General features: G+C 40.4%; 14 protein-coding genes and 3 long non-coding RNA genes across 25 annotated transcripts; 15 read left to right on the forward strand and 2 right to left on the reverse strand.

The window, feature by feature from the left end:
- Positions 1-25,648: 25,648 nt before the first annotated feature.
- On the forward strand, positions 25,649-49,613 carry nr2f5 (nuclear receptor subfamily 2, group F, member 5). Its single transcript, XM_026184338.1, has 4 exons — positions 25,649-26,862; positions 41,509-41,789; positions 44,000-44,246; positions 47,862-49,613. Exons 1-4 carry the CDS (start codon positions 26,496-26,498, stop codon positions 48,179-48,181), a joined length of 1,215 nt encoding a protein of 404 aa, XP_026040123.1. The 5' UTR covers positions 25,649-26,495; the 3' UTR covers positions 48,182-49,613.
- Positions 44,187-96,299, reverse strand: LOC113031865 (uncharacterized). 3 transcript variants are annotated; one of them, XR_003273816.1, is made up of 4 exons: positions 95,869-96,299; positions 95,058-95,141; positions 64,733-64,850; positions 44,187-44,243 (listed from the first exon to the last, which is right to left on the reverse strand). It is a non-coding gene; the product is annotated as an uncharacterized LOC113031865 (long non-coding RNA). The 3 variants fall into 3 exon arrangements; XR_003273817.1 differs by having other exon boundaries at positions 44,217-44,243; positions 64,723-64,850; XR_003273815.1 differs by lacking the exons at positions 44,187-44,243; positions 64,733-64,850 and adding an exon at positions 94,235-94,296.
- il21r.1 (interleukin 21 receptor, tandem duplicate 1) lies at positions 89,141-100,268 on the forward strand. The gene is made up of 10 exons (XM_026184337.1): positions 89,141-89,289; positions 92,052-92,257; positions 92,549-92,630; positions 92,886-92,997; positions 94,134-94,309; positions 94,733-94,869; positions 94,984-95,170; positions 95,344-95,419; positions 96,702-96,795; positions 99,497-100,268. The coding sequence occupies exons 3-10, from the start codon at positions 92,570-92,572 to the stop codon at positions 100,202-100,204; spliced, it is 1,551 nt and encodes a 516-aa protein (XP_026040122.1). The 5' UTR covers positions 89,141-89,289; positions 92,052-92,257; positions 92,549-92,569; the 3' UTR covers positions 100,205-100,268.
- A 7,624-nt stretch (positions 100,269-107,892) lies between these two features.
- LOC113031969 (interleukin-21 receptor-like) lies at positions 107,893-116,226 on the forward strand. Of its 4 annotated transcripts, none has more exons than XM_026184553.1 (9): positions 107,893-107,911; positions 110,139-110,232; positions 112,215-112,350; positions 112,466-112,620; positions 112,778-112,929; positions 113,023-113,185; positions 113,543-113,639; positions 113,722-113,806; positions 115,021-116,226. In XM_026184553.1, exons 1-9 carry the CDS (start codon positions 107,897-107,899, stop codon positions 115,555-115,557), a joined length of 1,434 nt encoding a protein of 477 aa, XP_026040338.1. In that variant the 5' UTR covers positions 107,893-107,896; the 3' UTR covers positions 115,558-116,226. The 4 variants fall into 4 exon arrangements, with proteins under 4 accessions (XP_026040338.1, XP_026040336.1, XP_026040337.1 ...); XM_026184551.1 differs by lacking the exon at positions 107,893-107,911 and adding an exon at positions 108,068-108,211; XM_026184552.1 differs by lacking the exon at positions 107,893-107,911 and adding an exon at positions 108,068-108,202.
- Positions 116,227-131,135: 14,909 nt separating this feature from the next.
- Positions 131,136-136,883, forward strand: LOC113031687 (uncharacterized). Its single transcript, XM_026183985.1, has 4 exons — positions 131,136-131,831; positions 133,784-134,068; positions 134,466-134,556; positions 135,568-136,883. The coding sequence occupies exons 1-4, from the start codon at positions 131,444-131,446 to the stop codon at positions 135,986-135,988; spliced, it is 1,185 nt and encodes a 394-aa protein (XP_026039770.1). The 5' UTR covers positions 131,136-131,443; the 3' UTR covers positions 135,989-136,883.
- A 1,932-nt stretch (positions 136,884-138,815) lies between these two features.
- rpz (rapunzel) lies at positions 138,816-145,665 on the forward strand. Its single transcript, XM_026183988.1, has 3 exons — positions 138,816-138,878; positions 141,502-141,573; positions 142,774-145,665. Exon 3 carries the CDS (start codon positions 142,821-142,823, stop codon positions 143,502-143,504), a length of 684 nt encoding a protein of 227 aa, XP_026039773.1. The 5' UTR covers positions 138,816-138,878; positions 141,502-141,573; positions 142,774-142,820; the 3' UTR covers positions 143,505-145,665.
- On the reverse strand, positions 138,872-148,668 carry LOC113031690 (uncharacterized). Its single transcript, XR_003273765.1, has 4 exons — positions 148,436-148,668; positions 147,822-147,929; positions 140,282-140,349; positions 138,872-139,278 (listed from the first exon to the last, which is right to left on the reverse strand). It is a non-coding gene; the product is annotated as an uncharacterized LOC113031690 (long non-coding RNA).
- A 64-nt stretch (positions 148,669-148,732) lies between these two features.
- LOC113031688 (uncharacterized) lies at positions 148,733-153,734 on the forward strand. Its single transcript, XM_026183986.1, has 3 exons — positions 148,733-148,890; positions 150,895-151,391; positions 151,502-153,734. Exons 2-3 carry the CDS (start codon positions 150,898-150,900, stop codon positions 152,190-152,192), a joined length of 1,185 nt encoding a protein of 394 aa, XP_026039771.1. The 5' UTR covers positions 148,733-148,890; positions 150,895-150,897; the 3' UTR covers positions 152,193-153,734.
- A 13,817-nt stretch (positions 153,735-167,551) lies between these two features.
- On the forward strand, positions 167,552-170,960 carry rpz5 (rapunzel 5). Its single transcript, XM_026184693.1, has 2 exons — positions 167,552-167,669; positions 169,152-170,960. The coding sequence occupies exon 2, from the start codon at positions 169,213-169,215 to the stop codon at positions 170,392-170,394; it is 1,182 nt and encodes a 393-aa protein (XP_026040478.1). The 5' UTR covers positions 167,552-167,669; positions 169,152-169,212; the 3' UTR covers positions 170,395-170,960.
- A 77-nt stretch (positions 170,961-171,037) lies between these two features.
- On the forward strand, positions 171,038-179,040 carry rpz4 (rapunzel 4). Its single transcript, XM_026184694.1, has 3 exons — positions 171,038-171,801; positions 175,687-175,751; positions 175,881-179,040. The coding sequence occupies exon 3, from the start codon at positions 175,893-175,895 to the stop codon at positions 177,066-177,068; it is 1,176 nt and encodes a 391-aa protein (XP_026040479.1). The 5' UTR covers positions 171,038-171,801; positions 175,687-175,751; positions 175,881-175,892; the 3' UTR covers positions 177,069-179,040.
- Positions 179,041-196,391: 17,351 nt separating this feature from the next.
- On the forward strand, positions 196,392-212,202 carry LOC113031408 (putative ferric-chelate reductase 1). The gene is made up of 15 exons (XM_026183464.1): positions 196,392-196,760; positions 199,724-199,860; positions 203,505-203,602; positions 203,873-204,017; positions 204,647-204,850; positions 205,139-205,240; positions 205,393-205,537; positions 206,276-206,383; positions 207,074-207,189; positions 207,464-207,550; positions 209,084-209,175; positions 209,781-209,839; positions 210,217-210,354; positions 211,298-211,329; positions 211,415-212,202. The coding sequence occupies exons 1-15, from the start codon at positions 196,574-196,576 to the stop codon at positions 211,502-211,504; spliced, it is 1,740 nt and encodes a 579-aa protein (XP_026039249.1). The 5' UTR covers positions 196,392-196,573; the 3' UTR covers positions 211,505-212,202.
- Positions 212,203-212,835: 633 nt separating this feature from the next.
- On the forward strand, positions 212,836-216,567 carry LOC113031410 (girdin-like). Of its 3 annotated transcripts, none has more exons than XM_026183467.1 (3): positions 212,836-214,216; positions 214,303-215,959; positions 216,023-216,567. In XM_026183467.1, the coding sequence occupies exons 2-3, from the start codon at positions 214,997-214,999 to the stop codon at positions 216,221-216,223; spliced, it is 1,164 nt and encodes a 387-aa protein (XP_026039252.1). In that variant the 5' UTR covers positions 212,836-214,216; positions 214,303-214,996; the 3' UTR covers positions 216,224-216,567. The 3 variants fall into 3 exon arrangements, with proteins under 3 accessions (XP_026039252.1, XP_026039251.1, XP_026039250.1); XM_026183466.1 differs by having other exon boundaries at positions 212,836-213,922; positions 214,057-214,216; positions 214,303-216,567; XM_026183465.1 differs by having other exon boundaries at positions 214,303-216,567.
- A 4,611-nt stretch (positions 216,568-221,178) lies between these two features.
- Positions 221,179-224,679, forward strand: LOC113032845 (putative ferric-chelate reductase 1). Its single transcript, XM_026185996.1, has 5 exons — positions 221,179-221,753; positions 222,358-222,416; positions 222,795-222,932; positions 224,437-224,468; positions 224,554-224,679. Exons 1-5 carry the CDS (start codon positions 221,629-221,631, stop codon positions 224,677-224,679), a joined length of 480 nt encoding a protein of 159 aa, XP_026041781.1. The 5' UTR covers positions 221,179-221,628.
- Positions 224,680-226,053: 1,374 nt separating this feature from the next.
- On the forward strand, positions 226,054-227,512 carry LOC113031414 (uncharacterized). The gene is made up of 3 exons (XR_003273737.1): positions 226,054-227,067; positions 227,202-227,361; positions 227,448-227,512. It is a non-coding gene; the product is annotated as an uncharacterized LOC113031414 (long non-coding RNA).
- Positions 227,513-227,536: 24 nt separating this feature from the next.
- On the forward strand, positions 227,537-229,712 carry LOC113031412 (girdin-like). Its single transcript, XM_026183471.1, has 2 exons — positions 227,537-229,104; positions 229,168-229,712. The coding sequence occupies exons 1-2, from the start codon at positions 228,142-228,144 to the stop codon at positions 229,366-229,368; spliced, it is 1,164 nt and encodes a 387-aa protein (XP_026039256.1). The 5' UTR covers positions 227,537-228,141; the 3' UTR covers positions 229,369-229,712.
- A 3,860-nt stretch (positions 229,713-233,572) lies between these two features.
- Positions 233,573-237,786, forward strand: LOC113031413 (putative ferric-chelate reductase 1). Its single transcript, XM_026183472.1, has 5 exons — positions 233,573-234,148; positions 234,753-234,811; positions 235,189-235,326; positions 236,878-236,909; positions 236,995-237,786. The coding sequence occupies exons 1-5, from the start codon at positions 234,024-234,026 to the stop codon at positions 237,082-237,084; spliced, it is 444 nt and encodes a 147-aa protein (XP_026039257.1). The 5' UTR covers positions 233,573-234,023; the 3' UTR covers positions 237,085-237,786.
- A 657-nt stretch (positions 237,787-238,443) lies between these two features.
- LOC113031411 (girdin-like) lies at positions 238,444-242,147 on the forward strand. 2 transcript variants are annotated; one of them, XM_026183470.1, is made up of 3 exons: positions 238,444-239,503; positions 239,638-239,797; positions 239,884-242,147. In XM_026183470.1, the coding sequence occupies exon 3, from the start codon at positions 240,586-240,588 to the stop codon at positions 241,810-241,812; it is 1,227 nt and encodes a 408-aa protein (XP_026039255.1). In that variant the 5' UTR covers positions 238,444-239,503; positions 239,638-239,797; positions 239,884-240,585; the 3' UTR covers positions 241,813-242,147. The 2 variants fall into 2 exon arrangements, with proteins under 2 accessions (XP_026039255.1, XP_026039253.1); XM_026183468.1 differs by having other exon boundaries at positions 238,444-239,797.
- Positions 242,148-288,358: the final 46,211 nt, after the last annotated feature.

Consider the following 288,358-nt stretch of genomic DNA (forward strand, 5'->3'; position numbering starts at 1 on the left):
TGCTCCTGTAATTATTTTACCAAGACCTTGAATGTTTTGAGAAAAGAAACAATGCTCTGTTAATGGTAATAATTGCTGTTTAAGTAGTGGCGAAATTTACCTTTTAAATTGAGTTTGTTCACGGTGTTTCATTTACCAGCTTTAAGAAAATTTGCTTCAGTCGTACATTAGGGAAGTGAAGAAGTTAGCAGCAGGCCCCACTAAAACTGTTACAACCTGTTTTTTCAGGGGAAATGGAGGAGAGGTGGAGGAGGAGGAGAGAGGCAAAGCTAATCACTTTCCCTGCTGACTTCACATGATGGAGGGAGGTAAAGATCACAGCTCTACGAGCACATTGCAGCCGTCCTCCTCTCCTCCCTCCGCTCCTCCCGGCCTTTTGAAGGAAGGCCTGGGGTGCCTGCTTCGCTCCCTCTGCCCACTGGGCTATTGAAGGGAGTGATGGATGGCTTCATAAGGAGACTAGATCCATCTTTCATTCACAAGCCTTCTCCTTCTTAGAAAGACTTTTTCATTTTCCGTTCATCACTCCGTCTCCTTGCAGTTACTCTGCGTGGTCAGTGATAACAGTCCTCACTTTTTTTTCATCAGGTCCAGTTTCTTTTTCTTTTTTTCTTTCTTTAATCCATCCATCCTTCCTATGTATGAAGGAATGTTTCCCTGTCCATCATATTCCTTCTGTCGTCCTGGTGCTGGGGACAGATGTAGAGGCCTTCTTTTCCCAGCATTCCCTGGGGAGAGTAGGGACAGGTCTTAACACCCTTCTGGTGAAGGGAGGGGGGAAAGGCAAGACGCCAGGGCAGTTTGTTGTTCAAAGGGTCATGTAGTGGGAGTCAAGTGATGCATAAGTAATGCTTTGTTTGGACTGATCATGGGGAAGGAATTTTCTTAATTTAGTTTTAATTTGGTTATTTTTCTTTGAAATGCCTTTTGAAACAAAGACTGGGGAGGTGAAAAGGCTCTGAAGGTTCACCAAACTCTGAACGGTGTCAAAAACATCATTTTTCATTACAATTACTCAACCAGCTCAAAACTGTGAAATTCTGCAAAACTCCCACACTTGTAAGTCATAAAGAGGAAAACAAATATCTATGTGGTGTTATTTCTACATCATTTCAGGGCAATATCCATCCATCCTCTTATCCATTTTTTTTTTATTATCAACTACAATTCAATTCAATTTAATTTAAACACACACAGTCACAATAACAGTTGCCTCAAGACCCTTTATATTGTAAGGTAGACCCTACGGTAACACATACAGCAAACCCCCCCCCCCCCCCCCCCCGAACAATCATATGACCCTTTATGAGCAAGCACTTTGGCGACAGTGGGAAGGAAAAACTCCTTTTTAATAGGAAGAAGTCTCCGGTAGAACCAGACTCAGGGAGGGGCGTCCATCTGCTGATCAAAGTATCTGTTTAGCAGCAATCTGACAGTGTTGACCACTGAGCTGCCCAGTCTGACTACATCACGGATACAGCCCTGGTAGGACGTACAACCCACTCTGTGATGCTACAATTGCAAATCTGGCCTGATAATAATAATTTTTCTAAAAAGAAAAAGGTTTGCCAAAGTTAGGAGGTTTCATCTAATGCTCAGCTTGATTTCATGTCACTCCATCCATTAGTTGTTTGGGCCACTGTGTTTGTGGTGCAAATTCTTAGTATGGCTTGCCCAGTTTATAATTTAAAACTACAAAGAGGAACTTTTCGTACATTCTTTTAATGATATTTCATCTTATCTTGACAAGAAGGGGAAAATTAAATAACCCTAGGTGACATGCCTCAATCCCATGCACATTTTGGACAGAAGTTGCCAGGGCTATGATTTTTTTTTAGACATTTACCTCCCCAGTGCTGAGCACTAAGCAGCATGCTACTTATCGGCTCTTTGCTCCACAAACCAGCAGTGTGGTCAGTCTGTGAGGATCCATTCAGATCTTTCAGGCTTCCTCAGTCCAGGCGTGAAAATCGGCTACATTTAATCAGCCACGGTGGAGAATTTAAAGAAAGGGATCAAGAGAGCTTTGTCTTAATGGATTGGCTACAGTTTAGGGGTCCGGGAGACTGAGTTATACCTAGTTAAAAGCACATCACTTTCTAACAATATAATTCATACCACATGATGTGTCCCTGCAAGATTCTCGCATTCAGAATGATATAGAAAAAAAAAGTATGGTTTTAATATTTTTCTTTGTTATTTGACATTCAAGGGCCAAGTGAATTTGTGCAGTTTAACTCCAAAGATGATTTTTGATTGATTGTTCATTCAATTATTCCATCAATGTTCAAAAAACAAAAAATGAAAGAATAAACCAGCTTTTGTGTGCTGGAAGTACATCAAGCTGAGTCGCTCATATAGTGGGTCAATTCTTTCGGTCTGTCTGTACATTAGAATTTCAAGCTTACGGCCATGGCAATTCTTACCAATACAGTAAGGCCATACAAGACGGAGGCGACATTCAGAAAAGGGCCAGTGCAGTCAAACAAAGCAGTAAATCAAGTGGCTTGACACATGCTCACCAGACAGTTTGCCATTTGTCACAGTGCCTGAATGGAACTAAAAGCAAAGTTGTGGACGCATCGGGGTGATCGGCATTGCTCAGATACTGCACAAGAGCCCTTTTCAGACAGCTGCAACACTGATTACATTGTGTGAAGGCCAATCAAAGGGGAAAATGACGAGAGCAGTCACGCCGGACACACACAATGCACAAATGGCAGCGGTCAGATGGTGGAGGAGAGAGGTGGTGCTCCAGAGATTTTAAAGGCGGATTTTGGGATACAAGGCCAGGAATATTGAAAAGTCTCTCACAGCCAACATGCAGTATAAACAACTTCATAATATCTGAGTTAGACTAATTCAACAAGTGGAAGTAAATGTTTTAACCATTCTTCATGTTCATGTGTGATCAGTCCAGCTCAGTAATCAGTTCATCACTAAAGGTAACAAAATAACATCAAACCCATCCGAGCAGTGTCAGTTCTTTCTTTGTTCTGTGATTTGTGTTTACTTGTTTTTGTCAGTTGTATGTATGTCAGTAACAATTATGTCTCCATTTTAAGTGGAAAGTTCAGTAAAATTACAAGAAAGAAAGTACCTTTGCAATATTTCATACAAGCATTGCAATAAAGACATTAATTTATTATAACTACTTGCTTAATTATTCGACAGCAACGTGTTTTAATCTCATCTACTATCAAGTGCTTCTTTAAACACTCGGGCACCTTGTAGCACACTCACATTGACCATTTCATCATATTTTACCATATCAACTTCACCTTGTTGGTGATCGTTAATCCGAACATTAACTAAACGTTAAATGCGATGTAATAAAAGACAGAAAACTAGAACCAACTGAGTTTATGGACAGACTGCCAGAGCTGCAAACAAGCGATGCCACAGTGGCAGATTATTGGTTACTGCGTCAGCATTATGAGGCCGCCGGATACAGTTACAGCTCGGTGCATATTGCATTTTGTTTCACGGAAGGAATCTTTGTGCAAATCAATCGGCTGTGTTCATATTGATTTGTGTGGAACACTTGTGAACGTTACAGTGTCCGGTGCAAATGGAAGAGAGCTTTGATAGTACATTCCTCTACGGAACTATGTAGTTGTACTAATGCAGCTGCACTTTATTTAAGTATTTCTTTGTTATTCCACTTTCTTTTTTTTCTCCACTATATTTTGGATGCAAGTTTGAACACGCAGCTTTAGTGCTCAACTACTTTAAAGTTTTTTTTTTATTTAAATCTACCAGTAAATAATTATTTTTATGGATAAAGCTACTAAGTAGCATATAAGTCATTGAAAGTGTCTTAAGTATATTCTGATGCTAAAACATTTGTACTGTAGGATTAGGACTTAAATATTCTAAATATTTACTTCACCACTTTGGAAAATAGTTATTGAGTACATAAAATTCATGTTTTCTATTCCTTTTTACAAAATGTAAATACTTCTAATCAAATATTCTGATTACCCATAAATCACACTGCCTTGTGCTCCTTGTGCAATTTTTAAAACTCTCAAAATCAGATGTAGCCAAAGTCGATGGGTTAGCTGAAAACCATGTGATTTCTGTCACTGTGAGTGAGCAGCAGGGCTGTAAAACTTTTTAACTAATCCAATTGTGTCACCTTTGCTCAACACACCTGGAGGCAGTGATACTGTTTCTTTATAGAGATGTAAGTGTGAATCATATTTAAAGCCAGAGGGAGCCTGTACAACAAGACACACAACATACCGTTTCCTTATCTGACTTACGCTAACATTGCCAATTTAATCATTGAGTACCTACACGTGTATATTTGTATATAGCCAATGCTAATTTCCTACACTTGCCCACTTATTGCCATTAATTGACTGAACTGTTAATAGGAATGTTGTGTAATACCAAGTAAAATGAATATATAAAACAACTGAAATAAATCAAAACGAATCAAAACTACATTTATAGCATGACTTTATGTAACTAGTTAATGTTAGGATTGTATGTCTGGACTAAACTGTTTTACAGAGAATCTGCTTTAAACTGGCAGGTAGAGAATTCCAGCAAGCTGTGTCTTTAATTGAGACCACAGTTTGTGCAAAGGAAGGCTCTACAGTTTCCTTCTGATATATTATCCCAGAGAGCAGTCACACAAAAGCGGTTATAAGCTTGTTAAGTAAACCCAGGGTTTCCCACTCTAACTATGAATGCATTTACGTAAAACAGGCTGTTGGCAGCGTTTGATCAAATGCAAGCATTTGTGAGTCTTACAGCAGAAAAGTATAACTTGGAGAAAATATGAAATGGTCAAACATATAATCTGATCTGCGTCCAGCGCAGCAGTGTGTGAGCGGAGTGTGTTAGAGTCAAGATGGCAATTAAATCAATTAATTGACTTAACAGCACAATGACTACACCTGTAAGACGTTTTTAGCCTTATTTTGTTTCAATAGTAAAAAACACATAGATGAAAACAAACAAACAGCATTCAATGCAAAATTTTCAAAAGGATTCAAGGAAACAATTCAAAAGGCCCTCTTTTGAATTGTTTCCTTGAATCCTTTTTGAAAATTTCAACAAGTATGAAGGGTTAGGATCCCTGTTTAAGGATGACACTGCCTTTTTACGGCTAGTTGCTTAAAAAAAAAAATCAAAGACAGTATCTATAAACCATTGATCTTATCTGCACACTCAAGTCCACGGGATCTTCCAGGAACGGTGACGTGATGTTTCAAGGAATTGACTGATGAATAGGCAGCAGTTTTGTACTTGTTGATCTCTTATCTTGCTGCAGAGCAGGTTATGTTACCTTGCTAAGCCCCAAATCCTACCCCATAGTACAGACCGCATAAATGTTATTTGCAGATATGCAAAACACACACTCAGAGAGACAGGAGCCAAATAACAGAAACATATGGCTGTGCCACTCTCTCTTTCAGTCTCTTGTTCTCAGCTGAGAACAATGATAAAAAAAAGTATGATGAAGATGATGGTAGTAATAACAACAACTGTCTGTTTGCTTTGAGCTCCTTTACAAAACCCTCAAAGCTTTAACAGCTTTAATAGCTCAGTGGTGTCTTTGCAATGTGAAACATGCACTGAAGGGGTTTAAAAGTCAAAGTTTCTCTCACTGACCTGTTCTTTCTGTTTGTTTCATGACACACACACACACACACACACACGTATTTGCTACCTACGTATCAAGAATCATTTTGATCATGTGCCTCACGGGAACCAGAGAGAGTGTTTAGCCTCAAGGCATCCCAAATGGGAATCCGTGTGTGTGCGCGTTTACTGTTTGTGTGTGTGTGCCCGTTCATGCGTGGGAGGGCTGCTAGAACAGGAGATTTTTTGTGCTGGGGAAGAGAGAGGCTTGGGCACTTCATCTTCTCTTCTGTGCACTGCCAAAAAGGGCAGAGGTCAAAAGTCAGGGCGATTGGAGAATTCCGCGCTGCATGCCGACAGATCGGGTTTCAGGGGTGGGGGAGGGTCACGGATCAGCCTGGAGGGATAGGTGCTTGTGTGCGAGCATTTGTGAGCGCGTTTGCATGTGTTCATATATGCATGTATCTGTTGTGAGGGTGCACATGTACGTATTTATGACAGGGCTTGTTCAGGCAGCACTTTTTAAAAAGACATCTCACCAGAGCTTTAATGCTCAGAGAATCCGGAAGTTGCTCTTGATGTTCGTTGCTTTGCAGGAGTCACTGGAGGAGACTCACCCATCACAAGACAACACCTAAACTCAGAAGTCAGTTTTAAAACATCTATTGAAAATATGCTTTAGATCCATTTTGGTGTATTTGTTCATTTGTTTGTCACCCAGGAAAAAATCTGAAACCTGTTCTGATTGGTGGAAGCAGAACTGCTATTAGTTAAATTTCAATAATCATTTAGTAATATTTGTTTAAAGTAATAGGTCCTTATTGTTATCATAAGGCACTTTCACTGCTCAGACAGAACTGATTTGTGGCTGTTTTGGGTAAATCCATTTTTAATTGACTTGAATCAAAGATTTAAGGCCTAAACACTAGAAATATTGTAGTCACATCCTGCTGTTGATTTTGGTCTTATGGTTCTGCTTCATAGAACATAAAAATAAAATTGTGTTAAATAATAGTTTATGTTAAAGTTAATATAAAAAAAGCTTTAAAGAAATCATTGATTGTTGTGATTCTCAAGTGGCTTTACGACTAACACGAGTTAGTCTGAGTAAGACTAGAACTGTCGACTCAACCTCCATCAATCCTTAGGGACGTGTCTTGGGTTTAAACATTTAGCAGAAGGTGGAGTCATTGAAATGGTTTGATATGTAAAGGGAGTACAGACCTCAGCAACTAGCAGCTCCAACTGTGGCCTTTGTATGTGATCATTAACGAACATGTGCTCTGGGTATTCGCTGGCTCCTGGGGAGCCCGGACTGATCACCACAGCTGTGTTTCTATTGTGCCTACCCGCCATGCTGAAAAATAACACAACACCGCAGCTCTGGCTATGTGCTGGAATTTATTGTATTTACTTTCCAAGGCGTAAAAGAAGCAAAGGTTGAAAACAACCCTGCAGTGGCCCAGCACTCAGGAAACATTAAGACGGATAATGGGAGCAATTTTATGAAACCGAATGACGGAGTGATTTATGCTGGTGTGTGCTGGGGAAAGATTATCTTACATGAAATACTGACAAGGAGGTGTAAAGAAAAGTGGGGTGTAAGCTCTCTAGTTCTTGTAATGTTTCAGTAGCTAGGTTTAAAAGCCTGAGTGGAATAAACATCCTGTGTGAACACCTCACTCAGAATAAAATCGCCCAAAATGGTGAAACTGTCTGGAGTAAACTAAAGAGAAATTGCACCATATAAACAATTCAGTGGTTATTGCATACTTCCTGCACATGCCCTTTGCTATGTGTGCATGTGTGCTGTGTTACCAAAAGTACACAAGGATGTAAATGTATGTCCTTTCAAAAAATTGTGACTTCAGAATTGAATTGCTGTGTTGAATGAATAATAGATATCTGTCCTCGAGGAACTGATCAGACGTGCTAGAAAAAGGATAGCATTCACCATCCATGCAAACAGCCAGGAATTTTCAATTAGAATGAAAAAAAAGTGTTCAAACCACTTACTGCACTGCATGTGTCCCATCCCAGCACAATCTTGTAGAGAACTGGTTCCCAGTAGTCGTTCCTTAGAATTGTTAGTCCTCCTGCCTATCGATCCCACTTATTGTTTCCACTTGCACTCGTGCTTCAGTCACCTGATTTCAGTTGATGTGTCAGAGGAGGAAATGGGGGCACAGTCTCCAGCGTGATATGGACATTTTATTTAGATTTTGTTGCACAAAAGGATGAGATCATGATGTAACTTTGGCTCTTTACAAGCATCCACACAGACAGCATGCTAATGCTAAGGTAGCCAACAATCCAGAGTGATTTAAAGCTGAGTGAACAGTTAACAGGTAACAAGGTGATGAGCAGTTAGGCTCCAGCCTCTGTTTCTTCCTGTTCGTGTTTCTAAAGAAGAATCATTGTTTTAAAGTTTTTTTGTGGTGGTTTTATCTTTGCCTTGTGTTGCCGGCTTTGTGTTCGTACCTTTATTTTGTAAAATGGTAATTATGTGACATTTTTCTGAGAAACATGAAAGTAATGTAACAAGTTGTGTAACAAATTACTTTCTCCTGGAAGTAGCTAATTAGCTGCATTACTTTTAAGAAAAGTGTTTTGTGTTATATGTGTAATAATTACTTTTTGAGTAATGATCCAAACATTGATCAGAACTAAGAGGCGAAATACCTGCAATATGCATGAACATTTGACCAGACAGCATGCAGTCAGTTTGCACAGATGTGATGTCTTTGACATGCTGCTTAACGATGATGGTGACTGTCAAAGAGGAGCCAATGAGAACCTGATGAGAACTGATAAGGAATCAAATCAATAAGTGATACTGATAATGGAATCAGAATTGCTTAATTCATATCAATTTCCATCCCTAGTTCTGGGACACTGACACCTATGCATAACACTTGCAGCAGCTGCTCAGCCATAGAAATCCATGCCATGAAGCTCCTGGCAGTTTCTGTGCTGATGGTAGCACCAAAGGAAGTTTGGAAGTCTTCAGTCACTGAGTCAGCCGAGCATTGGCAACTTTCACCTCAGTACTCAGTGATCTCGTTCTGTAATTTTGCCACTTCATGGCTGAGTTGCTGTGCTTCCTAAACGTGTTCACTTTATAATACTACCAATTTGTTTACATATATGAAGGATTAAAGCAGTGCTGCAGGTTTTTTACAAAACAGACAGATTTCTTAAATTGAATGAGACTTTTATGCTTTTGAGTTTCATGAATGTGGTTTGCTTTTCACTTTCAGTGTGCATTCGCAACTGTCTGTCTAACTTTTTAGAAAACGTCAAAATATGTCAAACAAGGTTAAAATCACAAACTGTGTAGCTAATGACATAAACACCAGCAAAATGAGAAAAAAAAGGAAAATTAAAAAAATATACGGTGCCAGTTTTGTTGTTTCCAAGGAAACTCAAATAACTACACTGAACAAAAATATAAACGCAACACTTTTGTTTTTGCTCCCATTCCCCATGGGATGGACGTAGAGACCTAAAATTCATTCCAGATACACAATATAACCATCCCTCCCAAACAGTGGTCACAAATCAGTCCAAATGTGTGGTAGTGGGCACATCTGCTATATTGAGATAATCCATCCCACCTCACAGGTGTGCCACATCAGGATGCTGATCTGACATCATGAGTAGTGCACAGGTGTACCTCAGACTGCCCACAACAAAAGGCCACCCTGGAATGTGCAGTTTTTTGCGCTATTGGGGGTCTGGGGACCCAGAACCGGTCAGTATCTGGTGTGACCACCATTTGCCTCATGCAGTGCAACACATCGTCGCATGGAGTCTATCAGATTGTCAATTGTGGCCTGTGGAATGTTGGTCCACTCCACTTCAATGGCTGTGCGAGGTTGTTGGATATTCGTGGGAACTGGTACACGCTGTCGTATACGCCGGTCAAGCACATCCCGAACATGCTCAATGGGTGACATGTCCGGTGAGTATGCTGGCCATGCAAGAACTGGGACATTCTCAGCTGCCATCTGCCCTGAACAATGTGAACCATGATTCATCCGTGAAGCGCACACCTCTCCAACGTGCCAGACGCCATCGAATGTGAGCATTTGCCCACACAAGTCTGTTACGGCGACGAGCTGGAGTCAGGTCAAGACCCCGATGAGGACGACGGGCATGCAGTTGAGCGTCCCTGAGACGGTTTCTGACAGTTTGTGCAGAAATTGTTTGGTTGTGCAAACCAATTGTTCCAGCAGCTGTCTGGGTGGCTGGTCTCAGACGATCTTGGAGGTGAACCTGCTGGATGTGGAGGTCCTGGGCTGGTGTGGTTACACGAGGTCTGCGGTTGTGAGGCCGGTTGGATGTGCTGCCATATTCTCTGAAACGCCTGTGGAGACGGCTTATGGTTGAGAAATGAACATTCAATGCACGGGCGACAGATCTGGTTGACATTCCTGCTGTCAGCATGCCAATTGCACGCTCCCTCATTGCTTGTGGCATCTGTGGCATTTTGCTGTGAGACAAAACTGCACATTCCAGGGTGGCCTTTTGTTGTGGGCAGTCTGAGGTACACCTGTGCACTACTCATGATGTCAGATCAGCATCCTGATGTGGCACACCTGTGAGGTGGGATGGATTATCTCAATATAGCAGATGTGCCCACTACCACACATTTGGACTGATTTGTGACCACTGTTTGGGAGGGATGGTTATATTGTGTATCTGGAATGAATTTTAGGTCTCTACGTCCATCCCATGGGGAATGGGAGCAAAAACAAAAGTGTTGCATTTATATTTTTGTTCAGTGTATTTGCCAAAAACTAGGCATATTTTGGCAGGGTTTGCAGTGTGCCCTTAAAATATTTGAGGACACTAGATAAGTGAGCAAATGAAAAGTATCTAACAGCCATCTTAGTAAAAGGCAACAACCTGACCAAGACCTTAGAGCTGGATTAGAAATTTTGATTCAAACCATCATTAATATATATAGAGGAGGTCAGAAGACAGTTACAGCAGCAAGTGTCTATAGTGATCTGTAAAGCAGAGTGGAGGCTCTGTCATGATTTCAGTCAGTGGTCTTGGGGATCTTATCACAACTGATACAAATATGAATGAACAAAAGTATCCCAAAATGAAATCACTGCCAGCATCTGGCTGACACTAGCTATATTTTACAGCATGACATGGATCCCAAACACACTGTCAGTGCAGTAAAAGCATACCTGGATTGGACCCAAGACCTCAAGGGGTGCAGATCATCTCGACAGAAAACAGAACAAAAAGCAAAAAGCATCTAAAGAAGGACTTTGAATGTCATTCATGAAGCCTGGAGAACTATTCCTGAAGACTACCTAAGAAATTACAAGTGAGCTTGCCTAAGAGAGTTAAAGCTATGTTAAAGAATAAAGGTCGTCATACCAAATGTTGACATTAATGCTCATTAAAATTGTACAAACTCTGTTTTTGTCTTATATTCTGTATTTCCACGTCTGTTTTTACACACCTCAAAAAAGAAAGAAAGATAAGAAAATGAGGTCTTGCTCAAGACTCAAGACTTGAAAGTATTTAAAAAAAAACCTGGATACTGGTATCTAAGTTGGGAAGCAAAAGATGTGGAGCTCCATCTTCTATCAGTTATTCATTGTTATGATACAATATAAATTTTAAGACCATATTGAAGCACACTTATTTTACTTTATATTCGATTTTGCTTCACTACATTTGCAGAGCTGTGCCTTTGGCTGTTGTTGTGGTGGACACAGGAAGTTTTTTTTCACCAGTGAATTCTGAACAAAAGGGCCTCTCTCTGTGGTTTCCACGCAAGACACCGGGGCCAAAGGATCAGCTCAGTCACAAAAAACAGATATTGTACGACAGTACTGTATGCAAATTCGTTTAACCCCTCGCTGGTTTGGACACCGGTTTATAGAGATTGACAGACCACGTGACTTTCGCGCGTTGCATTGTGGGTACCAGTGGCAACAAAATCAAAACACTGCATCAAGCGCTAGCATTTCCAGCACAGGTAATCATTAATTCTGCGGTTTTAATCACTACTTGCATTTTATTTGCCCCAAAACAGTTATGTAGAAAACAACGGAGAACACGGCAGGTCCGCACAAAGACAGACGTGATGAAAAGGCAAAAAAAAGTAGGAGAAAAACATCAAAGGAGTGAAAGGGTGAGACCCATACGAGCATACAGAGTGGAGTAAGGACGTTAGCGTGCTGCCCGACTTTCATCACGCACATGTTTATTATTATATGATCCTAAGTGTGAGTGCATACACTCACAAAATGTTTAGTAACGTCAGATCCCTGCAACAAGCCCAGGTCCAGTTTACTTTGGTGATTTGGACTATTCCATTTCACAGCTGTTGTTAATTTTTTCCTTTATCTCCTGTACAGGCAAACACATCTATTTGTTGTTTCAGGTTGTAGTGTTACACAACATTTTCAGATCTAATAGAAATATAATAAGTGTTTCATAATTCACTCAATTTATTGTCTTTATTTATAACTGGCATTATTGTTTCATTCTATTATAGAATCTTACAAGATAGAGGCAAATTTGTATTCCATTGTGCTTTATTAGCTGCTTTGGTGAAAAACAAATCAACAATGCAAAAAAACAAAACAAAAAAACATTTCAGAACAACATACTGGAAAACAATTATTCATCACTTGCTTGCTTCAATACAACACTTGGGCACGTATATGTGTGACTTTTCGTGGCTGTTTTGATCTCGCTCTTTCTCTTACCCGATCAAATCTGGCTGTGGTAGCAGCTTTAAACTCGGTCTGACCCAGGTTGATAGAGGGGCACAGTCTGGATCGCATTCCAGCATTTTGTAGGCTGGTTTTCCTACAAAACACAACAAACATTAGCTCGCAAAGCCACAGTGAACAACGCAGTATAGCGCAACGAATTCAATTCAAATCAATATAAGACTTATTTGTAACCTACATCAACTATTATGTTATGATAAATTACGTAATAACTACAACAGAAGACTGACCTTTGTGGAAATGCTTGGAGCAGACTAACATGTGAGCTGGAGTGTTCTGGGACGTTACATTTGGTCTTCGAATGGCTGCAATCCAGGCCATCCGTCGGCTCTTTGTTACTTCGGAAACATGGCTTGAACAATTTCTCTTCCACGGAATCCGATAAAAACCATTAGGCGTCGGCTTCCCGTGGCTGTCATGCAACCGGCAATTGCAGTTAATAATACAACAGCTTCTTGCCATTCTTTGTGTTTCTTTTTATCTCTGTGTGACTGTTTTCATGTGAAAGCCTGTGTGCGCTAGTACCGCTTGCCACTCGTACCTACAATTCTTTGCGGTTTTACCCCGGAAATGGAAAACATTATTTAAAATTTCTGTTAAACTTTCCAAAGAGTTTATATTTGTTTGACTGTAACAGCCAAGGAATACTAATGGTGATTGTGCGATTATTTTTGCTGAGATTAACCATAAAAAATTATCATTAAATTACTGAACAATGATTAATAATGAATCTTCTTTTATTACTCACCACAACCCAGTCAGGTGATTTTAAATAATTCTAATTTTTATTTTAACAGATGATGAGAAATTAAAAAAATAATTTATTAAAACATTATTTTATTATTATTATTCTTTCATTTAATATATAATAATGAGTGAGTAGGTAGATTTAGCTGAACAAGGACTCGTTAGCTGCTTATTCCTATTTCCAATCCAGTTCCAGGCCTGGATTTTAGCTTATAGCTAACACTGATCTTCATTGTCCAAGTCCACATGCATTAACTTAAAGTCATAATTTTTCTTTATCAGTCTCTCACAGAGTTGTGGAGAAATTTTAGCCTGCTCTTCTTTACAGTATTACTTCAGTTCATTGAGGTTTGCTAGCATTTGTTTGTGCACAACTCTTTTAAGCTCCTACTTAAACCATTTCATTTGATGACCATGATTTGACCATGATGTTTCAGACAAGCTTTAGCTGTCAGATGGATGGTCTCATATTTGAGACTAGAATACTTTGGTATTCAGAGGAGTTCATAGTGACTACAAAGTGCTCAAGTCATTAAAGTTAAATCATCATCCCCTTAACTGCTGTACTTGAATTTGAGTTGGTATGAGATGTTTGTGCTAATATGCTACATTTGGTTTTTTTTGTCAAACCTGGCACTGTGCATATTGGCCAAACATTTCTATTTGGTCGCCCCTATCCAAAGAACATTGTTCCAGACGTCTGCTGATTTCTTCAGATGGACCTCTGCAAATCTAAGCTGTGCTGCCACATACTCTGAAGATGGTATCCCCTTGCAACCCTTGCAAACAAGCCAGACCTGCTTAATCTCTTTTAAATGTATTATCACAACATTTAATATTAAGCATGCTAACTGAGGCCAGCAGAGTCTTAGATGAAGCTACTGATTTCTGTAAGCATTCCACAGTTAGTTAAACCTCGGAGTGAATTTGCTGGGATGTTCACTCCTGGAAAGATTTGCATCTGTCTTCGATGTGAAGATTCTTTCTCATAGTTGAATGATGGACTTTAAATTGACCTTATAACCCTTCCTAGGTTGATGGGCAGTGTTAATATCTTTCCCCTTTGAGACAGCGTTAAGGCACAGTTGAGTTTTGGCAGTTTGCTTCAGAAATAGACCTGCCAAAATTTGCACTTTCATAGAGTTACTCATACTTGCTGGTGACTAAGTTATCAGGTACATTTGATTAGCAACCTCTGAATGTTATTTACCCCCCATGGAAACAGTAATCTTTCATATACTGCTGCATTTAATCTTTCACACATTGCTTCTGCCTTTTGGCTGAGCTTGTGTTAAATAAAAATTACACAGATTTGTTTGGTTGTTCATCTGAGGCTGTAATTTTGTAAGATTTTGTAAAAAAACAACCAAAAAACCCCCCAAAAAGCTGGTTTCAAACTCTAGAGTTTGACAAGAGTATTACACCACAGCCACTACCTGCTGCCCCTAATGCAGATTTAGTAGCTACTCTGTCAATTTGGACAATTAGTCTGAGCACTTTTTGTATCTTTTACAGATATTTTGCCACTGTTTTCATGCTTTGCTGTGGTTTATTTTTCCTTTTTGACATGCCCGGGGTTCATGAAAGAGTGCAAATGAGTCAATGATGAATTGGATAGAGCAGTCTAAATGTGGGGTTGATCTCCCTGCCCCTCTCTTTTTCCACTCCCCGGGCTGTTTGAGCAGAGTGTTCGGATCAGGGCCGACTCTCGGGCCCTAATGGAGGCAACTCATTTCAAGAGGGCTTGTATCTTTGATGCGGAGCTGGTTAACAATGCATCCTTTCTTTCACTGAGTTAGAACTCTCCAGCAGGGTTCCAGAGAGAGGGGAAAATGTAAACTGGGGATTAGCTGGACTAATGGCCCCAACTTGTCGTTGATGTTAATTAGTGTTAATTAGGACTCTCTTCATTTAGCAGGTGGGACTGAAAGTCCAGGGCAAACTTTTGGTGTTTTTGCAAATGTCCTGGCACATTTTTATGCACGTATGGTCAAATCCTCGTACACACATTTTCACACTTGCACACAAGCCAGAGCCCCTTCTTGTTAATTTCAGCATCCCGTCAGCGCTAGCACTTGTACACTGACGGCTTTCTTCTGTTTGTTCTTTCCTAGTTGTCAGAGGCCATTTGCTTTCGGCACAATGACTCCCTTTTACTGGGTTTGATCTTCACAGCTATTCAACCTCCTCTTTTCTAGTGGTCAAGATAAGACTCCACCATTTCATCTCTACTCTTTGCACAGCCTAAAATCTTACCATATCCCCTCCCCCTTCTGTATGTTTGTGTGCCCAGTGATCCAAGAGAAAGACAGTGGTTGGATTTGGAATCTTTTCTGCTTCCAATGTCCTGCTACTGACACATAATTGACCACTTTGTTTGGTCAGTTAACCCTTTATTGTTCCAGAGGCCCTTTGGAGCCATTGAGGTTGCCAGTAGTGGACCGTTGTGCATCATATGCATGTGCAAACACATCTACATACATTCAGGATATGGGTGACCCTCTCACATGCACACACACACACACACACACACACACACACACACACACACACACACACACACACACACACACACACACACACACACACACACACACACAGGGCATGTCCCAAACTCTACTTGAGGGGTGTTTTTACTTTGACATGCACGGCCACCCCTTCTAACAGGCTCACTCTCAGGCTTGATGTCCCAGCAGGATTTCGTGGTGTGAAATGGGGGGCCCAAAGTTTGTTGCTGGTGGGAGTTCAGAGAGAAGAAGGGGGAAATGTTTCTCTCTGGCCAACACCTGGTATCACTTTATTAACCCTTGGCTGCCTTGACCCCTATGAGCCAAGAAACTGCAGGGCCAAAGGGGGCCACAAGGGAGTAAGAGGCAAGGGGTGGAAGAGGAGAAGGGGTGCAAGGGGTGTATGGACGTCACTGCGCAGCCTTTGAAGGCAGAAGCGATGCCCCTGCATCGGAGGCATGGCGATGACTTTACCACTACTGTGACCCCCCTTGACCCTGCCCCCTCCCCACCCCGTGTACACCCCAAACCCCACCCCCTCTGATTGCAGCTGCTGGATCCCATTGGACTGCCATAGACTGCCGTGGCAGCGGGAAGAAGAGAAGGAGAGATGGAAGGAAAGAAGGGAGTGGAGAGATAGACGGGGAACAGCAAGATGGGCCTATGGAAAAGGTCAACTGTTGGTCAGAGGTTTTTATTGGGATTGCAAGAGGGAGGGAGTGGGAGAATGTGTTAAAGACCACCGTCTGAGATTTTAACAACAGGGAGGGGAATTTGGCCTTTTTCCACCCCTACACACGTTTAACTGTTAGATGATGGCCTCTCAGTAGATCTGTGTGCAAGTGGCCTAATGGTTAAGTATGCAGAAGTTGGGTGCACCTCTGGACACTGCTGGGTCGCTTTCAGCTTTCAACTTTTGGGATATCCTGCATCTTGACTGGTACTGTACAGCAGCCAGACAGAAAACTTCAGTACCAGCACAGAGGATGTCCTCACACCATTTCCATTGCTTATTAAGAGTTATCCAAGATCTCCTGGGTCAAGTAATTATAAAGGGTCTAGTAGGCCGGTGGAAATTCCATCAAAGAGACATCATACTGGAGGATTTAAACTTATCCAATCAAAAGTTATGATCAGTCCGAGCTGAGACAGGAAACCCTAAATGAGCCCCTGATTAGTTACTGGCAGAGTCAACAGGGAGTGATGATCCACAAATAGAACCTGTAGGAACAAGTTAGCTCCTCTGACCTTTCACAAAAGTTCCATCAAGTTGCTAACTTGCTGTTTGTCTTACTTGTATTCTAACCAGCTGCTGCACATTTATAAGCAAAAATACATTTTGAACTCTTAAACTTGTAACTTAGAGGCAAATTATTTTATCTGAACATTTCATAGATTTTAAGGTGACCAAGTTACTTCATTTCCCAAAGAAACAAAACACAATCTCCCCTCTGCTCAGGAATATTTTTTTTGATTGTAGTATTACTTGTTTGACTAGCAACATTTTCAGAATAATGTGTACTAATGTAGAATTTTAACCTTTCAGAATGGGTATACTTTTACTTTATACTTTTAGTAACTGGACAGCTTATGTTGTGAGCCATTTACTGTACAGTATGGAAACACTTAAGGCCTGTTTGTAGACAGTCTGCTGTCACAAGTCTTGACATTGCATAAAGAATGGTGGTCAAAATGCTTAGATATTCTGTCACAACTGCCTCTGCTTACATGATCACTTACATCTTTGTATGCATTGTGAGGGGGGAGATATTTTCCTCCAGTGGTCATGCAGTGCAGTAAACTACAGTAAGCAGAAAAATCCTGGAAATTTGCAAAGCGTTACACAAAACAAAGCAAAGGAAAAATGTATATACGAGCAAATAAAGCATTGGCACTATTACAGTAACAACAACAGTGCTAGGAATCACTGGACTTCCTGACGTTCTTCCACTTTTGGACCAGATTCTCATCCCCCTTAAAGCTGACCTTCTACATCTTCCTATGTCTTCTCTATGCTATACATGCTTACAGCTCTTCTTCCATTGGAAGGTGTTTCTGGCCTTAAAATGTTTATTTGAACAGGGTCTCAGTGACAACTATATCTCAGTTTTCTATTTGTTTAACAACTTCTTATGTTAGCAAGTTAAATTGTAACCTACACATTTATACTCCACTAGGTTAACCCTTTCTTGGGCGAGGAACCATGTTTGCTCACTTCACTGACCTTGATTTGCAACAGAAAAATAAAAAATGTTGAAAAAAATCAATCAAATAAAAAAGTGCTGTGATATAATTTAATAATACTTGAAATGTTGAATTTCCATTCACTCAGTAAGTGCCCTATAAACGGTTAAACCTGTTATACATCATCTTATTATACCTTGTCCTTGCCTCTAAATTCATATTGGCTCTCCAAAAACCTCTGAATGGTGTAAGGCAATATGTTTTTATCTTTATTTGTGGAGTGGTGAGTTCAATTAAGTCATGACATTGTATTCTTCTAAACACGTCTGAAGTTGATCTTTAATTTAGGATAAAAATAGTGGAAAGGTTAAACCAACGTGGCTTTTTTTGCTCAACATAGACAAATATTCAGTCATTAAAATAAATTGGTATTTATAATTCTATCTACAAAAAGAAAATCACTTTTTTTTATGATCAAAGCACTTTTTTGGTTCCAGATACATTCATTCATGAAACTGCAGACAGATTTCCCCACTCTAGGAGCCACAAGATGACTCCAAACTACCCTCACTATCTCCAGCCTCTTTGCTGTGAGCAGACATATTGCCTAATTTTTACTGCTCCCCCTATCACCTCCTGAGCTGAACACAAATATGACATCTGTCCAAAGACACAAGTCCTCAGTGAGCCTCTTTCTGTGGAGGGGGCAGATTAGATGCTTTTTCCATGGTCTAGTTGGGCCTGCATCCTGGCTCTAGTGCATGATCAGGAGGTTGTCTCCTGACTCAACCTCTGCAGTGTCAACACTGTTCTGTTGCAGCTCACCTCGATCAGGGAGTCACAAGGGCTCCGGCTTCAGCCAGGGTCCAGAGATTAATTTATGGCCTGACTGCAAGACCACTGTTTGAGAGCCAAAATGGCCACAAACACTGCATGAGGAAGGTGGAATAGATAGATAGATAGATAGATAGATAGATAGATAGATAGATAGATAGATAGATAGATAGATAGATAGATAGATAGATAGATAGATAGATAGATAGATCTATCTCTCCTTTTTTCTCTCTCTTCCTTTTCTTTCTTTCCCTCTTTCTCTCTGTGGGCATCTTTTTATGGAACTGACATTCCTGGAGTGATCGAAACAGAAGCCCTTGTTTAGAGGCGAATCCCTCCCACCCTAACCCCCTTTTTCATCTTCCTAGTTTTGGAGCCCTGGGTCAGAGGTCAAGACCCCCTCCAGCTTCAGAGACATGCCAGGTCATGCAAGCCACATAGCATTCCCTGTATAGTCCCCCCCCCCCCCCCCCCCCCCACACACACACACACACCAGCCCACCACACCACCCTGCCTTCCCTTCACCTCAGCAAAAAGGCCTGATGCCTCTTAACACTGACTAACACGCTTACACAAGAGGTGTGACACTATGTTTGACTGAGTAAGTGCACGCGTGACATTTTGAGAGATGCCGAGTACTACAGATAGTGAGTACATGGGATCACTTGTGGATTTTACATTGGTGAAGATGAGTTTGGGATGTCGTGTGATAACGTTTTAAGCTTTCAAATATGACGCGTTTCAAGACAAAAAGCTGTCTAGTTAGGCAAGTCGGTAAAAATGTATTAACGAAGCAGGGAAATTCTACTTTAGATCTGACCTACTGTGAGTAGAAAGGGAAACATCCCTCTATAGAATTTTGTTTGCCCCCGATAATATGATAAATGTAAAAACCAAAGTAAATAAACAGAAGATGTCATGTCACAAAACAAATTGGTGATGTGAATAAATGTGCTTAAAACAAATCCTTTCCTGAAATGATAAGCTAATGCTTCATCTGCCAGAATTTTAAACTCTCTTTCACCGTGTCTGTGAAAAGACGCAAGCACTTTAATGAAATAATACAAAAATAGGAAATAAAGGGTAATAAATTAAAGCCCAGCTGAATTAGAACTGTCAGGAAGCAATTAGGAAAACACCATAATTCCTCTAAATGGGGCCAAAGTTGAACAGATAGCAAAATGTGTTAAATGAAAATAACCAATTTTGGGAGCGTATCGCTGCCAAATGTTAAAGGTCACGAGACTCGGTGGGGCCTTCACTCGTGTCCTCTTCGCTTAGTCAGCAAATGGAACCAACGTTGAATCCCACAAGAAACAAGATGAAAAATGGGTTTGAGATGCACAAACAGGGCAGAGATGTAGTGCAGAAAAGGGTGACCCCTTCCAACAGATAAACAAATAACTAAATAAATCCTGGGGACACTGGGGGTGAGGGAAGCTACCCCCGAGGGGTCAGAGCAGGAACAGATAAATCTCCCTTAAAGACGCCATGACTCTCCACAGTTAACCTCTTAATCAACCCCAATCGCCCAAAGGAAACAGCAGTGACTTTCAAAAACTCAGCCCAGTGTCTTTGCAGTGAGTAAACACACTTGTGTATTTGTGATCCCTAATAAATGTATAGAAATAAGGAATCATTCGCTTCAGTTTGATGACAATTTAATCATAAAGAGCTGTAGAAAAGGGGAAGTTCTGTGGAGTTCATTTCCAGCATCTGAAGGAAATTTAGATTGCACATACCTTTTTAGTCAACGTGATCGTTTTTTCATGCACAGAAATACATGTTCAGGCAAACACACTCATTTCCCAGTGAATCTAAATTTCACTTCTTCCTTGTCTGTCTGTCAATACTCTTTTCTGAAGCACCACACAAGCAATTAATAAATTGTGCCTCTGAGCACAAAACACTCAGATACTATCTTTTCGAGGGTCATGCAAGGCACAAGACGTCATAACAAACATGTCATTCTTGCCTTTGAATTTCTATTTCAGTCATGTGCTCAGGTTGCATACCTGCTCACTTGATGGCTTCTTTCCTCAACGGGATGCATTTAGCATCAGCTGAAGTGCAGTTGCATTGTTGGCACGGGTGTTGTCAGGTTGTCCATAAATTAACAACTAAACCAGTGGCCCTTGCATTTCCTAGGCCATCCGGTGCGGTCATGTTTACCACCCCTTGCCCTCAGCCTGACACCCTCATGTGTCAAAGCCTCCTGAACCAGTTGGTCCAGCAGTCCTTCATGAGCATCAAACAGAAGAGGCAAACTGTCATATGTGCTGGTTTTGAGATATATCTGGGTATGAAAGGGGAAAAGTTACCCTGATGAGGGCAGATATCCTGATACTTAATTTATTAAACACTACTTTTTTATGGTGTTTGAACACCATGACCCTGCTATATGGCCTTTTGCACCACTACAAACTTTCAACTAGTGGCTCTGTAGTGGTGTGCTTTACTCATTCACCTAACAAGTGAGAGATCTCCGGTTATGGAGTTGTGTCATGAAGGGCATCCAGTGTAAAAATGTGCCAAATCAAACATGCAAAATGACCCCTTGTGAATAAGAGAACAGCTGAAAGTAGCTTCTTCTACAGTTCTGAAACAGGATGAATCAAAGACATGTAACAGGACGAAAACAAACATTTTCAAGCCAATCACTAAGACAGAGTTTGATCACACATGGCTTCTTTTGTACAAGCACGTAAGAAAGAGACATTTTTTTCTAATCTACTTCAACTGAATGGAGACAAAATTAAGAATCTTTAAAAGTATGTTCAGATCAAGTTTGTATGGTAGCTCAGAAAGCCAAAATCTTGATGTTCTTATTATTAATTTTTGACCTGTGACACTTTTACTGTCATTTCAGCACAAAGATGATACTATGACCCAAATGACTAACCTGGGAAATTTTGTGGATATGTGAGTGTTGCATTATAACATGCCAAGATGGAAACAGTGCTTTTAAATTTTTGCTATGTCCTTGTTTCTTCAGATATTTTTGTCACCTCTTTACATCCAATATATAACTGGTGACCCACTTAGGATTAATGTTAGGGGTAGGATTTGGTTAACACCCTCTTATATTGAATTTTCACCTTTCTAGATCACCCAGATGGATATGATTTTATCATATAAGTTTGAATACTCAAATACAACATCTGCTTTGTGAAAAGCAGGACACGTGTATTTGTCTCCTCCAAACTGAGAAATCACTAAGAAAAAAACATTACTCAGTGCTCAGTACAATAACTCTGACAGGGACGGGACTTTATTCATCAACAATGGGCCTTTTCTTTAATTTACAGAGTTCATACCACCACTAAATCTTTGGGAGTAAATTATAATTATCTTTGACAAACGCATGCACATACACACAGAACTGTGATCTCAGTCATCAGCTGCATTATTATATTCCAGATAGTTCTGCCATGAATGGATGCAGAAAAGCTACGTACTGACCCAGAAACATTAATCAGAGTGCAGGAAATGAAGTTTAAGATTTCCTGGGGAAGGAACTACTTTCAATTAATGCCCAAGCCCAATGCAGAAACAAAACCTACGCCCATGAATTTACAGTAACTACCCGTGATGACCGGCTTCTGCTTGTGAAAGCATCACAGGATGTAAAGATCAACAACACTCTGCTCAGCTGAGCTGCAGTGTTAGCTAGCTCCAAGTTCATTTGGTTAGGACCAACAGAAGGTTGAAAAAATAGGTCCTAAATTAAACTGATTCAAAAATTATTGATTTTACTTATTTACTGTATTTTGAATAAACTGATCACAGTTCTTTTCTAATATATTCTTTTGGAGCTTTGAGCACCCAGATATCATATATAATATCAGTTATATCAGTTTATCAATAATAGTTAGCGATCTCTACATCTTATATCCAACAAACTGGGCAACTCATGCTAAAAACAGTTTAGACAGATATATACATCCTCTGGTCTATAATCCTTTGATATTACAGCCCAGATATAAAATGTGCAAATATAATTACAAGTCATAATTTTATCTCATTTTCTTGATTTTTAAACTTTCCCTATAGACATTAATCTGTTTGTGAAGGTCTAAATCAGGAGTGTCCAACTTGTTATAGTTCATGGATCACAATCTGATTATAATAACCTGTGTGGAAAAAACAAAAAAACATATAAAAAAAGTAAATGTACATTTGGTAAACTGTGACATTTTCACAGTTCATAAACCATCAGTTTAAGAAAAGATCCTAAGATTTTTTTTAAAGAAAAATAGACATGTAGAGTCGTAGTTTGTGTCTTTTGTTTCACATCAGTCTAAAAACACTTGTATACACATATTTTCACCACACCGGAAATTGTAGCACATTGAACTGAAAATCACCTAAGGAATTAATGACGTCACTATAATTTTTAACACTCTCCACACAAGTGGACGGACCATGCAGTGGGCCAGTTCTGGCCCCTGGGCCCTATGTTTGACACCCTTGGTCAACATGAGAATTAAACCACGGTTCACAAAACACGTCTTTGTTTTCATTTGGTACAATGTTATTACTCAAAGAAGGCATGTAACAATGGCCTTTTCTCGTCTTAATGAAAGACTTAAAGAAGAGTCTCTGCACTGATGTGGTCTTAATTGAGGGATTAATGAATGGATATTACGTACATTACCAAACCATATGCTGATCCTCGTTTAATTAGACTCTTTTCGTGAAATCCTGGTCAAATTGATCGTAAGCCGGGTCGAGTCGAGTTACACTCTAATTATTAGGCCCCAAACCCTGAGGTGCCCTTGGTCACTGGCTCTACAGCTCATGGGATCTCCTAATGGAGAGTCGCGGGGCTAATTGGGACACAGGTAAGGTTACATGTGACAGCAATTAAGCCGAGCAAAGGGCCAACTGTGTGGCCTCCGGCGATCCCGGCGCAGCACTCGCGATCCCTGAGTGCTGTTTTTGTCTTTTTAGCGCTTTTTTCTTTTTTGGGAGAAGCAAAGCTGAGAAGTTTCCCCCCTTTAGTCTATAGCAGAGATCAGATTATGTAGAGAGCCTAAATCCCATATCGTTTTCAGCTACTCTGGACATATAAATTGCTAAAACGTTTGCGTTTTACTTTGTTTTTAGTTCACTTTTCCATTTTATTTTATATATATATATATATATATATATATATATATATATATATATATATATATATATATATATATATATATATATATATATATATATAAATTTTATTTAACGCACACATGTTACGACGTTTATTTAAAGACTTATATGTAACAAGAAACCTGGTTTATTCAATTTCATCGTTTCCATTAGATAAACAATTATTTTCCCAGAAATCAGAGACAACTATCATGTAAACTGACAGTAAGAAAACCAGAGACTGTAGTTATTGAAAGAAAAAACAAAAGCCAAAACCAAAAAACAGCCTGCGTGTTGTCCAGAGGGGAAGTGCGAGAGCGTGTCTAAACGCATTATCACTTTTCAAACCTCGGTCTCATGCAGCACGGGGCGGTGGGACACTCGACCCCCTGGCAGCGGTGTTGCTGGAATTACCTACACATGACAAATCAAGACCATATCTGGGAAAATAATCGGGTCCCCGCTGCGTGAAAACTCCCATTAGGGAACAACACTGCCACTGTTAATTACCGAAATGGGCTTTTGTTCGCTGGCAGAGACTATAACTACAACACAACAAACCCGAAAAATCAACACTTTCTCCATTGCTGGCCGATTTAGCTTGGTGAGACCTTTGGCACCTTTTGCTCTTGTTGACTTTGTGGAGGACACGGGGGCTGTTTGCAAACACCGCCAGCATTTAAGATATTCAGTTATTATTCTGCAAGTTTGCCCGCGGCGCTGTTTTTACAGTATTTAATTGGTGGATAGGAAACTGCACGATTTCAGTGATGACCAGTTTATCAGGAACCATCTGGAGTGTTTCGTCCACGCCGACAGTTGGTCTGAGATTGGTCACAAGGCTGTGGCGTATAGATAAAACAGTTGGCAAACCATGACCTCTAGTCGTTCATTAGTGGGAAAAACATTTCCAGAAAAATACCAGAAATATGTTCTAACTTATAATAAGAAATAACTTATGATTTCAAGAAACACACAATTTCCTGATTCTTAAAGATGCTCCTTTAATATGGCAAAAAGCTTTAACGAGTCGAATAGTTTTTTAAATCCAAAACTTTCATTTTAATAAAAAAAATCGAAACTTCACTTTAGTTTTAAGTCGTAGGCAACTGTAAATACTGAAATATTGTTCATTCCAAAAGTTTAGTAGGCGATATTTCTTCCGCCTCCGTAAACTACATCGTTGTGCATTTGCGCTGTGGGATTCAAACCTTTGTAAGACTCATATGCATTAAGATTAGTTTCCAAAGTAGATGCAATGCCATAGACGTCTGCTCATTTGTGCACTTCTTAAACTGGGAGTTAAGTTGAACACGGGGCTTTGAGCCCCGCCGGAGTGGAATGTGAAAACTGCCCTCTCGCCTTCAAGCATCTAAATAATGACAACTAATGGGCTTTTATGCGGGTAAGCCACTTAAAATGTCTCTCACTCCCATCATTAAGGTTTAACCTTTAAAAGACGTAAAATCTTTTTAAAGAACAAAACTATTTGAAATTATTAGAGAAATCTACAAAGCTACCACACGTGTTCAGCAGCTTCTATTTTATTAACTTCTTAAAATTGCTTATTGGTCATTGGTTATAATGCACAAAATGCACAGTAAGCTTATAATTTCTATTGGACATTGATGGAGCCCACTTAAAAGTACTTGTATCGCAACAAGCGCCACTGTCTGTCAATCCCATCCAGTCATACGATGTCCAATCAGGTTGCCCCTTTTTCCTTTTTTCTTTTTTTAACCACACTTTTGGGGCCTATCACGCCGGGCCCTCAAGCTCTCACTTCTCCAGCTGAGGGGAGGGGATACGACCTTATTTGGGATTTATGACCTTATATGGAGCGCCGCCAGTGGAGGGCAGCCGTAGGAGGCAGCCTTGCCAGTGACACTTTGCCGAAATTGTAGCTTTGACTCTCAGACAGTCGAAGGGTAAAGCGATAGTACAGTCGAGCGGCAAAGCTTGTTCAGCGAGGTGTTTCTATTTAGACTCTTCCACACTGACGATCATCCAGAAGACACTGGAGATATTTCGCCCGTGTAGTTGGTAAATAAATGTCAGAGCGCCCACTGACGTCGCTTTCCAAATCGTCACCTCGGCGCGCAAGAAAAAGAGGAACAAGGATTGCGTGCTCCCCGGGACTTGCGCTCCATGGGCTGCGTTATCCAGAAGCTTGCTGGGACTAAATACATCGAATGATATGAGCATGTAGTCAGTGTTAATTCTGCTTTTCATTCAATTTAGACGTAGTGTTGAGCTTGTGGCTGAAGAAAGGCGCATGAGGCAACACGTTTTCTTCTATATTCAGTTTCATTTGTCCAACTTTAAATTCTAGAGGCAAGCAAATAATCAGGTGGCTTTTAATTTTGACAGCAGAGACTCTGACTTACTGGACTGACTTTCCCGAGAGGTTACGCTCTGAAGAACAACGTGTTTATGGATATCTGCGCAGCAAGGAACATCGGGAGTTGTAGGCTTTGCACTTCTGAGTCGATCATGTTGATACCTTGCTTTTACTGTAAACTTTGATAGATGTTTACAGGAAGATTTCCTCGACAATAAGAAATCACAGTTCTGATACGCTCAGACTGACCTCTGGGGAAAGTGGGACGCGCTTTTTCGCCCTCCCTCGTTTTTTTCTCCCGAGACGTCAGGACGGATCTCTATCACGCAATCTGACTCTGCTTCTGTGGTTTAAACAAAGACCAAGTGTTTTGGGATAGCATGGCAATGGTAGTAAATCAATGGCCAGAGAACATTTCTGCAGATCCGGGGTCTCAACTCCAGATATGCGGCCAGGAGCCCGGCGGGGCACCTGGAACACCAAACGGTTCTACCCCAGGGAACGACGCACTTTCCGGGGACAAGATCCCCAACGTGGACTGCATGGTGTGTGGGGACAAGTCCAGTGGGAAGCATTACGGTCAGTTCACCTGCGAGGGATGCAAAAGCTTCTTTAAGCGTTCTGTGAGGCGGAACCTCACTTACACCTGCCGGGGGAACCGAGACTGCCCCATCGACCAGCACCACCGGAACCAGTGTCAGTACTGCCGGCTGAAGAAGTGCCTCAAAGTCGGCATGAGGAGAGAAGGTAAGGCTGGCTGCTCTCTCTCTCTCTCTCTCTCTCTCTCTCTCTCTCTCTCTCTCTCTCTGCGTGTGTGTGTGTGTGTGTGTGTGTGTGTGTGTGTGTGTGTGTGTGTGTGTGTGTGTGTGTGTCGGATGTCAGACTGTATTTGTAACACTGCAGACATTTATTTACAAAACGTATTTATGTGCGTAAAGTTGTGCGCAGTATTCTCAGTTTTTAAAACAAGAGTGCCATTAAGTCTGGAATTCAGTCGTAAAAGATGTAAATGTTTCTCTGGTTTCACTTGTTTCATTACTTCTTAAAAACACATTTGAAACAAGAAAACACGAGTGCAGACGAACCCCTATCAAAAGCAGGCGAAAGAAATCAATAGACAAACCGAAGGCAGTCTTCACTTTGACAGATTTGCTCTGACTGCAAGAAAACAATGCATTCAAACCTAAATTCATGTGACGCTCACACAAAAAGATATGTGTGTAAAAGAAAACCTAGTGCCATCTTTTGTTTTGCATGCACCCTGACTGGTTTACGCGTCTTCACTTTTTAGTTATTATTATAATCAGCATGCTTAGACCTTCTCACACTTCACTTTTTTTTTTTACTGAATCTGAACCATTCATCCCAGCGCTCTCTGTTCCGTGAAATCCTCCCTTTGTCACGCAGTTTTAATTATGCTGTTTGCACACCGACACCCCGAGCCGCTATAAGAGGATGCCGCTACATTTGTTGCATTGTGTTGGATTAACAACGGGTCAGTTAGTGCCAAAGAGGAGCGGAGCAAACGTGCTGGAGAAGAGCTTTCCCTTATGTATTGTCATTCGGTAGCGCTGCATCGAATCAGGAAGCATGAGATTGTGCATATTTAAAATAAGAACCAGCATGTCTTCTGGTTGAGTTATAGATTCATTAAAGTAGTTTCTGCATTTTGGAAAGAAAATAAAGAAGAACGGGGTACTTTTAATTTGACCGATCACTATAATGGAAATGTCATATTACTATTACGCACGATGTTACACAAACTGTGCACATAAGCCATATGCGAACAGGTGAGATATGAGCAGTTAGGTTTTAATTATACCGAGTGAAAAAGTGGCGTGACTTCAGCGGTCCTCAAGAGACTTTAATGAAGATGTCACACTTCGCCGTTTTTTATTTTCCCTCTCAGAGGACAGAATAAGGTCAGCAGCTGCGTCACCGTGAGCAGTCCTCCAAAGGCACTAGGCAGTGGAAGTTGAAGGACAGACCCCGCCGCCTTTTGCCACAGCCAAAATGTAAATAGCAGACAAAGACGTTGGAAATAACCCGCTCTCCTTAGAGACGAGCTGAGAGGAGATGATCCCTCAAGGGTTAGTGTGATTGAAGTCTGTGCCTCTGGCAGTGTATGTGTGTGTTCACTGTACACACAGTATTACCTCATGTTAAGTACCCGCAAGCCACACCAACTCAGTCATGCTCCATTCCGACTGAATGAACCCGAGGAAATCTCCTGACGCGCCGCTGCGTGGAGAATAGCCAGTCCTTCTGATTCGGTCTGTAAGAAGGAAAATGTTAAAGAGCTGAAAAGACATCAGTGAAAGGGAGTTTTGGTCACAGTTTGCACGAAAATATAGTGAAATAAATACGTTACAAGAAAGCAAAATATTAATAATTTAAGCGTAACATCTTAGAAGGCGTTTATGGGAAATGAACTGTTTTACAGCCATTTTTTAAGAATATTTCTTGGCGAGGCTGAGACATTAAAATTAAGCATTTCCTCATCATCTGTAGAAATCACAGTTTTTTGGTCTTTTGGCACAAATAGATTCTTCTAATTCAGTCGGGCAAAAACCAAAAGTTAAAAAAATGTTTCTCATTTAAATAAAACCTGAAAATATCAGTCGACTGAAGAAAGAGTGTGAAAAAAATCACGAAAGGTCTCATTTTGAAGGCAGTCGCTCATTTACTTGTTTATATTGACCATTTCTGCAGTGTTGGTTTTTAGTTGTGTGCAAAAGGCTTAAATGTGGAGTAGGTCAACTTACACTGGATGAGCTCATCTGTTGGTCCATTTGGGGTCAGTTGGATTAATCGCTGTCTTTAAATCCTCTTTGTCGACAGACTTCTGTTTATCAGCGATCATTTGTCTAGTTAGGACCATATTTGCTAAAGCATATTCATTGTCGGGGAATTTTTTACTGTGATTTTAATGGCAGGACGATTTCCAAATACAGAAGGAAATAGAAGTGAATTAGACGTTTCAGGGGCGTTAAAAACAGCTAAACTGCGTAAACACGATTTTTCATAAACATTAAAAAATAAAAAATAAATCCTGACGTCTAACTTTATTATTCAATCGCGCATTAACCAGCCTAGAAGTTAAAGATGATGGGTGTTAAAGAAAAAGTGTAACGACTTTTAAATCATATGTTCTCTCTCACCGTAGAGAGCATATATAAATATTGTTTTCTTCATATTTTTTCAACAGGCTAAAGTTTTCAAACAGATGCACATTTTTAAATTATGATTTACACAAGACATCTGCTAAATTCCAAAGTTTAACGATACTTTTAAAATAAAGCAGCAGATGTGCATGAAGATGTAGTTTGTTGAGCTGATTTGTCATTCTGTTAATTATTTAGAAGCCTTTTCACTTCCCTTCAAATGTGCTCGGTGATAGCATGTAGGTCATATGTGGGTGCAGTTGGCTAGGACATGTTATGCAATTATTATATAACATGGTTCACCGGCTTCATCCACAGATGGAGTATTAGGATATGGGAAGATTATGTTTTTGGATAGCAGAGGAGAGTTGGTGATTAACCTAGTTTTCATCTTCTCGTCATTCCGCCTCATGTAGAAGCAAGAGAACGCATGCTTCAAGTTCATCAATGACAGCGCTTCATGATATTTCTGCTACAATAAATAAATATTGATCTGCCTGAGAAGTCGTGCTAAAAGTTTTATGAGTGGATTGTGGCAGATTCTGAAATTCTTTGCTTTCAAGTGAGTGGTATTTGTTTCCCAAAGGGGACATTTGACCTCTTTCTGTAGACTGCTGTGTTGAACATAATATCATTTGTTGGAGACTCTTAACCAGGGGACCTTTCAGCAGCATGACAGCAAACATTTCACTGCTGGCTTCAGTAGGAGTCAAGCCCCTAAAACCTTGGCAGCGTTAGTGTCATTGTCTCACCAGGCAGCTACATAGAACCTCCACTTGTTCCTCTGTCAGTGCAGTTTCTAGGATGACTAGGAAGCAGAGAGGCAAAAAGAATCAGCCTGACAGTTCCTTTGAACCAGAGTGAATGTTTTAATTTTGAAACACGCTGCAAGGACGAGCCACTGACTTTAGTGAGGACGGAAAAGACACGTGGGAGTTTACTGCTCTGATTAATTCATTCATACACAGTGATAAGGTCATCTTGTCTCTTGTATGTGTCTTGAATCAGCTGTATGCACGCAACATTTGTGGACACACGCACAGCTTTTGGAGTCTAGTGATAGTAAATAGTCTCAACATCCATTTGTAGCACAAGAATCTGTAATACCCAAACTGAACATGCTCGGTGGGGAGACTGCTGCCTCCTCTGACCCACAAAATGCCAACAGCAGTGAAAAATATAGGTCAACCAAATCTAAAACATTAATAACACACAGGCTGAAGTCAAAGTCCAAAAGTGTGAACCGTCAGGGGCCTCTACGGTGAATAAACACCCTGCTGGAGTGCTAAAGTCTAACACGGTATTAACTAATCCATCCTCCACAGCGAGCAGGCAATTTAACACCAAAACACTGCAGTTTGGCCTAATTTTGGCACTAAAAATCTTTACGTATCCCAGTTGTTTGGCTATCGACAAATTTAAACACTTAACCCCTGTAACTAGACTCATGAGCTAAGTCATTACCAGAGAGCTCTCAGAGGAAAATGACTACCAGTCAAATGGCAAAACCACACAGTTTTCTCCAGGGTTGAAAAATGAAGCAAATGCAAAAGTGCCAAATACTGCAGTTCCTCAGTTAGCCAGTTGAGACCGGTAACAAAAAGAAAGTAATTTCCCATAGATTCCTATTCTACGCCATGAATTTTAGTTTTACAGAGAAAAAAAACACGTCACCCTACTTTTGGGGAACTTGGTGCTCCTTGTTTATATATGTTTAAAAAAATATTTGGAACTCTATGAAACAGAGGTGGATGTCACGTTTCTGTCATTTGACATTTGGAGTACCGTTACATCCTGGTACCTTACATCTCCCTTCATAAAATCTTGATTCTGATTCTGCGATCCTCTCGTACCTGCTGTCACTCTCATCCAGTTTCCTGTCCTCACAGAGGGAGTGACCCTTACTGTCCAATCAAATTCTTTCCTGTTCCTGCCCTCATTTCCTGCAACTTTTTACATGCTCATTTTAGTGCATGATTTGATCGCTTACACATCCCATCACGTCCCAATCCCTGCTCCAACACACCTGATTCAAATAACCAACTGGGTATTATGTGCTACAGCTGTCTAAATCCGGTGTTTTGCAGTACTGAAACACCTAAAAACCTAAAACAAGCTGTCCCGAGGACCAAAATATAGAACCACTGCTTTACTATTATTGCCCAAAGAAAACTGTCCTAACTAACTAAAAATACTTCTTCACATTTTCTTGAACTTGCATGTGTTTTTTAAAATATGCTTAGCTCAAGTTAAACATACAAAAAAAAGATTTTGTTCTTAGCAGTCGCTAGCATTCTGTCACATGCACATTTGACTCCTGAAATAATTGCTCCACCCCAATGTCAAAGGTCAAACCGTCTGCTACTCATCATTTTACTGAACACTGAAGTGTTTTGTGTCACAAAATAAATAAATACATGGGGATAGTATGATCACCAAAAATTTGGTTTGCTGCCTGAGGGCAACACCATGGCATAGAAGGTTATAAAGTCCAACTTCAAAGCAGAAAAAGGATGTTTACAGCTGTTTTTCGGCACTATAGCTAATTTCCCCTCTCAGAAATATTGTAAGGGGATATTTTTTAATAGCTCACCCTTTTAAACTCCAGTCAAGTTTGAATATTAGGAGTGCGTCTGATTTGACTGATGGGTGAGTGACGACATATGCAGATGCCTGTCATGGTTCGACTGCTAATTTGAGTCGCCTCTCTACTGTGTGTGAGTCACTTCTCTACTTGGTGCCTTTTGAAGCATTTTTAATGCAATGAATTCATATGACCTGCTGTGTGGTAATTATATTAAAAGCTTAAGGATAAATCCGTGTTCCACTTTTGGTGAGTGGAACACGGATTCTAAGATTTTCTTTAAAATCGAATGTGGTCCTGACCAAAATCTGAGTGTTAAGGCTTCAAAAGTTAGCTTCATAAACCAATGGGTGATGCACGGCGGCTACATTCTAGTGATGGGTCGGTCGCGAACGAAATGGCTCTTAGAGCCGGGTCTTTGACGTGAATGACGCGAGCTGGCTCCTTATCGCAAGCTGTGGTTTTTTTTTTCTTTCTCTCACCCTCTCTCTCGCACTTATTTCCGCTTCACTCCGCAGGTGAGCCTTGTGCTTTACGCTGGGAAGAGGGGGGAGGGGCGGTAGTTACACTCAGTTGCACAGGAACAGAGCGGGGGGGAGAGAGAGAGAAAGAGATCCAGGGACAACAAGGTATAGTGATGATCCACAACTATTTTCAGTTGCAGATGATAAAGGATTGAGAAAGTTTATTCATGCAGGTCCATATGACAAAGAATATGCATGTTCTTTTAGTTTTCATATTATAATTTACATTTAATTGTGTTGTGGTTTGCAGTGTTTTGTGTTGTTTCACTTTAAATTTGTAAAAAGAAAAAGCTGAAAACTTAAATAGTTAAAAGTTGAAATGTGAATAGTTGGTTTTTGTATTATATGATTTATTTATTACATTTTATGTGAAGTGAATAAATAAAAGTATATTTACAGTGGCCCCTACAGACAAAGCACATACAAACTTCAAATCACGTACGAACCCTGGAGCACGTACAAACTCCAAAACACGTAAAAACTCAGAAGCACATAAAAACTCAAAACACGTAGAAAAGACAACAGAAGTGCTCCAGGATGCTAGCGGCAGTGTTGAACTTTTGTTACCTAGTGGCTACACAAGCCAGCAAGTACCAACGACCGGATTTGGTGTGTGGTAGTAACAGGTAAATGACCTCTTTTTTAAAAATTTGACTATATATGAATGCTTGTGTATAAATACACAAACGATACACATATGCTTTCATGCTTTCAATTGTGTAATTTAAGTGATCTAGGTAGCTCTGTTTTGGAAGTTCAGAGCTACCTAGGTCACTTATGCTAGAAATGCTAGAAATGCGTTTTGGAGTTTGTACGTGTTTTGTCTCTAGGGGCCACGTCATATATTTATATATAAACATACATAAATATAACAACTTTTTTTTTTTTACATTAGTAATTCCTTTTGTGCATAATTTTATATTATTGTTAACAATAAATTAATTAAAGCAACAAAACAACCTGAAGAGCTGGTTCGGAGCCGAAAGAGCCGGCTCTTTTTAGTGAGCCGAACCGAAAGAGCCGATTCTCTAAAAAGAGCCAGAAATCCCATCACTACTACATTCATCTTTTATAGGCAGTTTATGAGCAAAATATATTTTAAGGTGTTACAATTGTGCCTATAGTATTATCTCCAGTGCTAAGGCGTTGTATTGCTGTGTACTACTGATGGAAAGGTATTCGTATGCCATTTCTTGCTCATCCCACAGAATCACCAATGCAACAACAGCAAACGTAATGTGACCTTTCTGGTCCATTCACTCAGTCACTCCAGCAAACTGACTCTGAACTGTTTTGCTTGCAACTGAAGTAGCTCAACCTGTTTTCATGTGTCACTCAGGTCACTTGTACTAATGCACAGTCGAGAAAGAGTCATTAAATATGTCAGTCTGTGCGATGTGAACACCCCAACAGCCTTCTCCTTTAATCTGCCACACATGTGTTCCCTAACATAGCACTACTGGGAAGCCATGAACATTTATATTTTAGGGGCTTAGCTGATGATCTTATTCATGCCCGTTGGGTAGAAGTGTAGTAGAAGTATTTATAGCCGTACCAATAAAAGTTGGAGATGAAGCTCTAATGCGCCATAAACAAATGCACCTTTACATGATAATAATTCAAGAGGGACATCTTAGTCCTGCTGTGGCTCGCTGTGTGGTAAATAAAGTCAAGAGGAGGGGCGTGTGGAAGTGTAAATAAGTGTAACATGAATCAGACCCACTGGGCTGAATTCACTTTGCTAATTAATTTAGGAACTGCCTCATCAAAGTCTGAGAGAAAGAATGAGGCAACCTCGGCGATGCAGCAAAGCTACCAAACTTCCTCACGCAAAGCTCCTCTCATCCCTCCACGTCTCTTGTCTCTCTCTGTCTGTGTCACCTCACTTCTCTGCCGCTCCTGCACTGCCTCCGGTTTTTCTGCGCTCCCGTTCTGTTGTGTCTCTCACGTTCGCTGCATACCTCAGCTCCTTCATGATGTTTGACAGACAACTGGGGACACAGCCAGTCCTCCTACAGCGTGCAGGTGGTTTGTTCTCAAAACATTTCTCTTAAGATGGAACCAAAAAAAGGGTAGTGAAGTTGAGTGAAGAAATACTATTATCGACCAACTTTTCATTTGTCTACATTTTATTTCTCTTTGAAGTGTTGCATTCATTTATATAGAGCTTTGTAAAACCAAACAGTGAAGTGCAGGAGGCTTAAGATCACTTTCAAGTGTTGCAGTCAGCCATGACTGCACTGCAGGGTACAGACACCTGCATTTAGTTTGCATACTACCCTGGCAATTAGTAACTGATATTTTTACAACCTGAGCCAGCTTAAACGTGTTGCAATCACAAGACTAACATATCTATTTCACGAGGAAGGAACAGGCCTTCACACATTTTGATAGTGAATATTGGATTGGTGAGGATCAGTGACATGCGTGCTGCAGTTTCTTCGATTTTGGAAGCCTCGTCCCCGAGAGAGAGGGAGGGGGCACGGAAATGAAAAAAAAAAAAAGGTGTGTACAACAGGTAGGCATTTATAGACGCATGGCAGGAAGGCTTGCGTTTGAGGCGTGGTCCTGCTCCTGAACCTTAGATAAAGTTACTTCCAGCTTATGGAATTTAGCAACATTAGCATTCATGTTTGTTTCTTATGAATAAAAGTCTCTCCTTTTAACTCTGCCCTTCACCAGCTCCTGAGAGTAAAATCTGTCTTTAACTACCAAATGCTCCACTGTATTTCCTTGCTGTCTGCTAACTTTTTCATGCCTGACAGGGTGCATGCACTGTTATCAAAGGTTAACATCATTATGTATACAAAATGGAAGATAGAGGAGTACAAGCAAACCAAAATAGTAAAGCTGTGGGCTGACACATTGAAACAACGACCCGTAAAAGTCACACAGCTCATCGGAGCTGAGGGAAGCCGCTCTTTAGGTCCAATAAATGTAAATAGGTTCACTGACAGCTGTGAAATCCACTGTTGTTCTAAAATTTTGTGTCACGGTCATTTTAATAAAGAACTGTTTTGTGATTTCCTGAAGTGCTGGATAAAGTGCTTCATGGTGTTTGTGGTAGCTAAAATATTTCTGTGAGATAAACAGAAGGAATAAAAAAATAAGAGCCTGCTATTGAACAATACCACTCCATGGGCTAGGTGAGTGAACCATGGACCACACAGCACAATATTTGTAGATACCACATAAAGGTCATTCTTTGGAAGAATTAGCACAAAACCCCGAGCTACAGTGTAATCATTATAGAAATAGCTGGCTCAAGTTTTTCTTAAAAAATATGAATGAAAAAAAAAAAAGCCAAAAGATTAATAGCAGTGCTTACAAGCTCCAAGACCGAGAACTGAGAATGAATTCCAAATGAAAGTTGAAAAAAACCCCCTGTCTTCGCTTCACTGACCTCAGGTCAAATTTGGGCGAAAAAAATAAAACATTCCTTTTTCTGCTCGGTCACACATGTTCATGTGCTGAAGCATATAAAATCCTTATTTTAAACTGCCCAGATGCATTTCTATCAGATGAGATTTGGCGTCACAGCTAAACATTTAATTATTTCTTTTTTTTAAACTTTGCTTTAATTGCAGGAGTTTCGAACGCCTCACGGACACAAACACACACGTGACCTCTCTCTGTGACATGACTCAGGGACGCAGTTTCATTTTGGGAAACGTGTTTATTGTTTGCTTGCCAGTGGAAGTTTTAGAAATGGAAAAGCTACTTATTAAATGCAGCTATTAGACTGAGACAAATCTATAATGCGTCTGTGTTGCCCCGGCACTGTGACCTTTTAGTCCAAATGTTGATAGGCCTTAATTGTATTTAGCTGCTGTAATTCCACTAACAGTCTGACCCAGAGGCTAATCCAGGGCAGCCAGGCAGCGAACTGTGCTCTCTGCCAGCTGCCATTTGCTGAAGTGGCATTTTGAAAGTCGCAGCTGAAATGTCCCATGGTACCTCTGTTTGCATGCACTTTCCTCCTCTCCCTCATTCTTTTGCCCTCATTTCATGGCCTACCTACACAGGATGCTGTTTTGTTTGGGGTTTTAGGGATGTATTTGCCTTTTTAACTGCTTTCTCTGCCCTCAATTTGGATTCAGATTAATTTTATTTAAGAGAAAAAAACAAAAACTGTTTATCTTTTTAAAGTTACTATCTGACAAGCTCAGTCAATTGCATTAAGGTCAAGCACAGTCCACCAATTAAAAAGCCGGAAACGGATTATGGCACAAACTCAAATCTGACCTTATACTCCCATCCCCCTTTTAATTCTCTGTTTCCTTTTTTTTGTCCCCGGGCATCTGTTTCTATCTAATGTCATTTCTGTCTCTTTTGCTCTCCCTTGGCCCATCTCCGTGTAAATATATCACATCTCTTTGTCTCTGCACTGGCCTTTCTACCTCTCCATTTCTTTGGACCTTACTCCAATCACCCTTCTGCCCTTTCCTTTTTATCTGTTCCAGAGTCTTGTACAGCAGCTGTAGGCGAGTAAAAACAGAGAGCGATGTGTTTTAGTCAGGCGTACTCAAGTGCTCTGCCTCTCAGGCACGAGTGACCCCCACAATGAGGCTTTTGAAAAGTCAAGTGGATCAAGTAGATTCACCAACATCTGCGGGATTAACCACTAATCAATATGAGAACATATCAATAGCTGTGAATTCACAAATAAGGGACATAAGGAGCAGGGGCGGATCTAGAGAAATTTTCTTAGGGTGGCATAGAAATCAAATGGGGTGGCAAAATCGAAGCCCTTTTTTTCATACACTTATGCAGGTGGTTATATATGGTTAAAATAATCCAAATGCAGTAAGCATACACGTTTTTCATATAAATAAAGTCTATAACTTAATTATTGTCTGTAGCCCACATAATTAAACACTTTAGCTACATAAAACATGTGAGTTTTGATGCTATGTACTGTACAGCCTGTGTGATGAATAAATATGTAGCCCAATAAGTATAAAATCCAGAGAGCTACACAACATGGGGCGGTTCATTTACAAATGCAAGTCTAACTTAGGTTTACACTGTTTGTTGTCAGAAAACAGTCACATTGTTACAGCTTAAATTACACAAAATGTCAGAAATCTGCACTGTCATGAACAAAAATTGAAACCTAATTTTTTCATGATTTGTTGGATTAATCCACTGAGGTCTGAAATACAACCGGCAATTTCTGACTCCTTTTGAGTTTACGTTTGTATTTCACCCTCAAATTGTTTATTTTTTATTCTTTTCCCTTGCCTTGTTTGGTATCTTTTCAGCTCAACTTAATTTAGTTGTTTTGACTGACATACTGCATTAGTATTACTGACCTGAAATGAAATCACACAAATAACTTAAAATCCTAGTAGTATTTTTTTACTGCAAAAAAAAAAAACCCCACACAGACATGTTGAGTAAATTTTTATAACTTGAAATGCAAATGTAAAATGTACATTTTGTAAACATATACAACTATTTATCTAAAAATGCAGCCAATACACCTGCTGTTGTTTTTTCATTTTGTATAGGAATTTGTAAAATATTACTAAAACTAAAAGGAGAGAACAATCAGGTGTCGCAATAAGATGCCCCACAAATGATGTGTGCCAGTAAAAAATAAGTTTGTCCACCAAAAGACAGGAGAACAGCACAGGGATAAACCTGCAGCCCTGACAACAGGAGGTGTATCACTCAGCTGGTTTTCTAGTGACAGTGTTTACATTGCAAATGTGCCTTTGTGACATTCATTAGTGCCCTCACCGACACACAAAACAAAACAACCACTACACAACACAACAACTACATAACACAACACACTAAGTATACACTCCACACTAAACGTTACAAATCTGCCACATCTAAAAACTCTCTCTCTCACTCGCTCTGTCTCATAAACATGGCTTGCTATGGGCTGAACCATTTGTTAATGGTGCAGGGGGGGAACACTATGCAATATATTCAGTTTTAGCATTTATATTCACTGTTGACTGTAACTACACTCAAACTGTTAATGCTATCTTATTTTAATAAACAACACTGTCATATGCAAAACTGGGGTGACACTTGGGGTGGCAAGGGATCATTTTAGGGTGGCACTTGCCACCCCATGCCACCCTTCTAGATCCGCCCCTGATAAGGAGCAGCGGGGTCTAAAAAAAAAAACTGTTTCTTTCAATTTAAATTGTGATGAATTTAATAAATTCCTCTTGGAGTTCAGGCGCACTGTTTTACAATTTACTCAGTGCATAAAGGGGAAAGTCAAAAGTAGTTAAAACCAGGTTGTTCCCAGTAGAAGATTTTTTTTTACATGAAACCAGGACAGAGTGACAGATTCAGGTCACAGAAGTGCTCTGACTTAGATATGGACCAAAGCGCCTTTTGAGTCTGTCTCCCTAAAGAAGTTACCAGACAGAGTCTTTTTAAAAGTGCCCTTTTTGGGATCTGCTACAGCATTTTTATACTATAAGCTAAATAAAGGATGCATGTCACCTGCTGTTTTGTAAAAGGCCATTGTGTTTTATTTTATTTTATCCTATTTTTTATGCTGCAAAAGACACGAAAACCATCAAGAGGTCCAAATTCAGTGCTTAGAATTAGCTGTAGTGAAGGTTAGCTACCAGCAGCAGCTGCCTGTGTTGGCAACTGCCTGTCAGTTAATGCATACATTTAAGCCTTTAGAAAATGTATACAGTACATTAAAAAAATCACCTACTGTGCATTGGAATGAAGGAGGAAGTTAGCCACATGTTAGTTTCATCTCTGAAGTTCATTATAGGATTCTGTGGGGTTGACTCACTTAACCCCATGTGGTCACTGGAGAAAGTGCAGTTTTTAGCATTTCTTTTTAGCCTTTTTAGCTGTATTTGGCTTTTAGAGAAAGCAACTTTATTCACCTTAATTTAACACAGTTCTTGGTGAACAAATTAGGAAGTCAGCTGATGTTTTCACAGAGAAAAAGTTTGCAAAAGACAAGTTCAGGAAAGCCTCCCAGTAAACTGCAAATATGAACATATTTCTCAGATCCATTCTCCTTTACCATCATCAGAGTCACCCTTTAACCATGTTGTTATTGATTCAATCGCAAAGTTAAAGATTTCATAATCTTTGAGAAGTACATATTCCAACCTGAACCCCAATGTTTCCTGTGTGTCTCTAAGATGTCTCTGTGCAAAAACCTCACTGTCAGATTATATACATACATATATACACAGATATATTTTTCATTAAGGGATTTTGAATGGTTTTAAAAAGGCAAATAAAAAAATCTTTGTGTAAGAAGGAGTTATAAGCAACATTTTCTCTAATCTGGAAAATCATTCACAAGCCTGTATTACAATAAAATGTCTGACTGAAAGGATCAGCAGTGTATGATTTAGCAGTCTTTCACTTCACACTTAAAGCACCTCAGAGTGACAAAAAAACCATATTTGGCCAGGTAATCTCTGTGGAAATTGCAACGACTTGCTCTCGGAGCACTTTCACTCCTGCTGCTCAGAATGCAGTTTTATTTTCCCTTGTTTGTGAAATCCTGCAAAGACAGATGCATGTGGCTAATCTGACAGCCATCTTTTGCAAAGCGAGACAGGAGCCGCTGGAGTGCAAGCGACGAGGAATGTCCCGTTGTGCAACATTGTCTTTGAGACAGGCAAAACCTCTTCATAGCTCAGCAAAGTGAGACTGCGCTGTTTGCCAGAAGAGATCACATTCTTTTTTCGGGCACACGGGTTGACACAAGTTCACAAGGAAAACTAGTACTTTGAGGTCAACACCTTTTGTGCAGAGGTATTTTTTTCTGTTAAAAGGACAGGCTAGAATTAAAGGCATTTTTATAACTTATGAGTGATTTGACCTCTCGTTTTTCCAGACGTGCCATGGTGCGTTCAATTGGCACAGCTGCTGTGTGTGAGGTGACAGGTGATGGAGAGTTAAAAAGCATTTTCCAAGCCCTTCGTCCTCCCTTTTCTTTCACCCCCTCCCTCCACCTGTCTCTTTATGTAAACCACAGCTTTCTATCTGAAGCCCCATCTCGGGCTATATTCAAGCACATTGAACTCTGCACCTTCTCTCTCTTTCCATCGCTCCACTCTTCCCCAGACCTCGCATCGCCCCCATCTCCCTTTTCTCAACTTATCACCTTCCACTCACTCTTTCTCCTCCTTATCTCACCATTTCAGCCTTTTGCCTCATTTTTTCAACCCCTCTTTGCATTTTCATTGCGTCTCTCCTCTCGCTTGCCTTTCTCGCTGGCTCTGTGTAACTGAAGATGGAGTTATTAGTCAGACAGTGGATGACTGAACAGGTGTTTTCCAAATGGGCCTTTGAGCACTCGCCGCATCATCATTGCTCCACACCAGAGGGGGGTGGGGGTGGAGGTTAGGGCTTTGTGTGTATGTGTGTGTGCAAGAGCTTGGCCTCTGCGTGCCCCTTTCACCTCAGGCTGGGCCATTTGCCAGTGCAGGGACTGAGGGCGGGGGTGTTACCGTACGTATCCATGAGTGTGTATGCATGTGTGGGTGCATAACATATGTAGGTGTGAAGAAGTGTTATATTTTTACCAGCTGCTGCTTGTCGTTACTCATTGAGGCACAACAGCACTGTAGAATAGCCTTGGCCTGGCCACTTTCCATCCCTTCGCTGAAAAGACGAGCGCTGACACTTTTAGGGGTACGAGAAATGTTGTGTTGCTACACTTTTCAACCCTTAACCCCCATCCTGCCCCCCCGATCACCCGGCACATTTGACATGCTCAATTTGCTTCTTTCTTCTCTGTCTTCGTCGCGTCTCCCTTCTGTTACTCCTGCAGGTTTTTAGGACCTTGACCGTGCAGCGCCCCTTTGGATGTAGTAATTCTGTAAACTACTATAACAAGCTTGCTAAATGATAAAAGTTTCATAACAAACTGATGGAAGATTGCGAAAAACACAGTTCTTGGCCTGTCTTCCAGAAACATCCAGCGGCCTGCTTCCAGAGGAAACAGTGGATCTGGAACACAGATATGAGTTTATATTAGTGTGCTCCAGTCCCATTTAGTCCTTAATGACTTGTGTAATTAAATAAAAATGCTGAAGCACTGTTAAAAAGTCTCAGGTTCACCCAGATAAAAGTTCAACTCATCCTCTTCTTTGTTTTCAAACAGCAGTACAACGAGGACGTACATCAAACTCCCAGAGCAGTCCAGGGCAGTACCTGACCAATGGCACCGACCCGTACAACGGCCAACCCTACCTGTCGGGCTTCATCTCTCTGCTGCTTCGCGCTGAGCCGTACCCAACGTCTCGCTACGGGGCTCAGTGTATGCAGGGGAACAACCTCATGGGTATCGAGAACATCTGCGAGCTGGCGGCCAGGCTGCTGTTCAGCGCTGTGGAGTGGGCCAAGAACATCCCCTTCTTTCCTGATCTGCAGCTCATGGATCAGGTGAGTGTGAAGAATGACCAGAGTAGACCAAACCTAATGAGAATGAGACCAGGCCAGGCTAACTGCTTTCTACTGTTTTCAGTCTTTATATTGGATTAAGTCACACAAACATGAGAGCGGTATCTGTATTTATTTTCATCTAACTCGCAATAAGAAAATAATTTTATATCTATATATCTATATATATATCTATATATATATATATATATATATATATATATATATATATATATATATATATATATATATATATATATATATATATAGTTCTACAATAGTAAATTGTTCCTTAATAGATCATGCACAGAGAAATGCCAGAAAACAAAAAAAAGTAAAGTAATAACTCATAGTTCAAAACACTATTTTCAAGCTACTGGCTAAAAATTCATAAAATGTCATCCCCACTTACATTTTGAACAGAACTAAGCTAATAAATATTTGAAAAACACATTAATATTTTTATTCCTCTTTTGTTAACCATCATGTCGCAGCACATCTGTTTTGGCACAAACCTCAACTCCCAACATTTGGTTCAGATCGACCTGACATCAATCATGCATATATAGATTTATATCAGCTATAAAGTCTTGGCACAGAGTAATCCCCTGACCTATAAATATTCACATGCACCTCTGACAGACATAGTCATCACAAATATGTCCGCTGTATCTGCACCAAATCATTAACATATCATTAATGTCAAGTTCACATGTTGAATATTTCTGACCTGTAATGTCAGCATGCACTCAGGTGTTTTCTGCAAACCCCACTCTTTTTAGACATGTTATCAAAATCCATGTAGGTTTTCTCTTTTCAATATCAAAGCGCTGATATTGTGTCAAACACTGTCTCAGAGATACACAGCGGGTGCCCTTTGGCATCTGTGTGTGCAGGTCTGTCACTGTTCAATTCAATTCAATTCAATTCAATTCAATTTTATTTATATAGCGCCAAATCACAACAAAAGTTTCCTCAAGGCGCTTCATAGATACAGAGAAAAACCCAACAATCATATGACCCCCTATGAGCAAGCACTTTGGCGACAGTGGGAAGGAAAAACTCCCTTTTAACAGGAAGAAACCTCTGGCAGAACCAGGCTCAGGGGGGGGCGGGGCCATCTGCTGCGACCGGTTGGGGTGAGAGAAGGAATTCCACATGTGTAAAGGACCCCTTTGGATCACATTTAAAACTATATGTGTAACTTTTCCAGCATCCAAAGTTAGTGGTGGGAAACATGCAAAGTAGAACTTCAAGTCTAAACCTAACCAGTAAAAAAGAAGTAAAAATAGAAATCCCCAAATGGGACACAAACTGTATTCTCCTGGCAGACAAACTTGTGACTTGCTCCATCGCCCCTTTAACCTCCTACTTTGTGGACTTTGTAGCTTTTGCAAGGAGAACTATTGACACTCGCCATTCAGTGTTACTGCGGCTGGTGCAGAGGGCACAGATGCTAAAGGACACTCTGTGCTTATCTCGGTTATACCGGCCAAATCTGATAGAGCAGCAGTATTTGATGCCCTAGGATGACAACTTGTTGGGTCACCTCAATAAATTCTAATTGTTTTTTTAATGTTTAACCACATCTCCAAACATGTTTCTGTTACATAAGAAAAGTTTAATCCTCTTCTACCTGTCACAGTGCATGCTTTCTCACCCTCTTGTATCCTTTCCAATCTTTTAAAAGTAACAATAAACACCTCATCAGACTAGCTGTCTAATTTCTGACGGGTAGGCGTGTCAGGAATGTTCTGTCATTCCACCGTTTCTGTGTGCTTCCCTATTCTGTAGTGAATAGGTACCTGTTTGAATGAATGAAGCTCTTGTATGTAATTTGCATTAAGTATTGGATAATGTTACCAAATTCATATCATCTCCAGGTGATATGTGGTGGTTTAAATGACCGAATGTTAAATATACCCTGTGTCCTTCTTCGCTCTGGATTAATGTGTATGTGTTGCTCTCTGGTTACATGTCAGTGATGGGTGTAAATGCTGTCTGAAGCCTGCTGAACTCTAACTGGAGGGCACTCAAAGTGCTCAAACTCTGAGCAATTCTCAAAAGGGCTGTCACAGTTTTAGGCTTCAGACACATTTTGCCTTTATTCATTTTATATTTGCAACTAAAAGCAGAAAGGCCAAAGCCAAATTAGTCATCCACATGGGTAATCTGAACAAAAGTAATAATCATCCTATACCGCTTGTTTCTAGGTGGCTCTGCTGCGAATGTCATGGAGCGAACTCTTTGTTCTAAATGCTGCCCAGTGCTCCATGCCGCTTCATGTGGCTCCTCTGTTGGCAGCGGCCGGCCTGCACGCATCACCTATGTCAGCAGAGCGTGTTGTGGCCTTCATGGACCACATCCGAGTCTTCCAAGAGCAGGTGGAGAAGCTGAAGGCCCTGCAGGTCGACACAGCTGAATATTCTTGTCTCAAGTCCATTGTGCTCTTTACATCTGGTGAGTTTAAGTGAAAAAATGGGAAATAAGTAGACTTAAGTAAAGTAATATATGGAAATGGTTTGCACATTCTCTAGAAATGTAAAAACAGCTGGATTACCAAGTTGCCACTATTTCATATCATTGCGTGAGCTTTGAACCGTTGAAAGCACCTCTGATCGTCCTTTAGATCAGCTGAGAGGGTATAAGACCGATGCCATCTGTGTCCTGTGAGTATGTTTTGCTCAGGGAGGAAGGGAGGAATTAGCATCCTGCTAATCTGATTTCTACTGGCACGATAGCATTGTGTTTACTGAACATGTAAGCTTACAGTATCATGTTAACAACATAACCTGAATTAGATGGCCAGTAGCAGGGTTATTACACACATTTAAACACAGCCAAGGCAAACATTTGATCACGATGTTCTTAAGCAGAGAGAAAAACGACCAGTGAAAAGAATAAAACAGCACATAAGGATTCCATTATATTTTTGTCATGACAACATAATAGTGGTGTAGATTAATTTAAATGACAACTATAAATCATTAAAATGCTGTGCAAAGGTGCTACCTATACCTGCTACCCATAGGTGATATAAAAAAAATGCTCAGATTCATCCTAAAAGTTGCAAATACAAGCTTTAAGAAAGAAACAAAAGGTTTGTTAACACAAACCCCTGTACGACATACACCTTGTCTGAGGTGCATTTGAATGGAAACCAGTACTATGGCTGACTGAGAGGTGACCTCTAATGCTGCAGTAGATTGTGTCTCATTGGCTCCATATGTAAATGCTGCTGTTAGTCAGTCATGGTCTCTGCCCTCCATGAATTTGACTGTAATTTGATCACTTTGTCATACTGTAAAAGGCAGCTCTTGACCCCTGTGAGCTGCTCGTGCCTCACTTGAACCTCTTTGTTTTGCTAAATAGAAGAATAAGCTTTCACTACGCATTATAAACTTTGCATTTGTATTTTGAATTCTGTCCATTTGTGGGAACGACTCTTTGAAAAGCAATTTATTTCTTAATTTACAGTAGCAAAAAGAATCTGTTTATATAAAGTTCAAGAAACAACAGATTCATTATATTGTATTGTTGCATGCCTACTATTTGGACCCAAAAATCCAGTGTTATAAACCCCTTATTATACACAGTACAGTACTCGACAACAAAGAAAATGCCTTTATGCTAGAATAGATTTGTCGGTTTACATCCAAAGCTTAGAAAAACAGGGCTCTTGAGCCTCACAACCTTACATTATGTGGCAATATGTCCTCCCCACTGAGTGACAGAGAGAATTAAATCAAAATATAATAGTTTTACTTCTTGGCAAAACCCCTGGCATCTGCATTGTTTTGATCCTGCTTATACACAAAGCCTGTTGAGGTTTATCCCAGCAGTCACTGGGCTCCAGTGTCAGCCAAAATACTGTCACATCTGGGATATTTCAGAGAGAGATCATGCTTTGTGACCCAGGGGGAAATGGATGGTGAAGAAGCCAACACTGAGATGTCTATCGTCTGTGTTATTTTACTGCTTTTTCCCCCCTTTCCCATCTTGCATGGCTTGTCAGATTCACTCTCTGCCTACTGAGCATCTTCACCAAGCTCTCTGTATGTAGGTAGCCAAGGATCCTCCTCTCCCTTCTTTTGCCTGTTTTCATCAGCCATCTCGCCTTCATGATCCCATCTATTATTAAAACCAGTCATCCACCCCTCCTCCCAACGCTCCCCAAACCCTAAACTCCAAGACCAGCACAACCCAAGCCCCAGGACCCCTGCCCCCACCACAGGAGTTGAATTATGTATGGTGCATTTCAGTGAGAAGGAGGATTCGCCATGACCTACATAACCCCTATAGCCCTAAGCATCCCATGTGACCTCCCTATATGCGCAGAAGCACATGTATACACATTAAAAAGCTGCACATCTTGGCAAGACCCTCGAACAGGATATTGTATGTCTTTCTGAAATATTCACACTTTAATGATCAAATCCTGAATTTGATGTAAACATGCACACACCGTAAATAGACCTGTTAATAAATCTGACCCTTGCAGACCTGGTAGGATGACCTAACAAGCTCAGACAAACACCAATTGTCTCCCACCTCCCTCTGAGTCCCCTCCCACCACTCCCCCTGTGAAGCCCAGTCCGATCAAGCTACATCAGAGAGCGGGCATCTCAGTCCTGCCACCCTGATCCTTCACCCCCAATGACCCGGTGAGTGCCCAAGGATCAGACAAAAGAACACGGCACTTGGCGTAGAAGGGCACCCACAGAGCTGTCGCTTCAGCACACGAAGTGGTTTCAGTCACACAGACAGCTTCGCTAATCCCGACCGGGCAGTGACTGCCTTGTCACGAAGGACTCCAAAATGGTCGGGCTGACAAAAACGCAGTCCATCTGCCTCCCGAGTGGATGGAAATACAACCAAAGTGGGAACAATTATTCACCCGGAATGATGAGAATAGCGGCTGCTGGGCGGGTGGGGAGGGATTGACATGCTTGATTAAAATATGAGGTGAATTAATTATTTTTTTGTGGAACTGAGGCAGGGTTTTACACAGGGGACAGATCAAAGTGTGAGAAGACAAAGGAGACCTGTGATGCAGGGTGACGGGTTAAAACTCACGGGCCAACGCCTTTTAACCGAAAGACTAAGCTTGAGAATAAATAACCCTCATCGAATACCTGCCTTCAATATGTGGGTTCACGCAGGGGGCAGGGTCAAAGAGCACTCCCACTTCTCGTACAGTATGTGGCAGAGTACAGTAGAATGCGTCTTTGTTTTGAGTTCACACATCTCTGACCTGCTTTGCAAAATCCCCTGTGATCTCCGCTCCACACACAGGGTGTGAAAAGCACCGCGTGCTGCGTTACACACTCTTGGTTGTGCGAGACTCTTGCCCAAGGTGGGGGCCGGTGAGACGAGAGGTAGAAGGAGTTGGAAGGCAGAAAGTGCCTCCCCAGCTGAGGAGAAAGTGAACACAGACCACAGGGGTGGAAGTAGATCTCCGCTGTGACAACCTTGATTTTGTCAAGTTGTAGCCAGATTTCTCTGAAAGGAAAATGCCCTGTTACATCCTGGTTCTTTCTGGCAATGAATAAGTATTAGGTGAAGACACCACTCTGCCACATACTAAAAGGTTTTGTTAAAATCTTGCACAATTGAAGCTTCTTTCACTAAGAACAAATTTCATCATATGCCAAACAGTATTAGCCTAACATAACATTAATCCAGAACATTAGTAACCAAAATATGGTATGAGAAGTCATTTTTCTTATGCAGTTATTCCTCGTCCTGCAATTCTGACTTACGTTTTGACACATGACATACTGGAACCCGCAGAACACTGGTTATTATTCCATGGCTAACACCTGATTTATCCTTCAACATAAAATCTACACAGTAAGCTATAATGTAGCCGCAAACCCCTCTGACCCATCAGTCTAACCTAGCAAATGCAAAGCAGCCCACAACTACTCTGGTTGGCCTAAAATTAAATGAAAGTCAGTGTGTCACAAAACTCACCTTAATGTCATACAGTCATTCTCACAAAAAGACTACTGCTTAAGTTGGATAAATGCTTATATCAGTTCTAAATCTTCACTTTGTATTCCTTTCTACTAGACGCCATGGGCTTGTCAGACGTCGCCCACGTGGAGAGCATCCAGGAGAAGTCTCAGTGTGCTCTGGAGGAGTATGTAAGAAACCAGTACCCCAGCCAGCCGAACCGCTTTGGACGCCTCCTCCTCCGCCTGCCGTCCCTGCGCATTGTCTCCTCTCCAGTCATCGAACAGCTGTTTTTTGTGCGCCTCGTCGGCAAGACTCCAATTGAGACGCTCCTCCGTGACATGCTGCTCTCGGGCTCCAGCTACAACTGGCCCTACATGCCCACAGTACAGCGAGAGCGACCGATCTCTCTCCACTACAATGAGAATGGGCCCTGAAGTGGAAGGACAGACCAAGGAGAAGCTACGGGGGAAATTACGGTTGAAGGCTGACCTGACTGCTCATCAATCCATCTCTCCTTCCCTTCATTGTCTGCGTTCAACTTCTCAGCTTCCCAAGAAGAAGTATCTCCCTCACCATTCCGCTTTAAACACCGACATTGATACACCATCATCCCAGTTACACAAGCCAGGCTAGCTTTCACTATCGCTAATACAGAGACTTTGTGGCCCGTTGCAGCTCCTCAGCCGAGTCTACATTTGAGATGTGGCGTGAGATGGACAGGTTGGTAGAATGGGTTATTGCGCAGTTCACCAGCAGGTCTGTTGGACTCACTTCAGATGTCATTCTCAAAAACCATGCAAACAATTTCAGCGAGCATTTGCTTCATTTTCGGTGATACACCTACACATACGGAAACTGTGTGCTAGCATCTGCGTACGAGCATGGAGAATACTGAGCAAGGGCTTTACCAATGGGACAGCCAAGAGCACAAAGCCTGTTGTAAATATACCAATTTTTAAAAAGAGAAAACCAGAAGCCATTAAAAAAAGACAAATGCCAAAATGTCTTGAACTTTTGCAGAGGATGTTTTATTGTGTGTTTGTATTAGCACTGTTTATATGGAGAGAAAACCCATGATTGTGTCCATATGTACAGTATATCATCGATTCATAGACATCTAAGGCATATTAGGGTTCAATTGGGGAAGCTCAGGTTCAGAGGGTGGGCAGACGGGCATGTCAATATCAGAACAAAAAAGACAAACCCAGCAAATTTTACACTTATCAGCAGCCTGTGCCAAAGCTGACAAATCATACGGTTTGGAGTATTTTTGTGATAGTGTTGGCTATTAAAAGAAAAGTTTGGTTTGTCTATAATTTGACTTGTTGTGGGGTCTGAGGGGCGAGAAGGAGTTTGTAATGAATACAAATAAAAGCGTAGGCACTTGCATTGAAAAGTAGTCAGTTTGAATCTGCAGAATCACAGCACTGGTAGATTGTTTCTACCCTTACCCTGTTTGACTGAAGTATATTTTTTCTTACTCTAAAGACCCATGGTGTTAACATCGGGGTGGCAAAGCTCATCCTCCTTATTGTCATTACTTTTTTTTTTTTTTGTCAGTATTGGACCCTTTAGACAGGGGAGTGGGAGGGTGGTATGGGCTTTTACAAAAGTAGCTGTACTTGCCTTAGAACAAAGATTCTGTCACTGAGCATTTATCTTATGACTGTGCCATAATCTCTCGTTACCTGTTATAACAGGTATTATGTCCTGTCAGGATTGGAAATGAGTTTGCATGAAGTTAAAATGTGATGTGCAACATGTCATTGAAGAGTCATGCACAATCCAAATATTTTAATTGAGTTAATGCAGAATCCCTTCTGCTTTTTCTTATTATACACACACACACACACACACACACACACACACACACACACACACACACACACACACACACACACACACACACACACACATATACATATACATATATATATATATATATATATAATTTGAATTTGTATATGTACTTCCTGTCAGCCAAAAGCCCGGGCTTCAGACAGTTCAAATCAGAAAGTCTTTTCCTCCTCTTCACTCTGTTTAATCAGTAAATTTCTAATATGGTTATCTCAGACAGAGCTCTGGCTGTGAGAACACAAGTCCTACACACCTGCTGTTCAAACCTTTGTTTATGAGGGTCAGCCAATCAAAAGACTAAGGATTAACTGAGCGGCTGCACTGAGGCCCAATATAAGATGAATAAAGATTGCTCTGATTTCCCTTTGCTGGGAGAAGGCACAACTGAACCATTTTGACATCTTTCGCACTTTCTGTTTTTAGACCTCATGCAAGCTCTTTCGATATCCTGGTGATATTGTTGTGTAGGGAAACCCCCTCGATTCATGTCATTTGAGCTTATCGTACCGATACCATAAAGTAATGTATCACTAACCTCTGAAAACCTCAGTCTATGTTACAATATTATCCCCAATGGACTTATGACTGTGACTTAGCTTAGGACTATTTTAAGTTGGTTTTTATTGTTTGACAACTTGTCTTGCATGTCCAGCACGGCACCCTAGTGTCAACCACCAGTGTTGATACTGAAAAAGCCACCTTGGACTGTAGAAAGCTGTTTGTTGGTGAATAAATTGACAGAAAGTTTCTATGAATTGTTTTTATCCCCTCTACTTTTGTTTGGAAATATGGATTATCCGTTAATTAAAATAAAATTGTTTTGTTCACACTAACTTTTCTAATGTCTTTTACTATCATCTTAAAGTAAATGCATAAGAAAAAATGCAAGCCATTCCGCATTAAGCTTTTTTTGTCCCCTGAGCTCTTTAAGTTTGAGGAACACTAGCTCCTAATAATGCAATTTAACAGAAAATCTTACAAAGAAGTAAATATTAAAATATTTTAAACATTTTTTTAATTCCTTTGGGTCCTTTGGTGACCCTTCAGATATCATTTCTATGCAAAAAATGGACTCAGAGGCACAGATTTAATCTGTCATAATTCAGAACATTTTGTTTGTTTGTAATTTTCTAGTTGTCAAGTGAAAAGAAATCTTAATGTGAGTAGACAAAAGCTTTAGAATATATCATAATTATCTTGTGATTGGATATTTCTTGCCTAAACCTTACATCTTCATTGTTTCAGGGTAAAATAAGTCACTTGGTTGAGCAGATGACCCATGAGCTGTAAAGCTGCAGGTCATTCTGCCTTGTGCATCCATCTCTGCTCTCCAATGCCCCTGCCAAATAGAGGCCGAAAATAGCTTTTATCTATCCATATCTCATCAAAGCAGCAGGACATTACCACTCCTATGAAAAAAAACAAAGAATTAATTGTTCACATTGTCTATGCATAGACAATGCAACATGGGAAAGCCTTTTATTTGCATGTAATCAACTAGGTTTCACCTGTTTTACAAAGCTGTAAGACCATCATATATCTGCCTCATATAACTGAGCTGACAGAGACTGTCTTTATATCAAAGATGGGAAATTGTCAGTTTTATGCATCTGATGTATCTAAACTGACCATTTTAATGTTTGATCTTACTTAACTGATTTTTTGGCGCTAAAAGCAACAAGAAGATGAATACCAAATAATCAATTATGCTAGTAAGCCTGACATAATTACCTGCTAATTAGTGCTAAGAACAAAATAATAAAATCCTAGAATTTCACCAAAGCAGAAGAGCGAGGTTATTAGATGGGTTGCTGTACAGGTAAGTGTGCAGCGAGTCATTATTTGTTAAAAACTCAGCTAAGAAGTCCAGGATCAATTAGCACAGGTAAAGCCATCAGAGAGCTACCAGCTTCAATCACCTGTCAGTCAAATCAGTCAAACCTTTGGTAAAGCAACTTTTATAAAACATAAAATATTTTAAGCACGCAAAGATAGAATTCACCAGTTGTTATGAAAAGTACACTAGAAAGAAAATTTATTTCTGATGTAACAGAATGAGCATTTCAACATGGGAGTCCATGAAAAGAACCTCTTTTTAAGCCATCTGCTAGCAGACATTTGAGTCAACTTCAGGTTTTGGAATTTCCAGGTGGTTTCATTTTTTTCATAAACAGATGAACTGATGCTTTAAAAGCTTGGGGTCTGTTCTTTATTTTATTTATAATGCTTGGCCCATGTCTTGTACAATCCAGACACAAATGGTAATCTTTTGATTCTAATACATCCATATGCTGACTTTGGATTATGTCCTACCATAGCAAAAGATCAGACGTTTAAGTTTTGACAACACACACAAATAAAACATTACCTGTCACCTCAAAGAATTTAGGGTAAATCCATTAACTGGTCAATTATACATAAAATACTTTGATTCAAGGAGGGAAAGAGACACCAATCAATACTGTGGATCAATCAGTGATTTTAAAATAAATAGGGGATTTTGTGTGCTCGCGTTAGGAAGCAGCTCAAATGTTGATAGAGGCCTGGTTGATGCATGACAGAAAGTAAACAAAAACTGTGACCCAGAGCACACATGCTCTGTGACCTTTGGGTTCAAGGTGTGTCACCAGGTGTATGCACGTGTGTGGCTGCACATGTGCTCAGGTTTGAGCACATATAGCTGCTGGTCAGCTCTCAGTGTTCACATCGGACAAAGAGGAGAGAAAAGAAAAATAGAGCAAAAACGGCTTGTAACTTTAACATGTCAAGTTCTCTTCTTCCCACCGCAAAAACACAAGGGCTCACACAAAACACACTCCCCCACATGGTAACCTTGTGCCCTTTACACCCAACCTCCCCTCCTCCACCTCCCTCTTCAATCCTTCAATCTCCGCCCTCTACCCTAACCACCCGCCGCCATCTCACCTCCCACCCCAACCCGTGTGTGTGCGTTTGTGTGTGTGTATGGAGAGTAGCCGATTGACTTATGCCTTCATTTCAGAGCTGTCACTCCTGGCCAAACACCATGACCCTTCAACCTCCATTTTGGAGCTGCACATTTTTTTCGTTCCCTCACCATATGAATATAAAAAACACATGTGGCCAAAAGGTGTGTGTGTATGTGTGAATGTTTATGTGCACAGGTAAATCAAACTGACAGAGCTCCTTTGAATGGCAGGAGCTGAATTACTTTTGCACTTCAATTTTGCACACCTGCCATTTATGGCAAACACTAGGCCCAGCATAAACCATAAAAGCAAAATACGTTGCTTCAAGATACAAATCAGAGCCAGTAAATATCACAACCTCCAGAGCCAGCTGCAGCAATTACAGTCCTTTTTTTTTTTTTACTCTGAAGTTAAATTACTTGGGATATTAGAAATTACTGAATACTACAGTTGGTCTACTTTATAGGCTAATATGTAAAGACTTAGTTTTTCCTTTGACCAGAACAGCTGAAAATATTCTATAAACAGTTTGTGTCCCTTTTAGCACAGTACATTCATGTAGTGCACTACGTGTAGTAGTGACTAATGTGTGAATTTTTGGAAAGAAAGCGTTGCTCAGTTTTAATCCTACCAGATACGACAGTTGCAGTGTTAGATTGCAGCTGCTGAACATTTGCAACTTCTATCAACTTGCCTTTGTAGTACTAAACTCTAGCTAACATCATCACTGGTGCTGATGATATACCCTACTTCTACTAGGTTAAAATTGGTTAGTGGTCCCTTCTTTTGCACTGCAAAGCCCAGATGGAACTCAGTGAGGGTAACAACGTTATACTATGAGTGCACATGCCGGTACTTAAAGTGCACTTTATGTACAGTAGCCTTGGTTGGCAGCACGAAAAAAAACTACATTAAAAATTGATGAAGTTTCTGCGTGTAGAATTAAAACACCTTCAAATGACTGTTGTGAAAAGTTTTTCACAGAACTGTTCTGCAGCCCTGTGAAAAGCTAAGTACCCTCACTGTTGCCACAATGGGGGTAAGTAGCAGCCAGGCACTGACAATCAAAGCATTTGATCAACTGATTATCAGCAAGTTATAAGAATAGAATTTTGTGAGTGCACTCGTCTGGAGCATTTACGTGGGTGTTAACACAATACCACAAAAACCTAAGAGCTATATCTCAGACTCTACTTGAGTTCAATTTTAAAGTTCATGACTGCACAATCAGGAAAGGACGGAACAAGAAGAATTCTCCTTGTAAGTAAGAAGGCTGACCAGGAGGACGCCCCTTCTCTTGAACATGGCAGCATGGTGAAGATTTGTAAATTAACCACAAGACCTGTGGAGTAACGTCTTTTGGACAGATGAGACAAAAGTGGTGATGTTTGGTCATAATGCACAGTGCCATTGTTGGCGAAAACCAATCACAACACATCAGCACCTCTAGCACAAACACCTCACACAACCTTCAAGCACGGAGGTGGAATGGTTTTGATTTTGGCTTGTTTTGCAGCCACAAGTCCTGGGCACCTGGGCACAGCCATTGAGTCAACCACAAATTCATCTGTATACCAACGTTTTCTGGATTCAAATGTTAGGCCATAGGTCCAACAGTTAAAGTTGACCCAAATATTAGAAGCAACAGCTTAGACAACAGAATTGCTGAAAATGCACAGAATCAAGGTGTAGTTATGATGCAGTCAAGGTCCAGACCAAATTGCTTGAAATGTTGTGATGGCACATCATTGGAGCAGTGCATACAGAAAATGAATAGTTCAACTTATTGCTGCTGAAGCTGGCTCTAAAGAGTCCTGTAAAAACATTATTTTTAATGTGACTGGTTTAAATTTGCAAGATAAACATAAACCAGTGGGTCATCTCATCGTGTTTACATCCATCTTTCATGTGCAGTCTATAACACACACATGGCTATGGATGCAAGAATGCATTTTGAGACACGGCTAGTCACTAATTGACTAATTTAAACAGTTTTTTAGGGGGACTATTCAGCGTTAATCTGGTATTTGTTTCACTTATTTTCTGTGGTTTCTCTTTTCAAAACATCTTTATTATATCAACCAATTATTTAATTGTATAACCTTTTAACTTCACTTCAAGATTTTTTTCACCTAAAACCAAGTGAGAGTCAATTCAGTGTCAGTGTAGTGCCACACTATATTTACATTCACACATACACAGAAACAATGTATCCATCTGACTTGTCTGTAGGTAAGTGGCCATACCAATCAGGTCCCAGCCAGAGGTCGACATGACAAACACAATAAGGCAGCAGATTCATCACCCTGTGCGCTCTGACAGTAATTGTCCTGTGTCCATGTCACGGTTCCACCTTGTTAAAAATACTAGGGATGCTCCTTTGACAGAGATGACATCGGCCCCAGTCACATACATTTAAGCCAGACACCTTCGCCATTTGTTATGACACACTTTCAATTTAACAAAAGGGCCCCACTGAAGATGAACAGTGCCCTACGTGGGAGGAGAAAGGCCGATGAATATAGGGCAGTGTGTGTGTGTGTGTGTGTGTGTGTGTGCGTGTATAATTTAGTCTTTGGTAGATGAGGTGAGACATCTGGAGGGATTTTGTTTAATAAAAAGGCACATTTCGTCTTGTTGCTAAATGTGAATGTTAGCAGCACAAGAGCAAGCCAGACGTCCATCTCTGGAGAATACGGCAGTGCAGATCGATAGGTGGGATGTCAGATTGAATTGAGGTCACTCTTTGTCTCCCCAAAGAGGTGCCACTTACTGGCAAAATAAAGCGGGTATTAAGTTAAGAGTGTGGGGGGCGGTGGGAGTGGTCGACTCATATCTGTGACCCCTCTCTTGTCGGCGTGGTGAGGCTTTTTGTGCTGCAACATGTTCATTCTCTGTTGTCTGGAGGGAAGGTGAACATTTGACACCGAGAGAGTCTATTCTTTGAGGGATCAATAACCTGATGGATGTGGTGAGACTGCTGTTCCTCAGTTAGACCCGCCACCATAGTCGACCTTAAAATGTTGACTCTTTTATTTTGCACATTTTTAGATTGAGTAATGTGGTGGACTGGTGGTGTGAGGCAAATGGAGTCACTGCAGTCTGGGGCTTTATTGATTAGTCAGTGGAGCAATCATTTGTTTGTCTGAAACCATTTCTAATATGTGTTTTAGTTATGTTAAGACGGCTACAATTGAAATACTAAAAGTTTGTTGTTTTCTTCTGCTACTCATTGCTACAATAGCTATGGGTTTTTATGACTGCCCAGACAGTATAAATCAGTGTAAGGACTGGCTGAGTGGTGGAGGACACACACTTGGAGGCAGAAATGATCTTCGACTTGATTTATTTACAACTCTTACCAGACAAACAAAGCCATTCAGGGTGATTTTAAAAGAAAAAAAAAAAAACTAGGAAAGCTGAAAAGAACAGAAGAAAACGAGCAGTCAGACAAAAGAAAATCCATTGGAACTATCTTAAACTGTGTAGAAAATTGAATATAGACCCCATGAATCCAACTATTTTATGCTGAAGTCCCTTTGTAAAGAATGCTAATATTGGAAACCTGGCATGTTGAAAGAGAAGTGACACTTCCTGGGAAACCAGAGGACACTACACACTCATATGGATGTGACCTGTTAGCTCAATCATGTTATATTCAGTAATACTTTAAACTGGTAACTGATCCCACAAATTCATCAGTAAACTCTCAGTTGCGCAGGCCTAGAGACCAGTCAGTGACACCCCGGGCAACCTTTGGTGAGATGTTGCAAAGGTTTCTGTATATTTGTGAGTGAAATCGGGTGCAAATAGGGTGCTGCACTAAATAACTTGTTGTGATTGTTTGATTACTAGCAGATTGTTGTGGTCACTGAACGTAATCCTTGTGTACCTTGTAGTTCTGGTGTGGTTAAGGGAAGATAGCATCTGGGAAGGTATCTGGCAGAAAATGTTTGCCAAAGCAAATATATGAATTACCACAAAAGTTCATACCATCGGTCAGGGTTTCAGGTTAACAACAACAGCCTCAGGTGTTGTTCGCCAACAGGGTGCTGGTGGAAACTGTGCTACTGTTGGCCAAAAAGGGGGAGGGATATGAGGAGGCAGTGAGAAAGCAGAAAAGGAAGAAATGCGTTGATTAGAGGAGGGAATTAAAATGTAGGAACCATGACTGCCATAGTGAGAGAGATTACTAATAAAATGGAATGTGGGGCAGGTATGGTGTTAAGGAAGGAAATGTGGACGAACAGTCAGTGGTGGAGTTTGCTAAAAGAATGGAAATGGCTGTGGTAAACACATATTTCAAGAAGAGGAAGGAACATAGAGTAACATGTAAGAGTGAAGAAAGGTAATCACAGCTGGGACTACCTACTATGCAGAAGGTGCAATCTGAAAAAGATTGCAAGGTGGTGTCAGGGGAGAGTGTAGCTATGCACCATCACATGGTAGGCTGTAGGATGGCTTTTGAAATAAAGACGAGGAAGCGAATGAAGCAATAAGCAAGGATACAATGTTTTTAAGTTGAAGAGAGATGAATGTTGTTCAAATTTCAGGGAGGAATTGAGACAAGCTTTAGGTGTTAGGCAAGTGTTACCAGATGACTGAGAAAGTACACCTGCCCACAAGGTATTTGGTGCATCCTCTGGACAAAGGAAAGAAGACAAGGTGACTTGGTGATGGAATGATGAAGTACAAGAAAGTATTCAAAGGAAGAAGTAAGAAATTTAAAAAGTGGTATAGTCAGGGAGAAGAAGAAAGTAGACAGGATTACTGGGACACCAGGCATATAGCAAAAAAGAGAAAGGTGGTATATGTGACACTGGCCACTATGTATCAATTGGCTAGACAGACGGAGAGATTGAGTTGGAAAGGATGTTAGAGTGATTAAGGATAGATATGGAAATGTACGAGCAAGTGAGGAGAGTGTGCTGAGAATGGGGAAGGAATACCTCGAGGAGCTCATCAATGAAAAAAAATGACAGCACAAGGAGGACGTGTGGAGGACACTCACTGAATAAGGAAATGCAGACGATAAGTAAGGAGGAAGTGAGGACGGCTCTGAAGCAGCTATGACATACCTGTGCAGGTATGGGGATGCCTAGGCGAGAGCGGTGGATGTTTTAACCAGGTTGGTTAATACAATCATGGATTGTGATTGGATTGGATAATTGAGAACTGGATTTTCAAGAATGAGTGTGACGTGCAGAGCTGTAGTAACTATACAGGGATAAAGTTAATGAGCCGTACCATGACGATGTGCGAAAGAGTTGTTGAGTTAGAAAGATGAAGCTGGGATGGTTTGGAAATGTGCAGAGGAGAGACAGTGGATATATTGGATGAAGGATGTGGAACTTGGAGCCGTCAGGCAGGAGGAAAAAAGAGAAAGAAAGGTTTCATTGATGTAGTGAAGCAGCAAAAGCAGAAGGCTGCTGTGATAGAGACTCCCTAAAGGGACCAGCTGAAAGAGGAAAAAGAAAATCTGTTAAGCCCTTTAATGACTTTCTTATTGTCTGCTTTTATGTCCCCCCAACTATAGTATTTTGTTCAGTCGCATCAGTCTCATTGTGGCGTCATCTGTAGCTAAAAGCTCTAAACACCTAAATGACAACACGAGGGATAAGTGACGATCAAAGCAGTTAGCATCTAAAGAGCTAGACATTTCCCTGAGGAGGTACTTTAAGCTACATGATAATTAAATATACTGGACTAAAATTGTAAAAAAAAAAAAAGTTAAAGAAAAACAACCAAAATTAAAGCTAACATTGTTTTATACATAACTTGATCTAATAAGGCGGTAATACAGTAGGGCTGTCTTGTATCTAATCATGAGTTACATGTTCATTTTTACTTGTTCGGCTGCTATGTCACTACAAAAAAGCTTTGACTTTTGTAACCTGTATTTTCACGGAGCTCGACAAATGCAGCTGAAAATCTCAACCACCGGTGTATGCTGTGTAAATGGTTTATGAGAACAAGACAAAGTCAAAGTTCATTTTTACTTTCATTAATTTCCTCACTTGTTCTGTCTTTCTGTGATTTATATCTGCATGCATGAAAAGGGCCAGGCCTGAAACTCTTTACTGAGCACACCCTCCGGACACTTGATATACCGTGTAGAGCAATGCATCTCCAAAACTAATATTGTAATAAATTGGATCTGTGTCTACGTGTGTGGCCCAACAGTGGACTGTTTGTGAAGATGTCCCAAAAGCAATACCTCCATTTCCAGAATCAACAGACCCCAATTTAGCATTCCCAGATCCCCTGAAATGAAACTTTCATTTTTTTCCCCACAACCATCATCTCCGGCAAAGCATTGCGAGGGAATTGGATCTGTCTCAGCACAACCCCTCTCCACTCAGATCTCATCAAGCGTGGGTTGGAGTCACCCCTCTCCCACGGAAATTGCTCTGAACGGCAGGAAAATGTACATCATTGAGGTGCCGACCAAAAACGGCTTCGCTCCCCTTCTCACACAGACAGCAGCCCCCCACTCAGCATTCGTCTTATAAATCCTTAAAAAGGGCCCTGACTCCAATGTATGGCAACACCATCAATATTGATGTGGGAGAAAGTTCTTCCAAAGCCGCCTCAGTCACAGAACATTAATATTGATAGTGTTGTGCACCAGCCCGGACGCTCGGTGTGACTCTAAAATGGTAATGGCATCTGGACCGAGGGTTAGAGGCCAATATCGTTGCTGAATATGGACATAGCTGTTTAGCTGCAAGCAGGACAGGAGGCCATGCCAATCACTGCGTCCTCTTCGTCAGCCTGACCAACCCAAGAAAGCTATGTCGGGGTTGCTGACAAACTTTGACTTTTACTTCATTTGATTTTATTCTTCCAGCGAACTTTCACATCGTGGACAGGCCCTGTGGGCTTACAGATGTTTTTTCATAAGGGGGATTCAATTAAGGTGTTGCATTATGGCACAGGCATTGACTGTGTCAGTGATTAATTTACCTTTTTTCTCTTGTGGAGTGCTTCTAAAGCACACATGTTACTATGCACATGGAGTGTTTAAAAGGAAACCAGTGCAAAGGTACTAATGGGCAGTTGAGGCTGGGTGTAAAACTGAATTAAGTGTCACAGAGACCAACATACGATAGAATAGCTTCATATTGTCATTGTACATGTACAGTAAAACAGTGGGTGCTTCAGACTAGCTGTGCAGGAAATTTAGATTTAAAGCATTAAAATCAGCCTAGTATAAAAACGGTTTTCGGTTTTATGGATAGTTTCATCCTTCATAACAACTGCACAGTAGTTACATTTTTATATCATTTTATTTTTTACACTAGACTGTACCCGTTATCCTTGTATGCGCTGGCTGTCCGCTAGGTCGTACCTTTTCTAATCCAGTTCCAGCTCCAAGCTGTTACTCCATTCATTAAAGCTGCTGTCCCTAAAATAATCCGGGGTCACTGTCGGCCTCCCTGGCTTTTTATTAGAACTTCATGTGCAGCACGTCTTTAAGCTCAGTTTTTAAAACCATATGATGCAACTGCAGCTTGAACACTCACAGTTTGCCACCAAATATTTGAAAAGTTCAAAAAAGCTAAGTGTGATTTCAATGCGTACATGAAGCTCAGGTAGGATCAGGAATTTTTCATATGAATCATTCAAACCACACAGCAGCATATTATTGACTAACCTTATGTTAAGGATGAATCACTTCAGATGTTCTCGTGTCTGAAGTTTGGTCCATTTTCAGAAATAAAAGAAATTTGAACCCAAAAACTACTACTAATGAACTAATACTAATAAAATGCTAATAACTACTAATGACATAAGACTCAAGACGCTGGCTGAAGTCATTGAACTGGACTGCTCCAATCTCTCTTTGGTGTTTTTACATAATTATTTGACAAATAGTAAGACTAAGGGCAGCACAGTGGCATGGTGACTACCACTGTTACCTCACACCAAGAAGGTCCTGAGTTCGACTTTACCATCTCAGCAGGGCCTTTCTGTGTGGAGTTTGCGTGGGTTCTCTCTGGGTACTTTAACTTCCTCCCAAGTATTTGATTAGTCTGTTACCTAGCACTAATTAGAAGACATACTTAACCTACATAACCATGCACCTGCACAGTCTCTAGGTGCAGGTTGCTAATCCAACTTATTAACATTAGCGAACTTAGAACTGCAACTCCAGTCTAACGCGTCTAGCTCCAAATACAGCTTCAGTCAGAACACTAATGTTAAGACTTTAAAATGCACAATACAGAAACTAGTGGGCAAGTTTATGGATTTTATGCCGCTGTATCCTTTTTTTTTTAGCATTTGAAGATGCAGACTGAATCATGATAAATGTAGAGTGCATTTTCTTCAGGTTGAGCAGTTCTAGGGCTCTAAAGTCATAACACTATGCCCTGATTTTGGCAATTTGTACTTTATTCTATTCTCCTTTATTTCAAGAATGTAGGAGTAGTTATGGCTTGGGAGAGCAGTCATCCTCAAGTCAGAAGTTTGGTAGTTCTATTTCTAGCTCATTCAGTCTTCGTGTCGATGTGTCTTCGGGCAAAATACTGAAATTCCTAAAGTTTACTCCGTGTGTCAGTGCATGTGTGTTGTATATATAAAAAGTGCTTTATGAATAGTTGAATGTGACTTTGTAGGGATGCAATATCCTTTAATGTTAATCACTAGACGACCCTCTGAAGAACATTTTACAGCAAATACCTGATTTAATCATTCACTGCATGATTTTATCAAACTTAAATAATTGATAGACATGCTTTGTTTGCATGTGACTTCAGTGCATTTACCTGTGATGCATACTATTAAATATACTGTGCTTTTCATAATAAGAAATAGCCCACTGGCCCCAATGATATCATGGCTCCATGTTGTGTCCTCTGTTTGTGCAAACATTAGATTATGCTGAGGTTGTTTTCTGGGTCAGTAAGTTAAATATTTCAGATGGTTTATTTTTAGCGCCGTCTGTTTCCACTTTGTGCATGCTCTGCACGTTTGCGTGTTTGTGTGTATGCGTTGGTGCATCTCTTGCTCTGTCTGCAGGCTGCATTTGACCCAGTAAGTCATCTTCACGTGCCCCTGGGGTTTATCAATTGAGTGTTGTATGCAGAAACAGGCCATCACAATTAGTGGCCAAATAACTGTTAACACCTCTGATAGGGTACAGTGGGGTAACAGAACTCTTGAAACATCACATAGATCTGTACAAAGCTACTTGTATTTATTGTTGTTCTGTTGCTTTCACCAAACTAGTGCAATCACAACGCACCTCGGTATAAAATATCCAGTGTGCTTAAAGCAGTGGGGAAACCAAATCCCATTAGATCACTTGTACATGGCATTGAACTGTCACGGTGCAAAGAGGGCACTGTAATTGCTGCACAGACGAGTGGTCATTGAACTGTAAAAAGCAGGGAGGGTTTTCCACAGATTATGAAAAACAGAATGATTGGAAACTGCCCAGAGGCAGAGCTCCCATGATAATTTCTGACCCTACCATGTATGTGGAATCAATGCAGGGCTCTGTTGTTGACCTTTGCTGTTCTCTGCAACAAATACCGTTGCTATGTTCTGTAAAGACAGCCCTCCTACAGTATCTCTCCTACTCCTTTCTTTTCTCTTCTTCAGCTAACCTTTCTCTGACTTTCTTTGTTTGTAGTTGCTTTGATCCTTTGATCTGTCTCACTTGAAACTTTGTGGAAATCAGGTTTTGTATCTCTCTGAAGTACACCTCTCTTATCTCTGTTCATTCTATTGTTTTTTTTTTGGTTTGTTGGGTTTTTTGTGTATTTGCAGTGAAGGAAACAGTATTGTTTCTGTGGCTTAAAGTTCAGAACAATGTATTGATTGTGTTGGAATATTACTTAACAATTAGATTCTGCTATTGTATTTTTTATTACTGAACAATCTGAAAGAAAACACATAAATAAAAAGGAAAAAATGCTTTGGAGCAAATTTAAATGCAGGAGAATGACTTGATTTAAGGGCTTTTAAAAACACTATGGAGTTAAGTATGACAACACTGTATATTTGCAAAAATGTTTTAGCAGAAATGAGCATACATATGTTTTTAAAGGGCAACAGAAAAAGGTTGTTTGTCCCACATTTATTCTGGCATTCTCAGCACAGGTAATCCCTGAAGTCTACATCATAATTTGTTACTGTGACTTTATAACACTAACTGTGCATGATTCAAAGGTGAAATAATCCTGGGTGTACATCTTAACCATTAACAATCTGAAATGAGTTCCTCCTGCTTTCAGGTCACCCTCCCTTTACACCAGCTTTCATCTCATTGGCTGTGCTTTAAAAACAGAAGGATGAACAGCAGTTAGGTTTCCTGCTGTACTCAGAGAGAGATTTGTGAGATACCTGAGATAGCGATGTTAGCAATATATTTATTCGCTCTTATCTGAGTTCGTGCACATCTAAGAGTAGAAAGTAACTCTCTGAAACAAGCATTAAGAGCAGTCAAGCTTTTGGCTTCCAGGGATTGTTAGATACATAGACTTACCTCATTTTAAAGTTTAAATATCTTCCTTTGGCCATTTGTTACAAATGCAGTGAAATAAACTGATATCAAGAAACCTCGAATGAAGCTGTCTGTTCTTAAAAGCCCTGTTTCTAAAGTAGTTCTAGCTGAGCAGTTCTTCTGTGAATGGCCTTGCAGCCGTTCCAGGCGATGCCACAGGGCTCCATTGTGCCTCTGCCAAGCTGTGACAGAACCATGTCCAACTTCTCACCTGCAGCATTGTGCACCCGGAGAGCTCAGTGCAGAATAATTGGGAGCTGAGATTCCAGGACAAGTTCCTTTTTGTCCATTTTGTGGGAATTACTGACCCGGAAGTGTGAGGTCACAGCTGTGGTAATTGTTGTTGGGTGATGCAGCTGTGTGTATCTGTCCCTACATGTGTGTTTGTGTGTGTATACTTCCATCTGTGTACTATTTTTTCTACATTACACAGGGTGTGTATGGACAGTATTAGCAATGCAGACTTTTTTTTAGATTGAGTTTTTCCCAGATTTGCTGCATCTGTCTTTAATCTGCAAAGATGGGAGCTGATTCTCTTTATGTGACATGCTACATTTTAAATTCAAGGAGAACCAGCAGCGAAGTAAATTTGTTCCACTAAATATGATGCGATGTACAACACAATCACTTCTTTATCCACTCAAAAGTGAACAGAATGATGAGAAATTAGACTCTTAATTATGGGGAAAATCAAAAACCGAGCCTGGCTCTTTTCCAAACGGTGTCTTCTCCATCTGCGCTACTGAGTGTTACTCTGCATGAAGTCACACTCGCAGCAGTGAAGGACACTCCAGATTAAGGTTAAGGGTATAAATAAACAGGTACTGTGGGGCACACTCGCTTACTATTCATCATGAGCAGGAAACAGTATACTATAGACATTCACGGACTCCTTGACTTTATTGTTATTCATTTTTTCCTGCTCATACATGTAGATTAAATGCAGGATAACAACATTTGGGGTTTCTTTAAATTTCTTGCACTGTACAGTTAAATGTGTTGTTGTTCTGCACTTTTAAACAATTTAAACTGTTCCTTAACCTCATCCTTAATTCCTTATTGTACATTTTAGTTTCCTACACTTGTTTGATCTTGTCAGCACTGGCTGGATATTTGTTCACACTAGTTTGGCAGTCTTTTTTATGAAATAGTGGCATTTTCTCTGACTGTGTCCAACAAAAGACATACTAGTGATGCACAAGTGTCATCAAAATCCCAGCTTGTTACCTCTAGTGGCCCTGTTATACTATTAGCACCCTTATTCCTATTGTTCAGACTTTGGTGCTGTTAATGTGGTACCTGATGTCATTAAAACTCCCCCGTGTTTGAAATAAGTAGACAAAAGTGAATAATCTCCATGATTTGCATGTAAGCAGCTTTAACATACATGAGACACATTGTAAAGTTGACTTTTTAAAAGTCATGCATTGTTTGCATCCAGTTATTGGCTTCCTCACCTCCTTATAATTATATATGATTAGATTTCTTGGCACATTACTGCCACAAACTGTCAGTCTGAGGAACAGCACAAGGCCAACATCAGGATTGGGATCATGTTGTGCTCTGGTCTCATTATGTTTGATACAAAGAAAACAGATTGTCCTAGCAAAAACATCGTTTGATGACATTACCAAGAGTCAAAAGGGTTATAGAATACCTTTAAATACCTTTCATTTCCACACTTTGGCAAAGTTTGAAAATTGATCCATGAAGACGCTGCAGCCAGCTAACTGTTTGGCATAAGATGGATGGCCAAAATCCCTGTTTGAGGAACTGGTGTGCCATCTGTAAAAGAGAAAATGGGGCCAAAGTAACATCATACAACAAAAAAAGAAATATACATAGACATATTCCAAATGATGAACAGATTACTTAATAATTATGGTGGTTTATGTGTTAAATCTACACAAATCAGAAAGTGTATAGATGGATTAGTGAAAAGTTTTCTATGAGAGCTGCATGGTTTTAACACAGTGGAGAGGTGGGTGGGCAGAGACAACCTCAAACTAGCCTCTCTCCAGGCCCCAAAGCATGGGACACCCTGGTTCTGTAGGTGCATGTGTACCACTGATGATATTGCTAAAGGTCTGTAGGTCTGGAAACAGACCACAAATCAACAGTAGGGCAAGTAGAAGCTGTCAACAAAAATTATACACATGCAATTGAAGCCATCTGTTAGCACAAAAATGTTGCTTGACGATGGAAACTTCTTGGACCTGGACGCACTGACCCCTCTTTGGCCCTGGAGGTGAAACCCCATCCCAGGTCAGGATAGCTGCTGCTGACACCAGCCTCCCCCCTGTCAGTCTACATGTAGCCTGGGTGTTCACTGCCTGATCTCCTCAGCAGTTGCTTGCATTAGCACGGCTTCGGGACACCACCACCTGTCATGACATAGGGGAAAACTAAATACCGCTTTATTTTTAATTTCAACATTTTGCCTATAAACAAGCATCTCGCTATATGAGTGAGGCTTTGCTCTAGAGATGTTTACAGTAAAAATCTGATTTTACTTGATTCAAAAAGATCTGTTCAAAATCCTGTACTGAGAAAAAGACACGATTTTCTAGGTATAGACTAATCCACTTTACATTATGGGATCAGGGTTTAACAGGGGGTATTGACCCGTGGATGGGTCAGTTTACCTCGAGCTGTCAACAAAGTTGCCAGGTCACTGCCACTGACAGGCAATCTCTGTGCTCTGTAAAGTAATAATGGAAAAAATGCTCAAAAAAAAGGAACCACTTTTTGAAAGGTTTCATCACATGATAAATCTGACCAGCCAAAACTATTTAATTTTGATCTGCAGTGACCCTTCCCTGTGCTATAGAAGTGGGAAATTAATTTCCCCACAGAGCTACAAGTACATGTTGGTATATGTTTTTCCTTTATTTTGACACCTATCTGAATATTACAGCTGCATCATGTTAAAATGTGGTGATTAAGAGCAGTGTTTATAAAGGCTGAGGTACTCACAACATGGTGCCAGAAAACAGTAACAAAAGAAAAACAAGGTAATTTTCTGCAGCAGAACCATCGTGATTACACCGAAGACAGAAAGGAAGAGGGATACTGATGTAGCACTCTCATGTTAATGGACATAATACATTACACAAAGGCTATTACGCATGACTGGCAATTTGAAAAGGGCATAATGTAGCGCAGTCAGAGGATTTTAGCTTAGTGCAGTTCACAAAACAAGGAAAAAGCTTGAAAATATACATTTTTATAGTTTCTGTTTTTTTTTTTCATGGATTCTGGGATTAATTCAGTTAAAATATTCATGATATGGTGCATATTTAAAAACACTTTGGTATTAGTATTGTAGCCTGTGGATCCACCGGGCATTTTCCCGGTGGGCTGACAAACTTTTGGGCCATTGGCCCGGCCCGCTGTGCACCGGCCGTACAAGCACTGACAGCAGCTCATTGGCTCATTTTTATTAGTGACACTGTATTCTCCAATCTGATCTCTTAATACGAACGGCCTCTACCCTGCCTGCACTGTGCACTAACACAGGTTGCAGAAAAGGTTTAATGTGGAAGAAGGTGGAGCTGAAAATCTGAGAAAAAACAATAAAAACTAAAAATAGATGCAGCAAAATGTGTCAGATTAACAGACATGTTAGCTGTAGTAACAACAACAACTAGTAACCTCACAGTCACTGTAGGCTGCTGCTGCTGGCACCAGCTGTGGAGAAGTGAGGGAGATGAAATTAATGCAGTACGAAAATAGATGAAGGGACATAATCAGGAAGGGAGAGAGTCAAGAATTCAGGTAAAATGAGCCACTGCTAATAGCAAAAGTCTAGCTTTTAATTATTGTCACATGCCGCAGTGCAACTAAGAAATAACCTGAACCAGATAACTGTACCAACCTGATTAAAACCTGTTTCAATATGTGTAATCAAACAAAATGAAATATATACTTAACATGTGTCTGCATTATCTATATAGCATTTAAGGTGGGCCACCTGGACGGAAAATGCCAGGGCTCTGACACACACTGTCAGTCTATAAACAACAGGGTCTCCCGGCCATACCTCCAGGGATGGCTCGGTGACCTTTTCACATACAATGTGTGTAGTTGCACAAGTAACACAACTTGTTCTGGCAGAACTGATGGCCTCCAGGCTGGACACCAGCATGAGGTCCATGTGTGACACACACACACACACACACACACACACACACACACACACACACACACACACACACACACACACACACACACACACACACACACACACACACACAGACATGCTGTCACTGTCATCTCTGCATCTCTGGCTGACACACTCTGTGACCTTAGAGGAGACCAATGTTAATGCAAAAGACAAGAGATCAATGGGAAACAACTGTCTTAATAACCATGTGCACGAGTCTGAAATGCATAATATCCTTATGCTCATTAGATCTAACTAATATAATGTAATCTATGGTTGTCTAGACCACACAAACCCTTACAGTTTAATTAGCTTTGAATATTGTTGAAAAATGTGTGTCTGCTTCTATCTTAGGAACGCAGCCACAGTAATCATTTTGAATTGTTAGGTTTTTATTTTTGTTACTATAATTGTGTCGATGGCAGTAATGTTATTGCACATCTTAGATTTATTTCTCCACTATAGAGAAACATGTGCCATTTATTTGTCTAGTACCATAGATATCTGAAATGCTACACTCTAACAGTAAAGTGTTAGACTTCACAATTTTAAAAATGAAGCCATAAAAATTAATTTCTCATTCCTGGTGGACTCTTATTGCCCATCCTACTTAATTATTCACATTTATTCTTATTTTTTTTTTAACATATCTTTTCTAAAGTTCTTAATTATCTTGTTTTTTGTGTTTTATTGGTAAATCGTATGACAAAATAACTTTTATTTACATTATTTTCAACATTTAGCTTTTTGTAAAGTATATATTTTGTGTTTTCATTAATAAATAGATCCTAGGTGCATTAAGATACACTGACATTACAAAGATGTGGGATTAAATGATAGGTCAATGTTTTAATTAGAAAAAAATGAGGTTTAATACAGTGTCTGTTCAGGTGTGTGCAGCGAAGTACAACTACTTCACATGTACAAGTAAGACAATGTAATTGAAAGCCATAATTCAATGGATGTTTATGTATTTTTGACTTCCTTAAAAAACATAAAATCAACCTTGCAGGCTGACAGAAGAGGTGAGTACACCAGGAAAACAGCTGACTCAGACTCATCTGTAACAAAAGCAGAACAAAAAGCAACATTTTAAAAACAGGTGGCTGGGAATGCAGTTATTTTAAGCTCTTGCACTCTGAGTGCTGTATTTGTGCATGTTAGACTTCTCTGTTTCATGGGTAGATGTTGAAATGGCAAATACTAGAAAGCTGAAAACGCTCAGCGCTCAGCCATAAAAGCTATAAAAATAAAAGAGTTCTGAGACATTTTACTGAGCGTGAAAGCCCATCATTGTCTTTTGATTTTCCTGCAGAGCTGACCTTATCTGAAGCAGCTGGTATGAACATTAGTTAGTCCTACCCCCGGTTTCGTTAGTCTTGGAGTGATGGCACACAGATGGGATAAAGCCTCGATCGCCATTGGATTATTAAGGTTTAAATTCCAGACAGTTTTTATTTGCCCACAGGGATATTAACTCCGATAAAATTAACTAACTAATAATTTTTTTTTCTTTACAAAATAATTTTAAGACTAATCTGCCAAATCTATCTTGTCCTGATTGCCTTTCTTCCTTTTTATCTCCTTTCGAAACACTTTGCTGTGCTGCTGAGTGTTACTATTCAAATACACTTGCACTGCCTCTGCACTATAACCAAGGACATTATTTCTGTCTCTGGAACAGCTCTGCCTCTAAGAAATGTTTGTATAACTGAGATGCCAGTCTGCCCTTCGACAGCCACCATCAGGATGCCCTTGACCTGCCAGCTGCTCAACTGGAGCTGGACACCAGCCTGCAGTCGTGCACTGTGGTTGTACCGAGCAGCTCCCTGGAGTGAATTTGTGTAAATGTACCACTGCCAGGTATAGTGGTCCTTAAAATGAGCATGCATGCTTGAGAAAGCTGTTCTCCGGGTAAGGGTTGAACTTGAATTACCATTTTCTTTTAAGGTCCATTTGTTGGAATATATACCTCCACTTTCGTCCTCGAGTTGAACCTCCGGGATATAAAATCTGTCATTAGAGGAAAGTCTTATTTTGCCAGTCAGCTGAATACAAAAGTCAGGTCACTTCTTGTTTCAGAGAGTAAGGTGAGTCACTTGTATGCTGTAAGAGGAACCCTTTGATATATTGCCACATTTTCTTAAAGTTTGCTGTCTGTCAAACAGAGAAAGAGAACATACCACAGAGCACATGTCACAGAGTAATTTTAATTCAAAATATTCTAACCAAAATTATTTATCATTTATATATTTCTCCTGTACTTCTTATCTAATGTAGCGCCAGCATTAAACGTCAAAGATCTGAAAATAGTGGGAAAGAAGATTATTTATACATATCAGTTTTAATTAAGTAGCAATAATCTGATGCAGAATGTAATTTTTATAAGTGTTAAAACGCTACCAACAGGTTTTAATCAAGGAAAACAGAAGGTTTTTTTCTACCCTGAGCTATATTCATCACTCCTCTTCCTCCCTGTCTCTGTCTGTCTGTCTGTGTGCTGGGCAGAAGACAGAAGTGGGATCATTATATGGTGTGGTGGCCTGTCCATGACCCCACAGTGGAGTGCTGTGCCCTACTGGGTGTGCCACGGGGGGTGGTGGTTAAAGAGCCAGCGCAACCTCTGAGATGTCTGGTGGAGTGTTATGTTATATGTGCAAAAATGTGTGTGTGTACTTTTTTTTTTGTTTACACGTATATTTGTGCGTGCGGATCACACGTCTTTACGTTCAGTGTGTTACTTTTCTACAAGTTCACAAAGCCCTATGGAATAACATGTACCAGCTAAAAAAAAAGGCATGCAGGGTGAAGGTCACGGCTAACGTGCGTGCAGTGAGGATCAATATGTGGATGTTTGGGGTTGTTTTTGTGCCTGTGTGCAAATTAAGTGGAACTGGAATAGTTTTAAGTGGATTTGTTTACGCTACAATGATGATGAGGATAGAATTATTGCTGGGTAACACTGTAAAGTGTGTGCGCTTATTGTCAGCTTGTACTGGATGTGTGTGACTGTTGTGTTGTGTGTGTGTCTGAGTGAGCATCATTCTGTGGGCTAGCTGCCGCAGTTTGTAGCTCCCAGGGAGATCTGTGATGCTCAAGTTTAGGGTTCATCTTCAGTTCAGAGAGAGGTTCAACTGCCGGTCAGCGGGCCACTGTTAAAGCTTGTTCTCTCTCTCTGCTTTGATTCCCTAATACCAACACCCCCCCAACTCCAACACCACCACCACCACCACTGCATACTTTCTCTCTCCCTTTCTGTACATGCAGCTCTCTGTTTTATTCAAATTCCTCCCCTCTCTGTTTCTCTTATCCGATAATTTGCCTTCTGTTTGAACCAGGTTGAGGGCCAATCAGTGGGCAAACTAGCTCAACAAAAACAAGATGATGCATTTTGTTAGGCTACCTTCTTAGCTGAGATCCTAAATGCTGCCAGTTTGCTTCATAAGGCGATAGTCCAGATTTGCCTCGTCTTAATATAGCAAATATGGCTCTTTAAGAAAGCAAATATGTGCGGGTCTCATGCACAAAGTCCTTCACTGCCAAGTTATTTGGTAAATTAAGTGTATTTGTTCATGCCTTAACATGTTTTCACTCTGACTTGCCCTTTTCGGTACATAAAGCATAAGCATAAAAGCAAAGTGCTTTTCACCGAAAGCCAAAGGTTTTGATTTGTTGGCTTGAATTGACTCAGCATTAATCCCTTTTTTCAGGTCATTTATCCACATCATACAAATGGACCTGAAAGCTTTTGTTTTGGTTTTATGATTGGAATTTTGATGAGGACATACAGTCCTTTTCTGCTTCACTAACATGTGCCGTGAGCCCGATGACCGTTATGTCTGCAAAATTTAATCAGAAACCCCTTTGTCTCTCATTACAGGAGCTGACCTCAAACAAAGTGCAGCTGAGAGTGTTGAGACTCGATTTGTGGGCTGAGCCACGTAAAGTGGCTGACCGGAGCTGGCTCACAAGATTAAAGCCAAATGGAGCAAATCACTTTAAAATACTGCGAAACATTAAAATCTATTCAACTATGTGTTCTCTACTTATCTCTACTGATTCTGTTTTTCACTTTGCAGGGTGTGCTTTGTTGGTGTCAGAAGCTGAACAGGTGTTGCCCTTGTTGACTTTATCGGTAAAACAGACTGGTTTTCACCTATTTCTCCTCTTGATGTTAACGCAGCTTCTGCCCAAATGCAACCGCTCTATGTGCAATAACCAGGTTCATTATTTCACAGCAGCTGTTTCCAGTCTGAGCAGAAATGTTCGGACAATTGCCGTTATCTCAGACCCGAACACAGAATAAAGATTTAATCAAGACTATTGTTCCAAAGCATATAACATGACAGCACTTACAGAACAGGACCCAATTAAATCATTTTAATTGGTCAGGTGTTTTAGAGATTACTTAAGACAGACGACCTAGGTGCGTTTGAATGCAAAGCCTTTTGGAGATTATCTATTATGTCCTGACATTTAACCTGTCATCTGGCCTTTTCTTTTGGACAAATTGAGCTCCACTATGTTGCTCTTGGGTGAATTTTATCACCACCCCTGCAGCTGAAAAAGTACTCAGTGAAGAACAAAAAGGAAAATCTAATTTATGTGTCTATGTTTCTCTTGTCAGTAGAAATGCCTTCCTTCTCTTGAATAGAAGAGAACTAGAGGTCTCTTCTGGTGCTTAACAAGTTTTCTAAAAAAAAATCCAAAACTTTTGTTGTGAGCAAATTTGCATAGGAACTATTTCCTTTCTATTGAACTACACCTGCAAAAATCCAGAGGTTAAGAGTTCCCTGGTTGTGACAAGATGTTTTAGAAATGTTTCACTGATGCTTTGAGCACAATTCAGGTGCATTATATTCAAAACTCATTCCTATCCCTGCCACCCCCAGTTTTTGCCTTTTGAGAAAGGCCAGTGCTGTTTCAGCTTCAGCAAATCACAGCTAGTATCACAGCCAGTGTCACAGCGGGCTTTGCCATTACATACAGTGCATATTTGCTTGCTGTGCTCACCCTTCACCTCACCTCTCCACCCCTCCTGCCTCCTGCTTTTCTGCCCTGATGTGGCCTGGCTTGTTAAACCAGCCCACTGGCTTTCATCCAAGAGGGATAATGCCAGATTGAGGGGGTGAGAGGCAGGGTAAGAGTTTACCACATGATACAGCCAAGATGTGACAATGGACAAAACAAACCCAGTCTCACATTATTGGCTTAGTTAAGATGAGATGCTGGACTCTTAATGCAGCGCACTGTGGCACTAGTGTGCAAAACAAAGAGGGAATCATACAAAATATTCAATACACTGGTTTATTTTCAAAGGTAAGATATACAAACAACAACAACAATAACAATGCCCACCAAAATATAATATACATTTTGGCATGATTTTGAGTTGACAATTTTGAATTTTAATGAAGCATAACATTACATCAGCCAGGGCGAAAAGTCATCACAAACCAGCTGATTTCAGTGCATGCCAAAATCAGCTGACGGCTCAGCTACACATTCATTTAGCAACCTAAATGCTAACATTTGACATTGGTTCAACTTAAGTTGCTTTAATCTGCAAACTGCTTTGCAACCTACACCCACAAGCTAGTTCTGACTTAATGTCAGCTACACCACTGATCATTGATGTTTGGTATATCCTTTGCTCGTGCTGCAAACGATTTTTAAAATATTGAAAAAAAAGATTATTGATAAATTATTTTATGATAATTGTGCGGACAGACATGGAAACTTTATAGGGAGATTTCTTTAAACATACATTTTTAGTTCAGAATGAATATTTCAGAGTTTTAGGCATGCAGATTTTAGACAACATGCAAACATTATTCCAAGTCATTAATTCGACCACCTCTATGCACAGGCAGCATTTTGTGGGGTTGGATCAAACTATGGGCTCAGCATTGGCACCTGGCGATGGCGTTGAAGCCATCTTATCAGAGCCCAACCTCTGCTGCCTCTGCTCTTTGGCTCCCACCGTGATATCGTATTGCTGAGTCTCACTTTGCATGAGAAATCGAAGTGCTGTCCTGTTCTTTATGGCTGCTGCCCGCGACCTTTTTCAGCCCAGCGAATTAACCTAGAGGCGTATCAGCTGCGCTGGCCCTTTTCTCCTACAGCCCGTCCTATTAACTGAGTGAGCTGCACGGTGAGGGTCACACTTAAGTAACCTTATCTTGTAATTGGGTTCAAGGTTAAGTGACCCTGGAGCATGGAGGTCTGGGGGTTAAGGTCACAATGTCAGGCAGAAGGGGGAACTTTTAATCACTGATGGGGCTCCAAATCAAGACCCGGGCTTCTGCTATCTGGGTAAGCCTGACCTGCCACCCCCGTCCCCTCAAGCCTCACCCTCACTCACCCATGTCCCACACAAAGATGTCCATGCACACTGGAACAGGATGGAGTTTAGGGGGGTCGCACAGAGCAGTTGCCAGGCAACCCATATTTAAACCAAGGTCTCACAAGCTTTTAACCTTAGCGCAAATCGATATAGACAGCAATTGGTCTAATATTCATCGAGCAGATGGGAAAATTAGGTGCAAGTCTGCCTGCAGGAGAGGAGACATGCTGTCCACCCAACGGTCACTGCATCGTTCAGTATACTCAAACTGAATGTTTCTGCAGCGAAAGAAAAGTTTAGAAAGGATGACAGCATGAAGAAGATGTGACATGCTTTTTACTAACGTGGCATCTCATCGGGTTATTTTCTTTTTCTCCTAAATTGTCTTTCTTTTCATCATGCATATGACTTTTCTTACATCGCCCCTTGTTTCTCCCTCTTCTCTGCTGTTACAGCCTCATTCATTTTGTATTTCAGCTTTCCTGTTGAGATTCTATGAGATATCCAAGTTGTTCTTTTTTTCTCTAGGTGAAATTTTGCTTTTTCACAAAAATTCAGAAAGGATTAGCAATAAATCTGAGACTAATTAATATCTAAAACCCCCCTCATTTTTACGTGTTTTAGTTTTCGGTTCATTCTGCAAAATTGCTTTGTGAGTATCAGTCAACTGCTCTCTATACAACATTTCACAGCTGTCTTTAAATTTTTCTCAACCACACACTCGTCCCTCCTTCCCTCCCATACCTCTCACTCCCTGTCTTTTAAAAAAGGAGATGGATGACCACTGGTGGAGGGGTTCATGCAGCGTGACCCACAGACCTATCCATTGCCAAGGGCGAGGAAATCGCCCAGATTAAAGAGCTTGTAAATAATGGCCCATAAACATCTGCCTGTTAGTTTGGCCAATCCATCTCCGTCTCCCATCTGGTCCTCTCTTTCTCTCACACTCACACTCTCTTTTGATTTCCTCACTGTGAATGGTCCACAGGGCAAATGCATCATCAGACCAAAGTCAGTCATATTCCAGTACAAACAAACACTGAGACTGACCCTGGGGTCAGGTACAGTTCACATCCCCACCAGTCGATGCACCCGTGACTCAGCCCAAAGATAACAACACAGAGGATTAGCTTTGTTTTCTTTCCTTGGATTTCCTGTGTATGTTGTTTTGTTAGAATAGCTCATATGGTAAACGTGGATGCATGCATGTATTTATGTGCAACTAATTATTACTGCATGATTACAGTTATTTTTTTAGTCCGCCCTACTCTTTGCCAAACCTTGACTGGAGGCCTTGTTAACAGGGTTTCATTAGAACCCCACCCTAATTAGTAATTAGGTATTGTTAATGTCTGGATCCCAACATCTGCCTCAAGGACTGACCACTTCACTCTCAGTTCACGATGCAATCTGGCTCGAGCTGTGTGAATAAATCCCCAGCACAGATATTAACTACCTCAGATGTGGCCCAACTGCAGGTGGCAAATTAGACCAAACAAAGGGCAGATTGCCCACAGACTGAGGCTGCGTTCCAGCCGAAAACCCAGTAAATGCTTTGCCTTTTCTGTTGCATACAAGTTCTGAACAGTTTCCCAGCTGATTCAAACATTGTGTTTTGTATTTTTGTTCAGCAGGGACTATGTCAAAACAGGCACAAAACACCAACAGCTATTTGAATTTTTTGTCCAGTCTTTATTGGGCGGGTAAACAGCTCCCTGTGGTACGTGTATGCTAACAGCAGTTGCAAAGGCCATTGATGCTTTAACAAATAAGTCAGCGAGGCTCGCATTATACTGAGCATTTGATTTTGTTCACAGATGTGCCAGTGGGTCTGTGGGGTTGTACTCAAGCACACCACTGACCTAAACGCCAAGGCAATGCTTGGATGTTACAACAATGACAATGATAACATGCTAATCTTTAGCAGGTGTTACATATTTTGGTTTATGGTTTTCTAACATCTGCTGTCTAACACGTAACACAGTATAACTGAGGGCGATTGCAGTTGATGGCATTCATTTTGCAGGTGTTTGTGGATCATAAACCAATGTGGGCAACATGAATGTCTGCTCCAAAGTTCACACTAATCCTAACAGATCATTGTAACACAATGCTGCAAACACACGGGTGTTTTACAGTGATATAGCATTATCTGATATTACAGTTCAGCCTATTTTAAAAGTGTTTGTTTGTAATCACTTATTGCAAACCACAGTATCCTTTTTGTAAAATGTAAAATAAGTTTCAGTTAGCTGCCACTACAACCTCAGCATTGCAGTGTCACAAAAGAAACTCATTAACATTGGGGGCCACAGAGACACACTGTCATCCTCAGTGGGACCAGTAAAACTCCCCTTTCTGTCAGTGTAAATAGGTTTAGCTGCACATTTAATCTCAGTAACCAAAAGAAGTGCAATTTCAACAGCACGCCTCCGTTTTACTACATGATAACGAAATGCTGCTCTGATGTTCTGGTAATTTACTGCCCAGAGAAAAAAATCTTATCTATTTATTTTACTGTGGACACATCATAAAACACTGAAAGTTGTGTTGAAAAAACATAATTTTTTCTGTCATTGTTTATCTATTATACTGTGGAGTTGGAAAAGCTGTTAATTTGATCAAAATACAGTTAAAAGTCCAAAATGTATGCCCTCCACCTTTTCCAAACGTGTCCAGTTTGCCGGGCTGATTCTGGCCCGCAGGCCTTACGCTTGACAACCCTATAATAGAGTAAAATCACATCCAAAGTCCTTTGACAACCATCTATGACTGCATCTGTGTTTGCAACAGTTCATGAGATATTTTATACTGGACCAAATAACCAGCCAATATTTGTTGCTGCTAGTGTGGTTGAAATTAAATACAAAGCTATAAATTAGTGGACGGTGTGTGAGATAAAATTTGCATAAAATACGTGTCACCTTACATCAGTGCCATGTGCATGTGCGTGCACACACATGCAGTTATTGTGCTTACACTGGCAAAGCAGCTCATTGGCATTGGAGGGGAGTGGTGTGGAAGTAAATGTGATCTGCAACGCATGCAAAATTGAAAATGAGTGAAATGCAAGCTTGGAGAATCATCAAATAATGTATTGATCTCACTGAACTTCTTAATTGTAAAAGAAGCAATCTTTTTTTTTTTTTTTTAATGGCTCAGCAAACGGTGTTCAACTCAGTATTACATGTTAAAGACACTTTTTATCTGTCCTGTGGAAGAACAGTTATCTGACCTAGGCTAAATACATAATCTAGAATTAGATGTTAATTTCTGTTTTACTTCTGTTAAGGAGCTTAACAGGAACCATGAAACCATGTTTCACAAACACCCCTCAGTAGTTTTAGAAGAGCCAGCCACTTATCATTCTGCTCTCTGACAGTCAATGTCACAATTGACAGCACACACTTACCTCAACAAGACTTATAAGTTTGAATGGGAGGCAGATTTTCCAGGCAGGTGAGCTGCAACTAAAGCTTCATGATCTCACATCACTGAGGGGGACACTGTCCTTCACTTCTCAAATGAGCCCTCTAACCTCACACTGTCAAAATGACTGATATGGCATCTTAGCTCTGGGTCTCACCCAAGGTAAGGTGTCCAATGATGACATCTTATGTGTCTTGCCTTTATTCAGCTCAAAAACTGCACAGTATTCTGCTCCAGATAGTTTAACTTTTTTTTTAAACGTCATCCAATTTTTCATTGTGAAGCTGCTTTCTCCTCCAAAGCCCCATCTTCTCACTTCCCTCTTAAAGTCATGCTTAGCTTCAATTTATGAGGTGCCATTCGTGACCTAGTGAGTGACCCCACACCTTAAACACATTCCAAAGGAGCTAACACATTTATTTGGCAGATAAATCATTGCTTACCCAATGCTGGTTGTGTGCAAGGTCACAGTTGTGGAAGGGGATAAAAATGAAATTATAGAGACAGTAGGTCAAGCTGAGTGCCAATATCAACGTCCTATGTGTTGGTGCTCATAAACAGTTTAGAAAGAGGTTTGATCCTCCCACTCTTTTCTATGGATTTAAACAAATGAAGCTAACAGCGAGCAGGTCATGGTCGGTGTCCTGTTGTAGAACTGAGCTTCATACAATAAACGACTACCGTATTGATCTTGATTTGACTGCACGAAGCAAAATTAACACATTAATTCCTGACACAGGCCCAATTTGAATTTTCTCCTGCCCAACAGTCAATGTGACTGAACAATGGACTCTAACAGTAACTCTTTAGTCTGTTTCATATGAGAGCTATATATAGTTGTAATATGTAATATGTAACATGTAAAAAAAAAAAAAAAACTCCAGATATTTTAATTAATGAAATTACAGGAGATATATATGTAATCAGGCACATAACACATAATTTCCAGCTGCAGCTAGGGCTGGCTCTTGAAAACTCCCAGTTTCAGCCTTATTTGCATTTTTCACCTTGGCTCTCTACCATCACCTGTCTTACTGATTAATATTTTTCTCGGTTGCCATAACTCTGGTACTCTGATGATTTTCTAATGCCAGTGCTGTTTCCTGCCGTGACTCAACTACCCCAACTTCTTTCTCAGTCATGAAGCAATTTCTGCCCTTCAAGGGAGCTCTGTACTCTATAATTGTTTGTAATAAATGGTTGGTTGTTATAAAGCGTCTCTGACTGAACTGTGGGAGGAGGTGACTAAGAGTTTGATATCTAACACATTACAGTTGCTGTATAAACTGCACTGTTTTTCAGTTGTTGTTCTTAGGTTTTTCTCACAAGTGAGGCGATTGATCTAAGACGCTGTTCACAGAAGGTGGGCCTGGCCCAAAGCAAACACCTCATTACTATTTATTTGACTCTTAATGTTTACACAATTTACAAAATGAACACTGTGTTCTATTTAATAACATTTTAAACCAGCGACTGTCGTACATCAAGTAGACAGTAGGGTCTTTCCCCCATAGACTATCTCTTTTATTTGTGTAACCAAAGCCCCCCACCCACCCTGTTTGGCCATTTAAGGCACTTCCATTTTGGCTTATTGGACCTTAAAGTACTCGCTGTATTTAAAGCAAGTCACAAGCTACATAATGGGAGTGATCGTGGCTCAAGAGTTGGGAGTTCGCCTTGTAATCGGAAGGTTGCTGGTTTGAGCCCCGGCTTGGACAGTCTCGGTTGTTGTGTCCTTGGGCAAGACACTTCACCCGTTGCCTACTGGTGGTGGTCAGAGGGCCCGGTGGCGCCAGTGTCCGGCAGCCTCGCCTCTGTCAGTCTGCCCAGCTATAATGTAGCTGCCATCACCAGTGTGTGAATGTGTGTGTGGATGACAGGTTGTGTAAAGCGCTTTGGGGTCCTTAGGGACTAGAAAAGCGCTATATAAATACAGGCCATTTACCATAATCATCTAGACTTCTTTCCATAGCATTTTCTTCTTGTCATCATTTCTTCTCTTTAGAAATTTTTGAACTGATACTTGATTGTGAGCTTTACAAGACTGCTATGAAGCAATGCTAATTGAAAAAGACATTGTTTCCTTGTCATAAGCACAGCATTACCCATGATAGTAACTGGTTGCATAATTATTATGCAATACTTTTTTTTTCTCGAAGTCCCATGCTGTGGTTTGCGTGCTGTGGTAAGCTTATTCTGACACTTGTGAAAGTAGATCATCCTCTTCCAGGGACAGAATGACAAAGCGAGTAATCCTATAGCTTTATACATTATCCTGTGCTGGTAAAAACCCTAGACTACAAATAGTGTTATGTCTGAATGATTGTACCATTCTCGGTAGAGCTACAGATCAAGATCTACATGCATGAATCCACCTCACCTCATTCTTCCTGGGTGGCGGTTTGGGGCGGGATCACCAGTGAATGCTAATTTGATTTGTCTGACCAATCACCCGACAGCATGGCTTATCCATGACCTCTGAACCAGTGAGTTTTCCAGTTGGCTGATCACCCCGACAACCTTCACTTGACCCGCTTTAGCCTGCATGGTAAATGGTATACTTGGGGGAGGGGCACTGATCAAACTGGGTCAGTGCAGCAGAAGCTGAAGCCCAGTAGCATAACTCAATTTGGGAATGTCCAAGTAACATGATGTCTGAGAAAAGAACACATTTTTATTAATCTGATTAAAAGAATTTCAAAGTGCAAAACTGCAAAACTATAAAATGATTACACATGAGACTAATATTAGTGATTTAAAAACAAATGTTAAAGAAGATTGGATATTTTTGCCATATGACATGCTGCAGACATCATGCGGAAAGTCCTGTTTAAATGCCAGCATGCTTCTAGTTTACGTACAGCCACAAGCAGCAGTTAATGACCAATCTGCAAACTTATCAGCTAATCAGCTGACTCAGCCTCTGGGAGAATGGCTGGAGAACAAAGAGTAAATATCCATTTCAAGACTTTCAGAATGCAAATAAAATGTAATAAAAGGCTAAATTGTTGTCAGACACTAGCTGATGGTTTCCAGATTCAGCAGAGACTCTGGCCAGAGTCATCCCTTGCACCTGATTTGTACTGGCCCTACAAAATGTAGCCTCAAAGCTAAATCCCCACCATGCATCTGATATTAAATGCATTAATGTAGTTTTTGTTTTCCTTTTTGTTTTACAATTTGTTTTGTTCTTTTTCATTTGCTCTTTCTGTTTGTTTTCAGTCATTTTTTCACAATAAAAAAAAGTTTTAAATACGCCCCTTCACAGAGGTCCCTTGCAAACCTCCACATATGATGAACTGGGGGTAGCAGACACCTTTCATTATTGCCACAACTTAATGTACATGTCAGCATCTGCATAAAAAGCAAGAATCTACTGCACAAAATACAGAGATGTCTACTGAGGCACTGGAAATGAGAACTGGCTGATGCAGGCTACGGTTAAAGCTACAATATTTTTTCTATTTGCAGAAGACTGTACTGAAATAGGGTAACTGCTGCATCCAACTAAAAAATACCAAAACATAACCATAACAAAAACACATTATATAGGCACACAATTGTAAGCACAGACAAAACAATGGATGTGTTCGAGGATGTGTATAATCCTCTGCCCGGTATCGCTGATGATCGCAGGTATACAGTAAGAGGGATTTCCTGGTCATAACTCCAAAGCCCTGAGAAAGCACGCACGGCTTTACATGGAAATGCTGCGATCAGAGTGCTGGCACTCAATTAGCTACTGTTGTGGGTGGGGGTGGAGAGTGAGCAGAGGTCCAAATCCTCTCTTGCAGGCCCAGCTGGGGGGATTAAGAATGGTTCCTGTCCCGTGGCTGACCTCTTCAAAGCCTGTGCAGATGTCTTGATCCCCCCCCACACACACCCACACCGCACTCAAAAAAGCCCTCTTCTTTAAGCTTTCCCTCGACTTCTCAACCAAAACAAGCACTCAGGTGACACCTCTTATCACCCGGTGTTTGTGTATCTAATATCTCATCTGCTCCCACATGTATCTTGCTCATCAGTTCATATCAATTTAATTCAAAGATGCTTTTTTGCCCGGGATGCAGACATTACATTACTAAATTAAGCATATAATATTTTATATACAATTAAGTAAAATATAACCAAAAATGTAGACTTGCAGTTGAAAGGATGCGAAAAGAAATAATTAAAAACAATATAAACACTGAAAATATGGAATTTTTTATGTATACAAACATATTTAATGATAGGGTTGTTGTTTGTTGTTATTTTTGTGTGTACAGTAAGAATGGCCATGATTGATTTCCACTTCTTACAGTGGCTGCACATTTCCAGGGTTAAACTGTTGAATAGTTTTTATTTTCATTTCCTATCAGTTGGCCTACCCTGAGCTTTCTCTGCCTGTTTCTGTCACAGCTTGTGTTTGGGAACTTATCACAATATCAATTGGGTAATTAAGTTGGAGACAACAAAGATGGGCGGGCTGGGAGGTTTTTTTGGGGGTTTTTTTTTGGAAGTTTACTTTACTTATAGGTAACAACAAAGTTCTGTGTGATACAGCAGAGTAATCCAAAACACAATAAAATCCTAAGAGCAAATGAATTGAAAATAAATAAATAGATCTAGCAGCCAAAAACCATAAGAGGAACTCAAGAACAAGAAGCAGCTGACTAAATACACACACCAGGGAGTGGGAAAATAAGATATGGGTGCACTCGAAGTAAAACGGAACAAAGGAAGTAAAAACACAGAAGAAAACAAAAACTAAGACCTCTACAGAAATCCAAGGAGAGTGAGGAATTTGGACTGAATGTAAGAAGCATGAAAAAAATAATCAAATATCAAAAACACACAGATGATAAGCACAAGCAGTGGCAGTATTGGGTAGTTTTCCTTGTAACACATGGTTTCACTTCACTCTGAAGAAGTTCTTCTATCTTCTGACTTTTGCTATCTCTGCAGCAGGGGCTAAGGTAAAGGACCAAGCACAAACATATTTGGACACTGCCCCCGGTGGCAGTACACAGCTACAACATTGAGACAATGGTTTGCTAATGTCAGCAAAGGACAACAAACACACAACCATCACAGGCTCTTAAGAGTCTTTCTGCAGGAGGACGATTCCTTTCTTTTCAGTGAGTTAAATTTTAATTCTCTCTTTTGAAAAGGGTATTTAAAAATGTAATGGGAGTCAGAACTTTCAGTGTTCTGGCCCCTCTTAAAGATTAGGGTATAAACTTTCATTACTGATAAAGTTTATTGTTAGGATCGGCTCAGGTGACCCTGAATCCTCACTTAGTTCAGCTGCTATAGGCTGGGGGCTTCCTATGACACTCAGAGTGTTTCTTCTTCACTCACATTTCACTTTCACTGTGCCTCCCTGAGCCTGGTTCTGTGGTTTCTTCTTGTTAAAAGGGAGTTTTTCCTTCCTGCTGTCACCAAAGCGCTTACTCATAGGGAGTTGTATGATTGTTGGGGTTTTCTTCGTATTGTTGTAGGATCTTTACCTTGCAGTATAAAGCACCTTGAGGTGACTGTTGTCTGGATCTGGTGCTATATAAACAAAACTGACCTGAAATGAACTGAAAATGGAATTGAATCTGTATAACTTGTAGGTATTTTGTAAATTAGCTTGTGAGCCTCTGACCTTGCCCCCAAAAATAAAGGAAATGGAAACAGGTTCTGTGACTATACTCTAATGTTATAAGCTAGTTTGTGATATCCAAACTGATGATCCTTTAATCCAAGGATCAGGTTTTGTTAAAGTAGTACAAACTTTCTTTTTCTTGATCCCTTTTTGTCCCTCTCTTCCCAAAAGAGGTTCCTTCCGGCCTCAGCTGTCCTTTAATACTGAGCATGGTCAGATTTCTCAATGACTGTAGCATGGAAATGAGTCTGTCACTTTCAATACACTGCTGCCCTTTGGTTTAAGTGTGTTTTCAAAAAAGAAGCCAAGGTCAAGAGGCAGTGGCAGAAACACTGAGTGATGCTGAAGGGCACATCTAGGAAATAAACACTTTCTATGAAGGTTGCTGAGTGGCCCGCTGAGATCAGGGGCTACGGTCATATGTTTACCAAGATAATGACCACCCAATCGGAGCGCCATTTAACACTAAGACGGACACAATGAACAATGAATGGATTTAATCCCTTTTGGGTGGCGTGGGGGCACAATCCCAGATTACTTTAATCAAAAGACTCTCACGAATCTGAAAATAATCCAAATGTGAGATTAGTTATGTAGAAAATTATATTTCGTTTAAGTCCCTGCCTCGATGGGCTGAGACTTCAAAGATGGCGCCGGTGAGGTCGGCTGCCGTCACGACTGCTCCGACCACTTTTTCTTTTTCTTTGTCTTTGTTTTTTAAGTTAGTTTTCAGCGTTTCTAAATCGGCAAAATCACCACCATTGGGTACATTAGGTATGACAGTGACACTCTTGTTTCTATTGGTTTACAATGTACTCACAATTCGAAGTTTTTAACTTCGGATCCGAGCTGGCCGAGTGAGATCTTGAGGGAGAACAAAGGGAAGCGGCGGCGGCCTAGAGGGAAGCGAGCCTGCGTCAGGAACAGGCTGAGAGCTCGTGCACACCGCACACCTCTGCCTAGCATCCTGCTCGCCAACGTCCAGTCACTGGAGAACAAGCTTGACGACCTCAGGGCCAGGGTAAAGTTCCAGAGAGACATTCGGGACTGCAATCTCCTCTGCTTCACCGAGACATGGCTGAACCCAGCGGTGCCGGACCACGCCATCCAGCCGGCCGAGTTCTTCTCGGTTCACCGCATGGACAGGACACGGGACTCGGGGAAGTCAAGGGGAGGCGGCGTGTGTTTAATGGTGAACAACAACTGGTGCAACAGTGCGAACGTTGTTCCTCTCACACGCTCCTGCACACCAAATCTGGAACTACTGTCCATCATGTGTCGTCCTTTTTATCTACCTCGGGAATTTACATCGGTCATTATAAGTGCCGTTTATATTCCACCACAAGCGGACACGGTCACCGCCTTATGCGAGCTGCATGAGGCACTCACACAGCACCAGACACAACACTGCGCTTATTGTGACGGGGGACTTTAATAGCGCCAACCTCAAACGCGCAGCGCCGAACTTTTATCAACACATCTCCTGCCCCACCAGAGGTGAAAGGACACTGGACCACTGCTACACTACGGTCAAGGACGGCTACAAGGCACAATCCCGCCCCCCGTTTGGCAAATCTGATCACGCCGCCATCTTCCTCATCCCAAAATACAAACAAAGGCTGAAACAGGAAGTTCCGGTTCAGAGGAAGGTCGCGCGCTGGACGGATCAATCGGTGGCCGCGTTACAGGACGCACTCAATGACGCAGACTGGGGCATGTTCAGAAACAGCTCCGATGATGATGTCAACGTGTTTACGGAAGCGGTTGTGGGATTCATCGAGAAACTAGCGGATGATACCGTGGAGACAAAGACTATCACAACGTTTCCCAACCAGAAGCCGTGGGTGGATAAAACCATCCGCGACGCTCTGAGATCCCGCACCGCTGCCTACAACACGGGACTCACGACGGGGGACATGGACCCGTACAAAGCCGCGTCATATAACGTGCGGAGGGCGGTGAAAGAGGCGAAGCAGCGCTACGGGAGGAAACTAGAGTCACAACTCCAACAGAGTGACTCTAGGAGCCTGTGGCGGGGACTAAGGACAATAGCGGCCGTGACTCTGGCAGACGAGCTGAACACTTTCTATGCTCGCTTCGAGGCTGCAGCTAAGGACTCCAACAATGCTAGTGTTAGCGGCGCTAACGGCTGCAGACAGGAAGATACTGCCAGCACCGGAAACGTGCTCATCATCTCCGAGCATGAAGTAAGGAGAGCCTTCAAGAGAGTGAACACCAGGAAAGCAGCAGGACCAGACGGCATCCCAGGTCGTATCCTAAGAGACTGCGCATACCAGCTAGCTCCTGTGTTCACTGAGATATTCAACATCTCTCTATCTCAGTCGGTGATCCCCACATGCTTCAAAGAGTCCATCATTGTTCCTGTCCCGAAGAAACCCCACCCTGCTTCTCTCAATGACTATCGCCCTGTAGCCCTCACCTCAGTAGTGATGAAGTGCTTTAAACGCCTGGTCAGAGACTTCATCATTTCTTCACTACCAGACACACTGGACCCACTACAGATCGCTTACCGTCCAAATCGTTCCACAGACGATGCCATCTCTCATCTCCTCCACACATCACTCACTCACTTGGACACTAGAAGGGGGAATTATGTTAAAATGCTCTTCATAGACTACAGCTCTGCATTTAACACCATAATTCCCTCCACACTCACCACCAAGCTGGAGCATCTGGGACTCAGCTCATCTATGTGTCTGTGGATCTCCAACTTCCTAACTGGCAGACCACAGGCAGCAGCTATTACTACCTCCCACCTGTAGGTGGGGCAGTGTTATTGTATGTGTTCTGAGCTTATGGAGTAAAAGTCCGGACCTCCACCATAGCCTCGTCTCAGTCCTCTGTGCTTGGTCTAAAGTTATTATTGACCACAACCCACGCTACACGGGCAGTTGGAGCAACACTGCATAAAGTTACAACATAGTGTGCACTTCAGAAATCGTGTTGCCCTGAATCCAAATGATTTTTTAAATTTTAGTCTCTCTGTCATTTGTCCAATGTCAGAACAAAATCATGTGTTTTTCTCAAGGTTACGATTGACTCAGTCATTTTGATCATTCGCTGTCTGGTTATATAGTCTATAACCAGTCTGCCTTTTAAAAATGTTGTTAATGTCCCCCAGGGAGAGATCACATTCATGCATCACATTAAACGATCGTGGCTCAAGAGTTGGGTGTTCGTCTTGTAATCGGAAGGTTGTCGGTTCGAGCCCCGGCTCAGACAGTCTCGGTCGTTGTGTCCTTGGGCAAGACACTTCACCTACCGCCTACTGGTGATGGCCAGAGGGGCCGATGGTGCGATATGGCAGCCTCGCCTCTGTCAGTCTGCCCCAGGGCAGCTGTGGCTACACTTCTAATAATTTAGAAGTGCAATATACAGATCTCTTGAGTGCCTGTCTCTTCTCCTTCTGATCAGTCGTCAGCTGCTTGTTTCTCTTCCAATCTGTCCATCTTCACTTTCCACTGTCACTTGCGTGTTTGTAGCGTCTGCCGCTCCATCCGTCCATCTCTGCATTTTTCCTCATTCCCTCCATCTCTCCCTCCCACCCCTTCATTACCCCCACCTCAGCACAAGGCTGTCAGAGTTTTAGGGATTCGGTGAGCTGTGAAATCGCACAAATTGCTGTTGCTTTGCGTCTGGCCCAGCAAGAGAGAGAGAGAGGGAGAGAGAGAGATTTTATGCTTCAACACTTCTGAACCTGAATCCCCCCTCCCTGGCTGACCCTTCCTCCCCTTATTCACTCAGACATGGACAAGCACACGCACAGCTGCAACACCGCGTTTCTGCCCACTACAACCCAAACACCCCCCCGGCACACACACACACACACAATCAACTTCTTCACCCCACCATTACCACCACCTCTGAGCATGTAACAGCACCACCGCCTTTGCCACCCTCACGGTAAAGACACCTCCACCACTTTGCTTTAGTGTGCGGGTCACTTCACAGAACAACTCAACGAGAGCCTGCAGCCCTCGAGAGGGATAAAAAGCCTTCTCAACCTGAGGAGTGCTGTTTCAGCCACCTCGACTAAAAAGAGCAAACTCCCCCTCAACCTCACCCCCCAACACACACACACTGTGCCCCCAGGAGCACCTCTCAGATATGACAAAACTGACAAAGGTCACAAACATACATGTTGTAACTGTTTTTGAACTCTTTTTTAAATGATTTCTTTGGTTTTCTTGTTGCCATTGAGAAGTTTGTGCCACAGAATGTGGACGGGCATAACTTAGCTTACACTTTTTGGTCTCTGGTATTCTTTTGTTTATTCAAAATACTGTGAAGACTACTTTTAATTTACAGTGTCTTAGTTAGGTTACGTTTGACCTTGTGCAGCAGTGGTAAATAAGACACAATGGGCTCAAAGAAACAAATAACAAACATTACAATTCAAAGTCAAACTAAAGAAGGAACCAGCAGTTTGTGGATTGTTTTCATTTTTAAAACGTTTTGAATTAAAATAAACACCCCCCATAAAAATACTACATGAAGAACTTTTCTTGTTATTCACTAAAATAAGCACGGCGGTGTGCTGATTAGCACTGTTCCCTCACAGCAAGAAGGTTCTGAGTTGGACTCTCCCACCTAGCCAGGGTCTTTCTGTGTGGAGTCTCCATGTTCCCGCCATGCCTCCGTGGGTTCTCTCAGTGTACTCCAGCTTCCTCCCACAGTCCAAAGACATGCAATTAGTGGGGTTAGGTTAACTGGTGAATCTAAATTGCACATAGGTGTGAATGGTTGTGTGTCTCTTTGTGTTACCCCTGTGACAGACTGGTGACCTGTTCAGGGTGTACCCACCTCTCGCCCTATGGTAGCTGGTATAGGCTCCAGCCCCCCTACAACCCTGTTAAGGTTAAGGGGAAGAGAATGGTTGGATGGTAAGTCTTGTTTTCAGTATCCTGTTACTGAAAAGACACTTTTCCTCTGTTTTGGATCCCTTTTCACTATTCTGTGTGAAAAATGAATAAAACCTGAGTAATTAGTCACTGGAGCAAACACAAACTATTAAAATAAACAATTTAATTACTATCTGTGTGTATGCACAAAAAGAAATAAAGCTGTAAAACTACTTGTGGTTTTACTTCCCATAAAACAAAACTGTCTATACTGCCACCCAGTGGAAAAGGTTGTCTACTGCTCCAGGCGGAGATCTTGTCACACGAAACTTTTGCTTTATGGTCGCTCTGAAAGGAAAAGTCTGAAACATTTGAGTTTGAAACACCTATTCTGTCTATTTTTTTTTATTATCTATCTTATTAACATTATAATTTATATATGCATATGCGTGCATGTATAAAATAAGAACTCTGCGGACTTCAGGAAAAAAAAAAAATGAAACAATGAAGTTGATTAGACTTTCCAGGAGTTTCTCTGACTACTGTTCCGCATTTATCGTCATGAAAATATTTTTAACACCTCCAAATAAAAATATTTCAAGATTTTTTAAGAACTTCATAAACCTGCAAGTTTACATAAGTAAAATTTAAAGGGACGAGCAAAGGTAGATGCGGTTATTTGTAAGTAATCACTTTCAGGGACAAATGATGAGCACACATAACATAAACATAAACATAAAGAGCAAAAGCATTTTAACAGATGGGATGGTGAATTGTTTAAGACATATCTACTACCGAGATGCAATGTTCTTCTTCTTCTCGTGTATTATTAACAGTTTTGTCACATGAAAGTTTGGGGCTATCCAAAAACAAAGGGACAGAGAAGGGGAATAACATCGCCACAAAGGACATGTCACGAGTTTCCCTGTATGACTGGGCATCAATCTTTATTTATACAGGGAAAATTCCCAAACCATACTTAGTTTTCTAGTTTAATCTTTTTTTACTTTCTTTCTTCAGCAACTCTAAGACTGAGCTCAGCACTTTACCAAAGTGTTTTTGTTTTGTTTTGTTTTTACTATAGATAGAATCATGAAATGGAAAAATAACACAATGACAAAAAGTATATTGCTGATTGGTACACACAGCAAAGAGTGTTGCACTTCCACCGTGGAGGTGCAAAACTTGCAAAGTAAGAAGCAAGCTAGAAAGGAAAGGTGCAGCAGAAGGAGGAAGCTGATCTCAAGAGGTGAGGTCTGAGAACCTCTTTACCTCCCAAATACATGTGCAAGAAAAAATACAAATCATGACTAATATATAGTATAATATTATCAATTTTTGCTTCAGCACCACATTAACTTAGTTTAACTGACATATTAATTAAATGTTTAATAGACATTAAATATTAACTTTTACTAGAGTATTTTACATCCGTCTCCAGACATGCCAGAGTCTCCTGAATGTCTCTCACTAATAAAATCAAAGGTTGTCAAGTTGTTGCTGACTTATTTTGGCCCGTTTGTTACGGTGGAATTTGGTAACTTTAAGGAATGTCGTTGCTATAACGAGACTGGACCACACATGGGCGCTGTGTATTTCATATAGGGTCTGTAAACTGATAAACTGATAGGAAGGGGCTGGTACGTGCACCAAAGGTTCTCTTCCACTTTTTGGATTCTCAGTCTCCAAAAAAGTTTGGAGTCAAAAACGTCCCAGAGTCTCCCGGTAGATACAAATATCGTGTCTGAAAACAAGAGGTTCTCTTTAAAAAAAAAGCTGCTAATAAATTGGTGAGTACATTCAACAGGTAATTACGTGAAATTACATGAATGTCAGGTGGTGGTGACGGGATGGGGGGGGGGGAGAGAGAGAAATTATAGAGCAAAATTTTAAAAATTAAAAAAGCAACGAAAAGAAAGAACTGCTGGGACAAAACGAGTCTCAACATGAGTCCACAAAGTGAAAACGAAACGAGGAAAACATCGTTGCGGGCTTCCCCGGTGAGTACATGAACCATATCCAAAGTTAGGTCTGCGCGTACTGTAAGAGAGTGTCGCGCGAAAAAAAGGCCCGCCAGTAAAGTCACGCATGCATTAAAACAAAACAAAAAGAAAAACAGTTTTACATATTGTATTATTATTGTATTTAAACTGTTATAATATGATTAAATGCAATTTAACCGCTGGCTTTTACAGCCGTGGTTTGTGTGCTACTATTTTCACATCTCTGATAACTAACATGGTGGCTCTTTTAATGTGACTCCTGAACGCCTTTTATAAGCTATAAGCTGAACCTTTTATATTTGTTCGATAAAAACGCAAATGTCCACGTAAAAGCTGGGAAACGCAGCAGAAGCAGATTTCAAGTGTCGAATTATTTTAAAAATAAGCAGTACAAGTCTGAATTCACTGCCTTTGCTTTTTTGCACATACTCTCTAGTTTCTAAGGAAAGAAGAACCAGAACTCAGTTAATGTGTTGGTCAAATCAGCAGTTCACATTAAAACCTGGGGGGGCAGGGGGGTTTAAAGTGACGCTCATGTACAGCGCCCTCCAGTGACTATGGAGCGTTTGTGCAAGCCTCAGCAGCTGCGTGTAAACATTTCCTGATCAATCATTTTTCAATACAGAACAGCGGAGCAGTTTATTGGATTTAGGTTTTGAAATTTACAACAAGGTAAAATATAATAATTAAAGTATATTTTCTGACAGAGCAAAAATAGGAAGAACAACCTTGTGTCTCGTGTTACACTCGGTCACAGCCCAAGAAGAGGCGAGACCAGATAAAGTGGTAACTTCAAAAATGATACTTTGTAAAAACATATTTGTCAGTGGTGTAAAGCGTACACGTACACATGGCAGAGTGTGTCTAAAACACAGAATCGTGCTGTTGCTAAGCTGGTGAACATCTGAAGGCTGGCTGTCACTGCAGGAAGGAAGACGCTTTTATATTGCTGCTCAGTTACCTGCTGCAAAACAAAGCACAGAACACAACAAACGAAGTGGAGATGCCTAGAGATCAACACAGCTGTTATATGAATGTGATACTACCCGGCACATCTATATACTGATGATTTTCTCTTGTATCAAAAATGTAAAGCACTTCTCACTATAATGCAGAGGTCTGGGAAATCTAAAAGGCCAGCAGGCCCACTGCAAAGACAAATCAACTGTCTTTTAGATTTATAAAGAAAGCGATCTATGTGCAAAACACAACAGGATTGTCCTGTGTCTGAATTTTTATAAGTAAAAGGTCTAAATATACTATTCGTGTTGTGTGTTAGCAAAGAGGGCTGCACATCAGCTGGAAATTTGTGCCCGGTGTTTTCACTCCCATTTTCTCAGCTGCATGATTTCATAAGATTAAACTTGGTAGATTTTGTCTAATCATGCTGAGAAACATGTGGACAGACAGACAAACCACACAGGAATTACAGGAGCCATCGTCACTTCTTTTCCTATTTACATTTAGGTGTCTAACCGCTAAATGGTGGTTAGTGTTTTGTTTGAGAGTTGCACTTGAGGAAGAGGAAGACGAGCAGTGCTGCTTTCAGTGAATGCTCGGTTTGCTTGTCAAAGCTCCATTTTGCTAATAATTTGGCTTTAGCCCTTACTAACCTTTAGACTCTTCAGACAGAGTAATAAAGAAAGATATATGACTGTGCAAACGTATTGTTTATTGTATTATGCACGACTTCCCTTGCACATCTTTTGCATGTTTCTTTTTTTATTTTATTTGCCTGTCCTGTCCGGCACTGGAGCAATCAGAATTATCGTCTGAAGGCTTTAGAAGAAGTCATGGGGTGAAGTGATATTTTAAGCTTTGCTCTGTTCCACTGACTCTTTGTTATTTTTTTCACTTTTGTCTTTTAACCTAGTTAAAGACACTGCAGATGCTTGGCTTTGTGTAATTGTGTGGTAAAATGGCATTTGGATTTGACTAATATTGATACAATGACATTAAATAGACATGTCTGCACACCCACACGGTGATGTCAATCTGATTACACCCCCCTGATATAAAGCTTGATACTGTGCTCTTTTATATTTAAGATAATAAACTGTTTACACCTGGAATGCGACTCGAGAAAGCTGCTATTAAATGGGTGAGCTGCAAATATTTAGAGCTAATTTGATTACTGAAAGCGAGTGCCGAGGGGCTCAGCATCAGCATTATGACTCATATGGCTAGACGTATTGCAGTTTGCTGGAATCTTCTAAAAAAGCCCCAATTAAGTGTTATTAGGTGGTAAGTAGGTGTGTGATGGGGTCTTTTGGAAGGTGTCAAAATTATTACAGGAATGAAACATGTTTTGAACAAATGATGCATTATTAAAGTTATATTATTATATGATATTCTTCTAAGAGTAAAACATTTTACGACAGTCGGTAAAAGAATAAAATGTTCTGGGGTTCTAAATATGCTAAAATGGATTCACCCCTCGGTCTTCAAAAATCTATTTTTGTCCTGCTTTTTGTTAAAATTAGGTGACACAAATATGGCAGCATTGTCTTGATGATAATTTCAGTTTCCTGTTGACGTTTTCTCTCTAGTTGTCTGTTGCATATTCATAGTGGTGGGAAGCACCACACTGACTCTGCTCAAAGAGTCTGAAACCACATCCTTAGTCACGCTTGTGACTATGACGCCCGACAGCCTCAGCTTTGTTCCGCTTGGCGTTCTCACACAGACATCAGCGCATCTGTGACTCTGACGCTTCGCTCACCAGTAAAGTTGCTGGAGTTTTAATTAGAATACGGTAAGATCATAATTTATTTTTCTCAGTGAAAAACTGAAAATGCCAAGATTATGATCATCCAGTATTAATTTGATTATTTTTGGATTTAGAATTTGTTAAGAAAAGTATACGGTGTAGTGTTCTTGCTAAACCTGACGCTCATCTCGTCCGATATTCATTTTTAGCCACTTACTCACTTTGTCCAAGTTTAGAAGTCAGTTACAAAAAAGCTATTTATTTATATCTTTTTAAAACACTTTTTTTCTGCCACACAACCACAGCTTTTTCTAAATTCTTCTGTGTTTAATGCAGCTGTTAGCAGCGGGTGGCCCCATGGCTCCCCAACATGTGTTCTTTTTCTTGCTGTGGTGCCTCGCTCTTTTCCTTCATGGAGGTAAGCAAGCTCTTTGTAATCTTTTTGTTTTCTTACTTCATTGATTTCTGTAGTTATTGATCCATTTATTGTATTTCGGATGCACTGACTGTACGCTGTGGGTTTGTCTTGTCGTGGTTTTTGTGGCTACATTTTTTATTAAAATTAATTTCTTCAATTGAGTAAAACTGAGTAAAACTGCAAAAAAAGAAATGCTTTGATTTTGAAGAATATTGTTAAACTGGAAAACTAATAAATGTTAATGTTTTTTTTTAGCATCTACATCATTTTGCAATGTCACCTGCTGGACAGACTACGATGAGTTGTTGAACTGTTCGTGCGCAGCCTCTGTGCCGATGAATCCCCTTAACATCAGTGTCATTTGCAGGTAAAAGTTGCAGTGTGGCTATTTATGCAAACACTTTGTGGAGGCTTGTTTGAAATGATTGATTGGTTTATGCATTACCAGCTTCAGTAACTTTTTTATGGTATAGATGTGTTGTCAAATCGTCCAGTTTTAGTGCATAAACTGATTTTCATCTGTTTGCCATAGTTGGCATGAGGAGCTGATCGACCAGTGTTGCATTTATACCAGTGTTTGTGAATTAAATACAACAATAATAGGCTATCTTAGACTTTATTTCTTGGTCAATCCAACCACAAGTGGACACATCAGAACTTTCTTGTGTCTATATCATTTGGGTCCAAAATTCCCTGACTTTTGGTGTCATTTCAACTAGAAGGTTGAGGATCTCCCCTGCACACTTTGCTTAGGGAGAATTATGCAAAAAAGTTTTCCCATCTAATGTGTGTGTAGCCCTACAGGCCACTCCAACTGGTGACACTGACATCGCAATTTGTGACTTGCAATAGGGTGCAGGAGATGCCAATGAAGGACCACCACGTCCTGCACTGATGACGTATTTTGTTGTTGGGGTCTCGTTGGGGACACATCAGGACACATTAGCTTTTAGTCTACAAAGCAACCCTTACTTAGCCTATTGGTGGTTGTTTACACTTGCACGAACAGCCGTCTCCGTGTGAACTGATTGCCCAAGATGGGTTTAAAACAAGTGTAAGCCTTTAATCGTTATCTGTATGTCACAGAAAACAGGTGGCACGAACAAACATTTTTAGATTTATGTCTCATTAAAGAGACAGTATGTAGCATACAGTGTATGTACCAGAGAGACAAACTGCACTCCCTGGCGGCGACACTGTTTCAACACCACTGAAGTTTTAATCGCTTTAGTTCATATTCATTATATTTATTAAATATTTAGCGCTCCTCAGTTGATCAGTTGATGCTTTTCTTTTTCATATATGATAATACAAATAAAAAAATGTTTGGGTTTTTAAAAATCACTTTAAATATTTAACAGTGGGCTTCAAAAAATGTTAATGGGCTAATGAATATTTATGTTTTTATTCAGGTGTATTTTGCTTATAGAAATATTAGCGCATGACTGAACCACCTGCAAATCATCAGGACACCATTAAAAACAGTCAGTTTTGTTTTTTTAGGGGTGAAGATGAAGACGTTGATGGCAGCTGTGTTATCCGACCGCCTCAGTCCTGGTGTCAAATTGATAAGCCCTTTATTGATGTTGCATCAGTTGGAACAGTCTGCAGCACGACAGTCAGTGAAGAAGGCAGCTCATTCATAAATGAGTCATCCAGCTGGAACCTGAGTGAAGTGGGTAAGTAAAACTGATAACTCCTCAGTCTGACATTTCACTATTTGTCATCTCTGCTGAACACATAAAAAAGTCATCAAAACTGTTACAGAAAACAGCCTGTTGGTCCTCCAGTGACATTTCAGTCGCATCAAAATGTGTGTTAAAGACAAATTAAGGCATGTTAAATATGTTCCCTATTTTGGTTATTGATCACCCTCCATACATTAAACAACTTTCAACACAGATTGAGAGTTCAGAAAATCCAGAAGTTACAAGAATCATTCTGGCAACTTTCCCAATTTACCCGAATTGTTGTTTGCCGGTGAATGCCCACCTGTCTGTTTTATACTCGAAATTAAAACAAAAGCTAAAAATAATGTTCAGCTGCCATTTCTGGGCATGCACACATTTTCATAATATTCCCCTGGGGCTTTGTTTTCACAGTGAAACTTAAGCCTCCTTTAAACGTTCAAGTTGAAAACGCAGCGGAATTCTACAACATAACCTGGAGCCATGACAACGCTGCCGCCGACTGCCTCAGATACAGAGTCCGCATAAGAACGAGCGAAAACTTGTTGAAGGTAATAGCAATATAAAAACCAATAACTTGGACGTGAGATTGAAAAAAACATTACTGTGAAATTTCTCAAAAATTCTCACAAAATTCTGATGTTTTTTTATTTTGTTCCTAACAGGATCCAGTTTTCTCCAAGGAAAGAGTGTCAGAAATGCAAATTCTGATAAACCACAATGAACTACAACCACATACCAATTATACTGTGGATGTTCAAGCCACATTTTGTCCTACATGTCCCCTTCAGGGTCCATGGAGTGAATGGAGTTCCACTACAAACTGGAAAACAGAGGCGTTAAATGTCAAAGGTAGCCTTAATGTTCAAAGTAGCATCAATATTGAAGGTGAAAACTTATCCGAATTTATTTGAAAGTGTTTTATGCGTTTACGTTCTGCATGTGTCTTCGTGCATACACTTCAGTAACAGGAAGGGTGTCATTTGTTTGTCTAAGACTAAAAATTTTAAATGCCTTCTTTCCAGGTACTTGGTGGCACATCTTCCTGCCCATCATTATGGTCTTCTTTTTTTGCCTGTGTCTGTGTTATTCACAGAAAACGTAAGTATTTGAAACACTGTTTTGTTTGTCTTTTCTTTTTTAAACCCCAGCAAACAATCACGATTAAAAACGTAATCGTTTGCATTGTCAGATTTCCGCTGAAACTTCATTAATTGCACAAAAAAGAAATAACTCAGCAGAGTTGAAACAATTTAATACTGGAGGTCAACAGTAACGCTTCCAGTAAATGATTAACAAAGCTTTAATCTGCATTTTCCTGGCATCACCTCCCACATATAGAAAAACCACTGCAGCATGTACGTGTGCAGCTCTTGCACTGAAAAGGCTAGCAGACATAGGAAGTTATGCAGAGCATCAGTGTCAGAGAACCGAGAACACCTCGCTTATCAAGTGCACACGGTTACAAGAAACCTACACAAGTTCACAAAAGCACATGAACTCTGTGCTTACATTTGTTCTGTTTGTTTTTTTTGCTTTCTCTTTCTTACCTGTTTCAAATAATGATGATGAAATGTTCTTCTCAGTGGAGTGATCACACCTTTTGATATTGGGTTTTTGAAATTATTCTAACGCATCTCTCTCGGGTACAGATGAATGGCTAACACTGGCACAGTGTTAGCCACTGGCACAGTGTTAGCCACAGCTGAAAGTGATTCTACACTGATAAACCTTGAACGATCAGTTTTAGTAGAAACTGTTTCAGGGACAAACTGTTGGATTCAGCTTTGTTTATTTTAAACCTGTGGCTTGTTTTATACCGAAAAATGCTCCAAGTGACACGACATGTGTCACATGTCATAATTATTGCAGAGAGCTCTATAATAAAAAAAAGTCCTTTGTTATCATTCCAGCCCAGAGAATCATCTCAGTTTAGGCAACAAACAACGCTGAAACGTGCGTCAAAGTTTTCCTCGTCTTACGGCGGTAAAGAATCCTTTCAAAGAATAAATCTAAATCCAGACAAGGATTAGTCGGGTCAAGTCGCAGCGCGGTCAACAACTTTCAAGTGTTCATTTCATAGAAAGGAAAATTTTCTCTACTACTAATAAACTTATCATTTTGTCTTATAGATAACAAATAGTCAAGTAGCAAGATGTGACTAATGAATTCTGCTTAACTCTGTACAGTCTTTCACATGAAATCTGTTGTGTTATCAGCATTTCTAGTTTGTAGCTGTTGCCTTTGACCACAGCTTCATAACTGCTCAGCTCACGTACTGAAAACGAAAATCACCTCCATAAGACGTGACACTGAGCTATAAATGTCATTTTCCCTTCTCTGCCTGTTGTTTGGTTTTAAAATCATTTCACATTTGTCTCAGGTATTGGCAGAGAAAACTTCAGGTGATTACGTACATCCCGAGGCCGGATGAGTTTTTCAAACCCCTGTATCACAACTACGAAGGGAACTTCAAGGTAAGACAGCAAAACAAGGTCACTCATTGCGTTTTTGTGTAATTTCCAAATTAAGCCAGCAGGTGCTGCCACAGGGGGGACTTTCTGCACATCTGGACCCTGTTTTGTGGGACTTTCCCCAGACTTCACACTAAGGGACTCCGTGATGTGAATGAGTCAGTGTGTAGGGGCTTCAAGAACCTTTTCAGATATCAGTATGAAATCTTGTGGGTTGATATTTGTGTATAAAAGTCAAACCTGTTCCACCCCAGTGGAAAATACCACCGGTGAATCTATTTTGATCTTTGATTTGACATAGTATTAGACTAAAAACAGCCTGCTCTTCACCTGAAAGGCACACAAGTGAAAAGGTTGTGGTTTGCACTTTTGAAATAGTTTTGCTGTTTCTTTATGAATCGCTTCATCTTCTATTACCCTGTGTATTTACCCTAATGTGATTTATGCTATTTTTCTTTCTAAGCTTAGGGAAATGTTGATCGTTATTTCTCCCTTTTCTTTATGTTAACTCATTTCAAATCCAAGCGGATAGAGTCTGCACTGTATTTCTAAATAGCTGGGTTAAAATGTCTCTTACATAAAGCACCTTATCATGTCTGCTTTTGCTTCTCATTTGCTGCTTCTTTAGAATAAAAACAATCCAGTACAGCAGCTTCACCACATCTCGCTTATAAAGGAGTGTAGAGCACATTGAAAGAACCCGCTAGTATAATTTAAACATACCTTTAAAATAGACCTTTTACCGCAGAACGGTTCTTCCATTGCAAATGTTCCACATCCCCAGAAAGTATAAAATTAGCCCCGCAGCAATCTTGGTGACAGACCAAAAAAAACCCACACCTCCGCCTCAGTTCTCACTCTAGTTGATGAATTTCACCCGAGTACGAGCAACAAGTTGAATTTATTAGCTTTGGCCATGAATGCAGTTGCACACATTGTTCAGTAGAGTGCGCTGCTGCAGCAAATGTCAGAAACAACATCAGGCAAGAGGAGATTATTCTTACTTGGTTTGATAAACAGTAATTCTTTTATTTAACTTTGAGGAATGTAGCTGATAACATACAAGATATAGTAGTTTAAAATTACAACTTTTAAGTTACTGATTTAAACCCATTTTTACAGTTACTTTTGTTTTGGAAACAGAGTCAATGTTGACTGCATACTGTCCCACTGTAACTCTTTATTTGGCACCAGTTCTTATCAGAAGGTGGCAGTATTGTTATTGGTAATTGAACCTTTTTCGGGGGGGCTTAAAACACACTTTACTGCAAACCACATTCACCTATTCCCACACGCTTTCATAAAGAATGCCTAGGGTGCTTTAAGCACCAAACAGAGTTGATTATTTTGCTCAAGGAACATTTGAGGAGTGGGGCTTTGCACTGCTTCCCTTCTAATTGTTGGGTAACCCACTCCACCGCCACTTACCCACTTTAAGTTCTTAAAAACAATCTTTGATTTTAAAGACAGTGTAGTCTTTTTCCTTTCTTTCCGTCCTTCTTTTTTTTGACTCTGTATTACGTCTTTCTCTCAGATATGGTTGTAGTTTGTTTGCAGTGTCTTTCACCCTTGTGGTGCAGAGTGCTTCCTTTCTCTCAGCGATTTTAAAAAGATTGTTGTGCTGAAGAGCTTTTTTTCCAGGATGTGGTGGCCTATGCTTTGAGAAACTGATTCATGCTTATCTGGCCATCAGCTTGCTGCAAGCCAGTGGTAATTGCAGAAAGTTTACACCTCATTGCCACATATGGGTTGCTGTAAAGGAATGTGCATTTTAAGAAAGAGATATACTTTAATAGTGCATTAAAGTAAGAATCACTAATATTTTCTTAGAGGATAGGACATATATGCTCCTTTTGAGCTACTCCTGCAGTCTTTCCACATGCGACTAGTCACAGCTTAATTCCTGTTTGTCTAGTTTGCTAAAAAAATAATGATTTCTAATGGCTAAAATGTCAGATATTTTCAAACTGTATTTGTATTAGTAGGAACAAAAAATTTCAGGACCTGTACCATTTTAACATTTCTGGTCCTGGCACTAACAGTTAAATCTTTTGATCCTGTGAAAGCCCCAGACACTTAGGTACTTGTCCGGATGTCTCAACCACACTTGCAAAAGAACCTAAGATAAGGACAAGGTTCTCAACATTAAAGCGAACTTGTTTTGCTTTTTTAAAAGGTGATTTTTAATTAAGTATTAGTTCTTTGGTAAAACATGGTAACAGTGAAAATACTGAAATCCATTATCTACCACAAAAGTCAAATGAACTGATATTTCCGCCAGCAGTCTGGCAGCTTTGCTCTCCTCTGGGACCTCCCCATCCTTCCACATACATACACTGAAAGCTGGAGGTGGGGAGAGAAACGGCAAGACCCCCACACATTAGAGCAATGATAATAGATATGATATTCAAATGCAAACACTTCCTGAGTGGAAAAGTGGATGTAGTGGGTTGTAAAGCAGCTTCTGCACGACCTTTTGGATGTGCAGAAGGGTAGCAGCATGCTTGGCAGGCACTCACACTGCAGCCAGTGAATGACACTGTTAGGAAAGAGAGAAAGACTTTTAATTCTCATGCAAATCATTTGGTGCACACTGTTTCCTTGAGAAGATGACAAAGCACACTCTTAAACATTCAGCTGACACTTTTTTAGCATTTCTTTAGTCCAGCATTTTGATATTTTCCCCTTTTTTTTTCTCTTACAGGAATGGGTGAAGCCTGTATTCAGTGAATATGATTACCTGAGGATCAGTCCAAATGTTCAGATGATGAGTGAGAAGCAGCATGACATACTTCACTGGAGCGACGAGAAGCAGCGAGACAATGAGGACAACGAGACGAATCAAGGTGGCGACATCCACCACATGCTGCAGCCTCACAGCAACATGCTGCTGCACTTTCCAGACGGTGACAGTTCACAGGGCAACAGCCACTCCACTGGACACATCTCCATCCATACTGTAACCTTATCTGGAGAAGATTTTGATGAGGAAGTTACATCACAGAGCTCCCTCAGAAGTTACCAAGATGGAGCAAGCTTGGGTTCCTTTGAGGAAGACAACAGAGAGCATGCCAGCTATGCTTTAGAGGAGCCTCACATGTCCAGGATGAACAGACAAAGTGGGGTATTACCACAGCATGAAAACCGCATATCCAATGACCTACTAGTGGAAAACCTAAACTTCCAGCCTCATGATCAGTTTAATGAACCAGAGAGGGTATCCCTTGACTCGTTTGAGCAGTCAGAAGATGGCTACCCTCATGTGGACCTGGACACAATTGATAGTGGTTTTGGGGAGTGTGGCAGCCCCGGAGCATCAGACTCAAATACAGCAGATCAGATCAACTCTGATTTATTTCATCAGCACACGAACTCAAATTCAAATTATGTTAAGCAGTGGATGATAATGTAGCACTATTCAAGAAGACTCAAGCCACCTGGAGAATGAACTCCATGAATCACAATGATTCAAAGTCGACTGACTGCTACCGTTTCAGATTGTTGGGCTGTGGGGCACACGTTTATTTAAGACTTGGATTTGTTGATGATATTTGAATTAGAAAAAGAACCTAGTTGAGTGGTCATGCTGTAATGTTGTGTATTTTTTATAGTTGAATGTTTTTTTTTCTTGCACTATAGTCTTGTTCCGTTATTTTAAAAGAACAGCTCCAAGGGAGAGGAGAGAGAGAAAGAGACTCTATGCCTGAAAGTATCAGTAGATAAAAATAAATGAAATAAATAATATTTAATAAAAATACAGTGATTCTGTGAAATGCAAATTCATTTACATACATACTTATAAGTGTTGATTTAATTTAATAATAAAATGCTGCAAAAGTCTGATTAGTTCCATGCTGACTCAACAGAATTTAACAAATCCTCAATCAAAATTCTGCTTTGATTTAGATTGCCTGAACATTTTTTGAAATCCAATTATTTTCTCATGGTCATGCATGCTTTGTTAGTTTGTTACTATCAAAGCATGGTTTGTTAGCATGCATGCTGCCTTATCAAGATATTGATAATGTCTGTTTTCCTTGCAAATGCATTTTGGCAGAAACCACTGAAAGTCATGCTTTGTGCAATGTCAGACAAAAGTGCAAATTTGGAGCAAAATGTTATCTGAGGATGATTATTTCACTGGTCTTCATCTCATTCATCAGCAGGAAGGAGACAAATGCGTCAGAAAAACTTCATCTCCTGTTGTAAAGAGTCTGCTTGTGTGTCTTCTTTCTTCAGACATTGTGTTTCACTTGAAAGTGTTAAATGTAACTTCATCCATATTTAAAACAGTTTAAAACATTGATCAGTAAAATAAAAGTGTCAACACAATCAATGAATAATAGATGAGATGTTCTATGGTAAATGTTTTTGCATTGTTACGGAGATGTCATTGCACCTCAAAATTTAATATTGTGTCAATTTTGCATCATACAAAGTTTAAGCATGAAAGTGCAAATTTTCTCAGACATAAGTCTGAAAAAATTTGTAATACATGTTACTAAATTTTTTTAGTATCTTCTGCAAAAATGTATTGGGTTAAAGTAAATATCTAGATAAAGTTGATTAATAGTGCAAATTCATGGTTTGCAAATCACTGTGACATTGTGTAACTTTTAACTGATCAAGACGGAATCAAATAAGTTAGAAAGGATATTTAAAGATGAATTATGCTGCGATCACAATATTGCTTTAGCATGTCATCTTTTAGCATCCATATAATTTTCACATTCTATCAGTGATAGCCTTGAGGCGCTTTTTACTGTGACATAAAGACCCTGCAATATTAGAGAACAAGCCCCAACCATCAGAAGGTCCCCTATGAGCATCAATTAGAGACTTTGTGAAATAAGAACTCCTTTTTATTGACAGCATCTCCAGCAGCACCAGGCCAGAAAGGGCCAGCCAGAAAGAAAAACAACTTAAAACTAGAGAGTGAGATTATACAAATGCTACTAGCATGCAATAGTTGCATATAATGGGGCTACAGATGTAAGGTACTTGCAGCCATATAGCTCTTTTCTGTTCTTATTGACCACTCAATATTTGGAATGGTAAATGGACAGATTCTTATTTAGCTCTTTTCTACTCTCCCAGAGCACTCAAAGCACTTTATAACACATGCCACATTCACACGCATTCATCAGAGAGCAACTTAGGATTGCTTAGGTTAGTGACTTGCCCAAGGATATTTGGCATACAGACTTGGGGGAGCCAGGGGTTGAACCACCAGCCAAAGAGAGCTCCCGAGCTACAACCACCCCAGTGGACTGCAAGTCAAGGTGAGAAGGCTCCTGGTTTGACCCCGGCTGGGGTCTTTCTGTGTAGCAGTGGTACAACATTTTCTACCACCTTGCCACTCGAGAGGGAAGTAGGCATGAGTGGAGTAAGGCTTGGTGCATCATGGTCCCCAGTAACTGAGAAGCGTAACTTTGGGATGGTTCAGGGTCAGTTGATCCATTTACATATCTACTATTTGCTCGATGATATTCGAATGCAGTTAATAGGCTTGAAAACTAAAATAATACTTTATACACAGAGTTTTGTGTTGGTCATCCCATGAAAAACCTTTACAAGTCAGCTGATTTTTATTTAATGTTTTTGTACAATAGCTTTATTGAGTGTACCCATGTAAACATTTACCTCCACACTAAATATTTTGAGTTACAGGTTCTGAAAGTACATGTGAATGGGTCAAATTTTTAAAACAACTCTTGATAAGTACAGGAGACTTTTCAGGGCTGAGAAACACTCTGTTTAAAAGAAAAACAGTGCAACCAAATTTACACCCACTCCAAGTATCACAATCTGAAGCCAAAATCTTGTTTCTGTTCAGCACGATTATTTCTGTAACCGACACTGAGCATCAACATCATGTATATCATAATAGTTTCAGAATCAAAACATAACCAGTTTTTTAGATTTGTGAGGGGTGGACTAGCAAAGCAAGCACTGGTATTATAAGAGATAAGATAAGATAAGATAGAACTTTATTAATCCCTCGGGTGGGTTCCTCTGGGAAATTCGACTTCCAAAAAAGCACAGCAACGACCGAAATTACAGTTACAGAATTGTTATATATATATATATATATATATATATATATATATATATATATATATATATATATATATATATATATATATATATATATATATATACACACACACACACACACATATAAATACAGAGACAAATATAAATAAAATATACAAAGGGGATAAATAGAATAAATAGGAATAAAAAAAAAAATACAAGTGAATTGCACATTTCAAGTATTGAGGTCTATTGCACTGTTGACTATTTACAAAAGTATTGCACAAAGGTATTGTACAGTGAGGTGAAGAGGCACTACAGCTTAGTTGTTCCCCCCTCCTTTGTCCTCCTGTTTCCTGTTTCCCCTCCCTCTCCCCTTCAGAGAGGAGTTAAACAGTCTGATGGCGTGTGGGACAAAGGAGTTTTTAAGTCTGTTAGTTCTTGTCTTGGGGAGAAGCAACCTGTCACTGAACAGACTCTTCTGATTGTTTATGGCCGTGTGCAGAGGATGCCCAGCATTGTTCATAATGTCCATCAGCTTTTTTAGTGTCCTTTTCTCTGCCACTGTCACCAGAGTGTCCAGCTTCATGCCGACCACAGAGCCAGCCCTCCTGATCAGTTTCTCCAGCCTGGATGAGTCCTTCTTTGCTGTGCTGCTCCCCCAGCACACCACAGCATAGAAAAGTACTCCAGCAACCACCGACTGGTAAAACATCCTCAGGAGCTTCCTGCAGATGTTAAAAGACCTCAGCCTCCTGAGGAAGTACAGTCGGCTCTGGGCTTTTTTATACAGGTGCTCTGTGTTGCATGACCAGTCCAGTTTATTGTCCACCCACAGCCCGAGGTACTTGTACTTGTTGACCACCTCCACCTCCTCCCCCTCTATCTGAACCGGCAGTGGACCTTCTCTGGACCTCCCGAAGTCCACAACCAGTTCCTTAGTCTTTGAGGTGTTGAGTTGCAGGTGGTTTGTGTGACTCCATGCGACAAAGTTCCTCACCAGACTTCTGTACTCCTCTTCCTGATCATCCCAGATACACCCCATGATGGCCGTGTCATCTGCAAACTTCTGAATATGGCATAATTCAGAGTTGTAGCAGAAGTCAGAGGTGTACAGGGTGAAGAGAAGAGGGGACAGCACAGTTCCCTGTGGTGCTCCTGTGCTGCTGACCACAGTGTCAGACGTGATCATTTACTGGAGCCGACTTCAAAAAGTGTATTTCTGAGTATGAGCATGTCGTACTTATATGTTACAGCAATTATATATGAGAGTAATGTTTGGTAAAGTGAGTACAAGAGACACCACCTTTAGCAAAAGGTAAGCCGAGCAGGTAATGAAGCAACAATTGTGAATTCACCATCTAATGGTGCACACTCTTCTGTGTGTTCAAATTGCATTCAGGATTTTCTCTGTGCATTTATCAAATCAGAATGAGTGATGGACATTAAAAGTGAAGTAAGTGAGGGAAAGGAGAAAACATGTGTGACCATAGTCAGTCTAATAGTTGCTTCAACAGGACTTTTGGACCTGGAATCCACAAGTGGGGATAGGTTAACTGCATCAAAACATCTCAGTTTAGTCTTCATGATTAATTTGACACATTACATCCTTTAAACATAATCTCTGGCTCTCTTCCACAGCACGTCTTCCTTCTCTCACCCCAACCGGTCGCAGCATATGGCCCCTCCCTGAGCCTGGTTCTGCCTGATGTTTCTTCCTGTTTCAGTTTCCTTCCCACTGTCGCTAAAGTGCTTGCTCAGAGGTGGTCTCATGATTGTTGGGTTTTTCTCTGTATGTATTATTACAATACACAGCCCCTTGAGGTGATTGTTGTGAGTTGGTGCTGTATAAATAAAATTGAATTGAATTGAATTAAACTTTCACCTGAGGCCACAAGTGAGTGAAGGATAATAAAACCAATAAAGATTCTGAATTATCATTGCCGTAATTGCACGTGTTTTCTTTATCAAACACCTGGAAAAATATGTGAACTACTGATATTTTTAAAAATGCATTTAAAAGTTGTTCAAACTTTACCCTGGAGGTTTTCTTTTGTTTTTTTTAAAGAATGTGCTCACAGTATCTTAATTTTTACATTTAGCTGCATTCACACTGTTACTTCTGTTTATTATGAACATTTCTGACTTTTCAATAAATATTATTTACCTTTTATAACATAATGAATTAACAGCAAGGCAAAGAAGGCAAGAAGAAATTGTTAACAACCATCAATAAACAGCTGCTATAAGAGAGCTGACTTCACATTCTGATTCATGAACCTTTTTCTGAAAGAAAATCAGGAAGGAAAAACTGGGAAAGTGTGACTAATTATTAGTGCCACATTAAGAAAAAAATGTTGTACCTTTTGAAATTTTAAAGTTAAACATGAAATGGTGTTTTCAGAGAAAAGAGGGGAGGCTATTTTGAGGAAAGAAAGTAAAAATATGGAGATTACAGTTGTCCTTTCAACCCTAACAAATGCCACGGCTTGAATAACCTCTACAAAAAGACTTGTGTCCATCTTATTGTGTCTTGTGATACATACATCCCCTTTATTTGTTGTTGGCCAGAGGGGCCGATGGCGCGATATGGCAGCCTCGCTTCTGTCAGTCTGCCCCAGGGCAGCTGTGCCTACAACTGTAGCTGCCTCCACCAGTGTGTGAATGTGAGAGTGAATGAATAGTGGCATTGTAAAGCGCTTTGGGTGCCTTGAAAAGCGCTATATAAATCCAATCCATTATTATTATTATTATTATTATTTATTGCACTAGGGTGTAACCATCAATATTAATGCAACTGTCCATTGTCAGCGACATCAACGCTCTCGTTCAGAACTGAGGAGAAAAAGTCAAAAATATCCACTTTTTGTTTTCTTCCACTGTAGGTCCAGATTTTCTGTTCCAACACATTTACAATGAAGCTGAATTCACTTAACATTACAGGAAGTCTGGTTCAGCGCTCTAATTAAAAAGTCCTATTCTGATTCTATGAATATTATGGCAACACAGAGTTTAGATGGAGCCTAAGGATGGGTGAGGGGATTCACCCAGTACTAACTACCCTGTTACCTACCCTGCCCCTATGGTAAAAATGAGCAGAGAAAAAGTCAAAAATAATAAAACCAACTTGTAGGTCCACTATGGTTGGGTGGTGGTGGCTCCTCTGGCACTACCTGTTGGCACTACCATTTCTAACTACGGACCTCAGGGACTGAATCTTCAGATGATGTCTTCTGCTCATCGCAAGAACTAGATGAAAAAGCACAGCAAATGCCCATTTGCCTCCCCATCTCTCTTTCCTATCTTGACGGTCACCGATGTCACCTGATATCCAGCCACACTCTATCATCACCTCCATCTTCGACCTTTCACTTCTAACTAAGGCAAAGGTTGCTTCATTGATATTACGTCATTACGTTTTACTCTTTTCCATGTTATACTTAACATAATTCGTCAAGTCAGTAACTATCAGTCACATATGAATTAGGATTATGTATTATCATTACAACACTTAATACCATTTCTCTTATTCAAAATCATGTATAATGACAGTTTGGCGACAAAGTTCTTATATTTTCACATTCCTGCAGACACACACAAATCTACCAAGGTCACAGCTGGATCCTGTCCACACACAAGATTAAGACATTAGAACAGTGATTTTCGCATTTTACATATTGGCCAAACTTACATTTTGATTATATATTTGATTAAGAATAAAGATGATTTACTATTAACAAATATGGTCGAGGTCGTTTTTAGCATCTGGTATCATTTCAAACATGAAAGTCTGGATGTTGTTTTAGACTCTTAGATGCAGGGAGAGGAAAGCTACAGGGCTTCAGCCACTCTCTGTCCCACCTCTCCCGATGACCTATCTGAAAGTGATACTTAGGTATTTCAGTGATGGAGTGCCTTCAAACAGTGATGTTGATAGCTTTGGTATGACGCTTGACCTTTGATTCTAGTCTAGTGTTTTGATTTTCTGTGGCTCATCTGCATGCATTTGCAAACATGCAAACAAAGCAAAGTTTTTTTTTACATGTACTGAGCGATGTCTGTTTACTGTGAATGTGTCTTTTCTCACAATCTGATGTCTATCAGTTTCCTCTCCATGTCTAGTTCTCATTCCTGGTTTGTGAATTGTTTAACAAATGAAAACCTGCTCTTTGTAAAGTGAACATCCAAGTCTAGAAATAATAAGAAATTAAAGGGAAACCAGTGGAGGATCTCAGTCATCTGTCAGGATTATATAATAAATAAAATAAAGTGTCTAATGTAGAGAGGAGCAAGTGTATTTAAACTTTATAGACAGTTAAAAGAGCTTTTGAATAATTTCCTACAGTTGCTTAGTGCAGCTTCTTTAGCTGTGGGGAAGTGTGATCCATTTTATGTGCTTGACAGCTAGAATCTAATTTTTGGAGAATGCAATTTTTGTTTTCTAACTTCTCCTCTCTACACCAGATAGTGCCAGATAAGTATTCCCAAGAAAACTTAACAAGAAATGCATCTTGGGACTTCCTGTTTACTTTTATTTGTGGTTGTGAAACGGGAATGTTGAGTTTAATTGTTGAATTGTTGTTAAATATGCACATAACTCATTGAAACATATTGGTATAATTGCAGTGCAGTAGTAAAACGTCAGTATTTTAACAAGATGATGTATTTCTGAAATTGTCACAGGCTGGGTCTCTGACCCAGCGCTCTGAGTTCATGTTTGTATTTGTCTCATTTTGTTATGTGATTTAGTTTGTGTTATTTCCTATCTGCCTTTAGTTTAGGCAGTTGTTATTCCTGGGTTTTCTATGTTTTGGGGTTTTGTATTTATTCATCACATATTAGGTCTGTTAAGTTGTGTTGTCATGTTTTAGTTTTAGTATTTCCTGTTTTATTCTGACAATGTCATGTGTTCTTTGTTTATTGTATTTAGCTTTCCTCTCCTGGTCCTGTCATTAGGTTTATGTCTGTCAGCTGTTTCCCCCATGTGTCTCCACTTCCCCTGATCACCTCATGTATGTATTTAAGCCCTTTGTTTTCTGCATGCCATTGTCAGGTTGTCTGCTCATCCATGTCTCATCTCCAGGTACCCATGTCAGTTCACTATGGTTAAGGTTTTTCATGTTTTGTTATTAGTTCACCCAGTTTAGGTTATTGTTTAGTTTTCACCGATGCCCTATTATTTTGTACCCTCGTTGTTAACCTCAATAAACGGCTTGTTTTGTTAATCCACACCACGTTTTGGTCTGCGTTTGAGTCCTCCTCTGCAACACATACGGTCTGCCCCAGTCAGACCGTGACAGAAATGGATGATACAAAGGACCTGTATGTGCAGCGCGGAGCAGCCATTTTCTGGCGAGGTCATCTGTGTGTTCCGGTATTGCAAGTAAACTGAGATTGCTGTGGAATATAAGTGTTTATAGAAAATGTATGTAACACTTCCACATTTTTTAAAGGAGCCTTGTGTGATTTAGCTCTTTGTAATTTGTTCTGCACAGAGAGAGGCCACTGCCGTATTTTTGTGTTTGTATTTTATTTCATTTCCCTTATTCCTCGCACTGGCGCATCTTTTTATTTATCGTTTATCCTGTTACTTTGCCACGTTACCTCTCATACTGTTGATGTTCAGTACAAGTCCATATGGCTGCCGTTTCACAAAAGTGAAGGTCAAAGGACATTTTTGTTTATTCAGTTGCCATTGGCAATAAAAACTGCACATTAAGAACCCCAGTAATTGTGTCCTGTGTGGCTAAGCATTTCCCAGGCTACATTTAAAGGACCTTGTAATAAGAATAAAAAAGAATCTAAATCTAAAGTCCCCGCCAAGCTTGTTTTTACAGTTTTTGCAAACAGCTGTGTTGTTCAAAACTTTTTCCACACCAAATGAGATTTAAATCTTGATAAGGAAAAACGTTCAGAGACAGCCATCCTCTCGAGCCTATCTCTATCAACTTGTGGTTGGTAGCTTCACTGAAGTGTGAGAAACCCAGCAAAAGTCACAAGCAAACCAGTGCAGTAGTTCTCAGATTGGTATTTGTGTTCAGAGCTGTGTCCAGGATCTTCACTTGTTCTAGTGCTTAATTATCATTCTAACATGAAGCATTAATTCTTGTTGGGTTTTTTAGTTCCCATTTATGGGTTTGTAATTGTTGAGCTTTGGATGCCCATTACTTTACTGCACCAGCCCTATTTTGGAGTCTTTGAGTATGTTATAGCTCCCTCATGGTTTCCCTCAGTGTTCTCTCTGTCTCATCTTCCTGCTTCCCCTCTGATGTGGTTCATTCATGTTTCATTCCTTGTTTCATTTATCTAAGCTGTTATTTTCTTGTTTATTTTCTGATAACTACTTTCCTCTTGTGCTTTGTTCAGAGTTTTACTGGAGGTCTGTGCCCGTTCCTTAATCACCGTTTGTGTGTACACCGTCCATTGTTTTATCCTGTTGGTTCTGTGTATCTTTTCTGGTTTGCTCTCTATATTTTGCTGAAGTGTTTGACTTGTTTTATTTTGTTTTTGGACCTTGGACTCATCCTTCAGCTTAATAAAAAGCTTTTTTTTTCCTGCATTGGAGTTCCTTATTCTGTAACCTACAGCACACAGAAATTACTTGTTTGGCTCAATATTTGAAACCTTAAACAAGCATAAATTGTAAACTTGTTGCACTACATTATGGAAGACCATCAAACCACCAAAAAGTAAATACATTTAGGAAGAATAATTATCTTTTTTTTTCTTTTTTGACAAAGTTGATTTTTAAAAAAAGAAACTTGCACGTGCACTAAAGCGAATAAAAATGCAACCCTAAGTGACATAAAACAATGTCTCTTTAGGTTTTGTATCACGGGAAAAAAAAACTTTAAAGAACCGGATAATCTTCAGAGACTGAACAGTTTTATTAGTACAATGAAACTAAATCAAAAGCACGTGCCCAAACCAAGAAGGCAAGAGGGGAAAAAAAACCCAATGACGTAAAAAAAAAGACTTCCTGTGATGTGATTGATAAGTTTAAACCTCAGCTCTATGTCTCATTCACCGTCTGAGACATCAGTGGCACCACAGAGCTGAGGTAATGGCACATTTACTAAAATATCACTGAACTCATGTCAGCTGGTGAATTTATTCATTATGAAAAGTTATAAACTTGATGCATTTTATTTGTTATTTTCCTATGACAAGTGTAGTTTACGAAAAGATAAATTCTAATCAATTGTAATATAGATGAAATGGTACAAATTTCATAATACTGAAGAAGTAGATACATTGTAATGCAAAATTCAAAGAGGCTTTAAACATATATGTTTTATTCATATCCACAGAACGATACCTGTGTTCAAAAAGACATGAAGTGCTGGCAGCTCCTGTTTGGGCTTTGGTGCTGCGGCATCCTTGCAGTGACCAGCGGGATCGAAGGTATTGCTCATTTGTATGGAGATGTTTTTCACTTAGCTATGGGAAGTCATTAGTAAGGCAGCTTATGGTTTATCTCATCTTGCGGCTGTATCATATCATCCTTTTCTTCCTACTATGATTAACTGCATAGCTTTTAATGTCATACATTCCAGTTGTCAGTAACAGTAGGAGGTTCAGAGGTTATGTTTAAATGTCAAATAGTCACACATGTTAGCTATCATCATATCACATGTTGTTGGTTTTGAGCTTTGATTAATATTTTGATTATTAAATATGGAAAGTAGCTTGATGTTTATCAAGTAAAATTGATTTTTATTTCTATTACTGTGGAGAAATGATGTACTTTTTTTACTCTGCTACATATTTGACAGCTGGATATGCTGGTTATTTACCAATCAAGGTTTTAAATAAAAAAATAAATAGAGTGCCTTCTTAAGGATTGAACCTTTTAAGGGAGTGTGCACATGGGATGACTGAGCTGCTAGCAAGAGATTTACCCTCTAAACTGGTGATTATCAAAATTCAATCAATCAAAATTTATTTATATAGCACATTTTAAAGACCGAAGTACACCAAAGTGCTTTCCAGTAAAATCATGATACAGATAAAAAATCACAATATAAAATATAAATTACAGATATAAATAAAATAAATAAAATATAAAATAATTACATAATCTAAATGCAAAGCCAGATGTAAATTACCCTAATTAGCCCTGAATGCCAGGTTAAACAAATAAGTTTTTAGACGTGATTTAAAAGACTGAATGGAATCTGATGCGCGAATATGAAGAGGAAGAGTATTCCATAAGCTGGGTGCAGCAACGGCAAAGGCACGGCCTCCTCTGGTCTTCAGCCGAGACCTAGGTTGCACTAAGAGCAGTTGGCCCGATGATCTTAGTGCTCTCTGAGGGCTATACAGACAGAGGAGATCAGCTAGGTAGTCAGGTGCCATATTGTTTAGGATTTTATAAGTAAACAATAAAATTTTAAAATCAATTCGGTATTTAATAGGAAGCCAATGTAAGTTGGCCAGAACAGGGGTGATAGAATCATACTTTCTATTGCCGGTCAAGAGACGTGCTGCAGCATTTTGGACCAGATGCAATCGCTGAAGAAGAGAAGATTGGAGGCCCAAGTAGAGAGAATTACAATAATCCAGTCTTGAAGTGATGAAATCATGAATGAGTTTCTCCAGATCTTTGCGTGGTATATAAGGTTTAGCCTTAGAAATTAGGCGTAGTTGGTGAAAGCTGGTTTTTACCACAGTAGAAACCTGTTTATCTAGTTTGAAGGAACTATCCATGAAAACTCCAAGATTCCTAACAGCATCAGTGAGGTGGTTAGCAACAGGCCCGAGTGTGCCGGTCAGTTGTCCCAGAGGCATATTTCTATCAAAAACAATCATTTCTGTCTTCTTTTCATTTAAAGTAAGAAAGTTACGTGATAACCAGTCTTTGACATCCCTCAGACAATCAAACAGAGGATGTAGTGAAGATGAAACATCCCCAGTCAGGTGGAGGTAGATTTGAATATCATCAGCATAGCAGTGAAAAGAGACATTATGTTTTTCAAAAATGGAGCCCAAGGGCAGCATGTACAGAGAAAACAACACAGGACCCAATACCGAGCCCTGGGGCACACCACAGCGAAAAAGGGCAGAAGAAGAGGAATATTTTCCCATCATGACAGAGAACGACCTCTCAGAGAAATATGATTTAAACCATGATAGAACATTTCCAACCTTGCCAAAAGGATATCATGGTCAACCATGTCAAAGGCTGAAGTCAAATCCAATAGAATTAAGACCACAGAGCGCCCAGAGTCAGATGATTACATGGTTAATCGCATAAGGCACAAAAACATAGGAGTATCCAGTGTGTGTTACCTTATCATACACAAGTATAGCATTGAAGTAATCAATACCAGAAACTGTGAAATAATAATTGAATATTTCTTTTCTTCTACTTTTTCTTTTTCTAGCTGATGTACCGTCATGGATGTGTGTGACTGACTATATACACAACATTACTTGTGTCTTCAACAACATCACTGCTATTCCATTGGGAAAGAACAAAACGAACTACAGCCTATATTTCAAGGAGAACTCCGAACACAAGTAAGTTTTTCTTAAATAAATACATAAAATACTTGATTCTTCTTACAGAATTGAAAGTGTGTGTTTCTGCTTCTAAATTCACAAACATGTCCATGTTCTGTTTTTGCTCCAAAAGCCCTTCTTGTCCGCTTGTGGTGATGAATCACAGTTACTACTGTGAATGTCAACTCAACAATAAGCTTTGGGCGGATTATAATTCCTATGAAATTGACATTTGTGATGAATCTCAATGCATCAATTTAGAAAATGAATTTAAGTTAGCAAATCACAGTAAGTATGAATTACATTTGTAGTTGTTGATTTTGTCTTAATATGTTAATGTGCTTCATTTTTAATGATAGTCTGAAAAAAATATTATGCACCCCCTTGATGCTTAGAGGAACATTTTGATATACCTAAATATGATTTGATTGATATTTCTAATCAGTTCAGCTGAAACCTCCGCCTGAGCTTGTGGTCCAAGAAACAACAGAGACTCTCAACATTACATTTAAAAGTCGATATGATAACCATTTATACCTTGGTGGTTACCTCATGTATGAAATATTACTTCAAACACCTGAAAGCAGTGAGAACAAAGTAAGATGAACTGTTACGTGCAGTATATTTACTAAGAATGTGTTTTATTCTAAAAGAATCAAACAATAATTGTTTCTTTAAACATTTCCACAGACTTTTACGGTTCCACCCCAAAAGAAGTTTGAATCTATTAATCGGAAATTGCACCTGAAAAATAGTGAATATTGCATTAAAGCAAGATATAGACCTCAAACATATAGTGAAACTTGGAGTGAATGGAGTCAACCAACATGCTGGGAAAACAAAGCAGAAGAAGGTAAAGGACACATTTTTCATAAGTAAAAAAAGGCCTCTGTTATCTGGAGCTTTCTAAAAATATGCTAACAGTAAAATTCAACTACATTTGCTTTAGCAATTTTATGACAATGATAAAGGAATGGATTTTTAGGTTTATTTAATGCTATTCATAATCACAAACATAGGTGGGACGCTGCTCGTGTGAAGCAGCCTTTTGTTGTCTTGTGAGGTGTTTTCTCTGAACAATGTTTATCAAAAACAAGTGCTGCTCTCTTCCCTTTCTCTCAGCGCTTTTGTAAAATAGCACAGATACTTGATAGATAATGGACTTGCTGCCATCTTTGTAGTGTGAGTCAATAATTCTGTGTAATTTCAGAACCAGAAACTTTATTATTATTATTGGCCAAATATCTGTTCCCACTGTGTCTGGTTTTGGGAGCTCTGCTGTTTGTATTCTACAGTCCAGCTGCAAGGTAATTCATCTAAGCTTTGGAATGATTGCATGTCTGATGAGGATAATGTGCCTCTTATTCATATTTTGTGTCTGTGTGGCAGGATGAAGATAAAAACTCTGTCCCACACGCCATCCCCGGCTCCTTTCTTTCAGCCTCTGTATCAGCAACATAAAGGTGATCTCCAGGTAAGGAGATAACATGAGTGATTTCTGAAGAAGCTTAATTTTAACTTCTGTTAAAATCAATTAAGTGCAGGAATCCTAACATAAGGGTCACAATGGAAGCACAGTGCAAAATGACACGTTAGAAATGAGATGTAAGAAGACCACATAATTAATGATAGATGTGTATAAGCTTTATACACATCTATCACATAGTAATGATAACTTCACAGTGAATTGGTCAAGGTCCATGGGTAGGCAGATAATCTGCTGTGGTTACCCCTAACAGGAACATCTCTGGCATCCTTATTTATTTGATGTGTCAGTCAAAGACAGCGTTCATAGTGTTTGTGACACTTTAGTAACATTCTGATGCTGCAAAAAATGTGAATACCAGCATATTGTCAAACTAGAAATGCAAACATGCTGAGTTTAGTGTAAGGATGTGTTCTGTCTATCATGTTGACCATCTGGTAACTGGTGATAAAAGAAAGCATTCAGCAAAATAGGATTTTGACAGTTCATCAGTCTTACTGAAATAAACCCAGTTGCTGGAAAGCAAACCCTCAATCGTGTGACGCAGAGCTCCAGATCTTTCAAAGGATAAATAAACTCTAACTACAAGTGACTTTAGATAAAAAGTCGGCGCATCATTAAAACATTCGTCCTGTGCTACCATATTCATACCAAGTTTTATGGCAAATCACACAATTTTTGCTAACACGATTCAGTTAAAAACAGTTCATGGAAGCACAATACTCAACTCTGCACTAGAAATATGAGTTGAAGAGTTCAAGGTAATCCCCTCAGAAGCAGAATGAGACCTTTCAGTCAGAGAAGGAGTGGATGGCCAAATGATAACAAACAGTGCTAAAGCCTCACAAACAAGCATGAGAAGTCTGTTTCTGTTCATGTAGCGGTTCTACAAATGTCCCTCCTTGAGTTAGTTGTTAGACTTTATGATACTGTGTATCTGGCTGCTGTGAGAAAAAGCTTTCCCCGGTCAATAGGACCAGAAATGAACCACTCAAATATGGTTGCAATGACAGATGGTAAAAACTGCAAGTAAAAAAATAAACACCCTAAGTCAAATTTGTAACGGCAGCATGTTACCATGACAAACCATTAAACATCTATACTGCATTGGTGCTTCATATTCTGAGAGTGCAGGTAGTACACAAGTGTGCTTTTTTCTACTGCGTCACACCTGATGCATCTTCATTTTGTTTAATTTGCAGGAATGGCTTTCTCCAAAAGGTAAAAATGTACTAATGCACAAAGCCGATGAGGGCATGATAAGTGATAGAGTGGCTGTTGTGCCAAAACCCAACACGAAGGACCCAGAAGAGACCCAGACCTTCCTAAACCCTCCAGTGATTCAGCTGGCATTCCCTCAGTGCCAGACCTCCTACGTTGGCCTGCCTGGGATGGATATGGCTCCTGCTCCTATAGCTATGGTCTGTCCAGCTAACACCTCTTATACTCAGCTCCCCTGCTCCGTCTGGGAGAGGGGCAGGGAGGCAGAGATTGCCTCCTCTCCACCTGAAGATGTCCTGGATATCAGCTGTGTTGACTCTGGCTGCAGCTTTGAGGATGTGACACAAAGCCCAGAGTGCAGTTTACCAAGCAGTCCTGTTGTTGAGACTCTAGCACCATGTTACTGTAGTGATTACTGCATTCTTAACAAAACAGCTGAAGGTGTTGTTCCTGTTTTACTGTCTAAAGAGAGCAATGTAAAAGTTTCATCTGATTCCCAGCATGAGCGCGAGAGTTAAAGCAGGAAATGGTTCTGTCAGTTTGTTTGGAGCCAGAAAAATTCATAAGAGTGGTGGCACTGACAGCCACGGCTGTAGACCACATGGCAGGAGAGATTCCATGAAGTGGCTTGAAGCTGGCCAGTTCACTTGTTGCAAGTTGCTGTGTGTTCTTGATAGCAGCGGGTTTGTGCTTGAACTTCATACAACATTTACATCTGTTCAAATGTATGTGATTATCATTTTTTATGACAAAAACATAAAAAACACCATATAACACATAGAGTAGGCTTCTGCTTTGGCTGATTTGCATATGTTAACACTTGACGCATTCTGACTGCAGAATGTTAAGACGTGAATGTTTGTGAATTCCACTAGAGCTTTGGATGATATGATTTTCTGTAGCTGTATGGGGAAAGTGTTTTGTTCTGTTTTTTTTTTTTTAATTTAATCTACCTTATTTGCAATATGTTTATACTTTGCATTTAGCTTTTACTAAGAAATCAACAATAAAAGAGATAAAGATCCATATCTATGCTTAAATCAGTAACTTTGTTCTTGTTTTACTGACTTATGAGAGATGTGTTTGGATCTTTCCTGGATCATTATCCATCTCCAAGTTGTTGTGCAGGTGATGCAAATATTCAGTGGAAACGATTGTTTTGAAATTTTCCTAAGGGAACAATAAAGTGTAACCTCAATACGAAAGTTTTACTATTTATTTCTCCAGTCAACATAACCAGTGCTGTTTTTGTGGGTCTTTTAGTCTAAAGCAGCTTTAATTTTTAGCCTGCAGATGACAGTCACCATGGTGGACTGGGATGCTTTGTAACAGCCATGGAAATTGCTTTTTCGTTTTATTCAGCACACATTGGTTTCTTTAACTGTCACTTCTAAGGTGAAGAATGATTTTAAATGTGACAGATTGAGAGGATACTCTTTTCATACACATGCGTACAGCACACGGTGACAAATTTCTCCAGTTTTTCACACCAAAATGAGATCATTCAGAACAACTTTCTATTGATTTTCAGTTATTTCTACCATTTAATGGGATAAGTGGCCCCAAATAATGCCAGCAAAATTCCCACTCACAGCATAACAGAGCCTCCAGAGTCCCTCATAGTACTGATAGATTTCTCGTCTCTAATTAGTATGTAGCTTGGGCAGCAACACATATGTACCAAAAAAGTCCTTCTAGAAACAAATAATAATCGCACTTGCAGACCATCCAGGGGCAGAATTATTAGTTTTAGTGTATTTTATGTTTGTTTTAACTTTTGTTTTTAAATCACGTTTGTTTCAGTTAGTTTCCAGAGTGGATCTTCTTGTTTCAGTTAAGTTATTTATTTGAGAATATTTAGTTTTAGTTAGTTCAGTTTAGTCTTCTTAATCATTACTGTATGGAGAATATATGTCAGAGGTAAGATTTAGGAAAATCTGTAGCTATTACAATAAAGAAAAGTCTAACTTTTGAAATCAAGTGAAGGTAGTTTTAATGTTTTAGCTTTTTTAATTGTATTTTTTAATAAACTAAAATATCATTCACATCTAGTTTTAATTTTCATCTCGGCTTTAATTAACTATTACAACTTTGATGAGAGCATATACAATCCATTTGTAGAATCACCATCAAATTGACTTTAGTCACAAATAAGGTTTTGATTTTTTCCCATCCTGAAATTATATTTCTACCATCATTCACTGATGTTGTGCGAGTGTGTTGAAGATTTAAACTTAAAACTACAGTTCCCTGTGACTCCTTCGACGGCTGCGGCCGAGCGGACGTTCAAACACCACCGAAGAAGAAGTCATTCGGCAGAATGGGGTGATTTAAATGTGGAGGTTTAACTGAGCTTTATATCGTATTTCTGGCCTCTCTAAGAATTTCAACACCAGACTGTGGCTGTAGATACTTTCCTTTCCCCCGGTGCTGTTGTCATCTGTTGGCGGCTCGTTGTGTGAGTAACTTTGGGTAATAACAAGCCCGACTTCTGCGGTTGTACACCATATTTGGCCGAAGAGGAAGCCGCGGCTGTAAACACTGACCCACGTTATCTGCGGCACCTGAAACGGAAGGGTGCAGGAGCACCAGAGGATGGTGGCCGAAAGGGACAAAGACATAAGAAAGCTGGGGTCCAAGTCAGACAAAAGTAAAAGTGAGCCGAAGGTGCTGCGGCTTTAGGTGGGCAGAGTGCGGCAGGATGAACTTTCCTGCTCTGTCAGCAGCGCTGAAAACAGCCGAACAACCACTGAGTCAAGTCTGGTGGTAAGTACAATGAGTCGATATTGAATTAGATGGAATCCACCCACTCATTTTTCTATTCATCTATCTGTTCATCACATGTAGGTGAAGCTGCTCCTGCACAAATTTCCCCCAAATGCCATGACACAGTGGCGGCTTTTCCCCGTCAACACGCCCACTCTGGTGAGCCCTCACCTGTTAAACAGGACCCCAGTGGCTATCATTGGTTGCAGGTGTGTGAGGCCAGTTTGCTGGACCAGCAGGGAGGGTAAGCATCAAGCCAAGTAACATTTGTCAAGAAAAACTATAAGAAAAAGATAAGCTGGGGCTGACTGAGTAATAACACTGACTAGGCAGAACGATGCTTCTCATGCGTGTTTGCAAAGTAAAACCCCCAGATAAGGCTGTTACAGTAGAAATACATTACGTGAGAAACGTGATTCGTGGACAGACGCCTGAAAAAACAGTCAGGTTTTAAAACGAACGAGGTAGTAACAGGTAATTTAGCTTCCCTCCTACACAACTACAGGTTTCAGTCATTTGTGGTTGGCAAAGTGTGCATAGATTTACCCATGAAGAACCTGGGGCAAAACAGTGAGCTGAGACTGATTTACTGATACTGCAGTTTTAATGCCAGTCTTTAATCAGTCCGAGGAAGGACCTCCAAACACACAAGAACTTATCACATGATTTTCACTACACAATACTGCCCAAAGAACCCTAGAGAAAATCTGCAAAAAAAATTTCTACTAGTCTAAATTATCCATTCATTTATTCTCTTCCACTCATCCTTGTCAGGGTTGCAGGAGCCTATACAAGCTGTCTTCAGTTTGTACAGGTTGCCAGTCAGCCATAGGCCTAACACTTAGAGACAGACAACCATTCGCACCTATGGGCAATTTAGAGTTACCAGTTAACCTAACCTCACTAACTGCATGTCTTTGGACTGTGGGAGGAAGCCAGAGTACCCAGAGAGAACCAACACAAGCACGTGGAGATGGTGGAATTGAACTCAGGACCTTCTTGCTGTGAGGCAGTAGTTCTAACCACCATGCTGCCAGTCTAAATTATGCTTTTTAAAAAAAAAAAAAAAAAAAAAAAATTTATATAGTAGTTTCATGCCAAGAGAGAGCATTTTGCCTTCGTTGATGGAGCAGTGTAGATGCACTGTGTCGTTGTGGATGTGGTGCAGGTTATGGATGAGGACGGTGAGAAGGACAGTTGTGCAGCAGAAGTGACAGATGGATTCAAGGTGAGGTGGGATTACATCAGGTTTTCAGGTCTGTAGTCAGATTAAAGAGGAGGTGGAGGTATGCACTGAGGAGAAGAGGAATGAAAGCCAGCAGAAGCATGACAGAATTCATGTGTGCGAATGAGACAGGGAGACAGATGTTAAGGTGAAGCAGCAATGAGAGGGAGTGTTCGCCCAGGGCGCCAAACAGGCTAGGTCCGCCACTGAGCGGGTTGGTGTGGCAGAAGAGGATGCTGAGGATTGAGTGAGGTGGAGGCTGAAGAATAAAAATGAGAACTTAATGTATGCAGTACTCATTTTATACAAAAATTATCATGAAGCTAAAAAAGAGCATCGTGACAGATATCTTGAATGCTAGGAAAACAGGGAAGTGGAAAGAAAGGGAAACGAAACATGACTTAAGTGAGCAGCAGTCTCCAGTGCTTCACCTAACGAAGCAACAGCTGAACTGTTTTTCTAGAATTGTCTTATCTCACGTGTAGCAGAAAGGAGGAAATAGTCTGCTCAGACAAACACTTTGCACTACTGGAATCACTGTGCATGGTTTAGGCCAGGGAGCGTTCCCAGTGTGCTGGGAGGGAGCTCAGCAGGGGTCTTGGAGGTTAAAATCGGCTAATATCCGATTCGACCGCACTGGGTATTCACAATCTCTCTTCAGGTAATGTTTAGAAGACTTTACAGCTGCAGTGAATGTGTGAAAACTGCTTTCGAGTAACATTATGAAACTTTTGAGGGAAGTACTGAAAGTGGCTTCTTCATTTTAATGATTCATCGCATCGATGCTGAAGCACAGACAGCGCTGTGTGTCTAGGTGGAGGCTTTTCACACCATCTTTGAGTGCGACCTGCCAAAAGAGGTTTTAGCACAAACGACAGCGCTGTTGAAAAAAGATTTTTTTTAATGTATTTAGATAAACATTTCATCCTCATAACTGTGCCCACTATTAACGGCATTTAATTTTACGACATTTTTTGATCACTTTAAATACATAAACAGCACATCAGTCAGAAGGAAAACATAAGTACACTTCTAGATTTAAATTGGAGTCATTAGTTCCAGATTAGGTGACACTGTCTAATTTAAATAATGTGCATCTAGGCTTTACTGCCACTTTAAGGTACTGGGGGTAAAAAAGTGTGGGGGCATTTCTTAGAATCTGGTCAAGAGCTAATAACATGTCTAAAATATATGAAACATATCATGACACTGTAAGAAACTCTTTCTTTTGGGCTGGCTTCGTTAACGATGTAAATTTCATTAAAATGTTGCAGGAGGATTTAAACAGCAGGAAGAAAATCCTCAAACATGTTGCAACAGAGACTGGTGCACATTTATGCAAAAAACTTCACGGAAATTAGGGCCGATTGCTTTCGTGGAAATAACCTCTGGTACCAAGAATATACTAAAATGAAAAATGTAACATGTGTTTGTGTTTTTGTTGAAAACAAATTTGAGAATATAAATTTCTCTTGCAGTGCCATTTAACGATCTATAGGCACTGTTTTAAACAGAATTATCAGTTTGCTTTTCTAGTTGTGGTAAAGAAGCCAAAATTAAAGCCGTAGGATTTATTTCTTTTTAACATAGCTGAGTTTCAAACAGCTCAGTTTGTTTAAAGCTTATACATCTGACACTGTTGATGGCTGTCACTGTAAAATCAGCCTGTGAAATACATCGTCTTTAAGTCCAAACCTCTAGAAATGTAGCTTGAGGAGTTAAGTCACCACATGATCGTAAAACAGTGGTAACAAAGACATTTAAATTATAAACATAATGCACAAAATATACATTTTTAATTCAGTTACTTGTATATTTTTTAACTATCAGCCAGAACTACAAGCACCACCGCAGAATGTGTAGTCTTTAAAGTAATCTTTGTGTGTTATTTTTGCATTTCAGGTATTAGATTGTCAATACAAGTATCTAAAAATTGTCTTTTTTCCTGCATTCCTTGAAGTCCTTCAAATCTTTCATTTCAGTGATGTGTTGTGTCATTAAAAACAGTGATCATGGAGAAGCCTGTCACTGAGAAATGCATCCTTTCTTTTCCCAGTGATGCTACTGACATATCTTTACAGCCTTCTTTCTACAGCCCGGTGCACAATCTTCATTTATTTGAGTTTTCGTCAGGATTTTCTCTTTATTGTCTCTGAATATTGAGTATTTTTCTTCATCACTTCGATGAATAAGTCACTGTTGCTAACAATCGGGCTATCCTGCCTACTGCCTTTCTAGCTTGAATACTTGGAAAAAGAACGATGGTGGGCCCGCTTACTTACCCAACAAAATTTATTCTACCCTTTTGACATTTGCTGAGTCAGAAAGATGTAGGTTGAAACCTCTTTATCAAGATGCCTTTTATTAATTATAAATATTTGATTCATAATTAGCTTTGAAACCAGCTAGTTCACAGAAGATGTTATCACAGTCACTACTTAGAAAACCACCAAGTTACTGTCCCTTAAGAAAGAATTCAGACCCCTGTACTTTAAAAAAAAAAAAAAAAAAAAAAAAAAAAAATCTGTTTTGGTTTTAGTGACAAAGTGAACTTGTGTTTTTAGAAATGTTTTGCAGGTGGCTTTAAAGGTCACAGGTCATGTTCTGGTTAAACTCTGGTTAAGTAAATTCAACCAAAAATTAAAAAGACATCATCAAAGCACAGATCTCTGGTGGTTACAACACCATCACAACCAGAGATCTGTGCTTACTGTTAAGAAATAAATCATGATACCACTACCATGCTTCAGTGTAGTGATGCAGGTTTTGGCACTACTGATGGGAAAAATAAAGAATTTATATCCCTTTAAGAGATAAATGATAGATGGATCTGAATACTTTTGAAATGACTGTAACTTCAATTGAAAAACACAATTAAATATTGAAACTTTTAAACACTTGTGTTCAGACATAAAGATTTTTTTAGATTCTCATGAGCACTGATCAAGGCCCACTGATCAATGGCCATGACTACCATTCACAGATACTCTGAAGCTCCATTTCATAGATTTTTTTTTTTTTTTACTTACAAAACTTTTTGTATGAGGTCACAGCAAATGAATCCCCCCAAAATGGGCATATATAGATGTGACTGTGAGCACAGCAGCTTGAGCCACGTGCTTTTCAAAGCTTCTGTCTGTCAAAATGCTTCAGAGAAGATAAACTGAGGGGCGTGCTAAGCCCAGTATAAAATAAATAAGGATTATTTTGAGCACTGAATAATCAAAAAATACTGCACTGTACAAAAGTCTTGAGTCACCCCTCATTTCTTTATCTTTTGTTTCCAGTAAGTCGGGCTTCCTTGTGATGGTCATAAAGTGGTCTCGAGTGATGGATCTCCAGGTGTTTTGAAGGTCTTTCCAAGTTTTTCCTTTTGACATTGGCTGTTTGTTTTTTTTGTTTTTTTTGGGGGGGGGGGGGTTGGCTCATTTTAAGCTCAGTTCCTATACCAATACATTTTCAAAGGAATGTTTGTCATCACGTAACAGACGGCTTAGCAGAGATCTATGAAAAATTCCAAAGATAATACAGTATAACAGGCATAAAATAATATTTTGGCATCAACAATGGATTTCAACAGAGCTGCTAATCTCAGCATTGTGTCCGTCATATCCTTGGACAAGTGGAGAACAAAAGAAGAGGGCTGGTCTAAAACGCTGTCTAGGAAACAATCCAGCAAATATCTGACACAGAACCTGAAAGATCCATCTGACCCTTCAGATCCGGGGTCCCCAATCCCAGTCCACGAGGGCCGGTGTCCCTGCAGGCTTTAGATGTGTCCTTGATCCAACACAGCTGATTTAAATGAATAGATTAACTTCTCAACATGTCTTGAAGTTCTTCAGAGGCCTGGTAATGAACTAATCATGTGATTCAGGTGTGTTGAGCCAGGGTGAGATCTAAAACCTGCAGGGACACCGGCCCTCGTGGACTGGGATTGGGGACCCCTGCTTTAGATGATCCATCTGCTGTTCACTAAAGCCTCATCAGTAGAATGATGGTAGTCAAGAAGTCATTTTTAAGAAAGTGGGTTACGTTCCACCCTTAAAGGACTGGGGATAAGGGAAAGTTACAAAAGGTTTCTGTGTTGAAAAAAAGGAGACAGGGAGCCAAAATGGTTCAATTAAAGGGTTTTAGTAATGTTTCTATTAGTAATTAACCTAAAAGAGATAGACAATCCACTATCACCTTTTAAAGAAGGAAAACAAAACCCAGGAGTTGGTCATTAAACTGAGAAGCTAAAAAGGGTTAGTAACCAAAACGGACTCCTCTCCACAGAGCAAACAGCCACCACGCACAGCTCACTAGCTCAAAAAACCAACAAGGCTCTCCAGTGCTAGAGCGCACCTTTTTCAATTAAATACTCTTAATTGCCGATTAGTCAGCTGTACAAAAAGGGCATCGCCTAAGGCAGGAGAGACGGCAGGACACGCCCACACGAGTTGTGTCATTTATAATCTTGGCTGTATTCTGTGTGCTGTTGTTATATTTTTAGTTCTAAAATTTTTTATTACCATGAGTTTTCTCAGTTAGTAAAAAAAAATGTTGGTCTTGTTGAGGGTGAAAGGTAAGTTTGTATTCACTGTGAAACCATGAAGACTCTTTGTGTTTCCCTTCTGTAAAACCCTTTGCTTGGCACTCAGACATGATTCTCACCTCCTCGGGAGAGTTTGGATAAGCCATTCTTTAAATAAAGCTGCATAATGTATATCGCTATTGTTGTTTTTTACATTTTCGATGATCAGGATTCAGTGCAGTAGCAAATTCTTTACTACTGTTTGTTTCAGTTTGATTTTTCTCACAGGGGTCTGAAAGACTGAAACTCCTGAACTTGGTTTAAAGTTTTTCTAAGAAGTGTGAGTAGGTTTGGTTTGCTTCCTCTTCCTCTTCTGAAAAGGTGGTTACTGTACTTCCTGCCTTTGCACTCAGAATACACCAAGCAAAAGTGACTCAAGGATGTGTACTAATTTCATTCAGAAGTAATAATAATAATAGTAATAAGATAAGATAAGATAACCTTTATTAGTCCCACACGTGGGAAATTTGTTTTGTTTTGTCACAGCAGGAAGTGGACAGTGCAAAAGTTATGAGGCAAAAATTAGAATACAATAAGAATAAATACAGTACACAGCTGTACAGAATAGAATAAAATACTATATACAGTAGAATAAAATAAAATAAATATACAATAAGATAAAAATAGAATACAAATACAAATACTATATACAACTGAGTAAAAATACAACGATGACAGAAAGGATTATTGCACTTAGTATTATGGTATGGTTACTGTGTTTAACCATGAGTTTGTCATGTCTTATGTTTTTAGGTTTTCTAGAACATGCATATATTCTGTGTTGTCCACAGTTTATTGTCTCTGTTTAATTTATTTGCTTTTAATTCCTCCTTTTTATAATTTTTTGGTAACTTTAAAAAAAAAATTAATGCTGTTTTAAAAAAAGTTGAATAAAAGTGAAATGTAAAAAACAAAAACAAGCATATTTTGAATGTAAAGTGGTTATTTTTTTCTGAGTTTTCTTTATTGTTTTACTTATTTTACCTAGTGAATAACATTTATTACTAAAGATCACAACCTGTAGATCCTCTCTAGATATGACTAAATGTAACTGCTGGTTCAGATTACAGTCTGTATATCCTGTAGTTACGCTGTACTGATAGTTACATTAATTGTTAACCACATGTCCATCCATCCATTTTCTTCTGCTTATCTGGGGCCGGGTCGTGGGGCAGCCCAAGCAGAGAAGCCCAGACCTCCCTCTCCCCAGCCACCTCCTCCAACTTGTCCAGGGGAACACCGAGGCGTTCCCAGGCCAGCCGAGAGATATAATCTCGCCAGCGTGTCCTGGGTCTGCCCCGGGCCTTCTCCCGGTGGGACATGCTGGAAAACCTCACCCAGGAGGCATCCTTGCCAGATGCCTGAACCACCTCAACTGGCTCCTTTCGATGTGGAGGAGCATCTCCCGAATGGCCGAACTTCTTACCCCATCTCTAAGGGAGAGGCCAGCCACCGTTTGGAGGAAGCCCATTTCCACCGCTTGTATCTGCAATCTCGTTCTTTCGGTCACTACCCACAGCTCAATAACAGCACAGTTAACAAAATGTAACAAAAATAATCCAGATTAATGTCCTATTGGGGGGGGGGGGGATGAAATAAACTGCATAACCATGTGTTTGTGCTAGCAAAATGCTATCAAGTATCAAACCTGGTGATAAACGTCTGTTAAGTAACACTTCTAGCACGTTTTAAAATGTTGACTGCTTATTGGTTCTATATTCTAAATCTAAATAACTTTTTAGACTGACAGACTGAATGTGAAGCAAAAACTCCTCATTCTCAGACAAACAAGTTGATGTGTGAAGGTACTGCTACAAGAGTCCGTCTGAATTATACCGGATCACAACAGCTACGGAGCACAGCTCCAACCTCTCCGTATCATCAAACATTAATGCACAATAGACCTTATCATGTCAGTAGCAGACGTACATCCCTATGTCAGCTCCACAACCCATGTGTGACCATAACAGTTTATATTATATTTTTGCATCATTATTCCGTATTTTGAAATCCTAATGGATTAGAATTGTTGAGATAATCTGTGGTTCTGTTCTTACAGCGTTACTGTAACATCAGGTTTCATTTTAATTTTCAGGCATGCAGAAGTTGGACCCCAAAGGCCTTCTTCCTTTGACCACAAAGCAGTGGACCTCCACTGCTCACAACAGGGTGGACCCTTGGCTGCTGATTCTTACCTTCATGCAGTTGCTCTGACCCTTCAAACAGGACCAGTTTGCCTTGAGAGCCCCTGCCATCCTCAAACTCCCTCAGAGAGTGGAGCTCTTTGGCTCACCCTGACACTCAAACCCCTCTTAGAGTACAGCTGCTGCTCTGTTTGAGATGGTCTGGGCATCTGCTAAGGTGTAAGTTGTTTCAGGCAAGTCCTGCTGAAAGGAGACCGATCCAGGACAGACTGAATGCATTATGGGGCACATTTACAAACAGTCTGCACCAGAACAAAACCCTCTTTGGCTGTTGAAAATCTACTGTCAATATTTACTAAAGAGCTGCAATGTCACTTTTCCCACGGCAGGATGGTTCAAAGCTCTGAGTGCAGTGCCTTAGCTTTGGCTGTGCCCTGTAGCGCTTCACTAATTCCTCTTCCTGAGTCTTTAGTTTTGTTTCCTTTGCCCTATCAGTGTTGTGTGAATTTGCCCAGCTTAGTATATCAGGACGTGCATCTTTTGCCTGTGCATTCTGCTACAGGAGCTGAAGTGACAGATAGGCAGAAGGAGGTCAGACTGCTACCTCCATGACTGGACTATTGTTCCACATAATTCACACATAATTATCTACTTTCTCCATAACCAACCAACCAAATATAAGGCTGCTGCTACCTGTCAGTCACAGCTTAATGAAACTGCAGCCAAACAGGAAGGAACATTTACAAATACGTAGTACTTTGGTAGATGCAGCTCCAGTCAGTCTAAGAATAGCACATAAAAGGCTTTCTGGTATCTGACAACACAAGTGATTATGTATCTCTTTTTTAAGCAATACTTCTAGAGGTTCTCGTTTCACTGGAAACCATCAAAAAGCAAAACAGCACTGTTCTAAAAATACCGCGGTCACAAAATGCATCTGCTGTGTGAACCTCCAGATGCTGAGACGCTTCCTCTGCCGCTGCAGTCGGTACAGGATTTAAGAACGTTGGATCACAGACTCTGCACTGAGCCACAGCTGAAGAAGAAAATGGTAAGTATCACCAGATGTTGGAATTTTATCAGTTTTAACTTGTGTCAGTTTTCACTAACGTTTGCATGTGATGACTGGGAAATGTTTTCTCTTTATAAGGTTTATTGATAATTTTAGAAAACATAATTTGGGCCACCATATAATGCAAGTCTTAAATTATATTTACTCCTCAGTTGTTTTTGTAGTTGTCCTTTGCTCTTGTATGCCAGTGCTGTTTTTTGGTACTTTAGCATTTTGCTTGGTGAAGTCTGATGACTGGTTGATTCTCATCTTGACTTTCTGGGCTTGGCGGGTCAAACTGAAGATGATGTAACTTTAATACAAATAAGGTGGACTGTGCCACAAGGAGGGGAGGGAGTTGTAATTAGGGCGGCTGCTGTGTTCGCTTCGTATTACTCCTCACCCCCCACCCAATCCTGTGGCTTGTCATGTCTTTCACAAAGTTGTGCTGTGGACATTTATGTGCTTTTTGTGCAGAGGAGTTTTTTTGTTTCCTGTTCTTATGCTGTCCTACCATGGAAGCACAGCATGAGTAGAGGTCTCTTTTTTTCCTCTTGTACTTTCCCATTGTTGTGTATATTTCAGTGTTTTTCTGTAACGCTGCCGATCTCCGACTTGTATCCCCATGTAATGTCTGTGTTGTGTCTATATAAGGTCGGGGGTCCCATTTCACTGCAGGGCAACCTGCATGTGGCGAATAAAGCTTTGATTGATTAATTACTGTGAGACTCTTTCTTCCTGTGGTTCTGCATTCTGGGTCTTTGTCAAAATAAACTGAATTTTTACCAATAAACATTTCTCTTTAATTGTAATAACAGTTTAGCGGTTTATGTACTTCTGCAAATGTAAGCAGCTGTTAGATGTATTTGTAATGGTGTGTTGATATGGAGTAGTATTAGTCTTGTCATTTTTTGTCGTATTCTTTCCTGGTTGATATGAACCATGTAGGACCAAAGTTTGTTATTTATAGCAATTATTATATATAGTTTTTTGGGGAGGGGGAATGCCACATGGCGTATATACTAATGAGTTAATGTGCACGTCATTCTTTCTGTGCAGATCTCTTACTTCGACCTGTCTGGAGGTTTGTCCAACAAACACAGTGTGTGGAGGACAATGACAAAGCTTTTTACTAACGCTTTGGCCAAAAACATCAACTGGAGGGGAAGAAATAACAAGCACAAAGTAGAGAACCTCACCATCAAGAGAGTTATCCTCAGTGAGTGTGCTTCTACAGGACACACAAGAAAATATGGTGTATTTTAAACAGTTAAAGCATTTACTTACTTTCATGTGTTCACTTTGCTCCCCTTTTACCCCTGCAGACGCAGTCAGGCAGAACTCGTTCTGTAAGGATGCCGTGGACGAGGAGATAGAGAGGTATATAAAGCGATGGCTGCAGCTGGCAGGAAACCGAGATGGAGGAAGAAAAAGAAGACAGGAAAAGGGAAAGGAAGCGACCAGCATGGGGAACTACTGTGTAGAGTAGCACAAAATGCATCTGCAGCACATGTTATTTTGACTCTTACATCTACAGCATGAGATGAAAAGAAAAATACTATCCCTCCAATGAATGCTCACAAGGCTGGATTCATCATGTCGTGTTTACCTGTCATGTGATGCTACATGTAAGTTAGGACCTGATGGACACAACCAGAAACACAAACACAGTTACTTTTTAAAATATTATTTAAAAAATGCTTGCACTTTTACTGTTATAGCCATTGTAGTTTGTTCGAGTTCATCATGCATTACACTACTATGCATTTTAATCATATCTCGGCATCAGTTTATAATGCCATTTCCTATAATCATAATCATATTTATTCATTTTACTCTAAAGATTATTAATTTCATGCAGGAAGATCTTGTAGTCATCACTATTAAAACATTTATTGTTTGGGACGTTTAAGGATGCTGTCTGTTTATGTCATGTGTGAGCATGTCAGTCCCAGCCACGAAACGCACTAAAGTGGTGATATCAATAAAATTACATCTTGTTGTTAATTTTTCTACATTATTTGCTAGTTGCTTATATTTTCTTCATAAAAACGACTTCTCCTTTTGCACTTGGTTTCAAATGTGCACTGTGTGGAAACTAGTGACATCTAGCGGTGGATTCGTGAATTACAACAACCCAAGCATGTGGTAAATCAAATTCAAATTCAAATTTTATTTGTCACGTACACAGTCATACACAGTACGATATGCAGTGAAATGCTTAGACAACTGCTCGTGACCTAAAGAAAAAAAGAAAAGGCTATGAATAAGAGGAAATAAATATGAAAATTAAAAAGGGTAAATTTAACTAGGAAGGAATAAAATAAAATATAAAAATTAAAGTTAAAAATGAAATAACTGTACAACACAAATTAGAATGAAGGGTAAATTTAACTGGGAAAGAATAAGATAAAATATATAAATTAAAGTTAAAAAATAAAATAACTGTACAACAAAATACACAATACACAGTATAGAACTATATAAGAATGTATGAAGAAATATAAATATATATATACACAATAACAGCAGCAGTAGATTATCTGGTGACTGTTTATAAGTTTCCACTAGTGCCATCCTGGTGTTCTCGATGGGAGAGATTCTGCTCACTGTGCAGATATGAAAGGCTCATTATCAGCTTACAACAAAAAGAAGCTCACCAGTATTTTCAATTATGTTTAATGTGACAGCTGACATAATTGAAAATACTGCAGAATTATTATAACTATATTCCATTTCTGCTAATAGAATCCTAAATCTTACACACTGTCTTCTTTTAAAATGATCCAAGTGCCAGTCAGTCTACATCCATTAAGCCCATATTATCAAATTAAAAATGAAAATGAATTCACCCCACAATTGAGTTTCCAGGTAGAAGCTTTGAAGCTCCCTCACATTGGACAGGAAGTTTCAGCTCTGAGGAGTCTGCTTGTCCCAGCCACTGAAAAGCATCAGTATAGCACGATGCTGGCTCACAGAGTTTTGCACGTTCGCTCATGCTTGTGCAGATTTTGTCTGGGAGATTTGGCTTCATCCATCATCGGAAAATGTCATAGATTGCTGCTACCCAGGACACTCAGAAGAGATCTCAAGAGTTTCACTTCATGGTAAAATGAATGAAGTTTTATTTTTTATTTTTTTATAAATTCACAAATGTGCCAGGAGGATTTCCAGGACTTATACATCGGGGAAACCAAACAACCTCTGGCGAAGCGGATGGCACAACACAGAAGAGCCACCTCGTCAGGCCAGGACTCTGCAGTCTATTTACGCCAGTGATGAGGATGTACACATCCTGGACAGGGAGGAACGCTGGTTTGAGCGTGGAGTCAAGGAGGCCATTTACGTGAAAAGGGAAAGACCATCTCTGAATCGAGGAAGGGCCTAAGGGTACATCTTTCGCCATCTTACAGTGCTGTGATTGCAGCCATTCCCCAACTCTCTGTGAATGATACTCATGGCCATTGATCAGTGGTCATTGATCAGTGGGTTTTGGTCAGTGGTTGTTGATCAATGGTCATGAGAATTTGCATAATTAAGATTAAGGAACTGACCTCCCAGCCCATTGTTCCTTCATTGGGCTGGTTTCAGTCATTATGCAAATGTACTGTTTATAAGATTGGGGACACCTGCAGTCAGCTGAGACTGAAGAAGTCACTTGGATGAGTGACGAAACGTTTCCCCCACAAAACGCTACGTCCAGATGAACAGAATCAACTTTTGGAGATTTACTTTCCTGGATGATTGAGAATGCATCAAGAAATTCACAAATACTTATGATTTCAGAGTGCATGGATCATTGCAGAATAGTTTGGCCAAATGAAACCAAAAACAAGCGAGGCCTCTGAAGCAATTATTGGCAAAGCAAGGTACATTAATTTATATAGCTCGATTCAAACACAACAATAATTTAAAGTGATTTACAAGAAGAATTAAAACAACTTATTTTCTTTTTAGAAAAGAAAATATATAGATTAAGAATAAGTAGAAAAAAAAGATCCATCCATTCTCTTTTGCTCCTTTGCAGTTAAACAACAAACAACAAACTGATCTGGATGATTTTACTTCAGAAATATTTTAAAGATTGCTAAAAGATTTTAAAAACTTGACTGTGGTATGGGTGATGAAATTATGCTAATTCAAAAGGATTAGGACATAGTTTTATCCCCAAAATAAACCAAATAGTGCTGAAAATGTTGATAACCTGTGAGTTTTGGATTGAGTTATTTCCTTAACTATGAATTTTAAAAAAAAACAGTCTGTCAGATAAATCTCTAGGTTAAAGAAAAACTGCTAATAGTAACTGTTAGTGTAGTTAGTCAAATGACCAGTAGTCGGTGCTATCACCGTCAAGTCAATATTTATTGACCGCCACTTGTAGGCGAAGAAGATAATGATACCCCTGCTGCTTCTGTTGTTCAGCTAGCGGTAATAGACACGGCATCAGTGACATTAAGAATGTAACACTATCATTTTATATTTTTAATCACTAAAAAAAAAAGCTTTAATTGGTGTGTTAATTGTTGTTTTTTGGAGGGCGCATGCGCGCGGCTTATCGCTTCAGTGAGCCAGCGCATCCTCACATTTAACGCTAGCATCTCCCTCTAGCACAGCCTGTCAGTACAAGTCAGTTAAAGGAAACATGGATTTGGTCAAAAACAGAACTTTGCACCCACATCTCCGCGACGACGAGGCTCTGGTGGTGGAAAACGCCATCCGGCTGGCCATAGACTCTGTGATAAACGTTTTGTACGGCGTAAACAGCTCCAAGAATTACGAGTATGAGCGGATGGTGGCCGACAGGGACAAAGAGATCCAGCGCCTGGAGTGCAGACTGACAGAGATGGAGCACGAACTGCAGGTGCTGCGCCGGCAGGGATGCACTTGCGGGCTGTTCAAGAACGAGCACAGCCTCGGCAGGTCCCGGAGCTCCGGTGACCGGCAGAAGGGAGATCAGAGCGACTTTGATCCGGGATGCGTTGACACCGAGCTGACAGCGGAGCAGCAGGACTGTGAGACGAGTTTATCGTGTAAGTAAACACGAGCGTCACTTCTGGCTTTGCAGGTTTAGGCTGGTGACAAATTACAGCCTGTCAGCTGTTGCCTTGAGTCATCCCTTTGTTAGACCCACTACAGGCCACTAGTTCACAAGAAGATGAGAGTAATGTCTTTGACAATTCATAATTGCCTGTAAAGTCCTCGGGATCATTGACCCCGAAACGCTTCCAATCCCGACTGTCTGATTGGGATTTGAACCGAGAGAGGTTTTGTTGGAATTGCTCCATGAAGGAAAGTAGATGAGAATATTAAAATGAAGAAAATGAAAACTGATCTTCCCAAAGGCCAATGGCCATGTCCTTTTACCCCTGCACTTCATTTGTCAGGGCAGGCTAGAAAAGAGCAGCTAGTGCATGCTGTGCAGATAAATCAATTAAAAAAATTAATCTACTCGACTCATTGCCACCCACCACCTTATTACAGAACATTTCTATAATTTCCTCTAAGATTTTGTCTGCTGTTGGGGACAGGAGTCTGTGACCTCTATGTCAAGCACCGGTTATGCAATCTATATGAGACTTGCTGTAATGTCAAGGGGCCATCCTGGGCTTTCTATTCATGCCATATTCATGGGGGTTAGATTTGCAGTCCATACTTGGGGTGGATGTAATTCTGGAGGTAGAGCAGGCAGTGTTACTGCTGTTAAGAGAGGGGGTGGAGGAAGGCTAGACATTATAGCAGGAAGGAAAAAGCTCAGAGGAAGATGTATGAGCTTCTGACCCCCTCTCCATTATATGGAAAATTGTTTAATGTAGGGCTCTGAAGTTTTTAGGCCCATATGATAACTAGAAGGGGAAACTAGAACCTTTCCAGTGGAATTCATACACACCCAGTCCCACACACACAAGCTAGTTTGAGTTCTTCCTTTTTGCTGTTGATTTATATAATTAATATATAGAATAGAATTCAACTTTATTTATATACTAAAAGTGCACTAAATCCTATGTCTCCTGTCTTTATCAATTCACTTCCAGCCATACTGAAGTTGGGCAGATATTATTTTATTTATTTATTTTTAGCATGAAACCGAAAAACAGGGCAATGCTAGCCACGGCCACCAACCAGGTTTTAGAAGAAAAAAAACAGAGCCCACAGACCACAGGGAGGTGCTCATTTCTGAAGGTAGCATTAATACCATACTGAAAATGGGTTGAAATTGTTTTTAATATGACACCTGAAAAAACTACCAGCGGCCACAACTACCAAACAAGTGGTTATAAACTGAAACTAGGCAACCGGGTTTGAGAAAAGGAAAAAACAAAAAATCAGAGCACACAAACAAGTGGGAGGTGCTCATCAACAAGACTGCCATGGAAAGATGATTCCCTTCACAGGCTGGTGTCCTCTCTGACAATTTCAGAGCCCTAGCTTACACATTTTGCCCTTTTCAGGCTCCTCAAAGGCATGTCCTCCTCTCAGCTCTCATCTTCTCGCTCTCATGTCTGGTCCTCCTCCACCTCATCTCCTGAAGTATTATTCCACTTCACAGTTTTGAGTAAAACCATTTCTCACTGAGCCCTGAGATTTTTTTTAAATATATATAGAACATGAAAATCCATTGTAGTGAGTAATGATTTACGAATATCAGAAACTTGAGTGATTTTTCTATAGAAGTCTTTTGGAGTATATCAGGGAAAAGGTGCCTGTTATTGTCATTTCAAGCTCTTGTTTTTAATGCTAAACTCTACTCACACTGAGTTGCATGTTTCATAATTTACATGAATCCATAGTTGTGTTATAAGCCCCCCAGTTCATCTTCTGTGTAAAAGAAGCTGTTGTAGCTCCTCCCTCTTTAAGGAGTACTGCCTTTTGATTGGTTGCATCTAGAAAACACAGTGTTTGAACGACTTGAGTACATGTGACTGTGGATATTATGGAAATATAACACACAAAATAAGCCTTTGTTTGTTTCCTTTCTTTACAGTGGGTTTTTTCACAAGACCCCCCTCACACGTTTCCTCCCACAGCCAGGAGTCAGCTCTTCCATCTTCCCCCAGCAGAATGGTCCTGGAGCACAGCTGCACCTCCCGCTCCTCCGAGGTTTCGGGTGTAACAGAGTCAGCCAGAAATATGCCGACATCTCCCAGCAGCCTCGTGGTCAAACAAGAGCCATGTGACGTCGACACGGTCTTAATCAAGTGGGAGATGAATGAACATCAGCAGAGCACGGGCAGTCCGTGTCAGGACAAAGAGAGTCTCAGTGTAAAAAGTAATGCACTCTGCATTTAATTTATTCACATTAATATTCTCAGCACTGGAAAAGCAAATCCTCTACTTCTCTTTGTTTTGCTGTTTGCACAAATGAGAAATATTATATAAATATAGGGCATTTTTTCCACCCGGTCCTGTCACATGGTGCCGTTGGGGGAAAATGACTCGTCTGTTTTAACAATGCTAAACTCGTCAGTATCACTGTTTTCTAACTGACCCATCAAACACTGAAGATCTAACATGGAAGTCTGGTTTTGGAATCTAGCAACAGAGAAGCTTGAAAATAAATACAGCCAAAGGAAAAAACACTGTAATTAAATACAGTCATAGTAAATATAATATCAACATTGGAGTGGTACGACTAAAAATATGTTCATCTCTAATGATCCATGTAGAAAAAATGGAGACCGGAGAAGGAAGGACGTTCAGGGAGAAACCACAGGCAGACCCGGGCGGAGCTGCAATGACTGAGGCAGAGCACATGAGGTGAGTTATATCAGAGAAACTAATGAGCTGATAATCCAGCGACGCCTCAGAGGGGATGCTAATACAGAAACATAATAATTATTTACTCGGGGACTTGATGATTTGTTGTATTTTTCTCTATAGTGTTGAAACCAAAGTGCTTGTTTTTGTCTAACTAGCAGTCAAAATGCAAAAGATTCAGTTGAATAAAAGAAAGAAAAGCAGCAGATTATTGATTCATCGTCACTGTGGGAGTGCAGACTGAAGTTCTCTACAACAGCAGCGTGCAGCCATCACCTTTAAACTCATCTGTTACTGAAAGTAACGCTGTCAAGGCTGTAAAGGTGGTTGTGAGAGTTGGGCACCTGTGATGCAATTGATTATAATTTAGTATCCTCTCATTTTGTTGAACTTATGAACTTATTATTATTCCACGTTTCTTATATCTGTTTCAAATGAACATCTCTGTAAGGATTTACTGGAGACAACCTTTTACTTCTTTATTAGGCTTTTATTGCGATACTTCCAGGAACGTGTTATGAAACCTCTGACCAACTTTATTTGAAGAGATATGGTGCATTAGATCATCTGTGGACCCTCTGACGACAACTTAAATGTTATTCTACCACAACAGAGAACAAATGAGTAAGAGAGCGAGAACTGGGGGAATATAGGGCAACCTCAGCAGTGCAGGAACTTAACACATACAGTGTGTTTCCTGTTTCAAAACGGGACTTAGTGGGATGATTACGCATGTAAGCACAGTTTCTCTGCGGGCTATGAGTCTGTGTTACCCTACTTAACCGAAGTCCGTGCCTCGTATCTTTTTTCTTTTTTTGGCTTTCAATTTTAAAAAATGTTTAAAGGTAATTCCTTGAGACACTGATACAGGACTACAGCTTGGAGGCTAACCAAGTAAACACAGAGCACAAGAATTCCCAGGGTGTTTTTCAGTTGATTAATTTATAATATCTATTAGTTTAGAAGAGTCTAACAGAAATAATTTTGGTGTAAAATCTTTTACCTCCTCAGGAACAAGAAGAAGAGCGTGCCAATGTCGGACCTGCCAGAGGAAGCTCAGAGACTGAAGAGGGCAGCCTGGAGAGCAGCTTCCAGACGATATTATGCTCGAAAGATAGCTCGCCAGCAGGCAAACCCATCACGATCCAGCCCCTTCCCCCACATCGCAAACTCTCAGTATTCACAGCCCAGCTCTTTTGTGGATAAGAGGAGGAGGACACTGATATCGGAGCTACCCGAAGAGTCTCAGACGCTGCAAAGGGAAGCTTGGAGAGCCGCATCCAGGAGGTACTACGCTAGAAAAATCGCTCGGCACCAGACGGAGACGACACAGTACAGAAACCTGCTGGAGAACATAAACCCATCTGGAGACACGCAGGGACCCAACAGGGAAGGACCTCACATGAACACTGGAGGAATAATGTGCAGCTGATAGACAGCAGTTTTACATTTTAGATGTTTCTGTTCAGCAGATTGGAGGGTCCCTTTTACCGCGGTGTGAAGAATAATGAAATCTGACTGTTTGTGTTTTGGTGGCTTTGAATTAATGATGGGAATTGTCTCAGGTCTGAATAACATGAACCTGGTGTTTCAAATGAGTCAGCTGTGCATTTCCTCAGTTCATGACCTCTTGATGATGTGTTAGGCAGCAGGATTCATCAGAATCCTAGTACTAGCAACATCGAACCTTCACATATCACACATTTCAAAAATATATCAAACAAAGAAATATTGGAAGAAATTGTCTTGATGTTCTTTAAAAATTATAAATTAATCCGGCTCCTGTCATCCTTCTGCATCCAGGAATTTTTGGTGGAGTCATGCAGTCTCAGACTGTTATTGAAGTTAACCTTCATGAGATCAACTCTACATTCTGATCTGTCTCCCTTCATGTCAGCAATATTTGCATGTACGAAACTCTTACTGGAAAAGAGCCTGAATAAATGTATCATGACTGAGGCAATATGCATAAATCCATGGCACTAACTAACATGGCAGAACAGCGCCCCTGGAGTGTAACATCTGTAACTACAGTGTGAGTGCATCAATTGTGGCTACAATTTTAGCTCAACATCTTTGATTTCAGTGTCGGGTAAAGAATTATTAGTTCAGACAATGCTGGTAAACTTTAAAGTATATTTTTGGACTTTGTCAAATATTAAAAACACGATTACAAAAACTGTCCCTCCCCTTTTCCCGTTGAAATGAACTCTCAGCAGTTTCTGGGTTACACTTCAGTATTTGAAGCAGGCAAACAGGGTGAACACAGAAATGTTACATTTCTCATTTTGCAGTAAATGTGTACAATAAAACAAAGTGACAACGTTTCCATTTGTTTGTATTTATTTATTCTAGAATATTAAACACATCCGCAAACAATATCTGTCTGGAGTCCCAAAGTTTACAGCACACAGAGCTGCAGTAAAGCAGCTTGTTTAATCTAGAACATAAGAATGGTGACACTGTGCATGAATATATTTCGGTGTTCTGTAGTCGAGCCTCTGCCCCGGGGCTTCAATATTGTGGCTTTCAACGTGTCAACAAGGCGCTCCTCCTGCCCCCCAGCTAACAAAAACCAAAACAAGGTCTTGCAACAGAGGTTTGTCACCGCGGAGCGTAAATATTACGCACAGCTGATCTTGCACAAATGCGGTTACTAGAGTATAGTATATGGCTGCGTGTATTCATCACACAGTCTGAAATGTGAGCCGATTGACAGCTGCGGTGGCAACTGTTCACTGAGGACAGGCGTGCGTCCGGCTGCAGTTCCGCCTGCAGCTGCGGTGCTGAATAAAGGCTGTACTGGCTCACAGACGCGCTACTGTACGACCAGCACGCCCTGAGCGTCGATGCGGACCGTTTTCCCAGCAGATAACTGAAAGCTTTGTCGTTTCTAGTGAACAGTCGGCTTTTATCTCTATTTTTCCCACTTCACAGCGCGGGGAGGACAGGGATTCTCTTGTGTTGCTGCTGCCTGAGGCTGGATGTCTCAGTGAGGGGATGCGGGGTCTCTAACCCACTCGCGGCTTGCTCAGGTCTGGACATGCTGGGAGGCAAACGCCCATCATAACTGTGGCTGTGTGCTGCTCTAAAAAGCGACGCAAGGAACAGTCGGGTTAAATGAGGAACAAGTCTGTGCTTTAACACTGTGTCGTGCTGGTCGCTGGCAGCAGGATTTGCATGAGGTTTATTTCGGGGGAAACAGCTTCAACCGTCGGCGCAGCAGGCTGATCCTCACACCAAAGAATTCACCGGATTTGGCTGCACGTTTTTTGTGCCTAAGGTTTCCATTTATTCTTATTTAAGGCCGCATGAAGGACCAAATCGTAACTATACACGATTACTTTGGCGCACTGAATGGGAGCGCCTATAGCTCAGGCTTTTTGTCTGCTAGATAGCCCTTGTTGGTCAGACAGCTCATCTAAATTTAAAAACATGTTCTACGGTGCTGTTAGTAATAACAAATGTATTTTTCAATAAATTATGTATTTAAATAAGTTAGATTAAAAAAATATTGTCGACAGTGCCATTGCGCATTTTGGACCATCTTTCTAAATGCCCTTCACTTTTTTAGTAGACTTTAAATTGGACATTTTTAAAATGCAACTTTTAATTTGTATGTACATTTGGCAAATGTTGGTTATATTTAGGATTATATTTACCTTTTACGCTGGATACAATTTTCTTTTATACTCCTGTTGCCTCTTGAGAGCTCCCTGAGCATTTGGATACACCTGTGCACTTTTGGAGATGTCCATTTGGATTCGCGGCTCACTTTTGGTTTTGTTGGATTTTATTCACGTGAAAATAGTTTTCTTCGGATTCTTTTGATCTAGTCTATAAGAAAAGGGTCCGTTTTACCAATTAATCCCACCAATGGAGTCTGTGTAGCCTCTCAGAGATGCTCCATGACTTGGCAAACGCACGAAAAGCAGCAGCAAGTTCCTAAGAGTTCAGTTGCGCACTCACGGACAATCCCTCTTCAGTATTAACTGTATGACTACTGAATGGACCAAAATAAGTTGAAACCATAGGGGTAGAACAGTATATTTCTGAGGAGGGGGCTTTACCTTTTAATGCCATTTTTTAAATTATTTTTTAATGGGATATTGGAGGTCATGTTTATTTAGGGCCCAAATGGCCATTTTTAGATTTGGGGGACTTTCTGGGCTTTTTAGAAATGATTTTGTCAAATTTGTTCACCCCTGCATGAGCTACAGACATGGAAGTGTCCTTTTTGCAGGGATTGCTGGGAAGAAGAAGGAGGCTGTCGAGGTTGGGACTTTGGAGAGGAAGGTATAGTTAGAGCCATTGTCTGAAAGGTAAGCAATCCTCTGTTCTGATGTGGCCAATGGTGCCTAATGTTGGCTGGAAGGCAAGTAGAGCCTCTATAGTTATTATTTAGACAGAGAAATTTAGGTTTTAAGATGTATTTAGGTGTTTTTACTGTATAATAGATCAGGGAGGGTCAGGGCATTATGGTGTGCAGTAACAAGGAAATATGGAGGGACTGCTAGGGGGAGCCAGAGCTGGGGCAAGAAGGCAGTGTGCCGGGCCTGTGCTGTTAGGAGAGGATGTTATTCTTGTAGAACTACTTACAAACACGGACGAGAACTCCGGATGGCCCTTCATTGTTGTATGTTTCTTATCAAAGTAGTTGTTTGGCTGTGTTGGCCATCAAGGGAGCACTTCCCCAGAGGAAAGCCCCACACAGGCTGAGCTCTGTGAAGGGAAAGTATCCTGTCATTTAACACGAATAAGTAGCACAAAAATAATCAGAATAAGCATTGAAAATGTAAGTGGCGTACATTAGGAATAATATTATTGGAGTTTATTGTGTAAATTTGTGCTAGCCTAGCATTGGTGACGTTATAGAAAACATTCAAGATGGCCTCTCCTCTGCTTGGAAACAGGTGAGAGCCGTTTGACATTTCCTGATTACGTCACAGAGCTGCTTTGGTTACAAGGTGTCGCCAAATGTTTCTTTAAAAGTAAAAATAAATAAATAAATACAATTATTATAATTGTTCCTTTGCTGGTTTCTGCTCAGACGCACATTAATGCAGAAGCTGAGTCACAACTACTGAATCACAGCTTTCTGTCAGCTCCTGAGAAGTGTGCAGCCTGCTGGCTGTAAGGGCCACGCTGCCACTCAGCACTGATTGGTTAACCCTTTCAGAAGGCTTTAACCTCAGGAGCTTTAGCTTCTCCACTTTGTTCACATTTAATTAGGAGTTTTATTAATTGTCCTAAACTTATATACTTAAATATGATTGAGTTTCTTCTTCAAATTACTACGAATATCTTAGAATGATGGAGACCACTTGCTAAGAAAAGGTCAAAGGTCAATATAAGATTAATTTCATTAACACAAAGGGTTAATTTAATGCCGCTAATAGAAGCACAGCAGTCGTGCTCTTTAATTGGTGCACAATTGACTGAGTTTGTTATTAATACAGCTCAGATTATACAAATGACTTCACATCAGAAACTGATCAGGAGGGCTAGCTCTGTGGTCGGCATGAAGCTGGACACTCTGGTGACAGTGGCAGAGAAAAGGACACTAAAAAAGCTGCTGGACATTATGAACAATGCTGGGCATCCTCTGCACACGGCCATAAACAATCAGAAGAGTCTGTTCAGTGACAGGTTGCTTCTCCCCAAGACAAGAACTAACAGACTTAAATAATCAAAGCTTTAAAACTGCAGTTAACCCTTTCATTACCTTCATTGCTTCGTGTAGCTTGTTGTATTATGTTGTGAAATGGGGCATCTTCTCCTCCAGATCACCTTCTGTGAAATTAAGGACACAGGTTGGAGACACAATACGACATCAGTGCAAATTTAGGAGGATTTAATTGCCATCAGATACCAAAAATTAAGCAGAACAGGCCTTTTATCAACGTCATGGTAGGAAAACAGAAAGTGGAGGGACATTTACTGACAGAAAAAATGTATTTCAGCCAAAAAATGAAAAAAAACTAACCACTTAAAAATTGTAAATTCCTGAAAAAATGACATTTAAGAAAGTCTTATGAAGCTCTAAAATCATTCAACGTGATTTTCTAAGTGCAGGTTTCACAAGTACTTAGATTAATCAATCGTTTCCTGTTATTTTTGTTGATTACAAGCATTTAAACTGAACATTTAAAGTTATCCTAAAGCTAAAGGGTTAAAAGTGAGCGTCAGTGCTTTTAGTCCACAGTGGTGGTGCTGAAATCAGAAGGATGGTTGCTATGGGTGGTGTGTTTATTGTGGGCATATTACCGCCCCCCCCTGGTGGTCACGGGGATTTACAAAGACCGTGCAGTGAGTGTGGGGCCTGTTTCCACTCGCTCAGGCTTCTGGTCACCACAGCGCCGCTGATGTGATTAGCTATATTAGTTTGAGACGCCACGGCACCCAACAGGTCTTTTCTGACAATTGCAGGAAAATGAGAGGGCTGAGAGTGCAGTCTTTGTAGAAAACACCCACATATAGTTCTGTTAATAACAACTGGACGTCATCAGCTCTTCACAGCAGTCAGTTTAAACTTTAAACTTCCACAATCTTCCTCTGAACTGAAGACTGAAAGCACTTCCAGAGAAGCTGCTGTTACACAATGAACGGGTTTGTCAGCTCAGTCGGCTGTGCCATGTTTGTTTTTGTTCCTGTACTGTGGCTGAAGAGCGTCTCTGTCCCGCCCTGAAGCTACTCCGGCTGTCTCGGTGCGCGTCCTGTTTGCTTCTGAGGAGCTATCTGCTCGGGCCATAGAAACACAGAGAGAGCAGCCTGGTGCTGAATGCAGCTGAAAGAGAGAGAAGCTGTTAACTCCTTCACTGCTGAAAACTGTAGCCAGCGAGGGACAAAAATCTGTTTACTTCCTGGTTCAGAATCAGTGACATGAGACGTCTTTGTTGGATCCAAGTGTGCTGTCTGAATCTGTCTCTCTGTCTTTTGTTTCAGGAATCATCTTCATCAGGACCAGCATCCATATTTTCATTGTTCCAGTGTGAACTTGAAGAAAGGAAATTTGATGTAAGCTTCAGCAGCACCTTTGTGTCACTGTCGACACACAGCAGTCCTCTGTGACGTTGGAAACTCTGTGAAACTGCCATGAAATGCTTATTTTCTGTGGCTGTCACAGCACAGCGAGCGGCAGCTGTAAATAAATGCTGCTGTTACATCTGCTTTTCTATCAAACAGCTGAGACGTTAGACTTCTGCTACACCCAATTTGCCTGGTGAATCACAGCCAGGGGACATTTATTATTATTATTATTATTATTATTATTATTATTATGAATGAAGGATCCACACTAGGCTTCTATGACATAAATTATATTTCACTGCATTCTTTTGCACTTTAGCATCACTTAAATGTGTTTATACAGCATTATATTTAATTAGTGTACTACAAATTGTTGACGGGTCAACCAGCATAATATCACCAACCATGATCGGGACATTTGGTCTTTGCCTCACTGAAACAATAAGCTTTTTTCTTTATTAATATATTCATTAAATTTTACATGAATGCCATATATGGGAGCCTAAATATGTTTGTTTTATTAAAAGTAAAACTACTTAAAAAAATCCATCATAGTGGATATCAGTGAGAGCAGATATCCCTGCTCCACTCAGGTATGCAGCTTTGGTGATAACCACACAAGCACCACCCACTGGCTGTTGGTTTTGGTTGGGGACATAGCCGGTTAGACTGACTGTGAACTGAGGGAGCTACTCAAGATGAACACGAACCCTTTAGAACTGTGGATCATGCAAAGCTGCTCTGGTACAGGCTAAGGATAAGACTGAAGTTGGAAATGAGCAGAATAATGAAAACATAATTCCTTATGTTTGCCTTTTTTTGCATGTTCACCTTTTAGATCCATGGCTCTCTGACTCATAGCCAGAAACTTGTGCTAATAAAACAAGCACATTATGTCGATAACTTCCTCTCATGTCAGTCATATTGTAGTCAGTCTCATTATCAAGTGACACAAAGCCCACTGCAAACCAGGGTCACTGGCCCTGAGAGGTTTGAAATCCTCTTCTTTAGCTAACTCAACAAAATAGATGGTGTTTTCTTATCTTTGTTTAAGAAAAATATTGAATGTACCAACTACAGATCAGGGAAATCTAAAGCACAAGAGTATATTTATGTCACAGTAAATTCAAAGACTGTAATAATCCAACTCTGAGGTCAAACATGTAATCTAATCTCTAACTGTCACAGATCACGTCCCACTTCTTGACTCTGACCTCAGCACCTGCACCTCAGCCATGATGGATGAGGAGATCATCGAGGAGAAGGCCAAGCTGAAGCAGGGTCTGGTCAAAGTGCTTCAGTGTGTGGCCACCATCTCTTCAGCTGCTGCTGTAGTTAACCCCATCTTTGGTGTTGCCGGTTCCCTGATCCGGGTGGTGCTGCACCACATCGATGATGAAGACATTCGTACTCTGAAGCGCGAGTTTGCGTCAGTCAACCGAGGGCTGGACCAGCTCTCCCAGCTGAACCGCAGCACGCTTGTGCAGATCAAGAAGGAAACGCTGGACGGCCAGTACAATCAGGTTGAAGAGAACCTGAAGCACCAGTTCAGAAAGTTCATGGAGATGGTGGAGGCGCGGCCGCAGCACCGCGAGCGCAAGAAAGACGACTTTGAGGAGAGTTACGCCAACGATCTGGGTGACCAGAACCTGCACACGCTGTACGACGGCGTGGTGGGGAAACGCAAGCTGTTCAGTAGACCCATCCTGGAGGTCTACTTGAAATACTCCCAAGGCGATCGCCAGACAATGGAGCGACTGTGCACACGCCTCACCTACCTGTTCTGCATCGGGCTCATCGCCCTCATGGGGTACGCGGCCGTCATCGGAGACGACGAGGAGGGCCTGAGCGAGGAGTGGGCTGAGAAGATGGAGCACGTACAGGAGAAAATGCAGGAAGCTCTTAGCAGGTGCAAGTGAAGAACCGTGAAGAGTCGTCGTCTCTGCTTCATCAGTGCTTTTCTTCAGTTTTCGGACTCGCCGGTCCACATTCCTTCTTTCATTTTCTCTCCCAATGACAACGTCTCCCTTCACTGCTTTAAAAGCCTGGTGATTGCTGCACATGTGAGCTGTGTGTGAGACGTGAGCATGGCCCGTTTCCTGCTGCTTTGACATCGACTGGCTGATTCTTCAACTTAAAAAAAAATGTTACTGCAGTGGTTTCAGCTCATGGCAAGAAAAGATATGTTAATCATCCATGGGTTCAGTATGCTGCGCTAAAGAAATTGCACACACATAATTATACAAAAAACATTAAAAAGTACATTTTTTTTTCGTTCCAGGGCATCAAATACTCCCGTTCTCAGTTGCTCACACAAGGTGTGCAGGACTTTGCCAGATAGAAGACTTTAGTTCATGTCCTTCATTGGACATTTTTGCTTGCTGATTAATTTGCACTTGGCTTAGTTTAAGCAGAGTCCCTGTGGTTATTTATCTGGGACCAGTCTAACCTGATTTAAAAAAAAAAAAACACAAAACACTTTTAAAAAGTTTAACAACTTGACGCCAAAATAAGAAAAAGCTTTAAAAAGCTTTCCCTCCATTGAAGTTGCACATATGTCTCTGAAATTTCTGTTCAGGATTCTTTGAGCACCACAATCTTAGTTTGGTATCAAATACAGCCCCCTACCCAGTGTGTTTAAATGTGACACTAAAGTGTCCTTTACAAGTATCTGCATGTGACGTGTTGACAGTGAGTGCGCCGCCTTGTTATAGCTTTAACCAGTGCTCGTTCACATCTGCTCTGTCTCTGGGAGAGTCTGGTGGCTTTACGGGAAAATGAACAGAAGCATTTGAAACCTTTGGAATGAGAGCTGACTGTCAATGCATCAGCTCCATATTTAAACGTAATCTATTGCAGAGCTTCCCACAGCTTTACATGCAGTCTATTCCAGCCAAATGCAGTTTGTGAAAATATATTACACTACAAGAAAATCAGTGTGACGGCAGGAGAAACCAGCCTTCAGATGAAAGAGTTCAACTAGAACTAGAGACAAGCATCTCAAAGCCTCATATCTATGAATCTAATAACCGACTACTGTGATATAATCCTTTATTGAATATAATCAATCGTGTCATCTTAAGCAAATTATCAAAATCTGTGCCACAAATGTGTTTTACTTGTTCTTACGTTAAATTTATTTTACACTAAAGTGATGCTGCTGTGCTGAGTTCTTTATTTTCTTTCCTAAGTGCAGAAAATATTTGAAACATTAAGACACTACAGATTTTTCATGCAGCACTACAGCTGCCAATAACGAGCACTTCACTGGAGCAAGAAGCACTGAATATGTCATTATTTACCATTTATGAGGTCAAATTAAGCAATGGCTGCAGTTCAGTTTCCCCAACCTGTAATACACACCTGTGGTATTTGAGTTTCTAACAGAGCTCTCGTTCTGTGCAGCTGTGCCACTCTTTTCTATTTAATGTGCACTACAGCTTTTTAGCGATGCAGGAAATGCACCAAGTATGTAAGGAGATATCAGAGGGTTTCTTTGGTGGGAGGTTTTTAACATCTGTTGAGCCGTCATTTTCTTTAAGGCCATCCTGAGCAACTATGTATCATTTTTAGCGTTTTGTGTCCTTTCCTGTCTGAACAACAGTGCCTGAATGTCCCGTTTTTTTTGTATTTTTTATTAAGGGGTTTGTTTTAATGCAGTCTTCATGTTTTGAACAATTTCTCTTATTTTTCTAGAAAACTGGTGATGCCAAGAGTATCAGATGGTTGGTGGGTTTACTGCATTAGAACACAACGTCAGTTGTCACAGTGTTTGTTGGAAAAGTTATCCAGTAACACCTCAGTTAAAATTATTTTTTTAGTATATATATATAGCCATACTTTTCTCCTACTTTTTAAACACACAGACTCTGTTACAGACTGGTTTATGGTTCTGTTGCAGTGTGCCGCCATCTTGTTACAACACTATATGCTACGTAAATATAGTTAAAATTCTGTTGATATTTTGGGAGATCATATGGCCCTCTTTTTGGTATGCCCTGTATGTGAACATGTTGCCTTTTTAGTTCTGCAAATTTGATGCCTGATTGTATATGCACCATAAATAAACAATCAATAATACTGACTTGGCATATTGAATTATTTAACAGCATTAAGAATCGATCGGTGTGTTTGTGATTTAGAAAAAGTCTATTTTCTTATGTTAAAAAGCTCCTGCCACTATGAAAGTGTGCATGTATTCGCACATACAGGTGACCAGACTTCCCTTTATTTGTGGGACGCATCATGTTTTTGTTAAAGCTCATCTGTTATCCTACATTTTGATTTGATCTAACAGTCTCTTTTCTGAGTTAACACTGCTGTGAAAAAAGCAGGTATGACTGACACGATCAGGTTAATCTGTCGCCCTCTACAGCCAAAGGGAGAAGATTACAGGTCACCGCAGTGTCACAGGTTTTGCAGTTTACAGCAGAACATGATGGAAACTGTCAGTGCGCCCCAGGGCGGCTGTGGCTACACTGTAGCTTGCCATCACCAGTGTGTGAATGTGTGTGTGAATGGGTGTAAAGCGCTTTGGGCTCCTTAGGACCAAGTAAAGCGCTATACAAATACAGACCATTTCTGGACTAGAAACCTACTTATAACTGAATTAACCTATTTTCTGATATTCGTGGATGGAACAGCAGATTTGCTGTATAAGATGCTCCTCTTTGTGCTGATTATATTTACTTGGAAGGTTGGCAAAGTTAGTCTTTTTGAGTCTCTGTTAGATGTAAATGGCCTGTAAATGGCCTGTATTTATATAGCGCTTTACTAGTCCCTAAGGACCCCAAAGCGCTTTACATATCCAGTCATCCACCCATTCACACACACATTCACACACTGGTGATGGCAAGCTACATTGTAGCCACAGCCACCCTGGGGCGCACTGACAGAGGCGAGGCTGCCGGACACTGGCGCCACCGGGCCCTCTGACCACCACCAGTAGGCAACGGGTGAAGTGTCTTGCCCAAGGACACAACGACCGAGACTGTCCAAGCCGGGGCTCGAACCGGCAACCTTCCGATTGCAAGGCAAACTCCCAACTCTTGAGCCACGATCGCCCACAAGATGTAGGAGGACTTAGCTGGCCTGCACAGAGCCCTGACCTTTTACCCAGTACTAGTCATCAGTACCGGATGTGATTTACTTTCTACAACAAGGTTCTGCAATCTGATGGAAAGCACTTCCAAAGTAGAAAAGGTTTGGAATTTATTTCAAGAATTTTTTTTCAGCAGATTTGGGACGATTTTAGTTATTTATTTATTTCTTTTACTTTTTTGTAGTCTAAAAATGCTGAACGAGCCAAAGAACTGGTTTAGATGTGTAATAAATGTGGCATTTAAAATGTATAAACTAAGAAAATGTGTTGTGGGAACACAAATGTAATAAATTGAATACCATAAAAAGAATGTTTTTGGTCCCAAAAATTAGATTTTAGATATATTGTTAAAGATATACAAAGATGTAACTCATTGCTCAGTTACATTAAGGTGTGTAGTGCACAAAACTAAATAAAAAAGATCAAAACTGAAAATAAAACGCTCTTTAGTAATGTATCTGTGACATGAATTATTGTTTTGTTCCAGTTTCTTCTTTTTTTCTTCATTTTAGTGAATATTTTACTCTTTAATAATGCTGACATTTTTTTTTAAATGTATTTAACATTTTTTGAGTTTTTGTTATTTTGTCCAAATACATAAAGTCAAAACCATCCATCAGTCATCATCATCTCCTTACACAACGTGTAAATTTCCCCGAAAACAAGTTATACCTCGTTTAATTTTAGCTATGAATAAGAACTTTGTTATTACGGTTCCTCTGTGCAGCAGGCGTAAGCTGAAGTGCAGTTTACTCATTTGTACGCAAGAGGGCGTTAGTACTTCACTTGTGTCATCATTACACCTGTTTTCTCGGCGCTCCTTCAGGGTCCACGGAGTCATATCTGTGTATCAAAGCTGTCAGCCTAATAAAAGCTGTTTCCATTTTTCGAGGCCAAATAACTCTGCTGGAAAACCCGAAATTAATTTACAAACTAGTGAAAAAAAAATCGCTTCAGGTGAGGTAAGCAGGGCGCATCGCCGAGCTTAAGTCCCTCTGGTATGGCCCTCATGCATTATTATCCAGATGAACAGGTTTGACTCACAGCTCAGTGTTGGGGGATCAAAACAGGAAAATGCGCATTACGGGCATTTGCAGTGCGGATTACTGAGACACAAAGATTTTGAGGCGCTTACCTGCGCTGCAGATTAATGAATGCTTGTGAACCACCGACGCACATCCTCCTTCATGTGATGGAGCTTTTTCTTCTCCCCTCTTCGTGATACGAGGTCCTTTCGAAGAATCTAAAGAAAATTTGTATTATTTGAAAACTGTAAGAGCTCTCCGTCACATAGCGAGTATGAATCCGTACATATGATGTTTTAGCCTCGGCGCTCAGGGCGCGTCGTGTGCGCACTGAAAAGGCGGGGGTGTGAGGTTTAATTTAATCTCAGCCTCATGAGAATGATGAAAAATGACAACATATGGTCTTTAGTTTATAAGAGATGTTTCACGGATGTATATAAATTTATGGCAAATCTGAACAGAAAATGATGACATAGTGATGCGCTGTAGTTCTAAAAATATACAGTGGGTAGTTGTCAGATTCCCCTCCCTGATTATTTAAAATATCCTTTACCGTGATGACATTTTCACAGCAGTATCAAAGCTCTTAAAGGCTCTGAGCATTGGGGTTTCTAAACCTGCAGAAGGTCAAATAAATGCGTTAATGTTGAGGTGAAAAGGAAAATCAGTGCATCGTATTCAGACGCTAAAGAGACAAAAGACAACAGTTTTTCGATCGTCTTACCTCAACTTCTGGATCATTTTCACAGCGGCTGAGGCATAAAATGGTGAAATATCTGCGACAAGTGTGCACGAACGCTGCCCCAGAACAAGAAGAAGAAGAAGAAGAAACGCCCACTAGAAAAGCAGTTTGATTAATTTCCATTCTGTTGAAGAAGTTAAACCTTCCAGTCATTGTGACCTGACTGAAAAGAAAATGGACCCACCACACATTTCACCCTGCGCAGTTTTGCGCTTTCCTCCTCCTCCTCTCTCTCTTTCCATCTATCTCTCCTTCTCGCGCGCTCTCTCCCCCTTTGCAGGCATTCAATGCGCATCTCCGCTCTCAGTCCGGTTTTGGACCCTTCTCAGCAGTGCATGAGAGAACCGTGGGAATTTTCTCAAACTTGAAGGGGGAAACGTGTCTGCAGCTGTTGGAGCTTATCAGCCGCGAAGGAGCAGTAGAAGCATTTCATTCAGGTACAGAAAAAACACTGTTACTATAAGAATGTCATGAATGTTTATCTTCCTCCCTCATCAGAAGGGTTAACATGCTCCAAGGTGTGTCCGATCCTCTGAGGGGATTTGCGCGTAAAAAGATCCACGTTGCGCATTTCTTTTGAGCGCGCATGGCAGATAGAAATGGTTCAGTTCGGGCACATGGAATTCCCATCCTTAGAATATTTACTTAAACCTTGTTGTTCATAGTTGGTATCTTATTGCGCTCATGTTTGTCTTTATTAATACAACAAATTACGAGGCCTTTTAAAATGTAAACAAAATGAATGATGATTTGTTGCAGGTTGTCGGTGACGCAGATTCGAGTTCAGACACAAATATCGTCTGAACTGGGATTGCACAGTAATTTATTCATGTCAGACTGAAAGATGAAAGCGGGTTTTTAAACATCTGCGAATCTAAAATGAGTCAGAGCCAAGGGCATCTTCTCATCCAGGCCCCCATTTTGTTCACATGACATCATCATCTACATCCTTTTGGATGCGTAAAATGAAATGTAATCCAAGGACATAATGGTGCCCATCAGAGCAGGATTAAGACGCAATGTGACCAAAAAACAAAAAAACAAACAAACACCAAATCATGCTCTAAAAATACTGAATTTCATCTTGAACTCAGATTTCTCTCCTCCACTTGTGAAAGAAAGAGTCTTTGACATAAGATTAAATAATAATAATAATTCAGTGACATATTGTTAAAATAACAAGCATTCAGCAATGTCATTTGACTTGTTTGTCAGAAAATGTGTACTTATAGCATATTTACAAAATAAATATAGAGAGTTGGCTTTAATATATTTAGAAAAAAGGTCCTTACCAGTATGAAGCAACACAGTATTAAACTGTAGAGCATTACTGCTCTTAAATTCAGTGTACACACTACAATTACTAATCAGGTAAAGTTAAAGCTTTTATTTGAAAGCAACACCAGTGTCCTTCATTTTCACACACATGCAGTTCAGTTGAGCTTTGTTCCTTCAGCATCTGTTGTCTTAATATTATATGCAGATACAGAAGCGACTTTCAAAGTAAGGACCAGGGACCCCCAGGGGTCTGCAACAAATTGCTAACAAATCTGGAAATTGATTTTCTATAAATAATATGCCAACAAAACAAACTTAATGTGTCAAATAGTGTGTTCCGACCAACACAAAGCTTCACTTTGCATTGGACCATTTTGCACTCCATAATTATTCTCATCTAACAGCCAGTGGGGAAACATCGCCTTTAAAAGTACAGCCAACAGCTGGAACAGTAACATTTCCAGAAGTTAGAAATGTTCTATACTCTTCTGTAAGCTACCTCACTTTTCTGCTCTCTTTATAAAAAGGGAAGTTGGATCATATTTCTATTTTTAATTCTTGGTAAATCCAGGTTATGAAAAAATTGCAGCTGACACGAGGTCAAAACAGTCTGAAGAGAATTATTTGCTGAAGCGGGATTTTTTTCATCTAAGCAAGCCGTTCAACAACTTTTGGTCTGAACAGTTAAATTTATTTTTATTTATATAGTGCCATATCACAACATATGTAAACATGTGAGCAGAGTGCAAAATGTAGAATCCCACGCGTGCTTGGATTTTTCCATCCTTTCTCCCTTGGCCCTTTCTCTCTTCCAAAGGACTCATTGCACAACAAAAGGAACTTTTCATTCACAGTGTGGGAATTTTTCAGAAAACTAACAAAAAAACTGGAAAAGTATTTTCATGGTGCAGAGATTTATATTCAGACCATACTCCATCTAATCTTTGACTACTGCACTACCAGTTAAATAATCTGAGAGACACTTTACGGTTTCATGGTAAAGTCTGAGAAATGACCACTTTCTCCTCATCCTAATTAAGATCATAGATGGAAAGATATTATGAGATAATTTTTTGTATGATTATGATAACAGCATAAAGAATCACCGCTTAATTTCTAAGTTTCTATCTATGTTTGACATATTTTGCTTCTCTGTATCCCAGAACATGACTAATCCACTGGAGAAGGTTGTGGCCCAGAAGAAGGAGGCCATTGAGGCAGTGATGGATATGTTTCAGAGGGGGGCCGAGGTGCTGGCCAGTGCTGTGGGTGAGCTCTTTCCTCTTTGCGAGGCTGCTGCTCCTGTCCTGCGTCTGGCCTTAGATAATGTTCAGAGCAAAGAGGTCTTCTATGTCAAAGAACAGTTCCTGACAGTAAAGAACAAACTCGATGTGCTCTCGAGTCAGCTGGAAGACATAGACTGCGAGCTCAAGAAGGGAAGACTGGACTCCCAGTACTTCTCTGTTGAGGAGAACATTCGGAACCAGTTTAGGAAGTATATGGATATACTGGAAGCAAAAGAGCAGTTTAGGGAGGTGAAGAAGAGACTTTTTTTGGAGCACTTTGCCAAAACTAGAGGAGAGAAGAACCTGCTTGTGCTCTGTGATGCTCTCATGGGGACTAACTGCTTTGGAGAGCCCATTTTAGATGTGGTAGAAAGGTAAATTGTTCTATTTTGTCACATTTATGCTTCTGGATTTACAAATCCCCACTGCACATTTCTGTGGATGTCAGATGAAAGTATGATGAAACTGCTCTTCTGTGTTGTAGGTATGTGGCACGGAACCGCCGCCTTCTGGAAGATTTCTGTGTTCGGATGAAGGAGCTTCTCTGCTTGGGTCTGATTGCTCTTCTGGGTCACTGTGCCTTAACACAGGGCCAAGAAGAAGAGCAGGAAAAAATCCAAGAGTGGAGCAGCAAAATTGAAGAAGTTGAATCCAGGATGAAGTCAGCCATTGAGTCTTGCATTGCTGCTTTCCCAGAACAAGCAAAATTAGACACCGAACGCCTCCTGAAGGAAAACCACGAAGAGAATCTTCAGGATTCAACTCAGCAGCTTTTAGAGTTCTTGGTGAAAAAGTACGACTGGGTCAGCTGGTCAGTGCGGCTGATCAACCATTCAAGCAGCACCTATCGAAACTGGCGAGCAGGGGAGCATTTTCACCATGTGGCAGGGCAGAACTGGTTCGAAGTGCTCCAGGTGAACAACATCAACCTGGTGGTGTCCTACAGCACCAAACCGCAGCCTGTGCCCCACGACTGTATCAGGCAGGTGATGGAGGGTCAGGGGAAGAAGGGAAATGCCCCAGCTGTGGTGGAGGTGTTGGAGAAGCAGCTGTGCGGGTTTGTTGTTCATGCAGTCAGTCGTCACAAGGAGTCCGCGGCTGCGTGGAGCTTTCCGGAAGACTGTCATTACTGGGAGAGGCACAAGAATGTGGCTGTGTGTGTGCACTCAGAGTAAAGCTGCTAGATAATCCAGGTTTTAAGATTTTAAGGCAGAAAGGTTTATCCGAATGAAGACACTTAACATTTTTGTTGCTGAAGGAAAAATTGATGATACACTGCATTGATCGTCAGATAATTTATATTAATACCAATCACACAAACGAAGCATTTTCAGGTATTAAGCCCAGACCTAATGCATTAGTCGTGTGGGGAGATTTACTCATATTCTTGCTGATTATTTCCAGTCGATCTACACATTAAAGAATACGTTTAAGGGGTGAATAGATAAAAAAATGAAGTTGAAAATATTACAAAGCACTTTTGTTGGCAAATAATTATGTTGCTTCTATGCAAACTGAAACGTGCCAGCGTCTCTGACTGAAACTACATTTAATACAACAATTCTTTTAGTTTCAGCTGTAGGGTTTGTTTGTAGTGACAGCGGACTGAATCAAACTGACACTGTTGCACTTATTTTTAACATTCATTTTGTGACTGGAAGGTTTAATAAATGTGAAAGATTTCAGAATGCAGCTTATGTTTTAAAATCTTCCTTTTTTAGTCTAGAGGTGTTTTTTTCTGAATGAGTTATGCCATAGTTTTACAGTAAAGCCCTTTTGAGAACAGAATTGATTTGACACTCCTACATTAGAGCTACACATGACTGGATCAGTGCTCTGCGTACGCCATCACCCAAACCGACACGTTAGAATCAATATTGGAAAACATCCGATCAATGCAGCTCGTTCAGAAAACTTGGTTTCACGTTTTAATGTTTTGTTAAAATAATATAACCACAAATGCACTTGCAGAGCTGCGCGAGCTCTTAGATACTCTCGGATATTTTCTACATAAACGTAGTTATAGCTCTTTAAAATCACTTGCATATTACAAACTGTATTGCTACATGTCTATCCATAATGCTAACAGTTTACTTCAAAAGCATTTTACCTCAGCTGCATGCAGTAATAACACCGTCTCCCTTGAGAAACGGCTTCTCTACCTACTTACAGCTTTCAGGAGATGGTTTTGCTGAGGCTGCATCTACAGCTCTCTGCTCCCTTTTTGTCCGTGCTCAGCAGGCTGGCCTACATAACCCTGACAGGGAGCGGGGAGGTTACTTTTTCAGGCGTGAAAAACAAGAGGCTTGGAGGTTGGAAACACGACAATGTGCCTTGTGTTCTAAACACAGTGAAAGCCCTCGATGTCGAACCAGACGCGCACTGCCGTCCAGTGCTCTGCCTAAAAATAATAACACGAGTTAACTGCTTCACATAGATCTTTATGTTTTATGCATCATTTCACCTATCTCAGTGCAATTTACTTCATCTGTTAGGTATTCTTCCTGACATTAAATATTCAGTTGTTTTGTCTGAAATTTAAAAATCAACCAAAGATTTTCCCAGGAAATTTTTATGAACTCAGTTTTTTTTTTTTAATCCACAGCATTTAGATAAAAACTATTGCTTGCTTAAACCGCATCTGCTTTGTTACTCATACCAAAACATCTTAACCCTCTCAAGGCAGACGTTGCCGATTTGTAACAGTTAAAAACTAACAACCTGATTGCCCCACACACATATTTTATGAGTGTATTTTACTCAGAAGTACCACTGCAGGACTTGGTTGTGCATTAGCAACAAAAAGTTTAATTTGAGCCTGAGAGGGTTAACAAAATTAGTGGATAATGAATGGCTAGCATGTCTTTTTATGCTTTATGATAATTAATGAGTCAAAACAAAAAGCAAATGGATGTGTAAACACGTGTAATCTAATATCTGTCTCCTTTTTCTTGTATAAATGTGATTTATGTAGCACTGTTAGTGCCTGTGCCCATTAAACCAAATCAGTGCACCCTCAGCAACACTGACTCTGGCTAATTTAATTGATATTTACACATAAGTCAGCATTTCCTGACTGCAGCTCTGCTTTGATAGTCCATGAATAACCTTTGGCTGAGCTAATATCCTGCAGACGAGCAGCAAAGTGCTTGACTTAGCAGGATGGTATCAGTCATAATGCTCAGAGTAGGTGCAGCACGGGTGGAGATGCCCTTCATGTCATATCTCAGTGGATCTGCAGGGTCTTTAGCTGCTCGGCTTGTGTGTCGTAAATCAAGCCTGTCAGAATCCATCAAGCGCTGTTCCTAAGACCCAGTGCAGTGCAGCAGGAAGTAGACTGTGTTCAAAGGAAAACAATTGATAATTCAGCTGATCAAATTTATGTGTATAAAAAAACCTAATTAAAAAATTACGCATAGAAAAGCCTAATTAAAACTATTTCAGAGACTGTTAGGGTGCAGACTGTGGGGGAGGAAACATCAGACAAAATCAGAACTAAAATCAAATCAAAAATAAGTCAAGTTTCTCCCCTCAACAAAAAAATAAAATTAAAATTAAAAAAAGTAAAAGTAGAGACAGACGAGGACTCCAATGAGACCTATGTAAGAGGATTCAATTCTGTGATGAGTGTTTTTCCCAACATCAGGGCTTCATGAAGTCAACATGAAGAAACGTATTCATTTATTAAGTTGAATTGTATAGAAATTGATAATTAATTGATCATAGTGTGCAATGTGTGTTGCACTTCAGATTTACTATTTTTTTGGTTATTCTAATAACAACAGCCACATTCCTTATTTTGTTCATATGTCTAAGACCGGTAGATGAGGTCTAGGCTGGATGCTGTGATCATATTCCACTGGTGGAAATCCTGATTGGATGCAAGAGTAAAAGAGCTTGACCAGTCTTCTCCAAAGCTTTGAACATTTCTCAAATTAATTAGTAAACCAGCACTTTATTTGTCCTAAAACAAAAAAGTAATCTGACACATAATCTATCATTACATTTCTAATTGGCATTTTAGGAAAGAAGATTAAGAGGTTTTAATAAGCAGTTTATTAAAGTTGAACAGTTTCCCTCAGTTTCCCCCTGTTTGAACCCTGGATGCTACCCTAAAGAAAACCGTCTCGAGACTGTAGCTTCATATTTACCCTGCAGCAGTGGTATGTGTATTTCTGAACACTGGAAAGTGTAGCACTAGCATTCAGTCTTTAACCTCGTAGAACCTGGCCTCCACATATGGGGACATCACATTTTGGATTGTCTCGACCATAATACCAAATTTTTCTCTTTCAAATGAGCCATATTGCTGAAAGGGGCACAATTGTTGTTTCTCATTAAAGAGTTTTGCACATCTTTACTCAGTTGTGCCAAATAACAAAGAGAAATTAAAAATGCATGCCATTAAAGAGTTCAGGTCTTAGGGGGTTAAGCTAAGATGTTAAGCTTGGCAGTGGTATCGACTTAATTTTTCAACTTTAAGTAAAACAAACAAACAGAAAAAACAGGTTTTAGATTGGGATTGTTTCTTGTTGGGCACATCTTGTACCTGTCACTGGTCTAAGATCTGCAGTCGTCATTTAATATGGATGAGAACTCAACTATAAATAGCCTTAAACCACAAACGTCTTCACTCTAAATCAAAATGCTGGAGAACAAAAACAAAACAAAGGAAAACATATCACAGACTTCCCCGTGATGCTAAACACTCCACCTGCTACCTCGCTGGCACAAAGCCTTTTTTGTCATTACAAATCCCAGACAGGTGACTAACTGTTTTACCACCTTTGATCTGGCGCTGAAAAAACAGAAAATGTGGAGCAGACGGGCGGATGGGTGTGCCAGACAACAGTGCAGCCCTCAAACACTCACAGACACAGAACCAGTCTCTGTGTGCAGACCACTGAAACGACAACACACAATAAAACAAACAACAAGCTTGCTAACGTTACACCTGTGTCTGCTGACGGTTAGGGGGTTAGGGTTAGACCGGTTTGTCTGTTGTTATTGTGCTCAATTTAAATTTAAAAGAATCCAGTCATGTTATATTCCCTTTTTTGTTGTTTTCCTCTATGGTGGCTGGATTTGGATGTTAAAATTAACATGACCACCAGCAGTATTTAACATTTCCTTGGTTTTCTCCCCTGTGGAGAAATGGAAAGCAGATGCAGCCGGCACTGTAAGGCAGTGGATTCATTAGTGGTTGTGTGGGCTTTGCCTGGGTAACAACTATTGATCCAAGAGGCTCTTCTCCTGCATAAAAGGCTCTTGCTGTGGTAAACAGTCAATCCTGGCTGTCATTATGTGGAAGACGGAAAGCATCTGTTTACTGACCAGCTGGCATCTTGCAGCAGTCCGACTTGTAGTATTTTGTGGTTGAAAGGAGGTTAACGCAAGATTTTAAGAATGAAAGAGTGAAACATGGCGGGGAAATGGTGGTACTAGCGGTGGTTTGCAGACAGAGGGCGCTATCAACAAACAGATCTGAGGGTAACTCTGTTCCAAAAGCAGTCTGTTGCTGATTTCAAATAAATTGACCCATTTGTCGTTGTCCATTTACAGTTCAAAGCTTTTTCTGTTTCAGTATCTGGTGAACATTTCATTTCTCTCACCATTTTAAACTGACTTTTACAATTTGAGATTAAAGTCGTCATGGATGATGACCCAAAGCCCAGCCTTAACGCCATGCTTTGGAAGCATGTACTAAATTATGCAAGTCAGTTACAATGGTTGCCCAGACTTTAGACCCCCCCCCCTTTTTTTTTCTAAGAAAAACAACCAAACTGCATGTTCAGTTAGCATATCACAGATGATGACTTATAGCAGGGCTCACAGGGTTAAGAGGAAATATTTGCAGACATTTCCCTTTTCTCTCCTGCTCCTACAGGCTGTGACTCATAAAGGGACTTTTAACAGCGGAAAGATGACTTTATAAAACAAAAAACCTTCATGGCGAAATTCCGGAAATAATAATTCTAGAAACTTGAAAATAAGTTTACAAACCTCCCTAAACAAAAACTCTTCCCAGCATCCTCTAACACAGTCCTTTCCATCAGGCTGACTTTCCTCATCTCCAAGAGGAGATACCAGCCAATATCAATATTTCATAAACAAATGAAAGACTGGATGGAGGCTAACATCAGGCTGTCCCTGGAGGAGACAGTCAATCGATGGATGGTAGGATAGCGCTGTGAGGCGGTGTCTGCCAATCCTGTCCACGCAGGATAATGGTATTACCCATCAGTCCGAGTGGCCCATCGACCAGCCTGCTGCTCTCTGAGTGGACTAATTCAATAAAAAGCATTAAAACATTTGTTCAGTGGCACACCGACTGCAGGTCCGAACCCAGATCCAAGAACTGAGTTTTTTTTAATGGTGCTGCCAGGTTTGAGTTTCTGGCTATTAATGTTTTATCCATACTGACTGCAAAATGAAGGATCTGAATTCTGACCAGTAGGGGGCAGTGACTCTGGATGCAGTAAAAGTCTGGGTCTATAAAAGTCTGAGAAAACGATCCTACTTCTCTCTTCATTTTTGACTTCAGGACACATTTTTCTTATTTGTTTATGATCTCTGTGCTTTAGTTTAAAGTGTTCTTACTACCGTACGATATAACTTAGAAAATTATGGGCAGTGGTTGAGTGAAACTCATGAAAAAGCATGGGTACCTTCTGACTGTGACTAAGGTTGCATCGCTTGCTGTCTTCTGTCAGTTATCCAATTTGGCCATGGCAAAAAAAAAAAAAAAGCTGAAGTCTAGGCTTCCACAAACTATTAGGACTCAAAACACGGGAAGTTAAATGAACACAGCGGCTTTATTGCTGGAAAAACCTCCATAAAATAAACCCATAAAAAACAAACCAAAACCCTGAACATGAGAATTACGAACTGAAACAATGGGAAACTAGAACTTAAACTAGACCACAAGAAAACAAACCTAGAACTGAGAACTAGGCATTTAGACAGGAACACAAGACAAGGAACTTTCAAAATAAAACAGGATACCGGCATGGAGACACGGACTTGACAAGGAGCGACGACTGACCGGAGAGACACAGGAGATGAATGAACACAGAAACACGGGTGACTCAACAAGAAACGAGGAACGCAGGAAAGGCCCAGAGAGGGAGACAGAGACTAAACAGGCTGAGATAAACACTAAGAGAGGGAGAACGAAGATCACTGAGACTAAAGAAAACCAAACCATGAACAACAATAATCAAAGAATATAATTCCAAAGTCGGAAACAGAAATACTGGGTCGCAGGCCCAGTACCATGAAAGCTAGTCAGTTTTATATAAAGAGTAAAGAGGGTCTGTCAGAAAAAGGCGTTCCAACAGATGTGATGAGTCAGTCAATAAATGCATAACTCCTAATTTTTGTTCTATTAACCTCTGTGTAGTGATACCAAATATCACGAGCAACATGGGCTATTCTATGAGTCTCAGTGGATCTCAAGGTATAGGATTCAACATAGAGGCCACATAAAGGTGGCATTTGACACATGCACAAAGGTACATCTAACCATGTAGGAATGCCATCCCACTTCTGTTACTTCAGGTAATATGCAGCTGCTAGCCACAGTTAGCCACATATTAGAAATGAACAGCTGTGAAGCTAGGACTCAAATACAGAATGGGTCATTTAGCAAAAGTTTATTTTCTCTCAAGCAGGAGGTATCTATCTCTCTCTCTCTCTCTCTCTCTCTCTCTCTCCCTATCTCTCTCTCTCTCTCTCTCTCTCTCTCTCTCTCTCTCCCTCTCTCTCTCTCTCTCTCTCTCTCTCTCTCTCTCTCTCTATCTATCTATCCCTTCTGCAGCAACGGCCTCTTTAAAGGGCTGCAAGATGGCTGACTGCCAATGACCCAATCACAGCCTGAGAAATAAACAGTCTATAAAGAATGCTGCAAACCCCAAACACAAACATTTCAAATTAAAAGTACATAAATTTAATATGATATGCAAACAAAAGCAAACAAACAAACAAACAAACAAAAACAACACAGTATGAAAGTTTTCAGAATTAAAAAAATATTCAGAAATTACCAAAATTACAAGCTTGTATTTTATTATTTACAATTAGATATTAAATAAGCTTCATCTGGAAAGAGGAATAAATAAGGTGCAACTTTCAAATATGTAAAGCTCATTAACAGAAGGCTTACACTTCTTGTATTCATAATATAGTTTATTTATAATATATCTTATCTTATATTACCTTTTTCGCTTGAATTATGTTTCTGTAACATGTTAGAAGATTTTTAGGTTTAGTATTTTAGTTGATGTTTGTTTGATAGTCGACACAGATTCACAAATTTTTCAGTTTATGAAAAAAATGTATGGGATGGTAACATCTCATGCCTGGAAAGTCTCATACCAACACTCATGCCAAGCAGGTTCAGTTTCAAAGTTTTCAGTTCAGTTTTATTTGTGTGCAAACTGTTGCCACAGCAACAGTCGCTCGCGCCACTCTGTAGATTAACCTAAAGACCCTGCAGTAATACAGCGAAAACCCCAACAATCAAACAATCCCCTTTGAGGAAGCAGGCGTTGGTATTACAATTATTTTTGTATGTTGTTTGTTACACAAGAATTCTTAGTGTTTTCCAACAATAAGTGTTTAAAAATCTCTGCATACAATTCCTGACTATACATTACTTCACTGTAGCGTTGTTGCAGCTTTTATGTGCATGTTTTAACATATTGTTGCAGCTTTGCAGCAATGTGTGATCAGTCACAGAGGTCTGACTATTTTAGTGAAAGCTTGAGGACTGTGGAAATCTACTGAAAATCTAAAAGATTTCATCTTTACCGGTTTTATAGATCTGCAAATGACTTTAAGAGTCTGAATGCATCTGGGGAATCCATCTGTCAGAAAACCTTTTAAATGGAAATCCACTGGGTGGTGAACACGTGTCTTGGCCATCTGCAATGCCTCAACATTTCCCTCCCGTCTTCCAACACTCTCTTTTCTCCTCTGATACCAGTCTCCCTCTGCAAGACCCCATGTTGTCTCACTCAAACCCCCAGCGTGTTGCAGTCTGAACTCCCCCCTTGTGCACTCATACAGAACCTCAGATTCCTTTCCTCCTCCTTTGCAGCAGGTCAGCGACCCTTTCAGTAATGAAGAATCTCAGAAAGTGAATCTGTTCTTTTGCTTTCACTCTGTGTTTCTGTTGCTGACTTACCTATGTTTGCTTAATTGTGATCTACAGCTCTTTAGCCATATGTCCCCTGATTGTTAAATACATAAGCTAACCCCCCAAAAGCTGGACAAGTTTTAAATCTTTTGAGAAACAAAGAAAAAAGGACACTTGTACAGAATGTACTTATCAGGAGGATACTGATAAGTACTGACTGTCAGTGTGGGGATTATATCATTTTATATAATTTTAATATCATGTTTATTCTCTTATATCCTTTTTTATTAAGCTTTGATTAGTGGCATTTGATTAAAACATTTATTCAATATATTACACATGTAGTTTCAATCATGTTATTACACATATTGCAAAAATGTGTTCATAAAAGAGTTGGCCTTCTGTCTGGTAAGAGGTTACAAGCTTTATCTGGTGAGGTGAGAGGTGAGACAGAGTGCAGTGAGGTCGAGACAGTTCGCCTGCATACACAGACAGTATATAGATTCATTTCTAGGGTAGAGTTAAGACATATTCTGCTTGTAACTACATTTTGTGCCTGCATAAGTAACAGTTTTTGTAGAATGTGTTTCTGATGTTCCAGAGATAAGCGAGAATAAGAAGATCAACAGGAAGCACCTGGGGTGGAGACGGAGAAAATGTCTCTTTGAGTGTGTGTGTCAAAGGTTGTCAGCAGAAGAGCTGTGGTTACTGTAACTTATGCATGTTGTGTATCTGCTTTGACACATGAGGGGGCATTATACCCTGACATATAAAAACATTTTAAGTATGCTTTTTTGGGGGATTTATGCTTAGGGTTGTGATGGTGTATTTCCTCCACACATGTGTTTAATAAAATCATTGTTTTGACGCACTTGGACCAGCAGTCGTTTGTCTCACACCTCAATCATGAATCGGGACATCAGTAATTTGAAACATTTCTTGGATTAGTTGCTGGTTTTAATGTGCTGACAGAAAGCAGTAATGCTTTTATAGTTCTAAAGAAACTTTGATATTGACTAAAAAAAGCACATCCTCTTTCTTTTGCCAAATCTGTAACAGCAGTAGGTGAGTGTGGCTGTGCAGCATGATCATGAGAGAGGGGGGCGGTGAAGTTGTGTATCATGATCCCGAGGGAGTGGGAGGTAAATGAGTAAAAGCGTGAGAAAGGGGAAATGAAAAAGAGGAAAACCAGGAAATGCCACGTCACAGGGAGCTATTGCCTTCAGTGGGCTAATCCCTCACAAGCGAACTCAAATCCTCATGAGAAGACCAACAAATGCAGTGAATCAGATGCAGGAGCAGCCTTAATGGTTTAAGGGCCTCAGGGAAATACCAGCATGAAGACCTCCAGTTTTAGAATAACTGAAAAATCTGAATTCTTGATAACTGGTTCATGTGCCAGTTTACAACTCTACCCAAAAAAAAATCTGTTTAACTTTCATATGTATTTGTGTAACATTTAAGTTAATATAATGTTTGTCTCCTGAATTTTTTAGAACTGGTAAAAAAAAGAAATTTCTTCCCTCATAAATATATTAATTTGTTTTAATAAATCTGTAAGTTTTATTCTAATAAATCTTATTTTTGCCAGAATCATGCTAAAATATATTTTTAGGGCAGTGCAGTAGTTAGCATTGTTCTGTCACATGAAGATGGTCATGGGCTCAAATCCAATCTGGTGGGTCTTTCTGTGTTCTTGCTGCGTCGGAGTACTCTGGATTCCTGCCACAGTCCAAAGACTGCAGGCAGTAGGGTAAGGTTCATTAGTAATTTATTAGTGACTTGCTCATAGTTGCGTGTCATCGGCCGGTTGTGTGGCAAGCAGGAAGTGGACCTGAATGCTGGACTCTGCAAACAAACATGAACTGAAATCACAACTTTTCTGGCAGCTTTAACAAAACAGAAGGCAGAGCAGAGCTGCAGCACACTAACTGGAAAAACGAACATTGGCAGACAGAAGGGAACATAACATGAGGAGAGATCACAACAAGGGACTGAAGTAAAACTAAGGCCTTAAATACACACGAGGTAACCAGCAAACTGGAACACACCTGGGAACACAGGTAAACTGAACCTGACTAACGAGACAGAAAAAACAAAACTGAATGCTCACGAGACGGGAACTAACAGAATAAAACAGGAAGTAACACACACACATACACGTTATTAAAATCAAACATTTCAAATTTAGGATATTTTCTCATACATTGTGTGTTATCTGATACTTTTTTCTGATAAAATGGAAAGTTTGTTTTCCTCTCAGAAATTTGATTTTCTTTCTGATATATTCATGAAAAAAACTGGAGAAGACTTAGCAGACGATTCTTTTGCAGCGATCGTCTTTCCACTTTGTTAAAGCAGATTTTGAAGGAACAGTTTATTTTAGTTAGTGTGGGAGGGGATTCTGTAGCAATCACACTGTGGTTTCTTTAAGCAACAGTATAATTTAGGAGCCAGGCAGAGCATGGTGATGTGTAACCTCAACATTCAGGGAGGGGCTGGAAGAGTATAAATTGTCCCCCAGGCTTATTTATGCATCTGCAGAGAGATTAGTGACTTACCGTGGTAATTCTGTATTGAATTTCCTATCCTGTATGTTAGTTTCATTTTTAAGACCTCGAAGCTTTGACATGGAAAAATAACATATGATGTCTAATTGTCGTTTCCTTTCACAGCTCCAAACTGCAATACCTTTCAGAAGTCAGTGGAACCCAACAGGAGGCTATAATGACCAAAGTAACTATAAACCAACTACAGAACAAGTTTTTTGAGGTTTTCAGAGAATTAGTAGTAAAACTAAACGATTGAGTGAAATGCCGCAAGAAGTAATTGGATTTCCAATTTACATGGAGCTTGAAGGTGGTTTGGCTCAATTTGTAGAAGGGCAATTATTGACTTGAGGTGAATTTTCTTGCAATCAATACGCTGCCTACTTTCAGCCTGTGATTCCCCATCTATTTCCTTAAATCCAACCCGAGTTTGTATCGATCTGCTTGAGCAACAGATGGATTTTTATCAAGGAGGACAGCCAGACAGCCACCAGAGTCCCTGTTGTGCATACAGATTGTTGGTACGTGACTCAGACTGGGCAAAGTTCACTTGTGTTATGTAGTGATCCTGTAAAAACTGTACACACCAACTCAATAAAAAGAAGGCTGGGAATAGATCAGGGTTTGATTCCAACGTTTTGGTCCACTGAATGTGGTTATTGTTAATTATTAAAACTCAGATTAATCTGAGACACTACTCTCAAAGTAACAACTAAGTCTTTGTCCACATGGTTCAAGTTAAGCATATTATTACTATTGAAAATGAGCAAAGGGGAACTGGTAGCAGCTGGGTCGCTTTCATTTTCCATGAACATGAAGTGAGGAAGTACTTGTTCCTCTGTCCTTGCTCTCTCTTGACTTATTTAGACCAAAGAGATGCTTCAGTCTGTCTCTTTATGCCCGCTTCTCTGTGACCTGGAAGCATCTGGACCAGGGAGGGAAAACCCAACATTACTCAGAATGCAGACGTGAGCTCCAAAACCCACACTGGACACATTCCTGTGCAAATACAGTGTATGCTGACATTCTGGGCTGACTTCATCACAAAACCTCCCTGAAGGACATTTAGATAGAGAAATTTCAGGCATCTCTGAAATTCCAGGCTCAAGATGGTGTTTATATGTAAGTGTGTTTTAACCCAAACAAGCTGCATGCAAGGCGCAGGGAGCTGGTTGGCTGCTCAGTGCACTGCTTTGGCGAGGGGTGAAATATTTTAACAAATTTGATCTCTCAGGCACCACCATCACGTGCCATTAAAGTGATGATCCCTTTGAATTGTTGAATTAAATTATGCAGATGTCTTTGTATCACGGGTCAAATTCTCTGTTCATAAAAAACCCCAAAATAACAAAAACTCTCATTTAATTCTCCAGAATATTCTTTTTGCAATGAAGGCTCCAATAGTCTTTTCATAGAAGAACTTACTCTCTCCATTTCCGCTCGTTTTCAATGATCCAACCGCATTAAAACCCCTGAAATGTAGACACCATGGCAGACATAGCATGTCCAACATATCCAACATACCTGCTGTGAAATATATTTATATTTTCCTTTTCTATCCTCAGCTTTTTGGTGTGCTGCTACTTGCTCTGATAAGTAAATGAAAAGATCATTTTTGCATTGGACAAACAAAAGAGTTCAAACTAAAAAGGGGCACACACACTTTTTTTTATTTCCTTCTGACTTCTGATTTTTATTGTCCTCCTCTGTTTATCTTTAGTTTTATAATCTCCTTCATCATTTACCAGCACTGTAATGAGCAGTGTAATGAGGTACCTAATTCATGTTATCTAACAGTTGTTCTAACAGAGGTTTTAAAAATTAGATTTTTTTCCTTTTTGTTTATCACCTTTAGTATAAATCACCTAAAACAAAACCTCCTGCTGGGCCGTAAATTGGCACCTGCCCATTCACCTTTTCCTCCAAACAGCTACCAATGACGGTTTCCACTATATATATTTTTTCTCCTTTAGTCAGTAACCACAAGACTTCGCAGACATCTCGGTGACTGAAAACCAGCTCGGCTGATCCTACTTTTCAGTGGCTTTGGAGGACTCAATAAAGACCAGTGTTACTAGGATTAGCTGATAAAGGAACAACCACTTAGTCTGAGATGTTTTAAGTATAGAGATGTTCAGTGTTAAAGGAAACAATGCCATCAGCTGTCCAAAGGATTAGGTGATTTTGAAATAGCTTTAGATATGAAAAACCTATTCTGCATGAGATTTTTCAAGAATTATTGCAGTGAGCCGATTGGGCAATCTGCTTACAGAGTTCATGCTGGTTTTTCAAACAGCATTTTAACTTGTTGGTTGTTGCTTTTCCTGATAAATCAATCATAATGAATCATTTGCAGTTACATCTGGCATTACGATCTCCAAATGAGTCTGGCTGGCTTTGACAGCAATAAGGTCATATTATGGTCTACGTGCATTTGTGGCATTGACTGTGTCTGTCTTTATTCACACATTACGTCACATAATGTGGGATGTAGCTCAACTATAACACAGTTCATTATGAGACATTATGGACAGTTTTAAATCGCTCATCTCTGTTTTTACTACACTGAGCTCTTCAAACAGCTAAACATATCCCTTCCTGTCATTCAAATACACACAGCGCAGAGAGAAAAGTTAAAAGGTGATAATCTGGACTCGAATCAACTTTCATTCTGCTGTTTCGTCCCTCTGGCAATATCTCACAATCAAACATCCATCTCACCAGGAAACACATTTCAAAGGACCTGTCTGCCCTGCCCACCTTTATTTTCCCACGGGAGTCAGCCAATGACGGTTACTAAATCCTGTCTTTCCCACTAAACAACTTTCTATTTATGAAACAATCCTTCGACATACTGAGCTCATACTCTTGTGTGGATTTTCGGGACATGGTAGAAAATGGCCGTAAGCACCTTCTGTCTTTTTGATGTGAGTGAAGCACGTTTATCTTGAGGCATGTATTCAACATTTTCAGAGGTTTGCTTGTAGCTCTGCCAAAATGAAGTCTGAATTTCAAATTAAAAATCGTTGGCCATCTGTCTTGTTTGTATCGAGCCTGTGTCTGCACCTCTATCTATAGTTTAATATACATAATAGAAATCTTATCTTCTGAATAAGTGCTTTCTCTTGTCTCATAATTAGAGCTATTGATATTTTGAAACACTCAACCCTTCCCAGAAAATGCTGTGCATCTTCTGCCATGAGATGAACCAATGGGGGCTTTTCCTGTGAGCTGAAGAGACATCTTGTGGCGAGGAGAAAACACTTGTCATTGACCAAGGTCAAAATGATAAAACATGGCCATGCTTCCTTGAAAAAGACAGCCGTTTATCATTTTAGCTTCCAGACATAAACAAACTCTGCGATTGGATAAGTCAAGGTAAGACAAAATGGTCATGAGCTTTGTTTAACATGCCATTAATGCATAATATACAATCTACACAAGCTTTTTACTTGTGTTTTGCTGATTCAAATATTATTCAGCAGCAGGCAATGAAGCGCAATAAGCCCAAGTTTGTACTTTCATTAAAAACAAAGGAAGGCACAACTTTCAAAGGACTTCTCATTACACAAAATCAGGAATGAGACTCCTAAGTCAGCTTTCCTAACATGCAGTGTAAAGAGATGAAACGGCCTCTTTCCCCTCAGCTGGCTGTCATTATCGCAAATATTTCAGCCATGTTTCCACCTGGCAAGCCTGAAACCACAAACAACAAAGGCCAAACTTTTCTACAAATTCAACACTTTCTATTGATGCTGGAGCCAGACTACCTTTAATAGGCCGTGTTGTTTGTTCACTTGAAAGTAAATGTCAGGACACAGTGCATGTGTGTGTGTGTTTGCTGATCATTTTCTTTGCCGGCTTAAAGAAAAGAAAAAGCAGCATCCGAGGTCTTCCAGCTGAGCGACGTCACGCTCAGGCATCTGCAGCGAATGTTTACCAGCATCAGTCTGTACCACTCATCACACCACATACTGTTGAGTCCCTGCGAAACCCACTCTCTGGTTTCCGATGGTCACAATTAGTTCAAGTGTGAGATGTGACAGAAGGACGACACAGGAACAAGGAAGCCCAGCTGACCAGCTTCAGTTTGTCACACATTGCAGTTTCTCCTCTTCCTCCTGCCTCTTTATCGTGCCTAAAGTGGCACAGATGACTGCTTTAGAAAGCACAAAGGCTCAGAGTGAACTCTGAATGTCAGAAACACAGACCGCCTGTCTGTAGTCTGCGCTGTGACGGACTGATTCTGAAAGTGCTGCCCCTGCAGGGCAAATGTCATCCCGATTTGTAAAGCTTGACTCCACAGAGCTGTAACTTTCTATTGCTAATAATCAGATTTAAAGTAAAGTAGGTCAACATTTATAAGATCACCTAGGAGTCTAGCTAACTTGCTCTGGATCCCAACTCGCTGGGAGAACAGAGAGCTCACTTTGGTTCTCAAGCATGCAGCGTCTCACACAAGTTGGGGGAGCCGGTGCAGTGGCCATGGCAACCTTGTTCGAGCCACAACAAGAGGGGTTTTGTGCTGGTGGGCCACGTAGTTGAGCCCTACTGTGACTGGCCTCCTTTTTAGTCTCTTTCACACTGCCTTTGTCTATCTTTGTCTCTCTTTCTCTTGCATTCATACTCACGCACACAAACCAGTATTTTTATTTTTTTATCTGTTCCCAGGGTGCTTGGTGTCCCTGCATAGGGGAGTGTTTACAGGATGTTATCTGTGTCAGCGCTGGTCTCTCATCCCTCTGAGTGGGTTATTTTATGGAATGCTGGAACAGGATAGAGGAGTTGCAAAGGGGGAGTGACAAGAGCCTAGACAGAGAGAGAGAGAGAGGGAGAGAGAGAGAGAGAGAGAGAGAGAGAGAGAGAGAGAGACTATATATATATCCTAAGGAGGCTGGTGCTCACAGGCACAGCTGGACTACTGGATAACTGGACTGCAGCCCATTGGACATTTAACTAAAAAGGTGAGTTTTTTCATTCTTTTCTAATTATTTGTTGAGAATCTTCATCATTTATCATTATTTTAAAGAAAGAAAGGAAGGAAGAAAGAGAAACTCATTGCCTATATCCATATAAACATTTACATTTTTCATTTCATGCTCTCAACATTAAATGAAATTTTTAACTGGAATGCCACAGGTAGAGTGAGTCTTTCAGAGGATGTGGGCACTTGAAAAACCACATCCTAAGTGCGACAGAGCCGTTAAGTCTCCGTCGCACTTAGAGGAAAAACCGGAGTTTGATCAAGTGCCTGTGTGGGACTCGCCTTTTTCTCCTCTCTTTCTCTCACCAAAATATGTTTGATGTCAAAGAAGACTTTTTGGTTTAACAAGGGAGGTTATTACCAAGTAATTACCAAGATGTTCAGTAAATACTTACTCCCTGTTTTTGTTTTCCTTCATTAGAATGGAATCTAAATCTGTTATTTAATTCCAAATTAAAAATTTTGAAAAGTTAATTTTTGTTGCTTGTCATTTGATTCTCATAGAAATGCACAAAAAAATCTGTTGGTATGTTACCAAATGAAGTAAATCTAATTAGCACAGTGATAGGAAAGGCTGTAAAATGACACCACTGATCTCATCACTGCAGCAGTCACTGTGAGCTGATAAACTGTTGTTACATATAAACTTGTATTTTTGTGGTTTTTTACACAAAAGTAAATCCTCACAAATATTACATCTGGGTGCATTCAATTAAACTGAGGCTGTAATGAGGAGGGAAATGTGGTTGTATTACTGAACAAGTGCACTGGTGGGGGATTTTCTTCTCTCAGTCTTGGGTGTGCCTTTTTCTGAGCTCCAGGGAACTAGAAATTAGTTAGCTCATCTCTTTTGGGTATTTTACATAGAAAAATATAGAATCATCATCGAAGTAAATCCCCTTTTTTACCCATGTTGTGAACATCTGTGTTTGCTTTGGTTCTTGGCTATTGTTAGAGAAGTAAAAATGACATCCCAAAAGGCCAGCACTGCAGTGTTGCACAATATGTCCACGTCATAATTCATGAGTACACATACCATATTTGACATCTGTTCTGTTTTACCATCCATGACTCGTTTGTGTACTTAATTTTTTTTTTTTTTTTTTTGGACCTATGTCAATGCCACCAGGACTTAAAAACGAGTCCCTGTCATTAACTCGTGCTCTGAGGGCGCGGCCTGAAACTGGATGCCTACATGTGCTGACATGACCTGCTGTTTGCTTTTATTGTAGAGTTTGTTTGTCAGGAACATGTTCTTAGAGAACCTATTCCTGAGACTGCAAACACTCTCCTACACAGGAGCACCATGCATGCTGAGAAAGGATTGAAAAAGACAGAGAGAGACTTTATGTTACTTATATTTGCTAAAATAAAGAAAAAGCTGAGCCATATTTTATCTGAAATGCTAAAAAGTCTCAAATCAATGAACTTCACAAGGGTTTCGTGTTTCTTCTCCTTTCAGGCACCAGCAAAGCCTTTGGAAATCCTTTTAGATTAGTTACTGTGAAACATATAGTTCAAAGATGAACAGTGTGGCAGACTGGCTCGTGAACAACAGGGACAAGATAGAGAAAGGTGTGGAGATCATGGGGCAAGCCTCTGAGGTGCTAGCTGCCACTGTGGGCCAGTTACACCCCGTCTTGGAGGCCGTGTTTGTGGCCTCAGCCGAGCTGCTCAGCAACCCGGACAGCAAAGAGGCTCGCTACTTAACTCAACAATTCGAGATGGTGAACCAGAAACTTGAAGGAATCCAAGATGAGATTGATAAACTTGCCCTGGAGCTGCAGAGGACGTCGATGAACAAGCAAAACTTTGATCGAGAGGCACAGATGATCAGCCAGTATGAGAAGTTTCAGGTCTTTGTCAACGCCAAGCCAAAGTTCAAGGAGAAGAAGATGGAGAAATTCATCAGCCATTATGAGAGCACCGATATGGATTTAAACTTGGATGCCCTCTACAATTCTGTCACTGGGGAGAACACCTCAGGAGACCCTATGCTGGAAACTGTAGTTAATACAGAGCAGAGAAGCAGAAGAGCAGTGGAGGACTTCTGTGCTCGACTGAAGAAGCTTTTTGTGGTTGGCATTATCGCTGTCATGGGTTATGCTGCCCTCAAGGAAGGAGGAGTTGGGGAGGAGATGGTGAAGAAGTGGCAAGGACGAATGGAGGAAGTGGAAAAGCGAATGAAAGCAGCTGTGGATGACTGTACAGAGAACTTTGCCACACAAGCCAAGGTGGACATAGAGCATCTAGTTCAGGAGAACCCGGGCACTGCCGACCAGAACTTCACCAACACCATCTTGGATGCTCTTGCTAAGAAATACGACTGGGTGAACTGGTCCATCAGGGCCTTTAATGACCGGGAGCGCATTTTCTTTTTTAACTGGCTAGCTGGAAAGAAGTACCATGGAAGTGGGGGAGCCAACTGGTTTGACCTTTTGACCAAGAACAAGATCAAGATTGTGGTCTCTTTCTGTGTCAACCCCAAGCCTATTAACAAGAGTCAGATCCAGGAGAAGATTGAGCAGGAGAAGTTGAAGGGGAACATGATGGCAGTTGCTCTGTCTTTGAACAAAAGCTTCCCCAACTGCCTGGTCCATGCTGTCAGCCATTACAAGGCAGTGGTGCAGTCCACCAACTTCCAAGAGGATTGTTACTACTTTGGAAAACACAAACGAGCGTACTTGTGCATTCATCCTGAGTAGGCCAATGAAAAATGTAATGTGTACCTTCTTATTGATGAATTTATGAATGTCTTTATCAGAGACTTGAAAATATCTCCATTCAATATAGAAATGTATTCCTAAATCTTGCCTCTGTTGATGTGTAATCAGCTGGGTTTTGCTATGTGACCCATTGTCTAATGCAACAATTTATATTCTTATATGTGTAGCTTTGAGGTGAGAAAATTCAGAGCCAGATGTGTCCATGCCAGCTTTGTCTTAGCATTAGGGTCGTGAATCTGTTCCCACTGAATATTAGCCTGCTAAGGGTGGATGACTGAGAAATATGTGTTTGTGAGCTTTCAGAGATTTTAAGATTATATGTGAAAATCTACCCTTGGAAAAATGCTGGCTTTGGATGTTCTGAAGATGACATTCGTGACTATCAAAACTGGGTTTGGATGGGATTATTAGTCAGCGACTTGGTTCTGAATAAAAAAAATATTAAAGAGGTGTTCAACAATTAAAAGAATAGTTCTACATTTGGGGGAAATGTGTATATTTGCTTGCTTAGCCTTCGATTTCTATATTAAAAATCGAAAGAGAAATCCGTCCATTCATTTTCTTCTGCTTGTCCCTTGGGCCTACCTCAGCTGTCACAGGTGAGGGCCAAGGTAACATGGATCACCGCTATATCAGACAGAGATATATTCATGCTGAGAACCACTTAGAGTCACAATTATGTGTACTGTGGAAGGAAGCCAAAGCACTCATGAAGGCTTTAAGAATGATTTAAGTTCACATTAGAGCAGTAGAGCTCGTCTAATCTCAACAAAACAATCAAACAAACAAAAAATAACCACTTAAAAAAATTCAGGTGCCCTGTTATAAAAAGATAAGATAACCTTTGTTAGTCATACAGGTGGAATTTTTTTTGTTTTGTGTGTGCACAAATGACTAATACTGTGGTAGATAGTGCCATTAATATTACCCACTCTCCAAATAAAAGCCTATTTAAAAAAAAATCAAATATTTTGCTGTGTTTGGTGCTGTGTGGGAAACCTTTCACATACGATTAATGTTTTACTTTCATCCTTAATAAACTAAAATTACGGATATTTTGTCATCCTTTGTTATCGTCGTTACTCTCTTATTTAAAGGGTCGTGTTGCGTTCAAACGAACTCAGTCAGATTAGCTCTTTAACGGTTATAATGCTGTAATAACATGCCTTTGTTTATTAGATGGGTGGAGGCCGATCTGTATACAATATCAACAACAGACTATTATGCTCACAACTGATTTTCCCTCCACCACCCGGGATTTTTTCTTTTTTCTTGTACTTCTTCTGGGTTTGACTGGGTGTGTCTGCTCTCTGTAACATGAGAGCCACATGACCAATAGGAAGGCAAACAGTCTGGAAGTTAGAGTTCTTCCGCAAACTTTATGAGGTGAGTCCGTTTCTCTTGAAAATGTTTCATAGTGGACAGGCACATTTTAACTGCGTGTGAGCAGAGACATTATAAGGGTCCTGTGGCGGTAGTGTTAGTGCTGATGAGTGGAGGATCGATTCAGCTTAATCGACTTCATGCCACTCTCGTTACATAACCGAGCTGTTTTTTTTTAAACCCGCTTTTTGTTCACTGCTGTTAAAAGTCCTCGTATATTTTGTTAACGCGGGTTGTTTTAATAAAGCGGAGTGGGTGATTAGACGAATCTGCAAAATTTAATGCAGTTCAGGCAAAACTTTTATGGGCGTTGGTTGCCAGATCTGGTGCCACCGCTTTACTTTTTCCAGGAAGTGCTTGTTTTTTTAATCCACTGACGCGGCTGCGCTGTAACGCAAACCTAATCTGTGGTGTGAAGCTGCTGTGTTTGTTTGTTTCTCTGCCCATCAGATGTAAAACGATACAATTACAACCCTCGCGCGCGGACTGATCGATACTTCATCCATTAAGAGAGCGCATTTAACAGAGCGTTAAGTTTTTTCCCTGCTCAGTGGTCAGACTGAGTGGTCAGCTGTCAGATGGAGGGTTTGTTCTACTGTCCAGATGAAGCTGGCACTAAAGTCAGTGCAGATAGCGCATGCGCGTTGTGCGTTTCTTGCCACTGCACAGATCCTCATATAAATTTGCCATTGGCATATCACAGTGTTTAAATTCTGCACAGTAATAATAGATGAGAAGAAAACCGTCACCCTGGCTGATATTTTTATTATATTGCTCTTTGAGACCGTATCAACGCATAAGCAGCATATTATTGGTCAGTTCAGTCCTGAGCTGACAGAGCCAAAGCTTACGCCTCTCCAGTGGGTCACACACAACTGAAAGGTCATCATAGTATTAATGTAATACAAAAAAGATAAAGACACTTTTATAATGTTTGCTGATTTGTAGAATATACTGTATTTACCCTCCTCTTTGGTCTTTGAGTACTTAAAAAGGAAAATTCATGTTTGTATAACTGTGAACAACTTAAAGATACCTGAAATGTAACTAAATAACCCAAAAATCACAGAAATCATTTTGCATTTTCTTTAGATTTTTAGTGTAAACGCTTGATCTGAAAAGCCCTGGAGTTAGAAAATATACTGGTCAAATAGGAGCAGCAGAAGAATGACTAAAACAGCATCTAAATGGCAGTACACAGACTGCGGTGTGCATCTCTGTTATGTGAGCCGCAGCAGCTCTTTGTCTATGAAAATGTGATTTCTTTAAGCACTTTTATGTTTGAAGCATCTGCGTGGAGGTGTTTCATGCACTCAGACTGCAGTTACAAAACCCACGAGACCCCGAGAAGTAGCGAAACCGAGAGATAACATCAGTGGAAACATTTTTTATGCTTAAATCAAATGAGATGCAGTAACTGGAAATGCTCTAAACCCCTGCTGGAATTTCCTACTTTGCTGTTTTTCTTAATTTTTAGAACAAAATTGCACAAATATAACATCCTACATATGTTATATTTGAGAAACAGCCAAGTGAACAGCCTTCCCGTTTCCTCTTTGCTTTCTGGGTTGCTGAACATATCATATCCTTTATATCACTTTTTTTGTTGAAGAGGTTTGTGTTTGTTTATTCACAGGTGTGACACTTTGAGGATAGAGTTCTTGTGGAGAGTTAGATGAAATTAATCATATTTCTCCATAAATATGAAGCAACTGATTAGCTTAGTTTGTCATAAAGACTGGTAAACAACATGTCTGGCCCTTTCCCAAAGAATTCTTGGCCGGGAGCAGTGACTTTGACTCCAGGCCAAAATGTAGCCAATAAAACATAGCTAAACCCCAAATTCTTTTGCGTTTAAGTTTTTGTATAAATTAATCAAACAAGATGAACATTTACTGGGCACTTTATTAAGTACAAGTGTAAAAATCTAATGCAATCCAGTGCAACAGCTTTCCCCTCAAATAAAGATTGAATGTGTTCAGTATTTGCTGACATTGTCAAAAAGGCAATATGTCTTTTTTTATATATTACTTAGGTTATAGTCAGAGATGATTACATCTAAGTTTCTTTCATTTCCACCACCCATTGTGCTGGTTATAACGTTGTTTTATTGTGAGAGGATAGCTTCTTATCTGCATCCTGCCAAGAAAAACGTAGGTGTGTTTTCAAAAAAGGCCAAACTATTCCTTTAATCTGTGTTCAGATTTGCTAAATTCTGATCACCTGTCTAGACATCCTTCGTGCTGATGTCTGATAGCTGCAGAGGTGTGAGATGCATCAGCCTGAGAAATGGTGCTATCTACTGCAGTTTAGCCACATAACCCCCCCTGGGACAGACTTGACCTCAGCAGAAAGATAAATGAGCCTACAGATTATTTTCCATTGTCTTGTTGCCGTGGTAACTTGCTGAGTTTCACTGGAAAACGCACCCTCGCCCAGCAAGTTTAACCTCTTTACACTTAATCACTTCCCACGCCTGCTGCTCTGATATCGACTGAGGAGAAACAGCACTGCTGCTTCTCACTCAGCTCCAAATGAAACACACCATGTGAACAAGACCAGAAAGCTGAACTGAAGAGTGTGACGGCAGATTCTTTACCGAGAGCTGCAAAATAAACAGTCACAGTGGACTGTTTTTTTTCCACACAAATGAAAGTTTCTCCCAAAATTGCACATTTCCAGATTTGCACCAAGGACATGTCTGAACATGCCCAGGAAATCAGTTAGTGTTGCTCATGCTGTGAGTCCTGGAATTTGGAAATGTTCAGACTAAGACTTTCCAAGTTCAACAGGGATCCGGTTTTTAGGCTGAAATGAAGGGAAAACTTTTTCCCCCTGCATATCAATAAATGCACAGCATGCTTTAATTTGTGGAAGGGTTATTGCCATCTTGAATTTAACCCTTGATTTTACTTGCTTGATTAGCTTTAGGAAAAGTTCACTGCTTCGACAACGTTAGTCCTGCATGTAGAAAAGTGAAGCCCATCCAATATATGAGACTAAAGGATTCTTTACAAGCCCTCATATGTCTGTCATGACCTGTTTCACTTCTATAAACCCAGAGCATCGAGCACACACACCTTATGTGTGTCGGTTAGCAGCTTTGGTGCTATGGCCATTTTTAACGCTTTGGAAATGACAGACTTTCACTACTCAAAGTGAAGCTTTCAGAAATATCACACCGTCTTCCTTTCGTTCAGCTTTTATGGGAACTGATCTGTTGCCAGAAGCTCATGAACTGTCCTGACTTCACGTGTTACACTTTTAGAGACTTCCTGATAATTTTGGCCTTGAGTTTTCAGTTTTTCCAGACATGTTTTCAGTCTTTATGTTAAGCTAAGTTGCTGGCTACAGCTTCAGTATAATGTTGAATCTATTTTATAATTTAACCCTTTGCAAAAAAGGCAACAAAATAATGGATTTCAAACTCTTTCGGCATTTAATTTTACTTTTAACTTGGAAAACAGCCCATTGAACAGTGTGACTTAAAGAGGAGATAGTTGCATTTAACAGTCCAAGTACATAATTTAGTTCCACATGCTTTTATTCTCTGCAAGTTTGCCATGGTAAGCATGTGAGCTCTGTGTTTCTCCGTTAGGCTTGGCTTGGCGTGGCTTGAAACCAGTCAGTGCTCCTCCATGTTGTCTTTGCATAATAGTCACTCTGTTGAGGAATAGCTGTTTAAGTTGAATGTAAATGTAAATGTAAATGTTGAGCAGGTACATTTTACCTCCCAGCGGTTAACATATGAATAACATGCAGCAGTTCAGCCCATACCAGTCCTCCGTCATTACTGAACTCTCTTGGCATTGTTGAGTCATTGCTCTTTGGGTGTGACTAGCAGCCAGCACTGAAGCTCACTTGGCTGTTTCTCTCTTTCCTTATCAGTGTTTGCTGCGTAGTAAGAAGCACAAGGCCTACAGTCTACAGTCCAACAACACTGGAACAGAGCTGTAAGTAGAGTTAGAAGACCAAAAACCGACCCCTCAATCTCTGTTTTACTTTGACTGTTGTTAATATTACAAGAGGATCAGTTCTGACTGTTTCTAAGAATGTGATTGTTTTTCTTCGGTCTGAGACAGACGTCAGCAAAGATGGCAAATCCACTACAGAAGCTTGTGTCTGAGAAAAAGGACATGGTGGAGACAGTGATGGAAGTGTTTGAGCAAGGAGCTGAAGTGGTGGCCAGCATCGCCGGTGACCTCTTCCCCGTCTTCTCCATCGCAGCCCCGATTGTCAAGCTGGCTCTGGACAACGTGGAGAGCAAAGAGGCCGCATTCATGAAGGAGCAGTTTCAGAAGGTCAGAGATCGGCTGGATGTAGTGTCTGAGGAGCTTCAGCGGATCAACGAGGAGATCAAGAAGAGCGGAGTGGATTCTACGTACTTCCCCGTTGAGGAAAACATTACTAATCAGTTCAGGAAGTACATGGACATCCTCAACGCCAAACCTAAGTTCCGGGAAGTGAAGAAGAAGCTCTTCCTGGAGCATTTCGCCAAGACCGGAGGCGACAAAAATATTAACACCCTATACAACGTTGTGATGGGAGAAAGTTTCTCTGGGGAACCTTTGCTCGAGATCATCCTTAACTATGAGGAGAAAAATCGCCGGGTGATGGAAGACTTTTGCGCCCGTCTGAAGAAGCTCTTCTGCATTGCGCTCATTGCACTGCTGGGCCACGCTGCTCTGAAAGGATATGACGAGGAGGACGATCTTCTGAAAGAGTGGGGTGAGAAGATGAAGGCTGTCCAGGGTAAAATGAACGCTGTCATTGAAGACTGCATCGTCAGCTTCCCTAAACAAGCTGAAGAAGACTCCCGACGACTGGTGAGAGATCAGCAAGATTTAACCAACCAACAGCTAGCTGATGCTATGGTAGAGAAGCTAAAGAAGAAGTATGACTGGGTGGGCTGGTCTGTGCGTATATTTAAATCTCCTTCAGGCCTGTTTGTCAACAAGAGGGATTTCCAATGCGCAACGGGAAAGAACCGCTTCCAAGTGCCTTCATCGGATGAGAAACTGAACGTATGGGTGTCCTACAGCTCCTCGCCTGAGCCTGTGGACAAGAGCCACATCCAACAGCTGATCCAGTCTCAGAAGAAACTCACAGTGGTTGGGGTCGCTGAGTTCCTGTTCGAGAAGTTACCCGGCGACTGTGTGGTTCACACAATCAAATCCACCAAAGACCTGGCCTGCTCGTGGAGCTTCGAAGATGAACTTCACTACTGGGAGGAGCACAAAAACTTCTACGTCTGTGTTCACTCAGCTTGATGTTTTAGACACTGAACAAAACTCCAAAAGTTGCTCATTCTGTGTTTGTGTTTGTTTGTGTACCACATCATCATTTCTGCACAGATAATTGGTGCACCTTCATCTTTAACCTTCATCTTGGTTGCTCCTCTGGGCAGTTATTTTGAAGCCCTTATCTAAATGAATGGGTACAAAGCCAGATTATTTACTTCAGTGGTCATTAGAAGATAAAAAGACGTTTCTTTCAAAAGAACGGTTAAAGTGATTTGTTCTCAGCAGTTATGCTTCTACTAATGAAAAGTTTGATAATGTTACAACTCATTTAATTGCTCAGTCTGGAGTGACGACACAATCAGTCGCTGTTCATCTCACCAGCACACGGAACAGACATTTTGCATATATAAAAGGAGAAGACATGTTTAAACAGTTACAGTGGTCATGAATATGGCTAATATGTTTCCCAGGTGTTGATTAGGGTCAAAACATCTGCAGTCTTTGCCATTAAGGAATTTCATAGACTTTCATAGGTTTGTATTCACGATTCTTGTAGTACCAGTGTCTGATATTATACAGTATATGCCTTCCCAAACTGCACTTCCACAATCATTTTTTTATGCTGAAATGTTCTTTTTTCTGACATTTATCCACAAGAAGTTCACATAAACTAGACTGGAGAAAAGGCACAAAGAATTGTGAAAACAAAAATACAGAGAAATGAAACAGCAAACATGGTGGTTGATCCACGGCTGAAATGTAGTGGAGCGTGATGTTCCACAGTTCAGGTTCATGATTGTGCTTAAATTGTGTTGTGGGAGGCATATTTTTTTGTTATCTAGTAAAGCTATAGGTAAGTGTGCCATTTTCCTTTTTTTCCTGCTAACTCCAAGCATAACGATAATAAGTGTGGTATATGTGTCACCTAAAAAAGCTAAAAAGTTTTTTAAACATTATTTTGGGACAAAATTCCCAAACTCAGGAAGCATTTTCTTGCTTTCCCTTGACCACAGAAATGAATCCTGAGGCTGTCATCCTGTTCAGAGAGAAAGGTTTCAAAATAGCCCAAATGTGCCTGAAGGCGTTGCTAAGGTGGCTGCAGAGTAGTAAGACTTTTTCCAGCGTTGACCAAACACAACTGAGCTTTGTTTCTTTCTCAAGACAGATACAAGTGCTCACCTCTTGGCTTACTTTGCATTAGTGTAAATTGTATCATTTTTTATGAAAGTTGTGGGTTTGAAAATTTTTACAGAAACTTTGCCAGGAGCTAATCAGCTAATATTTTCCACTGTTATGAAATTTGGGAGGACGTGGGACTTTGTTGTTACGGTTCATCTGTCACAGAGAGATTGTGCTGGTGCTGATAAGTGCTGACGTCGCCCTGTTGAGGACATCTACACCAAAGCATTTGAGAGAAAATGATTCCAGGCAGAGAGACTGAAATGGAAACTATTCTTGTTCTCAGTTGGTGAAATAATACGGTAATAAATGTCTTCACTTGAAGCTGTACAGCACACAGCACAAGAGCTCACAAAAGAAAAGGGCTCAGTTTTTATCCACACACCCTGTTACTGACATGCTGAGGTGCTGTTTTGTTTACAGACAGGTGCCTAAAATATTCTTGTGTCACAATTTTGCCTGTGAGGTTGTGCAACATAAACTGGAAGTTTGAACGTACTCAAAACCCGACCTTCACTTTGTTGAGGGTATAAACAGTTTTGGGTTTTTTTTTTGTGAGATCAATCTTGGGTTTGGGATATGAAATTAATAGATTTTTATTTAGATTTTAATACATAAATTGTATAATCTGACCACTATATGGACTCTACTTTATAAGGACAGTAGCAGCTGCTCATAGTTTTCCACACCACTATAACCAATCTGTGTTTCTTCTGTTTCTTTATTATTTTATGTTATTATATAAGTCTAATAAATTCTACTAATTATCAATAAAATTGTATGCAACACCGATTTGAATATAAAAATGATTGACAGAAAATTCTTATGTTGCACATCTGTGTCATATTATTTCCATACAGTGTTTTGAGGAAATTAGTGTCTCAGATCAAATTTTATGCACAAAAAGCACTGAATGTAATAAAGCTTCCAAGTAAACATAATCATGCATCTTTTCTTTGTTTATCTGAATTAATTTCTTGCAGTTGCAGTTTGCGTGTTCGTTATAAGATCCAAACTGTTTCTAACTGGAAAATGTTTTAATCTGGGATCGTTTTGGCTAATTAGTGTTAAGTTCTACAAAATAATTCAAGACCTGATTTACTACTAAAACAAAAAACATTATTTATTGACTCCAATGTTGTCAAGACATTTATTCATCAGAATATGTGTCTGTTACTCAAACTTTCTATATTTTTATTGAATACTTTGCTGATTCTTGAGGGTGAAATCTCACTCAAAATCTCAATTAAAAAGTCAGCATCAGCAGCAGAGTGGCTCCAGCTGACACTGGTACTTCAGCGGTCATTCGTACTGCATTTGTTGTAAAAGAACAAACATAACTTGTGCACTGAACTATTTGTTTTGTACTTTAAAAAAATCAACTTGATAAAGACATCCTCAAATTCAGTCACTAGTAAATATGAAGATGTGAAATCAACATTTGACTGGTCCACAGAATGAAATGTGAAGCTGAAACACAATCACCAAAAAACACCCTGATAAAAGTTACAGTTTTACCTCGTTCTAATCACAAATGTAAATTAGAGAATATTTATCAATCTTATCAAAAAGTCCATAAATTTTGATCTTAGAGAATCTGCTCTGAAGCTCCAGCTCTACTAAACTTGATGCAGAGATGAAGCCCTATTCATTAAATGTGATAAGTAATTGCGTTATTAGGACAAACCCAGTGATCTTGACCACTGCATTCTATATCTTGGTATGGAATAATTTCATCACACCAGCCAGTCCATCCATTCATTTTCTACCACACAGGGAGTTAAAGCCTATTCCAGCTACAAAAAACAGGAGACATTGTGCACAGGTTGCAAGTCTGTTGCAGGGCTAAAATAGACAACCATTCAGACAGACGGAATTGAGAATCAACCTAACCCAACTAACTACATGTCTTTGGACTGTGGGAGGAAGCAGGAGTGCCTGGAGAGAACCCACACAGACACGGGAGAATACACCAGCTGGCCATCTGCTGACGTAACTACCGTGCCACCGTGCTACCTCCACCAGTCAAGATCTCAGGGAAGCAGCAGAGAGAGACCTTCAGTTATCTAGAAAGAGGAAAAGAGGTAATATTACATAAAATTCTGCCCCATTGAGACTGAGTAAGATATTTAACTCTCAGCTGTTCTGTGGCTATTTTACAGCTTAGAAAAAAAGGAAGGACATTATGGTTTTCTAGTTTGGAGACACCCAAAGTGCTCTGTAATTATGTGGTTGTGGCTTTTCTATCTTCGGCATACACTCATGTCCCAGCAGTCCTGCAACGCATTGCACTGTGGGTCATGTGCCCCAGCAGAAATGAACAAGTGCAACAAAATTCCAGTGTGTCAACGAGATATTTATAGAGTTTAAAATAAATAAATAAATAAAATGAGTAAATGGAAACATAAGGAGTGTCACAATATATGATGCTTTACGCTTATTTTAATGGTTTAATTGAGGGCTGTCAGAAACATTTTAATAATTTATAGATGAAGGAGGAGGAGGAGGAGACCAAAGACAGACTGAAGTCCAACATTCAAATCTTTAATCAGTAATCTGAAAGTCTCAATGATTTTTGCTTAGCAAAGCGGGAAGCCATGGAGAACTAAACAAAAACTAGAAGTAAAACTAATGTGAAGGTGAATGATTTCAAAACAAAATGATCCAAGAAAACAGAGATGAAGAACCATTACCAACTGCTAAAAAATGAAGCCCCCACACAAGTCCAAAAACCTGCAGTTCCTCCAGTGTCCACTTGAGGTTGGCTCCAAAACTGAGTCAGTCCCCCACAGACTCCTGTGTTAAACTGTTGAACTTTACAATAGAAAAACTACCTTACAGGGGAACACCTCTGAAGAGGACAGCTCTCATTAGGGGTGCAATCTGGGACTCTCCACCAGCCGCTTTAAAACTGAAGAAGCAGCTTGGATGAAGGCAAAACATCTACAAAAACCAAACGAAGACTACTATTACCTGGATGACTGAGATCTTAAACAGACCAACTCTGAGAAGGTTTTACTGATCTTTGCTCAAAATGATTAAAACTCATAGAAAGATGAAACCTTTGACAAGAACTTGTAAATTAGTTTGCTTAGTCTAGGTTGGGAACATGTGGTCTGGTGTCTCAGTCCTGTCTGTATATGCATCTACTCTTTATCATGTTTACGTTCAAGGTCGTGAATTTAATACAGCAAGCTTCAACAGACTTTGATAGTAAAATGAACGGAGAGAAGACAAAAGGATACAAAGAGAAGTTTAAAGAAAACTCAAACAAAGCAACTGATGCAGCAAAATTATACACAACACTGCCTGTAACTTGGATTTAAAGCTTATAATATAATTTAAAAAAAGGCCATGGGAGAAAATCAGAAAGCAGAGAGAAAACTATAATTGCAGCAGGAACTTTATAATAAATTTGAAGGGCTCAGATTTTCTTTTGTTTGGCTCAATTTACCAAATCTGACATAAGTAGCAGACGGGGCCTGTTGTCAGGATACCTGTTTGCCAATGGAACAAGACTGAGACAGAAGGAGCTTAAACTTTCCCTCTGCTTCTTAGCAAACCAAATCTCTCTTAAGTGTTTTCCAAATTTCCACTGGCAATGGACTCTGTTACATCAGTGAGCTGAGACCTCACAGTCTGCTTCATCAGCAACTTCATCAGACAGTAAAGCTTTGAGAAAATGATCCTGAAAATGATCAACATGTACTGAAGGGTTGGCCTCACAACAATAACATATCTCATTTTACGTTGACCTCGAAAACGTGTTAGCAAATAACTAACAGACTGCACTGAAGGAGATATATGAAATATGACAACCAGTGGTAAATGGGGCTGATTTAAAAGCCGTTTAGTAAATCCAACAGAAACACAATAAAATCATCATAATGATTCTCATCCAGTGAATGTAAGCTTCAGTCTTTGCTCTGTACTAACTACTACTAACTACTGACTGAAATGTCTGGACCTTACAGATATGCTCATTTACTCCTTGCTAACTGTGGCTGTCTTCTTCTTCTGCTGTTAAGCACCTGGCTGGCTGCCTGTAGGGGCCCACAATCAAGCTAAAACAGCAAAATGCAAACTGAGAAATGCTTACGCTGTTGAACTAGCACAACTGAGCTGAAAGAAAATGAATTGCCATAATTCTTTAGGTTCATTGCTACAGGTACTCCTTAAAAAAGGCACATGAAGATTTATATATGCTTACCAGCCACTTTATAAGGTTAACCTTGGACCTAGTTTTTGCTTTCAGAACTGCTTTAATTCTTTGTGGCAGAGATTCAACAAAGCGTTGGAAACATTCCTCAAAGATTTTGGTCCATATCGACATGATAGCATCACACAGTTGTTGCAGATTGGTTGGCAGCACATCAACAGTGCAATCCCCCAGTTTCACCACATTTCAAAAGTGCACCATTTGAGTATATCGTTGACTAATTTTGTATGTTCAAGACCTCCCTTCTCACCCCACATCTCCTTATCACTAAACTAAACAGCATAACTAGCACGTATGCTGAAGCATTTAGTAACAAAAGAACCAGATATGTCTTTTATAGGTAGGTGCAGACCAAAAACTGAGCTAAAAAAAAGTAAAACTGGACATATTCATCATGTGGACAGAAACACAACTCCAAAAGAACAACTATATGCAAAGATTCAAATATTTGCAAATAGAATTACTGCAAAAGGCATTTCAAACTGTATCCATGACCTTTGCCCATTGTCCTAAAGTGGGCAAAAATGAAAAATATGTTAGTGTAAACAACTACACTGTATTTTGGGGGAATTTTACAACTTGACTTGACCAATTACTATAAGGAGAATGACTTTATCGGCTCATTGGACAAAGATATTATAAGTAAAGACCTCCAATATAAGAAACGAAAAAGACATAGTTATGCTAATTACTTTCTGAGGCAGTGATGATTTTTTATGAAACCCATATTAATCTAAGCTTTTGCTACAAAATTATGATCGAAGCTCACAGTGGAAAACTGTTAGAAATAAATATTTTCAGAATCACAAGGAGCTTTTTGACCTTACACTTGTGTTTTTTCACTTCTAGAGGCAAGTTTGTGTCTGCGCCCAGGTAGGTTAAAGGGGCTGCTGACCCAAAACAGTTGAATAGGCAAAGTGATGCTTTTAATCAGACCGGAATTACTCTTCCATGAATATGATTTGGCCACACAGTCCTGCATTGAGGCTGAACCATCAGGTGATCTCAGGAACGCAGAAAAACATCACGTGGCCACGAAAAGATTCGCCCGACTTGCAGGAATACATTGTGCTGCTACCATCACCTCGGCATAACCCACGACTCTGACTTAATTCAGTCTCAATAGAAAAAGAGGACATTTTGGTTTTAATAAAAGAAAAAAAGGTCACATATTTTAGTCAGGTGGTGCAGCTCAGATGGTGAGTGGGAGGGGCTAAGCTCTGACATGCATCCTCTGCTTCAGGGTCCTGTTTGCAGCTCAGTTGAAGATTCAGACATGAATATGTTGTATTTGTGTCATGAGACCCTGAAGCAGTGTGTCAACTTTAAACCAAGTGGGAGAAACTTCAAAGAAAATCCAATGAAGTTAGGCTGTTCCTTCATGTAGTTGATGTCTGAGTCCATGGAGTCTCATCTCCTTTAAGGGAAATCTTTGTGGGTCAGCTGCTGTCTGCAACGTCCAATTTTACTTTTCTTACTCAGTTTCTATTAAATAGTCTGGCAGTGGCTGGGTTAATGCTGATTAGTTTTACAGCTTATTTTACTTCAGAAGAGCCCACTTACTAGCATTAACAAGGTTGTGTTTAATCATCTTTTTCCGTGGGAGAAAATATCGGCTGTTAATGTCAGGCTGTGTAAAGTTTGTATAGCCTTACATTTTACCTAACATGGCTTACATTTCAGATTCATGGCTCAAATTTATTTTTTAGTTACATTTAGAGTTATTACAGTATGAAACCGTGACTGTTTAAAATACTTGAAAGTTATTCAGCCATCGTATTGCAGTTGCTTTGAGCGTATAAGTGGCTTAGAAGTGGCTTACAGCTTTGCATTTAGATTTGTTAGACGAGCAACCAACATTAAAAATTATCTTTATAAATACAGGAACTAGCATTATTAACTTTTAGCTCTGTTTTTGTCTCCACCAGCTCTTGAATGAATTGTCATTTTTATTAACTGCTAAATACTCCTTTAGGACCATCTAATGGCAACATGTCATACAGCTGATCCATTAAAAGAATCACACAGTGTATGACTTATTTTAAATATTAACAATGGAGCACACAGTTAGTGGAATATGACTTTAATATTTGGACATTTCAGTCTTGTTTGGGAGTTTTAGGTAGTATGTCCAGGGTGTGTTCAGTTTGCTGTGCTGTCACCATGTGGCCAGTGGCCACAACTCAGAACATTAAGATTTAAAGGTTTTGATTATTTCCAAACTGATAAGATACTATGGTTCTGTTTTGTGGGTAAAGAAACGCAGATCACTTGACTACTACTCAAAGACTTTGCCTCCACATCTCCTTGTCCCCTTCACCTACTGTAATGTCCTTTCTCCTTACATACCAATGTCTAGGCAAGAACCAGCATGCACATGTGACACTGCTGACTGGCTGTCAAAGAAAATTCTTTACTATTGAGTGTTAGAGGTGGTATTGTTTTTTTGTTTTTTTTGCCCCAGGCTTCAGACTTTTCTTCAATTTTTAAATGTCTTTTTTAGTGCTAACTATAAAAAATACACAAATAACTCCTGGCTGATTAAATAGAAGATTAAGAGACAGTTTCAAAATAGCTTTTCATACAAGAATAAGCTGGTATCATAACTGACAAATAGAATACCTGAACAAAGCGTGCTCTCATGCTCTTATCTAAAAGATAAATTGTGTCTAATTGTTTCCAACTGTAGAAATTTCAATGAAAATTTCCTATTTTATAATTTATAAAGACATTTGCACTAACAACTAAATTTATTTCTCCAGCATTTCCAAAATACACACTCGGTTGCCACGACGCATCAAACAAAACAACTGCCCACTGTATACTCTGACTAAAATAAATGTAGGATTTGTGGTTTCTCAGTTTTTTATTACATCATGAATTGTTGTCATAGACTGATTCATTTTTGTTGTATTTATAATTTTTATTATTAAGATTATATTTTTAAGATTTGAAGGATTTTTTAAGCCCCTCTCATAGATCATTGGGTTGTTGATTTTCACAGAAAGATCAGAAACTGAGCAGCATTGTTGAATAGTGCAGTATTTGTGAGTGATTCCAACCTCCAATCCTGCATTCATTCTTTAAATACCACTTACAGAGACTTCTTACACCTCATCATTACATGAAAACACAGACATACCTGTGGTTCTACCTTAAGCCTCTGTTTGTAACCAGATTGTGTAACAGGCATTCAACATGAACCAACAAGCATCTCTGCAGCACCTGCTGTAATTTCAGTGGAAATTAATCTGAATGTCCTGATCAGTGTTTTGTAGACACATTAATTATTTCCACAGAATCCATTTTTTTTGCAGGCAGTTGAGTGTTTCTATTTTAAAACGGGATTAGTTTTACTTATTAAAAGTGGAATGACTTGTTAGTCAAAGTCATCGTGTAATTTTAAGCTGATTTAAATAAAGAAACTGTGATGACGGTTGCTGAATCAGAGTTCAAAGTTACGTGCGACATTTCACACTGGCTCACATGGTTAGCTAAGATTTGGACATTTTTCTGTTAGTTTTGCTTTAAATGGAATAAATACATGATTGAGTCATGGGCTTAAATTGTGTAAATCAGTTCAAATTGGCTTGGAAATACAAAACTGGATACATACAAAACAACTCCATAAACCATTCTCTCATTCTTAGTTTAATAATAACTATAACATTATTACTCAGAGATCCATCCATCCATCCATCCATCCATCCATTCACTTCCGCTTATCCTTTTCAGGGTCGCGGGGGGCGCTGGAGCCTATCCCAGCTGTCATAGGGCGAGAGGCGGGGTACATCCTGGACAGGTCGCCAGTCTGTCACAGGGCCAACACACAGGGACAGACAACCATTCACACTCATATTCATTCGCACATGCACACCTAGTGACAATTTGGATTATCCAATTAACCTATCCCCACAAGCTTTTAGGGGCAGCACGGTGGCACGGTGATTAGCACTGTTGCCGCACAGCAAGCAGGTCCTGAGTTCAATTCCCCCATCAGGCCGGGGTCTTTCTGTGTGGAGTTTGCATGTTCTCCCCGTGTTTGCGTGGGTTCTCTCCGGGTACTCCGGCTTCCTCCCACCGTCCAAAGACATGCAGCTTGTTGGGATAGGTACTCAGAGATATTCAGCAATAATTTTTCTTTATTATTTTTCATGTTTTTTTTTAATACTCTTCTAACATTTTGTGCTTATGCTTAGTTTAAAGGCAAAACATCTGACATAGTATATTTTAAAAGATTAATTAATTTAAAAAATCAAATAAAAAAAAATTATGGTTATCTTCTCAAAATAATGAAACTACGAGCACAGCAACTCACAGTTCTGCATGTGATATGCGGGTATACTTTGTGAAATTAGGACTCCACCTAGTGGCCATCAGTGTCATGACAAACTCACTATGAAAGAAATGCGTAAATATGTGCGTTTCTCTTTTTCCCTTCAAGCTTACAGGGAACATGTTCTGCCTGGTGGTGTAGGGTCCTGATTACCCCAAGTTTGTCTTCCAGAGTGTGTTGGGAGTCAAAGAGGAGTATGGACTGAAATGAACCACGTAAAGAAAGCTTTTCAAACACGTGGATATCCTAATTGGGCTTTCTTTAAGTCAGCAAAGATGCACAGAAAAAAATATCAGACACCAACTAGGGTGGATCAGAAAGACAAATGCAACAATATTGTCATCACCTATGTAGCAGGTTTATCAGAGAAACTCAGGAGAGTCTTCTCCAAGCACAACATCCCAGTGTACTTCAGATCCAGCCACATCCCAAAGACAAAACTCCCAAACACAAGCTTAACAACATATTGTATGATGTACAGTGTAGGGAGGAATGCCCAGACCTCTACATTGTAGAGACCACACAGCCACTTCATAAACGCATGGCACAAAATAGAAGAGCCACCTCCACGGGACAAGACAAAACGTGGCAATGTTCACATTTTGGACAGAGAAGAAAGGTGATTTGAAGGATGAGTAAAAGAAGCCATCTATGTCCACTGTGAACGACCATCTTTGACCAGAGGCGGTGGTTTATGACACCAACTGTCTGCCATCTATAATCTAGTTCCCAGATGCTTTTACTAGGGTGTAATCTAAGGGGTTAGCGAGTAACCAGCAAGTTACCACAGTTGTTTCAAACTATAGAAAAAAAACACTGTAATGAGTTTCTATTGTGTCTCATGAAATAACCATCCCATTCCATTTTCATTCGTTGCACACACATGTGCTCAAAATCAAGAAAGAACTGAACAGGGTATTGTAGAAATGCCCTGCAATAACCTGTCCTGCCCTGCAATAACCTGTCCCACAACCCAATTTATTTCAAGTACATAAAATCATTAACATTTTATAGGACACTCATTTGATAAGATTCATTTCCTTCTATTCGTGTGTATTACCTGCACCATCACACAGCTAGGCTGCACTCTGTCTCAAAACTGTAGTCTGTGGTTTTTGTGCTCGCTAATAAATCATCAAATAAAGCCATTGACATCTAAAGACTTTGTCCTCCATGTCTCTATACAGAGCACTCCCAGGTCATTAGGCACTCGTCAGTCATGGTTGTTTGCAGGTGATTTTTTTAAATTAATTCGAGTTTGAAAATCTCAGTACAAGCTGCAGTCCACACTGGTATTGCAACAACAAGTGGGCTGACATTTCTCTGAGTGTACTATGTGTGCAAGGTTGTAATTATGAATACAAAGTTAATTTCTCATTGAGTTCATATGGTCTGCTGCTGTCAGTGCAGGTTAAAGAGAAGTTGAAGTCACTTCAGGCTGTAAACACATTTTCTGTTTAAAGTAGAAAATGAAGAACAGGCGGAATTTTAGAATGAATAATCACATGTTGTAGTAAAATATTGGCTTTAAGGTGGACCCTAAAATGGCCTGTATAGCGCTTTACTAGTCCCTAAGGACCCCAAAGGGCTTTACACATCCAGTCATCCACCCATTCACACACTGGTGATGGCAGCTACATTGTAGCCACAGCCGCCCTGGGGCGCACTGACAGAGGCGAGGCTGCCGAACACTGGCGCCACCGGGCCCTCTGACCACCACCAGTAGGCAACGGGTGAAGTGTCTTGCCTAAGGACACAACGACCGGGGCTCGAACCGGCAACCTTCCAATTACAAGGCGAACTCCCAACTCTTGAGCCATTCAATAAAGACACGAAGAAAACTGGTAAGTGAGTTTTTCAATTTATACAAACCCTACCCTTTATTGTGTAGATTCAACACAGAGCCTAATGCACCCTAAATCCAAAAGTGGAGAATGGATTTGTAGTCTGTCACATCAATGTTGTGGCACCTATCCCGATCATGCCATGTTTAGAGTGACATGAATTATGTAAAATGCTACTCTTTATATCAATATGTTTGGTTTGGACATTTTTAAGTGTGCTACTGGAAAGCACACAAACCATCTCTGAAATGGATGCGGAATCCATTTCAGACAATGTAAAAGTTACAATTAGTTGTGCTGCTGATTAAGGTGATGACTGCAGAGGTTTCCTCACAATGACTGATCCCCATCCATATTTCCACTCTAGTGACAGCCGAAAAAGATACTAGCCTTTAAACATAGAGGAGTATTTAGCACGTGAAGAGACACATTTCATTCAAGAATTGGTGGATATCGAAAATAGAGCTCTAGAGTTATAAAGATAATTATTACTATTATTAATTAATGCTGATTGCTTAGCTAATAAATATGAAAGCCGAGCTATAAACCACCTATCCACTCCAAGTAACTGCAATACAATGATTTTATCTTCTCTCAGGTTACTTTGTGATCAAAGTCTGTTGAAACTTGCTTGTATTAGATTGCAAGACCTTGAACATGAACTTTATCAAGAGCATGTAGATACACACAGGACTGTGGCAACAGATCATATGTTCCAAACCTAGAATAAGCAAACACATTTTTACAAGGTCTTATCAAAGGTTACATCTCTCTATGAGCTGTTATCATTTTGAACAAATATCAGTTTAACCTTGTCAGAGGTTCTTGGTCATCCAGGTAATGGTAGTCTCAGGAGCTTAAAAAAAGGCAACTGGACTTCTTTAGTTTTTTTGCCTCTCATCCAAAAGGCTTCTTTCGTTCTGGAGCAGCTGGTGGAGAGTCCTCGGTAATAAACCCCTAGCTCTTTGGAGGTGGTTCTAAAAGGTTATTAAGCCACTTCTGATTTTTGTGAATCACAGGAGCCAAAATGTTAAAAAAAAGAAAACGGCATTGATCATTGCTATCACTGGGGCTGACAGGTGAAACCTCTGTGAGACATCGCCACACCATCATGTGACCTATTGTGGCCACTCGAATGGACAATCTGTTTCATCTCATCTAATCACCGTGTAGGCTACTATTGGTGTGTAATTGTCATTTTCTTGTACAAAGAGAGTGAGATAACTATAAGCTCCGTATGAGGTCACACATTTTATTTGTCCTCATTATCAGGCTGGTGTCTACACAACTGTGAGAAGAAACCTCACAGCTGGACAGACAGAGATTATGTCGACACAATGAGTGTAAAAGAGCTGATTTTTTTCCTTCCTTTATAAAGGGAAAAGTTTTGTTTTATGAATTTCACAAAATCAGTATGGTTCCAACACTCATTTTATTTTTAACACTGATTTCTTAAGTGATTTCTTCTCTGCTTTCATGCTGATAAATCTGCAGGTCAACTCAGTGAGTTTGAATGCGTGCTTACCTCAGAGCAAATTATTGAAGAGATGAGTGCTCAACAATTGAGGGAAGACAGAGCCAGTACTGAAATCTCAATTGATAAAGAAGAGTGGGGAAACAAGTGAATTTCCCCCGACAAAGGTGAAAATGAACTTTTTTGTTTTGCTACATAATTCTATATATCTTGCTTCACATATTTCATGTCTTCAGTATGTATCTACAATGTAGAAAGTAGTAAAAACAAAGAAAAAAAACATTAAATGAGAAGGTCTGTCCAAACTTTTGACTGGTAGTATATATATTCTGTCATGGCTGTGTGCAGGCAGGCAGGCAGGAAGGAAGACAGGACCCAAAATGGAGGAATCACAGAGGCAAACTTAACTCAAAATACTCAGCTTTATTGCAGGAAAGCAACTGAACGAAAACTAACTAAACTGCAAAAACACAACAAACTAAACAGGCAGGCTGGCAAACAGAACACACAGTGAAAGTGAGGGTACAACACGACAGAGAGCAAAGGAAAACACAGGGCTCGTATACACAGGGGAGTAATCATGGAATGGGAAACAGGAGGAAGACACAGCTGGGAGAGATTAGGGCTAACAAGACAGGGGGGAAGTAACACTGAACACACTGACATCAGACATGAACCTTCAAAGTAAAACAGGAAATAAGAAACAATTTACAAAGACGCAGACTGACACTGAACTAAATCTAGAATAATAATCAACAGAAATCATAATACAGAAATATACCAAAATATAAGAAACTGAAAAAGCTGGGTCAAAATGACCCATAACCGTGACATATTCAGTTACAGTGTATTATAAATCTGCATCACTGATTTGTGTCCTGAAATTACCTCTGGATCTTCTTTCTGCGGCCTTTGGGTTAAGGAGACAAGCAGAAACGACTTACTTAGTTACTTAGTTGAGATTTAGAAGCAGGTAAAACAAGAAAGGACACACACTCACACAGAACGCATTGCCAACCTTGTTATTGTTATCTTTGTGTATCATTCAGCATCACGCAGCACAGGCACTGGTGAAAAAAACTAAGATATGCAGTGGTCACATCTTACATCAGGCTCATTAGTATCTCTTTATTCATCTTAAGTTGCTGAATTTGTAGCAATACCACAAGCTTGTGAAAATCTCTTATGGTCAGACAGTCACACTGGACAACAGAGTGAGGGGTGAAAAAGTGCCCTCCTCTAAAAAGAGTGTGCAACACTCCAATTAAGTGATGTGCAGATTGAGACTAGCTGTGTCCCAAAACGTCGGCTGCATCCTTCGGAGGCCGCATTTGAAGGCCGATGACTTCACAGCCAGGCGACGAAGGCTGTCCCAATTCGTCAACTCCTTCAAATGCGGCCGACAAATGCGTTCTTCATTTCCCAGAATTTGAAGGATGGGTCGGGTGTGTCCTTCGTGGCCCACCATATCCCAGAATTCATAGCGCGGCCCAGCCAATTCCAGTTTCCAACAATGGCGGCCGCTACTAAGTTTTAATATTACTCTTATTAATCTTTCTGGGTCACAAGATAAACTTTGAACATATTTTCAGGCGAGAAAGTAACCATGTAAACTTCAAATATCTGCTTGGTTTATCAAGACATCGCATATTTTTCAAAAGTGCTCTGACGTTTTCGGAGACATCTGTTACCCACTAGCTCGATAGCTAACCGGGGGTTTCAATGGTCACTCGAGCCAGCGAGAGCAGCGGACCCCCGGCTTCATCGTTTTCAGACCCCCACTGTCTTTCACTACTCAGGTTAAACATGATATATAAGTCACTTGGATAACTTGAAAATGTAATTGTTTGGCTTTTTTTGGTGTTTTATTTGTTCCGGAGTAAATTAGTTTAGCAGAGATCAAAGTGATTAGATGAGATAAAATAAAACTTTATTAATCCATCAGGTGGGTTCCTCCGGGATTTTTCACACAGCTGAATAAACGTCAAACAGAAAATTGATTAAACAGAAGTGTGAGACGGTCGAGAATTCACGCCACTGTCCAGTTGTATTATAGATATCAAGGAGCAGACGGCTGAGTTTATTAAACTCTACCGAGACAGCGGTGACGCATATCCAAATCTGAAGGCTAGACTGTCCCATTTCACAGCCTCGCCTTCTCGGTCTTCGAAGGACCCGGCTCACGTAGACCGCGAAGGCCGGGTCCTCTGAAGGGTGCGGCCTACATTTTGGGACACAGCTACTGTGTTACCCAGAAGGCATCAACAATGGAACCCTGACAGCAGCTGTTTAAACAACTAGTCTAGTGAGGCTTGAGAAATTGATTATGTTTTTCAGTTATCTGTGATTTGTCTGGTCATTTTTACACATGATAAACATCTGCATGACTCTACAAACATTGAAAACAGGGAAAGCTTATATAAATCACTCAAGGCATTCCCTTGCTGAGAGTTTTAATTCCTTTACTAGCCCTGATATTATCAAAAATACTGTGGCTGATAGCTGTCAACATGTTCTAGACCTGAGAACAAAGCTACACACATTCGGGAGGTTGTCACAGGAGAATTTGCTCCAGGCCCAGGACCATCAGCAGCAACTGTAACAACCCAGGGGCTAGGGGCCCCTTTGTGGTCACAGTGAGTAGGTGTTGCAGTTTATTCTTCTTGACCTCACCAATCCATTTGATATCCCAGCTGGAGAAGAAGGGTCAGATGAGGCTGGAGTTTTTTTCATCACAGCTTTATTACCAATGCGCACTGGGAGACCTCTCTACATGCAGTCACAGCAAGCATCAAGTGGATCTGAGGACCCGTCCTCATACACACACCTATGTTACTATAGTGATACTATAGGTAACTGTTGTGGCTTAATGTTTACCTAGCTGAGGTAGCTTTTACTCCGCTTAGCTTTAAGGTCACATGAAATGCTTTGAGAATAAATGTCCACAATTGTCCTTTAAACAGGGGTGACAACGTCATCCCAACAAAACACACACTTACGAATCATTTCTTGTTCTTCTGATCTCCAGCCACACCCTTTTATCTAAGCAAACCTAAACACATTCTATTCTAATCGTTGTTTTATTCTACTCACATAGGGGATGTTGACTATGAAGTGGTGCGGTCAGACAGGGCTAGAGCCACAGATCATTTTCCCCCTCCACCTGGTTGCACCACACTCATAGAGCACCATTTTGATACCCGTTCCGGAGTGTTCACACCCCTATAGATTACCTGAGCATAAAAGACACATTGGTTAGTCAGAGTCCAAGTAACAGCCTTCTCCCCTATGTACACTCTGTACCAATTTGTCACACTTCTGTTAGGCATGTTTGGAGCCCCTGCCATTTTCTAGCATCTCATGAACTAGGTTTGGACGGAGGGAGGTATAGCAGCTGGGGTACCACGCAGGAGGTAGGCAGGTACGCCCCCAAACAGACAAAACAGGGGTTGACTGTCCTGTTTTCTACCTCAGCTAGAAATTGTCAGACGGAGAAACCAGGTACAGCACCAGGTAGAAAAAGAAAGCCTGGCCATCCAGTGGGTAGTTGACTCCCTTTGTGATTATCTCCTGGGGCATCCATTCACCCTCTGTTCAGCTCATGCACGGCTGAAAGATGCCAAGACCCAGAACACCCACTGGTGTCTGGCTCTCCAGCCTTTTAAGTGCAACGTGGTGCAGATGGTCGCAGCTAGACCTAGAATAGGAAGGGAGCTGAGACCACATGGTTCTGCGTGAGCAGTAACCTGCAGTGAGAGACAGTCGGTGATTACAGCCTGGAAAGGCTGAAATTGGAAGTAGAGAGTGTTGCACCTTAAACCCCTATGTGTGCATGTGTTGTGCTGGTAACATAATATCAGAGCATGTTACAACCACAGCCAGCAAATTCTGTTTCTGTTCTATCAGGATGTACTGGAGAGCATCATAAGGTATGGGATATCACTGTGATATGGCAATCTCTGCATTAAAGCAAAATATAAGCTGTCACAGTCTCCCATGAACCTGATGGGGAGGACTGAGGACCTCAAAATGCTGTCTGTGATACCAGCAGTGACCTGTGGAATTTCTTTTACTTTCAAGACTTTGGGGGTAAAAAATTGATTAAATAACTAAATAAAATCTATAATTGAAAGAAACATGTTTTTTAAGGGGTTTTTTTCTAGCCCAAACATTCATTCTGTGAATAATCAAGAAATATACTATTATATATACTACTATATACTACTATAACTATGCATAATTTTTCCGAGATTTCTGTTGGGACATGATCATCTGAGCTCCTCACACCACCAAACCCACCGTCCCCTCCCCACCTACTGCCCCCCCTTCAATTCCTCACATTTTCTATTTTTATTTCTCTCGAGTCTTGCTCTTAGAAATATTAAATGAATGTACGATATCATTATTGGATATGGATTTGTGACTCGAGTATATGGATACTAGATTTAAAAAGGGAAATTGTACACTTAATTAAACTAAAAACATGAGTTCTGCAAGAAAACCTGACAAGATGGAATTTAAAAAGTATTTTTTCCGGTTTCAGTGAGTAAAAATCTATAAAAGAAAAACAGTCGAAAGATCCTATGCAGTGTTTTGGTTGCAGAACTGTGTAACTGACATCTGCTAATTCATGAAACATGAAAAGGCAAGTTTCTCCTGTAGGCCATTGCACACACAGTGACAGTTAAGAAAACAACTGTAAGAACACAAGCAAAGTGAAAACATTGTTCAAGCATGTTCAGTCAAAACCTTTTGACCCTTTTAACTCCACTGGCATCACCTCTCCTTAGCTCGGTATTCCCATGTAGAGAGTGAGGAGGTGAGAAATATATCAGCTATCAACTCTGGTTTTAGACTAACATATTCAAACCTATTCCTCGTGATTCCTTGTAGGAAATAAAAAACTTACAACAATAAAACTGAAGGTATAAAAATACATTTTTAAATTAAATTTGTTCTTATCTTCACTAGAAAAAATCCTTTTTGCTCTACATCCATATGTCCATATGAACAGAATCAACCTTTTGGGATTTCCTTTCCTGTGCGACTCAGCGTGCATCAAGTCATATGCTGTTAAAAGTTTACTGAAAAATATACACCCTAAACCAGGTCTGCCATCAGGATTACATGACAACAAAGTGTGAAAGATGAGGGAAAAGGAATATGAAAATACAGTTGTAACCAAAAAACAGACACTTGTTGTTACTGCTGAGTAAATTTTATTGTGGATCTTTCCTGAAAATCAGGTTTAGAAGTTCTGCTGAGTCACGGTGAAGTCAGCAGCATTGTTGGCCCTTTCATCTCCGGTGAAACCTATCCAATAACTGTGTCATTTACGGTCTGTGTTTTTCCACTCACTGCAGTAATGGATTACCTATAACATAATAATTTAATTGCAATGGAACTTCTGGTGTGTACTGGTCTGCTGGGGCTACTGCTCAAAGACATGCAACTCACCACCCTGGGCTGAGCCCTTGTCTCTACAGGGAAAAACTGATATGTTTACCACATAAACAGGTTCTCAGCTGTTTTGGGGCTGAATCTTTTTCGATTTTTCCAGCCTATCCCCAGCAAACTTTTGTTTGTTTGGTTTGTTCTGCACACTGCCAAACAGTTCATTCAAAAATGAATATTTAAGTCAGTACAAGGTTTTTTTTTTTCCTTATTTAGAAAAAATAACGTTTATCAAGTTGCCATAGGGTGATTATGACTATTCGCAAGTCCATTTCCCGTTGATTAATGCCTTTTAAATCGGAAAAAAACATTTTGATGGTTTGCTTAGCAAAGAAAAGAATCTCTACTGAAGTTTATTAGAAACTATTATGCATGTCATATACTGTGACATTGGCATTTATCCCCCGCTCTCGCTCTTTCTTTGCTGAGTTAATGAAGCTCACCTAGCAGTCTTTCTTTCTAATCTTTGTGACATCAATCATATTGAGGAGAAAGAAGAGGACGATAGACTATTTATTATTTATCTGCTATTTGGATCTCGGCGTTTAAGTGGGTTTTTCTATTCAATTCAATTTAATTTTAGTTATATAGCGCCAAATCACAACAGCAGTCGCCTCCAGGTGCTTTATATTGTAGATCGTACAATAATAGATACAGAGGAAAACCCAACAATCTTATGAACATATACTGGTCTTCCCAATTCACACCCCAAAAAACAATTCCATTTTCCTTTACACACGCGTGTGCTCTGGTTTGTAAAAATAGGAATCCCGTCTCCTCCTCCGCCTGAACACAGTGAGTCACCTTTGGAAACTCCATGGTCACGTGACGTGGGTGTATTTAATCACGGAATTTCAAAACATCTACCGTTTCTAAACTCGACATGCTGTCGAAACAGAAGTATCGAGCGTCGCACCCAGATTCACCTGCAGTGCTCCACCCCGCTCGTCGGTAGTACTGTGATACTCTGTTTTGCAGTTTTTCTTGACTACAGAGAGGAGTCGACTGGAAAATACTTTTGTTGCAATGGCTCTTCCTGTGTTGCTGCTGCTGTGCACTGCTCCGCTGGTCCGGGGCCACGGCTCAGGTGTGGTTATAGACAGCTGTGAAGACATGGAACTCCACCACTCTGGGCTGAGCCCACAGACTGCACCGTCACCCTTCACTGTCACTACAGAGCAAAGGCGCTACGGACTCGGAGAGGATGTCATAGGTAAGTAAACATGAGTGAGAGAAAGCTCGACGGTCGTTGGTATGTCACTCGATTCAGTGGTTTATAAGGAAATGAATTATTGGTGAAATTTGTAGTGTGTTTTGGAGGTGATTTTGTGGGAGATGGCAAACCAGCGTGTGAACTATGATAAGATAAGATAAGATAAAACTTTATTAATCCCTCGGGTGGGTTCCTCTGGGAAATTCGGTTTCCAAAAGCACAGCACCGACAGAAGTTACAGTTACAGAATATTACACACACACACACACACACACACACACACAGAGACATATATAAATAAAATATACGAAGGGGATAAATAGGAATAAAAATACAAGTTACAATTTGGGATGTTTTTTGGAGATTAGCTTGTAATATAGTACAACTTTGTTTTGTGATCATCACATGACTGAAAACTGTCTGACTCTGAATAAAATGCAAACTGTTAATTGGGAGTTTGTTCTAGTTCATAGTAATAATACAATAAAGATGACTTGTACTTTAAGGTATTTCTTCAGCAGTGTAAAACAGAATTGTTTTTTAGCTGGTGAGAATAAAAACTCAGTGGACCCTTTCTTTGGTCAGATTCCACCTCTTAACCAAAAAGAGTTGACAGTATTGTATCTCCTGGATGAGGGTGGGTGGGTGGGTGTGTGTGTGTGTGCGTGCGTGTTTCCGTTGACTAGGTTGGCTAGTGAATGAGTTTTACACTTAAATAAATTTTAAATTATATATTTAAAGTATTAATCTAATTTAAAAATGTATTATTTGTCTTTAAATCAGAAATTTTATGAAAGCATTGTGATAAGTATGGTTTGTGGCTTGGCTGCAGAGGAGGGCTGGAACAGCAGGTTCAGGGCATCTTGACAGGGGGAGGTTGGCAAAACAATATGCTTTCTCTATTTTAGTAACCGCTTGTACCGACATCATGCTGCTGAAGTGGGAAATGAAGCACAAGCATAAACAACATATACCCGAGTTGTGTTGGGTCCTTTCGTGTCATGGTCCTGAGTGTGGTGACCCAGTTTTTGTGTTTTGTGCTCGCCTCTGTCAGTGCGCCCCAGGGCAGCTGTGGCTGCAATGTAGCTTGCCATCACCAGTGTGTGAATGGTCGGATGACTGAATGTAGTGTAAAGCGCTTTGGGGTCCCTAGGGACTAAGTAAAGCAATATACAAATACAGGCCATTTATCATTTTGATTATTGATATTATTTTTATTATGTTTGATTACTCCCAGCTGTGCTCTCCTTCTGTGTGTCATTCCCTTGTTTCTCCCTTGTGTATGTAAGCCCTGTGTTTTCCTCTGCCTCTTGTCATGTTGTCCCAGTGTTTCTGGTTTCCATTGTTCCTATAGTCTTTCTGTTTCTAGTTATCCAGTGTTTAGTTCTTAGTTTCCATGTTCAGGGTTTTGGCTTGTTTATGATGAGTTTATTTTATGGAGTATTTTTCCCAGCATATAAAGCTGCTGCTTTAAGTTTCCTTTTCCGTGTACGAGTCCTGCATTTGGGTCCTTCATCCTGCCTGCCACACAGCCACACATGACATTTTGGATCATGTTGGAGCCCTAACCTGTGCAACCAACTGAGGCGCTTGGTCAGATTGTGATGCAGCTGGTGGCGACGCAACAGGAGCAGGCAGCAGTGCATCGCAAATGACTGGTGATGCTGCAGCCCCAAGTCGAACATCAGACAGAGGTGTTGGAAAACTCCCCCGCCATTTCCCCCATGACGCTTACCGGATGGTGGAGAAGGAACACCCCTAGGGTGTTTCTAGGGGTCTTTGTGGCTACAGAGGAGGCGTGCCGGTGGCTGGGTAAAGAGCGAACCCTCCGCTTGTTGCCGCTGCTCTCAGGGAAGGCCCAAGCTGTTGCTGTGAGCCTTCCCGCCACAGCGATGACAAATGATGTGATGGCTTGGCCTCCCAAAGATCATTGGCACTGCTTCTGGCATGTGGAGAAGCAACTGGCAAAGTGACTTCATGATGCCGCAGTCAGGTGGTTGCAGCCGTGGCTCTTCTGTAACTGGCCGGCGAGCCTCAATATTGTGGTGACATCGGCGCCACCCTTCCCCTGGTATAAGAGAGACATACTGGGTTCTGGTAAGGTACCAAGGGTGTACACGCCAGGTGCTGGTGGACCAAAGCATAGACAACATGTGCTGAGTCATGTCGGGTCCTTTCACAGTCTTAGTCGCGCCAGCTTTCTGGAGGTGTAAGTGTGATAGAAAGCGAAATGGCTGCCATTTAGCCCCAAGCAAGCTGCCTGATTTAAGCATTGTACCAGTCTAAGTTAACAGTTCATCAGTATATTTTAATGAAACTTTCGTAACTTACGGTAGATGTTTTTCTGTGTAAAACAAATGGCAGTGGATAAAGCAGCTACAAAGTTCACCTTTTTCCCCACGTTGGTGCTTGTTAAACAGGGAGACTGAAGGACTCGAGTAAAGGTTTTAATGGTGGTTACATTTCGAAGTGCTGCTGTTTTGGGCGCTAGAAAAATGTTTTCTTTCACTCCACATGAACCTCTTTGCTCTTTGTGTTGTGTGTAGACTGACTCGGGCTCCATGTTAAACTGTGATAACATCATTGTCACTGCGGCTGTTGTGTTATCAGTTTTTTTTGTGTAAACAGAGGCTGCTTGGGCTTAAGGCTGTCATGACTGTTATGCACAGCCGTGCTCCTAGAAACATTTCTATTGTAAATATGTTTTAGCCGCAGATGTGGGTGACACGCTTGCATTTACATGTTGACAACTGAGCTCTCCAGTCATGCATTAAATGAAGCATCAACTCCTCCTAAAATCTTTGATAATTCTTTTTTCTTTCTCTTTTTTTGAAATAATAAAGGTATTTGAGTAAGTTGATCGTTGCAGCCCTAAAAGTGACTAAGGTTATTTTTCAAAAATCTTATTGTCAAAGAATAACACCAGTTTCATTCTTCTTCATTTTTGTTTTTCTGATTCCAAGTTGAGCTGCAGGGTCCAGCCTCTACACCATTTACTGGTTTCCTATTGGAGGCTAGAGAACTGGGAAGCAAGAGTCCTGTGGGTTCCTTTGCCATACCAGAAGGGGCTGCTCAACTCCTCACCTGCAGCCAGAGAGCTGTGAGTATTCTGGAAGTTAATTTGAGCAGCATGTTTATGTACTGGAACTTAAGTCTGCTATCAGTTTGATGCCAAAGTTTTTGCTGTCATTCTTTTTTTTTTTTAATATATTTATTTTTAAGTTTTCAATAACAATGTTCTTATCTGCCAAAAGTGCCATAATTGGCACCCCATTTATAACCGTCCCTTCAACATCTTTCCAGCCTGAGGAATAGGTTGGTGAACATAAACATATCAGGGGTCTTAATTGGGCTGCATAATAATAGTCACAAAGGCATTGTAAACTGATGCCCCATTTTTCTTCCAATAGTTGCATTGTTTTATATTTAATTCTTGCTCTTTTATTTTGCCAGATATACTTGGCCAATATTCTGTCATACCTCAAAATGTTTCTGTGGTATCCAAATCGGTAAGCTTTGAAATAGATACAGTAAGCGAGGGAGGACATTCATCCTAATTGATTCCACCCGAGACTGCAGCGTCAAGAAGGGAACAGTTTTCCATCTTTGCAAGTCTTTCTTAATCATTGAGAGCAAAGGGTCATAATTGGCTTCAAACAGTTTAGTTGGATCTTCAGTCAGCACAACCCCCACATATTTGATGTGGTCTGAGTCCCAGTTCCATTTACCGTTATGCGTTTTTAATTTTAGTTGTTGGATGGTAGTTAAGCTTTAATACTTGAGTTTTATTCATGTTAATTTTATATCCTGAAAGAAAACCATAGTCGTCTAACAATCTCATCACATTTGAAAGTGATTCAGTTGGATTAGTCAAGAAAATCAATATATCATCAGCAAATAGGGCAACCCATGGGGGACCCCTGTTATTTCTACGCTTTGTCTTATATATTGACAAATAGAGAAAACAGAAGTGCGGAAGCTCCACATCCTCGATGGGTTCCTCTTTCTAGACTGTTCTAGACTGTTCTTTCTGCCTGTTGTTTTCTTAACCTTATGACAGAAGTTTTAATGCTTTTCCTCCTGTATCATAGTACCGTTGTTTTGTAAGCAGAAGGTTCTTTTGAACCTCTTCTATATTTATCGCATCTGTCTCCCTCCGTACTTCCTTTATTTTTGTCCTGACTGAGTTACATAGTGAAACTGAGTGTTCTTTCACTAGTTTTATAAATGTACTTTCTAGCTCTTGTAGTTTTTGCTTTCTGCACTTCTTTAGCACAGAGGAGATGGCTATGATCTTACCACGAACTACTGCTTTTAAAGTGGATGATCTGATATCTTCGTGTTGGTGTTGTTCCCACATCATCATAATAAATGTTGTTCAAGGTTCAACATTGCAAGTGATCGATCACCTTGTTGTGACGTAATACTTTTGCAAGCCAAGTGAGTCATTCATTTATGAAATTCCAATGTTTTTTTTTTTTTTTTTTTTTTTTTTTTTTAAATGACATCAGAAACAGCAGTATGCGACATTACGTGATGGCAGAGCTTCAGTTCATCCTTTGTCTTTTTTTTTTTTTTTTTTTTTTTTTAATAAATAGGACAGGGGGAATGAATGAGAGAGAGAGGGGGGGAGAGAAAGAAAGAAAACCAAAGGGGAGAAGAGACGGTGAGAAGGGGGGGGAAGAGAGAGAAAAAAAAACAAAAAACTCCTGGGTCACCTGTATGGAGAAAAAAAAACAAACAAACAAACAAACAAAAACAAACAGAGGAGACAGCAAACAACAAAGAGCAACATAATAATAGAGAAAACAAAGCACCATCACAATAAACTAGCTAGTCATAGATATCAGTATTTACTAAGTAATAAACGATATTGTGCAGCACGCAAGATAGACAGCGCACAGTGTGCTTTGAGGCAGCAGCCAAGAAAGCTTTAGTCCGCGTCTGTGAATACCCATGTGTGCATACCTGTGTGGATCAGCATGCTTGCATTCCAAAGGTTTCTCCATGTAATGATCTGCTAGGGAGTGTGGGGGGGCCACAGCCCCGTCCTCCAGGGTGTGAAGCGGGTATGGAGGAGATCAAAACTCCAGACATCCAGAGGCCCCCAGAACACAAGAGACCATGGAAGACCAACAGAGGGGCAGCCGTGCCACTGTCCCACTGAAATTCCAATGTTGCAAGGACAATATGTATAATACTTACCGTTTATTAAAGAACAGTATCCTGAAATGCAAAGAATTCAGAATTTTGCTGGATCGGCAGACAGAGGCGGTTTCTCGCAAGTTAAGTACTTTTTTTTTTTTACGGCGTTTTTTTCCAAAGTTGCAAAAGTATGGCGTCACAACAATGTGATTGGTCATGATGATGTGGGAACAACACCAACACAAAGATATCAGATCATGCTTTTAAAGCATCCCATAGTGTTACTTTTGAAACCTCACCATTATCATTATATTCTAAATAAGATTGAATTTCTAATTTCAAAATGTCTTTAACTTCAGTTGTATTCAGAATGTTTGTATTTATCCTCCAGATGGTAGATTTTGTTTCATTGTTTATATTAAGTGTCAAATACACAGGCTCATGAGCTGAAATGGTACAGGTATCGATGACACATTAAAAAAATAATCTGTACCTGTTGCTTTTAAACATCAGGAAAAAATCAATTCGGGAGTAAACATTGTGTGCTGAGGAATAGTGGGTATAATCCCGTACAGTAAGGTTATGTTCCCTGCACATATCTCTGTTTCAAATCTCCATATTTTGTTTCCTTCTTCTGTCTTTGTTTCTGTCTTCATTTATTTTTTTCGTGCTATTTGTATTTATATGTTCTATTTCTATTGTATATATTAGTCGGCATCTATGGGTGGACAACAAAAAAAGAATTTCATTGCACGGAGAAATGCCTTTTCTTGTGTGACACATGACAATAACATCTTGAATCTCCATATATCCACTATTCCAAGCTCTTTCATGTAATTCTTAACCTTTTTACTAATGCTTTTAGTATTTGTCCTCCCATTAGAACTATCCATTTTAGGATCCAGTCTTATGTTAAAATCACCCCCACATATTGGGCTTTGGGTTGTGAATAGCTCAAGTATCTGTTAGTAAAATCCCCAGTTGCTACCTGGAGGCATATCAACATTTAGCAGACTAACTAAGACTCCATCTATTTTACCCTTAACCATAGTGTATCTTCCCTCCTTATCTTTGTGGTCGGAAATGAAATCAAAATTAACTTTATTGGAAAGCAAAATTGCTACCCCTCTACGCGAGGAAAAATATACCTTGGAGTGTCCCATTCTGTTTAATTTTGTATGTTCACTATCAGTGAGATGAGATTCCTGTATATATGCTATCTGAACCTTAGTCTTTGTCAATTGCAATAGCATGTTTGCTGTTTTAATTGGATTAATTATGCCATTTATATTCAAAGAGACAAAAATTATAGGCCTACTAGACATCTGACTGTATTACAACCACAAAATCTCTGGTACTCTTCCCTTTTCTGCTCAGAGCAGAAAAGGGAAATGTATAACAACATACAACAAAACACCTAACAAATGTGGCTGAGTATAGAAAATGTGCAGCATTGTGCAGGAGAGAACATATGACTTACGTGTCCTATATACAGTGTCATTAGTTTTTGTGACAAGTTAATTAAAACTATGCAGCAAGGTATATTGTGTTTGGCATGTCACTTGCACTCTCTCTCCCTTTATGCAAATGTGTGTCCAGAACTCGGCTGTGTCCCACACATCAGGCTTTAATAGCAGCTACGTTCAGGTGACATGGAGATCAGAACCATCAAGAGACATCAAAGCTGTTCATTTCTGGTAAATGGTCTATTAATTACATTTTATTTACCAAATCATAACAACAGTTGCCTCAGGTGCTTTATATTGTAAGGTAAAGACCCTACAATCATACAGAGAAAACCCCAACAATCATCACTACTATTAGCAAGATCTTTGGCAACAGTGGAAAGGAAAAACTCCATTTTAACAAGAATAATTTCATTGTCTGCCTTGCTCAAATTAGCAAAGCACTTTCATAAAGCTCAGGTGTTTATACCCCAGTTCACACTGGTTTTGGTGTCGCTGCAGTGCATCCTTTGTGCAGAATTCTGCAACATTTTGGATCAATGTGACGAGCCCTGTCCTGACCTTCACTAACGGCAGAGCTGCTAGATCTGCAGGTGCCCTCACTACATCCACTGACAATGGCAGTTTACAACCTGGATCACTTGTTGTAAGTAACAATGTCTGTTTTGAACATAGTTTGGTTGGCAGTTTCATCCTACAAATGGACTGATTTATTATCTGTTGGCTTAGAGGCTGATGGAAGTCTACCATCTTCTGTATTCTGCAACTCCTCTGGGACTGAGCAGCTCAGAAAATAGAGCAGGTTGTCTGCTTAGGTTTTGGTGGTTCACTCACCAGTTTCTCGAGTCTGTACGTCACAGTGCATGTGTGTGAATGGTTATAAGGACCAGTTTATTTACTACAGTGGTCTCAAACTTAAATGAGCTGTGGGCCACTGCTGACACTGTCATCTCATGTGAGGGCCAATTTAGTGTTCAAGTAGCACAAAAACAAACAAACAAACAAGAAAATGCCCACAAATATTTCCGAAAATGTAGCATTTTGTTTTTAAAATTTCCAATATTGTATAACAAGACAAAACTGCAAATGTGAATGCATTTTTTTCTCACTTTTACCAAACTGAAGCCTTTCATTGAACTACCAAATAAACAAATTGGTACTCTCTTTCTGGCCACATGCCAGATTTGGTGATTTGGTGCCGTATAAATAAAAAAATAAGATTACACAGTATATTCAAAATGATGATGCCAAAGTTTTCTCTTCCTGTGTGTGCAGAAATCAGCTGGACCCATCTCTAGTGCTGACTGTGGGGTCACCAAGGTGTGCTTCAGTCAGCCTTCAAACTGTGACCCAGCAGTCAGTGCTAGCTGTTATTTCATGTCAGCCAAGATGTTAGCCGGTGGTGAAGCTGTCCACTTTGAGATGACTGGTCCTTATGAAGGATATATTGCTTTTGGATTCTCTGATGATCAAAGAATGGTAATGTAAAGACAAAATTATCAGTCCCTTGAAATTAAAGTTAGGTTTTTGTTTATTTGTTTGTTTTTTAAGCAATAACAGCAATAAGCCTCTTGGTGTATTTGTATTTAAGAGCACCTGTTGGTGAAAAGCTGCTGTATCACAGTCATTGTTCACTTACCTCCAATTTGCATATTTCCTATAGGACTAATAAAATATTCTGATGATTCCCACCAATTTTGTGAGCAACGCTAAATCATTCACAACTTGTAAAACAGGCTAATTCATTCCAAATTTGTCTTTCCCCAGGGAAATGATGACATTTACGTTTGTGTTATGAAAAGCAATGGACAAGTTGAGGTGGAACATATGTATTCAACAGGACGATCAAAGCCACAAGTTCTTCCTCTGGTACTACATTTTTTGTGATAGCAGCGATTTATACAAGGCTAGAATGTTTCCATTCAGTTCTGTGGAAAAAGTGAACTGCATGTGTATTTTTTGTGAATTCCATCTTACTCCATAAATTACATCTGAGATTTATGTGTGTTTGTTTCCAACAGGGGAATGTTTATAATATAACAACGTCATTGCAGAACAGTGTCATCAGTTGTGTCTTTACTACCACAAACACAATTTCTATTGAGGGGACTTCTGGTTTCAACCAGTCCTACTACCTCTTGTTTTCCTATGGACCCAGCAACAATGGTAACATAATTTGATGTGTCAGATGGTTTGTTACACCAAACAAGTCAGTCTTTTAAACTGTTTGGAAAGGTCTCTTTCAAATGATACTTTGCAGGTGATCTAATAAGCACGTGTTTTTTATTGTTTACAATTGTACTCCAGTAAATACTTTTACTTGGAACGGTTATGCAGGGCCTTTGACTGTGGTTCCTTTTCCAATAATGTAAAAAGTGTCAAATGAGTTCACTTTTAATACCTCTGTCTCTACCAGTTTATGAAAATGAAACTTGTTTCATAGGCATGCAAAGCTTAGTCTTTTTCCTTAAAAGGAATCCTAACCCAGCTTGTATCTAAATAGTAGATTACAAACTTGCACCTACTCATGCATTAGCTATTAGCTGAATGTATTATATGCACATAAAGCTGATGCCTTTTGGCCATATTCACTCTCACCTTTTTTTTTTTTTTTTTTTCATTATTCCAACCAATGGGGTTTTTTTTTTCTAGGCATGTTACACTTTTTCTTTTTCACATCAAGTTCAATGTCAGACTATTTCCTTTTATGTATTATTCACTCATGAATCCCACTTTCAATTTATGCCACCACAAGAGAGAGATTGGTTGTGGTATATGGAAACGTATTCATAGCTTATTCTGTGAAATTTAAATGTTGGTATGGTTAAATGTTATCCTGTGTGACACTCACACATGCATACACATATACAAGTGTCTGTAAACTTTGATATATCTTTCCTACAGGATCAATAAGAATCCATATGGGTACCTTCACCAGCAATAAAAGGATCAATATTAATAATCCCCTTGTTGTTGGCAAAGATGATGTTCCTGATATCATCAAAGCTCATGGTAAGACCTTGCACAAAGTGATACGTGTAAAATAAAAATGTTTTTTAGTCCAAAATAATCTCAGCAAAGTCCTTTGTCATTTTTTGCTAAGCTGTTCACAGCTAAATGATTTGAAAGTCCTTGGAAGATAAATGCTACCAGGAACGTCATTTCATTTGTACTTTTAGCACGATTAAAGTGTTTAATCTATAATACTGAGTAGACTTGCAGTCCTTTAAATTGAACTGCACATGTTTCACAGACACAAGTTACACAAACAAGGAACCAAAACAGTGGATGAGGTTGGACACATTAGATGGGTGGTCTCTTAACAATAACTGTCCTTTTTCATGAGACAAGGATATGCAAAACAATAATTTATAACAATCTTCAGATGTTTGAAAACTAATAGAATTTTGAAGATGTGAAAAACATTTCTGTGCCGCTTTTCTGCTAATGGTATACCTGTAATTATGGCAATGGACTCAGTTTCTTGGCCCAAGGTTGCTGTTTGGCTGCTCACTGTCTATATTACCTTTGCTCTGTTGACTCATTAGTTTAAATCCAGAATTTGACGACTACTGTCAAATGTTTCTGCTCTAAATTTTTAGTCAGTTGACAGACCACATGTTTACTCCAGGGGAAGAAATTCATCTTAACTCCTAAAACAAAGAGAAGTGGAGAGAATTTCAATATTTAACTGTGTTTCAGGATCACTCATGCTGATTGCCTGGATGACCACAGGATCACTCGGCATGATGGTTGCCCGATATCTAAAAAAAATGGCCAAGGGAAAAAAAATGTGCGACAAAGATCTCTGGTTTATGGTGAGACATCATAGACAAAACCATGTATTATCTTTTCAATGTGGAACCAAAGTTTTTGTAAACTAAACTAGGCTTGAAAATAACTTAAACTTGGTGTGTTTCCAGAATAAATTTCATGACTAAAAATATTAACTTCATAAGTAATTTCAGATATCCAATCCAATCCAAGATATAATAGACTTGTAAGACAGCTTGGTCCAAGCCTAATGTTATCTGGACAAATGTATTGGTTTAGCTGCCACAGTATCATGCTGTATTCTTTGTGTTCCTCCAGGTCCATGTTGGAGCAATGTGTCTGACGGTAGCAGCCACAATCATTGCTTTCATCCTTGTGTTCGTTCATTCTCAGGACTGGTCTGGGGTTAGTACACTGACTCTGCTAGATTCTAAGAATCTTAGTTAAGTTATGGTTTTGTACTATTCATTACAGCGACAATCAAATGATAAAACCGTGTTTCTCTGTAATAATATTTATTTTCTTATTTATTCCAACTAAATTTTATGTGTTGTTCACACAGAATTGGGGGTAATTGTTGAATACAAATTGTTGATTATATGAATGCAAATACCCTCCAAATTATGTTGCAACATTTAGATTTCATTTAATCCCAGTTTTTAAACCCTATATTTAAGTACAAATGTATTTATATAGCACTTTTCAAGATCATTTCTGCAAAGTGCTTCACAATCAAAATAGTTAAGTTAAAAAGAACTCCAAACGTTCCTCATTGAAGATTTAGTTGATATTGCGTGGACATCAAGAGTTTTAATTACATTAGGCACAAACAAGGACTTTGTTTTCTGTTTGAAGAAAATGATCAGCCATTCATTTTTTTAAATAGTCCAAACACCTATGCAAGACCTGTTGCTTAGAAAGTGCAAAGAGTGTGTTTATACACCACTTTGCATTTAATCCTTAGTTACTCTCTGGCTCTCGTCCATAACATTTTGCCTGTCGTGTCTCCCCATCACCTCCAACCAGTTGCAGCAGATGGCTGCATCACCTGAGCCTGGTTCTGCTGGAGGTTTCTAACAGAAAAGAAGGGAATATTTCCTTCCCACTATCACCAAAAGCTTGCTTCCACCAGTTGTAGTAGTGATGCAGAAACATTATGCCTTTTGACAACCAATCCACATATGAACAGGTTCAAGAAATAATTTGAGGGATAAATGGAATCTGTGGGCTGCATCCAGTTAGTTTCACTTTAGTTTTTTATAAAACAGTCATCTCATGGTGCTTTACATTAGAAGGATGAGCCAAGGGAGTTTAATATAATTCAACTTAATATGAATGCGATAACCATACCAACCAGGTATGGACCCCTCCAACCCTTGGCTTTGGTGTGCAGAAACAACTCCCGTGTAACAGTAGGACCCTCTGGCAAAACCAGACTGAAGGAGGACGATCATCTCCAGCTTTTGGTTGTGATGTGATTGTAGAAGAGAATAGCGACACCATGTAAAACCTAAAGGACAAAATGCAAACTATGGAGATGACAAAAAGTTGGTGCATATTTATAAGCCAATATTGCAAGTCATTAAGACAAAAGGCAAGTGGAGCAGAAGTGCCCCTCATGGGAGGTACATCTAGAAATGATTAAGTTCTCATGGTACTCTCAAAGGTACTCGTACTTTTCACTCTGGGGTTATTTGTGGAGGCTTTACCTTCACTTGGGTAGTAGAGCAAGTCATCTATCAAACAGAAGGTCCATAGATCAATCCTCAGCTCCTCCAGTCTGCAAGTTGCATCCACAGGCAAGATTAATATACCCCTTCAAAGTGTTTTTTTTTCTTTTCTCTTGATATTCGTTAAGCACTCTTTAGTTGTGTGTTTCAGCTCTCAGACTGATATTTATGCCCCATGATTAGCACTGTTAATGTGTTTGGTATCCAGGGAGCACATCCAGTGTTGGGGTGCCTGGTTTTGATCCTCTCACTCATCCAGCCTATCGGGGCCTTGCTGCGCTGCGGACCACAACATCACCTGTATGTATCCATCTGTGTGTGTTTAATTAATATACTATATCATGCCTATACACATTTAAGAATACTCTGTTCAAATATTATTTAAAAAAAAATTAAAAATGGCCTCACTTTTTTTTTTCTCTACAATTATTTAACAAATTTTGAAAACACGATAAACCAAAGGAATGGGGCAGTACATGCTTAATGACTAAATGCACTGCTCACTCGGCAAAGTGAGGTTATAAAGTTATTTGATAACCCTAAGAGTTGTATTCATACTTCAGCCATAAAAGTTTTTAAAATTTCAAACTTTTGCAAAGTGTAGCCTGCATGTGCTTTATCAGAGCACACTTTCACACTGAAACACCAAGTAGGAAACTAATTTGCACATGACTCGTGAAAGTTATTCCTTCCTCTTAGTAATAATGGTACTTTTAATAAATATAGCCTGGTTGTAGCTTTGGAGGCCAGACTCAGTAAATGAAATATTTTTTAAGTGAAATATAGATTTAGTAAAATTGTATGTTCAGTAATGATACTTGTTTTCATAAATTGGATGCAGGAGAAATCTTAGACAAGAACTTCAGAAGCTGATGATTTTATAGTTCTTCTCTTTTCTTTGATAGGAGGTATCTGTTCAACTGGACACATTTTTTAAATGCGGTGGTAATAAAATCTATAGCTGGTAAGCTTGTGTTTTACTTCATTCTACCATCTTGCATATATGAATAGAATAGAATAGAATTCAACTTTATTGTCATTGCACATGCACAGGTACAGGGCAACGAAATGCAGTTTGCATCCATCCAGAAGTGCTTAGTGATATAGATATATTACAATATATATTAGCAATAATATAGATATGTAAGTATATTACAGAAATGGGTCTATTATGTTATAATGTACACGGTATGAAGTATGTTGTGAATATTCTATAACTACAAGTATGTACAGGCTGTAGTGAGTACAAGCTATGTACAGGATATGCTAACATTTTCAATAGCAGACACACTGTCACCCATGCTGCTCGTCTTAAAATGCCTGCTTCTTTGTGTCACACAGTGGCAGCCATATTTACAGGCCTGGACAGGATTGACAGTGATGATGGGTGGCTATTGAAAGTGATGGGTGGCTTCTTTGCCTGGGAAGTTCTCTTCATCATCATTTTGGAGGTCCATGATTGGGTAGTTAAACACAGAGGTAAGCCTTTTTTTTTGCATTTCAGTGATGAAGGAAAAAATCATCACTACCCATATACACTTTAATGACAAAAACCAATCTAGACCCAACAGTCCATTTGCACGGTGAAGAGCCACCTGATCAGTTCAGCAGCATTTAGCTGACTGAGCGAAGAGTATAACCCCTGTACACCTCAGAATGTGGTTGGATGGGTAAAATAAACAGCACTGTATCACAAGATTTTCTGTGTATAACACAGCAGCATCAAATATTGGTATTTATGAATTGATGAGTGAAAACGCGTAAGAATGTCTCAATGGTAGTCTGCTGGAACAAAAGCTGTTACACTTTAACTGTGCTGAAGTACAGCGACAAAGGAATCTTTATCTTTCGATTTATTAAATGCATGAAAATACTCTGGGAATACTATACACGAAGGCTCAGCTCATGCACCACCAACCTAATGTTATCAGAGAGAACTTGCATTGAAATGTCTCAACTGAGACTATCCAATTTTGGACACGTGTAGTTTGACAATGCTGTGGCTCAATGTGTGGCTCAGTCACACAAATTATTAAAAAAAAATATGATCACAACCTCTTTGTGTCTACAAAAACTGGTTAATGTTTGGTGATTTTTAAAAAATGTTTTACCCCCCCGTGCCGCACACACTTTCCATGACCAATGGCAACTTGACATGCTAAATGTTTACATAGAGCTTCCAGCACATTGTTATCGTTCTGAAAGTTGTTGTTTTTTTGTTTTTTTTCAATCACCACAACTACTCAACTCGACTCAATTTTATTTAAATTGATTTCAAATTGTTCTTCTTCTGTTAAAGCTTAAAACTAATATCATAACTCAACCTATATAAATAAAATGATTAAAAACATAGCTGACTGCTTTAGTTCACTTCAGTTAATGTGCCCTGCAATATTTCACTGTTCTTTGCTCTGGGTTTCAGATGATACTGCTGATCAAATGGAATCAGCATTGGTAAGCTGAAAGAAATATAAAAGCAAGCAATCACTGATTGCCACAAGATGGAGTATTTCTAATATAATTTTACTTTTTTTGTCAGGTCAAAGGTGACAGTTGCCTGATCGCTGTGTACCTTCTGGGAAACCTTTGCTTTTTGGTGGCACTTCTGGTTGGAATTGGAGAAAAATGAGCAGCAGCAGAATCTTCCAGAGTGTTTCCCTGTAGTTTTGTTGAATTTTATCATCAATTTTAACATACTTGATGAGAGACTGCACTGGAAATTCAGACCCACTGATCCATCAGTTGGCGAATCCTGGAAAGTTTCTCAGTAATGTCTTTAAAAAATATTACTTATGTTTTTTTTCTCTTTTGCTTTTAGTTGATAATTAAGGTGTACTTTCAATCAGCATTCAATTTCACTGGGCCAAGCATTACTGTCGTGTGTGTGTGTGTGTGTGTATAATATGTCTCACAGTTGCAAAGAAAGAAGTAGTTTCAGTCGCCTTTAGCCTCCACTCTGGCTGCCAGGTAAACCAGTTTCATTTTACAAGCTGGTTACATTTTTTAAGCCAAACAGCAATTTTGTATTAAAAAGTACTTTTAACAATTTTTCCTTTTACATTTTTAAATCAGGTCAACTCGACCCACATCATAATGGGAGGGTTAAAGCCCTTTTCACACATTAACATCTGTTAATATGACAGCATCTATGTATGAATCTGCACCTTTGTCACTTTCATTTGAAAAAAAAAAAACTGTCATTGATTCAGCTCCTGAACTTCCCATTTAATGTACATTTTTTTTCATATATTTCTAATAATCTTGCTGTCAATAACAACTGACAATAAGACAACAAATTTTTAACTTCATTAAATTGAAAATTATGTATGTCAGTGTAGTAGTGTTAAATGCTTACCAGGTTCAGATGCAAATGAAGAAACTCCACTCAGGCAAGTCTGCTGGACCAGATGGAGTGAGTCCTCTCAAGGCCTGTGCCCCCCAGTTTTGTGGAGTCTTCCATAAACTGTTCATGCTGAGTCTGAAGAGGGTCCCAGTGCTGTGGAAGACATCAAGCCTCGTCCCTGTACCAAAGACGCCACGTCCCAGTGGCCCCCAGGATTACAGGCCTGTGACACTGACCTCCCACATCATGAAGACCCTGGAAAGGCTCATCCTGGACCAGATCTCACCCACTGTCAGACCACATCAGGATCCCATTCAATTTGCTTACCAGCCCCGTCTCACAGGACGCCATCATCTATCTGCTCAATCGTGTCTACATCCACCCGGACCAGCCGGCGAGCACTGTGAGGTTCATGTTTTTTTTTTTACTTTTCCAGTGCTTGGTGATAAGCTAACAGCGATGCAGGGGGATGCTTCTCTAGTGTCCTGGATTGTTGATTACCTGACAGGAAGACCACAATATGTGCGTCTTCCACATTGTGTGTCTGACAAGGTAATCAGCAACACAGGAGCACCATAAGGGACCATCCTCTCCCCCTTCCTCTTCACCCTCTACACCACAGACTTCAGCCGCTGCACAGAGACCTGCATCTTCAGAAGTTTTGATGTAAATTTGTAAGTTTTGATGTAAGTAAATTTGCGGTCAATTTAGACTCAATTCAAAATCTCCTACTTGGGACGAACACTAAATGTAAATAGCTGACTTTCTAAATAAACCTATCCATCTTTGCAAGGTCAATTTTTGCTTTCATTAAATTCCAAATGTTTAGCCATAATTAGCTTAGCTGTCCTACTCTTGTTACTGCTCTTTCCTACTGCTGTTACAATCAAATGAACATCTCTGCAAAGATAAATTAGCTGAGACCTTAGGTTGATGGTAGTTACTAGCAAACACAGAAACGTACATACACTATATAGTACAGTTCTATGATACATCACCAAATAGAACAATTTGTGGCAATGCAGACAAGCAGAGAAACAGTTTAATTAGTTGAATTTGTTCACTTGATCGGAGGTGTGTTTCCTGCAGATATACAACATCGGATCTCAATGATTTTAAATGAGTAAAAGCCCTTGTGCGTTTAACCGGATTATTTATACCTTTAACATTCCAGCTTATAAAACGAAGAGCAGATGACTTTGCGAGCTTGCCATTCAGGTACCAAAATGCAGGTGCAGAAAAAATATGTCCCAACCTCTGGAATAATAAATCTTTCGTGCTTGAATCGGTACGGTCCAATATCGTCTTTTCAGAGCTAGCAATAGCTCTCATAATCTCACTCATGTCATGGGGTGGTGCCTCCGGTCTGTCCTCAGCATGGTCCTGTCAGGATCTGACGGCGCCCTGACCGGTCGACCTGCCAGTGTGTGTATATCTGTGTGCGTGTGTGTTGCATCTTCAAAAAATAAAAATACAATAACTGAGCCTTACACCGGAGTATCGTTGCACTGGTTTACTGAACCTTACTTTCAGGGCATGTACAGAACATGAGCATCCATTTTCTACTGCCTCCTACAGGACACACACTTCTTCCACTTCCTTACACATTAATGTAACACAGAACTAATACTGCCTCTCCTGGCATTACCATTGTAACAACACATTCATTCTGTTTCTTTCAGAAGAATAACAGGAACTTAGGATGTAGGTATCTATGAATAATAACTATTATGTATACTCATATATTTATATAACCACTTATATCTTGCGATACCACAGTGTGAAAATGTCTCTCCTATCGCCCTGTCTTCCCCTCCGGCTCCGCTGTGATGTGCTAGGAGGTAACCTAGCAACAGGCTACCTCCGACCCGGAAGTGCTGTCGCCCGGAGCTGCCGCACCTGCAGTCAATCCACCAGCTGCTGCCAATCAACTAGTAGCAGGGCTACTTAATGGTGTGGCTGAGCGACAGACAGCGCTGGAGTATTGCACTAAACCTGGTAGTGTTTTTGAGTCGCTAACGTTATTGAAGTGCTGTCTGATCTTCGTACTCATTCTGCTGTCGTGTGTGTGTGTGTTCACCCAGGGATTGACGGAGGATTTACGGACACTAAGGAAGCACTTGGAGGAGAGACGGGCACTCACTACCACTTACACGGAAGGAGGGACGCACTATCACCATTGTTGCACATTTGAGCTGTTGTCACCTTGCTGCACTGTAAATAAATGCACTGTCATTATTTCTGAGCTCCGCGCCTGAGTCCACTCTTTAACAACCGTGACAGGTCCGAGGCCTTTGCGGCCTGCTCTTTTCCCGATCTAGTTTTGCTCATATTTCGTACACCGTAGCCTTGAAGATGTAAAAAGTGCCTCAGAGCAGCACACGGGCGTGTTATCGTACTGTTGTTAAAAGTTCGTTAGTTTTGGAGCAATGGAATTATGAAACAAGTTAGTCCATTGAGGAGCCCTGTACAACACGTCTTCACATGGCTACCAGACACGCCCCCCGTCATTTTGTTATTATTCAATTCAGAACTGCCCAGACCAGACACAGTGACGTTTCACCAGAATCCCTTTGATCTCTGGTCTTCTTTATGACATCAGCACACGAAAACCTATAAATAGGGGAGAGGTTCTCACTCTTGTCAGTCTTTCAAAGAGAGTGGAAGAATTCACTAGGCAGGAAACTACTGGAAACTTGCGTTTCTGACACAGTTGACGGTATTTTTAAAAAATCTTTTAGTTGGTACAGAGATTTAGCATCAACTTCAATTTGAAATATGAGTCTGTCAAATCCTGTTGTATGCAACATGAGAGCCGAGAACGAAAAACTTAAACAGCAAATCAAAGAGCTGAAAAATGAGAATAAAACTCTCAAACAACAAAACTCTACCATACGTGACCTTAAAGTCGAGAACGCCGACCTTAAGGAGCAAAAAAGAGAGCTCATAAATGAGAACAAGATTCTCCAAAAAAACATTGAAGTTCTCTTCAAACGAAGTGGGTTCTCTAAAAACAAGAGGAAAAGAGACCTGCAACTAGAGAATGAAACAATTCACTTCAAAATTCAAGAGCTGGAATATTGGAACCAAATTCTAAAGGATTTAAACAGCTCCAAAACCAAAGAGATCCAGCAACAGAAAGAGGTGATGCAGGAAATGGAGGCAGAAATCAGAGAGTTGCAAAGCAGCAAGACAGGCTTGGTTATAAAAGTGGGAGACATGGAAAAGGACAACCAGTCTTTAAGAGAGGAAAATGATGTGACGGTAAAACGCATGTGTGAGCTGAAAAGGGACTTTGAAAAGGAAAAAGATGACATGCAACAGGAAATACAGGCTGTTAAAACTGAGCTCCATCAGGCAAACACAGCCTTTAAAGAGTTACAAGAGAGTGAAGAAAGAAAAAGGATCATGAATGAGGAAAACAAAACAACGGACAGTGAACAGCTCAGACAGACCCTGGAACGCCAATGCTTTGCACATGAAATTGACATATTGAGGCGGCATAACGAACTTCTTGAACAGGACCTCCAGGAGCTTTCCAAAAGGAGTGGTGATTCTCAAAAAGAACTGAAACCACACGATGAGGGTGTGAAAGGAGAATCACGGATCTCCAAAGCCACTGAGAAAGACTCCGAACATGATTTTGAAGTGACCAACAGAGAAAAGGAGTTGTTGTGCCATGAATTTGAGGAAATGAAAAGAGAGCTTGAAGAGGTCAAGAAAAATCTGTATGATTCACAGGAAGCCTTGAAAACAGAAGACATGGCGTTGCAAACCCAAGCTCAGACTCCCAAAGTTTCACAGGAAGAACATAACAATCTGATAAACAACTACGATGTCCAAGTTGACATACTCAAACAACAAAATAAGGCCTTAGAAAATACGGTTAGTGACCTTACCAAAAAGATGTGGAATGGACGGGAAGCGATGAGACAAATGGAAAAGAACTTTCAAGAACAAAGGAAGCTACTCGAAAATCTCCGAGGAGAATTCGAGGAAATTTAGCACAACTACGACTTTGGCCCTCCCTATTAAACCTGGTTAACGCAGGTTCAATAGGGCTATAACTTAGACAATGGAAGTTCATTTGATTTAATTGGCCCAATATGAGTGACTGCACCCAGACACTCAGTAGCAAAAAAATTACAGAGATTCAAGAGAGAAAACTGTTTCTGCATAGACTCCTATAGTACTGCAAGTCGTGTCATCGCTTGGTGTCCTGCATAGAGTGCAGGTTTAAGGTATCTACGTATCTTTCAGAATTAGAAGCTATGCTGCGTCAGGGGTTATAACAGCTGTGCCCCCCCCCAACCGGCCGAGGCAGATGGCCGCCCCTCACTGAGCCTGGTTCTGCCGAAAGTTTCTTCCTGTTAAAAGGGAGTTTTTCTTTCCCACCGTCACCAAGTCTAAGGAGCTTGGAGAAAAGCGCCTGGACTTCTTTAACTTAAAGAAGTCCAGGCGCTTTTCTTTCCAAGCTCCTTAGACTACTATGGTCTTGATGACTGATAACCTTCACAGACACTGTCATCAAGGGTTTGCTCACAGGGGATCATCTGATTGTTGGGGGGTTTTCTCTCTTATATTGTATGGTCTTTACCTTACAATATAAACAGCCGAGAAGCGGCTATTTTTGCGATCCGGTGCTTTAGAAATACATCTTAGCTGAACTGAACTCCATAACATCTGGACCGAAATGCCTACACACAACGGTAGGCATTTCAATCAAGAGCTCTGTCCAAAACGTTCAATGACAAGCATCAGCACCAGGATTGTTTTTTAGCTCACCAACAGTTCATGTTCCCTACCCATTTTTTATTGTAACTGCAACTTTGTAAGACTGGGTTGGGAGATGTTCTTGTGGTGAGCTTTTATTTACATAATTGGTTTCTTTAATAGTGAAATAAAATAAATTTGTATAACTGGAAACAGCGTTCTCCTGTGTGATTATCACATTGTATTCTTTAAACCATATAACAGAATATATAATATATATAATTTACTCATAGTAATATTAATATCTAATGTGATTGAGTTTCCTTATCTCTACTTATGTGCTGATGTGTTCACTGAGGCCATTGTATGGTCCATTTTGGCTGCATTTCCATGTTTTAAACATGAAATTTGCTTATTTAAAGGGTGTCTCATGCATCTCTTATGCAGAAATATGTGTTGCCTAGCTGGACAAATGTAGCACAGGTCTACTATTATTGGTCACGTGTGTTTTCCCCCCCAGCCATCATGTTCTGTTTGTGCTTAGTTATGTCCATGTCTTATCTCCTGTCCCCTTTTCCCTCTGTATGTATTCACAGTGTACGTGTTCCTCGTTGGTTCGTCATGCTAAGTCTGCGTGTCTTATTCCGTCATGTGTCATGTATCACTCCAAATCTCACTGACTTTAACTAATAATAACTGTTTGCTGAGTGTTATGTCTAAAAGGTATTGCACAATCGCCTCTAGTAGAGGATCAGGTTTGTTTTCCACTGATAATGGATTTTAACATGACTGACCAATGATTGTGGAGCACGTCAATGTAGGATCTTATAAATACAACGAGCAAACTTAAATGTTTTAAAATGTTCAAAAAATTAATGTATTATATTTCTGAAGTATGACGGAAGGAAAAAGTTAAATTTTTTTCATATTTTAAAAAAAAATCCATGGGTTTAATGGGTCCATCATCACTATATTGAGGGCCTTGTATAATAGCCCAACTGCAAAAGTAAAGATTAACGGTGAACTTTCAGATGCTTTCAAGCTTGAAAGGTCCACAAGACAAGGATGCCCACTGAGTCCACTCTTATTTGCTATTTTTATAGAGCCATTGGCTGAAAGGATTAGGCAGAATGGTAACATAAAAGGGATTAATATCACTGGAAGTGAGCAGAAATTGGCCTTGTTTGCAGATGACATTTTGGTTTACTTATCAAACCTACCGAATCACTTATGGAGCTCATGTCAGTGTTAAAGGAGTATGGGCTATACTCGGGATATAAATTGAATATACAAAAAACACAAGTTCTTAGTAGCTTTTATAGCCCTCCCCAGAATCTGCTCAACAAATACAAACTAAGCTGGGACAAAAGAACTATCAAATATCTGGGCATAAACTTATCAATGGATATAACTAGCTTGGAAGAAATCAACTACCCCCTACTTAAAAAAGATATCATGCTAAATATTAGCAGATGGTCTATCTAAGCATTTCTTCTAGAGTGGACATCATAAAAATGAATATGCTCCCAAAGATATTTGTACTTATTCCAGTCTGTTTCTATAGAAAACCCTGATAGATACTTTGTAGAGTGGGATAGGACCCTCTCAAGATTTATATGGGCGGGTAAAAAGCCAAGAGTTAAGTTCAAAACACTTCAGCTTCCCAAAGATAAAGGAGGATTAGGCATCCATTGCCTACAGGATTACTACAGGGCAACACAAATAAGAAATCTGGTGGGCTGGTGTAAACCCGGACACTGTTCAACAGAGACACGAATCTGGCATTGATATTTGACATCACAACAGAGAGACGAATCTGGCATTAATATCTGACATCACAACAGAGAGACGAATCTGGCATTGATATTTGACATCACAACAGAGAGACGAATCTGGCATTGATATCTGACATCACAACAGAGAGACGAATCTGAATTGACCAACAGAGAGACGAATCTGGCATTATATCTGACCAATCACAACAGAGAGACAATCTGCATTGATATCTGACATCACAACAGAGAGACGAATCTGGCATTGATATCTGACATACAAAGAGAGACGATCTGGCATTAATATTGACATCACAACAAGAGAGACAAATCTGGCATTGATATTGACATCACAACAGAGAGACGAATCTGGGCATGGATATCTGACATCACAACAGAGAGACGAATCTTAAAGCATTAATAATTTGACATCACAACAGAGAGACGAATCTGGCATTGATATCATCTGGACAATCTGGCATTAATATCTGGAACAATCAAAACAACAGAGAGACGAATTCTGTTACACATTATCCATATGACATCACTGCATTGACATACACACCAACAAGAGAGACCGAATCTGGGCAATTGATTATCTGACATCACAAAAAAACCAATTTGACATCACAACAGAGAGACGAATCTGGCATTAATATTGACATCACAACAGAGACGAATCTGGCATTAATATTTGACATCACAACAGAGACGAATCTGGCATTAATATTTGACATCACAACAGAGAGACGAATCTGGCATTAATATTGACATCACAACAAGAGACGAATCTGGCATTAATATTGACATCACAACAGAGACGAATCTGGCATTAATATTTGACATCACAACAGAGACACGAATCTGGCATTAATATTTGACATCACAACAGAGAGACGAATCTGGCATTAATATCTGACATCACAACAGAGAGACGAATCTGGCATTAATATTTGACATCACAACAGAGAGACGAATCTGGCATTAATATTGACATCACAACAGAGAGACGAATCTGGCATTAATATCTGACATCACAACAGAGAGACGAATCTGGCATTAATATTTGACATCACAACAGAGAGACGAATCTGGCATTAATATTTGACATCACAACAGATCGAGAGACGAATCGGCATTAATCTGACATCACAACAGAGAACAAATCTGGCATTGATATCTGACATCCACACAAGCAGAGGAGAAACGATATTCTGCATTTGCATTATATCTGACATCACAACAGAGAGACGAATCTGCATTGATATCTGACATCACAACAGAGAGACGAATCTGCATTGGATCTGACATCACAAAGAGGATCGAATTCAATGATATCTGACATCACAACAGAGAGACGAATCTGGCATTGATATCGACTCACGAAACAAAGAGAGACGAATCTTTCATTGATATCTGACATCACAACAGAGAGACGAATCGGCATTGATATCTGACATCACAACAGAGAGACGAAATCTTTCAACATTGATATCTGACATCACAACAGAGAGACGAATCTGGCATTGATATCTGACATCACAACAGAGAGATGAATCTGCATTAATATTTGACATCACAACAGAGAGACTGGATGTCAATGTCTAGAGTGACTGTGATGTCAGAACCCTCTAAATCTTGTAATTTACAGATGGTAAATGGCCTGTATTTGCATAGCGCTTTACTAGTCCCTAAGGACCCCAAAGCACTTTACACATCCAGTCATCCACCCATTCACACACTGGTGATGGCAGCTACATTGTAGCCACAGCCACCCTGGGGCGCACTGACAGAGATATTTAATTCCAAATGATTTGACTGCATCATTGCGTCTTTGAGTTATGACCCAAACTCTCTATCAACTTTGTGAATAAATTCACGTCCCCCTGTGACCTCATAATTACACCACAGTTCAGATGGCATGAATGAGTCATGAGGTCACACCAACAGTGACAACATCAGCAGTGACATCACTAAAGTTGCCAGGTGAGTCCATAAATAGAACCCGTGACGTGGAGCAGGTACCGCCGTTTTGGACAATGCCACGACGCAGGTATAGACGCAGACATGCGAGGTCTTCTCGCCCCGTTCGCAGACACAAGAGACCCCACAAGGCCTCGGGTGTCCGCAGACGTGGGAGAAGATACCGTCGCAGACATTAGACAATCTCAATAAACATGTAGGATGAACATCAAAACTTTGGTCCAATCAAGTTTTTTTTAGATAACATATGTTGTTGTTGTTTTGTGTGTGTTTGTTATCAATGTTGTGGAAAAAGTTAAGCTTAGTAAGCCATCAAGCACTGATCACTCGTAGAAGAGCACCAATAGGAGACAGAACTAATTAGAAGGTGTTATTATTCAGTCTGTACATCGAATAGAAGGCACTAACCACAAGGTGATCTTCAATTCATCTCTGTGTGAATGTGAATGGGGCGAGAAGACCCCCACTAACTGCATGTCCCTAGACTGTGGGAGGAAGCTCGAGAGAACATCCAGACTCCACACAAAGACCCCGGCCTGATGAGGCTAGGGTCCTGAGTTCGATACCCTAAACTGAACGCAGGACAGAGGAAGGGATGGGTGATGTTCATGTGTGCCCAGGTGTATGATGTGGCTCTTTGTCTGTGACTGGTTGGCTGTCCCAGCCCTGGCCCTTCATGTATTTCAGTAATGTCCTTTTCTCCCGTCTCGTTTCCATGTTTTTCCCTTGTGACCCATTCCTTCTGTCACGTGTGTTTCCCCCCCAGCCATCATGTTCTGCTTGTGCTTAGTTATGTCCATGTCTTATCTCCTCCAGTCTGCAAGTTGCATCCACAGGCAAGATTAATATACCCCTTCAAAGTGTTTTTTTTTCTTTTCTCTTGATATTCGTTAAGCACTCTTTAGTTGTGTGTTTCAGCTCTCAGACTGATATTTATGCCCCATGATTAGCACTGTTAATGTGTTTGGTATCCAGGGAGCACATCCAGTGTTGGGGTGCCTGGTTTTGATCCTCTCACTCATCCAGCCTATCGGGGCCTTGCTGCGCTGCGGACCACAACATCACCTGTATGTATCCATCTGTGTGTGTTTAATTAATATACTATATCATGCCTATACACATTTAAGAATACTCTGTTCAAATATTATTTAAAAAAAATTAAAAATGGCCTCACTTTTTTTTTCTCTACAATTATTTAACAAATTTTGAAAACACGATAAACCAAAGGAATGGGGCAGTACATGCTTAATGACTAAATGCACTGCTCACTCGGCAAAGTGAGGTTATAAAGTTATTTGATAACCCTAAGAGTTTGTATTCATACTTCAGCCATAAAAGTTTTTAAAATTTCAAACTTTTGCAAAGTGTAGCCTGCATGTGCTTTATCAGAGCACACTTTCACACTGAAACACCAAGTAGGAAACTAATTTGCACATGACTCGTGAAAGTTATTCCTTCCTCTTAGTAATAATGGTACTTTTAATAAATATAGCCTGGTTGTAGCTTTGGAGGCCAGACTCAGTAAATGAAATATTTTTTAAGTGAAATATAGATTTAGTAAAATTGTATGTTCAGTAATGATACTTGTTTTCATAAATTGGATGCAGGAGAAATCTTAGACAAGAACTTCAGAAGCTGATGATTTTATAGTTCTTCTCTTTTCTTTGATAGGAGGTATCTGTTCAACTGGACACATTTTTTAAATGCGGTGGTAATAAAATCTATAGCTGGTAAGCTTGTGTTTTACTTCATTCTACCATCTTGCATATATGAATAGAATAGAATAGAATTCAACTTTATTGTCATTGCACATGCACAGGTACAGGGCAACGAAATGCAGTTTGCATCCATCCAGAAGTGCTTAGTTGATATAGATATATTACAATATATATTAGCAATAATATAGATATGTAAGTATATTACAGAAATGGGTCTATTATGTTATAATGTACACGGTATGAAGTATGTTGTGAATATTCTATAACTACAAGTATGTACAGGCTGTAGTGAGTACAAGCTATGTACAGGATATGCTAACATTTTCAATAGCAGACACACTGTCACCCATGCTGCTCGTCTTAAAATGCCTGCTTCTTTGTGTCACACAGTGGCAGCCATATCTACAGGCCTGGACAGGATTGACAGTGATGATGGGTGGCTATTGAAAGTGATGGGTGGCTTCTTTGCCTGGGAAGTTCTCTTCATCATCATTTTGGAGGTCCATGATTGGGTAGTTAAACACAGAGGTAAGCCTTTTTTTTTCCATTTCAGTGATGAAGGAAAAAATCATCACTACCCTATACACTTTAATGACAAAAACCAATCTAGACCCAACAGTCCATTTTCACGGTGAAGAGCCACCTGATCAGTTTCAGCAGCATTTAGCTGACTGAGCGAAGAGTATAACCCCTGTACACCTCAGAATGTGGTTGGATGGGTAAAATAAACAGCACTGTATCACAAGATTTTCTGTGTTAACACAGCAGCATCAAATATTTGTCACGGTACGGGCATGGCACACCGTGGAAGGAGTGGGGAAGGAGGACCCAGGCGCGGTGCTCTACGTATAGACAGTGTTTATTACAGAGGTGATATCAAACAACAATAAATCCCCGTGTTTCTCCCCAGACTCCCGTGTCGTGTCCCTCGCAAGTGCTCTCTGGCTCCCGTGTCTGCACTCCCGGTGCTCGCTGCTCCTTAAGCTCCACGCTCCTCCTGCGGGACAATAGCGCAGCAGTCAGGACCTGACAATGCGCATACACTACACGACCAAAACCTAAACTGGTACTAACTGGATCCCAAGCAATGATCCCGCGTCGGTGGAGCTCCAAGACTCTCTAATAGCTCCCCCGACGAGCTGATCGCAGCAGGTGTGTGCTTCGGTGTGGCCAGCCCTCAGGCCACACCCTCCAGCCTGACGCCGCTAAACAAGTGCTCAGCCACCCCACACACATATACACAACACAGGGAAGGGGAGCAACCCAAAATACAGAATAATAATAATATAATATAAACAGACTGTCAGATCCTGGTCGCCAGTCCCAGACTGACAATATTGGTATTTATGAATTGATGAGTGAAAACGCGTAAGAATGTCTCAATGGTAGTCTGCTGGAACAAAAGCTGTTACACTTTAACTGTGCTGAAGTACAGCGACAAAGGAATCTTTATCTTTCGATTTATTAAATGCATGAAAATACTCTGGGAATACTATACACGAAGGCTCAGCTCATGCACCACCAACCTAATGTTATCAGAGAGAACTTGCATTGAATTGTCTCAACTGAGACTATCCAATTTTGGACACGTGTAGTTTTGACAATGCTGTGGCTCAATGTGTGGCTCAGTCACACAAATTATTAAAAAAAAATATGATCACAACCTCTTTGTGTCTACAAAAACTGGTTAATGTTTGGTGATTTTTAAAAAATGTTTTACCCCCCGTGCCGCACACACTTTCCATGACCAATGGCAACTTGACATGCTAAATGTTTACATAGAGCTTCCAGCACATTGTTATCGTTCTGAAAGTTGTTGTTTTTTTTGTTTTTTTTCAATCACCAACAACTACTCAACTCGACTCAATTTTATTTAAATTGATTTCAAATTGTTCTTCTTCTGTTAAAGCTTAAAAACTAATATCATAACTCAACCTGTATAAATAAATGATTAAAAACATAGCTGACTGCTTTAGTTCACTTCAGTTAATGTGCCCTGCAATATTTCACTGTTCTTTGCTCTGGGTTTCAGATGATACTGCTGATCAAATGGAATCAGCATTGGTAAGCTGAAAGAAATATAAAAGCAAGCAATCACTGATTGCCACAAGATGGAGTATTTCTAATATAATTTTACTTTTTTTGTCAGGTCAAAGGTGACAGTTGCCTGATCGCTGTGTACCTTCTGGGGAAACCTTTGCTTTTTGGTGGCACTTCTGGTTGGAATTGGAGAAAAATGAGCAGCAGCAGAATCTTCCAGAGTGTTTCCCTGTAGTTTTGTTGAATTTTATCATCAATTTTTAACATACTTGATGAGAGACTGCACTGGAAATTCAGACCCACTGATCCATCAGTTGGCGAATCCTGGAAAGTTTCTCAGTAATGTCTTTAAAAAATATTACTTATGTTTTTTTTTCTCTTTTGCTTTTAGTTGATAATTAAGGTGTACTTTCAATCAGCATTCAATTTCACTGGGCCAAGCATTACTGTCGTGTGTGTGTGTGTGTGTGTGTGTATAATATGTCTCACAGTTGCAAAGAAAGAAGTAGTTTCAGTCGCCTTTAGCCTCCACTCTGGCTGCCAGGTAAACCAGTTTCATTTTACAAGCTGGTTACATTTTTTTAAGCCAAACAGCAATTTTGTATTAAAAAGTACTTTTAACAATTTTTCCTTTTACATTTTTAAATCAGGTCAACTCGACCCACATCATAATGGGAGGGTTAAAGCCCTTTTCACACATTAACATCTGTTAATATGACAGCATCTATGTATGAATCTGCACCTTTGTCACTTTCATTTGAAAAAAAAAAACTGTCATTGATTCAGCTCCTGAACTTCCCATTTAATGTACATTTTTTTCATATATTTCTAATAATCTTGCTGTCAATAACAACTGACAATAAGACAACAAATTTTTAACTTCATTAAATTGAAAATTATGTATGTCAGTGTAGTAGTGTTAAATGCTTACCAGGTTCAGATGCAAATGAAGAAACTCCACTCAGGCAAGTCTGCTGGACCAGATGGAGTGAGTCCCCTCAAGGCCTGTGCCCCCCAGCTTTGTGGAGTCTTCCATAAACTGTTCATGCTGAGTCTGAAGAGGGTCCCAGTGCTGTGGAAGACATCAAGCCTCGTCCCTGTACCAAAGACGCCACGTCCCAGTGGCCCCCAGGATTACAGGCCTGTGACACTGACCTCCCACATCATGAAGACCCTGGAAAGGCTCATCCTGGACCAGATCTCACCCATTGTCAGACCACATCAGGATCCCATTCAATTTGCTTACCAGCCCCGTCTCACAGGACGCCATCATCTATCTGCTCAATCGTGTCTACATCCACCCGGACCAGCCGGCGAGCACTGTGAGGTTCATGTTTTTTTTTACTTTTCCAGTGCTTGGTGATAAGCTAACAGCGATGCAGGGGGATGCTTCTCTAGTGTCCTGGATTGTTGATTACCTGACAGGAAGACCACAATATGTGCGTCTTCCACATTGTGTGTCTGACAAGGTAATCAGCAACACAGGAGCACCATAAGGGACCATCCTCTCCCCCTTCCTCTTCACCCTCTACACCACAGACTTCAGCCGCTGCACAGAGACCTGCATCTTCAGAAGTTTTTGATGTAAATTTGTAAGTTTTTGATGTAAGTAAATTTGCGGTCAATTTAGACTCAATTCAAAATCTCCTACTTGGGACGAACACTAAATGTAAATAGCTGACTTTCTAAATAAACCTATCCATCTTTGCAAGGTCAATTTTTGCTTTCATTAAATTCCAAATGTTTAGCCATAATTAGCTTAGCTGTCCTACTCTTGTTACTGCTCTTTCCTACTGCTGTTACAATCAAATGAACATCTCTGCAAAGATAAATTAGCTGAGACCTTAGGTTGATGGTAGTTACTAGCAAACACAGAAACGTACATACACTATATAGTACAGTTCTATGATACATCACCAAATAGAACAATTTGTGGCAATGCAGACAAGCAGAGAAACAGTTTAATTAGTTGAATTTGTTCACTTGATCGGAGGTGTGTTTCCTGCAGATATACAACATCGGATCTCAATGATTTTAAATGAGTAAAAGCCCTTGTGCGTTTAACCGGATTATTTATACCTTTAACATTCCAGCTTATAAAACGAAGAGCAGATGACTTTGCGAGCTTGCCATTCAGGTACCAAAATGCAGGTGCAGAAAAAATATGTCCCAACCTCTGGAATAATAAATCTTTCGTGCTTGAATCGGTACGGTCCAATATCGTCTTTTCAGAGCTAGCAATAGCTCTCATAATCTCACTCATGTCATGGGGTGGTGCCTCCGGTCTGTCCTCAGCATGGTCCTGTCAGGATCTGACGGCGCCCTGACCGGTCGACCTGCCAGTGTGTGTATATCTGTGTGCGTGTGTGTTGCATCTTCAAAAAATAAAAATACAATAACTGAGCCTTACACCGGAGTATCGTTGCACTGGTTTACTGAACCTTACTTTCAGGGCATGTACAGAACATGAGCATCCATTTTCTACTGCCTCCTACAGGACACACACTTCTTCCACTTCCTTACACATTAATGTAACACAGAACTAATACTGCCTCTCCTGGCATTACCATTGTAACAACACATTCATTCTGTTTCTTTCAGAAGAATAACAGGAACTTAGGATGTAGGTATCTATGAATAATAACTATTATGTATACTCATATATTTATATAACCACTTATATCTTGCGATACCACAGTGTGAAAATGTCTCTCCTATCGCCCTGTCTTCCCCTCCGGCTCCGCTGTGATGTGCTAGGAGGTAACCTAGCAACAGGCTACCTCCGACCCGGAAGTGCTGTCGCCCGGAGCTGCCGCACCTGCAGTCAATCCACCAGCTGCTGCCAATCAACTAGTAGCAGGGCTACTTAATGGTGTGGCTGAGCGACAGACAGCGCTGGAGTATTGCACTAAACCTGGTAGTGTTTTTGAGTCGCTAACGTTATTGAAGTGCTGTCTGATCTTCGTACTCATTCTGCTGTCGTGTGTGTGTGTGTTCACCCAGGGATTGACGGAGGATTTACGGACACTAAGGAAGCACTTGGAGGAGAGACGGGCACTCACTACCACTTACACGGAAGGAGGGACGCACTATCACCATTGTTGCACATTTGAGCTGTTGTCACCTTGCTGCACTGTAAATAAATGCACTGTCATTATTTCTGAGCTCCGCGCCTGAGTCCACTCTTTAACAACCGTGACAGGTCCGAGGCCTTTGCGGCCTGCTCTTTTCCCGATCTAGTTTTGCTCATATTTCGTACACCGTAGCCTTGAAGATGTAAAAAGTGCCTCAGAGCAGCACACGGGCGTGTTATCGTACTGTTGTTAAAAGTTCGTTAGTTTTGGAGCAATGGAATTATGAAACAAGTTAGTCCATTGAGGAGCCCTGTACAACACGTCTTCACATGGCTACCAGACACGCCCCCCGTCATTTTGTTATTATTCAATTCAGAACTGCCCAGACCAGACACAGTGACGTTTCACCAGAATCCCTTTGATCTCTGGTCTTCTTTATGACATCAGCACACGAAAACCTATAAATAGGGGAGAGGTTCTCACTCTTGTCAGTCTTTCAAAGAGAGTGGAAGAATTCACTAGGCAGGAAACTACTGGAAACTTGCGTTTCTGACACAGTTGACGGTATTTTTAAAAAATCTTTTAGTTGGTACAGAGATTTAGCATCAACTTCAATTTGAAATATGAGTCTGTCAAATCCTGTTGTATGCAACATGAGAGCCGAGAACGAAAAACTTAAACAGCAAATCAAAGAGCTGAAAAATGAGAATAAAACTCTCAAACAACAAAACTCTACCATACGTGACCTTAAAGTCGAGAACGCCGACCTTAAGGAGCAAAAAAGAGAGCTCATAAATGAGAACAAGATTCTCCAAAAAAACATTGAAGTTCTCTTCAAACGAAGTGGGTTCTCTAAAAACAAGAGGAAAAGAGACCTGCAACTAGAGAATGAAACAATTCACTTCAAAATTCAAGAGCTGGAATATTGGAACCAAATTCTAAAGGATTTAAACAGCTCCAAAACCAAAGAGATCCAGCAACAGAAAGAGGTGATGCAGGAAATGGAGGCAGAAATCAGAGAGTTGCAAAGCAGCAAGACAGGCTTGGTTATAAAAGTGGGAGACATGGAAAAGGACAACCAGTCTTTAAGAGAGGAAAATGATGTGACGGTAAAACGCATGTGTGAGCTGAAAAGGGACTTTGAAAAGGAAAAAGATGACATGCAACAGGAAATACAGGCTGTTAAAACTGAGCTCCATCAGGCAAACACAGCCTTTAAAGAGTTACAAGAGAGTGAAGAAAGAAAAAGGATCATGAATGAGGAAAACAAAACAACGGACAGTGAACAGCTCAGACAGACCCTGGAACGCCAATGCTTTGCACATGAAATTGACATATTGAGGCGGCATAACGAACTTCTTGAACAGGACCTCCAGGAGCTTTCCAAAAGGAGTGGTGATTCTCAAAAAGAACTGAAACCACACGATGAGGGTGTGAAAGGAGAATCACGGATCTCCAAAGCCACTGAGAAAGACTCCGAACATGATTTTGAAGTGACCAACAGAGAAAAGGAGTTGTTGTGCCATGAATTTGAGGAAATGAAAAGAGAGCTTGAAGAGGTCAAGAAAAATCTGTATGATTCACAGGAAGCCTTGAAAACAGAAGACATGGCGTTGCAAACCCAAGCTCAGACTCCCAAAGTTTCACAGGAAGAACATAACAATCTGATAAACAACTACGATGTCCAAGTTGACATACTCAAACAACAAAATAAGGCCTTAGAAAATACGGTTAGTGACCTTACCAAAAAGATGTGGAATGGACGGGAAGCGATGAGACAAATGGAAAAGAACTTTCAAGAACAAAGGAAGCTACTCGAAAATCTCCGAGGAGAATTCGAGGAAATTTAGCACAACTACGACTTTGGCCCTCCCTATTAAACCTGGTTAACGCAGGTTCAATAGGGCTATAACTTAGACAATGGAAGTTCATTTGATTTAATTGGCCCAATATGAGTGACTGCACCCAGACACTCAGTAGCAAAAAAATTACAGAGATTCAAGAGAGAAAACTGTTTCTGCATAGACTCCTATAGTACTGCAAGTCGTGTCATCGCTTGGTGTCCTGCATAGAGTGCAGGTTTAAGGTATCTACGTATCTTTCAGAATTAGAAGCTATGCTGCGTCAGGGGTTATAACAGCTGTGCCCCCCCCCAACCGGCCGAGGCAGATGGCCGCCCCTCACTGAGCCTGGTTCTGCCGAAAGTTTCTTCCTGTTAAAAGGGAGTTTTTCTTTCCCACCGTCACCAAGTCTAAGGAGCTTGGAGAAAAGCGCCTGGACTTCTTTAACTTAAAGAAGTCCAGGCGCTTTTCTTTCCAAGCTCCTTAGACTACTATGGCTTTGATGACTGATAACCTTCACAGACACTGTCATCAAGGGTTTGCTCACAGGGGATCATCTGATTGTTGGGGGGTTTTCTCTCTTATATTGTATGGTCTTTACCTTACAATATAAACAGCCGAGAAGCGGCTATTTTTGCGATCCGGTGCTTTAGAAATACATCTTAGCTGAACTGAACTCCATAACATCTGGACCGAAATGCCTACACACAACGGTAGGCATTTCAATCAAGAGCTCTGTCCAAAACGTTCAATGACAAGCATCAGCACCAGGATTGTTTTTTAGCTCACCAACAGTTCATGTTCCCTACCCATTTTTTATTGTAACTGCAACTTTGTAAGACTGGGTTGGGAGATGTTCTTGTGGTGAGCTTTTATTTACATAATTGGTTTCTTTAATAGTGAAATAAAATAAATTTGTATAACTGGAAACAGCGTTCTCCTGTGTGATTATCACATTGTATTCTTTAAACCATATAACAGAATATATAATATATATAATTTACTCATAGTAATATTAATATCTAATGTGATTGAGTTTCCTTATCTCTACTTATGTGCTGATGTGTTCACTGAGGCCATTGTATGGTCCATTTTGGCTGCATTTCCATGTTTTAAACATGAAATTTGCTTATTTAAAGGGTGTCTCATGCATCTCTTATGCAGAAATATGTGTTGCCTAGCTGGACAAATGTAGCACAGGTCTACTATTATTGGTCACGTGTGTTTTCCCCCCCAGCCATCATGTTCTGTTTGTGCTTAGTTATGTCCATGTCTTATCTCCTGTCCCCTTTTCCCTCTGTATGTATTCACAGTGTACGTGTTCCTCGTTGGTTCGTCATGCTAAGTCTGCGTGTCTTATTCCGTCATGTGTCATGTATCACTCCAAATCTCACTGACTTTAACTAATAATAACTGTTTGCTGAGTGTTATGTCTAAAAGGTATTGCACAATCGCCTCTAGTAGAGGATCAGGTTTGTTTTCCACTGATAATGGATTTTAACATGACTGACCAATGATTGTGGAGCACGTCAATGTAGGATCTTATAAATACAACGAGCAAACTTAAATGTTTTAAAATGTTCAAAAAATTAATGTATTATATTTCTGAAGTATGACGGAAGGAAAAAGTTAAATTTTTTTCATATTTTAAAAAAAAATCCATGGGTTTAATGGGTCCATCATCACTATATTGAGGGCCTTGTATAATAGCCCAACTGCAAAAGTAAAGATTAACGGTGAACTTTCAGATGCTTTCAAGCTTGAAAGGTCCACAAGACAAGGATGCCCACTGAGTCCACTCTTATTTGCTATTTTTATAGAGCCATTGGCTGAAAGGATTAGGCAGAATGGTAACATAAAAGGGATTAATATCACTGGAAGTGAGCAGAAATTGGCCTTGTTTGCAGATGACATTTTGGTTTACTTATCAAACCCTACCGAATCACTTATGGAGCTCATGTCAGTGTTAAAGGAGTATGGGCTATACTCGGGATATAAATTGAATATACAAAAACACAAGTTCTTAGTAGCTTTTATAGCCCTCCCCAGAATCTGCTCAACAAATACAAACTAAGCTGGGACAAAAGAACTATCAAATATCTGGGCATAAACTTATCAATGGATATAACTAGCTTGGAAGAAATCAACTACCCCCTACTTAAAAAAGATATCATGCTAAATATTAGCAGATGGTCTATCTAAGCATTTCTTCTAGAGTGGACATCATAAAAATGAATATGCTCCCAAAGATATTAAACTTATTCCAGTCTGTTTCTATAGAAAACCCTGATAGATACTTTGTAGAGTGGGATAGGACCCTCTCAAGATTTATATGGGCGGGTAAAAAGCCAAGAGTTAAGTTCAAAACACTTCAGCTTCCCAAAGATAAAGGAGGATTAGGCATCCCTTGCCTACAGGATTACTACAGGGCAACACAAATAAGAAATCTGGTGGGCTGGTGTAAACCCGGATACTGTTCAACAGAGACACGAATCTGGCATTGATATCTGACATCACAACAGAGAGACGAATCTGGCATTGATATCTGACATCACAACAGAGAGACGAATCTGGCATTGATATTTGACATCACAACAGAGAGACGAATCTGGCATTGATATCTGACATCACAACAGAGAGACGAATCTGGCATTGATATTTGACATCACAACAGAGAGACGAATCTGGCATTAATATCTGACATCACAACAGAGAGACGAATCTGGCATTGATATCTGACATCACAACAGAGAGACGAATCTGGCATTGATATCTGACATCACAACAGAGAGACGAATCTGGCATTAATATCTGACATCACAACAGAGAGACGAATCTGGCATTGATATCTGACATCACAACAGAGAGACGAATCTGGCATTGATATCTGACATCACAACAGAGAGACGAATCTGGCATTAATATCTGACATCACAACAGAGAGACGAATCTGGCATTGATATTTGACATCACAACAGAGAGACGAATCTGGCATTGATATCTGACATCACAACAGAGAGACGAATCTTTCATTGATATCTGACATCACAACAGAGAGACGAATCTTTCATTGATATCTGACATCACAACAGAGAGACGAATCTGGCATTGATATCTGACATCACAACAGAGAGACGAATCTTTCATTGATATCTGACATCACAACAGAGAGACGAATCTGGCATTGATATCTGACATCACAACAGAGAGACGAATCTTTCATTGATATCTGACATCACAACAGAGAGACGAATCTGGCATTGATATCTGACATCACAACAGAGAGATGAATCTGGCATTAATATTTGACATCACAACAGAGAGACTGGATGTCAATGTCAGAAAGATGACTGTGATGTCAGAACCCTCTAAATCTTGTAATTTACAGATGGTAAATGGCCTGTATTTGCATAGCGCTTTACTAGTCCCTAAGGACCCCAAAGCACTTTACACATCCAGTCATCCACCCATTCACACACTGGTGATGGCAGCTACATTGTAGCCACAGCCACCCTGGGGCGCACTGACAGAGATATTTAATTCCAAATGATTTGACTGCATCATTGCGTCTTTGAGTTATGACCCAAACTCTCTATCAACTTTGTGAATAAATTCACGTCCCCCTGTGACCTCATAATTACACCACAGTTCAGATGGCATGAATGAGTCATGAGGTCACACCAACAGTGACAACATCAGCAGTGACATCACTAAAGTTGCCAGGTGAGTCCATAAATAGAACCCGTGACGTGGAGCAGGTACCGCCGTTTTGGACAATGCCACGACGCAGGTATAGACGCAGACATGCGAGGTCTTCTCGCCCCGCTCGCAGACACAAGAGACCCCACAAGGCCTCGGGTGTCCGCAGACGTGGGAGAAGATACCGTCGCAGACATTAGACAATCTCAATAAACATGTAGGATGAACATCAAAACTTTGGTCCAATCAAGTTTTTTTTAGATAACATATGTTGTTGTTGTTTTGTGTGTGTTTGTTATCAATGTTGTGGAAAAAAGTTAAGCTTAGTAAGCCATCAAGCACTGATCACTCGTAGAAGAGCACCAATAGGAGACATAACTAATTAGAAGGTGTTATTATTCAGTCTGTACATCGAATAGAAGGCACTAACCACAAGGTGATCTTCAATTCATCTCTGTGTGAATGTGAACGGGGCGAGAAGACCCCCACTAACTGCATGTCCCTAGACTGTGGGAGGAAGCTCGAGAGAACATCCAGACTCCACACAAAGACCCCGGCCTGATGAGGCTAGGGTCCTGAGTTCGATACCCTAAACTGAACGCAGGACAGAGGAAGGGATGGGTGATGTTCATGTGCGCCCAGGTGTATGATGTGGCTCTTTGTCTGTGACTGGTTGGCTGTCCCAGCCCTGGCCCTTCATGTATTTCAGTAATGTCCTTTTCTCCCGTCTCGTTTCCATGTTTTTCCCTTGTGACCCATTCCTTCTGTCACGTGTGTTTCCCCCCCAGCCATCATGTTCTGCTTGTGCTTAGTTATGTCCATGTCTTATCTCCTCCAGTCTGCAAGTTGCATCCACAGGCAAGATTAATATACCCCTTCAAAGTGTTTTTTTTTTCTTTTCTCTTGATATTCATTAAGCACTCTTTAGTTGTGTGTTTCAGCTCTCAGACTGATATTTATGCCCCATGATTAGCACTGTTAATGTGTTTGGTATCCAGGGAGCACATCCAGTGTTGGGGTGCCTGGTTATGATCCTCTCACTCATCCAGCCTATCGGGGCCTTGCTGCGCTGCGGACCACAACATCACCTGTATGTATCCATCTGTGTGTGTTTAATTAATATACTATATCATGCCTATACACATTTAAGAATACTCTGTTCAAATATTATTTAAAAAAAAATTAAAAATGGCCTCACTTTTTTTTTCTCTACAATTATTTAACAAATTTTGAAAACACGATAAACCAAAGGAATGGGGCAGTACATGCTTAATGACTAAATGCACTGCTCACTCGGCAAAGTGAGGTTATAAAGTTATTTGATAACCCTAAGAGTTGTATTCATACTTCAGCCATAAAAGTTTTTAAAATTTCAAACTTTTGCAAAGTGTAGCCTGCATGTGCTTTATCAGAGCACACTTTCACACTGAAACACCAAGTAGGAAACTAATTTGCACATGACTCGTGAAAGTTATTCCTTCCTCTTAGTAATAATGGTGCTTTTAATAAATATAGCCTGGTTGTAGCTTTGGAGGCCAGACTCAGTAAATGAAATATTTTTTAAGTGAAATATAGATTTAGTAAAATTGTATGTTCAGTAATGATACTTGTTTTCATAAATTGGATGCAGGAGAAATCTTAGACAAGAACTTCAGAAGCTGATGATTTTATAGTTCTTCTCTTTTCTTTGATAGGAGGTATCTGTTCAACTGGACACATTTTTTAAATGCGGTGGTAATAAAATCTATAGCTGGTAAGCTTGTGTTTTACTTCATTCTACCATCTTGCATATATGAATAGAATAGAATAGAATTCAACTTTATTGTCATTGCACATGCACAGGTACAGGGCAACGAAATGCAGTTTGCATCCATCCAGAAGTGCTTATTGATATAGATATATTACAATATATATTAGCAATAATATAGATATGTAAGTATATTACAGAAATGGGTCTATTATGTTATAATGTACACGGTATGAAGTATGTTGTGAATATTCTATAACTACAAGTATGTACAGGCTGTAGTGAGTACAAGCTATGTACAGGATATGCTAACATTTTCAATAGCAGACACACTGTCACCCATGCTGCTCGTCTTAAAATGCCTGCTTCTTTGTGTCACACAGTGGCAGCCATATTTACAGGCCTGGACAGGATTGACAGTGATGATGGGTGGCTATTGAAAGTGATGGGTGGCTTCTTTGCCTGGGAAGTTCTCTTCATCATCATTTTGGAGGTCCATGATTGGGTAGTTAAACACAGAGGTAAGCCTTTTTTTTTTCCATTTCAGTGATGAAGGAAAAAATCATCACTACCCATATACACTTTAATGACAAAAACCAATCTAGACCCAACAGTCCATTTTCACGGTGAAGAGCCACCTGATCAGTTCAGCAGCATTTAGCTGACTGAGCGAAGAGTATAACCCCTGTACACCTCAGAATGTGGTTGGATGGGTAAAATAAACAGCACTGTATCACAAGATTTTCTGTGTATAACACAGCAGCATCAAATATTTGTCACGGTACGGCATGGCACACCGTGGAAGGAGTGGGGAAGGAGGACCCAGGCGCGGTGCTCTACGTATAGACAGTGTTTATTTACAGAGGGTGATATCAAACAACAATAAATCCCCGTGTTTCTCCCCAGACTCCCGTGTCGTGTCCTCCAAGTGCTCTCTGCTCCCGTGTCTGCACTCCCGGTGCTCGCTGCTCCTTAAGCCTTCCACGCTCCTCCTGCGGGAAACAATAGCGGCAGCAGTCAGGACACTGAACAATGGCAGGCATACACTACACGACCAAAACCTAAACTGGGTAACTAACGTGGAGTCCCAAGCAATGATCCCGCGTCGGTGGGAGCTCCAAGACTCTCTTAAGTAGCTCCCCCGACGAGGCCTGATCAGCAGCAGGTGTGTGGCTTCGGGTGTGGCCAGTCCCCTTGCAGGGCCACACCCTCCAGGCCTGACGCCGCCTATAAACAAGTGCTCAGCCACCCACACACACATATACACAAGCACAGGGAAGGGGGAGCAACACCAAAATACACAGCAATAATAATAATAATAATATAATACAAGACTGCTCAGGGATCCTGGGTCGCCCAGTCCCAGGACCCTGACAATATTGGTATTTATGAATTGATGAGTGAAAACGCGTAAGAATGTCTCAATGGTAGTCTGCTGGAACAAAAGCTGTTACACTTTAACTGTGCTGAAGTACAGCGACAAAGGAATCTTTATCTTTCGATTTATTAAATGCATGAAAATACTCTGGGAATACTATACACGAAGGCTCAGCTCATGCACCACCAACCTAATGTTATCAGAGAGAACTTGCATTGAATTGTCTCAACTGAGACTATCCAATTTTGGACACGTGTAGTTTGACAATGCTGTGGCTCAATGTGTGGCTCAGTCACACAAATTATTAAAAAAAAATATGATCACAACCTCTTTGTGTCTACAAAAACTGGTTAATGTTTGGTGATTTTTAAAAAATGTTTTACCCCCCCGTGCCGCACACACTTTCCATGACCAATGGCAACTTGACATGCTAAATGTTTACATAGAGCTTCCAGCACATTGTTATCGTTCTGAAAGTTGTTGTTTTTTTGTTTTTTTTCAATCACCACAACTACTCAACTCGACTCAATTTTATTTAAATTGATTTCAAATTGTTCTTCTTCTGTTAAAGCTTAAAACTAATATCATAACTCAACCTGTATAAATAAAATGATTAAAAACATAGCTGACTGCTTTAGTTCACTTCAGTTAATGTGCCCTGCAATATTTCACTGTTCTTTGCTCTGGGTTTCAGATGATACTGCTGATCAAATGGAATCAGCATTGGTAAGCTGAAAGAAATATAAAAGCAAGCAATCACTGATTGCCACAAGATGGAGTATTTCTAATATAATTTTACTTTTTTTGTCAGGTCAAAGGTGACAGTTGCCTGATCGCTGTGTACCTTCTGGGAAACCTTTGCTTTTTGGTGGCACTTCTGGTTGGAATTGGAGAAAAATGAGCAGCAGCAGAATCTTCCAGAGTGTTTCCCTGTAGTTTTGTTGAATTTTATCATCAATTTTAACATACTTGATGAGAGACTGCACTGGAAATTCAGACCCACTGATCCATCAGTTGGCGAATCCTGGAAAGTTTCTCAGTAATGTCTTTAAAAAATATTACTTATGTTTTTTTTCTCTTTTGCTTTTAGTTGATAATTAAGGTGTACTTTCAATCAGCATTCAATTTCACTGGGCCAAGCATTACTGTCGTGTGTGTGTGTGTGTGTGTGTGTGTATAATATGTCTCACAGTTGCAAAGAAAGAAGTCGTTTCAGCCGCCTTTAGCCTCCACTCTGGCTGCCAGGTAAACCAGTTTCATTTTACAAGCTGGTTACATTTTTTTAAGCCAAACAGCAATTTTGTATTAAAAAGTACTTTTAACAATTTTTCCTTTTACATTTTTAAATCAGGTCAACTCGACCCACATCATAATGGGAGGGTTAAAGCCCTTTTCACACATTAACATCTGTTAATATGACAGCATCTATGTATGAATCTGCACCTTTGTCACTTTCATTTGAAAAAAAAAAACTGTCATTGATTCAGCTCCTGAACTTCCCATTTAATGTACATTTTTTCATATATTTCTAATAATCTTGCTGTCAATAACAACTGACAATAAGACAACAAATTTTTAACTTCATTAAATTGAAAATTATGTATGTCAGTGTAGTAGTGTTAAATGCTTACCAGGTTCAGATGCAAATGAAGAAACTCCACTCAGGCAAGTCTGCTGGACCAGATGGAGTGAGTCCCCTCAAGGCCTGTGCCCCCCAGCTTTGTGGAGTCTTCCATAAACTGTTCATGCTGAGTCTGAAGAGGGTCCCAGTGCTGTGGAAGACATCAAGCCTCGTCCCTGTACCAAAGACGCCACGTCCCAGTGGCCCCCAGGATTACAGGCCTGTGACACTGACCTCCCACATCATGAAGACCCTGGAAAGGCTCATCCTGGACCAGATCTCACCCATTGTCAGACCACATCAGGATCCCATTCAATTTGCTTACCAGCCCCGTCTCACAGGACGCCATCATCTATCTGCTCAATCGTGTCTACATCCACCCGGACCAGCCGGCGAGCACTGTGAGGTTCATGTTTTTTTTACTTTTCCAGTGCTTGGTGATAAGCTAACAGCGATGCAGGGGGATGCTTCTCTAGTGTCCTGGATTGTTGATTACCTGACAGGAAGACCACAATATGTGCGTCTTCCACATTGTGTGTCTGACAAGGTAATCAGCAACACAGGAGCACCATAAGGGACCATCCTCTCCCCCTTCCTCTTCACCCTCTACACCACAGACTTCAGCTGCTGCACAGAGACCTGCATCTTCAGAAGTTCTGATGTAAATTTGTAAGTTTTGATGTAAGTAAATTTGCGGTCAATTTAGACTCAATTCAAAATCTCCTACTTGGGACGAACACTAAATGTAAATAGCTGACTTTCTAAATAAACCTATCCATCTTTGCAAGGTCAATTTTTGCTTTCATTAAATTCCAAATGTTTAGCCATAATTAGCTTAGCTGTCCTACTCTTGTTACTGCTCTTTCCTACTGCTGTTACAATCAAATGAACATCTCTGCAAAGATAAATTAGCTGAGACCTTAGGTTGATGGTAGTTACTAGCAAACACAGAAACGTACATACACTATATAGTACAGTTCTATGATACATCACCAAATAGAACAATTTGTGGCAATGCAGACAAGCAGAGAAACAGTTTAATTCGTTGAATTTGTTCACTTGATCGGAGGTGTGTTTCCTGCAGATATACAACATCGGATCTCAATGATTTTAAATGAGTAAAAGCCCTTGTGCGTTTAACCGGATTATTTATACCTTTAACATTCCAGCTTATAAAACGAAGAGCAGCTGACTTTGCGAGCTTGCCATTCAGGTACCAAAATGCAGGTGCAGAAAAAATATGTCCCAACCTCTGGAATAATAAATCTTTCGTGCTTGAATCGATACGGTCCAATATCGTCTTTTCAGAGCTAGCAATAGCTCTCATAATCTCACTCATGTCATGGGGTGGTGCCTCCGGTCTGTCCTCAGCATGGTCCTGTCAGGATCTGACGGCGCCCTGACCGGTCGACCTGCCAGTGTGTGTATATCTGTGTGCGTGTGTGTTGCATCTTCAAAAAATAAAAATACAATAACTGAGCCTTACACCGGAGTATCGTTGCACTGGTTTACTGAACCTTACTTTCAGGGCATGTACAGAACATGAGCATCCATTTTCTACTGCCTCCTACAGGACACACACTTCTTCCACTTCCTTACACATTAATGTAACACAGAACTAATACTGCCTCTCCTGGCATTACCATTGTAACAACACATTCATTCTGTTTCTTTCAGAAGAATAACAGGAACTTAGGATGTAGGTATCTATGAATAATAACTATTATGTATACTCATATATTTATATAACCACTTATATCTTGCGATACCACAGTGTGAATATGTCTCTCCTATCGCCCTGTCTTCCCCTCCGGCTCCGCTGTGATGTGCTAGGAGGTAACCTAGCAACAGGCTACCTCCGACCCGGAAGTGCTGTCGCCCGGAGCTGCCGCACCTGCAGTCAATCCACCAGCTGCTGCCAATCAACTAGTAGCAGGGCTACTTAATGGTGTGGCTGAGCGACAGACAGCGCTGGAGTATTGCACTAAGCCTGGTAGTGTTTTTGAGTCGCTAACGTTATTGAAGTGCTGTCTGATCTTCGTACTCATTCTGCTGTCGTGTGTGTGTGTGTTCACCCAGGGATTGACGGAGGATTTACGGACACTAAGGAAGCACTTGGAGGAGAGACGGGCACTCACTACCACGCACGGGCTTACACGGAAGGAGGGACGCACTATCACCATTGTTGCACATTTGAGCTGTTGTCACATTGCTGCACTGTAAATAAATGCACTGTCATTATTTCTGAGCTCCGCGCCTGAGTCCACTCTTTAACAACCGTGACAGGTCCGAGGCTTTTGCGGCCTGCTCTTTCCCCGATCTAGTTTTGCTCATATTTCGTACACCGTAGCCTTGAAGATGTAAAAAGTGCCTCAGAGCAGCACACGGGCGTGTTATCGTACTGTTGTTAAAAGTTCGTTAGTTTTGGAGCAATGGAATTATGAAACAAGTTAGTCCATTGAGGAGCCCTGTACAACACGTCTTCACATGGCTACCAGACACGCCCCCCGTCATTTTGTTATTATTCAATTCAGAACTGCCCAGACCAGACACAGTGACGTTTCACCAGAATCCCTTTGATCTCTGGTCTTCTTTATGACATCAGCACACGAAAACCTATAAATAGGGGAGAGGTTCTCACTCTTGTCAGTCTTTCAAAGAGAGTGGAAGAATTCACTAGGCAGGAAACTACTGGAAACTTGCGTTTCTGACACAGTTGACGGTATTTTTAAAAAATCTTTTAGTTGGTACAGAGATTTAGCATCAACTTCAATTTGAAATATGAGTCTGTCAAATCCTGTTGTATGCAACATGAGAGCCGAGAACGAAAAACTTAAACAGCAAATCAAAGAGCTGAAAAATGAGAATAAAACTCTCAAACAACAAAACTCTACCATACGTGACCTTAAAGTCGAGAACGCCGACCTTAAGGAGCAAAAAAGAGAGCTCATAAATGAGAACAAGATTCTCCAAAAAAACATTGAAGTTCTCTTCAAACGAAGTGGGTTCTCTAAAAACAAGAGGAAAAGAGACCTGCAACTAGAGAATGAAACAATTCACTTCAAAATTCAAGAGCTGGAATATTGTAACCAAATTCTAAAGGATTTAAACAGCTCCAAAACCAAAGAGATCCAGCAACAGAAAGAGGTGATGCAGGAAATGGAAGCAGAAATCAGAGAGTTGCAAAGCAGCAAGACAGGCTTGGTTATAAAAGTGGGAGACATGGAAAAGGACAACCAGTCTTTAAGAGAGGAAAATGATGTGACGGTAAAACGCATGTGTGAGCTGAAAAGGGACTTTGAAAAGGAAAAAGATGACATGCAACAGGAAATACAGGCTGTTAAAACTGAGCTCCATCAGGCAAACACAGCCTTTAAAGAGTTACAAGAGAGTGAAGAAAGAAAAAGGATCATGAATGAGGAAAACAAAACAACGGACAGTGAACAGCTCAGACAGACCCTGGAACGCCAATGCTTTGCACATGAAATTGACATATTGAGGCGGCATAACGAACTTCTTGAACAGGACCTCCAGGAGCTTTCCAAAAGGAGTGGTGATTCTCAAAAAGAACTGAAACCACAAGATGAGGGTGTGAAAGGAGAATCACGGATCTCCAAAGCCACTGAGAAAGACTCCGAACATGATTTTGAAGTGACCAACAGAGAAAAGGAGTTGTTGTGCCATGAATTTGAGGAAATGAAAAGAGAGCTTGAAGAGGTCAAGAAAAATCAGTATGATTTACAGGAAGCCTTGAAAACAGAAGACATGGCGTTGCAAACCCAAGCTCAGACTCCCAAAGTTTCACAGGAAGAACATAACAATCTGATAAACAACTACGATGTCCAAGTTGACATACTCAAACAACAAAATAAGGCCTTAGAAAATACGGTTAGTGACCTTACCAAAAAGATGTGGAATGGACGGGAAGCGATGAGACAAATGGAAAAGAACTTTCAAGAACAAAGGAAGCTACTCGAAAATCTCCGAGGAGAATTCGAGGAAATTTAGCACAACTACGACTTTGGCCCTCCCTATTAAAGCTGGTTAACGCAGGTTCAATAGGGCTATAACTTAGACAATGGAAGTTCATTTGATTTAATTGGCCCAAAATGAGTGACTGCACCCAGACACTCAGTAGCAAAAAAATTACAGAGATTCAAGAGAGAAAACTGTTTCTGCATAGACTCCTATAGTACTGCAAGTCGTGTCATCGCTTGGTGTCCTGCATAGAGTGCAGGTTTAAGGTATCTACGTATCTTTCAGAATTAGAAGCTATGCTGCGTCAGGGGTTATAACAGCTGTGCCCCCCCCCCAACCGGTCGAGGCAGATGGCCGCCCCTCACTGAGCCTGGTTCTGCCGAAAGTTTCTTCCTGTTAAAAGGGAGTTTTTCTTTCCCACCGTCACCAAGTCTAAGGAGCTTGGAGAAAAGCGCCTGGACTTCTTTAACTTAAAGAAGTCCAGGCGCTTTTCTTTCCAAGCTCCTTAGACTACTATGGCCTTGATGACTTCACAGACACTGTCATCAAGGGTTTGCTCACAGGGGATCATCTGATTGTTGGGGGGTTTTCTCTCTTATATTGTATGGTCTTTACCTTACAATATAAACAGCCGAGAAGCGGCTATTTTTGCGATCCGGTGCTTTAGAAATACATCTTAGCTGAACTGAACTCCATAACATCTGGACCGAAATGCCTACACACAACGGTAGGCATTTCAATCAAGAGCTCTGTCCAAAACGTTCAATGACAAGCATCAGCACCAGGATTGTTTTTTAGCTCACCAACAGTTCATGTTCCCTACCCATTTTTTATTGTAACTGCAACTTTGTAAGACTGGGTTGGGAGATGTTCTTGTGGTGAGCTTTTATTTACATAATTGGTTTCTTTAATAGTGAAATAAAATAAATTTGTATAACTGGAAACAGCGTTCTCCTGTCTGATTATCACATTGTATTCTTTAAACCATATAACAGAATATATAATATATATAATTTACTCATAGTAATATTAATATCTAATGTGATTGAGTTTCCTTATCTCTACTTATGTGCTGATGTGTTCACTGAGGCCATTGTATGGTCCATTTTGGCTGCATTTCCATGTTTTAAACATGAAATTTGCTTATTTAAAGGGTGTCTCATGTATCTCTTATGCAGAAATATGTGTTGCCTAGCTGGACAAATGTAGCACAGGTCTACTATTATTGGTCACGTGTGTTTTCCAGCCATCATGTTCTGTTTGTGCTTAGTTATGTCCATGTCTTATCTCCTGTCCCCTTTTCCCTCTGTATGTATTCACAGTGTACGTGTTCCTCGTCGGTTCGTCATGCTAAGTCTGCGTGTCTTATTCCGTCATGTGTCATGTATCACTCCAAATCTCACTGACTTTAACTAATAATAACTGTTTGCTGAGTGTTATGTCTAAAAGGTATTGCACAATCGCCTCTAGTAGAGGATCAGGTTTGTTTTCCACTGATAATGGATTTTAACATGACTGACCAATGATTGTGGAGCACGTCAATGTAGGATCTTATAAATACAACGAGCAAACTTAAATGTTTTAAAATGTTCAAAATATTAATGTATTATATTTCTGAAGTATGACGGAAGGAAAAAGTTACATTTTTTTCATATTTTAAAAAAAAATCCATGGGTTTAATGGGTCCATCATCACTATATTGAGGGCCTTGTATAATAGCCCAACTGCAAAAGTAAAGATTAACGGTGAACTTTCAGATGCTTTCAAGCTTGAAAGGTCCACAAGACAAGGATGCCCACTGAGTCCACTCTTATTTGCTATTTTTATAGAGCCATTGGCTGAAAGGATTAGGCAGAATGGTAACATAAAAGGGATTAATATCACTGGAAGTGAGCAGAAATTGGCCTTGTTTGCAGATGACATTTTGGTTTACTTATCAAAACCTACCGAATCACTTATGGAGCTCATGTCAGTGTTAAAGGAGTATGGGCTATACTGGGGATATAAATTGAATATACAAAAAACACAAGTTCTTAGTAGCTTTTATAGCCCTCCCCAGAATCTGCTCAACAAATACAAACTAAGCTGGGACAAAAGAACTATCAAATATCTGGGCATAAACTTATCAATGGATATAACTAGCTTGGAAGAAATCAACTACCCCCTACTTAAAAAAGATATCATGCTAAATATTAGCAGATGGTCTATCTAAGCATTTCTTCTAGAGTGGACATCATAAAAATGAATATGCTCCCAAAGATATTGTACTTATTCCAGTCTGTTTCTATAGAAAACCCTGATAGATACTTTGTAGAGTGGGATAGGACCCTCTCAAGATTTATATGGGCGGGTAAAAAGCCAAGATTTAAGTTCAAAACACTTCAGCTTCCCAAAGATAAAGGAGGATTAGGCATCCCTTGCCTACAGGATTACTACAGGGCAACACAAATAAGAAATCTGGTGGGCTGGTGTAAACCCGGATACTGTTCAACAGAGAGATGAATCTGGCATTAATATTTGACATCACAACAGAGAGACGAATTTGGCATTAATATTTGACATCACAACAGAGAGACGAATCTGGCATTAATATCTGACATCACAACAGAGGATGAATCTGAATCACAACAGAGAGAATCTGGCATTAATATCTGACATACAACAGAGAGAGATCTGGCATAATTGACATACAACAGAGAGACGAATCTGGCATTAATATTTGACATCACAACAGGAGACGATTGGATTGAATCCATCGGAGCGATTGGCATTATATCTGACATCACAACAGAGAGAGAATAAAAACAAAGAGAATCTGGCATTGGATATCTGACATCACAACAGAGAGACGAATCTGGCATTAATATTTGACATCACAACAGAGAGGACGAATCTGGCATTATATTTGACATCACAACAGAGAGACGAATCTGGCATAATATTGACATCACAACAGAGAGACGAATCTGGCATTGATATCTTGACATCACAACAAACAAGATAGCAGACGAATCTGGCATTAATATCTGACATCACACAGAGAGACTGAATCTGGCATTTTGATATCTGACATACACCGCAAACACCGAGAGACGAATCTGGCATTAATATCTGACATCACAACAGAGAGACGAATCTGGCATTAATATTGACATCACAACAGAGAGACGAATCTGGCATAATATCTGACATCACAACAGAGAGACGAATCTGGCATTGATATCTGACATCACAACAGAGAGACGAATCTGGCATTAATATTTGACATCACAACAGAGAGACGAATCTGGCATTGATATCTGACATCACAACAGAGAGACGAATCTGGCATTGATATCTGACATCACAACAGAGAGACGAATCTGGCATTAATATGACATCACAACAGAGAGACGAATCTGGCATTGATATTGACATCACAACAGAGAGACGAATCTGGCATTGATATCTGACATCACAACAGAGAGACGAATCTGGCATTGATATTGACATCACAACAGAGAGACGAATCTGGCATTGATATCTGACATCACAACAGAGAGACGAATCTGGCATTGATATTGACATCACAACAGAGACACGAATCTGGCATTGATATCTGACATCACAACAGAGAGATGAATCTGGCATTGATATTTGACATCACAACAGAGAGACTGGATGTCAATGTCAGAAAGATGACTGTGATGTCAGAACCCTCTAAATCTTGTAATTTACATATGGTAAATGGCCTGTATTTGCATAGCGCTTTACTAGTCCCTAAGGACCCCAAAGCACTTTACACATCCAGTCATCCACCCATTCACACACTGGTGATGGCAGCTACATTGTAGCCACAGCCACCCTGGGGCGCACTGACAGAGATATTTAATTCCAAATGATTTGACTGCATCATTGCGTCTTTGAGTTATGACCCAAACTCTCTATCAACTTTGTGAATAAATTCACGTCCCCCTGTGACCTCATAATTACACCACAGTTCAGATGGCATGAATGAGTCATGAGGTCACACCAACAGTGACAACATCAGCAGTGACATCACTAAAGTTGCCAGGTGAGTCCATAAATAGAACCCGTGACGTGGAGCAGGTACCGCCGTTTTGGACAATGCCACGACGCAGGTATAGACGCAGACATGCGAGGTCTTCTCGCCCCGTTCGCAGACACAAGAGACCCCACAAGGCCTCGGGTGTCCGCAGACGTGGGAGAAGATACCGTCGCAGACATTAGACAATCTCAATAAACATGTAGGATGAACATCAAAACTTTGGTCCAATCAAGTTTTTTTAGATAACATATGTTGTTGTTGTTCTGTGTGTGTTTGTTATCAATGTTGTGGAAAAAAGTTAAGCTTAGTAAGCCATCAAGCACTGATCACTCGTAGAAGAGCACCAATAGGAGACATAACTAATTAGAAGGTGTTATTATTCAGTCTGTACATCGAATAGAAGGCACTAACCACAAGGTGATCCTCAATTCATCTCTGTGTGAATGTGAACGGGGCGAGAAGACCCCCACTAACTGCATGTCCCTAGACTGTGGGAGGAAGCTCGAGAGAACATCCAGACTCCACACAAAGACCCCGGCCTGATGAGGCTAGGGCCCTGAGTTTGATACCCTAAACTGAACGCAGGACAGAGGAAGGGATGGGTGATGTTCATGTGCGCCCAGGTGTATGATGTGGCTCTTTGTCTGTGACTGGTTGGCTGTCCCAGCCCTGGCCCTTCATGTATTTCAGTAATGTCCTTTTCTCCCGTCTCGTTTACATGTTTTTCCCTTGTGACCCATTCCTTCTGTCACGTGTGTTTCCCCCCCAGCCATCATGTTCTGCTTGTGCTTAGTTATGTCCATGTCTTATCTCCTGTCCCCTTTTCCCTCTGTATGTATTCACAGTGTACATGTTCCTCGTCGGCTCGTCATGCTAAGTCTGCGTGTCTTATTCCGTCATGTGTCATGTATCACTCCAAATCTCACTGACTTTAACTAATAATAACTGTTTGCTGAGTGTTATGTCTAAAAGGTATTGCACAATCGCCTCTAGTAGAGGATCAGGTTTGTTTTCCACTGATAATGGATTTTAACATGACTGACCAATGATTGTGGAGCACGTCAATGTAGGATCTTATAAATACAACGAGCAAACTTAAATGTTTTAAAATGTTCAAAATATTAATATATTATATTTCTGAAGTATGACGGAAGGAAAAAGTTACATTTTTTTCATATTTTAAAAAAAAATCCATGGGTTTAATGGGTCCATCATCACTATATTGAGGGCCTTGTATAATAGCCCAACTGCAAAAGTAAAGATTAACGGTGAACTTTCAGATGCTTTCAAGCTTGAAAGGTCCACAAGACAAGGATGCCCACTGAGTCCACTCTTATTTGCTATTTTTATAGAGCCATTGGCTGAAAGGATTAGGCAGAATGGTAACATAGAAGGGATTAATATCACTGGAAGTGAGCAGAAATTGGCCTTGTTTGCAGATGACATTTTGGTTTACTTATCAAAACCTACCGAATCACTTATGGAGCTCATGTCAGTGTTAAAGGAGTATGGGCTATACTCGGGATATAAATTGAATATACAAAAAACACAAGTTCTTAGTAGCTTTTATAGCCCTCCCCAGAATCTGCTCAACAAATACAAACTAAGCTGGGACAAAAGAACTATCAAATATCTGGGCATAAACTTATCAATGGATATAACTAGTTTGGAAGAAATCAGCTACCCCCTACTTAAAAAAGATATCATGCTAAATATTAGCAGATGGTCTATCTAAGCATTTCTTCTAGAGTGGACATCATAAAAATGAATATGCTCCCAAAGATATTGTACTTATTCCAGTCTGTTTCTATAGAAAACCCTGATAGATACTTTGTAGAGTGGGATAGGACCCTCTCAAGATTTATATGGGCGGGTAAAAAGCCAAGATTTAAGTTCAAAACACTTCAGCTTCCCAAAGATAAAGGAGGATTAGGCATCCCTTGCCTACAGGATTACTACAGGGCAACACAAATAAGAAATCTGGTGGGCTGGTGTAAACCCGGACACTGTTCAACAGAGACACGAATCTGGCATTAATATTTGACATCACAACAGAGAGACGAATCTGGCATTATATTTGACATCAAACAGAGAGACGAATCTGGCATTAATATCTGACATCACAACAGAGACACGAATCTGGCATTGATATTTGACATCACAACAGAGAGACGAATCTGGCATTAATATTTGACATCAAAACAGAGAGACGAATCTGGCATTAATATCTGACATCACAACAGAGAGACGAATCTGGCATTGATATTTGACATCACAACAGAGAGACGAATCTGGCATTAATATTTGACATCACAACAGAGAGACGAATCTGGCATTAATATCTGACATCACAACAGAGAGACGAATCTGGCATTAATATTTGACATCACAACAGAGACACGAATCTGGCATTAATATTTGACATCACAACAGAGACACGAATCTGGCATTAATATTTGACATCACAACAGAGACACGAATCTGGCATTAATATTTGACATCACAACAGAGACACGAATCTGGCATTAATATCTGACATCACAACAGAGAGACGAATCTGGCATTAATATCTGACATCAACAGAGAGACGAATCTGGCATTAATATCTGACATCACAACAGAGAGACGAATCTGGCATTATATTTGACATCACAACAGAGAGACGAAATCTGGCATTAATATTTGACATCACAACAGAGACACGAATCTGGCATTAATATTTGACATCACAACAGAGACACGAATCTGGCATTGAATATTGACATCACAACAGAGACATACATCTGGCATTAATATCTGACATCACACCAGAGAGACGAATCTGGCATTGATATCTGACATCACAACAGAGAGACGAATCTGGCATTATATTGACATCACAACAGAGAGACGAATCTGGCATTAATATTTGACATCACAACAGAGACACGAATCTGGCATTAATATTTGACATCACAACAGAGACACGAATCTGGCATTAATATTGACAATCACAACAGAGACACGAATCTGGCATTAATATTGACATCACAACAGAGACACGAATCTGGCATTAATATCTGACATCACAACAGAGAGACGAATCTGGCATTAATTTTGACATACAACAGAGAGACGAATCTGGCATTAATATTTGACATCACAACAGAGAGACGAATCTGGCATTAATATTTGACATCACAACAGAGACACGAATCTGGCATTAATATCTGACATCACAACAGAGAGACGAATCTGGCATTAATATTTGACATCACAACAGAGAGACGAATCTGGCATTAATATTTGACATCACAACAGAGACACGAATCTGGCATTAATATCTGACATCACAACAGAGAGACGAATCTGGCATGATATTTTGACATCACAACAGAGAGACGAATCTGGCATTGAATATTTGACATCACAACAGAGAGACGAATCTGGCATTAATATTTGACATCACAACAGAGACACGAATCTGGCATTAATATCTGACATCAACAACAGAGACACGAATCTGGCATTATATTTGACATTCACAACAGAAGAGACGAATCTGGCATTAATATCTGACATCACAACAGAGACACGAATCTGGCATTAATATCTGACATCACAACAGAGAGACGAATCTGGCATTGATATCTGACATCACAACAGAGAGACGAATCTGGCCATTAATATTTGACATCACAACAGAGAAACGAATCTGGCATTAATATTGAACATCACAACGAGAGACGAATCTGGCATTGATATCTGACATCACAACAGAAGAGAACTCAAAAAAAAAAAAAAAAAAAAAAAAGAGAGAGAATCTGGCATTAATATTTGACATCACAACAGAGAGACAATCTGCATTGATATCTGACAAAAAAAAAAAAATTTACATCACAACAAGAAGAAATCTGGCATTAATATTTGACATCACAACAGGAGACGATCTGGCATTAATATTGACATCACAACAGAGAGATGAATCTGGCCATTAATATTTGACATCACAACAGAGAGACTGGATGTCAATGTCAGAAAGATGACTGTGATGTCAGAACCCTCTAAATCTTGTAATTTACAGATGGTAAATGGCCTGTATTTGCATAGCGCTTTACTAGTCCCCTAAGGACCCCAAAGCACTTTACACATCCAGTCATCCACCCATTCACACACTGGTGATGGCAGCTACATTGTAGCCACAGCCACCCTGGGGCGCACTGACAGAGATATTTAATTCCAAATGATTTGACTGCATCATTGCGTCTTTGAGTTATGACCCAAACTCTCTATCAACTTTGTGAATAAATTCACGTCCCCCTGTGACCTCATAATTACACCACAGTTCAGATGGCATGAATGAGTCATGAGGTCACACCAACAGTGACAACATCAGCAGTGACATCACTAAAGTTGCCAGGTGAGTCCATAAATAGAACCCGTGACGTGGAGCAGGTACCGCCCTTTTGGACAATGCCACGACGCAGGTATAGACGCAGACATGCGAGGTCTTCTCGCCCCGTTCGCAGACACAAGAGACCCCACAAGGCCTCGGGTGTCCGCAGACGTGGGAGAAGATACCGTCGCAGACATTAGACAATCTCAATAAACATGTAGGATGAACATCAAAACTTTGGTCCAATCAAGTTTTTTTTAGATAACATATGTTGTTGTTGTTCTGTGTGTGTTTGTTATCAATGTTGTGGAAAAAAGTTAAGCTTAGTAAGCCATCAAGCACTGATCACTCGTAGAAGAGCACCAATAGGAGACAGAACTAATTAGAAGGTGTTATTATTCAGTCTGTACATCGAATAGAAGGCACTAACCACAAGGTGATCTTCAATTCATCTCTGTGTGAATGTGAACGGGGCGAGAAGACCCCCACTAACTGCATGTCCCTAGACTGTGGGAGGAAGCTTGAGAGAACATCCAGACTCCACACAAAGACCCCGGCCTGATGAGGCTAGGGTCCTGAGTTCGATACCCTAAAACTGAACGCAGGACAGAGGAAGGGATGGGTGATGTTCATGTGCGCCCAGGTGTATGATGTGGCTCTTTGTCTGTGACTGGTTGGCTGTCCCAGCCCTGGCCCTTCATGTATTTCAGTAATGTCCTTTTCTCCCGTCTCGTTTACATGTTTTTCCCTTGTGACCCATTCCTTCTGTCACGTGTGTTTCCCCCCCAGCCATCATGTTCTGCTTGTGCTTAGTTATGTCCATGTCTTATCTCCTGTCCCCTTTTCCCTCTGTATGTATTCACAGTGTACATGTTCCTCGTCGGTTCGTCATGCTAAGTCTGCGTGTCTTATTCCGTCATGTGTCATGTATCACTCCAAATCTCACTGACTTTAACTAATAATAACTGTTTGCTGAGTGTTATGTCTAAAAGGTATTGCACAATCGCCTCTAGTAGAGGATCAGGTTTGTTTTCCACTGATAATGGATTTTAACATGACTGACCAATGATTGTGGAGCACGTCAATGTAGGATCTTATAAATACAACGAGCAAACTTAAATGTTTTAAAATGTTCAAAAAAATTAATATATTATATTTCTGAAGTATGACGGAAGGAAAAAGTTACATTTTTTTCATATTTTAAAAAAAAATCCATGGGTTTAATGGGTCCATCATCACTATATTGAGGGCCTTGTATAATAGCCCAACTGCAAAAGTAAAGATTAACGGTGAACTTTCAGATGCTTTCAAGCTTGAAAGGTCCACAAGACAAGGATGCCCACTGAGTCCACTCTTATTTGCTATTTTTATAGAGCCATTGGCTGAAAGGATTAGGCAGAATGGTAACATAAAAGGGATTAATATCACTGGAAGTGAGCAGAAATTGGCCTTGTTTGCAGATGACATTTTGGTTTACTTATCAAAACCTACCGAATCACTTATGGAGCTCATGTCAGTGTTAAAGGAGTATGGGCTATACTCGGGATATAAATTGAATATACAAAAAACACAAGTTCTTAGTAGCTTTTATAGCCCTCCCCAGAATCTGCTCAACAAATACAAACTAAGCTGGGACAAAAGAACTATCAAATATCTGGGCATAAACTTATCAATGGATATAACTAGCTTTGGAAGAAATCAACTACCCCCTACTTAAAAAAGATATCATGCTAAATATTAGCAGATGGTCTATCTAAGCATTTCTTCTAGAGTGGACATCATAAAAATGAATATGCTCCCAAAGATATTGTACTTATTCCAGTCTGTTTCTATAGAAAACCCTGATAGATACTTTGTAGAGTGGGATAGGACCCTCTCAAGATTTATATGGGCGGGTAAAAAGCCAAGAGTTAAGTTCAAAACACTTCAGCTTCCCAAAGATAAAGGAGGATTAGGCATCCCTTGCCTACAGGATTACTACAGGGCAACACAAATAAGAAATCTGGTGGGCTGGTGTAAACCCGGAACTGTTCAACAGAGAGACGAATCTGGCATTAATATTTGACATCACCAACAGAGAGACGAATCTGGCATTAATATTTGACATCACAACAGAGAGACGAATCTGGCATTAATATCTGACATCACAACAGAGAGACGAATCTGGCATTAATATTTGACATCACAACAGAGAGACGAATCTGGCATTAATATTTGACATCACAACAGAGAGACGAATCTGGCATTAATATTTGACATCACAACAGAGAGACGAATCTGGCATTAATATTTGACATCACAACAGAGAGACGAATCTGGCATTAATATTTGACATCACAACAGAGACACGAATCTGGCATTAATATCTGACATCACAACAGAGACACGAATCTGGCATTAATATTTGACATCACAACAGAGAGACGAATCTGGCATTAATATTTGACATCACAACAAAGACACGAATCTGGCATTAATATCTGACATCACAACAGAGACACGAATTCTGGCATTAATATTTTGACATCACAACAGAGACACGAATCTGGCATTAATATTTGACATTACAACAGAGACACGAATCTGCCATTGATATCTGACATCACAACAGAGAGACGAATCTGGCATTAATATTTGACATCACAACAGAGACACGAATCTGGCATTAATATTTGACATCACAACAGAGAGATGAATCTGCCATTGATATCTGACATCACAACAGAGAGACGAATCTGGCATTAATATTTGACATCACAACAGAGACACGAATCTGGCATTAATATTTGACATCACACAGAGAGACGAATCTGGCATTGATATCTGACATCACAACAGAGAGATGAATCTGGCATTGATATCTGACATCACAACAGAGAGATGAATCTGGCATTAATATTTGACATCTGTTACACCCCGGCCTAGGCAACCGGGGTGCAACGTAGAAAAACAAAAATAAGGAAAATAAAAATAAGGTAAAAACACACGAGAAAAAAACTAATACGGGTTTCCGCCAAAATCATCCCAAAACGAAAGTATCACAACTAATTTCTTTAAAGCAAAACACAATATTTATTTACATCACACACCAGGCGCCAAACTATTTACAACGGGGGAAGAAGATCGCGACCATGACAACTGACACACAGGGCTTAAATACATGGAGGGAACAATCAGGGAATGGACAACAGGAGGGAAACACAGCTGGGGCAAATCAGAACTGACGAGACAAGGAAACGTAAACTGAACACACTAAAATGACACAGACTTTCAAAGTAAAGTAGGAAACACATAACAGTCACGCAAAAACAACACATTACCAACGCCAAATCGTCAATCCCGGAGGAGCACCTAGACACTCAAATCCACACACAATTACGGTCACAGCCGTAACACCCCTTACCCAAAAATCAAACATTTAACCCCAAGTGAAATGTTTTGATCAAAAGCGGATGAAGGCTGGTGGAGGCTGGAGCGGTCCCACGGACCCCCCAGCAGACGACGAAGGCTGGAGCGGTGCCTCGGACCCTCCAGCGAAGACAAACGAAGACTGAAGCGGTGCCTCGGACCCTCCAGCGAAGGCAGACGAAGGCTGGAGCGGTGCCTCGGACCCTCCAGCGAAGGCGGACGAAGGCTGGAGCGGTGCCTCGGACCCTCCAGCGAAGGCAGACGAAGGCTGGAGCGGTGCCTCGGACCCTCCAGCGAAGGCAGACGAAGGCTGGAGCGGTGCCTCGGACCCTCCAGCGAAGGCAGACGAAGGCTGGAGCGGTGCCCCGGACCCTCCAGCGAAGGCAGACGAAGGCTGGAGCGGTGCCTCGGACCCTCCAGCGAAGGCAGACGAAGGCTGGAGCGGTGCCTCGGACCCTCCAGCGAAGGCAGACGAAGGCTGGAGCGGTGCCTCGGACCCTCCAGCGAAGGCAGACGAAGGCTGGAGCGGTGCCTCGGACCCTCCAGCGAAGGCAGACGAAGGCTGGAGCGGTGCCTCGGACCCTCCAGCGAAGGCAGACGAAGGCTGGAGCGGTGCCCCGGACCCTCCAGCGAAGGCAGACGAAGGCTGGAGCGGTGCCCCGGACCCTCCAGCGAAGGCAGACGAAGGCTGGAGCGGTGCCCCGGACCCTCCAGCGAAGGCAGACGAAGGCTGGAGCGGTGCCCCGGACCCTCCAGCGAAGGCAGACGAAGATGATGAAGGCTGGAGCGGTCCCACTGACCCTCCAGCAGACGACGAAGGCTGGAGCGGTCCCTCGGACCCTCCAGCGAAGGCGGATGAAGGCTGGAGCGGTCCCACGGACCCTCCAGCGACGACAAAGGCTGGGGCGGTCCCCGGACCCCCAGCGAAGGCAATCCCGGACGAGCCCCCATATGTTACACCCCGGCCTAGGCAACCGGGGTGCAACGTAGAAAAACAAAGATACGGAAAATAAAACCACGAAGGCCCTCCACCAAAATCCCAAAACGAAGGTGTCTCAAACGAAAATATTAACAAACCCATTCACAACTATTTACAACAAAACACCAAACTATTTACAACACAGGGGAGATCGCGACCATGACAACTGACACACAGGGCTTAAATACATGGAGGGAACAATCAGGGAATGGACAACAGGAGGGAAACACAGCTGGGGCAAATCAGAACTGACGAGACAAGGAAACGTAAACTGAACACACTAAAATGACACAGACTTTCAAAGTAAAGTAGGAAACACATAACAGTCACGCAAAAACAACACATTACCAACGCCAAATCGTCAATCCCGGAGGAGCACCTAGACACTCAAATCCACACACAATTACGGTCACAGCCGTAACATGTTACACCCCGGCCTAGGCAACCGGGGTGCAACGTAGAAAAACAAAAATAATGAAAATAAAAATAAGGTAAAAACACACGAGAAAAAAACTAATACGGGTTTCCGCCAAAATCATCCCAAAACGAAAGTATCAACAACTAATTTCTTTAAAGCAAAACACAATATTTATTTACATCACACACCAGGCGCCAAACTATTTACAACGGGGGAAGAAGATCGCGACCATGACAACTGACACACAGGGCTTAAATACATGGAGGGAACAATCAGGGAATGGACAACAGGAGGGAAACACAGCTGGGGCAAATCAGAACTGACGAGACAAGGAAACGTAAACTGAACACACTAAAATGACACAGACTTTCAAAGTAAAGTAGGAAACACATAACAGTCACGCAAAAACAACACATTACCAACGCCAAATCGTCAATCCCGGAGGAGCACCTAGACACTCAAATCCACACACAATTACGGTCACAGCCGTAACACATCACAACAGAGAGACAAATCTGGCATTGATATTTGACATCACAACAGAGAGATGAATCTGGCATTAATATTTGACATCACAACAGAGAGACTGGATGTCAATGTCAGAAAGATGACTGTGATGTCAGAACCCTCTAAATCTTGTAATTTACAGATGGTAAATGGCCTGTATTTGCATAGCGCTTTACTAGTCCCTAAGGACCCCAAAGCACTTTACACATCCAGTCATCCACCCATTCACACACTGGTGATGGCAGCTACATTGTAGCCACAGCCACCCTGGGGCGCACTGACAGAGATATTTAATTCCAAATGATTTGACTGCATCATTGCGTCTTTGAGTTATGACCCAAACTCTCTATCAACTTTGTGAATAAATTCACGTCCCCCTGTGACCTCATAATTACACCACAGTTCAGATGGCATGAATGAGTCATGAGGTCACACCAACAGTGACAACATCAGCAGTGACATCACTAAAGTTGCCAGGTGAGTCCATAAATAGAACCCGTGACGTGGAGCAGGTACCGCCGTTTTGGACAATGCCACGACGCAGGTATAGACGCAGACATGCGAGGTCTTCTCGCCCGTTCGCAGACACAAGAGACCCCACAAGGCCTCGGGTGTCCGCAGACGTGGGAGAAGATACCGTCGCAGACATTAGACAATCTCAATAAACATGTAGGATGAACATCAAAACTTTGGTCCAATCAAGTTTTTTTTAGATAACATATGTTGTTGTTGTTCTGTGTGTGTTTGTTATCAATGTTGTGGAAAAAAGTTAAGCTTAGTAAGCCATCAAGCACTGATCACTCGTAGAAGAGCACCAATAGGAGACAGAACTAATTAGAAGGTGTTATTATTCAGTCTGTACATCGAATAGAAGGCACTAACCACAAGGTGATCTTCAATTCATCTCTGTGTGAATGTGAACGGGGCGAGAAGACCCCCACTAACTGCATGTCCCTAGACTGTGGGAGGAAGCTCGAGAGAACATCCAGACTCCACACAAAGACCCCGGCCTGATGAGGCTAGGGTCCTGAGTTCGATACCCTAAACTGAACGCAGGACAGAGGAAGGGATGGGTGATGTTCATGTGCGCCCAGGTGTATGATGTGGCTCTTTGTCTGTGACTGGTTGGCTGTCCCAGCCCTGGCCCTTCATGTATTTCAGTAATGTCCTTTTCTCCCGTCTCGTTTACATGTTTTTCCCTTGTGACCCATTCCTTCTGTCACGTGTGTTTCCCCCCCAGCCATCATGTTCTGCTTGTGCTTAGTTATGTCCATGTCTTATCTCCTGTCCCCTTTTCCCTCTGTATGTATTCACAGTGTACATGTTCCTCGTCGGTTCGTCATGCTAAGTCTGCGTGTCTTATTCCGTCATGTGTCATGTATCACTCCAAATCTCACTGACTTTAACTAATAATAACTGTTTGCTGAGTGTTATGTCTAAAAGGTATTGCACAATCGCCTCTAGTAGAGGATCAGGTTTGTTTTCCACTGATAATGGATTTTAACATGACTGACCAATGATTGTGGAGCACGTCAATGTAGGATCTTATAAATACAACGAGCAAACTTAAATGTTTTAAAATGTTCAAAATATTAATATATTATATTTCTGAAGTATGACGGAAGGAAAAAGTTACATTTTTTTCATATTTTAAAAAAAATCCATGGGTTTAATGGGTCCATCATCACTATATTGAGGGCCTTGTATAATAGCCCAACTGCAAAAGTAAAGATTAACGGTGAACTTTCAGATGCTTTCAAGCTTGAAAGGTCCACAAGACAAGGATGCCCACTGAGTCCACTCTTATTTGCTATTTTTATAGAGCCATTGGCTGAAAGGATTAGGCAGAATGGTAACATAAAAGGGATTAATATCACTGGAAGTGAGCAGAAATTGGCCTTGTTTGCAGATGACATTTTGGTTTACTTATCAAAACCTACCGAATCACTTATGGAGCTCATGTCAGTGTTAAAGGAGTATGGGCTATACTCGGGATATAAATTGAATATACAAAAAACACAAGTTCTTAGTAGCTTTTATAGCCCTCCCCAGAATCTGCTCAACAAATACAAACTAAGCTGGGACAAAAGAACTATCAAATATCTGGGCATAAACTTATCAATGGATATAACTAGCTTGGAAGAAATCAACTACCCCCTACTTAAAAAAGATATCATGCTAAATATTAGCAGATGGTCTATCTAAGCATTTCTTCTAGAGTGGACATCATAAAAATGAATATGCTCCCAAAGATATTGTACTTATTCCAGTCTGTTTCTATAGAAAACCCTGATAGATACTTTGTAGAGTGGGATAGGACCCTCTCAAGATTTATATGGGCGGGTAAAAAGCCAAGAGTTAAGTTCAAAACACTTCAGCTTCCCAAAGATAAAGGAGGATTAGGCATCCCTTGCCTACAGGATTACTACAGGGCAACACAAATAAGAAATCTGGTGGGCTGGTGTAAACCCGGATACTGTTCAACAGAGAGACGAATCTGGCATTAATATTTGACATCAACAACAGAGAAGACGAATCTGGCATTGATATCTGAACATCAACAACAGAGAGACGAATCGGCATTAATATTTTTGGACATCACAACAGAGAGACGAATCTGGCATTAATATTTGACATCACAACAGAGAGACGAATCTGGCATTAATATCTTGAACATCACAACAGAGAGACGAATCTGGCATTAATATTTGAACATCACAACAGAGAGACGAATCTGGCATTAATATTTGACATCACAACAGAGAGACGAATCTGGCATTAATATTTGACATCACAACAGAGAGACGAATCTGGCATTAATATTTGACATCACAACAGAGAGACGAATCTGGCCATTAATATTTGACATCACAACAAGACACGAATCTGGCATTAATATTTGACATCACAACAGAGAGACGAATCTGGCATTAATATTTGACATCACAACAGAGAGACGAATCTGGCATTAATATCTGACATCACAACAGAGACACGAATCTGGCATTAATATTTGACATCACAACAGAGAGACGAATCTGGCATTAATATCTGACATCACAACAGAGAGACGAATCTGGCATTAATATTTGACATCACAACAGAGAGGAATTGGCATTGTATCTGACATCACAACAGAGAGACGAATCTGGCATTGATATTGACATCACAACAGAGAGACGAATCTGGCATTGATATTTGACATCACAACAGAGACACGAATCTGGCATTAATATCTGACATCACAACAGAGAGACGAATCTGGCATTGATATTTGACATCACAACAGAGAGACGAATCTGGCATTAATATCTGACATCACAACAGAGAGACGAATCTGGCATTGATATCTGACATCACAACAGAGAGACGAATCTGGCATTGATATCTGACATCACAACAGAGAGACGAATCTGGCATTAATATTTGACATCACAACAGAGAGACGAATCTGGCATTAATATTTGACATCACAACAGAGAGACGAATCTGGCATTGATATCTGACATCACAACAGAGAGACGAATCTGGCATTGATATTTGACATCACAACAGAGAGATGAATCTGGCATTGATATCTGACATCACAACAGAGAGACGAATCTGGCATTGAATATTTGACATCACAACAGAGAGACGAATCTGGCATTGATATTTGACATCACAACAGAGAGACGAATCTGGCATTGATATTTGACATCACAACAGAGAGACTGGATGTCAATGTCAGAAAGATGACTGTGATGTCAGAACCCTCTAAATCTTGTAATTTACAGATGGTAAATGGCCTGTATTTGCATAGCGCTTTACTAGTCCCTAAGGACCCCAAAGCACTTTACACATCCAGTCATCCACCCATTCACACACTGGTGATGGCAGCTACATTGTAGCCACAGCCACCCTGGGGCGCACTGACAGAGATATTTAATTCCAAATGATTTGACTGCATCATTGCGTCTTTGAGTTATGACCCAAACTCTCTATCAACTTTGTGAATAAATTCACGTCCCCCTGTGACCTCATAATTACACCACAGTTCAGATGGCATGAATGAGTCATGAGGTCACACCAACAGTGACAACATCAGCAGTGACATCACTAAAGTTGCCAGGTGAGTCCATAAATAGAACCCGTGACGTGGAGCAGGTACCGCCGTTTTGGACAATGCCACGACGCAGGTATAGACGCAGACATGCGAGGTCTTCTCGCCCCGTTCGCAGACACAAGAGACCCCACAAGGCCTCGGGTGTCCGCAGACGTGGGAGAAGATACCGTCGCAGACATTAGACAATCTCAATAAACATGTAGGATGAACATCAAAACTTTGGTCCAATCAAGTTTTTTTTAGATAACATATGTTGTTGTTGTTCTGTGTGTGTTTGTTATCAATGTTGTGGAAAAAAGTTAAGCTTAGTAAGCCATCAAGCACTGATCACTCGTAGAAGAGCACCAATAGGAGACAGAACTAATTAGAAGGTGTTATTATTCAGTCTGTACATCGAATAGAAGGCACTAACCACAAGGTGATCTTCAATTCATCTCTGTGTGAATGTGAACGGGGCGAGAAGACCCCCACTAACTGCATGTCCCTAGACTGTGGGAGGAAGCTCGAGAGAACATCCAGACTCCACACAAAGACCCCGGCCTGATGAGGCTAGGGTCCTGAGTTCGATACCCTAAACTGAACGCAGGACAGAGGAAGGGATGGGTGATGTTCATGTGCGCCCAGGTGTATGATGTGGCTCTTTGTCTGTGACTGGTTGGCTGTCCCAGCCCTGGCCCTTCATGTATTTCAGTAATGTCCTTTTCTCCCGTCTCGTTTACATGTTTTTCCCTTGTGACCCATTCCTTCTGTCACGTGTGTTTCCCCCCCAGCCATCATGTTCTGCTTGTGCTTAGTTATGTCCATGTCTTATCTCCTGTCCCCTTTTCCCTCTGTATGTATTCACAGTGTACATGTTCCTCGTCGGTTCGTCATGCTAAGTCTGCGTGTCTTATTCCGTCATGTGTCATGTATCACTCCAAATCTCACTGACTTTAACTAATAATAACTGTTTGCTGAGTGTTATGTCTAAAAGGTATTGCACAATCGCCTCTAGTAGAGGATCAGGTTTGTTTTCCACTGATAATGGATTTTAACATGACTGACCAATGATTGTGGAGCACGTCAATGTAGGATCTTATAAATACAACGAGCAAACTTAAATGTTTTAAAATGTTCAAAAAATTAATGTATTATATTTCTGAAGTATGACGGAAGGAAAAAGTTACATTTTTTTCATATTTTAAAAAAAAATCCATGGGTTTAATGGGTCCATCATCACTATATTGAGGGCCTTGTATAATAGCCCAACTGCAAAAGTAAAGATTAACGGTGAACTTTCAGATGCTTTCAAGCTTGAAAGGTCCACAAGACAAGGATGCCCACTGAGTCCACTCTTATTTGCTATTTTTATAGAGCCATTGGCTGAAAGGATTAGGCAGAATGGTAAAATAAAAGGGATTAATATCACTGGAAGTGAGCAGAAATTGGCCTTGTTTGCAGATGACATTTTGGTTTACTTATCAAAACCTACCGAATCACTTATGGAGCTCATGTCAGTGTTAAAGGAGTATGGGCTATACTCGGGATATAAATTGAATATACAAAAAACACAAGTTCTTAGTAGCTTTTATAGCCCTCCCCAGAATCTGCTCAACAAATACAAACTAAGCTGGGACAAAAGAACTATCAAATATCTGGGCATAAACTTATCAATGGATATAACTAGCTTGGAAGAAATCAACTACCCCCTACTTAAAAAAGATATCATGCTAAATATTAGCAGATGGTCTATCTAAGCATTTCTTCTAGAGTGGACATCATAAAAATGAATATGCTCCCAAAGATATTGTACTTATTCCAGTCTGTTTCTATAGAAAACCCTGATAGATACTTTGTAGAGTGGGATAGGACCCTCTCAAGATTTATATGGGCGGGTAAAAAGCCAAGAGTTAAGTTCAAAACACTTCAGCTTCCCAAAGATAAAGGAGGATTAGGCATCCCTTGCCTACAGGATTACTACAGGGCAACACAAATAAGAAATCTGGTGGGCTGGTGTAAACCCGGATACTGTTCAACAGAGAGATGAATCTGGCATTAATATTTGACATCACAACAGAGAGACGAATTTGGCATTGATATTTGACATCACAACAGAGAGACGAATCTGGCATTGATATCTGACATCACAACAGAGAGACGAATCTGGCATTAATATTTGACATCACAACAGAGAGACGAATCTGGCATTAATATTTGACATCACAACAGAGAGACGAATCTGGCATTAATATTTGACATCACAACAGAGAGACGAATCTGGCATTAATATTTGACATCACAACAGAGAGACGAATCTGGCATTAATATTTGACATCACAACAGAGAGACGAATCTGGCATTAATATTTGACATCACAACAGAGACACGAATCTGGCATTAATATCTGACATCACAACAGAGAGACGAATCTGGCATTAATATCTGACATCACAACAGAGAGACGAATCTGGCATTAATATTTGACATCACAACAGAGACACGAATCTGGCATTAATATTTGACATCACAACAGAGAGACGAATCTGGCATTAATATTTGACATCACAACAGAGAGACGAATCTGGCATTAATATCTGACATCACAACAGAGACACGAATCTGGCATTAATATTTGACATCACAACAGAGACACGAATCTGGCATTAATATTTGACATCACAACAGAGAGACGAATCTGGCATTAATATTTGACATCACAACAGAGAGACGAATCTGGCATTAATATCTGACATCACAACAGAGACACGAATCTGGCATTGATATTTGACATCACAACAGAGAGACGAATCTGGCATTGATATCTGACATCACAACAGAGAGACGAATCTGGCATTAATATTTGACATCACAACAGAGACACGAATCTGGCATTAATATTTGACATCACAACAGAGAGACGAATCTGGCATTGATATCTGACATCACAACAGAGAGACGAATCTGGCATTGATATCTGACATCACAACAGAGAGACGAATCTGGCATTGATATCTGACATCACAACAGAGAGACGAATCTGGCATTAATATTTGACATCACAACAGAGAGACGAATCTGGCATTAATATTTGACATCACAACAGAGAGACGAATCTGGCATTAATATTTGACATCACAACAGAGAGACGAATCTGGCATTAATATTTGACATCACAACAGAGAGACGAATCTGGCATTGATATCTGACATCACAACAGAGAGATGAATCTGGCATTAATATCTGACATCACAACAGAGAGACGAATCTGGCATTGATATCTGACATCACAACAGAGAGATGAATCTGGCATTAATATTTGACATCACAACAGAGAGACTGGATGTCAATGTCAGAAAGATGACTGTGATGTCAGAACCCTCTAAATCTTGTAATTTACAGATGGTAAATGGCCTGTATTTGCATAGCGCTTTACTAGTCCCTAAGGACCCCAAAGCACTTTACACATCCAGTCATCCACCCATTCACACACTGGTGATGGCAGCTACATTGTAGCCACAGCCACCCTGGGGCGCACTGACAGAGATATTTAATTCCAAATGATTTGACTGCATCATTGCGTCTTTGAGTTATGACCCAAACTCTCTATCAACTTTGTGAATAAATTCACGTCCCCCTGTGACCTCATAATTACACCACAGTTCAGATGGCATGAATGAGTCATGAGGTCACACCAACAGTGACAACATCAGCAGTGACATCACTAAAGTTGCCAGGTGAGTCCATAAATAGAACCCGTGACGTGGAGCAGGTACCGCCGTTTTGGACAATGCCACGACGCAGGTATAGACGCAGACATGCGAGGTCTTCTCGCCCCGTTCGCAGACACAAGAGACCCCACAAGGCCTCGGGTGTCCGCAGACGTGGGAGAAGATACCGTCGCAGACATTAGACAATCTCAATAAACATGTAGGATGAACATCAAAACTTTGGTCCAATCAAGTTTTTTTTAGATAACATATGTTGTTGTTGTTCTGTGTGTGTTTGTTATCAATGTTGTGGAAAAAAGTTAAGCTTAGTAAGCCATCAAGCACTGATCACTCGTAGAAGAGCACCAATAGGAGACAGAACTAATTAGAAGGTGTTATTATTCAGTCTGTACATCGAATAGAAGGCACTAACCACAAGGTGATCTTCAATTCATCTCTGTGTGAATGTGAACGGGGCGAGAAGACCCCCACTAACTGCATGTCCCTAGACTGTGGGAGGAAGCTCGAGAGAACATCCAGACTCCACACAAAGACCCCGGCCTGATGAGGCTAGGGTCCTGAGTTCGATACCCTAAACTGAACGCAGGACAGAGGAAGGGATGGGTGATGTTCATGTGCGCCCAGGTGTATGATGTGGCTCTTTGTCTGTGACTGGTTGGCTGTCCCAGCCCTGGCCCTTCATGTATTTCAGTAATGTCCTTTTCTCCCGTCTCGTTTACATGTTTTTCCCTTGTGACCCATTCCTTCTGTCACGTGTGTTTCCCCCCCAGCCATCATGTTCTGCTTGTGCTTAGTTATGTCCATGTCTTATCTCCTGTCCCCTTTTCCCTCTGTATGTATTCACAGTGTACATGTTCCTCGTCGGTTCGTCATGCTAAGTCTGCGTGTCTTATTCCGTCATGTGTCATGTATCACTCCAAATCTCACTGACTTTAACTAATAATAACTGTTTGCTGAGTGTTATGTCTAAAAGGTATTGCACAATCGCCTCTAGTAGAGGATCAGGTTTGTTTTCCACTGATAATGGATTTTAACATGACTGACCAATGATTGTGGAGCACGTCAATGTAGGATCTTATAAATACAACGAGCAAACTTAAATGTTTTAAAATGTTCAAAAAATTAATGTATTATATTTCTGAAGTATGACGGAAGGAAAAAGTTACATTTTTTTCATATTTTAAAAAAAAATCCATGGGTTTAATGGGTCCATCATCACTATATTGAGGGCCTTGTATAATAGCCCAACTGCAAAAGTAAAGATTAACGGTGAACTTTCAGATGCTTTCAAGCTTGAAAGGTCCACAAGACAAGGATGCCCACTGAGTCCACTCTTATTTGCTATTTTTATAGAGCCATTGGCTGAAAGGATTAGGCAGAATGGTAAAATAAAAGGGATTAATATCACTGGAAGTGAGCAGAAATTGGCCTTGTTTGCAGATGACATTTTGGTTTACTTATCAAAACCTACCGAATCACTTATGGAGCTCATGTCAGTGTTAAAGGAGTATGGGCTATACTCGGGATATAAATTGAATATACAAAAAACACAAGTTCTTAGTAGCTTTTATAGCCCTCCCCAGAATCTGCTCAACAAATACAAACTAAGCTGGGACAAAAGAACTATCAAATATCTGGGCATAAACTTATCAATGGATATAACTAGCTTGGAAGAAATCAACTACCCCCTACTTAAAAAAGATATCATGCTAAATATTAGCAGATGGTCTATCTAAGCATTTCTTCTAGAGTGGACATCATAAAAATGAATATGCTCCCAAAGATATTGTACTTATTCCAGTCTGTTTCTATAGAAAACCCTGATAGATACTTTGTAGAGTGGGATAGGACCCTCTCAAGATTTATATGGGCGGGTAAAAAGCCAAGAGTTAAGTTCAAAACACTTCAGCTTCCCAAAGATAAAGGAGGATTAGGCATCCCTTGCTACAGGATTACTACAGGGCAACACAAATAAGAAATCTGGTGGGCTGGTGTAAACCCGGATACTGTTCAACAGAGAGACGAATCTGGCATTAATATTTGACATCACAACAGAGAGACGAATCTGGCATTAATATCTGACATCACAACAGAGAGACGAATCTGGCATTAATATTTGAATACAAAAAAAATTATATATTTGACATAAACAGAGAGACGAATCTGGCATTAATATTTGACATCACAACGAGAGACGAATTGGATTAATATTTGACATCACAACAGAGAGACGAATCTGGCATTAATATTTGACATCACAACAGAGAGACGAATCTGGCATTAATATTTGACATCACACAGAGAGACGAATATTAATATTTGACATCACAACAGAGAGACGAATCTGGCATTAATATTGACATCACAACAGAGACAAACTGGCATTAATTTGACATCACAAAGAGAACAATTGAATTAATTTGACATCACAACAGAGAACGAATTGGCATTAATATTTGACATCACAACAGAGACACGAATCTGGCATTAATATTTGACATCACAACAGAGAACGAATTTGGCATTAATATTTGACATCACAACAGAGACACGAATCTGGCATTAATATTTGACATCACAACAGAGAACGAATCTGCATTAATATTGACATCACAACCAGAGAGACGAATCTGGCATTAATATTTGACATCACAACAGAGAGACGAATCTGGCATTGATATCTTGACATCACAACAGAGAGACGAATCTGGCATTGAATATTGACATCACAACAGAGAGACGAATCTGGCATTAAATTTGACATCACAACAGAGAACGAATCTGGCATTAATATTTGACATCCACAACAGAGAAGATCCGAATCTGGCATTGATATTGAATCACAACAAGAGGAATCTGGCATTAATTGACATCACAACAGAGAGACGAAGCTGCCATTGATATCTGACATCACAACAGAGAGACGAATTGGCATTATATTTGACATCACAACAGAGACACGAATCTGGCATTGATATCTGACATCACAACAGAGAGATGAATCTGGCATTGATATTTGACATCACAACAGAGAGATGAATCTGGCATTGATATCTGACATCACAACAGAGAGATGAATCTGGCATTGATATTTGACATCACAACAGAGAGATGAATCTGGCATTGATATTTGACATCACAACAGAGAGATGAATCTGGCATTGATATTTGACATCACAACAGAGAGACTGGATGTCAATGTCAGAAAGATGACTGTGATGTCAGAACCCTCTAAATCTTGTAATTTACAGATGGTAAATGGCCTGTATTTGCATAGCGCTTTACTAGTCCCTAAGGACCCCAAAGCACTTTACACATCCAGTCATCCACCCATTCACACACTGGTGATGGCAGCTACATTGTAGCCACAGCCACCCTGGGGCGCACTGACAGAGATATTTAATTCCAAATGATTTGACTGCATCATTGCGTCTTTGAGTTATGACCCAAACTCTCTATCAACTTTGTGAATAAATTCACGTCCCCCTGTGACCTCATAATTACACCACAGTTCAGATGGCATGAATGAGTCATGAGGTCACACCAACAGTGACAACATCAGCAGTGACATCACTAAAGTTGCCAGGTGAGTCCATAAATAGAACCCGTGACGTGGAGCAGGTACCGCCGTTTTGGACAATGCCACGACGCAGGTATAGACGCAGACATGCGAGGTCTTCTCGCCCCGTTCGCAGACACAAGAGACCCCACAAGGCCTCGGGTGTCCGCAGACGTGGGAGAAGATACCGTCGCAGACATTAGACAATCTCAATAAACATGTAGGATGAACATCAAAACTTTGGTCCAATCAAGTTTTTTTTAGATAACATATGTTGTTGTTGTTCTGTGTGTGTTTGTTATCAATGTTGTGGAAAAAAGTTAAGCTTAGTAAGCCATCAAGCACTGATCACTCGTAGAAGAGCACCAATAGGAGACAGAACTAATTAGAAGGTGTTATTATTCAGTCTGTACATCGAATAGAAGGCACTAACCACAAGGTGATCTTCAATTCATCTCTGTGTGAATGTGAACGGGGCGAGAAGACCCCCACTAACTGCATGTCCCTAGACTGTGGGAGGAAGCTCGAGAGAACATCCAGACTCCACACAAAGACCCCGGCCTGATGAGGCTAGGGTCCTGAGTTCGATACCCTAAACTGAACGCAGGACAGAGGAAGGGATGGGTGATGTTCATGTGCGCCCAGGTGTATGATGTGGCTCTTTGTCTGTGACTGGTTGGCTGTCCCAGCCCTGGCCCTTCATGTATTTCAGTAATGTCCTTTTCTCCCGTCTCGTTTACATGTTTTTCCCTTGTGACCCATTCCTTCTGTCACGTGTGTTTCCCCCCCAGCCATCATGTTCTGCTTGTGCTTAGTTATGTCCATGTCTTATCTCCTGTCCCCTTTTCCCTCTGTATGTATTCACAGTGTACATGTTCCTCGTCGGTTCGTCATGCTAAGTCTGCGTGTCTTATTCCGTCATGTGTCATGTATCACTCCAAATCTCACTGACTTTAACTAATAATAACTGTTTGCTGAGTGTTATGTCTAAAAGGTATTGCACAATCGCCTCTAGTAGAGGATCAGGTTTGTTTTCCACTGATAATGGATTTTAACATGACTGACCAATGATTGTGGAGCACGTCAATGTAGGATCTTATAAATACAACGAGCAAACTTAAATGTTTTAAAATGTTCAAAAAATTAATGTATTATATTTCTGAAGTATGACGGAAGGAAAAAGTTACATTTTTTTCATATTTTAAAAAAAAATCCATGGGTTTAATGGGTCCATCATCACTATATTGAGGGCCTTGTATAATAGCCCAACTGCAAAAGTAAAGATTAACGGTGAACTTTCAGATGCTTTCAAGCTTGAAAGGTCCACAAGACAAGGATGCCCACTGAGTCCACTCTTATTTGCTATTTTTATAGAGCCATTGGCTGAAAGGATTAGGCAGAATGGTAAAATAAAAGGGATTAATATCACTGGAAGTGAGCAGAAATTGGCCTTGTTTGCAGATGACATTTTGGTTTACTTATCAAAACCTACCGAATCACTTATGGAGCTCATGTCAGTGTTAAAGGAGTATGGGCTATACTCGGGATATAAATTGAATATACAAAAAACACAAGTTCTTAGTAGCTTTTATAGCCCTCCCCAGAATCTGCTCAACAAATACAAACTAAGCTGGGACAAAAGAACTATCAAATATCTGGGCATAAACTTATCAATGGATATAACTAGCTTGGAAGAAATCAACTACCCCCTACTTAAAAAAGATATCATGCTAAATATTAGCAGATGGTCTATCTAAGCATTTCTTCTAGAGTGGACATCATAAAAATGAATATGCTCCCAAAGATATTGTACTTATTCCAGTCTGTTTCTATAGAAAACCCTGATAGATACTTTGTAGAGTGGGATAGGACCCTCTCAAGATTTATATGGGCGGGTAAAAAGCCAAGAGTTAAGTTCAAAACACTTCAGCTTCCCAAAGATAAAGGAGGATTAGGCATCCCTTGCCTACAGGATTACTACAGGGCAACACAAATAAGAAATCTGGTGGGCTGGTGTAAACCCGGATACTGTTCAACAGAGAGACGAATCTGGCATTAATATTTGACATCACAACAGAGAGACGAATTTGGCATTGATATTTGACATCACAACAGAGAGACGAATCTGGCATTAATATTTGACATCACAACAGAGAGACGAATCTGGCATTAATATTTGACATCACAACAGAGAGACGAATTTGGCATTAATATCTGACATCACAACAGAGAGACGAATCTGGCATTATATTTGACATCACACAGAGAGACGAATCTGGCATTAATATTTGACATCACAACAGAGAGACGAATCTGGCATTAATATTTGACATCACAACAGAGAGACGAATCTGGCATTAATATTTGACATCACAACAGAGAGACGAATCTGGCATTAATATTTGACATCACAACAGAGAGACGAATCTGGCATTAATATTTGACATCACAACAGAGACACGAATCTGGCATTATATTTGACATCACAACAGAGAACGAATCTGGCATTAATATTTGACATCACAACAGAGAACGAATCTGGCATTAATATTTGACATCACAACAGAGACACGAATCTGGCATTAATATTTGACATCACAACAGAGAGACGAATCTGGCATTAATATTTGACATCACAACAGAGAGACGAATCTGGCATTGATATCTGACATCACAACAGAGAGACGAATCTGGCATTGATATTTGACATCACAACAGAGAGACGAATCTGGCATTAGATATCTGACATCACAACAGAGACCGAAGCTGGCAATTAATATTGACATCACAAACAGAGAACGAATCTGGCATTGATATTGACATCAACAGAGAGACGATCTGCATGAGAGACGAATTTGGCATTAATATTTGACATCACAACAGAGACACGAATCTGGCATTGATATCTGACATCACAACAGAGAGACGAATCTGGCATTAATATTTGACATCACAACAGAGAGACGAATTTGGCATTAATATTTGACATCACAACAGAGAGACGAATTTGGCATTGATATCTGACATCACAACAGAGAGACGAATCTGGCATTGATATCTGACATCACAACAGAGAGACGAATCTGGCATTGATATCTGACATCACAACAGAGAGATGAATCTGGCATTGATATCTGACATCACAACAGAGAGACGAATCTGGCATTGATATCTGACATCACAACAGAGAGATGAATCTGGCATTGATATTTGACATCACAACAGAGAGACTGGATGTCAATGTCAGAAAGATGACTGTGATGTCAGAACCCTCTAAATCTTGTAATTTACAGATGGTAAATGGCCTGTATTTGCATAGCGCTTTACTAGTCCCTAAGGACCCCAAAGCACTTTACACATCCAGTCATCCACCCATTCACACACTGGTGATGGCAGCTACATTGTAGCCACAGCCACCCTGGGGCGCACTGACAGAGATATTTAATTCCAAATGATTTGACTGCATCATTGCGTCTTTGAGTTATGACCCAAACTCTCTATCAACTTTGTGAATAAATTCACGTCCCCCTGTGACCTCATAATTACACCACAGTTCAGATGGCATGAATGAGTCATGAGGTCACACCAACAGTGACAACATCAGCAGTGACATCACTAAAGTTGCCAGGTGAGTCCATAAATAGAACCCGTGACGTGGAGCAGGTACCGCCGTTTTGGACAATGCCACGACGCAGGTATAGACGCAGACATGCGAGGTCTTCTCGCCCCGTTCGCAGACACAAGAGACCCCACAAGGCCTCGGGTGTCCGCAGACGTGGGAGAAGATACCGTCGCAGACATTAGACAATCTCAATAAACATGTAGGATGAACATCAAAACTTTGGTCCAATCAAGTTTTTTTTAGATAACATATGTTGTTGTTGTTCTGTGTGTGTTTGTTATCAATGTTGTGGAAAAAAGTTAAGCTTAGTAAGCCATCAAGCACTGATCACTCGTAGAAGAGCACCAATAGGAGACAGAACTAATTAGAAGGTGTTATTATTCAGTCTGTACATCGAATAGAAGGCACTAACCACAAGGTGATCTTCAATTCATCTCTGTGTGAATGTGAACGGGGCGAGAAGACCCCCACTAACTGCATGTCCCTAGACTGTGGGAGGAAGCTCGAGAGAACATCCAGACTCCACACAAAGACCCCGGCCTGATGAGGCTAGGGTCCTGAGTTCGATACCCTAAACTGAACGCAGGACAGAGGAAGGGATGGGTGATGTTCATGTGCGCCCAGGTGTATGATGTGGCTCTTTGTCTGTGACTGGTTGGCTGTCCCAGCCCTGGCCCTTCATGTATTTCAGTAATGTCCTTTTCTCCCGTCTCGTTTACATGTTTTTCCCTTGTGACCCATTCCTTCTGTCACGTGTGTTTCCCCCCCAGCCATCATGTTCTGCTTGTGCTTAGTTATGTCCATGTCTTATCTCCTGTCCCCTTTTCCCTCTGTATGTATTCACAGTGTACATGTTCCTCGTCGGTTCGTCATGCTAAGTCTGCGTGTCTTATTCCGTCATGTGTCATGTATCACTCCAAATCTCACTGACTTTAACTAATAATAACTGTTTGCTGAGTGTTATGTCTAAAAGGTATTGCACAATCGCCTCTAGTAGAGGATCAGGTTTGTTTTCCACTGATAATGGATTTTAACATGACTGACCAATGATTGTGGAGCACGTCAATGTAGGATCTTATAAATACAACGAGCAAACTTAAATGTTTTAAAATGTTCAAAAAATTAATGTATTATATTTCTGAAGTATGACGGAAGGAAAAAGTTACATTTTTTTCATATTTTAAAAAAAAATCCATGGGTTTAATGGGTCCATCATCACTATATTGAGGGCCTTGTATAATAGCCCAACTGCAAAAGTAAAGATTAACGGTGAACTTTCAGATGCTTTCAAGCTTGAATGGTCCACAAGACAAGGATGCCCACTGAGTCCACTCTTATTTGCTATTTTTATAGAGCCATTGGCTGAAAGGATTAGGCAGAATGGTAACATAGAAGGGATTAATATCACTGGAAGTGAGCAGAAATTGGCCTTGTTTGCAGATGACATTTTGGTTTACTTATCAAAACCTACCGAATCACTTATGGAGCTCATGTCAGTGTTAAAGGAGTATGGGCTATACTCGGGATATAAATTGAATATACAAAAAACACAAGTTCTTAGTAGCTTTTATAGCCCTCCCCAGAATCTGCTCAACAAATACAAACTAAGCTGGGACAAAAGAACTATCAAATATCTGGGCATAAACTTATCAATGGATATAACTAGCTTGGAAGAAATCAACTACCCCCTACTTAAAAAAGATATCATGCTAAATATTAGCAGATGGTCTATCTAAGCATTTCTTCTAGAGTGGACATCATAAAAATGAATATGCTCCCAAAGATATTGTACTTATTCCAGTCTGTTTCTATAGAAAACCCTGATAGATACTTTGTAGAGTGGGATAGGACCCTCTCAAGATTTATATGGGCGGGTAAAAAGCCAAGAGTTAAGTTCAAAACACTTCAGCTTCCCAAAGATAAAGGAGGATTAGGCATCCCTTGCCTACAGGATTACTACAGGGCAACACAAATAAGAAATCTGGTGGGCTGGTGTAAACCCGGATACTGTTCAACAGAGAGACGAATCTGGCATTAATATCTGACATCACAACAGAGAGACGAATCTGGCATTAATATTTGACATCACAACAGAGAGACGAATCTGGCATTAATATCTGACATCACAACAGAGAGACGAATCTGGCATTAATATTTGACATCACAACAGAGAGACGAATCTGGCATTAATATTTGACATCACAACAGAGAGACGAATCTGGCATTAATATTTGACATCACAACAGAGAGACGAATCTGGCATTAATATTTGACATCACAACAGAGAGACGAATCTGGCATTAATATCTGACATCACAACAGAGAACGAATCTGGCATTAATATTTGACATCACAACAAGAGACGAATCTGCATTAAATATTTGACATCACAACAGAGAGACGAATCTGGCATTAATATTTGACATCACAACAGAGACACGAATCTGGCATTAATATCTGACATCACAACAGAGACCGAATCTGGCATTAATATTGACATCACAACAGAAGACACGAATCTGGCATTAATATGACATCACAACAGAGACACGAATCTGGCATTAATATTTGACATCACAACAGAGAGACGAATCTGGCATTAATATTTGACATCACAACAGAGGACCGAATCTGGCATTAATATCTGACATCACAACAGAGACACGAATCTGGCATAATATTGACATCACAACAGAGACACATTGGATATTTGACATCACACAGAATCTGGCATTAATATTGACATACAACAGAGAGACGAATCTGGCATTGATATTGACATCACAACAGAGAGACGAATCTGGCATTGATAATTCTGACAATCACAACAGAGAGACGAATCTGGCATTAATATTTGACATCACAACAGAGAGACGAATCTGGCATTAATATTTGACATCACAACAGAGACACGAATCTGGCATTAATATTTGACATCACAACAGAGAGACGAATCTGGCATTGATATCTGACATCACAACAGAGAGACGAATCTGGCATTAATATTTGACATCACAACAGAGACACGAATCTGGCATTAATATTTGACATCACAACAGAGAGACGAATCTGGCATTGATATCTGACATCACAACAGAGAGATGAATCTGGCATTGATATCTGACATCACAACAGAGAGATGAATCTGGCATTAATATTTGACATCACAACAGAGAGACAAATCTGGCATTGATATCTGACATCACAACAGAGAGATGAATCTGGCATTGATATTTGACATCACAACAGAGAGATGAATCTGGCATTAATATTTGACATCACAACAGAGAGACGAATCTGGCATTAATATTTGACATCACAACAGAGAGACGAATCTGGCATTAATATTTGACATCACAACAGAGAGACTGGATGTCAATGTCAGAAAGATGACTGTGATGTCAGAACCCTCTAAATCTTGTAATTTACAGATGGTAAATGGCCTGTATTTGCATAGCGCTTTACTAGTCCCTAAGGACCCCAAAGCACTTTACACATCCAGTCATCCACCCATTCACACACTGGTGATGGCAGCTACATTGTAGCCACAGCCACCCTGGGGCGCACTGACAGAGATATTTAATTCCAAATGATTTGACTGCATCATTGCGTCTTTGAGTTATGACCCAAACTCTCTATCAACTTTGTGAATAAATTCACGTCCCCCTGTGACCTCATAATTACACCACAGTTCAGATGGCATGAATGAGTCATGAGGTCACACCAACAGTGACAACATCAGCAGTGACATCACTAAAGTTGCCAGGTGAGTCCATAAATAGAACCCGTGACGTGGAGCAGGTACCGCCGTTTTGGACAATGCCACGACGCAGGTATAGACGCAGACATGCGAGGTCTTCTCGCCCCGTTCGCAGACACAAGAGACCCCACAAGGCCTCGGGTGTCCGCAGACGTGGGAGAAGATACCGTCGCAGACATTAGACAATCTCAATAAACATGTAGGATGAACATCAAAACTTTGGTCCAATCAAGTTTTTTTTAGATAACATATGTTGTTGTTGTTCTGTGTGTGTTTGTTATCAATGTTGTGGAAAAAAGTTAAGCTTAGTAAGCCATCAAGCACTGATCACTCGTAGAAGAGCACCAATAGGAGACAGAACTAATTAGAAGGTGTTATTATTCAGTCTGTACATCGAATAGAAGGCACTAACCACAAGGTGATCTTCAATTCATCTCTGTGTGAATGTGAACGGGGCGAGAAGACCCCCACTAACTGCATGTCCCTAGACTGTGGGAGGAAGCTCGAGAGAACATCCAGACTCCACACAAAGACCCCGGCCTGATGAGGCTAGGGTCCTGAGTTCGATACCCTAAACTGAACGCAGGACAGAGGAAGGGATGGGTGATGTTCATGTGCGCCCAGGTGTATGATGTGGCTCTTTGTCTGTGACTGGTTGGCTGTCCCAGCCCTGGCCCTTCATGTATTTCAGTAATGTCCTTTTCTCCCGTCTCGTTTACATGTTTTTCCCTTGTGACCCATTCCTTCTGTCACGTGTGTTTCCCCCCCAGCCATCATGTTCTGCTTGTGCTTAGTTATGTCCATGTCTTATCTCCTGTCCCCTTTTCCCTCTGTATGTATTCACAGTGTACATGTTCCTCGTCGGTTCGTCATGCTAAGTCTGCGTGTCTTATTCCGTCATGTGTCATGTATCACTCCAAATCTCACTGACTTTAACTAATAATAACTGTTTGCTGAGTGTTATGTCTAAAAGGTATTGCACAATCGCCTCTAGTAGAGGATCAGGTTTGTTTTCCACTGATAATGGATTTTAACATGACTGACCAATGATTGTGGAGCACGTCAATGTAGGATCTTATAAATACAACGAGCAAACTTAAATGTTTTAAAATGTTCAAAAAATTAATGTATTATATTTCTGAAGTATGACGGAAGGAAAAAGTTACATTTTTTTCATATTTTAAAAAAAAATCCATGGGTTTAATGGGTCCATCATCACTATATTGAGGGCCTTGTATAATAGCCCAACTGCAAAAGTAAAGATTAACGGTGAACTTTCAGATGCTTTCAAGCTTGAAAGGTCCACAAGACAAGGATGCCCACTGAGTCCACTCTTATTTGCTATTTTTATAGAGCCATTGGCTGAAAGGATTAGGCAGAATGGTAAAATAAAAGGGATTAATATCACTGGAAGTGAGCAGAAATTGGCCTTGTTTGCAGATGACATTTTGGTTTACTTATCAAAACCTACCGAATCACTTATGGAGCTCATGTCAGTGTTAAAGGAGTATGGGCTATACTCGGGATATAAATTGAATATACAAAAAACACAAGTTCTTAGTAGCTTTTATAGCCCTCCCCAGAATCTGCTCAACAAATACAAACTAAGCTGGGACAAAAGAACTATCAAATATCTGGGCATAAACTTATCAATGGATATAACTAGCTTGGAAGAAATCAACTACCCCCTACTTAAAAAAGATATCATGCTAAATATTAGCAGATGGTCTATCTAAGCATTTCTTCTAGAGTGGACATCATAAAAATGAATATGCTCCCAAAGATATTGTACTTATTCCAGTCTGTTTCTATAGAAAACCCTGATAGATACTTTGTAGAGTGGGATAGGACCCTCTCAAGATTTATATGGGCGGGTAAAAAGCCAAGAGTTAAGTTCAAAACACTTCAGCTTCCCAAAGATAAAGGAGGATTAGGCATCCCTTGCCTACAGGATTACTACAGGGCAACACAAATAAGAAATCTGGTGGGCTGGTGTAAACCCGGATACTGTTCAACAGAGAGACGAATCTGGCATTAATATTTGACATCACAACAGAGAGACGAATTGGCATTGATATTTGACATCACAACAGAGAGACGAATCTGGCATTGATATTTGAACATCACAACAGAGAGACGAATTCTGGCATTAATATTTGACATCACAACAGAGAGACGAATCTGGCATTAATATTTGACATCACAACAGAGAGACGAATCTGGCATTAATATTTGAATATTAATATTTGACATCACAACAGAGAGACGAATTTGGCATTAATATTTGACATCACAAACAGAGAGACGAATCTGGCATTAATATTTGAATATTAATTTTGACACACAAAGAGAGACGAATTTGGGCATTAATATTTGACATCACAACAGAGAGACGAATCTGGCATTAATATTTGACATCACAACAGAGAGACGAATCTGGCATTAATATTTGACATCACAACAGAGAGACGAATTTGGCATTGATATTTGACATCACAACAGAGAGACGAATCTGGCATTAATATTTGACATCACAACAGGAGACGATCTGAAATCTAAAGGGCAATTGATATATCTGACATCACAACAGAGAGACGAATCTGGCATTAATAATTTGATTGACATCACAACAGAGAGACGAATTGGCATTAATATTTGACATCACAACAGAACAGAGAGAACGAATTTGGCATTGATATCTGACATCACAACAGAGAGACGAATTGGCATTAATATTTGACATCACAACAGAGAACGAATCTGGCATTAATATCTGACATCACAAAGAGAGACGAATTCTGGCATTAATATTTGACATCACAACAGAGAGACGAATCTGGCATTGATATCTGACATCACAACAGAGAGACGAATTTGGCATTGATATCTGACATCACAACAGAGACACGAATCTGGCATTGATATCTGACATCACAACAGAGAGACGAATCTGGCATTAATATTTGACATCACAACAGAGAGACGAATTTGGCATTAATATTTGACATCACAACAGAGAGACGAATCTGGCATTGATATCTGACATCACAACAGAGAGATGAATCTGGCATTGATATTTGACATCACAACAGAGAGATGAATCTGGCATTGATATCTGACATCACAACAGAGAGATGAATCTGGCATTGATATCTGACATCACAACAGAGAGACGAATCTGGCATTGATATCTGACATCACAACAGAGAGATGAATCTGGCATTGATATTTGACATCACAACAGAGAGACTGGATGTCAATGTCAGAAAGATGACTGTGATGTCAGAACCCTCTAAATCTTGTAATTTACAGATGGTAAATGGCCTGTATTTGCATAGCGCTTTACTAGTCCCTAAGGACCCCAAAGCACTTTACACATCCAGTCATCCACCCATTCACACACTGGTGATGGCAGCTACATTGTAGCCACAGCCACCCTGGGGCGCACTGACAGAGATATTTAATTCCAAATGATTTGACTGCATCATTGCGTCTTTGAGTTATGACCCAAACTCTCTATCAACTTTGTGAATAAATTCACGTCCCCCTGTGACCTCATAATTACACCACAGTTCAGATGGCATGAATGAGTCATGAGGTCACACCAACAGTGACAACATCAGCAGTGACATCACTAAAGTTGCCAGGTGAGTCCATAAATAGAACCCGTGACGTGGAGCAGGTACCGCCGTTTTGGACAATGCCACGACGCAGGTATAGACGCAGACATGCGAGGTCTTCTCGCCCCGTTCGCAGACACAAGAGACCCCACAAGGCCTCGGGTGTCCGCAGACGTGGGAGAAGATACCGTCGCAGACATTAGACAATCTCAATAAACATGTAGGATGAACATCAAAACTTTGGTCCAATCAAGTTTTTTTTAGATAACATATGTTGTTGTTGTTCTGTGTGTGTTTGTTATCAATGTTGTGGAAAAAAGTTAAGCTTAGTAAGCCATCAAGCACTGATCACTCGTAGAAGAGCACCAATAGGAGACAGAACTAATTAGAAGGTGTTATTATTCAGTCTGTACATCGAATAGAAGGCACTAACCACAAGGTGATCTTCAATTCATCTCTGTGTGAATGTGAACGGGGCGAGAAGACCCCCACTAACTGCATGTCCCTAGACTGTGGGAGGAAGCTCGAGAGAACATCCAGACTCCACACAAAGACCCCGGCCTGATGAGGCTAGGGTCCTGAGTTCGATACCCTAAACTGAACGCAGGACAGAGGAAGGGATGGGTGATGTTCATGTGCGCCCAGGTGTATGATGTGGCTCTTTGTCTGTGACTGGTTGGCTGTCCCAGCCCTGGCCCTTCATGTATTTCAGTAATGTCCTTTTCTCCCGTCTCGTTTACATGTTTTTCCCTTGTGACCCATTCCTTCTGTCACGTGTGTTTCCCCCCCAGCCATCATGTTCTGCTTGTGCTTAGTTATGTCCATGTCTTATCTCCTGTCCCCTTTTCCCTCTGTATGTATTCACAGTGTACATGTTCCTCGTCGGTTCGTCATGCTAAGTCTGCGTGTCTTATTCCGTCATGTGTCATGTATCACTCCAAATCTCACTGACTTTAACTAATAATAACTGTTTGCTGAGTGTTATGTCTAAAAGGTATTGCACAATCGCCTCTAGTAGAGGATCAGGTTTGTTTTCCACTGATAATGGATTTTAACATGACTGACCAATGATTGTGGAGCACGTCAATGTAGGATCTTATAAATACAACGAGCAAACTTAAATGTTTTAAAATGTTCAAAAAATTAATGTATTATATTTCTGAAGTATGACGGAAGGAAAAAGTTACATTTTTTTCATATTTTAAAAAAAAATCCATGGGTTTAATGGGTCCATCATCACTATATTGAGGGCCTTGTATAATAGCCCAACTGCAAAAGTAAAGATTAACGGTGAACTTTCAGATGCTTTCAAGCTTGAAAGGTCCACAAGACAAGGATGCCCACTGAGTCCACTCTTATTTGCTATTTTTATAGAGCCATTGGCTGAAAGGATTAGGCAGAATGGTAAAATAAAAGGGATTAATATCACTGGAAGTGAGCAGAAATTGGCCTTGTTTGCAGATGACATTTTGGTTTACTTATCAAAACCTACCGAATCACTTATGGAGCTCATGTCAGTGTTAAAGGAGTATGGGCTATACTCGGGATATAAATTGAATATACAAAAAACACAAGTTCTTAGTAGCTTTTATAGCCCTCCCCAGAATCTGCTCAACAAATACAAACTAAGCTGGGACAAAAGAACTATCAAATATCTGGGCATAAACTTATCAATGGATATAACTAGCTTGGAAGAAATCAACTACCCCCTACTTAAAAAAGATATCATGCTAAATATTAGCAGATGGTCTATCTAAGCATTTCTTCTAGAGTGGACATCATAAAAATGAATATGCTCCCAAAGATATTGTACTTATTCCAGTCTGTTTCTATAGAAAACCCTGATAGATACTTTGTAGAGTGGGATAGGACCCTCTCAAGATTTATATGGGCGGGTAAAAAGCCAAGAGTTAAGTTCAAAACACTTCAGCTTCCCAAAGATAAAGGAGGATTAGGCATCCCTTGCCTACAGGATTACTACAGGGCAACACAAATAAGAAATCTGGTGGGCTGGTGTAAACCCGGATACTGTTCAACAGAGAGACGAATCTGGCATTAATATTTGACATCACAACAGAGAGACGAATTTGGCATTGATATTTGACATCACAACAGAGAGACGAATCTGGCATTGATATTTGACATCACAACAGAGAGACGAATCTGGCATTAATATTTGACATCACAACAGAGAGACGAATTTGGCATTGATATTTGACATCACAACAGAGAGACGAATCTGGCATTAATATTTGACATCACAACAGAGAGACGAATCTGGCATTAATATTTGACATCACAACAGAGAGACGAATCTGGCATTAATATTTGACATCACAACAGAGAGACGAATTTGGCATTAATATCTGACATCACAACAGAGAGACGAATCTGGCATTAATATTTGACATCACAACAGAGAGACGAATCTGGCATTAATATTTGACATCAGAACAGAGACGAATCTGGCATTAATATTTGACATCAGAACAGAGAGACGAATTTGGCATTGATATTTGACATCACAACAGAGAGACGAATCTGGCATTAATATTTGACATCACAACAGAGAGACGAATCTGGCATTAATATCTGACATCACAACAGAGAGACGAATTTGGCATTAATATCTGACATCACAACAGAGAGACGAATTTGGCATTAATATTTGACATCACAACAGAGAGACGAATCTGGCATTGATATCTGACATCACAACAGAGAGACGAATTTGGCATTAATATTTGACATCACAACAGAGAGACGAATTTGGCATTGATATCTGACATCACAACAGAGAGACGAATTTGGCATTGATATCTGACATCACAACAGAGAGACGAATTTGGCATTAATATTTGACATCACAACAGAGACACGAATCTGGCATTAATATCTGACATCACAACAGAGAGACGAATTTGGCATTAATATTTGACATCACAACAGAGAGACGAATCTGGCATTGATATCTGACATCACAACAGAGAGACGAATTTGGCATTGATATCTGACATCACAACAGAGACACGAATCTGGCATTGATATCTGACATCACAACAGAGAGACGAATCTGGCATTGATATCTGACATCACAACAGAGAGATGAATCTGGCATTGATATCTGACATCACAACAGAGAGACGAATCTGGCATTGATATCTGACATCACAACAGAGAGATGAATCTGGCATTGATATTTGACATCACAACAGAGAGACTGGATGTCAATGTCAGAAAGATGACTGTGATGTCAGAACCCTCTAAATCTTGTAATTTACAGATGGTAAATGGCCTGTATTTGCATAGCGCTTTACTAGTCCCTAAGGACCCCAAAGCACTTTACACATCCAGTCATCCACCCATTCACACACTGGTGATGGCAGCTACATTGTAGCCACAGCCACCCTGGGGCGCACTGACAGAGATATTTAATTCCAAATGATTTGACTGCATCATTGCGTCTTTGAGTTATGACCCAAACTCTCTATCAACTTTGTGAATAAATTCACGTCCCCCTGTGACCTCATAATTACACCACAGTTCAGATGGCATGAATGAGTCATGAGGTCACACCAACAGTGACAACATCAGCAGTGACATCACTAAAGTTGCCAGGTGAGTCCATAAATAGAACCCGTGACGTGGAGCAGGTACCGCCGTTTTGGACAATGCCACGACGCAGGTATAGACGCAGACATGCGAGGTCTTCTCGCCCCGTTCGCAGACACAAGAGACCCCACAAGGCCTCGGGTGTCCGCAGACGTGGGAGAAGATACCGTCGCAGACATTAGACAATCTCAATAAACATGTAGGATGAACATCAAAACTTTGGTCCAATCAAGTTTTTTTTAGATAACATATGTTGTTGTTGTTCTGTGTGTGTTTGTTATCAATGTTGTGGAAAAAAGTTAAGCTTAGTAAGCCATCAAGCACTGATCACTCGTAGAAGAGCACCAATAGGAGACAGAACTAATTAGAAGGTGTTATTATTCAGTCTGTACATCGAATAGAAGGCACTAACCACAAGGTGATCTTCAATTCATCTCTGTGTGAATGTGAACGGGGCGAGAAGACCCCCACTAACTGCATGTCCCTAGACTGTGGGAGGAAGCTCGAGAGAACATCCAGACTCCACACAAAGACCCCGGCCTGATGAGGCTAGGGTCCTGAGTTCGATACCCTAAACTGAACGCAGGACAGAGGAAGGGATGGGTGATGTTCATGTGCGCCCAGGTGTATGATGTGGCTCTTTGTCTGTGACTGGTTGGCTGTCCCAGCCCTGGCCCTTCATGTATTTCAGTAATGTCCTTTTCTCCCGTCTCGTTTACATGTTTTTCCCTTGTGACCCATTCCTTCTGTCACCTGTGTTTCCCCCCCAGCCATCATGTTCTGCTTGTGCTTAGTTATGTCCATGTCTTATCTCCTGTCCCCTTTTCCCTCTGTATGTATTCACAGTGTACATGTTCCTCGTCGGTTCGTCATGCTAAGTCTGCGTGTCTTATTCCGTCATGTGTCATGTATCACTCCAAATCTCACTGACTTTAACTAATAATAACTGTTTGCTGAGTGTTATGTCTAAAAGGTATTGCACAATCGCCTCTAGTAGAGGATCAGGTTTGTTTTCCACTGATAATGGATTTTAACATGACTGACCAATGATTGTGGAGCACGTCAATGTAGGATCTTATAAATACAACGAGCAAACTTAAATGTTTTAAAATGTTCAAAAAATTAATGTATTATATTTCTGAAGTATGACGGAAGGAAAAAGTTACATTTTTTTCATATTTTAAAAAAAAATCCATGGGTTTAATGGGTCCATCATCACTATATTGAGGGCCTTGTATAATAGCCCAACTGCAAAAGTAAAGATTAACGGTGAACTTTCAGATGCTTTCAAGCTTGAAAGGTCCACAAGACAAGGATGCCCACTGAGTCCACTCTTATTTGCTATTTTTATAGAGCCATTGGCTGAAAGGATTAGGCAGAATGGTAACATAGAAGGGATTAATATCACTGGAAGTGAGCAGAAATTGGCCTTGTTTGCAGATGACATTTTGGTTTACTTATCAAAACCTACCGAATCACTTATGGAGCTCATGTCAGTGTTAAAGGAGTATGGGCTATACTCGGGATATAAATTGAATATACAAAAAACACAAGTTCTTAGTAGCTTTTATAGCCCTCCCCAGAATCTGCTCAACAAATACAAACTAAGCTGGGACAAAAGAACTATCAAATATCTGGGCATAAACTTATCAATGGATATAACTAGCTTGGAAGAAATCAACTACCCCCTACTTAAAAAAGATATCATGCTAAATATTAGCAGATGGTCTATCTAAGCATTTCTTCTAGAGTGGACATCATAAAAATGAATATGCTCCCAAAGATATTGTACTTATTCCAGTCTGTTTCTATAGAAAACCCTGATAGATACTTTGTAGAGTGGGATAGGACCCTCTCAAGATTTATATGGGCGGGTAAAAAGCCAAGAGTTAAGTTCAAAACACTTCAGCTTCCCAAAGATAAAGGAGGATTAGGCATCCCTTGCCTACAGGATTACTACAGGGCAACACAAATAAGAAATCTGGTGGGCTGGTGTAAACCCGGATACTGTTCAACAGAGAGACGAATCTGGCATTAATATCTGACATCACAACAGAGAGACGAATCTGGCATTAATATTTGACATCACAACAGAGAGACGAATCTGGCATTAATATCTGACATCACAACAGAGAGACGAATCTGGCATTAATATTTGACATCACAACAGAGAGACGAATCTGGCATTAATATTTGACATCACAACAGAGAGACGAATCTGGCATTAATATTTGACATCACAACAGAGAGACGAATCTGGCATTAATATTTGACATCACAACAGAGAGACGAATCTGGCATTAATATTTGACATCACAACAGAGACACGAATCTGGCATTAATATCTGACATCACAACAGAGACACGAATCTGGCATTAATATTTGACATCACAACAGAGAGACGAATCTGGCATTAATATTTGACATCACAACAAAGACACGAATCTGGCATTAATATCTGACATCACAACAGAGACACGAATCTGGCATTAATATTTGACATCACAACAGAGACACGAATCTGGCATTAATATTTGACATTACAACAGAGACACGAATCTGCCATTGATATCTGACATCACAACAGAGAGACGAATCTGGCATTAATATTTGACATCACAACAGAGACACGAATCTGGCATTAATATTTGACATCACAACAGAGAGATGAATCTGCCATTGATATCTGACATCACAACAGAGAGACGAATCTGGCATTAATATTTGACATCACAACAGAGAGACGAATCTGGCATTAATATTTGACATCACAACAGAGAGACGAATCTGGCATTGATATCTGACATCACAACAGAGAGATGAATCTGGCATTGATATCTGACATCACAACAGAGAGATGAATCTGGCATTAATATTTGACATCTGTTACACCCCGGCCTAGGCAACCGGGGTGCAACGTAGAAAAACAAAAATAAGGAAAATAAAAATAAGGTAAAAACACACGAGAAAAAAACTAATACGGGTTTCCGCCAAAATCATCCCAAAACGAAAGTATCAACAACTAATTTCTTTAAAGCAAAACACAATATTTATTTACATCACACACCAGGCGCCAAACTATTTACAACGGGGGGAAGAAGATCGCGACCATGACAACTGACACACAGGGCTTAAATACATGGAGGGAACAATCAGGGAATGGACAACAGGAGGGAAACACAGCTGGGGCAAATCAGAACTGACGAGACAAGGAAACGTAAACTGAACACACTAAAATGACACAGACTTTCAAAGTAAAGTAGGAAACACATAACAGTCACGCAAAAACAACACATTACCAACGCCAAATCGTCAATCCCGGAGGAGCACCTAGACACTCAAATCCACACACAATTACGGTCACAGCCGTAACACCCCCTTACCCAAAAATCAAACATTTAACCCCAAGTGAAATGTTTTGATCAAAAGCGGATGAAGGCTGGTGGAGGCTGGAGCGGTCCCACGGACCCCCCAGCAGACGACGAAGGCTGGAGCGGTGCCTCGGACCCTCCAGCGAAGACAAACGAAGACTGAAGCGGTGCCTCGGACCCTCCAGCGAAGGCAGACGAAGGCTGGAGCGGTGCCTCGGACCCTCCAGCGAAGGCGGACGAAGGCTGGAGCGGTGCCTCGGACCCTCCAGCGAAGGCAGACGAAGGCTGGAGCGGTGCCTCGGACCCTCCAGCGAAGGCAGACGAAGGCTGGAGCGGTGCCTCGGACCCTCCAGCGAAGGCAGACGAAGGCTGGAGCGGTGCCCCGGACCCTCCAGCGAAGGCAGACGAAGGCTGGAGCGGTGCCTCGGACCCTCCAGCGAAGGCAGACGAAGGCTGGAGCGGTGCCTCGGACCCTCCAGCGAAGGCAGACGAAGGCTGGAGCGGTGCCTCGGACCCTCCAGCGAAGGCAGACGAAGGCTGGAGCGGTGCCTCGGACCCTCCAGCGAAGGCAGACGAAGGCTGGAGCGGTGCCTCGGACCCTCCAGCGAAGGCAGACGAAGGCTGGAGCGGTGCCCCGGACCCTCCAGCGAAGGCAGACGAAGGCTGGAGCGGTGCCCCGGACCCTCCAGCGAAGGCAGACGAAGGCTGGAGCGGTGCCCCGGACCCTCCAGCGAAGGCAGACGAAGGCTGGAGCGGTGCCCCGGACCCTCCAGCGAAGGCAGACGAAGATGATGAAGGCTGGAGCGGTCCCACTGACCCTCCAGCAGACGACGAAGGCTGGAGCGGTCCCTCGGACCCTCCAGCGAAGGCGGATGAAGGCTGGAGCGGTCCCACGGACCCTCCAGCGACGACAAAGGCTGGGGCGGTCCCCGGACCCCCCAGCGAAGGCAATCCCGGACGAGCCCCCATATGTTACACCCCGGCCTAGGCAACCGGGGTGCAACGTAGAAAAACAAAGATACGGAAAATAAAACCACGAAGGCCCTCCACCAAAATCCCAAAACGAAGGTGTCTCAAACGAAAATATTAACAAACCCATTCACAACTATTTACAACAAAACACCAAACTATTTACAACACAGGGGAGATCGCGACCATGACAACTGACACACAGGGCTTAAATACATGGAGGGAACAATCAGGGAATGGACAACAGGAGGGAAACACAGCTGGGGCAAATCAGAACTGACGAGACAAGGAAACGTAAACTGAACACACTAAAATGACACAGACTTTCAAAGTAAAGTAGGAAACACATAACAGTCACGCAAAAACAACACATTACCAACGCCAAATCGTCAATCCCGGAGGAGCACCTAGACACTCAAATCCACACACAATTACGGTCACAGCCGTAACATGTTACACCCCGGCCTAGGCAACCGGGGTGCAACGTAGAAAAACAAAAATAATGAAAATAAAAATAAGGTAAAAACACACGAGAAAAAAACTAATACGGGTTTCCGCCAAAATCATCCCAAAACGAAAGTATCAACAACTAATTTCTTTAAAGCAAAACACAATATTTATTTACATCACACACCAGGCGCCAAACTATTTACAACGGGGGGAAGAAGATCGCGACCATGACAACTGACACACAGGGCTTAAATACATGGAGGGAACAATCAGGGAATGGACAACAGGAGGGAAACACAGCTGGGGCAAATCAGAACTGACGAGACAAGGAAACGTAAACTGAACACACTAAAATGACACAGACTTTCAAAGTAAAGTAGGAAACACATAACAGTCACGCAAAAACAACACATTACCAACGCCAAATCGTCAATCCCGGAGGAGCACCTAGACACTCAAATCCACACACAATTACGGTCACAGCCGTAACACATCACAACAGAGAGACAAATCTGGCATTGATATTTGACATCACAACAGAGAGATGAATCTGGCATTAATATTTGACATCACAACAGAGAGACTGGATGTCAATGTCAGAAAGATGACTGTGATGTCAGAACCCTCTAAATCTTGTAATTTACAGATGGTAAATGGCCTGTATTTGCATAGCGCTTTACTAGTCCCTAAGGACCCCAAAGCACTTTACACATCCAGTCATCCACCCATTCACACACTGGTGATGGCAGCTACATTGTAGCCACAGCCACCCTGGGGCGCACTGACAGAGATATTTAATTCCAAATGATTTGACTGCATCATTGCGTCTTTGAGTTATGACCCAAACTCTCTATCAACTTTGTGAATAAATTCACGTCCCCCTGTGACCTCATAATTACACCACAGTTCAGATGGCATGAATGAGTCATGAGGTCACACCAACAGTGACAACATCAGCAGTGACATCACTAAAGTTGCCAGGTGAGTCCATAAATAGAACCCGTGACGTGGAGCAGGTACCGCCGTTTTGGACAATGCCACGACGCAGGTATAGACGCAGACATGCGAGGTCTTCTCGCCCCGTTCGCAGACACAAGAGACCCCACAAGGCCTCGGGTGTCCGCAGACGTGGGAGAAGATACCGTCGCAGACATTAGACAATCTCAATAAACATGTAGGATGAACATCAAAACTTTGGTCCAATCAAGTTTTTTTTAGATAACATATGTTGTTGTTGTTCTGTGTGTGTTTGTTATCAATGTTGTGGAAAAAAGTTAAGCTTAGTAAGCCATCAAGCACTGATCACTCGTAGAAGAGCACCAATAGGAGACAGAACTAATTAGAAGGTGTTATTATTCAGTCTGTACATCGAATAGAAGGCACTAACCACAAGGTGATCTTCAATTCATCTCTGTGTGAATGTGAACGGGGCGAGAAGACCCCCACTAACTGCATGTCCCTAGACTGTGGGAGGAAGCTCGAGAGAACATCCAGACTCCACACAAAGACCCCGGCCTGATGAGGCTAGGGTCCTGAGTTCGATACCCTAAACTGAACGCAGGACAGAGGAAGGGATGGGTGATGTTCATGTGCGCCCAGGTGTATGATGTGGCTCTTTGTCTGTGACTGGTTGGCTGTCCCAGCCCTGGCCCTTCATGTATTTCAGTAATGTCCTTTTCTCCCGTCTCGTTTACATGTTTTTCCCTTGTGACCCATTCCTTCTGTCACCTGTGTTTCCCCCCCAGCCATCATGTTCTGCTTGTGCTTAGTTATGTCCATGTCTTATCTCCTGTCCCCTTTTCCCTCTGTATGTATTCACAGTGTACATGTTCCTCGTCGGTTCGTCATGCTAAGTCTGCGTGTCTTATTCCGTCATGTGTCATGTATCACTCCAAATCTCACTGACTTTAACTAATAATAACTGTTTGCTGAGTGTTATGTCTAAAAGGTATTGCACAATCGCCTCTAGTAGAGGATCAGGTTTGTTTTCCACTGATAATGGATTTTAACATGACTGACCAATGATTGTGGAGCACGTCAATGTAGGATCTTATAAATACAACGA

The sequence above is a fragment of the Astatotilapia calliptera genome, chromosome 11 (genome assembly GCF_900246225.1).
Source record: "Astatotilapia calliptera chromosome 11, fAstCal1.2, whole genome shotgun sequence".
Lineage (NCBI taxonomy): Eukaryota > Metazoa > Chordata > Actinopteri > Cichliformes > Cichlidae > Astatotilapia > Astatotilapia calliptera.

Bases quoted from the DNA above. Each gene is read 5' to 3' on its own strand.
- nr2f5 (XM_026184338.1), top strand. From the start codon at position 26,496: ATGGCAATGGTAGTAAATCAATGGCCAGAGAACATTTCTGCAGATCCG. The intron at 26,863-41,508 runs GTAAGGCTGGCT...GTTTTCAAACAG, and splicing joins AGTCGGCATGAGGAGAGAAG to CAGTACAACGAGGACGTACA. The intron at 41,790-43,999 runs GTGAGTGTGAAG...GCTTGTTTCTAG, and splicing joins ATCTGCAGCTCATGGATCAG to GTGGCTCTGCTGCGAATGTC.
- il21r.1 (XM_026184337.1), top strand. From the start codon at position 92,570: ATGGCTCCCCAACATGTGTTCTTTTTCTTGCTGTGGTGCCTCGCTCTT. The intron at 94,870-94,983 runs GTAATAGCAATA...TGTTCCTAACAG, and splicing joins CGAGCGAAAACTTGTTGAAG to GATCCAGTTTTCTCCAAGGA. The intron at 95,171-95,343 runs GTAGCCTTAATG...CCTTCTTTCCAG, and splicing joins AGAGGCGTTAAATGTCAAAG to GTACTTGGTGGCACATCTTC.
- LOC113031969 (XM_026184551.1), top strand. From the start codon at position 108,131: ATGGATGATACAAAGGACCTGTATGTGCAGCGCGGAGCAGCCATTTTC. The intron at 112,351-112,465 runs GTAAGTTTTTCT...TTGCTCCAAAAG, and splicing joins AAGGAGAACTCCGAACACAA to CCCTTCTTGTCCGCTTGTGG. The intron at 112,621-112,777 runs GTAAGTATGAAT...ATTTCTAATCAG, and splicing joins ATTTAAGTTAGCAAATCACA to TTCAGCTGAAACCTCCGCCT.
- LOC113031687 (XM_026183985.1), top strand. From the start codon at position 131,444: ATGGATTTGGTCAAAAACAGAACTTTGCACCCACATCTCCGCGACGAC. The intron at 134,069-134,465 runs GTAATGCACTCT...TGATCCATGTAG, and splicing joins AGAGAGTCTCAGTGTAAAAA to AAAAAATGGAGACCGGAGAA. The intron at 134,557-135,567 runs GTGAGTTATATC...TTACCTCCTCAG, and splicing joins ACTGAGGCAGAGCACATGAG to GAACAAGAAGAAGAGCGTGC.
- rpz (XM_026183988.1), top strand. From the start codon at position 142,821: ATGATGGATGAGGAGATCATCGAGGAGAAGGCCAAGCTGAAGCAGGGT.
- LOC113031688 (XM_026183986.1), top strand. From the start codon at position 150,898: ATGACTAATCCACTGGAGAAGGTTGTGGCCCAGAAGAAGGAGGCCATT. The intron at 151,392-151,501 runs GTAAATTGTTCT...TCTGTGTTGTAG, and splicing joins ATTTTAGATGTGGTAGAAAG to GTATGTGGCACGGAACCGCC.
- rpz5 (XM_026184693.1), top strand. From the start codon at position 169,213: ATGAACAGTGTGGCAGACTGGCTCGTGAACAACAGGGACAAGATAGAG.
- rpz4 (XM_026184694.1), top strand. From the start codon at position 175,893: ATGGCAAATCCACTACAGAAGCTTGTGTCTGAGAAAAAGGACATGGTG.
- LOC113031408 (XM_026183464.1), top strand. From the start codon at position 196,574: ATGGCTCTTCCTGTGTTGCTGCTGCTGTGCACTGCTCCGCTGGTCCGG. The intron at 196,761-199,723 runs GTAAGTAAACAT...TCTGATTCCAAG, and splicing joins ACTCGGAGAGGATGTCATAG to TTGAGCTGCAGGGTCCAGCC. The intron at 207,190-207,463 runs GTGAGACATCAT...GTGTTCCTCCAG, and splicing joins ACAAAGATCTCTGGTTTATG to GTCCATGTTGGAGCAATGTG.
- LOC113031410 (XM_026183465.1), top strand. From the start codon at position 214,997: ATGAGTCTGTCAAATCCTGTTGTATGCAACATGAGAGCCGAGAACGAA.
- LOC113032845 (XM_026185996.1), top strand. From the start codon at position 221,629: ATGATTAGCACTGTTAATGTGTTTGGTATCCAGGGAGCACATCCAGTG. The intron at 221,754-222,357 runs GTATGTATCCAT...TTTCTTTGATAG, and splicing joins TGCGGACCACAACATCACCT to GAGGTATCTGTTCAACTGGA. The intron at 222,933-224,436 runs GTAAGCCTTTTT...TCTGGGTTTCAG, and splicing joins TTGGGTAGTTAAACACAGAG to ATGATACTGCTGATCAAATG.
- LOC113031412 (XM_026183471.1), top strand. From the start codon at position 228,142: ATGAGTCTGTCAAATCCTGTTGTATGCAACATGAGAGCCGAGAACGAA. The intron at 229,105-229,167 runs GAAGCCTTGAAA...AAAGTTTCACAG, and splicing joins AAAATCTGTATGATTCACAG to GAAGAACATAACAATCTGAT.
- LOC113031413 (XM_026183472.1), top strand. From the start codon at position 234,024: ATGATTAGCACTGTTAATGTGTTTGGTATCCAGGGAGCACATCCAGTG. The intron at 234,812-235,188 runs GTAAGCTTGTGT...TGTGTCACACAG, and splicing joins GGTAATAAAATCTATAGCTG to TGGCAGCCATATTTACAGGC. The intron at 236,910-236,994 runs GTAAGCTGAAAG...TTTTTTTGTCAG, and splicing joins ATCAAATGGAATCAGCATTG to GTCAAAGGTGACAGTTGCCT.
- LOC113031411 (XM_026183468.1), top strand. From the start codon at position 240,586: ATGAGTCTGTCAAATCCTGTTGTATGCAACATGAGAGCCGAGAACGAA.